Raw genomic sequence first — 204,527 nt, 5'->3', positions numbered from 1 at the left:
AGACTTTGATGCGAAGAAATTTCTCCTAATTTTATACGATGTTTGGAATGAGAAGTATAATAAGTGGGACAAGTTTCATAGAGATTTTAAATGTGGGGCACGAGATATTAAGATCATTATAACAACACGCAGTGAAAGAGTTACATAAAAAATACGCATTGTTCCAACTCATCCTTGTCTAAAGGAACCCTCAAATGACTAGTGTTGGCTTTTATTTGCACAACATGCATTTGTAAATAGAAAGCCCTATGAATTTCCAGAGCTAGAGGCAATTGGTAAACAAATTGTCAAAAAGTGTAGAGGCTTGCCTTTAGCTGCAAAAACAATTAGGGATTCATTATGTTCAAATCAAAACCCAACATATTGGACTAAAATTTTGAAGATTGATATTTGGGATTTACCTGAAACTAAAAGTAATATCTTTCTAGCTTCGAAATTGAGCTATTATTACTTCCTATTATATTTGAAGTGATGCTTTACTTATTGCTCAATTTTTCCAAAGGATTATGAATTTAAGAATGATGTGTTAATCATGTTGTGGTCCTTGTGGATGATAGAAGGTTTATTGTAGAAATGCAGAGAAGATAAGGGTATGCAATTTGAAGAATCTTTAAGGGTCTAATATCAAGGTTAGTTTTCACATTTCATACTGCATGATCTTATAGGTGACTTGGAAAAAATATTTATCCAAAAAAATTTGTTATAGGCCAAAGAATGATGAGTCTAATGAAACAACAAATAAGACACGTCATTTGTCATGTTATAAAGCTAAAATTGATGCCTCTTAGAAATTTCAGATCCCTAGGGTTTGCGAACCTTCTTGGGAGAAGAATGGTTATCATTTACGTGGCCTGAATATAACACAACAAAGTGAAGATCATGGACAATTTTATAGGGACATTTAAGCACTTGCAAGAGTTCTCGTTGTCTAGTTATACATGCATAAAAAAGTTTTGGATTAGGGAATTGCCTGTTTCTATTAGTAACTTAAAACATCTACGTTATTTGAATATTCGTGACACTGAAATCAAAGACTTGCCAAATTTTGTATGTAGATTGTATAATTTGTAAAGCTTACATTGTCATGTTACATTACTGATTTGCCTAAAAACACGGGCAAACTTGTCAACTTGCACCACTTGGACAATTCTAGAACCAATATAAAAGAGATGCCACCACAAATTGGTAAATTAAAAAATCTCAGAAAATTACCTCATTTTGTTGTGGGAAAAAATGGGGGATAGCATTAGAGAGTTGGGAGTGGTTCAACATCTTTTTGGAAAATTATCTATTGAACTTGGAAAATGTTCATTGTGCTAATAAAGATACTAGGGAGTAGGGAGTTTATGTTAAAGGACAAAGAAGATCTTTTTGAGTTGGAGTTGAAGTGGGAAAGTGTTCATGACATCAAGGGAAAGAAATATGCTTAAACAATTGTGCCCTCATACAAACTTGAATTCTCTCACCATCGAACGTTATAAGGTATAAGCTTTCCAAATTGGTTACGAGATTGTTTTCTCATTTCTTTAACGCTTTACAAATGTAAGTGTTGCTTTTCCTTGCCTCCACTTGGACAACTATCTAAACTCAAAATTAAATGTTTTGATGAATTATTAGTCGTGGATCTGAGTTAAAAACAGTTCATCTGCAATTAAGCCATTCAAATCCCTTGACTATTTAAACTTTGAATCTATGCCAAAGTAATAGGAATGAGATATATTTGAAGACGAAATTTTCTCTTGTCTTTGAGAGTTTCACAATTCTTGTTGTAAACTAATTAAGGTTTTATCTAAACACCATCCCTTTTGACCAAACTTGAAATTAGAGGTTTTCTATTACTTATTTGGGTATCTGGAATTTCCCAAATTTTGTATCATTTCTTAGTATAGGAATATGTGGCCAAAAATTGACAGGAATGAAGCTTAGAAATTGCAAAAAGTTAATGCTTGAAGGGACAATCTCATTTCCCATCGCATGGAGTGGGGAATGCAATAGGATTTGTTATTAGTAGTAAATACAAAGAAGTTGAGTCATTTCCGAACAAGGCATTGTTGCCTCCCACTTTTACCAGTTTTCAGATCTCAAGCTAAAATCAGTAAGGGTTTCAACACCTCACTTCACTTAAAGTTTAAAAGCTTGAAAATTTGTCCTAGCAATAAACTCCAACTCTTAGCAAAAGAAGGATTGTCTACCTCTCTTTTCTTAATCATTTTTTGACTTTTATTGGAAGAAAATTGCGAAAAAGGATGATGGAAAAAATTGGATCAATATTGCTCACATCCCCTGCATAAAGATGTATGGTTATGTGATCATATTACATGTATTATCCAAGAAGCCTAGCACCCAGGTATTTATTCTGCACTAATATTAACTTTTTTATTTACTCAACTTCATAGTATTGGAGTTTTGTTTGATACTAGCAAAATTCATGTACGACAAGCGGTGCACTTTATTATTAGTTTCCTCCAATATTTCAATAAATTTATTCATTAAAAAATTGTAATATTTAAAGTATTATAAACAAAATAGAAAGACAATAAAAGTAGTATAATGATTCGATCATACTATATGTATTTATAAATTTTAAAATTGCATGATGTTGTGACTAATATAGATAGGCATGTTTCATGCCTACTTATGAATGCAAATATCGTTTTGATAAATAAAAATGCAAATATCCTTCCATAATTTTTTTTACATTCTTAATTGTGTGTTATTAATTATTTCTCATATAAATCATAGAAAACTAACATAAAAATTTTCATTATAGTAAAATAATTAAAGTACCACTTAAAAATGTCATATTCTAAAATAATTAATCTATATATATAAAAATAGGTGAAACTGAGAGAAACTTAAATTAGAATTCTAAATTAGAGTTCCAATTTTGCGCAATGTGTCCTAAATTATTTATTCTTAAAGAGTTTTATTTCTTAATTTTAGATCAAATGTGGGACCACATCATAAATATTCATCCATGTGAGTTATTAAGTACAAAAACCAAAAAATCTAAAATAAATAAATCTTAAAAAAAAAAGTGCTTCACAATAATTTTTAAAAAAATGGAAAATTTATATTTTATACCTAATAGTATCCTTACAAATTTTTTTAAAGAGTTAACAAAATATAAAAATGACTATCAATAGTATTTAAATTATATATATATAAGAATTATATTATGCATCATATTGTATATCTTTAAGTATATCCTTACATATGCATGGGGTTACAAGCTAATATATATATAACATGAAGAATAATGTCATATTATAAATCAACTATTATTATTATTATTATTAAGGTAAATTACATGTTTGGTCTCTATTGTGTCAAATTGGTCACTGTCCTTTACACTATATTTCAATTTGATCATTAACCTTTTATTGTGTTAATTTGGTCACTAACATTTCAGTGTTATGTCAATTTAGTCCATGTCGTTACTTCTTTGGTGGAAATTACTAACATGACAAACGGTTAAAATAAAATTTTAGTTTATTGTATCTTCAATGGAAAATAATTTTTTATTTTGACTGTTTGTCATGTCAACAATTTCCATCAAACAAATAACGACATAGTCTAAATTGATACGAAACTAAAAGATTGGGGACCAAATTGACGCAATTGAAAGATTAGAAACCAAATTGAAATATGGTATAAAAATAGTTTACTCTTATTTTTTTTTTTTTTTTATTCCAAATAAAAATAGTTTTTTTCTAAAAAAAATAGTTTGTTATATAAAATTTATAAAAGTAATCATATAAGTTCGCCTAATTAAATAATTACTGTAATATATGCATTTACTCCACCAATACTTTGTTATAAATGTAACAAATACATTAGTTGAGCACTTGACTACTTGGGTCCCCGTTGAACACAGAAGAGATAAGCCTATAATTAGAATGCAAAATTTTTATGTTTTAGCCAAAAGAACTCGAGTTTCATTGGTTTCATTATGTTACATTATTAATGAAATTTTGTACTAAGAATTTAAGAACATACCTAGTTTTCAATGAATTGTTTGGGTCTTAAATTCCTTTACATTTACTTCGACTACCCCCTTTCATCACTATACAGAATCAACTTTGTTAGAATATAGTTGCAAAATACAAAGTTAAATGAGAGAAAAAAAATGTACCAACTGCTCATGTGAGGATTCTGTCAATGAATTTTCTAGTTCTTAAAGTTTCTTAAATTCCTTTGCATTTACTTCAAATTCACAATCTCATCACTATATAGAAAATAGAGAATCAATTGTGTTAGAATATAATTGCAAAATACAAAGTAAAATGAGAAGGAAAAAAATACCAACCGTTCATATGATGATTCTGTAAGCAATTGCTATATACGTAAATTTTGAAAAAGAAAAATGGTACTAAGGAAGTTATCTTTAAAGATAAAATTATAAAATCAGAAAAATGATACTGTGGAAGTTGTCTTTAAAAATAAAGTTATAAAATCATGGAGGAAACTGATTTTAAATCATAGACTACCTTTTAGGGGTAAAAACCTAAAACATGTTTTTTTATTTTTTTTATTTTTTTTTCTTTAAAGATAAAATTATAAAATTATAGAGAAATTTGCTTCTAAATGATAGGCAAACTTTTAGGAATAAAAATACCTAAAACATGAGTTTTTAAAAAAAAATGTAAAACCATGTTGGTTAGTAGGCTATTAGTAGAGGATTCTAAAATCCTAAAATTTAGGATTTTTTTTTTTGCCTAAAACGGTAAAATAAAATAAAATTGTGGTCCTATTTTGTAGGCAATGTTTTAGTAAGAATTAGAAGTGTATTTTTACCGGACTATCATTTAGTTTTGCCCCTACTTAAATGTAACAAGCGAAACCCCTTAAATAATAGTATAAATAAATTATTCAGATTATTCATTTTCTTAAAATAGATTGTCATGATAATCAAAAATCATATCAAAATTATACTGAATATGTATAATTTATTATCTAAATTTTATTACAAAGAGATCTAGAGAGACTACTTGTGATGGGAAATTAAAAAATACAACATCAAAACGTATGAACCAAAAATAGATTTTTAAAAATCACAATGATTCATTAATATAAAGTAGAGTTGCAAGAAATAATGAAAAATCAAGAGAAAGAGAATGACCACTTTTTCAAGAGAGAATGTGAGAGAGAATAATGAGAAATTTATAGAAAATAATATAAGAAGAAAACAAGGTAAAAATAAAAAATATAGTAATAAACACCAAATTATCTAAGTCATGTTATGTAATAAAATAACATTATATTCTTATATACTATCTTTATAATGCAATATGATAACATTTATGAAATCAAAGAGAATAAAAAGATAACAACTTAAAAATACAAAACTTAATCACATCAACCCAAATTAGAGTTGCAAATAATACAAAAATTAATCAACATAAAGTAGAGATGCAAGAAAAATATAAAAAATTCCACCAAAAATGGAAAAAATATATATGAGAGAGAGAAATAGCCTTTTGTGTGTGGAAATTGAGAGAGAAAGATAGAGAAATAACATTTTGTGTGTGAAAAAACTATTAATAGAATGGAAAAGAGAATTGTAAATTTATAGTAAGAGGAGGAGAATAAGAAAATCAAAAATAAAGGGAAATAAAGGGATAAGGGAAAAGTAATATTAAGGTAGTTAGTAGTTGGAGATGAAAAGGTAAAAGGGAGAGGAAAAGTTAGAAAAAGTATAACAAAAAGTTGGAAAATTAAAAAGAAAAAAAAGAATTAAAAATTAGAGAGAATGTAGAAAATAAATGGATGATATGGCTTAACAGAAACATAGTAACAAGAAATGATATGCTTCAGGTTTTAGACAAATAGAGATAAATTAATAAAGTTATAGATGAAAAATTGACCAGAACAATTAAGCTATTGTATCTATCTAAAAAATTACTATGAGCAACTACTTGACAATTAACCAGGACGTTCATTTGGCACATCTATTGGTTTTAGGCTAAACTTTCATTATATAGTATATAATTTTTTTTTTTTTTTATGGCCACTACTTACATGTGTTAAGATAGATTATATTTTATTATTTCACTCTTGGTAAGATCATAGTATTTATTAATGTCCTAACTCTTTGATTCTATTTTTAATGGCCACTACTTGCATGATTTCAATTGCTTTTGAGGGTTTGTGTAAAACAATTTGTGTGCAACAAATTTAACTCTTCTCTTATTTGGCTCACAAGTCACAACCAGCCTATTATTGGAATCATCATGTTATGTAAAACTTCACAAATAATGGACAAAAATTAGAAATTTGTTGTCTTTGAGTGAACTGAATTTGTCGAGATAGATTACAACTACAATATCACTATTTCCTTATGGGTAAGGTTAAGTCATGGATTAATGTTACCTCACGTTCAACCTATTATTAGAAACTTATGATATTTAGGAAAAAAAAAAACTATATGTAGAAACTCGTTATTTGCAAACTAAGTTTACAAATCCACACATTTATTTATGGACAAAGGGAATATATAGCATGAGTTTTGAGAGAGAGAGAGAGAGAGAGAGAGAGAGAGAGGTGCTTTCTATTTCAAAGGATATGTAGGAAAATTTTAAGGAGATAAAAATATTTTAAACCTTAAAAGTTCTTATTAAAATAAAATAAAACCTTGAAGTGACTACAAGTTTACAACAACAAAAAAAAAACAATATATAAGCACGTGAAGATAACTTTGTACCTCACAATCTCATTAAACATGCCAAACATGTCACAGGTTATTCGATGCGAATGGAAAATGTTTCACCATACCTCAATATTGTATTCATAGCCGATTTGGCTTCTCTTTGATGGAAACAACTGTCTTTTTCTCCCAAGGAAAAAAAAAAACAAACAAACAAAACAAACATGTAAGCACAACACATTATCTCCTTAATTTCGGAAATAGAAAACACCTACCCTCTCTCTCTCTCTCAAACTCAAAACTCAAGCTATATATTCCTTTTCAATCCTGCAGAGACAGAAAGAAAGACAGCATTTAAAAAACAATGAAGGCCTTCTTAGGATTAAGCGTCCTAATACTGCTGTTGGCAGAAGAAGCTCTATGTTCCTCTAGAGAGCAAAGGCTATCAAAGTTGCTAGAAAAGGTTGAAGCCAGAGTAGCCTCTTCTCCTACTGGTAGACTTTTGGCACCACCACCACGCGAGGCTGTAGACAACCACACATGGGTAAAAGAAAATTACAGTCACATTTTTATTATATTATCCTTGCTAATTACTTTGTTTGTTATTTTGATTTTTCTATTCAATGTTTTGGTTTGAATGTGCTATAGGATGGGAGGGTATTTTATCCGATTGGGTATGGAGCAGACCCAAGTGGGACACGAGACAGTAGTGATGCCATATTGCAGGCTTTGGGTGATGCTTTAAAATTGAGAAGTGGACTGCAATTGTTGCCTGGGATCAGTGACATTGGTGGTGTGATCATTGATTTGCAAGGTGGAAACTACAAAATTAGTAAACCAATAAGGTTCCCTTCTGGTGTTGGCAATATTGTGGTAAGTGTCTCTCCTTTTTCCTACTTAAATCCGTGATTAATGCTTTGTTAGTCTCTGCCTTTAACATCAAATCAAGGACAAATCCAGAATTTCAAGTTAGGGAGATCAGAGTATAAGAAAAGAAAAAGAAGAAAAAAAAAAAAAAAAGACGTGCAACGTCCACAATATTTTTGCAACAAATCCTAATTGATTAGTTGTTATTGTCTCTAATTTGAATTTATTACTAAAATTAGTTTTTATCCACCTATAACAATTAGTAACAACCTGTCATTTAAGATTTATTGTGAACATAATATTTTTGGTTTTTTTTTTTTTAAATAGTAATAAAAACTTCAAACAAGCATCCATATAATTTTAACAAATAATCATTCATATTTTTGGACAAAGGATTTACATGAGTTTTGACTGAACTGGACTAGATTGGACTAGTGATTTTAGAGGGAAGAGGGGCCCAGCTACTTACAGTAGGGACCTAAATAAATTTTCCTTTTTGAGGTTGAAAACATACCTAATATAATTTGTTTTTTCAGAAGTCCAGTGGGGGCCTAGGCCCTTTTGGGCCCCCTCTTGGGTCCGTCTGCATCAAATTCAAACTTTTTAATATTTTTTCTCTTTTTACAATTGCTATTAAGACTGGGCCCATTTTCGCATCAAATTCAAACTTTTTGACATTTTTTCTCTCTTTACAATTGCTATTAAGACTGGGCCCATTTTCGCATCAAATTCAAACTTTTTGACATTTTTTCTCTCTTTACAATCACTATTAGACCTGGACCCTTTTGGGCCCCCTCTTGGGTCCATCCCCGCATCAAATTCAAAATTTTTTACCTTTTTTTCTCCCTTTATAATCACTATTAGTCTCTTTTTTTTTTTTCGATTAATAGAAACTCTTAGAGTATTTTTTAATGATTTTTTTAATTAATACCATTTTTATGAGAAATAGAAAAGGCTATTAAAAAATCAATTGCTTATTTTTTTTTAACATAAAAACTTTCTCAAAATAGTTTACTAATAAGTACCCTTAAGACATTAGTTAATTTTTCCTTTTAGCGTGTCCACTACTTTAGTCAAAAGCCTTGTATTAATGTGTGGGTGGGATGAGAAGCCATATACACTTGAAGAAAAGTCAGGTACTTGAACATCTCTTCCCAGTCATTTTACATAATGGAAAAAGTTAACAGATGCTTTCAAGACATTGGTTTAAAAAATATTTTTATACACTTTTTATGGGAAAAAAAATTAAAAAGCAACTCATTTTTTTAATAACTTTTAAAACAGTCCTTTAATTTCTTAAGGACACTCGTTAATTGGACCCATAAATAATAAGTAGTCCAACAAGTTCATTCTCTTGCACCCACAAACAATTACTCTAATGTAAATAACATTGGCATGGTCAATTAGGTACAAGGAGGAACTTTGCGAGCATCAAATACATTTCCTATTAATCGACACCTCATTGAACTATGGGCACCAAATTCTCGAAACATAGGAGGAAATAAGGCCCAAAATGGTCGTATTCGCTATGAGGACATCACCTTCAGGGACATCCTCTTTGATTCAAGCTACCGAGGAGGAGGGATTTACATTGTTTATTCTGCAAGAACTCGTATAAACAATTGCTTCTTTCTCCATTTCACAACAGAGGGAATTCTAGTGCAACAAGGCCTTGAAACCTTCATTTCAGGCTGCTTTCTTGGACAACAATCATCCATTGGTGGGGATACAAATGAAAGGAATTTCTCAGGCACTGCCATTGATCTAGCAAGTAATGACAATGCAATCACTGATGTTTCAATTTTCTCAGCAGCAATAGGTGTTGTATTAAGAGGTCAGGCAAACATGCTTACAGGGGTACATTGCTACAACAAGGCATCAGCTTTTGGTGGGATTGGAATATTATTGAAACTAGCTGGATATTCACAAACTAGAATTGATAATTGTTACTTGGATTACAATACTTTAGTCATGGAAGACCCTGTTCAAGTCCATGTTAGTAATGGATTCTTCTATGGGGAAGCTGCGATTGTCTTGAAATCAATTAAGGGTATAATCTCAGGATTAAATATTGTGGATAACATGTTTAGTAGTGGACCAAGGCAAGCGAAGGTTCCAATGATAACATTAGATGGAAAATTCACTGACATTGATCAAGTGGTGATTGATCGGAACAATGTGAATGGTTTGAACTTGAAATCAACAGTTGGAAAACTAAGCGTGGCCGGAAATGGGACGAGGTGGGTGGCTGATTTTTCGCCGGTGCTGTTATTTCCCAACAGGATTAGTAATTTGCAGTACTCATTGCACACTCAAGGAGAGCCTAAATTTACAGCACATGCAGTGACCAATGTGTCTAATAATGTGGTGGTTGTAGAGAGTGAGAAGCCAGTTAATGGAGTGGTCTCCTTGGTTGTTTATCAGTAATGTATACATAAAGTTCTGCTATCTGCATCAATTAATTGTTGGTGCATATTTATTTGAAATAAATAGAAGACGAAAGTCTTGCCAAGTCTTTAATATGATTTTTTCTGCTTTTGAGTTTTAATTCTTCTATTTGCTGACTTTGGTTCTTGCATTTGCTCTTAACCGTGGAAAAATTCTTTCTAGATTTCCAACTTTTCTACTTGCAGCTAATGGAAAACTAATAATCAACTATGTGCTTTTTTATTTTTCAAATTTGTTGGAAGTGATGAAAGAACTTGGAAGACACAAACCATATAAAGAATTTAGATTAGACATTGATCTAGAGTCAAGAAAGTTTCTAAAGTAAGGAACCAAAGCTTGGGATTAGTGTTATGTTTCCCACCTCAACAACTTGAAATAGGCTTTGCATGCAGGTTTGGATACTAAAATATTTTCAAAAGAAGATTATCCTACTTTTTTAACTTTTGCATCCCCCTTATGATAATGAGTCTAATCACGCAAAAGCTTTTATAATCATAAAAATAATATGTTGTGATTAATGTATAATAAAATAGTATTATTGGTGATTATGTTAAAATGATATTCTTGCCATTACAAGAACTCAATCGTTAGTTTAACAAGTTATGAAAAATATTATAAATTAGAAGAGTGATGTTAAGGACATGTCCTTAACAATACTTCTCTTCTAATGCCCCAAAAGTATACTAGCAAAAAAAGGTTGGAAAAAGATTCAATCTTTGAATGAATTTAATCTCATCCATTATATGGCAATTAAAAAACTAATCAAACATTTTTTTTTTTTTTGAAAAAAAAATAATTATTCACTTATATTGAATAAATTGATCTATTCAAAGAATTTATATATATATATATATATATATATATATATCACATGTATGTGATTATATATATAAAGGGTAAAGTTGAATACACATAACTAAAAGTAACTTTACTTTGTTAAGAGTCTTGTCATTTATTTGGTAGTATTATTTGATTTATGGAACTTGATGCAAATATAAGTTTGAATTTGTGGGGACATGTATGGTGATTGGTGAGATATCCATCCATCACGCTAATTGATTTATGCAATTTGAGTTTTTTTTTTTTTTCCTTCTTCTTTGAGAAGAATCATTCGAGTAGTGTCATGACCTTTTATGGATGATTTGGTAGGTATGAATAGTATCATTGACAACATGGTCGCTTGTTATTTGTATCAATGTGGGAAGTGAATAAAAATTAAAATTGAAAAGGTTCTTTTGAAAAAAAAAAAAAAAAATCTTGCTATCAGTAGATATCAATGTCGTATGTCTTGGATTTTTTACTGAGAGTGGAATCAATTGATCACTTTCAGTCTTCCAGTTTATGCTTCAAACATCGTAAATGATCAAAAGCATCAATCTTTAAAAAAATTAAATTGAATGCAACTACATAATATTTGAATTTAATTGAAAAACTTAATGTACTAAGAAACTGCACTTAAGTTTTAAGTTTTCTTCACTAAAGCTAAAGTACAAGGGTATGCCCTAGATAAATCTTGCTTAAAATTGAATATGGTGTAGAAGTTTCAATTCCTAATAAGAGAGTCAAAATAACTTGGTACACATTTTGAAAGTCTATTGAAAAATATGAATTAGATCCCAAAGTTTTAATTCATGGACGACGCTGGTGGGTTCCAGCATATTGGTTTATCAAATGGACGACGCTGGTGGGTTCCAGCATATTGGTTTATCAAATAGATGATAATTATTAGAATTTTAAATTTTAGGTGTTCTAATACTTTTCCTAGTTGCATTAGGATTATTTCCTTCTTCTTCTTCTTCAGTTGAATTAGCGTTTTATTTGTTTTTTCTTTTCCTAATTAATTTGTTTTTCTTTTTTCAAGTAGAAGTTAGTTTATTATTTCTTTTTCTAAGAGAAGTAGGAGAAATGGATTAATATTATTATTTGGTTATTAATGGGTAGCAATTTTTTTTCCCAGTTAGATTTAGAGAAAAGAAATTACAGTTTATTTTAGAGAAAGTAAATTCACATATCACACACTCAAATAGCGAGCTCTGAAATCCCCCACTACAGTTCACACTCAAGATTAAAAATCCACCATGAACCATATATGGTCTTGTAAGAGCAGAGAAATAGCCCAAGGCCCACTTAGAATAGTGGTATTAGGTGTTTCTGGCCCAATGCAATTAATTTGTAAGAGAATGGGTTTGCAAGGTCAACTGTAATGCTTTGTTGTGATCCAGATATGAACTCAGTGGAATTAAGGCTTGTAAGATGATAAAGAGAAGCAAAACATAGGGATAAAACACTTACTCAGGCCTGGCCGAGGAGGCAATGTTTATATAAAATTTGCTTAAGTGTTGATATAGGGTCATATTCTCTTCCTTGTAATCCTTCCTTTATGATCCAGCCCCTTTCCTAGAGGGATTCCTTTCCTTTATATAGTTCCTCTTATTGCATCTGAGCCTTCCACCTATACGTCTCTGGGTAGCAATTTAGATGCTTGTCCCATTAGGACTCTATTAGAGGTGGTAAAATGTGTTGTGAGCTGTGGGACTACTATTCAGGTATCATTTCTTCATTAATGTGGTTAGTTGAGTTGGTGCAGTGCATTGAATGCGAATGTGATATCTACTTTCTCCAGATATTTCCTCTCTTCTTTACTTGCATGTCTTTGATGTTTTCCATGGTGTCCTGCTCTTTGGTGCAAGTGGCCAGCTGAAGTATTCTCAAGGTGCACTCATTCCTCAAGCTCCTCAGACAATGGATCTCTACGTCTTCTCTCCTCGGACCTTAGTACACATGTCGAGACCAGATTGGTGCATAAATGGGCCTTTTCCCATCCTCAGAGTGGGTTCATGGGCTCTATGTTGTGTTTGGATCCTTCCCTCCCACAAGTCTATTTTGTTTGTTTATCATCTTGTTGTTCAATTGGCACAGAAAACTCTCAAATAATGTAACTGAACAACTAAAACCTATATTGAATCTTACCTCTCATCTTGGGTCCCCTATATATATATATGAGACCTAAAAAACTGTAATAATTGTGCATTATAGATTTTGTTTTTATACACATCTACGCTGCATCATAAGGTAAAATTTGAATCTCTTGAATTTTTTTGACTGACATGAGTATTCTAAAGTTTGATTTCTAAAATTCAGCTTTTCAAATGGAGTTAATACAATTCAAATTAAATAAAATACAACCTTATAACATATTATTTTAACACGTGAATTTAGCCAACAATTTTAAACTCATCTATTTTGTCATAAGTTTTCATCAATCTCCGAAACATATTATTAGCCTTTCTTTAGGCGGATGGAAAGAAGTAATCCCTTCTTCCGTATTGCTTTTAATTTAGTTTTCACATTTGATTGCTCACAAGTCACTAAGTTATGAGTACTGTTTTTTTTTTTTTTTTAAATTTTATTTTAGGCGAAAATCACATTTTCGTCCCTACATTTTGACCCGATTCCCGTTTTGGTCCCTAAGTTTTTTTTTTACCGCTTTTAGTCCCTCTCCAGAAAAACGGTTCCATTTTAGTCCCTGCCGTTACATCAAAAACGGATATTGCTGACGTGGCAAACGGCAGAATTAAAAAATATTAAAAATATTTTATTTTATTTAAAATAAAATAAAATTTTAGTTATCAATAATTTTAAAATAAAAATATTAAAATTTTAGTTAAAAATAATTGTTATTCATGTTCTTCCCCCAAGAACATGGTTGCCCAGAAATATTTTCTTCTCTTTTATTTCATTTTCTTGGCATCCAAACAAGCAAAAACATATACAAAAGTCATTTCCCTTCACGCTCCGCCACCAATGCCTTGGTCTTCTTCTGCATAGTGATCAACACATTGTGCCAAGTGTTCACCCTCGACCTCTCTTTCCCAACAACTCCCACATTCATTTCCACCAGAAAAAGAAACCCAGATCAGAAGAACACAAAATGCAAACGAAAAAAAAATGAAAAAATAAAATACTAACAGGGAGAATGAATAACTAAGAACGAATGAAAATTCAAGGAATTTCTATTCCAAGATTTGTATATGTTCTTCCACAAAAATCAAACACAAAGACCTTTAAAGATTCTTTCACTCAGATGAAAACCACTACAAACACAAAGGACCTTCAAAGATTCAAAACACAAATAGCAACAAAGCAAACCCAACAAAGTAAACCGAGATGTCGTGGGTTTGGCTTTGGTGTCGTGGTGCCTGTCGTGGATGGTGGTGGTGCTCGTGGGGTTTGGCTTTGGTTGAACTAGAGATTTGAGGGAGATCTAGAGATAGATCGAAGCGAGAGAAGAGAAGCAAAACAGAGAGAGAAGCGAGATCTGGGAATGTTCAGATCAAGGAGAGAGAGGACGGTGGGGTTTGGTAGTGAGAAACGAGGGAAGCACCGCTAGAGGACGGTGGGGTTAGTGAGAACTGAGGGAAGCACCGCCTGGATAGGCGGTGGTGTTGAGTGGCGATGATCGAGGAAGAGAGATCTGGGCGGAGAAAACAGAGAAAGATAGAGGGAGGCCTTGCCAATTTGTGGGTATCGAAGGTTTTGAGAGAGTGAGATTGAGAGATGATGATAAGGACGAAGAGGAGGATGGGAGGTGGAGGATGAAGATGATGATTTAGTTTTAATGTTATTTCCTCTTTTACCAAAAAAAAAAAAAAAAAAGAAGATGATGATAAGCAAAAAATTTCTTTTTCTGGGCAACCATGTTCTTGGGGAAGAAGAACAATTATTTTTAACTAAAATTTTTAATATTTTTATGTTTAGTTTGTTCTTGCTGGGTTTAGTTCTTTCTGGGTTTTGTTGTTCTTGCTGGGTTTAGTTTTAAATTTGTTTTTGATTTTTTTTTTTTTTTTGATGAGAGTTTTTAAATTTTTTTTATTTAGTTAGAATTAATAAATTAATTTTTTTATTTAAGGATTTTTTTTATGAGAGTTTTTAATTTTTTTTTTTAATTTAGATGCTGACGTGGCATTAAAAAATATTTTTTATTATTAATTTAGGCCACGTGGACATTAGTTTATTATTTTTTAATTCTGCCGTTTGCCACGTCAGCAATATCCGTTTTTGATGTAACGGCAGGGACTAAAATGGAACCGTTTTTCTGGAGAGGGACTAAAAGCGGTAAAAAAAAAACTTAGGGACCAAAACGGGAATCGGGTCAAAATGTAGGGACGAAAATGTGATTTTCGCCTTTATTTTATTTTAATTATTATAGGAAGTTATGAATACTGTTGAATAATAAAATTGTTCCAACTTTTTTTTTACCTGAATCCTGATACTTGAGAGCTTGTTCTTGCTTTTAATTTCTTTATTGGTGCTCCAATCTCTGAATTCTATGCTACAATTGTTCTTTCTTTTAAAGTATCAAGGGTAGATTACAAATTAATATATAGTATGTATATCATATATTATTTTTATTTTACACGATATTTATTTGAAAAAAAGAAAAAAGAGAGAAAAGAAGAAAGAAACAAATTTTGATTTATGAATTAATTTAACTTAAACCCATATGTGTTCATGGTGAACTAAGTAGAGCCATACCTTAGCCTCAAGATTGCCTCCTGCATTGTGTCACTGAACCTATTTAAAGCAAGCAGCAATAAGCCTCCCCATGCGCAGAACCTATCTCTGTGGTTGGCTCGATCAAAAATCGATCACATAGATAGTGGCTTTGTCACTATTTATGCCTGTGAGTTGTGATGATAAGTACAAAGTAGTCCACTAGTATTACAAAAGTCGTGTATCAAGATAGAATATAATAAGTGAACTTTTTTTTTTTTTTTATATCATCTATTAAGATCTTGTAATTATCCAAATAATTGATAAAGTTGTAGACAAAAAGTTTATAAGAACAATTAAGCTATTGTTTTTGTCTAAAAAAAATTGCTTTGAGTTTGAACAACTACTCTACAATTAAACAAGATGTTCACTTGGCATATGACAAAACTAGGAGTTTTACGCTCAATTCTTACTATACAATATATAATATGATTTTTTTTTTTATGGCCACTACTTACATTTGTTAAGATAGATTATATTTATATAATCTTATTTCATTCTCGGGTAAGATTAATATAGTATTCATTAAACATTAATGTCCTAACCTAACTTTGGAATTATATATATATATATATATATTTTAAAATAGTGTTTATTACATATAAACTGTTTTATACCGTTTTACACACACCTTCAAAAGCAACTAAAATCATGTGTGTTAAACAGTGTAAAACAATTTGTATGTAACAAATTTAACCCCTTTTTTTAGGTTCACAAACTGCCTATTATTGGAATCATAATGTTATGTAACACTTCTCATTATGGACAAAAATTGGTTGTGTTGTTTTTTGAGATAAAAGGTATTTGTTGTCTTTGAGTGTATTGAATTTGTCCAGATAGATAAAAACTATAATATCACTATTTCCTTAGCTTATGGGTAATGTTAAGTCATTGATTAATGTCCATATTAACGTTGGGATTCCGTTTCTTATTATCTTAGCCTCACGTTCAACCTATAATTAGAATCTATATTTGCAAACTAATTTAACAAATCCAACTTATTCACAGTCACACACTATATTATATATCTAGCTAACTCTTAAATAATAATTAAAAAAAAAAAAAAAACAACAACCACAATTTTTTTTTTAAATTTATGGAACTTTTTTTTTTAAAAGAAACGTAACATTCTCTCCTTAAATTATTATAATCTTATTATTTTCTTTTGGGTAAGTTTAAGTCATGGATTAGTGTCCATATATATTAACTTTGGGATTAATTCTGTTTCTTATCTTAGCCTCACGCACAACCCATTATTAGAATCTATATGTGATATGTACGTCACGCACCTCATATTAGGTTTAGGCAAGAGAAACTCGCTATTTGCAAACTAAAAGTGCTTATAAAAAATTAATTAATTAATTCTCAAAACAAAAGTGCTTATAAAAAATAAATAATTAATTAAAAAAAAAAAAAAAAAAAACCCTTAAAAGAGATTACAAGTTTACAACAATAACAACAACAAACTATAAGCACGTAGCATTCTCTCCTTAAAATTTTCCTAGAAAACCTTAGAAATAGAATACAGACCTACCTACTTCTCTTTCAAACTCATGCTATATATTCCTTTCCAAGCCTGCAGAGACAAAAAAAAAAACAAAAGATAGTAATTCAAAAACAATGAAGGCCTTCTTGGTATTAAGCTTCCTAATATTGCTGTTGGCAGACGAAGCTCTATGTTCCTCTAGAGAGCAAAGGCTATCAAAGTTGCTAGAAAAGCTTGAAGCCAAAGTAGCCTCATCGCCTACTAAGCCAACTTTGATACCACCACGAAAGGCTAAACACAACAAAAAAAGGGTAAAAGAAAATACTCCCACATCTTTATTATTATTATGCTTGCCTTCTTTCTTGTTTGTTTTTTTTTTTTTTTTTTTTCTTGTTAATGTTCTGGTTTGAATGTGTTATATAGAATGGGAGAGTATTCAATCCCATTGCCTATGGAGCAGACCCAACTGGGACAAAAGACAGTAGTGATGCAATATTGCAAGCTTTGGGTGATGCTTTTCAATTGAGAAGTGGACTGGAATTGCTGCCTGGGATCAGTGACTTTGGTGGTGTAGTCATTGATTTGCAAGGTGGAAACTACAAAATTAGTAAACCAATAAGGTTTCCTTCTTCTGGTGGTGGCAATATTGTGGTAAGTCTCTCTCTCTCTCTCAGCCTGCGTGTGAGTTCTTCTGCTATCTCTCTAACTGCGTGTGAATTCTGCTGTGTGCGCCTATCATTTTTAGAATTGTTTTAGCCTTCTAGGACTAGGACAGCAATCTTGCAATAAATTAAAGTTATAGTGACAATATAAATTCATAACTTCACATCATCCTCCAATTAATTTACTTACCACACACTCCCAACAATCTATGATGAAAGATTCTGTTATAAGTAGTATTATATAGAGTTTACAAATTAATGTAGTATTGAATGGGATTGATGTATGTGTTTAACCACCTCATAAATGAATATTTACACTACTTTTTTATGATTGATGATACGTAAATTTGTAAACTCATTATAGTAAAATTTGTAATACCTTATTTATATTTTTATTTTAATTATTCGTATGTAAAAATTAGACAAAACTAGGTAAATAGAATGTTGTGAATTTTTTATCGTGACTCTAGCTCTCACGCCTATCCGTTATTGTTTTAGGATTAAGGCATGGTTTGGCTGCTTAGTAGTAGCATTTTTTTTTTTTTTTAATGACTTTTGTGCAAGATTGTTTAAAGTGTATTATATATATATATATATATATATACTCATTAATTTTTTTTTTATCAATACTCATTAATATTGTATCAATGTCCTAAAGGTATAAATTAAAGAAAATAGTAATTAAGGAATAATTTATATTTAATTATTACTTTTAATATAAACACAAATTCATTGTGATGGTGTGTTTTTTATTTTTATTGACACTATATATAATATAACCATTTTTGAAAAAAAAAATCGAGTACAAGATATTTAAAGCACTTTTGTATCGTTGAATCCGTTTTTGATACACGTGCATTTCATAGACTAACATTCAAAGTGTTGCACGTGCCACGTTGCATTGCATGTTACAGCCTGTGCTCTGCCTTCCATGCAGGGACATGCATTAGGGTCCGTTTGGTACATGTGTTTAAAAACTGAAAATTGTTGTTTAAAAATATTTATGGAAATACGTGTGGGTGAAAAAGTGCGTTAAAATGCGTGAAATGTTGTTTAAAAACTGAAAATGGTTGTTTAAAAATACAAACCAAACACCCCCTTAAACACCGGAACTGCCCCTTTTTGCTATACTTAATATTCATCATTAATGCTTCGTTAGACTCTACCTTCAACATCAAATTCATTCAAAAATTCAAACTTTTTGTCCTTTTTCTCTCTTTATAATCCCTACTAGTTTACAACAATATTAAAGAAAAAAAAAAAAAAAAAGTCATACAATTAACTGTTCTCTTAAGCCCATTGTTAATAGAGAAAAGTTAACAGATAATTTAAAGATATTAATTTATGAAATGTTTTAAAAAAATTTTAATACAAAAAGAAAAATACAGTTGATTTTTTTATCGTCTTTTTATATTTTTCAAGAAATTTATATCAAAACTTTTTTAAAAACTTAAATCAATATTCTTAAAATATCTATTAACTTTTTTCTTTAAAAAATAGTAACTTATACAGTAATATTTTTAGTCAAGAGCGTAGTACTATATAATCGCAATAATATAGAGAAATTATATTCCCGGAAGATGTAGTCAAATACTTTTACAGAATAATAAACTTCTTTTCCCAATTGTTTTAAATAATTAGTAGTTCAACAAGTTTATTCTCTTTCACCCAAAGACATTTATTTTAACTTAAATGATATTGGCATGGTCAATTAGGTACGAGGAGGAACTTTGAGAGCATCAGATACATTTCCTGGAGATCAACACCTCATTGAACTATGGTCACCAAATTCTCCAAACACAGAAAATAAGGTCCAAAATGCTGGATTTTACTATGAGGACATCACCTTCCGGGACATACTCTTTGATTCAAGCTACAGAGGAGGAGGGATTTACATTGTTGATTCAGCTAGAATTCGCATAAACAATTGCTTCTTTCTCCACTTCACAACCGAAGGAATTCTAGTGCAAAGGGGCCATGAAACCTTCATATCAAGCTGCTTTCTTGGACAACACTCAACAATTGGTGGTGATAAAAATGAAAGGAATTACTCAGGCACTGCCATTGACCTAGCAAGTAACGACAATGCAGTCACAGATGTTGCAATTTTCTCAGCAGCAATTGGAATTGTATTACGAGGTCAGGCAAACATAATCACAGGGGTACATTGTTACAACAAGGCATCATTTTTTGGTGGGATTGGAATATTAGTGAAACTAGGTGGATATTCACAAACTAGAATTGATAATTGTTACTTGGATTACAATTCTATAGTCATGGAAGACCCAGTTCAAGTCCATGTTACTAATGGATTCTTCTATGGGGATGCTACTGTGGTATTGAAATCAATTAAGGGTAAAATCTCAGGGTTAAACATTGTGGATAACATGTTTAGTAGTGGACCAGGGCAAAGTATGATTCCTATAATAACATTGGATGGACAATTCACTGACATTGATCAAGTGGTGATTGATAGGAACAATGTGAATGGTCTGAGCTTGAAATCAACAGTTGGAAAACTAAGGGTGGCCAGAAATGGGACGAGGTGGGTGGCTGATTTTTCGTCGGTGCTGCTATTTCCCAACAGGATTAGTCATTTGCAGTACTCATTTCACACTCTAGGAGAGCCTAAATTTACAGCACATGCAGTGACCAATGTGTCTAATAATGTGGTGGTTGTAGAGAGTGAGAAGCTAGTTAATGGGGTGGTCTCCTTGGTTGTTGATCAGTAAAGTATAATTAGGAAAAAAATTGTACTTATTTTAACAGAAAGTTGTACTATCTTCATCAATTGTTGGTACAAAAAGAAAAGAGACGAAAATCTTTGCCAGGTCTTTATAATGATTGGTTCTGCTTTTGTGTTTTAATTCTTTTATTCTCTGACTTTGGTCCTTGCATTTGCTCTACCATGGTCAAATTCTTTACTAAATTTCCAATTTTTCTACGTGTAGCTAATGGAAAAGCTAATAACTATTTGCTTTTTCAATTTTCAAATTTGTCGGAGTTGATGAAATTAAGAACTTGGAAATTGGAAGACACAAACCATGTAAAGAATTGACATATGATAATGACATTGATCTAGCGTCAATTCTAAAGTAAGGAACAAAAGCTTGGGAGAAGTGTATGTTTCCCACCTCATCAACTTGAATAGGCTTTGCTTTGCATGCGGGTTTGGATAATATTTTCAAAAGAAGATTGCCCTACTTTTTACTTTTGCTTCGTTCTCATGATTTTAAGTTTAATCAAAAACCAAAGTTTTTTAAATCATTGAAATGATATGTTTTGATTGATGTATAATAAAATGGTGTTATTAATTGATGATTATATTAAAATGATGTTCTTGTAATTACAAGTTATGAAAAAAATATTGTAAATAAGATTATGTCCTTGACATTTCTCATATAATGCCTCAAAGGATTCTACTAAAAAAAGAGTTAGACAATGCTTTAATATTTGAATGAATTTCATCCCATCCATTATATGGCAATCAAATAACTATTCAATATTTTTTATTTAAAAAAAAAAAAAACCATTCACTTATATTTGAAAAAAATTATGTATTAAGTGAATTAAAAAAAATAACATGACCTTTTTAATAAGTTGATTTATTATGTGATTCTATGTGTGTATATATACATACATACATATGAACACTCAGTGTACATGTTAGAAGAATTTTTCCCCATACCAATTTGAAAGAAATTAAAATCCTATGTAAATGAAAATTTATATATTAATAAACCCAAGCCCAAAGAAAAAACCAAATTGATATAAAAATTATTAATTTACAAAATCAACTTCCTAGTTAGAACTCAAACAAAGCATACAAAAAAAGAAAAATAAAGTAAATGAAAACTTAAGAAAAATTACGCGTTAGTACTTTTTTAAATAGACAATATTTTATAAACATTTTAAAATAAGTTAATAATCAAACAAATGAAAGAAAGAGAATAAATAATAGTCACGACTCTCCTAAGTAAATTTATCTTGTTAAAAGTTTTGTCATTTAGTGGTATTATATGATTTCATGAAACTTAATAGAAATATAAGTTTGAAATTGTGGGGACATGGATGGTGAGATGTCCATCCATCATGCAAATTACTTTATGCAATTTGAGAGAATCATTTGAGTTGTAGTTTTTTGTTTTTATGTTTTCTTTGAGGAGAATCATTTGATTAGAAGTTTCTCATGAGTCATGACCCTATATGGATGATTTGGTCGGTATATGAATATTATCATTGACATTTTATGGTTTGCTTGTGTTCTCAAAAGAGAACATGGTTTTGTGGGCTTGCAAAAAAGTACGATGGTGATGTGAAGAGTGATTGTGTAGATTTATGTTTGTATGACTGTATCAATGTACGGCAGTGGATGAAAATGAAAATTTTAAAGGTTCTTCCGTTGGGACTGTCCTAACCAAGTGTTCAATTATTACTCGTTTTGTTTATGATAAAAAATAAAAACTCTTGCCGTCAGTACAAGATTTTGATCTCCTGGGCTAAAGGCATCAATGATATTTATGTCTTGGATTTTACTGAGAATGGAATCAACGGATCACTTTCAATCTTCCAGTTTATGCTTCACACAACCCATCTACTCTGTCACTTTTCCCCCTACAATTTAAAATGGAGATAAATTATACAGATTATACCTGGTGAAATTATTATTATTATTATTTTTTGGTAGAATACCTAGTGAAAATTTTAAAGTGAAAGAAATTAGGTGAGTATACCTGAAAGTAAATTCAATAATAGAAAACCTCAAAGTCGGTAAGTATAATTTTCCCCCAAAAAAATTTGTTGTGTGAAATTTTAAAAGTAAGGGGGGGGCGGTGAAATATATTATACTCACCTACTTTGAGTTTTTCTATTATTACATTTACTTCCCCTCTATCTTTTAGGTTTTTTTTTTGGCTACGTTACTTTCAACAAAGCATCAATTAACTTATTTTATTTAACTTTTAGCTTTTATCTATAATATATATATATATATATATATTTTTTTTTTTTAAAGTTAGCAAAACTATAAATAAGCTATTTCCAAATGGACATATAACTGTCTTAAAAAAAGGTAAAAGAAAGAAAAAAGAAGACCATATGTTGGAAATCGCGAGTGCAAAAAAGTGCTTGTGTGACACTGTGACTTGTGTCTACTTCGTGTGCAATAGTGCATGCACCTTGCATTATGTTAGATTTTTTAGTTTAATCTTTTTTTTTTGTTTAATTTATCACTCCAATAGTAGTTTTAACCATTTTCATTAATTCATGCCAATTTTTTTATTAGTTGGACCCACAATAACTCGTACTTAAAAAATATTTTATCATACTTTTTTTTTTAAAGAGTTTCAACTTATGTGACTTGTCTATTTTGTGTGCAATAGTGCATGCATCTTGCATCATGTTAGATTTTTTAGTCTTTTTTTTTTTTTTTTTGGTTTCATTTATCACTCCAACAATATTTTTAACCATTTTCATTAATTCATGCCATTTTTTTATTAGTTGGACCCACAATAACTAGTACTTAAAAAACACTTTACCATACTTTTTTTTTTTTTTTTGAAGAGAGTTTTAACTTATGGCGTTCGCTCTTGATGATAGCTCTTTATTATTAGACTAAAATACCAATTAGTTTTTGGTGTAGGTGGGGATTGATCTCTAGATCTTTTATTCAACCATCAAAGATTTTACTAGTTAACATTTCCCATACCATTTAATATTTCCCATATCTTTTTTTTAGAAGAAAACATTTCCCATACTTTATTTATTTATTTATTTTGATAAATAAAAAATGGGTAGTGTGGGGGTGACTATTGTAGCTTTCCTATTTGGGCGTGACCATAGTAGCTTTCGGGCAAGATCTCATACTCTCATTCTCTATGAGAAAATCACTTATTTTTTAAATTGACTATTTGAGATAGAAATGAGATATAAGGCGCAACAAAACATAGCTAGTTGTATGACGCTTGAACCTAAATTATGAAATTTGTTGACCCAGTATTTTACCAACTAGGCCTTCCGAATGTTGAGAGTCCATTTAGTAGAGAAGTTTGAGTAATGTTAATTGTACTTTTTTTGAAATACATGTGGATGAAATAATGTATAAAAATATGTGTAATATTAATTAAAAATTGAAAATATGTGTTTAAAATGCTCAACCAAACGGGCCTGATTTTCCCATATTTTATTACCCTCTGTGGATATATATATATATATATATTTTGAGAAACTTCCTCTGTGGATATGATTTAGTAAAATTTTTTTTTTTTGGGTAACTTTGATTGGTTGTCCATAAATAAACAAGCTACCAAACATAGTCACTATGACTCTGTATGTCGCAGAAACGCACGCGCAAAAATTTCGCGTGGGAAAATCATCAAAACTTTTACTTAAACCGTGACGCAAAGCCGCTACAGCATTTCCGGGCCACTGTTTCCCTCTCTCTCTCTCTCTCTCTCTCTCTCTCTGTCTGTCTCCCAAGATTCAATTCGATTTCTGAGCTCTCTTTATGGTCCCACCACACACCTTTTCAACATTTTCCTTTTTGTATTTTCTCGAGAAAAATTTCTCTCTCCTCCCAAAACCCCTACTACCTCCCTCCGCTCCTCTCTCTCTCTCTCTCTCACAACGGCTTTAATTTGAATTGAAATTCTCTCATAGACGCGCACTTCTCTCTCTCTCCTTTTCTACCTTGTATTAATTACATTGCACAGTACAGTACCTCACCACCACACCACTGCACATTTCTTCAATACACCTCTCTCCCTCTATCTTAGGGTTTTCGTTCTCGCTTCGCGTTTCGCAATGTCCTTTTGAGTTTTTCAGGTACGTTCTTCTCTCTCTCTCTCTCTGTTTTTTGTTTTTGTTTTGATTCGGTTTTGAAAATTTCCTGTGATTTCGGGATAAGTTTCCCCTGTTTCTGTGAATGTGCGGAATATTCTAGATCTGTTTTGCGAGTCAAAGCTTTGACTTTGAATGCGCTTGCGCGTGATTGTAGGGTTTTGTTATAATCGCCATTTGAAAATTCTTTGAATATATATATATATATATATATATATACACACACACTAATTTTGGTTTAGGATTTTGTTGTTCTCTGTTACGGTTCGCTTAGTTTTCGTAAAAAGTTTTTGTTCAGGGATTCGAAGTCGTTGTTGATAGCGTAAGTGTTTCGTTCTTCGAAGTTAGGGTTCTAATGGCATTGAATTTGATAATGATTTGTTGCGTTAATTTGATTTTTGTGATGCTTTTTTTTAAAAAGAACTTTTTGTAATGGTTACTGTTGTAGTTACAGTATCCACCAATTACTGTTCATATTGAGAGAAAATTTGACTTTTTGTAGTTTTGAGATTTGAATTTTAGAATGCTGCTCCCATGAAAGCATAGATTTTATTTATTTATTTATTTTTCCCTTTTTCGATTAGGAAATATTTTTAGAAGTTTTTATGGGAAATTGAAAAAGCATTTTTTTACAGCTTTTTTTTTTATGTCCAATGAAAGTGGTATCTAATTTTTGAGGTATTAGAACTTGGAACTTAGAAATCAGGGGCTTAAGACCTACTCGGCCAAGAGTATTTTAGCTCAACTAGCACCTCGTCATTGCACCTCATGGTGTGTTAAACAGCGCTTTATGAAATGACGATGTGAACATGGGGAATTTTTAATTAAAAAAAAAAAATTCTTATTTGATAGAGAGATTATGAACTTTTATTGTTATTGATATCTTTGTTAGGTTCTGGACTCTGGAGTTCCTGTCCACTTCATACCTTGTCGAAAGAAGGCAGGAAATTAAAGTGCAAAACTAAATTTGTTGGTAAGAATATCTGGTAATGTTTTTATTTTATGCCTGAAGCTAGTTACTACTTTCATTTTAGTTAATGTTATTGATTTCTTATAGATAATGATCCACATTCATGGGCATGTAAATCTTTATTTTAATTTTTTTTTTTAATTTTTATATTGCAATAAATATGTTGAGATGCCTCTTTTTTCTAGGGTGTACTATATGTTAGTAACTATAGTTAAATGTTTTAAAATGTCAACATATATTTTTTGTGTTTTTGCTATATTGTTGATGTATAATAGTATGACAGATTGAATCATTTTTTTCTTATCCTTTTGCAGTTGGGGTTATTATGCCTTATATTGGAAGATTGGTCCTTAAAAATAGTGATCCACATTCATGGGCATGTAAATCTTCATTTTAAAATTTTTTATTTTTATATTGCAATAAATATGTTGAGATTCTTTTTTTTTTTTTTTTTCTAGGGTGTATCATATGTTAGTAACTATAGTTAAATTTTAAAATGTTATCAACATATCTTTTTGTGTTTTGCTATATTGTTGATATATAATAATATGACAGATTGTATCATTTTTTTTATCCTTTTGCAGTTGGGGTTATTATGCCTTATATTGGAAGATTGGTCCTTGTTTTACTATTTTTTCATCTTTATATATAAGCCTTTTTCCTTTCTTTTGATGAATCAATTACTGTTAGTGATGTAACTACTTGCCTCATGCTTGATGGGATTTGATTGGTGGTTTATTAGGCTTCTTTTCATGGAATATGAGAGTTATAATCTGTTCTAGTGTTACTTGAAATTCCATCTTGATCCGATTGCTACATTTATTACAAAAATGTTTTTCTTGTCTATGTTCTGTTTCAGATCTCATTCTTATGAGTCATGGATTGATGTTACGTATGTATTTGTCTTCCTAGATTTTGCTTCTAGAGTTAGCCACCGTAATACCTGGATGGCATCTGGAAATCCATTTTTTGATGAAATGCGGAGCAAACCTGAGGTCATTGATCCTCCTCAAAGTGAAGACATGTTGGATGTTGGTGAAAATGTGAATGACCCAGCTGCTATTTCTCTAAAACCTAATTTAACTGTTTCTAGCAGTGTTCGTGAGCTATTAGAGTGTCCTGTGTGCTTAAATGCTATGTACCCTCCTATCCATCAGGTTTGTGTCAAATTGCCATGTGCCCTTTTATACCACATTCTTAAATGAACAAAAATTATCTTGTTGAAATGCATTTTACCAATTTGATGAAATGCCCTGTGCATCAATTATTATGTCAACATAATAGTTGGAGTTAATTTTTTTTCACCCATCGATTCATCTTACAAAAAGGAATCTGTTAGGGTGTTTAGTTGTTAATGTGTTTAAGTTTCTTTTCTTTATTTTTTTTATAAACAACTGCTTAGTTTCATCTTGATGCATTCAATCATTTATACACCTTTGGCAGGCTTGGTCAGTCGCTTTGCTTCCAAACATGCAGTAGTTTTGATCCATAAGGCCATTGATTGGGTAGATTATGTTGAGATATATATAGTTAGAAATTAACATTACCTATGGGCTATTAGGAGATCTTGAATTAATGTTAATATTCATTAACCTTCTATACATCTTGATTAGTATTTTATTTGCACGAATCAATATTTGAGTTAATAACTGTGCCATTTTCACAAAGAGCTGTCCGAAACAAATGGGCTTCACTTATTATGGTTATGCATAAAACTTTGATATTATATTCCTAATATAGATTTCTTTCTTAGCTTACAGCATTTCATCAATTATTTCCCAGCCATAGGCACCTCTTTACTCATACTATTTTAATAAATTTCTTTTGCACCATGTATTTGGATTTATGATACATGGAATTCCACTAATTATTGTGTAAATTAGATATTTAATAAAAGATCAGTTATACTCAAGTCACTAATTTATTACTAATTGGTTTCTGTTGTAACTTATCATTATTCTTTTTATGCTTAATGTGTGGCTAATGTACTTCGTTTGAACCTTTTGTGATACTTCCTGAAAAACCATTTGTTTGAAATTTTCTTGCAACCATTTTTTTTTTCAAGTCATGAGTCATACTGAAATGTCATTTTTTACACAATAGGGTCTTGCTACATTGTCTATGACAGGTAAAAAAGTAAGAGTCAGAGAGATCAGATTTGAAAGATTTAGAAAGCCTTTGTCCCAATGTGGGGGTTCCACCCTCTATGCTGCACCAACCACTGTCTGCCATATTTCCCTGTCATTTCTCTTATAAAGTAACCAAAATATAAAAGGGAAAAAAAATAGACATGTAGCATACTGTAATTGGAGTATGAAGTGGAACACTCATAGTAGCATACTGTAATTGGAACATTCCCCCCACCCCCCCGGGTGCGTTCTTGCCCAATATTCTTTCCAACCTCCCAAAAGAACAACACAACTTAGCATGGAATTCCTCTATTGAGGTTTCTTTTATAAAAGAAAGTCTTTTTTATTTTTCCCTGTATCAAGATAATTATTATTTCTATCTAATTGAAAAGAAAATGGATGCAAATTAAATGCCAGTTCCAACTCATTGGTGCTCTACTGCTCCTGCTGCAGTGTTCAAATGGTCACACGTTGTGCTCTGGTTGCAAGCCCAGAGTGCACAACCGGTGCCCCACATGCAGACATGAACTTGGCAATATTAGATGTCTTGCATTGGAGAAGGTGGCTGCATCTCTGGAACTTCCTTGTAAATATCAGAGTTTTGGGTGCTTGGGCATATACCCTTATTACAGCAAACTTAAACATGAATCTCAATGTGTCTATAGACCCTATAACTGTCCCTATGCTGGATCAGAATGCACAGTCATTGGTGATATACCCTATCTGGTGGCCCACCTGAAAGATGATCACAAAGTTGACATGCACAATGGCAGCACCTTCAACCATCGCTATGTCAAATCAAATCCACAAGAGGTTGAAAATGCCACATGGATGCTGACGGTATAGTGTTTCTTACTTGTCCTTATCTCATTGTCTTCTTTATAGTTCTTTGCTTGCTTATGCTTTAGCAGAGGTGGTACTGTGTTTATGTTGGTGCAATGTCAATAGAAGAATTATGTCAGATGCATTCATATCCACTAGTTAATGTGGATACAGAATTTTGTTATCCCGTGAGGGGTCTAATCCATTGTTTCAGCTAAAATTGGGTGAAATATTTATCAGTACTTTGTGGAGCTATTTTTAGGAACTGGAATCTTTTAATTGACGGGCTTGATAATTAAGAATGCAATCATATTTGAAACAAAAGTCAATTTAACTATAGAATTGTAGTAAAACCCATCCATATGGGATTTTTCTGTAGTTTTGCCTATATTGGGATGAAATACTTGTGTCTTTGTCCTGTAGACCCATTGTTTATGGAAACAGTGCAGCTTTTAAGTACTGAGCTTGATAATTCATAATGCTAATATGTTAAAGACAACTTTTAATATTGGCTTATTGTCTCTGCCACATTAGGGTGTGTTATCAAATGTTGATGGTGGAGTGGCTACACTTTGTAGTAGTATGTTATATGCCACATTTATCCATATAACTCAGTTAATTCTAGCATTTACCGGACAAATTGGGGTAGTAACTGATCACTGAATTTCTCTGTTATTTCTCTAGGTCTTCAGTTGCTTTGGCCAATACTTTTGTCTGCATTTTGAAGCTTTCCAGCTCGGGATGGCTCCTGTCTACATAGCATTCTTGCGATTTATGGGCGATGATAATGAGGCAAAGAACTACAGTTACAGCCTAGAGGTTGGTGGAAATGGGAGGAAGATGACTTGGCAGGGGGTACCTAGAAGCGTTAGGGATAGCCATAGGAAGGTGCGTGACAGTTTTGACGGTCTCATCATCCAACGCAACATGGCTCTCTTCTTCTCTGGGGGAGACCGGAAGGAATTGAAGCTTAGAGTGACAGGTAGGATTTGGAAAGAGCAGTGATAAAGAATTTCTGCATTTATCTTCTTTCCCGTTCTATTCAACCTTATAGTAAGTAGTTCTATCCTTTTGAGTTTTTGAGTCTTCTGGTCATGTATTTTTTGGAATGTAGGACGCAAACTCTCTTTGCTTGTCCATGCATTGAATGTACATGAGCAGGAAGGCATACCTGTTATCTGTAATTACGATGATTATCTATTTGTAGATGAATTAGTCTGCTGCTGGTAGTTTCTTCTTTGGTGTTCTTGTGTGGGTGAATATATCAGTTTTGGGATGGCTTTTGATGCACGAGCAATTAAAATTGTGTTATCATACAAATTAAATTGGGAATGGTGTATTCTAGCTTTTGGAGATAAACTGTATGAAAAAAATAATAAATAAAATAAAATAATATAGAGGGATATGCAGGTGCAAGAGAAAGAAAGGGTAAACCTAATTTGGTTTCTATACTCGTGGTTCTGCTTATCAAATAAGATTGAAGCATGATATTTAGGCCTTGTTATTATTTAAAATATTTCTCTTTATTATTGATATTTAGAAGGACAAAGTTTGGTTCTATTATTTTTTTCACCTCATTACGTGGCAAATTAATATATCATGAATGGTTTCTTTAGTTGCCACTTATAGGTAAGGTTGAAGCAAGATAATTTTAAACATGTATGGAGCTAAATTGTTTTCCTATTTAGAATAGAAAAAGGTAATCGGCAAGACAAATGCCAAAATTATCATAGATGGGAATAACATAGAATTCTCAATGCAAGATACCAAATTACTGAAAATAAGCTGAATATTTCAAATTAAGGAATATTTCAGAAGACATCCAATCAAACTCACTTGGAAAATGTTCAAGATCTAGATGTGTTGCAGTCATATCTGAAATCATATGGCTTGCATGACAATAATGATTAAAAAAAAAAAAAAAAACATAATGCCAAGCCTTAATTGGCCAAACACTAACGTAGTGTAATTTTTTCTATTTTAATCGAGAAAATTGCACACATGGAGTTGCAGTCTTGAAATGAAGTAAATAGAAAAATGCTGGAAAGAAGAGGCATGATTGCTACTGGTTTGTCAATTAGTTCTTCGGAAGTTCTTTTTGCATAAGGTCAGTTTAGTTAGTAGCAACCCCCTTATATCATAATACCAAGAAAATAATTATTGGATTCTTCAACGGGATGATATGAAGTAGTTTCCAAACACACAATAGTAAAATGTCTCAACTTGTTGCACATCGTGTATCTGAAATCCTGCATGATAATAGATTACAAAGATTAAAATAATTTATGATTAGAGGTCCAAATTGTGTACAAAGCAACACAACCAATTGAAAAAAACTTACAAACTTCGAGCACCTAATATTAGAATATATTTCCATATACAATTATAACTATAATAAATGTTTATTAATTACTACCATAATTAACAAATCTTATATTTAGAGAAAAAACTATAAAAGTGAAAAAAAATATTATCATGTTAAAATTGTTTGTGCATTGCACGCGCTACCGACTAATTTACTTTTGTTTTGAAAACAATGAATAAATTTATTAAATAGGAAAAAGAAGGGTAACGCTTATATATGCTTATATTTACTATGTTAGATATAGGAACTTAGTTTTCCTTCTTCTTTTTCTAAGAATGAGGGACTTTTTTCAAAGAGTTTCAATGTATGGTGTCTACTCCTGACGATAAACTAAGACATCAATCTGTTTTTTGTGTAGACGGGAATTGAACCTAAGATCTCTTATTCAACTATTAAAGATTTTACCAATTGAGCTAATTGGAACCCACTTCAGAATGAGGAACTTAGGTTTTTCAATTACACTAGTTGCGTTTGTTTGTATTATACAATGTACACTTTAAAATAAAAAATAAAAAATAAATGCTACAATGTACTTATGTACACTAGCACATTGTAAGTGCTCCACACTTTAAGATATTGTCCTTAAGTATTACGAAAATAAAAATAATAAAAGATATTGTCCTTAAGTATAGTGCATTAGATTATGCAGCTTTAAATTAAATTCTCCAACAAATAGCTTCATAGTTGTAATACAATACAACCATGTGCTATATATCAAGTTTTTCAATTAAATTTAGATAAATAACTTAAATTTATAATGGAATTCCTTTTTATTAAACTTTCATAAGAATGAGTGGTGGATTCCAATAGCTTAATTGGTAAAATCTCTTGTGGTCAAACAAAAGATTGGGGGTCCAAACCCAACCTACAAAAAAAAATTAATTGATGTCCTAACCTAATGATAAAGTGCAATCATTATAGAGCTGAATCCATAAGTTAAATTTCTATCATATACTTATTGAAAAATAATATATATAATTTTTCTTAATAAAATCCTTTTCAATCTATTATTTTACTTTGTTTAAATAGAGTTTTGAATTGGGTAAAAAAAAGAAAGAATAATGAATGGAATATTCTCAAATACAATTTTTGGTAGAGTGATCACTTTAAGGAATTCCACTATAAATTTAACTTATGTATTTGGTAGAGTGATATCACTTCACCGATGACCCAGTTCATAATTATTAAAAAAAAGGGTTTAAATCAGAAAAAACAAAATTAAAAGTCTTGTGAGAAGTAAACAAAGCTTTGTTTCAGTTTCCCACTCAAATGTCAAACCGCACTCCTTAACTCCCTCAAATGTCAAAGTTTTGTAATGAGCTTTTTATCAAAGAACGGTTTATGAACAACTTTGTTTATTTACAATCCTAACATGGATGGAATATTTTTGCTGAAATTTTTTTCAATCTATGATTTTATTTCTTCAAACGGATTAACAAAAATGAATGGAATATTCTGAAATAGAAGTAATGTTTTGGTAAAGGGATGACCTTGTTATAATTATAAAAAAACTAAATTGCAAACTACAGCTCTAAAATTTGGAGATATTTAAATTTTATATCTTGAAATTTCAAATTTTGGATTTTATCTCTTAAAATTTGGGGCATTTAGCTTTTACACACTAAACTTTTTTTTTTTTTTTGATAAGTTGATTCGGTTACAAATTGATGGAGGAGGAAAAATAGAATTGATTCTTCACGTTTTACTGACAAGTTGATATATCACATGGTCAGAATATCATAATATCAATCTCTAGTGTCATTCTCCGACATATATATAATCGCGTGGGGTTTAGCTTTGTGGCCCAAAGAAAAAGAAAGATAGTTGGCTTGCGTTTCGGCTTAAAGCAAGTGCTAGTGGATGCCACAATCACTATGGCCTTCACTATTTTTTCTTTTTCCTCTTTTGTTTTTTCACTAACTAGCCAAAGGCCCAATAAGGAAAAAGATATTGTTGTTGACTTTATTACGGCGAATAATTAATTGTAGGCATATAAGTAAATTTAATTTGAAAAATCTATAATATATGAAAAACCAAAGGAGTTGACATTTATTGGATGTCATGGTATTGTGTTTCATGAGGTTTTGAGGACTAATTATAGTACCACAACTGTATGGCAGATAGCCTATTACGTGGATAGTTGTCACAAAAATTGTGTGTTATTACCTTATGGTTGAAGAATTGTTAGCATATAAGACCTCATAAAATTTATACATTATTATTTTAATATGAATTTTTAATTGAATTTAAATTATATTCTATATGTAAAATCTTTATTTGAATCTATAATTCCATATACGAATACAATTATAATAAATGGCTTAATATTAGAGATTCTAAAAGAAACGCATAATATTAGATTATATATACTTTCATATACAATAACAATCATAATAAATATTTGTTAATAATTACCATAATTACGCTAACTGCATTTGTTTGTATGTTACAATGTGCACCACATTTTTTAATGAAATGTTACAATGTACTTATGTACACTAGCACATTGTAACTGTTTCATAGTTTTTTTTTTTTTTTTTTTTTTGAGAAAATAAATGTTTCATAATTTAAGATGAATAATTTTTAAAAAAAGATGAATAATTTTTCTTAGGTACCCCTCAAAAAAAAAAAAGAAAAAAAAAGAGATTAGTTTCTTCAACAAATAGTTGCATAGCTACAGTATAATGCAAACCATACAGTACTACCAATATTATTAAGTTTTTTCAACTAAATTCAAATTCATAATTTAAATTCAAAGTGGATTTTTTTTTTCTTATTAAACTTTGAATACGAATGGATAGATTATTTTTAATAAAATCCTTTTCAATTTTTTTTGATAAAAAAATTGAAGAAAATATTCTCAAATACAAGTAAATATTAGTGGCAATTTTTGTTCGCGTGTCGAGCTCGTGTTATGTTAACTTATGAGTTTTTGACCATCTGTGTCAACATTAACCTAATACATTTATTAAACACGTCAAGATTCATCAACCCCAACAAAACTTGTTTATTAAACAAGTCGGTCATATCAACCCATTTATCCAATTTTATCAAGCAAAAAAAAAAAATACAAATTTTAGTATTAACCAAATTGATTTAAACTTTGAAAAACAAAAAAAAATAATTTTTTTAATATAAAATTCAGAACTAACAAATAACTATATCACAATTAATCATTCAAAATTAAAACATATCTCAATATCATAAATAAACAATCACAATATGTCAAAAAAAAAAAAAATAAGCAACAACAAGTTAACAACTAATAAGTTTATATACTTAGGATTTAAAGGGTATATTAGTACATTTTCATTTAATTAAATGGGTCAAAAGGGTTCTATAGGTTGGACCCGAATGCAACACGTTTATTAAACAGGTTAATTGTATCAACCCGAATATGACACGAATGCAACATGTTTAATTAATAGATCAATTGTGTCAACACAAATATGACACGAATTTGTTAAGTTTCAACCCGAATATGACATGAACACAACATATGTATTAAACAAGTTGTGGGGATTTGATACCATGTTTTATATCCATGGTAATGTCAATTGATTAATAATGTAAATAATTGGGCTTAATTAAACAATTAGATTAAAATTCGACAATAACTGTAATCAATTAGGATTGGGCATAGGCCTTAATATCTTTTAACAATTACCATCCTAAATCATCATTTTCGGCCGCAGCAACAGAGCAAACTATCTTTTGTTTGAGTCATGGAGATGAAAGGATCCAAGCTTAAAAACTGAAATGAGTAAAGAACTGTTAATTATATAATTGAATAATCGAAAAAACAAATGTTTCATAAATTCTTGGGCAAGTAGCATTTGTAACGAAGCAAGGAAAATTTAATACTATTTGATCATTGATTCGATTACTAATTTGGGAAAACTAGCAAGCGATTCTTCACATTGTACCGACAAGTTAATTATCATAATATCAATTTCTAGTGTCATTCTCCGACATAAACAATCGCCAAGCAAAGGTGGGAGGTCAACTTTGTGGCCCGAAGAAAAAGGAAGATAGTTGGCTTGTGTTTCGGATGCAATAATCACTATGGCCTTCGCTATTTTCTTTTTCTTTTTCTTCTCTTCAATAAGTAACCAAAGGCCAAAAAGGAAAAAGATATTGTTGTTGACTTTATCACATTGAATATAAGTAAATTTAATTTGAAAATTTATAATATATGCAAAACCAATGGCGTTGACACTTATTGGATGTCATGGTTTTGTGTTTCATGAGATTTTGAGAAGTAATTCTAGTAATACAATTATTTATGTGAGAGATTGTGAGAAGTCGTTTATTACTTTCACATGAATCCATTATTTTTTCTTCACCATTTACAATCTATTAAGTTGATAATTATGATAAAAATTGTAGGTTACTTTGTGGTTGTAGAATTTTTGACTTTTAAGACCTCATAAAATTTACACATTATTATTTTAATATGGATTTTTTAATTGAATTTAAATTATATTCTATATTTAAACTCTTCATTTGAATCTACGATTCCATATATGAATACAATTATAATAAATGGCCTGATATTAGAGATTCTAAAATAATGCATAATATTAGATTTATATATAATAACAACCGTAACAAATATTTGTTAATAATTACCATAATTACACTAATTTGTATGTTAAAATGTGCACCACCTTTTTTAATGAAATGTTACAACGTACTTATGTACACTAGCACATTGTAATTGTTTAATAGTTTTTTTTTTTTTTTTTTTTTTTTAAGAAAATAAATGTTTGGTTTAAGATGAATAATTTTCCTCAGGTACATTAGATTGTGCAAATGTATGATTCTTAAAATAAAAAAATAAAAATTCAACTATACAACTTTAGATTAGTTTCTTCAACAAATAGTTGCATAGATACGGTATAATGCAAACCAGACAGTACTACCATTATCATTAAGTTTTTTCTACTAAATTCAATTAAGTGGAAATTCTTCTTATTAAACTTTGAATACGAATGGATAGAGTATTTTTGATAAAATCCTATTCAATTTTTTTATAATAAAAAAAATTGAAGGGAATATTCTCAAATTCAAGTAAATATGGGTGGCAATTTTAGTGCACATGTCATGCTCGTGTCATGTCGACTCATAAGTATTTGATTATATGTATTAACACTAACTCAATATGTTTATTAAACATGTCAAAATTCATTAACCTTAGCACAACCTATTTATTAAAAAAGTCAATTGTATTTTATCAAGCCAAAAAAAAAAAAAAAAACACAAATTTTAATATTAACCAAATTAATCTAAATTGAGAAAAACTTTTTAAAAAATTAATATAAAATTCAAAGCTAACGAGTAACTGCATCACAAATAATCATTTAAAACTAAAGTATATTTTAATATTACAAATAATCAATCACAATATGTCAAAGAAAATTAGAAACAAGAAGTTGACAATTAATAAGTAAATTGCCCAAAGTGTTCCATAGACTGAACACGAACGCAACATATTTATTAAACAGATCAGTTGTGTCAAATTTTAATAACCTTGTTTATAACTAAAAAATAAAAAGGGTGTTAATTGGAAAATATTAAAATTTAAAGTCCTTCTGAGTAATCAAAGCTTTTGTAACTTGTTTCTATTTCCCACTCAAAACCTCACTCTCTGTCCCACCCTCCCTTAAAAGTTACAATAACTTTTGAGTGGAGTTATGATGTGCTTTTGTGTTAAAACTTCTTTTCTTCTCTCTTGTGTGTTTGTTTCTCAAAAAAATAAAAATAATTACCTCGCTTTACTTAAGAGAGAGTTATATGTAGTATAACTTGCTCCACCTAGAGTTAAGTTATGTCTCTTTGTTAAAATCTTTTTACCCCTCTATTGTGCGTTTATTTGTCCCAAAAAAAAAAGCCGCACTCCCCTTCACAGTACATTTCACTATCACATTCCATACATATTTAAATCCTCACTCTCACTCTCAGTCTCAGAGCCCCAAACCAAAAGACACACACTCTCACTCTCTCACTCTCACAGCTTCGAAAAATGTCATTGTCGCCGTCAATGGAGTCGCTGATCCTCCAACTCCACGAGATCTCCGCCGTGAAGTTTGGCAGCTTCAAGCTCAAATCCGGAATTACATCCCCAATCTACATCGACCTCCGCCTCATCGTCTCCTTCCCTTCTCTCCTCTCCCAAATCTCCCAAACCCTAATCTCCTCCCTCCCTCCGACCACCGCCTACGACGTCGTCTGCGGCGTCCCCTACACCGCCCTCCCGATCGCCACCTGCGTCTCCGTCTCCCGCCAGGTACCAATGCTTATGCGCCGCAAGGAAATCAAGGACTACGGCACCTCCAAGTCCATCGAGGGTGTTTTCGCCAAGGACCAGACCTGCCTCATCATCGAGGACCTCGTTACCAGCGGCACGTCGGTGTTGGAAACGGCGGCGCCGTTACGCGCCGCCGGTTTGGTGGTCCGCGACGCGGTGGTGTTGATCGATCGGGAGCAAGGAGGGAGGGAGAATTTGGAGGAGAACGGGATTAAATTGCATTCGATGTTCAAGTTGACGGAGATGGTTAGGGTTTTGAGGGAGAAAGGGAAGGTGGAGGAGGAGATGGAGAAGACGGTGGCTAGGTTTTTGGAGGAGAATCGGCATGTGGCGGTGAAGGCGGTGGAGAGGCCGGTTAGGGTTAAGGGATTGGAGTTCGGAGAGAGAGCGAAGCTGACGAAGAATGCGACGGGGAAGAGGTTGTTCGAGGTGATGGTGCAGAAGGAGAGTAATCTGTGTTTGGCTGCCGATGTTGGAACTGCCAAGGAGTTGTTGGATTTGGCTGAGAAGGTATGAGAATTCTGGAATTTGAAGTTTCAGTTTTTACTGTTTTCCCATTTTCTTGGGAAAATTTAGTTTATGTAGGAATTGGAAATTCTAAACAAAACTGTTTTATTAAGAAAAAAAATTCTTATTGGGTTGGATTTGGCTGAGGTATGGGAATTCTGGATTTGAAATTCTCAGTTTTGTTCTTTTCCCACTTTCATGGGAATTTTTTTTTTTTTTTTAGCAAAATGAAATTCTAGACAAACGGTTAAAGTCTATTTAAAATTGTTTTCTTTTCCCACTTTCATGACCAGAATGGTTTTTTTTTTTTTTTTTTTTAATCTTAGGCTTTAATTTATGTTCATAGAGGAATAGTGGGTACTATACCTCAAAAGGAAGGTATCGTAAATTTTTCTTATTTATAAATATGTTATTTTTAATAATTATCTAAAGACAGGTTTTATTTTATTTTATTTTATAGGTTTGACCTATAAAAATAAAAGGGTTTTGTTGAGGTGTTTAGTGTAGACCTATATAAAAAAAGGTTTTGTTGGTTGTGGTTGAATATGCGGATGACAAATTCTAAGGAAGCTGATTTAAATGTTTTATTTTGTTAATTTATTGATGAAGACATTATACATTGACCATGCTAAGTACAAATTTAGAATATTATTTATCTATGCCTTACGTCAAAAACCCTCATGTGTTGTCAAATGTCGTGGTAACTGGAGATTTTATTTATTTATTTTTGATAAGTAAACTTTTATTGAAATAAAAAAGTAGACACAGGATGTGTATGTAGTATACAAATCTAAACTGTAAAGGAACAAGCATCATTCATCTCAAGCATAGTATCAGAAGAGCATAGAGTGGAGAATTTATTAAGCAGGCTGCTTCTTGATTTTTGTAGTGGTACTTTTAACTGAGAAAAGTTATTGTTTTGTAAATTACGATTTATTTGTGAAGTTGTCATAAAAGGAAAGACCCACTTTGGGAAAATGCAGTTCAAAAGGCACTTGTGTATTATATGAGCAATTAAATAACTTCAGTATTCATACATCATAACTCGTAACTCCATTTCTACAAGTGTTTCACTAAAAGCTGAGTTCATCAGTGAAGATTTGAAATGCAGATTAATATAAGTTGACCTTATTGGCTGATTCTGTTAAATTTTAATGCAGGTTGGCCCGGAGATATGCATGTTGAAAACCCATGTTGATATATTGCCTGACTTCACCCCAGATTTTGGTTCTAAACTTCGCTCGGTATAACTTGCTTATTTCTTATTTTATCCCACTTTGACAAAGTTGTTATTTGATAATTTATAGGTCATTGTTGTATCCTTAAAGCCAATCTCTGATCATTCCTTTCATTTTGCCATTTCCAAGGGTTAGATTTAAGTAATTTATTTAAGCATAACTTCATGGTAAATTCTGTTGGAGTGCAGATATAATGATTTTACTTTCATGTTGAATTAACAAATGTTTTATTTATGAAAAGATGCTGTTTTGGTAATTTTGTTTTCCCTGTATGTTAATTAAATAACATAGTTACAAATCTCTCTTTTTGAATTGAAAACCTAGCTATTGTTTCGAACTGTGTGACAGATAGTGGCCTTGCTAATATTTTGAAACTTTTTGCTTTTCTGAATACGTTTTACCTATAATCTGTCATGTGGCTCCTATTATTTTTTGTTTAGTAGACTTCACTGCCATTCATTGCTCACTGTGCTTTATTCTTTTGAAGATTGCCGATAAATACAATTTCTTGATCTTTGAAGATCGTAAATTTGCAGACATTGGTAACACAGTGACAATGCAGTATGAAGGGTGAATGAACTTTCCTCTATATTTTCTTAAACTCTTTTCTGTTGTATGCTTGCCCTCCTGACATCTTGTGGTTCTGTGGTTTGCAGAGGTATCTTCCATATATTGGATTGGGCTGATATAGTTAATGCTCACATAATCTCTGGTCCTGGAATCGTAGATGGACTGAAGTTGAAGGTTTAAATAATTGTTTTATGTAGACTTTAATAACTTTTTTATTTTTATTTTTACTTTACTAGGTAGCTGGATCGTAGTAAGGCCTCATAGAATCTCTAATTTTGATCACTTTTTTGTACTGTACTCAGGGTTTGCCTCGTGGAAGGGGCCTGTTGTTGCTTGCTGAAATGAGCTCTGCTGGTAACCTTGCCACAGGAGATTACACTGCTGCAGCAGTAAAAATTGCAGAGGATCACTCTGATTTTGTTATTGGCTTCATCTCAGTTAACCCAGCATCATGGCCAGGGGCACCTGTAAATCCAGCACTCATTCAGGCAACCCCTGGAGTCCAAATGGTAGCTGGTGGTGATGCACTTGGCCAGCAATACAACACTCCATATTCTGTAAGTTCTGATTAGTATTCCCTTTATCTCTGCCTGTTGGTATACTTCTTTTTATTGGTGTCTTGACCTGATTATAGAGCAATCATCATAGAATGGACGTCATAGGTTTCAAATCCCATTGTCTCTTTAAAAAAAAAGTTTGCACATGCACTCAATGGTCATGAAGACATGAACGCATTCCTTGCCTTCCATATAGAACTTAGTGAAGGAGGTACTAGTTCAAGTTTAGCTAGAGCTCATTGCCATACTTTTTCATCTTTATTTTCTTGGCAAAAAAGTGAAAAGACCTCTTAAGTGGGGGTGAAGGAGAACCAAATTCTGGCTAAGTCCAACATCACCAAGGTAGAGGGAGTCATTGTGCCTTATATGGAGGCCTTGGATTCTAATTGGTAAGATAAGAAGCATTTTAAAATTTTGAGGGATGAGGCTCTGTGTCACTCCCAAATAGAGTAATATCTTGCCAAGTGATGAGTTGGGCATGACAGAAATAACTAGTAAACGCCAAAATATGGCAATTTGTTTTCTTATTATGTACTTTGTTAAAAAAATTTATTCGAGTCCTTTAATTTTATACTTTTGTTATTTTACTTCTTAAAAAAAGATATATTATCCTTGTGGCTAGATCTATTAGATTGCAGGACTGTTTCTGCATATGTTTTACTGTCTATGATTCTTAAGTTTCATAAGTGGAACTATAAATACTTATCAAACTATGGTAGATGATAGACTCACATTCCATGACTATTCTTCTCTTGATTTTGAGTTGAATTTCTGTGTCTTGTTATTACAAATTGTCGCTGCTGTCATAACTGAGATAAATCATATTACAGGTCATCTATGACAGAGGTAGTGACATAATAATTGTGGGTCGAGGAATAATAAAGGCAGCAGACCCTGCACAGGCTGCTCGTGAATACCGTCTACAAGGATGGGATGCATACTTGGCTAAATGCATCTAACTTTATTTAAATCTGCTCCCATGGTTTGCTTATGCTAGTATGTTTTGCTCATTGATGGATGAGTAAAATTTTTGTCTAATTTAATGCATGGATTGTGCAATAAGTTATATGAAAGACCTGAAGCTTGCAAGGTATTCTCAAAACATTATACGTTTAAGTGCCATAATTTTGTTCTGCTTGATAGCGTTTTTTGCAAGCATTTCTGCACTCACTGCTAGTAAATGCTTGTTAGTATGTATTTATTACTAAACCTTTTTTTTTTTTGTGGATAATTTATTTTCTCCGTTAGTCTCTCCTGCAATATATGTACATATTTGAGAGTAACCAACGACAGCTACAAAATGCCAGAGTTTTAATTTCAACTTCAACGCATAAAATAAACTATTATATCCATTCTTGTGGTTTTATTTTTACTCTTGAAGGTTTCAGCTGTATTCCAAGGTTTTTTACTATGACCGTTACTCCATTGCATTAGAGGAGAGTCAGTACTGTATAGGAGACTTGGTTGAGGATTTAATTATCTCGTATTTGTATGTCCTTTTAGGAGGGGAGCTAATTTGAGGGGTTCTCTTGGGGTTTTATATACTTATTTTGGTTTAAATATTCCTCTTAAGTATGGAGTATGATATATGATGACCTAAACAGTAGGTCAAAATTTGGGTCTGACTCTTTAGGTGAGAGCATTAAAGTTCTCGAATTAAAAGGGAAGTTGCATTTTACCTCTCTAAATTGTACTATTGATTACACTTTACATTATAAACTTATCAAATGCATGTTTTGCACTTTAAATTATGACTCTTATTACACTTTGCACCTTGACATTTGACATTAAGTATTCTGATAACTTAGATGGAAAAATATGACACCGTGTGAAAAGACTTAATTACTCATCTTTTCAATACTTTAAAAACAAAAAATAAATTATACTTTACTATTATAAATTATATTCCTGATTAAAATTTACACCTTAAATTTTGAATTTTCTTCCAAGTTAACAAAAAACTTATTGTCAGTGCAAAGTGTAGCAAGAGACATAGTTTGTGGTGTAGAATTTGAATTTAAAAAGTTTAGTGTGTAGAGTGTAATATAATGTATAATTTAAAGTGGTAAAGTATAATTTTTCTTAAATTAAGCTCAAACGTCTGGACGTATTAGCCAATGCAATGTTTATAGTTTATACACCAAAGTAACAGTACATAAGTTAAAGGCTTATCAATGTTTATAGTTTTTATACGTTCCTCTCTTTTCAACCTACCTCTAAATAAGAGGAGTAATTTCTTCTTTACTCTTCTCCCATCTTCTCTCTCTTTCTTTTAATTTTCCTTTTTAAAATAAATATAAGAAAAAAAAAGGGACAAAGATTTGGAAACTCTTACCCAAATCTAGATATACTCACAACATGACTTCCCAACCATCACAATGACTGGCCAACTCACCCCAATGCAAGCTGAACTAGCCATAATCCAAACCATTGTACCTCTGACCTAAAATTCTCTCAAACAAAACCACATGCCACCAATTTTGACTTCATAGCAACCTTACATGCTATCATTTGCTTCCCACCACCACCACCACCTCCTGAGGAAAAGATCAATGCCAATTGAAACACCAATAATTGTGTCACACCCCCACTATTGTCGATAAACAACGCCCTAGTCATGCTCTTTGCCCAACTATTAATTTCAGACCCCACAATCAACATCTCCATCAAGTCCACCATTGTTGACTCTTGCACCACTACTATTCTTTTCCAGCCTGAATATGGCATTGTTTGATTGAGATCTTCAACCATTACCTTTTATATTTAGGAGGTGTAACAATTGAGTTGACCAACTTTTATTGGTTTTTATTTAGGCATATTATTGACAATTGACATTACATTTTTATTTAACAATAACTTGCTAGTTTTTTTTTTTTTTTTTTTTTTGGTATGCAAACTAATTGAATCAAAAGTGCATGAAGTTCTAGACCTTTTATAAAGACTATGAAAAAAAAAACACTAAAATATATTGATTGATATTTATAATGAAGTAAATAAAAAATTGTAATTAATTATCACGCCAAATCTAATATAAAAACAAACCATAATTTATTTTTTCATTCTTAGTTTAATTTATTCAATAACCTTTAGTATTTTTTCATATTTTGAACTCATTTTTACGCTCAAGATTCTCCATAATCTCAATTAACTATAACTATATTTTTCACATCATTATAATAAGGAAACAAAGTAACCAATTCATAGATACTAACAATCAAAGAATGTGGGTGCTAGCTCAACTAATAAAACATTTTGTAATCGAATTCGAATAAGAGATATATGGTTCAAACCCTGCATACACAAAAAACCAATTGTAATAGCCTAATGATAGACACAAGATGATAAAAACAATCATCATGGAGTAGATGTCATAAATTTAAATTTTACCCTATCTAAAATAAAATAAAAAGTCATAGCATGATATTGATCTAAATACATGAAGTTTAGATATTTATTTTTATTTCTTAAAATAAATTAATATAAAAGTGTATGGAGTTGCTTTGGTATGGTACAAGGACATTAGATGTTTTTTTTTTTTTTTTTAATTTCAAAAATGTGTGTGTATATATATATTTGTGTGTGAATATATATATATATATATATATATATCTATATATATGTGTGTATGTATGCATGCCTGTATTTTTTTTGTGTGTGTAGAAACTTGGTGTCAGAATATTAGATCCATTGATTGAGTTGCCATGACCCGTGAGAAAGGGGAAAAAAAAAAAAAAGATTAAGGGGGCTAATTGTTTAATGTAGGACGGTAGGAGGATATATTTTTGGCTTTGTCCCCGCCGGTCAAGCAGTTTGGTTATAGTAGAAATGCTTTCTTGGTTTCTTTTTTTTTCCTCATATCAGGAGGGGTCAAGACCTTAACTTGGTAAGTATTTAAAAGACTTTTAAGGGGGCACTTGCCCCCTCTCGTCCTTAGCTCCGCCCTTAATATTTAATGTGGTATGATGCACTGGACCTGATGGGATGCTATCATGTGACAATTCTTGAACACATGGTAGCATTCTATCGAGTTTAATGTACAAGATATTGGATCCATTGGGATGATGCCATATGGTAATTCTTGGATACATTGTAATATCCTATGAGTCTAGTGCACAAAACATTGGACCTAAACTGAACGTTATATGTTATAAAAATTACAAGAGAGTGGGGAGGGAATTTTTAAAAGCCAAGGTTTTATAAATAAAAAAAATTATAATATTTTGAATTTTGCCGACTTCACTTTGGATTTGTTGATACTATACTTGGCTCATAATCATTTTCTTCTAGAAAATCTGTGGAGGATTTTGAAGATTCCTTTCTCTTTTTGACTTCCATTTCATCATCACTACTATCAAATGATTTTGATAATTATTCTTGAAGCTTCCCACCATTTGATGCGAAACGTAAGGAAAGGATGGGGTGAAACATGTTGGAGGAAAGCATCAGGGTATGTTTGGTAAGAGTATTTAAATATAGTTTTTCGTTTTGCAATCTATAAAATGATGGGTCCTACACTTGAATTTATTATTTGACTGATATTTTTTAAATATAGTTTTCAAAAAACTATATCTTATTTTCCTGGTTTAGAATAGGATTTGGAATTTCTCAAAAAAAAGAAAAAAAAAAGAATAGGATTTGGAAAACTGCTAAAAGAATATTTTCAAGATATAGAAAATGTTTTTAATGATATAGTTGTAAATAAATTGAAAACAATGAATTCCACATATTTATCCAAACTCTTTTATATCTTAGATTAAGGAGCTTATTTTTATAACAAAAAGAATTCTCACACTTCAAATTTGAAACTTATTATTATGATTTATGATGAGCTCTACTCTCATATCAATATCCACAAAAAAAGGGTAATCTACAAATTCTACACTTTACTTTTTGTAATTTTTTTTTTAAATCTCAAAAATAGAAATGGTCTCTTAAACAATTATTTCTTATTTTTAGTATTTTGAAAATTGTTCTTAAAAGTGAGAGCCAAATACTTATAATATAAAAATTATTATCTAAAAACTAATTTCAAGTTCAATTTTTTGAAAATTGTTTTTATACTATTTTGAAGAAAAAAAAATCCTCCTACCAATTAGGCCCTTAATCTCACTCACAAATCCAAAGATAAACTAAATTGGACCCCAAAAAATAAAGTAAAAAAAAAAAAAAAAAATTTTGAAATTTCTATATAAGAAATCATCGTTGTTCAAAAGTTTGGAAGGCTTGCTTAACATGTGGGAAGCTAGATTTGATTGCTTAATACGTGGAAGCTAGATTTTAGTGACTCCGAAATAATTCCAAAAAATAAAGAAGACAAGAATAATGTATTTCTACTATATTTTTATAATATTTTTACAACAAATTATATATGATAGATTGTCACATATTATTATTGGTGGGTAAAAAAATAATTTTAATACTAAGATTAAATTATAACCAATTACATCTTATTATTATGGTAAAAATATCACTTTTGGGATAAACCATTATATGATGGATTTTTTTAATTTCTCATTGATGTAAAAAAAAAAAAAATTTTTAAATTAAAAGAAAAAAAAGAAAAACTCCCATTGTTTTCTAGAAAAAGAAGACAAAAGTAAAGAAAGAAGAAATGGTCTCAGCAATCGTCGTCGCTGTCGGCATTCAGACAGAAACGGTCGTTTATGAAATTGTGCAAACCAACTAACGTGCGCAACACAATCTAATCTACTCACGCGCACGTGCCAACTTGTTTGAATTTAAATTTAAATTTAAATTAATTATTAATATTAGTGGAGAATATTATTCCACTGCTTGCATTGATCCCACGCGCCATTAATTTTTTTCTTTTTAGACAATATTCCTAATTTTACTAAGCTAATTAATAATTTCCAATTAGAGTAAGACTTAAATACAGTACTTAAATAATTATATAACTAAACCTTAAGAGGGAAACTTAAGGAATAGTACTTAAAGTACTGTACCTAAATTTTGTCCTTCTAATTATATTCATGAACTATATAGCAATGGTTCGAGTTTTCCTAATTCTTCAGCAACTTATTTTTATTGGTTTATTTGCTTAAAAAAATATGTTGAATAAAGTACAATTTCTACTTCCACCCAAAAAAGAAAAAGATATTTTAATTTTTTTAAATGATATATTTTTTTTAAAATTTATATATTCTCTTTTCGAATGAAAATAAGATGAAGCAAAAATACCGAACATAAATAATCTTATATTAAGGAGAAAAATTATGAAAGTTTTGTTTACTGTGTTTGGAAGTTTATTAAATAATGAAATGGAAGTTTATTAAAGAATGAAATGAAATTGATACTAATTAGTTTTCTCCACTCCACTCTTCTTTGCTTCATGTGAGATTTTCCCATCTCGAAAAGGTGAAGCAATTTGGTTTTACTCATCCAACATATCTTGCACTTTTCCTTGAATGCGTATATATGCTACTCAAAGTATTTGTTTAATATATTTAAATTTTTTTAAAATTTTTTTATACATATGCTATTTATAATTTTATTTGTTATAGATATTATATTACTATCTCGCAAAACACTTATGTTCTCTCTCTTTTATCTGTACCTCATTAATATTGAAGTCAATTGTTTATCAAATATCTATATATAGATATTGAAGTCACCTTATTAGGAATTAAAAGATTACTTCTAAACCACCCTACCTTTGACTTGCCTCGCTCCTATCTTGCACAGGTTTTTCCTGTCCTAAAAAGAGGTCAAAGTAAGGACAAAACACCCTTGATTTGACTCACCCCATCCTATGGCCATCCTTAAGTAGACCATAAAGGAATGAAATAGAATACTACTTAGGTTTTTTTCTCTTCTCTAACATGTTTGGAACTAATTAAAGAAATCACGAAATATAAAAAAGAATTATAATTTTGTTAATGTGCTCTTTAAATTTCATTTTTATTTTCTTACAATAGGGATAAAATGGACTATTGCATGTTAGCTTATTATAATAGTGGACTTTTTATATTATAGATATGTTATATGCTTTTTGAAGAATAGACGAGAAAGCAGGATAATATGTTTCTTGCCTAGAGTTGTTAATGATTAGAACTATGAAGTGAATTGAATAGTCACCAATTCGAAAGACAAAAGACTAAAATAATAGTTTGTGATCTTTTTTGTGCAACTATCATTAATCATATGACTTGACTAAATGTGAGAATCTTCAAGGAGGAAATCAGACATGAAAACGAGAACAAACTATGCATCATGTTACCTGACTACAATGTGAGAAGAGGAAATCAAGAATGAAATTTAGAAGAATCTATAAGAATGATGTAAGATGCAAAATTATTAATTGGATGTTAAAGTTTAAAATGACCATTCAATATAAAATATATGCTATATTTGTTAGAATTTCTGTTTGTGTTTTTAACAGAGTTTGATTGTGACAGTTTATAAGAAAGTTAACTGTTGTGTAGTTTGGTTGTAGCTAGTTTATTTGTTAGTAACTTTCTATACTACTATATAATGTACCTTTATATATTTATTATTTTGACTGAATACAATTTTTATTCATGCAAAATGGGCAACAATTATGAATAAACGAGGATAGTGCCATCTAATCAAGATTAAAAAGATCCTTTGGTTTCATGTAATGGTGATGGTGGGGTTCTTCATTCAATATATAATATTTATATTATATATAAAAGAGACAACAATATAAAAACTACAAATTAAATCATTCTTTTCATTTTTTTAAAGAATGATGCTTTCAGGGTCATACATACACACACATATATATATATATATATATATTCACCATAAAACATTAAGTAAAAATATTAAAATGATTTTTAATTACTAGAATGATAATTAACATTCGCAATAGACAGTTTTTTTGAAAAAATAAAAACTAAATTTGGAATACTCAATGTAGAATCTTCTTTTTAAGTTTTTTGGATGTGTTCTTTGAGTTTTAAGCTGTTGAAAAAGTATTTAGAAGTGACTTTGAAGGCAGCAGTTGTACTTGTTCCATTTTAGTTTTCATTCCAGCAAAAGAAATAGTTGTACTTGTAACTTTTTTAGTTTTGGATTTTGTTAATGTGTGTCCAAAAGGAACACAATAATTAATTATTTTTGAAAAAAAAATTTCGAGAATTAAAAAAGTTGTTCAATACAATATTTTTAAGGGCACACATTAAGTAAATCCTTTAATTTTTATAGTTTATTGATGACAATTTATCAAATATCAAAAATTTAAACTTGGCCCAATATACGTAATAAATTTAATAAAATTTAATTGAGTGATAATTTTATCAATTCAAATGTTTTTTTTTTAACTCATTGCAATTGAAATGTTGAAAAATAGAAGAAAAATTAAAACTTTCAATGAACAAAGTCAGAAAAAATGAAAAAAAATATTAATAAAGAGCTCTTTTTTCTCTTCTGGAAGGTTCACAAATTTTCATAATTTATTTTTAAAATTTTTCAATAATTTATTTCACAATTTATTGAGTTGTGAATTTGCTGGAGCTTTCATTACTCATTTACTATTATCCACCAATCATTGCCAAAAAAAACTTGTGAATTTTGTTTTTTGCCACTAGATTTTTAAATGATAAAAAAGTTTTTCATCAAGGTATACGCGCCACATTAGCGCGTGGGAGTAGTTCACTTTGAACATTTATCCGGTTGTTGGTGTTATCAACCACAAAAGCCGTATTTTTCTGACCTTTTGGGTGGCACTCACATTCTATTATTAAAGAAACAAGAAAAACAAAAAAAGCAATATATATATATATATATATATTTTTTTTTAATGTTTAAAATTTTTGTGAAAACAGTATAATTCCATATGATTTTTGTGAATCTTTTCTTGCGTTGTCTCTCTACAATTCCATCACTAACACACTTTAAATAAATAATCAAAAATATAAACATTCCTTTTTTGGATTATCCATTTGTTTAGTACTTTTTTTCTTGGCTGCATATATGGTTGCAAAGTCTGAGCTTCAATTTCCAACCAACAAAAATTCTTCTTCTTAATCTGTAAGATCCTATGAACCATATTTGTATTTGTTTGATTTTGGCTTTTCTTTTGAATGCCCATTTTCTTTTTTGTATATATGAAGGCTTTATGTTTTTGTCTGTCATGATTTCTTCAAAGAAATGTTCTTGACATTTTGCTTTTCTTGATTTCTGAATTATATATATATATATATGGATAAAGTTTCCCTACAATCTTGTTTGGAGGAACTTTCTCCAAACTATGACGTGTCAACACTAAAAATTGACACCTGTCCAACCCAACTAAAGCTGAGATTCAAGAACTAACTCCCGTTAGTTCAAACGTTAAACCTTTTCATATCTTTTTTTATTAAAAAAAAAAAACTTCTCACCATCATCACCTAAACCTAAACACTCTGTCCTCTCTCTCTCTCTCTCTCTCTCTCTCCTTCAACGCAAATCCCTTCTCCATCTCAATCCTTTGTTGCAGACCACTCTCCACCGTTCCACCCATCAAATCCCTTCCCTCTCTATCGGCGCTACTCCCTCCAAACTTATTTTAACATTTACGAAGAAAAAAAGAAATTTTGAAATTTATGTTTATGTGTACACATCGTGGTTGTCGTTTGGATGGCGATTGGGTCGGATCATGGGCATCTTCGAACATCGGTGAAGCAACAACTATTCGTAATTGTTCCAATTTGGGTATCGGTGAATCTCTTCTCTGGCCCAGTTCTCTTTGTAGTTTTTTGGGTATGGGTATGAGATTGTTTTTCCGGTACAGGTATGCAATTGTTTCCGGTATGATTGTTTTTCCGGTATGGGTATGTGATTGTTTCCAGTATGGGTATGTGTGCTTTTCCTATGGGTTTGTGATGGGTTGTTCAGGCTGGCTGATGGCTTTGGGCTATGGATTTGCAATGGGTCATGGTGGTAATGGACCAGTGGTTGTTGTTTGACCGATCTGGGTTTGGGTTGGGTTGATCCAGAGTGGGGGTTGATCCGGTTTCTAGTGTTTTTAAGGATTTTGTTGATGGTGGTTGGGGGTTACATATTTGGGTGGCAATTGTTCAGAGTTTGGATCGGATTTGGATGCGATTGTTCATAGTTTGGGTCGGAGTTGGGTGGTGTTTGGGTTAGATTTGGTGGGTCTGTGTGTGTTTCGGTGGTTGGCGGTGGCAATTTTTTTTGGAGTAATTTTGGTGGTGACAGAAGAGTGGCTGAGTTTTGGTGGATGGTGTTGTGTGGGAACGGCGGAATGAGAGAGGTTTGGAGGGAGTGAGAGAGAGAGAGAGAGAGAGAGGACAGAGTGTTTAAGTTTAGGTGATGATGGTGAGATTTTTTTTTTTTTTTAATAAAAAAAGACATGGAAAGGAATAACGTTTGAACAAACGGGAGTTAGTTCTTGAATTTTAGCTTTAGTGGAATTGGACAGGTGTCAATTTTTAGTGCTGACACGTCATAGTTTGGAGAGAGTTCCTCCAAACAAGATTGTAGGGAAACTTTATCCTATATATATATGTCCTGTGCAGTTGCTAAATTTGGATTTTTTCTGTAATGCTTGTGTTATTGGATGCAGATTAGGAAATGATATAAAGGGTGTTTTCAAATAGCAGTTTTCATGATTTGGGTTGGAAGCATTGTAGGCATGGAGATCTCAACCCAACAAGAGAATTCTGATCCCAACAATGTTTCAGGTTTTTGGGAGAATATTCTTAATCATATGATTGATCCTTTTTTGTCTTTTATGTTTGTCATTAGAAGCAAAGAATATTTTTGACAGAGAACTTAGTGGTTGCAATAGCAAATCATGGATCTTTCTTCATGATAACATCTGCACAATGCAATCATGGCAGTAATTTATCCCCCTGAAAAAATTTGGTTGCATTTTTTTTTTTGGTTGAAAATGAAATTATGCTTTTATCAAAATGTTTCTGTTGAATCATTTAGTTTGATGAATATTGGTCATGTTATTCTTATAAAATGAAGAAGCTTGTCCTATGTGATAAAAGCCAAATTGTAAGGCAATGCATTAGTCTTGAGGAACAACGATTAAGCCTTATCTATTTGTAAAAAAGTTAGAAAGATTTTTGATTAATATTGTTATGTATATTTGTCAATGAGCTCTAGCTGAAATAGGACTCTCTCTTCCCACAATGGTGGATGGAAGGTGAGGTTGTGGATTTAAAATCTTTACTTTCTTTCAACGTATTTTAGAAGCTTAGTAACATGATAGGACAAAGCAAATGATTGTTTCACTGAGACTGGGTTAAAAATTATTCTATTAGGAAAAATGGCTAAAAACATTAAGAAAAAAGAAAAGCCTGGTGAAGAAGGTATAAACCCAGCAACAAAAGAAGCTGATCTTGTCACCTATTTCTGTTTGTTTACTTGTCATTATTATTTTTTCCTTAATAAAAATCGGGTTCACATGAGCTGATAGATAAAAAGGCATAAAAGTTGTGTGCATTGATATTTTGTTGAGTGTCTAAGGATGCCTCAATTTGAGTATTTTGTTGAGCCATAAGAAAGTGTCTTAAGAACTTGATCTTGTGGTATGTGTGTTCTAATGCTTCTAAAATGTGCAAGTCTATGCACTGGTGCTTCTCTCTTGTACACCTTTTGAGTAATTATATTAAAAAAAAGTGTGTTTAAAAATAAGATTCACATCAATATGATATTATGATCCAACAAAGAAAATCATTGATATTCTATCATTGACCTTGCTGAAAATCATTTTGTAAGGAAAAATGTTGCAATGTATCTGGCAATGCATGGTTGAAAAGTTATAAAGCAATTTACGAAAGAAATATATCACATTGAGTGTTAAAGAAAAAAAAAAACATTAGTCATTTTTATAAAGTAATAGGTGAGCCTTGTATGTCGGATTGGATGTCAATGCGTTGTATCAACTGTAGATGCCCACAACTCAATGCTTAAAATGGATACCATCCTTTTATATCATCCTGTTACCGCTCTATCTTAATACATGGTTATTTTGTTCTCTTTCTACTTTGATTTTAATGGCGATTTGCATATGCATTACACCCAATTGATGACCATAGAATGTGGACCTGCAATCATATGACAAATGTATTCACTTTCACTGCTCATTTGTTCTCTAGTTCTACCCAATAAGATAGCACTTCTTGGTGGTTCTCCTATTTCCAGTTTCAATTGAGAGACCCTGTGAAGCTCGTATATACTCATCTTTTTTTTGAATATAGATCATCTATTTAATTGTTCCAATATTTTGTTTTTGTTGATTTTTTTGAGAAGGTGCGCTTTATCAATGTATTACTAAGCTTCTTAGGTTTATGCACATGCTGTAACATCTTGATGCTTATTGTATCATTCCATTAATGCTTAATGCTAATCAATTTGTAGTAGCATTCTATTTTTTTTTTTTAATATATATCTGAACATAGCTTTCCCACAGTGCATAACTTTATGATGTGATTGTAGCTTGTTCTTGCCTAAATATTTTTTTTTAAAAGATGATCTGATTAGAAATATTTGATTTGTAGTAGCTACGTTGAGCTTATATGATCTCCTACGCTCAGATGCACCAAATTGGGGTAGCCAAAAGGATCAGTCGTCTTCTTCATGTATGTTGAGACTCAACGTTTGAATTTTTTGTTTAAAACTCTTTGCTTCTCTTATCAACCTTTTTCTTGTTTACCCATATGAAGGTAGTTAGTATCATTCTTAAAGTAAATCAAATTATGAATGCCAGTTGGAACAAATTGTCAACAAATTATAAGTTTCTGGTAAAGAATATCCTAAAGATTGATGCAGTTAATTAGTGCAGTATAAGTGAGCTTATTTACCACTACAAAATGAACTATGATCTGACTTACAACACTAGGTGTTCATTTTATATTTTCTCAAAGATATGATATTTACCAAACTAGGTTATTCATGTCATATTTTCTCCAAGATCTGAACTATTTATTTCACTGAATGATCTTGTAATTCTTACAAGACTTTCTGGCTGAAAATATTGACAAATGCTTGCTTTTTATGTTTGTACTTGCCTTAAAGTACTCAAATGTTGTGATATTCTGCAACTCTCCGTATTTAAATGAAATCTCCTTTAAGACTTTCTGAACAAAATCACATGATAAAGTTCAAGTAGCCTCGTGTGACTTTCGTAACCGCCATTTTTCATTAATCAGGTCCACAGCTAAGGCTGGAGAGTCTGTTACGTCAATCCTGCAATAAATACTGTGCAGATTGTGGATCTCCAGATCCAAAATGGGTGTAAGTTATCATACCCCTCTAACTCTACTATGGTTCACTTCTGGTAGCAATTGTAGTTGACTTTATCAGAAAATTACTTAAAATTATTTTGAGTCCAAAGTTCTCTTATTCTTATTTAACAATATCCTTTTGCTTCTTGAGCTGACTAGTTCCGGGTTGCAACTATATGTCATGATATAAGACTCGAATTTAATTTGGAATTAGCATCAGTTTGTTTAGAGGGATAACGTAAACCACATCTTTTATTTGGAGAATTTAGCATGTTGGGAAACTTCACATATTAGAAAACAATGATAGTTAATGACAAGCAATTGTATAGTATTTATAGTGTGAGAAAGGGAAAAAAAAAAAAAGACTGCTCTAGCACTGTGAGGTGGGATAACATAGCAAATTTGTTGTCTTTCATACCTGCAGTATCCCTTGTGACCATGCTTGCATACTATGGATACTACCATCTCTATATTGATCTGAAGAGTACATTTTTCTACCTGACGGTCCTGACCTACATATTACAAAATTGTTAACATTTTCATCTACTCATGCTTTTGATGCACATGATGTTATTCAAGTTTATTATGGACAAATCAATAGCTCACATTCACTTGTGTCCTAATTATTTCATCTGGTTAATGTCAGATCCTTAAGTCTTGGAGTATTTATTTGTATCAAGTGTTCGGGTGTACATAGAAGCCTTGGCGTGCATATTTCAAAGGTATGGTTTCTAGTACTTCTTGACAGTCTTGCAAAGTACAGCAACAACAACAGCTACAGCAAGAAAACCTTAAGGCTTGTCTGGCCCTACATCAAGTTGCTCCTAAAAAAGTTTTAGGCTCTTTTGGCAAGTTTTTGTCCTCGTTTGGAAAAATTTAAAAGAAATTTTAGGTAGCTACTAAAGAGCTTTAAGGCTGGTTTTGAAAAGTTGGGTTTTTGAAACTAATACCCTTAAGTGCTTTTAAGATCTACTAGTTGCAAATCCACGCAATGCATGGGAATAGATAGTATTTTATAATTGTGGTATAATGTACAATTTGTTCTCATAAAATTTGTGGAAGATAATTTGTTCTCCCTACAAATTAAACCATTTCTAAAAATAATTTCCATCTTGAATAGACATCTGATGTGAAAAAAAAGAGCAATATAAGGTTGTTAGCAGTTTAAAAGTGAGTCATATTACAGTGGCAAAAACTCTGTAGCTCAGCCAGTAGTATGTCAATTTTAATAAGTGATTTATGGGAATCTTTTAGGATTTCAATTGCAGATTCATTCACAATTTGAAAGGCTGATATTCTCTCTCTCTCTCTCTCTCTCTCTCTCTGTGTGATAGAGTCGGGAACTAGATGTTCTAATTAGATCTGAAAATGTGCCAGGTTCTATCAGTGAAGTTAGATGAATGGACCAATGAAGAAGTTGATACTTTGGAAAGTTTGGGTGGAAATATTGTGGTAAACAAGAAGTATGAAGCTCATGTCCCAAACAGCCTTAAAAAACCAAAACCAAACTCCTCTATAGAGGACCGCTTTGATTTTATTAGGTATGGAACTATAATACTTGTCAAAATTTTGTATGAGAAACCTATCCTATTCTAAATCTGAAACATTCTTGAATACTCAGGAGAAAATATGAGCTGCACCAATTTTTGAACTCTGATGAAAATATGTTCTGCCTCTACCCACCATCTCATAAAAGGAGTGGTTCATCCCCAAGCAGTTCTTCAAGCAATATCTCTATGCAAGATAAGAAACAATACGAGAAACAAGTAACCAGAAATCGTATTGGGCATGCATTTCGTAACAGCTGGGGAAGAAAAGACTCTAAGAAGAGAAGCTCACAGGTAAATGACCATTCCATTTCTTTTCTTATCAGGTATCCGCAGAAGTTTGGATGCACTTTTGTCTTTGCCGCTGGCTATGGAAATTCAATATGCTACTTGAAATTGCATTTTCATTTTTAAATATTTGTTTGAAGATTTGATGCTTTTCAAGCACCAAAACACTCATTTGATAAACATGCTGGCTGTTTTAAAATATTTGTAAATTGCAAGTTTTGATTTTCAAAGGTAACTACACACACAGAGAAAAGGGGAAGTAGGGACCAATGAAAAACTATCAAAGAAAAGGTTAAATGATAGTCACATACAATACAATTATTTGTGCAACTGGCCATGACTGTCTATAGATATATAAGCAAGCCCAGTTGAGTTAGTTCAAGTCACTCATCTCCATAATCCTTTTCTCTTCAGAGAATTCAGTTCCAGACATTTGACACAAATAAGTACTACTATTTTGTGGAGTTGAATTGTAAATTTCAAATAATGTCTTGTAGACTCAAAAATCCATATTTGTAGTATTGAGATACTTGTCCCACCTCCAAGTGATAATTGATTGATTACAGAAGTCTATTATACATACATTGTGTATAAGGGCTATGATTATTCACTTGCTTATTGAAGTGCATTAACAAATATGAAGTAAATAAAAATTTTTAAAAAAAGTCTGAAGTAGGAAGAAGTAATGAATTCTCCATAATAAGTCTACTAATGGCAAGTATAGTATACCTTCATTTTTAGGATTTGCTATGTCAGAATGTGAATGTGCTGTATCCATGTTTGTGCAGTTTAGTCTTATGCTAAGTTTGAATCATCCATAGAAAAAAATAAAAGAAGATTTTTTTTTTTTCTTGGTATCTTCTTCTACTCTTGTGTTTGGTTTCCCATGGTGAGAGAGAAGAAAAGAAATGTCAGGACTTGGCTCATTGGCCCACCAAAAATTTATCTCCTGAGGTCAGATTTGGAGAGAAAAGTTGCCTGTGAGGAATAAAAGATACTAAAGCTTTATTTTCTCTTGATAATTAAACAATAGAATATGATAATAAGTTTTCAGTTTCCTCTATCTTTCTTAACTCAATACTCTCTCGAAGAAAACAAATCTGCTATCTAAATAATTCAAGTTTTGGTTTGATATGGATGATAAAATTGTACTTTTTATAGGCAGGTATGGTTGAATTCATTGGATTGATTAAGGTCAATGTGGTCAAAGGCACCAATCTAGCTATTCGGGACATGATGACTAGTGACCCTTATGTCATTCTTTCTTTGGGTCATCAAGTGAGCCTCTTCTCCTTGTAATCTTCTTATTTCACTAAGAAATGGATTCAACTATGTTCATAATATAAGTTCTCTATGTATATTTTTTGTAGTCAGTAAAGACTCGTGTCATCAAGAGCAACCTGAATCCAGTATGGAATGAAAGCCTAATGTTGTCAATTCCAGAACATATACCTCCTCTAAAAGTGGTAAGTTGGACGCTTTGCCATGAAAAAAGAAAAACCACCATATTGGACCATCACCTGCACTTTAGCTAAATAGATTTGAACATTGTTTGAGTATGTTTGCAATTTTTGGTATCCCATTGGGACCACTCTTATGCAAATATATTGATCGGAGTTTATTGGCTGTTATTTAATGCCAAAGTTTCTCCCCATTCTATTTGTAAATTAATTGATCCTTTTCTTATGTCACCCAACATAATGAAGCTTTTGGAGAGGATAATAAGTGTATTTCATTGCCAAATAGGAATGAAGCTTTGAGGCAGGATAATCTTTTCTTTGGGTCTAAAATTGAAGGAAAAAAATAAATCCTTGAGGCTGTCAAATGCAAGTGTCTTGGTATCATTTGGAAGGTTAAAACTGTATCATGATCTCGCATTTGAGGACCCCATCCTAGGACTCTACATTGGTCAGGACCACCCAACGCTTAACAAGGACCTTTTTATTTTATCCTTTATTTTAGGATGATAATTCTCAGTTGCTAAGGACCTAAGTAGATGAAGATTATTTTTGAATTGATAGGCTACACAGCACCTCCTCAGAAATCCATTATTTCATTTAGCTCTAGTTCAAAGGCTAAAATTCTGGAGGATTGGTAAAAGTCTTAAAAACAATCAAAGCTGAAATTTTGTAGTATACAGTCTACCACCCCACTTCCGCTCCTCCCCCAGCAATCTTTTCTTATATGTATATGCAATCATCATGCATCTATAAACGTCATTTTGCAGAAGCATGAAATGATTTCTAGTTGACACTATGATAATAATTTGCACAAGCTCCACTTTTGGTTTTTCTGAATGGTTTTATGCAGGTTGTGTATGACAAGGATACGTTCACAACTGATGACTTTATGGGTGAGGCGGAGATTGACATTCAACCCCTGGTTGCTGCTGCCATAGCCTACGAGAAGTCCGCAATCAACGAGTCAATGCAGCTTGGAAAGTGGGCAGCAAGCAAGGATAACACTCTAGTTAAAGATGGTGTCATTAACCTAGTAGATGGGAAGGTCAAACAGGAGATCAATCTCAGACTGCAGAATGTTGAGAGGGGAGTGCTGGATATTGAGCTCGAGTGTGTTCCTCTAACTCAATAACAGGGACAATTAGAATTCAACGAATACAAATTCTTGTGCTTTCGTTCTACCCATCAGCCTGGTTAAGGGTATCCCCTCCGATGTTTGCTTGTATATTGCCATTATTCTTGTTTCATAATTCTTATGGAGATGAAGAGGAATTTCTGATGTGTATTAATTTGTATTTCTGATGAGGAATTTCTGATGTCCATGGTTCAGTAGATATTAGTCAAGCTGCGATCACCTCAATTATTTAAACTGCACAGTATGGTAGGCAGTGGATGACTGATAAACGCAATGTTGCTTGAAATGTTATCATCAAACTTATTCTTGGTAGGTAAGTCAGTAGACTAAGTACTAGCTTTTTGCGAAGCTGTTGTCCCTTTTGTTATTTTTATGGATGAAGCAATCTGTTGTATATAAATAGTGGTGATGGGTATAAACGATCGCACTGCATAAATTTTTAAAGGATTAGACTTGTTGCGCACAAATTGTTTTACATACACACTCAAAAGCAATTGAAATCATGATGATTTCTAATCACAGTTTCAGTGTAGTTATGAGAACTATATTTTATTGAGAAGCCATTGGGAATCTAAAATTTTATACTTTATTGTTCAAATTCAGCAGAGGATGAAACTGATCGAGCTGAATTTGAGTATTATGACATGTAAACAATTAGAATCATCCAAAAGGAAAATCAAGAGCCAGACAAACTAAAGATTTTATGTCAACTGTAAAATTCATGAAAATCTTCTTTTATAGAGTTTTTCAGCCTAATCGTTTAGCTAGGGGTAATCCTTCAGAATTCATGGGAATCCAAAAGAATTCTTGAGAATCCCCATGTTTAGTTGCAAATTGCTCAAGGAAATCTAGATGCCTTTAGAGTTTAGACATGTCGACTCCCAACCAATTCACTTTTGTAAGGCTGTGGATTTCTTAAAAATCTGAGTATCTACATTCTCATTACTTAGGAATGTTCTATTATTCTAAAGTGGCAATTATACTTTCAATCTAATACATTAACAGTAAATAGAACTCTTTTTTAAACAAAAAATGACGTAAAGTGTGAAGAAAAAGAGTTGCCAACTCCAGCATAAGGGATTGCGAAATCGCTCCTTTGGTTGCATAAACCAAAAGAGAAAAAGAAAGGGGAAAAACAATTTCTAAGAACCTACCAAAAGATTTGTGGTCCGTTTGAATGGAGGGGAAGTAAAGTAGAGTAGACTAGAGTAGAATAAATTTGACCCAAAATTAGCTTAATTTTAGTCAATTCTACTCTACTTCCCTCCACTCCCCCTCCTTCTCCCCTCCATCCAAACAGGCCCTTCGCTTGTCAGTAGTAGCTTATAATAGTAAAACGATGATGAACAAACCCTGGCCATCATGAAATGTGGTGAAAGCATCCAAATGATTATATGGGTCAAAAGTATTATACTTTTCATGGTTAAGAAATGATGATGAGCTGCCCTAATAATTACAAACTTTGGTGATGAACTAAATGAAAAAAAGGAAAAAAAAAAAATCAAAACAATAGCAAAGTTAATTAGAATATGGGGAAAAAAATCAGGAAAGGAATTTTATCAAAATTCAGTTGTGAACTTGTGATTTTATCCAATCCAAAAACCATGTGCTAAACAATATGCAATGTTTACCAAAATCAGTCAAAATTCATTTTGATACCATAGACTCATGTTGCAATACTTCTAAAGGGGGCAACTAAAATCAATCCCCTGAAGTTGAACATTTCACTAGAGACCCTGGTTTTAAAATTCAAAAAATCAAATCAAATCAAATCAAATCCAACCCCAAACTGACGCCCACATCATATATACATGCATAGTTCTGTTATTCAACATCAACAAAAGCACATCCAAGTGCATAAACTGGTGTGAATGGGGCATTAAACAGACCCATTCTCATTCAAAGTATGTTTTGGCTATGACTATATCCTATAGTGGGGGGAACATGTTTGTACAGTCATAATGGCAAAGGATATTCTGCCTAATCCCCCCCCCCCCCCACCCCCTCCCCTCTTTTCTTTTTTCTTTTTTTTTTTTTTTTTTTAATTTTCTGCTTGTATTTCTTACATCAAAAACACTCATGTACGTTTACCATATGAAGTTCTCTGACTGCAATTATTTTCTGCTTTGCAGAGACTCTGACAGCAACAAGTTCATCAGTTGCCAATCCATGGAGATTTCTTCTTGGATGGACTACAAAGCAAGGGGGAAAGAAAAAGAACGTTGGGGAATTTTAAAGGTAATAAAATTAACTCTAGAAAATGCATATGTTTGCAAGAATTAGAGTGCAGAATAACCATACCTTTTTATATGATTAGGATCAAAAGGTGGAAACTCCTTCACATTAGGAAGATCCACACGCACAGCCTGACAAATGTCATGCCATGGGAGCATATCGATTTTCTCTACTTTCAAATCACACAACACACATCTCTGATCGGAAGCTCCAGCCACCTGTATGGCCTGTAGTCTACAATCACTGCACCACAGCAAGTGTTGGCATGGAAAGTTTGCCCAAAGCATCTTACGCTGGTTGCACGCAAAGCACATTTCCCGGTTGAGGCTTTTTATATAATCCTACACACATACACCAGCCTCAGGTCAACAAAATTAAAACAATTAGATGCAATATTAACAAAATAGCATTGAATGTCAGCACTAAAACTGAATCTAGTTCACTGCTTACTGTGTAGAAGCCAGGGTCACGAAGAAAAAAAACTGATTTGTTGTTCCTTTTTCTAAGAAGGGCATCCAAAACCAAATGTCTTTGTTGATGCCTAAAATTGTTCTGTTTAATTCCCTCTACACACCCTCCTCTTTCACCATAAATGTCTCCAATCATGTTGCTTCCATTTCGTAGCCATGGTCGACCATGGAAGAGATGGTCTGGCTTCAAGAAGGAAATAAGCCTCATTGGCACACCAGGCATTTTATTATTCCGATCTGAATTCACTTCAGGGTACTCATGGGCTAGGTTCTCCATAATGTTGCTATCAGCAAAGATAGCCTTTTCACAAGAGCCAGAAAGAAGGTCCTGACAACATTTAAATTTTTCAGAATCAACACTCTCATTAATTGATGTAGGATCAGAGGGTGTGTATGGCATTGTGAGTGTGTGCTTCATTTTGTCATGAGGCTTAGGAAGGTTAGGTTTGAGGACCAAGTGAGTGGCAGTTCCACATTTTCCTATGGGGCCCACTTTCATGTGACAAATATCAGGGAAAGATCTCATGAAGTCACTAAGTTTAGGGTAGCCAAGAGAGGCATGATCCAATTCCAGGCCGAATTTTGCTCTGAAATCCCCTTTGAGAGATGAGAGAGCATATTCTCCTTCCCTCAATTTTGATTGTTCTTTCAAGTGGAAAGGTAGCCACTTCTTGAAATTCTTGAACCACGCAGGCATGCTTTGATCTACACGGCTGGGGCTAATGTGGCCTTGAACTTGAAGCTCATTGGAACATGTCTTTGGTTGACCATGGAGTAATCTATCAGCCCAAGACATTTGTTCAGGTTTAGCCTCTTCTATAATCTTCTCATTGGGTGTCTCTGGTTGAGGTTGATTATCGCGATTCTGTTCTTTGTCATGTTGTCCTGGTGACAGTTTCTGGTTCTCAATGAGTAAAAGACATTTTGGAAGTACAGATTTCATCTCAACTTGCTTGCCCATAATGCTGACAAAGTGTGTTTCAACAACTGCTGAAACAGTTTTTTCTTCTTTAAACGTGACAAATCCAAATCCTCGAGATTTCAATTCATTTCCTACTTGCATACCAAGAACTATAGCATCTTCTACTGCACCAAATTGCTCTTCAAAAAATTTACGCAACAAGTCTGCTTCACAACAGGGAAAGAAGAGAGTATTGTTATCCTAAACAGACACAATAATGTTCATTTTTGAATTAAACTCCCATGCCTGATTACTCAAAGTCTATAAAGCTTAAAAATGTACTTCATAAAGCTTTTGATAGGTTACTAACCAGAGTCCAACGTAGGAGGGAGACCTCCAACAAAGATTTTCCTTCTGAGGTCCTTGGTGGTAGTAGGAGAATGTGTTCCCTGCTTCTTTTGCCGAAGTTCCTTCTCACTATGTGCATAAAAACACTTATCTCCTCTGACACATCCACGAGGAGATGCAAAGTATTTACAGATCTCAGCCTTTGTGCTAGAGCAGCTACTGAAATTTCACAAGCAGCAGAAAACTATGAGAGCATGTAGACAAAGGGAGGGGGAAAGGGACAAAAAGTTCATACTAATATTGATGCTTTACTAAGGGAGGCCACCTTTCAGTAGTGTTTTCTTCTGTCAAGATTAGAAGTGCATCACAGGTGCCTGAAATTATCTCATCGCCTTGAAAATAAGTGGTATAATTCGGTTGATCTGGCGAGGTACGATTCACTGCACATTACATCTCAGGACATAAGATCGTAGGAAAGCAGTGACATTGACAAGCAACAGTTGCTTTATTTTGCTGTGTTATAGCATTCGCAGATTCTACTTACAGTGGCTAATATTGGTTGGACTCAGCTTGTAACGCATATCTTGAGACTTTGCCAAATCTATAGGTCTCTGTCTACTGGTAATGATAATAGTTGATAAACACACGCAGATAAAATATGTTAACATTGGAAATGGAATTCACAACTAATTTAACAGAAAATGACAATGATGAATTGCATGGAAAGGCATCAACTATTTCCTACCGCAAGTTGAGGACTTCATTACTTGCTCCCCATCGTAAAAGAGCCTCAGCACATTTCATATGGTCATTCTTCACTGCAAAAAACAGTGGGGTTTCTTTCATTTCTGTTCTATAGTTGATAGCATCTGGGTCTTCCAATAGAAAGACCTGTTGGGTCAATGTCAAAAATACAAAAATCTTTCAGATATAAAATAATAAAATTCCAAACTTTGGTTGCCAATAATGCAGTTGATGAATTACAAAGATTAACCGAAGAGCTAGCAGTCATATTTACACCTGGAGTGCATCTACATTGCCATTGGCGGCAGCAATATGAAGAGCAGTCAACCCCAACTTATTCCTTTGGCTGACTTTGGCGCCGTTGTCCAGCAGTAGCCATACAATTCTGGGTACAAGTGCACAATCATAATTAGTATGTATATTTACATGCTTTTATGCGTGCGTGTGTATGTATTTGAGAGAGAGAGAGACATTGTCTGGTGAGTGAAATTCTTGAGGTTGAGGGACCAATGAAGTGCGGAGTTTCCTTCAGCGTCGGTCTCGTTCACATCAATGTTTGTCTTAAGAAGCAACTCAATGACCGCGACATCACCAGCCTACAACAAGCAGCCAAATCTATAATTATCTAACTAAAATCAACAATGTTACAAACGCAACAACTTCACAACTTTTTCTCATAACAATAAATTAATTATTAAGATAATATTTTTCTTTTTCTTTTTTTACAAAGAAACTATAAAATCGGCTTAAATTACAGGATAAAAATGAGGTGGAACATCTTCCACCCACAAAAACTATATTCCTTGTCTAGTAAAGTTGGACTAAAAAGTATTATAGTTAACTGTATCTACTCTAAAATCAAGCCATATTCGTGCAAATTTATACAGAATAACCTTATCTATAAATTAGATACCTACCCAATCAAATTAAAACTAGGAAGTCCAATCGGTCACATACATGAATTTACGAAATTACCCATATAAAACCAACGGAATAGACATAATTGTTTGGGCAAATATGTCTATGTGCTGTGTACTTCATATTTTAATTTTTAATGCCATCTCTTGCATGTTTTGCTTCATTTATTCCCATCCAAAAAAAATAAAAAATCGAGGTTTTAAGCTTTTTAACACAAAAGACAATAATATCACTCTGTTCTTTTTCTCACCTGCGCTGCACGGATCAGTAGTGACGTCACCTTCTTATCCGTACAACTCCCACTACTACTGCAAGCAACGGCTCCGAACAGCTGCAACAACTCAATCTCTCGGAGCAAGAGCTTCCTTCTCTCCGCCGCCACGTCACCATCCCCCTCTACCACCTCAGCTCCTCCTAATGACGCCGTTTCGGGTCCCAACGACAACGCCTTCCTTACCACGCCCTCGTACACGGTGGCTTTCTCCTTACTATTATTACAACTCACCTCCACAACCGCATCGTTAATCTTACTCGCCGCAACAACGAGAAGCGCGGCTAACGGAACTATGCGGCCGTTAACGGCGTTAGCGTACGCCACCTCAGCTGCTTCCTTCGTTTTCTCGCTCAACAGTTTCACCGCCGTCAAATCCTAACGAAAAATGTCACAATAAAAAACAAAACAAAAACTTTTATTACAACGACGTGCATTTCACGAAATTGGTAACGAAAATTTGTCAGAATGTAAATGAGTTATTGGACCCTATAGAACCGAAATAGAAATACATAGCGACACCGTTTTTGTTTTTTTATATAAAATAAATAAACCTTTTCGCTGAGAAGAACCAACAATTCTTCAACGGAGAAATCATCAGGATTCCAAATCAGTTCCAATCTGAAATCACAGAGAGAGAAAGTAATCAAAAAATTCAAAAGTATTTGTAAAATAATGAAAAAGCGAAGCGTTTTCTATTCTAAGCCAGTTTCTGCGTAGTGTTACGTTGGGAAGGTGAAGCTTTTTCCATTTTTGTTCAAAAAAGCGAAAACGACGTGTTTTTTTTTTGTTTTTTTTTTACCTTCTGCTAAAAAAGGACAGCTCCAGAGGGATCAGAGAGCGACCGTCCTTGGTTTTCAGGTCCGTACGACCGCGTTTCTTGAGGAGCAACTCAACGCAGCGTTTCGAGTGAGACTCGGCCGCCGTGTGGAGCGGCGAGCGGCCTGTCTCGTCGTCGAACTCGTTGACAAGCGGCAGAGTTCCGAGCTCTCCGTTGAGCAATGCGGCGGCGGAGTCGGCGGAGTCCGAGGCGCAGCAGAGGTGGAGGAGCTTAGACACTACTCGTCGGTCTAGTGGATCCGAGCCGGTTTTGAAGAGCCGGTTCGCGTACGTGACGAGCTCGGCCTTGTTGTCCTCAAATATGGCTCGGATTATGCTCTGTTTCGCCTCGTTCTTTGTGTTTGTGAGCTCAGTCACAGTCGAGCATCGTTTCTCCGGCGAAAAACTAGGGTTTCCGCAAATAACTTCCATAGAAAGTGAAAGTCACTACACGGCTAGAAAAGCAAGTGTACTAACCATAAGCAAGAAAACAAAGTACATCTGCCGAGAAACTGACAGATTTTCCGAGAAAACGCTGAGAAAGTTTGAAAACTTTGGTGCAAAAACTTCACTTTTAACACTTTCAGTCGCTGATTCAGCAAAAAGCTAACGCATTTTTTATTTTCCGTGGAAAATCAAAGATCAACCAAAGCTCCAGCCACGCCTCGCAAAAAATCATCCATATCTGAAACTGAAACCCTAATTTTTCAGCTCCAAAATCAAACCTAGCTGAGTGTAAAACTAAAAATGCACGCTTTTTTAACGCCAAATCGAGCTTGATCTTGAAGAGCGAGCAGTGAATTTGACCCTAACTTTCTAAAGCTTACAGTGAAAGAATCTCTATGAACTCAGAGAGAGAGAGAGAGAGTTTCTTTGTGAAAAAGTTTGGTTTTTCTCTGATCAAACAAGAGGAGGGAAATATGAACTTGAAGCTTTGTAATGCTAGAGAACAAGATGAGGATGATGGTATTTATAGGCGCGGATTTGAAAGGGATTTATTGAACTGGATTTGTCGATGGGGGCTTTCGCGTCCGCAAATGCGACCTGTTGGACTAAAATGCCCCCTTATATGGGGTGTAGTCTTTATGTGAAATGAAGTAGATGCCAAAAGAGTATGGGGTTAAATTGGGAACCAAAATTTGTGTACGAAATTATGACTGGATTGGTAATAGTATTGATCCTAGAAAATCTAAAAAATGTAGTATCACAACTTTTTTTAGGCCACAGTCAATAGGTGACAAACTAGGAATGGCGGAAGAAAAGTTGTAAGTATATATAAAGAGTAATTATAAAATTACAACTTATTTTTTTATACATTTTGTCCCAATTATTCTATGTGACAATATGATTAGTTGTCGGTCATTTTCATATGAACCACCACTTTTTCTCCACCACTCATAACCAGTTATGTAAAAGAGTTATAGCAAAGTGTGTGAAATATGTTGTGATCTTAGAATTTTTTGCTACGTGAAAGGAAAAATGCTAAAAGTATTACAAATTTTACTACATAAAACTTACAAAATTGATGTGATAATAAATATGATTATTGGGTTTTAAATACCTTATAAATGAATATTCAAATCAAATTGTCTCTTTGTGATTGATGACATCAACTTGTAAGCTATAGTCAAAGTTGTAGTATTAGCACTACTCATGTGAAAGTGATAAACAACCACTCACAGTCTGCCACATCAGAATAGTAACAAAGTTATGACATAAAAAGTTGTGGTCCTATAATTTCTTTATGCATCAACACAAAATAAGGAAAGTAGTAAAGAGATGCACTTGTTAAAGTGTTTTTTTTTTTATGCAATTAATTTGAAGGAAAAAAAAAAGTAAAAATGTTTATTATTTACAATCTTAAACTTATTGAAATGAATTACTTCTATTTAGATTTTTTTTTTTTTTTTTTTGAGAAAGAAACACGCACAAGAGAAAGAGATTCTATTTAGATAGTTTATTAATAATCATATACGACGGGAAAAAAAGTTTAAACTAACAATCATCCTTCCTATTTTAAACTAATTATCCTTATATTGGTTGTAAATTTGTAATATGTGTGGATAAAAGGGAAGAAAAAAAAAACATTAACACCACCGGTATATTATAATTAGACTTAATATAGCCGATTTTCAAGAATTGATACTTCACCCTTAAAATAATTCTTTTGAAAAAAAATGACGTAGTGTCAATTAGTTTGATCATTTAGTGGCAAAAAGTTATTTCTTGAAAATTAGGTATGGTAACTTGGTAAGTCTAACCTTGGTATACCTTGTGGGAGTCCATTTTATCTACCATAGAAAATATTATGCAGGCTTGTTGGCATAAAAAATGTGTAGATTAATATACCGGTGAATAAATGACAAAATAAATTTTTTTATGTAATGTTGGAAGGAAGCAAATTAGTGAATATGAATAAATGACAAAATAAATTTTTTTATGCATGAATTCAAAATGACCAAAGTAATAATATCAATATGGAGTTCCATGTGTTTTAAGGCATGCAAGCGTTACCGTCCATTATGTTGTTAGTTGGGCTTCTGAGTCTGACTGTAACGTTCGTGAAAACTGAAAAGCTCCCTATTTTCTCTGTCCCTTTCTCTGCCTTAAGAGTTTTCGATAAGCATGAATTGTGATCCCTTTTTTGGGATAAAATTTTTTACTTAAAAAAATGGATCCAGACTCGGAAATGTTGCAATAATTTTGTTTCTAGTAATTTAAAGAATGAGAAAACACAAACAAAGGTTATTAATTATAGTGTAAACTTATATAAATTGGAAATTATAATTCAATACTTTGATAGCAATACTTCCCTCTCTTACATAATTTAATGGATCCCACAAAGGAAGAGGTCATATTGTTTCCAAAATATTGAACAATTACTCTTTTAAAAGAAATAATTTTGCCGAAAGCTATGTAGCTCAATTGGCACTCTTTGGTGTTTCCACTGGAGTTTTTTTTTTTTTTTGAGGAAGATCCACCAAAGTTATTTAAAGTTCAAATCTACCTACCTTTATTGTAACTATCAAGTTATAAAATAAAATTTTAAAAAGGTACTTTTATTTAGATAATTAATAAAATATCATCTTTACTTTCTCATTAACGAAATGCTCCTATATACGTATATGAAAGTTAAAAAAAAAAAACAAAGAGCGATTAAGTGGCTAATAGAGACAATATTGTGTAGCTCAATGCACTCACCTATTTGGTTTAAAGTTATTTATTTTGTTCCTGAGACCATTCTGGTTTGTTCATTCAAACAATAAATTTCGATACTACTTTATTTTGTCATACCATTTTGGAGTTATCACTAATTTTCATATAAAACATATATAATAAAATTCAATCACAATGATAAATTAAATTCATATTAAAAGCATGATTTGAACTAAACATGAAATACTTAATAAATATAACAATCATGAATCGATAGCTCAACTCATTAATCAATAACTCTAGTGTTAAATAAACAAATACCATAATATAAAATCAAACTCAAATATCATATTCTAAGGGGAAAAAATGACCAATAAAAAAATTGCTCAAATTTCTTATTTGGAAACCCAAACTAAATCAAGTCAATAACCATTAATCAATAGCTTAATTAAGAAGCATTTGATTGTAAAAAAGATGTGATAATAAAAATACCTGCAATAAATTAAGAATAAATCAAGTGGGTCCAGACTAGTGATCTCGATCTTTACAAGAGGAATGGGTGGGTTCTCACAAAGCCTTTTGGATTCCCACCTTTCACGCCCCTTTCAAAATCAACATCAATGTCAAAGAAGATCTCGCTCCCTTACTCAATGGTGGACGTGGAAGCTTTGGCCTATAGAAGGGCTGTAATTTTTGCTCGAGAACTTGGTATTACTGAAGTTGAAGGGGATTCGGCCATGGTCATTGATTTCATCAATTCTAAAGGCTACTATATGGCATGTTGTGGTCACATAATTGAAGATTCACGATTAGCTGCAATTGATTTTGGCTTTATTAATTTCTTTCTCTCATGTAAACGATCTAGTATTTATGTAGCTCATCATTTAGCGAAAAAAGCAAAAGGTTTGTAATTAGAATGACCGGTACTAGATCGGCAGTCACCAAAGTGAGAAGTGTAAACTAGTTAAATAAAAGAACCCTTAAATTTTAGAAGGATATATAGGGAAAACTGGTTGATAAGTGACTAAAAGAAAGAAGGCAATTGGCCGAAATTTGAGGTTGTTGTAAGTTTTACGTGGGTATTGGATTTGCATACTTGCCATATATTGAAATGAACCAAAAAATGGGTTGAAGTTTTGGTCAAGATTGCACATGAGGACCATGAGGTTATGTATACAGATTTATTGGCAAGTACAAAAGTTTTATCTGTTCTTTGACTGGAACATAATGAAATTGACATTTTTTATTTGCTTAGCTAGTGGAAAAAATAGAATGTATGAATACATAAAGGAACATATTGAAAGTTTAATAGGTATAAAATCAAAATTTCCAAACTAATCAAGATGGTGCCCTCAAAATTGAATTTTTCAATTTATTTATTTATTTATTTATTTATTTATTTATTTTATTATTAATTGTTGCTACAATGAGGGTTGGGGAATTTGAGACGTGACTGTTTCCGTGGGAAACACCAAAAAGTGCTAATTGAGTTATAAAGACTCTTGGCCATTTTTCAATTAATTTAAAGAATCATAAAATAGATAAGTATGCTTGTATATAAATGATGAATAAATTGTCATCCTTAGAAATTTGAGTTATGCATAAACTCAAAAAATACCAAAGAAATAATGCTAATAGATCAACATTTCCATTCTGCTATGCTGTTTTGGCTCTCTTCTATAGCTTGTCTATCTTTGTTCCTACTTATTGGGTCAACAGAATACAAATCTTTTATACCATTTTTTATTCTACTAATTATAACTTATTATGTATTTTCTTTTTCTTATAAAATAACCAATTTTTAAAATGAAATATAAAGTGGAAACAAAAAATAATATAGAGGATTTGTATTCGGATTAATCCCTTCTTGAAACAGTTACCCCTACTTTTGCCGAATCACAACCCATCTACTTGAGTACCAATCTACTTTTGGCCAAACTACTAAATCAAAGCATCTTCTGGTTTTTATGGGCACCCACCCGAACATATACACGCTACTCCAAACCGAACCCAGCTACATAACCCAGCCCAACCACACACTGAGTTTCTCAACTTGGGCCCAATCCACATTTAAATCCCTCTCACATACCTTACTGGGCACAACTAAAGTAAATTTATCGCCTAGCTAAATTTCAATTTAAAATGGCTAGTTTAAATTTTGGAGGGAATATAAAAAATAATAATAATAATTTAATCCAAATATTCATATACACACACTAATAGAATATTAGAATTTCTTTGTGAAAATTTCATGTTTCTGTCCTCGGAATCATGTTGACAAATTTACAACCATAGTAACCAAATTCAACCCATACTATTAAGAGATTAAAAAATGTGTTATTTATTTGTTTAATTTGATATAATTTGAATTTTATAATTTAGTTTAAATTTGCTAATTGATTTATTTTGGTATTTGAAAGACAAAATTTTAAAGAAATTGGAATATTATGCCAAATTACATAAGTTATATTTACTTATTGAACAATAGGCTTGAATAGTTGAATGAAAAGCTGAAAACCCATTTTTTACTAAACAAGAGAAAATGGTTGACACAACTCAACCCAATCCCTACATTACATATTGGATTGGGATTGGGTTGGAGTTTCAATTTGAGAAAGTTGGGTTAGGTTAAAAATACCTCAAACCCAATTTGTCCTAACCAATGCACACCACAAAATTACCTAATAATTTATGCATCTCACGAAAAGATTTAGTCAAACTACATTATTGGTCCTTGAAATTTGTCCTGTGAGCACAATTGATTTCTTAAGTTTCAAGTGAATATTTTAATTTCTCAAGTTTAAAAAATGAGCATTATTAATCTTTCTGTTAACTACCGTTAGAGTCAATACTTATATGGCTAAGTAGTGACATGGCATCCTTTAAAGTTACATGGCATTTTTTTATATTAAGAAAAAAATACAAAACTCAAATGACACCTCAGAGAACCCAAATTCCCCATACCTGATCTAGTTCTTAACGGGTTACCCAAATGAAATCTCTCCTGACCCTGTCGTCCTCCTCTATCCGTATTACAATCCCTTAAATATTGCTCTTTTTTCTCTCTCCGTAGTCACAGTCCTTCGAATTAGATTTTTTAATTTTTTTTTTTTGAAATTTTAGATCTTCTTGTTATCATTATGCTCACTATCTATTTGTGTTTATGCTTGAACGGTTGAACCATCGTTTGGCTAATTCTCCGAAACTATATGTATGTTATATTGTAGGCATTTTTTTCATAATTGTGTTTTAGCATTTTATTGTTTTGGTGGTGCGTTCATTTTGGATTGTGATCGTCCTTATTTTTGTTCAAATAAAAGATAGAATTGTATTAAAGAATTGAAAAGAAGTATACACTTATAGTCTTGAAGATAGAAATGGCCAAGCAAGGAAAGAAGAAAAAAACAAGGATCTACAAATCACATGAAAAGCAATACAAAGATTTTTTTTTTTTTTTTAAATGCATAACAACAATTAATAGAGTGATTTTAAAGCGTTGAAGAGTCATGGTGACGGTGACATTCTTTGATTGTAGATCTCATAGGTGATTTGGGTAACCCGTTTGGGACTTGTTCAGGTGTTGGATTATGGATTTATGATGTGTCGTTTGAGTTTTGTAAATTTCTAATAAAAAAATGAGTAATGTTACAGACACAAACTATTTACAACATTTTTACAAAATGTTGATGTAACCAACCTCTTATTGGTTTTCATCTAAGCCTACCATTAATATCACTTTTTTATTTATCAATAATCACTCACCGCATCATGTAAATTTTTTTGTAAAATAATTTATATCTCTAGCATTATTCTAAAAAAAAAGACGTCACATCACTATTCCATTAGCCACGTGGATGTTTAAAGCAACTGTAGTTAACAAAATGACTAATAATACTTATTTGTTTAAACTTGAGGGACTAAAAGTGTTCATTTAAAACTTGAGGGACTAATTACACTCACATGATAAACTTTAGGGACCAATAATGTAGTTTCACCAAAGATTTAAGCCCTATTGCCCATTTTTGTCACAAAATTAACATGATGATTATGTAGAGATGTATTAAACAATATTCACCCAGTTGGCAAATGTGTTCATGTACCAAAAATGAATAGTTAGAAAGAGATTTCCAATTCTTCTCCCAAAAAAAAAAAAAAAAATCTCCAATTCAATTAGACTGGAAATGCCTAGTCCTAACCCTAGTTGGTTTTGGAAGTGAAGCTCCTCAACTTACTACCAAAAATGGCGGTGTAAATGTGTAATACATTGATGGAGGTATATAACATGATAAAAATGAGAGTAAGAGATAAGTGCATGGGACGTTAATAGCGTTGGCAGGACATTATTTCTAAACTGGCCCAATGTTTTCAAGTCCACTTTTTGACACAACCATGATGTTTCGTACATTTAGCTAGGTTTTATCATTTATTATTTGAGGCTGAAATTCACATTCAATCCCATGGCTGCTGCCGCCAAAGCCTATGAGAATTCCAGGAACATCAATGAGTCATTGCAGCTTGATTAATGGGTTGCAAGTGAGACGTGTCATTAACCGATAAACTATCACTTGTTCTAAAAGTTTAAACTGATTGAAAATGATTCAATTAGCCATTTATTCTAGCATGAACCTAGTCATGAGAAGGTTAGAAACTAAGGAAATTAGTCTTGGACTATATTTTCGAGGGTGATGCCAAGGTGATTATTCAAGTGATCTGGACAGAGAACTCAACAGTCAACACACCCGGAGTATGGCCATGTGATCAACGATGTTCTTATTTTAGTTGGTGATTTTCATTTTTGCAATTTCTCATGTAAAACATATAGGCAATTCAATTGTCCATTTTTTAGCTAGAAGATCTAAGTCTAGTAGTGAGCTACAGGTCTGATATAATGCCACTCCTGATGATATAGCTCTCCTAGTCAAACATGACTCTTTGTAATTTGTTTATCTTTTCAATAATATAGAGCCTTCGGGTCTGGTTTCTCAAAAAAAAATGAAAATAGTCTTGGATTGCAAGCGTAATTATAAAAAGAATACAATTCTCGTGCTTTCCTTTGACCCAACAGTCTGGTTAAGTGTATAAACCATCACTTCAGATGCTTTGCTTGTTCATTGTATGTACTGCTGTTACTCTTGTTTCATCTGACATACAAAGAGGAATTTATTGATTTGTGGATACATTTGTATTTATGTCAACGTGCATGGTTCAAAAAATGGTAGCCAAGCTGTGATTGCCTCTAAATTCATAGTGCACTGTTCATAAGTCAACACACAAAGTACAAGCCTCTGAGAAGCCTTTGTTTCTCTGTTCTATTTATGGACAGTCAATTCATATGAAGTAATGAGTCCTTTGTACATCAACAGTAGAGCTGGTTATAAATGATTCAGCATGATGAATTGTTCAAGGATTGAATCTGGGCCATATTATAAGTATTCGTGTTACAAAGGTTAAAGAATCTAATGTAGAGAACTTTATTTTGTTGACAAGCCATTGGGAATCTATGTTTATACTTTACTGATCAAATGAATTAAATTTGGTACCTGACCAAATTATTTATTCTATTTCTCTTGACTACTGAGCTGAATTTGAATCATGGAATAATATGACATATAAACTATTAGTGCTGAGTGATTCTTACCTTCCAACTAGTGCTATAAAGATTTCCAAATGAAGATGTGTAGAACGCTCATAAATCTCTATCAACATTTAAAGCCACCTAGACATGATTGACCCAACTGTACTAACTATTTAATTCAGTTAACATAATTGGGCAAGTTTTTCACCAATATCAGGTAGTTTCTTCTGCAGCAAAATGACATCAAGTCTAGAGAAAAAACAAGTAGCATAAGGAAGCACAATAATTCTCCTTTGGTTACCTGTAGGCTATAAAAACAATGAAGTTCCTTTAGGTGCTGTCCTTGAAAAAATAACTTTAGTTTTTACCCTATTGATCGATACAACCAAGCAGTACCAAGTGGTTGAATTCAAATGGGGAACCTTAAATACAACACTATAAGTTTTTCCCTAAAACACTTAAGTCCAAGGATACAAATTTTTTCTTAATATTTTCCACAACTGTTGAGAAGCATGTTATGATTGGTTTTAATAAAAATGATGTCAATGGCGGCATCATATAAACATGACGTTACTATAATTAAGTAATTCTTAGATATTTTCAGAGCACGGAGAATGAGCACAATTTTTCCATATTTCGAAAGTACCTAAGTATTTTCTACTATAATTATAACTTACCTTCTCCACATCTCGAAAATTATTAAAAAGAATGTGTCCCTAACATTACTCAAAAGAAGGGGAAAAGGTTGAAAAGAGATAAGGGTAGAGAGAGTTAAAGAAATAGGGAGATATAAGAGTTAGTTTACAAAATTATGGACATCGGAGGAGATAAAGAAAATGGACAAAGAATGTTGTAAGAAAACTGCCAAAAGATTTGGTAGTAGAAGATAATGGTAGTAAAACAATGATGACGAGGCCCTAACCATCATGAAATGGTGGTGAAAGCATCCAAATCATAAATGGGTTCAAAGTTCAGTACTTTAATAACTAAGAAAAGATGAATAACTGCCTTTAATAATGTTTACCAAAAAAAAAAAAAAAACTGCCTTTAATAATTAAAAACAAAGATAATGAACCATTTGAGAATTGAAAGGAGTAGAATATTAATTGAAAACAGAACCAGAGTAAACTAGAATGTGAAGCAAAGACAAATTTGATCAAAATTCAGCTGTGATTCTGTATACCATGTAAAAACCATGGTCAGAAACCATATACTAAACAATGTACAATATTTACCAAAAAGGAAATAGAAGGATAGGAAAGGAATTTATTAATGCATTATCAGTTCACCTTCATCAATTGTCAATTTTCATCTGAGGCACACAATATATCAATCACAAAGGCAGTACAACAAATTTGCAATGCAATTAAGATGGACAAACAATAGTGAAGTCCTTGACAAATACTCACACAAGTAGTCTTTGATAACATATAATGTTTTCTATCATAGCTTTCTAGGAGATGAACATATCATTCCCGCAATGCACAATATATTAAAATTTATCAATCCAAGAAGAATTTGAATTGAAGACCTAGTCCGATCCACACAGTTACTGGGATGGTCCTGCAGTATTCAGTAACTATCTACAGAAGCAAAACAATCTCACTAAAAAGCAGAAAATGATTTAAGAGGAAAAAAAGAGAATCAGAAGCATCAGCTCTGTCCATTCTCAAAACAATCCATCAGTTGTGACTTGTGACCCTTACCGGCTTGCAGTAAATATTTACTTTCACTTGATGCCATGCGTCCTTCACATGATGCCATATTTACATTCACATGATGCCATATTTATAAAACTTTCTTCTTCTTCTTATTTTTTTGTCATTCTGATAACATGTACTGCTAAGGGACAATGAAAATCAATGCCCTGCAGGTGAACATTTCTCAAGAGACTCGTTAAAAAAAAAAAATCCAACCCCAAATTGATACCCAAATCATTTAAAAAGACATAGTGCAGTTATTCCGAACCAACAAAAGCACATCTAAATGCATGCACTAGTGTTAATATAGCATTAAACAGACACATTCCCAATCAAAAAATCTGTTGACAACATCCACTTCATTTCATAATGCTACTAATCACGGAATTGAAACACTAAAACAAGCTTCTATGCTTCATCTCATAAGCTGATAGAGGGATATCATAAAGCATTCACAAGACATCATGAATTCTGACCCCAAAAAAAAAGTGCTAAAATTCCAACCAAAAAGTCATCTTTACATCATATATATGAATATCATTCCGATATTCAACCTCAATATAAGCACATCTAAATATACACTTACTGAACTGCCAGTCCGAAGTAACTAGAAATAAAACTAACTCATTCTCATTTCAAATACAACCCTGTGAACCATTCACTAGCCTCCATCAATTCGTACAAAAAAAAAAAAAGCAATAAAAATCCAACCAAAACTAAATATATACATAATTTATGCGAATTTATCCACACATTCAACATCAACAAAAGCAAATTAAAATTATACATATAACTAAATTACTGCCACAAATTATATAGAATTCAAGAACACAAGTCTCTGGGCATAAAAATAAACCCAGTCTCGTTACAAATTACAACATTCAACAACATTTGCAAACCCTGTTGGTAAACAATAATAATAACAACATCTAAAGTATATTTACATCCCATATAGGCGAACACCCTAACTCCCCTATATGAATTGCACTCACTCAAGATAAAAAACAAAAACACCCAAAACCCCTATTTTTCTTTTTGCATTTTGACATGAACATTACCTTGTTCAGAGAGTCATTGAACACCAGCCCCCAAAAAACTGATGATGTGACCAAACTTTTGAATCCAAAATAGATTTTTGAACTCAAAAACTCTACAAACTATCACCCATTTTCCAAACACCAAACTATCAAATCACAGTTCCAATTTTTTTTTTTTTTTGTTCTTTCTTTCTTCTTCTTCACATTTATTTATAAACAACAATGCAATTCCAAATCCAAATTTTTCAAATTTTTTTTTTCAAGAACTACAATCCGGGCACCGAATCAAACCATTTTCATTGCATTCCAAGCATCTCTGGACTCTGTCTTCTTCTTCATCGAACACCTTCCTACTCCCATTGCAGTTCGTGCACGGCGCGAACCGGACATCGCCACAGCTGTCGCAGCCGAAGCTGAACCCGAGTTTCTGAACCGGAAACCCTTCGAGCAGTTTCGCCAGCTCGCCGGTTTCGAACAAGTGCTTGACCGTCTCGGCTCCTCCGATATGCTTCCCTCTGATGAAAACCTGCGGCAGAGTCACCAGATTGCTGTGGTTCTTGCTGTTCTTGTTGCCGTTGTTCTCGCCCGATAACACGCTTTGCAGTTCCTTCTTGTACGCCGAGTCGAGCGACACGTCTCGCTCGTCGACCCAAACCCGAAACCCCCGAAATATCATCCTCACCGAGTAGCAATCCTCGTAGGTCCGCCGAATCCCGCGCAAGCTAGTGAAGTACACGACGATTCTGTCCCCGGTGCCGGGCAAACGAATAGGACCCGAAATATCGGGCGAGAGCAAAGAAACCCGAAACTCCGAGTCGGGTTGTTTTTGGCCCGGTTTGAGCTTACTCGGCAAATGGGTTTGCGACTCTTCGATGCTTTTCGGGGCTTCGAAGAAGCTGCAGAGCTTCTTGACCTTTCCCTTGAAGGAATTGCTGGCGGACCGGACCGATTCGAAGGAGGAGTAGAACTTGTTGAACGAGCCCGAACCGGACCGGTCTAGGCCGGTTTGGTGATGGGATTTCGGAGACGAATCGGCGGCGGCGGTGATGGATGGGTTTAAAGTGAGAGAACGGTTGAAAAAGAAAGAACCAGTTGCGGATGGCTTCGATTTGCCCGAGAATTCCACGCTATTTTCAAACTCTGCCATCGGAGAAAATTAACGATCTTGACCGTTTAAAAGATTGGAAATGATAATCGGAAACGATCCAAACCGTTGGTGGCGGAGGTGAGAAAAGGTGAGGAGATATCAACTGTTTTTTTTTTTTTTTTTTTTGGGTTGTTTGTTTGTTTGTTTGTTTGTTTAATGTGTTTTTGATGTTTTTGATGCTTTGGGGTGGTGATGATGATGATGTTGTTGTTGTGGGTGTTTTTGTTTTTTCAAAAAAAGAGTTTTTGGGATTGTGAGAGAGAGAGAAGGTGGAGCTGGTTGCCTCAAAGATTGCCTTTTGGGAATAGGAAACGTAGAAATAAGGTAAGAAATTTTTATTATTTTAATTTAATTTTTTAGTTTTGGGTGAGTTTTTATTGTTGGTGCTGATGACGTTATTGTTGGGTTTTACTTATATATAGTATAGGACCCACAGAGAGAGAGAGAGAGAATCAAAGAAAACAATGTCTTGTTTTCAAAAAACAAAAACAAAAAAATAACTCTGTTTATTAGGTAAACTTAGAGCTTTTAATAATAGACAATTTTAGGGAAAAAAATTGATACCATTTTTATTATATATATAAAAAGTAATTCAAAATGTCAAAAAAAAATTTCTTTATAAAAAATTTCTAAAAATATCATCTAAACAAACCAGTTTGCTAAATAATGTGCCAGTGTGCTGACTAATGTGCTTAGAGTATCTGTTAACTATTTTGGGTCAAATTTAATTTAATTGATATGGCAACTGACTAGTGGGTTTGACAACTGAAAAAAAAATGAATGAATAAGATAGTGTTAGGTTATTGCTAATGTTGATGTCGGACTGGTTTAACATTTATTGTATTTAACATTTTTCTATGCTTTTGAATTACAGACGCGGTTAGACTTTTTGGTTTGTTTAATTGGGGGTGGCTTGTACTGTAGCTACCTAGGTGTGGTATGTGATGACAGGAATGAAATCTAGTACATTTTAATATTTTTATCTAGTGGGCTTGGGCCTACTTTTTGGGTTTTTTTATTATATTCTTTTTCGGCATGTGATTTGTTTTTGGTATAAAAAAAAAAAAAAAAAAAGTCCATGTTTTATTTTCTTTGCATAATTTCTTTTCATTTTATGATACTTAATTCTACCAATTCATTGCATTATAAATTATTTAATAAAATTATCACAATTTTTTTAGAACCAATAATAAGATAATTATTGTTTTTTCTCACCTATACTAAACTTGCCAATCTTTTTCTATTATCTTGTTTTTGTACAAAATTCATGTATTATCACTTTTCTGTGGTATATATTTCCATGGATTTTTTATAGATGAATTTCCATAGGTTAAAATATCTAGAATTATTAAGATAATTATGCCATAAAATTATTAAAATCATGATCATTTATTGATAAATGAATAGTAGTTTAATATTTAACATACTGGAGTATATATCATCAATGTTTAAATAAATATTATTTAACATCATTTCTCAATTCTCACAATATTCAACATAATCCTTGCTTATTTATATAGTATTCTATTTAACTGTACAATGTTTTTAAAACCATGTTCAACTTAATCCTTGCTTCTTTTCCACACACACAAAAAAAAAAAAAAAAAAAAAAAAAAAAAAAAAAGCCCTTGCTTATATGTTATTCTATTTAACTGTACAATGTTTTTTTAAACCATGTTCAACTTAATCCTTGCTTATTTATATGGTATTCTATTTAACTGTACAATGTTTTTTAAAACCATGCATGTTCAATTTAATCCTTGCTTATATGGTATTCTATTTAACAGTACAATTGTTTTTAAAACCATGTTCAACTTAATCCTTGCTTATCTTCTATTCAACTATACAATGTTTTTTTAAAACCATGTATTGCAATTATAGTAATTAATTTTTGGTGTCAGTATTCCAATTATGGTACATTTTCATATATTAAATAAATTTCTTTATATTTGGCATGTTTGAATGTAGGAAGTGAATGATATCAAATTATCAATCCTTATGTCTGAATTCTTTTATTTTTGGAGGAAAATCTCTTAATTATATATGTGGGGCCGGGAAATTTGAGGTCCCAGCCCACTTTACATTCAGGGCCCAAAATCCAGGCCGAGGAGCCCTATTGCCGAGGACGATCTCACGCTCAACACCTCACAAAACGCCTGAAGAAAAGGACAAACTCAATACAGGGGTAGTACAAGGGAAAAAGCTGCCAACACCGTAGTATGGAACCCTGCATCTGACAGGCCCATACTCCAGACCATGCTATTTAACTTTTCCCAACCACCCCTAACCACTCTGAGGTATGGATTGATAGGACTAGTCTATACCCCAAAAAAGCAAAACTTACACGTGGACACTAAACGGGAAGCAAACACTAGTATAAAAGGGAAAGAAAGCCAAGGGGGAGAGGATCCCAGGGGAAGGAAGGATAAAATCCTACAAAAAAGGGAGAATATGAAGGATATGATGCTCCTCGGACGCAATCCGAGGACCTAAACCCTCCAAGCTGCATCGATGTAAGGCTTAGCTATTCAAGCCAAGCCTACCTTAGTATGAGCTTCCATAAAAATCGTGACCAAACCGCTGTCCGGTGACCAAGGTCCAGCCTTTCAAGCCCACACTCTACAAATTATATTGTTCGGGCCCTTTACATACGAGCCCAATGTCATTCTTGGGTCGTTAAAAATCGTGTCCATACAATATATATTAGAGTCCTTAAAAAAAAAAACAATACTTAGAGATTATCCTCTTCAATGGTTCAAATCTAATTATAAATACTAATACATTTCATTTAGCTTAATATATATTTTTATTTTTGCCGGATGGCTTACTTGTTTTCTTATTTTAAAAAGGATAATGCTTGAGTTATAATTATTTTCATAACTTTTCTCACAATTTATAAAAGTGGCAAGTTGTGATTTGTGCAACATTGCTTTCGCATTAACCTACGACTAGCACTATTTGTATGATGCATTAATCACAATATGCAATAAAAATTTTTTAAAAAAAAAAGTGCCCCTTAAAACCTCAATCTTATTATTTTAATATTTTTTGTTATTGTTCTTAATTTCTCTCTCCTATGTGGTAGATTTTTGTTCCAAGTGATTCTAACAAGTAAAATTTATGGTAAGATTTACAATTTATATAATAGATGATAGAATTTTTTTTTTTTTTTTTTTTTTTTTAAGAAACAAACACACATATAGGCTAGGAGAATGAAATTCTAACACAAAATCACATCACAAACTTTAATTAAAAGTCATTGTAACTTTTAAAAAAAGATAAAACAAAGAGAGATGCTACATCTATAACATTTCTACAACATTTTTACAACAAATCACAGGTGGTTTATGGTTATTGGTTCAAATTTCAAATTAACGCTAAGATTACTTTTTTGCCCCAATAATAACAACTAGTAACAACTTGCCACTTAAGATTTGTTGTAAAAATATTGTAGAAATATTGTAGACATATCATTTCTCTAAAAGAAATTATACTGAACACAAAACAAAACTCATGCATTGAATTATTTTCTTAAATAAGCACATACTAATTAAGTCTAAAACTCTACCAGTCAAGTTCAACCAAGTAATTATGTCATGCCTCACATATTTGTTCGTTTCATTACTCAATTACTTGCTTGACAGTTGACACTTAATGAGCTTATAAATACAGACAAATTAAACCTTAACAGGTCAGGTCTTACCATCATAATGGGCATTTTGATTTCATGTACGTATTGGTTCCATCATACCAACTAAAAAGTCGGCTCTAAATCATCTAAATGGATACAAGATATCCATTATAAAATTATTAAATTCCTATCAATTCATTTTGAAATAAGTGTATTAAAATTTTCTACAGCGTTACTATTTTAAAAGATATTTATTATTACCATTTTAATATTTGTTTAAATTATTAATAATGATGTAGTAAATTCAATCTACTAATTTTAAAATAAATGAATAAGATTTCAAGAACTTTGTCGTGAAATTAGAGAATTATGTTTGATAATGTTATTTGAACAATAATTTTCGTTATTTAAATAACACTACACATATTTTCATAATAATTTTTTATTCACATATATTTTCACAATACTTAAATAATGTTACTCGACCAACGTTACCAAGCCACCCTAATCCCATAAAAAGTAACATTGTCTCGTAAAGTCATGTTTGACAAATTGAATAAATGGGAGTAGATGATAATATCTTATCTTGTGTTTGGCAGTTTACCTAACAACAATGGGGACTTGTAAAAAATTAAAAATTCAAAGAAAATGGCTTTGGAAGAAGACAACATTATTGTTGCCACCTGTGTTTGTACCGAACTATGTACTCTGATTTGTGGTCCAAATATGTATGAGAGGGAACTAGAAATATACATTATTGTCTATATGTGTTATACATTCCATTTTTCATAAACCAATTTTCATTTGTATAAGCAAATGAACCCAAAATGCTTAGTATGTTTGAGAAGTGAAATAGCATGTTAATCGATAGGAAATCATTATTTGAATGTAGCTTTTTACTTATTGATTATTTATTGAAAATTAATTAAAATAGAATTGTAAATTGAAAAGAAGAAGCTTTAAAAAGCTACACAAAGTCAACAACAACAACAACAACTAATGACAAACAAACACGAGATTCTATATGCTTTTACCATTGCAGGAACATGTAAAGGAAATAGTTTGTCTCATAGTATTTTAGTAAGTTACTATGTCTATGACCTAAGATGACAGTGCATTAATTTATCATGCACTAATTAATTTTTAAGTATTAAATTCTCAAAATAACCATCAATTGTTTTCCATTGTACCTTTCTAATTTTTTAAGTAAAGTGATGCTGTGTAATGATCAGATTCTAAGAGAAATTATATTTTATTAATATAGGGGCCTGCCTTTTGTATTCCATCTTCACATTTGATAACTCATATATAAAATGAACATGACAAACTTCTTTCATGCAGGTGCATATAATTAGAGAATATGATGGAGAAAAATCTTGCACCACCGGGCCTAGTAGCCTAATGGTACCCGGTTCATCCAGTAACCGTCAGCACGGGGGTTCTATTCCCCACAATAAACAATTACCCAGCAAAAAAAAATTAAAGAAAGAAAGATGGAAAAAAATCTTATGGGGAATGTATACATAAAAAATAAAATAAAAAATTGACAGAATACTTTGAATGAAAGAAAAGTGACTGATCAAGTTCATTTCTTTATACTTAACAAATTAATTAAGTTATCTAATTAAATTTCCTTGGTGAAGGTTATTTGTGTTTGTCTTCTTCTAAAGTAACTTTTTTGGACCTTAATTGTTGCTACTTTTTATGTGTTGTAAAAGAGTAAAGGGTCCAATCAGATTTGATAAGGTAACGAAGTCCTAATCTCCCAATTTTGACCAACATAAGATTTGTCTTAAGCTTTAAGAAATGAATAATTAACTACAGCTCCCACAAAAGCCATAAGGCCAACTAAATTTTTAGCACCTAACATATTTCTATACCATTTTAGCACATATCGGCAAATAAGTCAATGTAGCTAGCCTATTTCAAACACATACATATGAAGAAAATTTTAAAGTATCATTTTCGAAATATGACTGTGTTCGAACAAGATTACAAACTTTGGTAAGTGCAAGTTAGGCACAGCTTGACAATTGAATTTGACTCCTCTAATGTCCTCTTGCAAGACCTTAACCCTTAAGTCAATAGAATATAGTATTATTCCCAAATATTCATGCCCCACCAAATTAGTAAGCCTGATTGAACCAACTGGTGAAACTTTCAAAGCTATATTTCCAAGCAGGACGATGTTATTCAACAACTCGATCGATCCACACACCAATTTACACAAAAGATGTTCAAAGTTCATACAAAAGTATTGGGCAGTGTGGCATGAAGAACATTGTGGGTTACTTATCAAAGCCTGTCTCCAATTTAGCATCCTCATTTGCATACAAAATGCCACAGCCTAATGCTTTGATAACCCGGCATTTTGAAGAGAGACATGGGTCAAACACCTTTCTATGTAATTACAAACATTTCTCTTAGAATAATGGTTAAATATATGATTAAATTCATAATTTCATAATAACTTAAACTTTTGAAATAAAATTATAACATCATAGTAAATGGTCTTAACTTTTAAGGATTACTTGTTAGTTGATTAAAAAACACGTGATAAAATTTCTAGTTCTGGAGCTTCCTAATACACACACCTACATGTTTTGCATCAATCTTCACTCTCTTTCAGTCTTTTAGGATTGAATTCTTGGTCAGTTTGTGTTAAGAATTTAAATTTGTAGGATCAAAGGCACTCATTAATAGGATCTTAAAAATTAAAAACCAACTAATTCATTATTTCTCGCTACCTACCTACTTTAGTTTGAATGGAATTGGCTTGCTACATACAAAGTTGTATAACAAATCAAGGTGCTTGTAATTTGTTAAGTGCCCGAGGAAATAGTGAAGTGTGAACAACTTAATACTATGTTTAGTTGGGGATAAAAGGAAAATGATGGAAAATAGGGAAAGAAAAGTGAGAAAAAAAAAATGCGATTTTTCATTGTTTGGTTGGATTGAAAAACGAGAGAAAAGAAAATGGGGTGGATGAAATTTTCCACCCAAGCCCACCAATTTATTCATTCCAAATTAGAAATAAAAGAGAAATGAAAATGATATTAAAAGAAAAATACAAAATTACCACCATTTTTTCATTTTTTTTTTCTATTTTTAATAGTAGGGACATAATAGTTATTAGCTTTTCATCCCCTCTACCAAATATATATAGTGAAAAACACAAATATTTTTTTTATCATCCCGACTAAACAGAGCTTAAGTAGCCACAATCAGGTTTGTTCCTAACTGAGCCAAGTTTTGAAGCTCTATATTAGTCAATGAACCAAGTTTGAATAAAGCCAAACTCAGCTCAATAGGTTCATAAACATTAAAAAAAAAAGGTAATATTTTACTATTTTTATAAAGGATACAGTTTTAATATTTGTTTTACTAAAATTAGTAGATTGGATAGTAGATAAATAAATAAATTCGTAAATTTTCAATATAGAATTTGAATGGCTATCAGGCAGCAAGAAAGAAAGTTTTTTTTTTTTTTTTTTTTTTTTTTTTTAAGTTTCTAATGGTAAAATTTTATTAAATCAATATTCTTAACCAACCTTGTAGAGTTTGTGAATAAACTAGAGTTCCTTCCAAAAATTTACAAATTAAGTTTTTTTTTTTTTTTGGAGAAGCAAATTAAGTTTGGATATAACAGTTGAGCATAATCTTAAGATTAAGTTGACTCAAGCACTTTTCTAAACAAAAAAGGAGTTGACTCGAGCTCCAAACCAAAATAAACGAACCAATCTCTCTCTCTCTCTCTCTCTCTCTCTCACCAAGCTTAAACACCTTAATTTATACTAAAACTCAATTTGGCTCATGAATTTACAATTATAATCACTAGTTTCATATGATACGTGTTGTGTCCAATGGTGCACATTGTGTAACTACCTTGCGTCTTTATCATACAGAAAAAAGGACATAACCTTTGTCCTTGATATAAAAATGAAATACTGAAGAAAAAAAATGGAAGTAGTTATTTTCTTAATAAAAGTTGACATTCTAATTACAATTTTTTATTGGAAATGGTAGAGTATATTATTATGAAAGGGTGTATTACATTTACATCTTTGGTCACTGCCTCCAACAGGAAAGCACGAGATTCCTCAAGCCAAACTCTTGCATCAGCCACATTCCTAGCATATTTTGCTAAGTCACAAGCTATACAACACTTCAACGCCTATGAATACAACTGATCTGCCATTGTTGAAATGTTCTGAGTAGATGTCTGGTTTCCTGAATAACATGTTCACATTTGAGAAGCATGGCTGATTTTGATACGGAGTTGGATAATGTCGCCTTCCAACACACTATGTTGAATTCTGACATCTCTAAGAAACATCAAAGCTAACAATAATGCTACAGCTACAACATTTTTTACTACTGTTAAAATGATTTGTTGTTATTGAAGTAATAATACTTTCACTTGGGTCCACTATCGACATCATTTTTATTATGCACCAATTACAAGAGATTATGTTAGTCTTGAAAAATGTTGGGTCCCTAGGCTTGTTGAATAGCTATAAACCTAAAACTACTGCACAGGTCTTGGTCTCTCGGGAATTAGATATGACTTTCTGGCCGAGCGCTGCAGTAACTCATCCAAGGTGATCATGTATGAAGATCCCAATTACAGCATTCAGCATTATTATGGACAAACTTCCTAATTCGCCTTGAGGAAATACATTGGTGAGGGCCTCAATCAGTACTACATTATTAGGCTCATGATCAGAGTACTGATGTGGCAAGGAGTACTCTAGTGCTGCTGATACTCCTGCAACAGTTTTTGTGCATGATCTGAAAGGAATTTTGGATTATCAATCCAACCTCCATGAATGTAATAATTCCCTTGGTACCATATGAAGTATGCAACAGCCACTACTTATTCCATTTTATGAAGTATGACACTCTAATTACAATTTTGAGAACAACATCCTTGCATAAAAAAAGTTAAATGTGCTCAGAGAAACCATATGATAATACTGAAATTATTTTGAAGTTCCCATTTGCAAGACACCAAGCTGGACCAACCATAATAAAACATATATAAAGAAAAAGAAGGAAGAAGAGTAGCAGCCCAAGTAAGACATATTAATAATTAATCCTACTTACCTATGACCCAATGTCAAATCTTCAATAATAATTGATTACATAAGAGATGATATTCAATATCAATCAGCCAACAACATATTTGATCAATATTGTCACAAAGGTTATAATGGGATCAAAGGCACAGATCCATGAGAACAGAGGAAATGAAATACGGTGAAATTTGGAACCAATAAACAAAAAGAAGAATATGCTGAATTGAGGTAGTTGCAGTTGGATGCTATATAGATGTGAACACCCACTTGACAAGATCCAGTCTTCAATGAATCCAGAAGTATTCTCAAGTAAAGGGCAGTAGGGAACCAAAACAGGTGCCAACCTGAATCGTGAGAAGCACCAAATAATCATTCTGAATTTGTATGTGAATCTTGAAACATCCCAGTTTTATGAGTGACGCTTCCTCATAACGCTGCATAAGAAACATTTTTGGCTCTTGAGCCCCTTTATCAACATTGGTTGATCATGGATAAAGACATTAAAAACAAAGAGCTTCCTCAACTAATTGCTGGGGGATAAAAAGGCAACTTATTCTGCACGCCATTATATCACCCCGACCATGCTTGATTTAGATCAGTGCAAAGTCCTGGAAATCAATGCAAATTTTCTAGATTCAGGGAGCTCTGCAATATATCTCCAGCATTGATTTTAATGCTTTGTCAGGATTTTCGAGTGGAAGAGAACATGGTTTATATCCCTACAGATGAGATCATTGGAATCTGTTAAATTCCACTTTCAGAAGAATATCAATAAACTTCTGCCAATTGTAGTGTTGGAACAACCAATTTTACGTTCCGAGAAGGAATCACAAATTTGGTACCTAGTTTTGACAAATATTATAGGAATTCATAACCTTTTCATATCAAGACTAGTTCGAGGAATCAGCCAGTAAAACCAAACATACTTCCAAATGAAAAGGCAAAATCCTCCACAAGTAACAATCGATAAAGAACTCCTTCAAAGTAAGCCAGAAACTGGTACTACTTCCTAATAAAAACAACTAAAACACACATACCTACTGAGACACACATCCATTCACACCCCCAAACCCACCCCACACACCACACAAGAGCAAGTCTGTCATCCTCACCAATATAAAGTACCTACATCTGGCTTTTCGGTCTAACATTGTCTAACATCCATAAGAGGTTAGGAATAATATCAAATGTATAATATTGGCAGAATGGGATATATATATATATATATATATAATAATAATAATAACAAAATTAAAAAAAAAAAAAAAAAAAAAAAAAAAAAAAAGTGCACTTTCCATGTGAAGAAAGAAGAGATCGATGATGTTACATATATTGGTAATCAAAAGTTCTAATATCAGGTGATTTCTGATATGCGGACTTGACATTGGCTTGTTTAGGTCCTTAATCCAAGCAACTAAAAACAAAAAAACTCATTCTGCATGCATTTGGATTATAATAATAGTTCTCAAGAATCATTTCCAACAAAAGTTGGAAAGAAAAAATATGCTCAGACATCATCCAATTACTGAAACCATTTTTAATCAATGTACTGTAGCTCTGTCTCAAGAACAGGGCTGAAAAAATGCCAACTTGAAGTATGGAAAGCACCAAAATAATCATCTGAAACTGTCTGGATTCTGAACTCCTTTGTATACTGTCGAATAGCCAAGATATGCCTTGTTGAATCAACCATAGCTGAGTTCTTAGAGTATGAGACATTCTTCTCATATACGTCAAAGCTATTCCCAAACAAGACTACATGATTCAACAGTTCCACTCCCCAATTTGCCCGTAATAGATTGTCATATAACATTGACTCACAGTGTGGCATAAAGAACATTGTTGGCTTTTGCGCACACCGCTGCCCTTGCTCATTTATTGATAGAACAGAGCAACCTAGGGCTTCCAGTACCTGACATTCAGTTGTAGAAAGAACAGGATCAAAAACCTCGATATCTCCAATCCAACTGAGCTTCCTTTTCAGCAAGATTGCAAGGCTAAGCTGCAATCGAGGGGGTTCATATGATTCAATGCTACCTATACCATAAATCACCATTTGCATTTTCATCTCGGAGCCTAAGACCCTATGAAAGCAACAAAAGATTTCTGGGGTTTGGATTTGATCCAGTAAAGTATGATAGAACGGAGAGTTCTCCATTTTCTTCATGCAGATCTGTATCTTCTGCATTAATTTTAATTTCCTGACAGCGTCAGTTTCAAGATCGATTGGGGCCCATGGTTGTTGTTGTTGTTGTAGTTGTTCTGGAGATCTAATTCTGAATGAATGTCTTCTCTGTTTGCCACGACGGGGTAAAACAACCGTCCAGTCACCATCGAAAGTATGATTGTCAATGGTGAGGGTTTTTGCAGAAGCTGCCATCTTTTGTCAAGGAACCTCTTGTCTCTTTCTCTTATAATTTAACACCACCTTAAGGGATATGCTGAGACAAAGTTACAAGGAAAGAACGTGAGTGGTGGGGCAGATTCCATCTTTATTTACATAAAAGGAAAGGGAGGAGGTGCATTACTCATTCAAGGGGAATGGAAGACACTAGAAATATCATATATCAAGTAAGATATTCTAACTATCCAGAAATATTTCACATAATCACAAACAATTTCTTTTTCTAACAATTTTGTTAACTTTGCCAATAACCTTTCTCTTAAATAGCACTCTCTCCTCCCACAAGAATCAGCAGAGGGTGATCTCATGGGTTCAAGTTCACTGAATGTGTTTGTAATTTTCTTTCTTTTTCCATACAACAGCTAGGGAGGGAGACTTGAATTTAGGTTCTTCTCATGAACAGTTGATCACAATGCTTACCAACCAATTAAAAAAAATGCAATGACGAAGTAAAATTAATTCCCTCCTTTACAACAGTAAGAGCACTAGCATTGGTCTAGGGAAAGTTTTAGGCAAATATTAATATAAGAAACTACTTTTTGTATCATAGTTAGCCACTTTTCAAAACACTTCACATCCAACTCTCTATTATAAACTCTATTCTATTTTCATATTATTTCTTCATTGCCTTTTTTTTTTAGTTAAAACCATTAAAAGCACAAATACATGAAAAGCCAGGTAGTACAAAGCATCAGTAAAACCATCAAACTGCACTGGATGAATATAAAAGACTACAATGCAATTTGCTCAAGCTTTGAAAAAATACTTAAAAGGTTCTAGATTTTGGGAAAAAAAAAATGAAAGAAAACAAGAAAAATGTTTGATATGACGATACTAATCAAGCAGTCACTAAGAAGAGCAAGGAAAATAATCCACCATCTCCAAAGATTATAGCAGAAACCATTGAGAAATAACTGCATATAGTACATATACAAGAATCATTCTTACCACAAATAAAGAAATATTGCATCAATTTGATAACTGAATCATTAAATTGAATTGAATTAGAAACCTACATTTTTTTTTTTTTTTTTTGATAAGTAATAAAGATGTATATTCAAGAACATTACCTCATGCAGAAAGTCATAAGGCAGAGACAAAAGTTACAGAAAAGAAGATAAAAAACAAAAACAAAAGATACTAATTACAAAGGAGAGAGCTAAGGAATATAGGGAGAGAATCATTAGAGCTGAGTCCACAAGCTCTAAACTAGTAAAAAAGGGAACCACAGAAGCCAATAACTGGTCGTTAGAACTTTCCATGTCCACAAACATCCTCCAATTTTGCTCCTTCCAAATACTCCACATTAAGCACAGCGGAGCTAAATTCCAAATGCTAGATGAATGCTTTCCAGGCCAATTCCACCAACCAAAGAGAGTATCCGCAACCCATCTTGGCAAGACCCATGAAATCCCAAAAGATCTAAACATCAAACTCCACAACTGGTAAGCCTTACCATAATGTAGTAGCAAATGATCCACCGTCTCCCCATTACACCGACACATAATGCACCAGTCAACAAAGTCCATCCCTCTACCCCTCAAATTGTCACCTGTAAGGATCTTATCCCATACAGCAGTCCACACAAAGAAAGAAACACGCTGAGGGGCCTTAACCTTCCAAACACCTTTCCAAGGAAAGATAATGGGCAAGGGACCTCTTAACTTATTATAAAACAACCGGATATCAAAATCCCCATTCTTCGTCAACTTCCATTGCATATGATCTTCATTCTTAGTTGGAGGTAAATTCGAACCCAAAGTATGGAGAAATTCATCCACAACACCCATTTCCCAATCATTTGGTCTCTGAATGAAACGAACATCCCAACTTCTCCGTTCCTTTATCCCCAACCATTCAAGAGAGGAGGCCGCTGATGCCCCTTTATTAGAGGCAATCTCATGCACAACCGAAAAGATCAATTGAAGTGGAGAATTCCCACACCATTGATTTGTCCAAAGCTTCACTCTATCCCCCACCCCTACCTCAAACTGAATATTTTTACTAAAAACCTCCCAACCCATTCGGATGCTTCTCCACAAACAACACCCATGTACCCCTCTATCTAGCTTGGAGGTCCATCCCCCCATTCTTCCCCAAACTTTAGAGCTACAACCCTTCTCCAAAGCCTTTTCTCTTCAACCTCAAACCACCATAACCATTTCCCTAGTAAGGCTTTATTAAAAGTAGTTAATTTCCTTACTCCTAACCCACCATTTTCCAAAGGTGCACACACCTTATCCCATCCCACCAAACGTGTCTTGGAATCCCCCCACAAGAAATCCCTTTGCAACCTCTCAATTTTATTGGCCACATGCGTAGGGATAGTAAAAAGAGATAAAAAGTAAGTCAGAAGACTAGATAATGTACTCTAAAGCAACGTCAATCTTCCACCTTTTGACAAATACATCGTCTTCCACCCAGCCAACTTACGCTCAATTTTCTCTAAGATAGGATTCCAAATAGTAGGGGACTTGTGGGGCGCCCCCAATGGCATACCAGGATAGGTCATAGGCAAAGACCCAATCTGGCAACCCAAATCTCTACCAAGACATGGATAGTAGAAACCTCCCCAACGGGAAACATCTCACTCTTCAAAGCATTACTAGCACCTTCAACTCTTTTCATCATCTTACAGAAAACCTCCATCACAACCAGAAACAACATGGGAGATAGCAGGTCCCCTTGTCTCAATCCCCTCGAACTCCCAAAAAAGTCAACTAGAGACCCATTAACCAAGACAAAGAACTAGACTATAGATATACATGTACGGATCCCCCTACACCACCTCACCCCAAATCTCATCCTCTTCAACAAATCTAGAAGAGCCTCCCAATTCACATGAGCATAGGCTTTCTCAATGGCCAGCTTACAAATAACCTCTGGAATCTTACTCTTCACCCTACTATCAACACACTCATTAGCAATAAGAACTAAATTAAGTATCTGTCTACCACCCACAAAACTGTTCTGAGACTCAGATATCAGTTGATCCAAAACCTCTTTCAAACGGTTTGCCAAAATCTTAGCCAAGATCTTGTATACACTCCCTACCAAGCTAATAGGTCTGAAATCTCAGATATTAGAGGCACCATTTTTTTTAGGGATTAGGGCTATGAAATTTGCATTAAGAGATTTTTCAAACTTACTATGGTTATAAAACTCTTCAAACACAGCTAAAACATCTCTTTCCACAACTCCCCAACAATGATGATAGAAAGTCATAGAAAAATCACCAGGACCTGGAACTTTATCTCCTTCCAACTCTTTGACAACTCAAAGAATCTCCTCATTTTCAAACCTCCGTTCAAGCCATTCCCTCTCCAGCCCCTCAACTTGATCAAACTCCAAACCTTCCACAAAAGGCCTCCACTCCTCTGTCTCCTTGTACAAGTTTTTATAAAACTATACTACTTGGTCCACCATCTCTGATTCATCCTCATAAATAACCCCATCCACCTCCAACATACTAATATGGTTATAACTTTTCTGGGAATTAGCCAAATTATGGAAAAATTTGTTATTGTTGTCTACATTTGAAAGCGTAATAACTACAGAACCTAAATATATCTCAATGGGCTACATATATAATCCTCTTTTGTCTGAATCCATCTCAATGAGTTCAATCTAGAATGAATAAAACATATGGGGCATTATTCAAATATGTCCACTACCTACAAAACCAGAAAAAGCTACCAAGAGAAGATGAAAGAAATCTTATTGAATTCCAATCAGCTAATAGAATAGAACAACAATATAAAATCTAAACAAAGAGATGTATATCAGGCACAGATATGGAAACACCTTGAAGATCACCGATAACCAAAAGGAAATGAAAAAAAAAAAAAAAAACCCACTTGGGACGAACTAAAATGCAATAAACAAAAAACCCAATTTTGCTAATACAGTACTATGGATTAGCAATTTAGCTGGTGGGTGTTTCCAATGCTACCACTTTTTCTAGGAAGCATGTACAGTGACACGGGTACGGGTACGATACAGTGACATGGGTAATTTCTGAAAAATTATAGATTGAAGTGGCTGACACAACACGGGTATGACATAGGTACTATACAATTATGGCATCCTAAATGAAGTGTCTGTGCTTCCTAGAATTTTTGTGGGTTGGTTGTCAAATTTGAGCTAAATTAACCAAATGCCTTTCAAGGGTCTTTAACAACCATTACAGACATAGATACAGATATAAAATTTAGTGCTTATCTAGCAAACTCTAACCCTCCAGGAATTTGAAAAAGATGGCTGAGATCAATGGTGGGATTTTTTTATTAAAAAAAATATATTTTTTGATAAAATTTTAGGAAAACCCAGACAGGGCCGGCCCTTCCTTTAGGCGAGTTAGGCAACTGCCTAAGGCCCCCAAGTCCCAAAATTTTAGAAAAGAACCAACCGGGTAGTAGAGGATTTAGTTTCAAATGAATTACAAAAATAATCTGGCACATCCTTTTAACCAAAAAAACAAAAAATTTGGTAAATCCTATTAAACATTGGTTCTAAACAAAATCATTGACCAAAAATCAACCAGATAAACTACAAATCCGGTCTAAGAGATTAACCACAAATCAAAACAAATAAATCCACTCAAAACCCTAAAAATTTTACCTTTCTCTCTAGTCTCCAGTCTCCACTGTTCAGTCTGTCCTCAGCCTCTCTCTGATTCTCTGCTCTCCGCCTCTCTCAAGTCTCAACTGCTCACCTCACCGTATCAGGTTCTGAGGTTCAGGAATCAGGTATAAAATTATAAATATTTGGGCCATTTTTTTTTTGTTAAGAACTTAAGATAACTTTGTTTATTTGGGCCCTCCCAGGATGGTTTTGTAACTTTGTTTATCACTTATCAGTTTTATCATTATGGCTGCCTGGACCCTCCCTGGACTGGGCGTTAAGTTTGGGCCTTCAAGTTTTTTTTTTTTTTTTTTTTTGTTATAGATAGGATTTGTTTTGTGTTTTTTTTTTGTGGGTGGGTCTTATTAATAAATCTCGTGTCAGTGTTATGGTTGTGCTTAAATTTTTGTTATGCTTGTACTTAATTTTTTTTTAATTTATGCAGGTTGAGATTGCTAAAAACTTGTTATTATTTAGTAAAACTACAACAATACTTTTTATATAAATCAGATTCTATTTCTCATTTGCTCTACACTTGAAAGTTATTTTTTATTTTAGTCTTTATAAATATATTGTTTGATTAGAAATGTATACTATAAAATATGCATCTGGATATGAAAAACTTTAAAAAAAATTAATTAATTAATTGAGTTTCAAAAAGGATCAATGCATAAATTTGTTATTAGTAATAAACAAAATATAACACAAAATTTAGATGAAAATATCACAAATGAGCAAGAAATTCACCAAAATAATTTAGAAGAAAATGATGTTCAATTTTGCAATACAACAAATCTTGATAATGAACTTCAAAATAATTTAGAAGAAAATGAAAATAATGATGAAAAATATAATATAAAAATATTAAATAAACATTAAGTTAATTAATATATAAGTATAAAAAAGACCTCATTTTTAGTTCTCGCCTTAGGCCCCAAAATGTCTAGGGTCGCCCCTGTTTCCCTCTCATCCTCTCTCTGCCTCAACCCATGTCACACCGTGCTCTATGGCTGACCACCAAACTCTCCTTCTAAACCTCTATGGTCAGAGCTTTTCAAGCTCATCACCTCCAACAACACACCACTGCCGAAACCCAACCAAAATCAAATCACGACCACTACCACGGCCAAAACCCAGCCAAAATCAAATCGCAACAAAAACCCAAAAGCCCACCAAATCACAAATCAAATCACATCCACCGAAATCAGAGTACAAAACCCACAAAACAACCAAAATTACAAAATGAAAACACTGAAAGTGAACCCATCGTTAAAAAACATATATTGATTTTGTTATTATATTTTAGAAGAAAAATCATCTTGTTAAACTAATTTTATATCCAAATTAATCAAACACATACCACAAGCAAGAATGATAGACTGAAAGCAAAGCAAAAAAAAATGGTATTTCCCAGATAAGTGTTTTCAGAAAATAGAAAGGGTAAGCAAAATATAAAAATTATTTGCTTCATAATCTCAAATATATAAATAAATAACCAAAAATCACACGCCATAATCCGGTGAAGACTCGTGAGCAACAATTTCACCTAAGAGGATCGTCTGAGTTGAGAGGAAGAAATTTTCATAGTCTTTGGCTTGGCAGCACAATCTTCGATTTCCTTTCTTGACGTGGTTTTCGCTCGCTCCTCTCCTGTTAGCCTAGGTGACGTATAAAGAGAAATAAAAGGAAGAAGAATAAAGCACCGCGTAAAAAAGAAGAAAAGAAAAATGGTGAGAGAAGAAAGACGAACTGAGATCAAGTGCACTGTCGTAGGTATTTTTTTACATTTCTTACTCTCTTTTTTTTAACTTTTTAACTCTCCTTTAATATATTTTATTTAACGGTTGAGATTGAAAGTTGTTTTTTCAACTTTTAATTTCAGCCATTAATTACAATTGCATCAGGGTATTGCACCTGAATTTGAAAAGGACTTATGTTACACAGACATGAACACGGGAATACATAAAATTTTGAAAAATAAGGACACAATACAGCGGCGACACGACAGTTAAATAATTAATTAAATTTTATATTTAGGCACATTTTTTAATATTTTTAGACATAAAATATGTCTAGAATTCAAATTATGTAAGAACTACAAATAAGTAAACTAACACCCAAAGTAGTACAATAATACACATAAAATGTTTAGAGTACAAACCATAAAAGGATAACAAGTTCAACATCAAACTAAAAACATAAAATGATAACAAGTTTTAAACTTTCAAGATTATCACAGAACAACAACATCATCGTCATCAACATAGTCATTATTCTCAACAATACTTGTCTTCATCTCTGGCTCATCTAGTGTGAGATAAGCAATCTCAAACAACTCAAGTCCTCCAAATGGTTCATCCCAATTATCTCCACCAATGTCCCACTTCTTAGATTCTCCTATAGTGTACTCGAGCCTTCTCCTTGAAAGAAGTTGAAGATTAAAATGAATAAACACTAAATCTTCAGCACGTTTAGGAGTAATTCTATTCCTCCTCATACAATGGATGAAGCCATATGTACTCCAATTTCTCTCAGCACATGATGATGAGTAAGACTGTTCAAGAAGCTTTAGAGCTAAAGTTTGAAGCAGTGGTAAACTAGACCCATAAGTTGACCACCAAAGCATTGGATCAAATTTCCACCTATCCTCCATGTTATCCTCATCATAAGTCTTAAATGCTGAAAACAAAGCAAACTCCATTATAGCATTCTGCCAATCATCAAGATCCAGAAAGATCCTTTTAAGGCACTTGTTTCTCTCCATTGAAATTTCAGCATCCTTATATGGCGCAACACGACCTCTGACTTCCTCAATCCATTGACTAGTATAATACCTAGTTAAAAGCAAATAAATAAGTACAACTAATGAGTTTAGTTTATTTATTTGGAAATGCCTAAAGAATATAAACGAAAAGATTAAAGAGATAGAAAAATTACTTCGGATTCAAGGAGTGGGCTAGGCAATGAAGTGGTGTGCAATTTTTAGTCCACCGTTCAATGAGTATATTGTATACCACATCATAGAATGGAGACTCCTCATAGTCTTCCTTGCTTTCATGCCGGTATGTTTCTTTCTTCACATTTTCTATCATGGAATCCCATGTTTCATACACCTTATGGAGAATAGGTGCATCCGTGTCAGCCACTCGAAGCATCTCATAAATAGGTTCTGTGAATCTCAAAATATATGTAACCTTGTCCCACCACAAATCATTCAAAACATAATCCCTCACAGTTTGAGCTTTTCCTACATCATCTTCTCTATATGACATCCATTCCTCACTAACAACCATATTTCAAAGATTTTGTTTTACTTGAAACAATCTTTTAAGCATGATGATTATTGAAGCAAATCGTGTTTCAGCAACAGCAAGTAACTTCAAAAGGGAATATGAATTAAAAATTGCTAATCTCATAGAATGATTTGTGATAAAAATACGAATGAAAGTTGCCTCATTTGAAATTTGTGCAATCCAGTTACATTCATTATATGCAACCTCATTCTACAAAGAGTGCTTAGGTGCACATATATTCTTCAAAGCCAAATTGAGGGTATGCACAACACAAGGTAACCAAATATATGAGAATATTCAGCTTCAACAATAGATCATGCAGCCTTCATAACAGACACATTATCAGTAATAATTTGGACAACATGTTGATGCCCAACCTCACCAATGACCTTTAGAAGCAAATCAGCAATGAAGTGCTTGTCTTTGTACTCTTTGGTACCATCAATGGATTTGATAAAAAGTGGTCATTTCTGTGATGTAGCCATAAAATTGATAAGTGGCCTTTTTTGTACATCTCTCCACCCATCACTTACAATGCTTAAACTCTTTTCTTTCCAAGTGTCTTTAATTGACCTCAACAACTTCTCAATATATGCCCTATCTTTTTGCAACAAAGTTGTTCTTAATTTATTGTAACCCGGAGGAATATAGCCCACTAAATTATTATTAGCTGCAAACTTGATCATCTCAATCCAATACGGGTTCTTAGCAAAGTGAAAGGGTAAACCAGCAGAATAAAATGTCCTAATAATAAAAGAATCCAATTGCTCTTGACATTGATTGTTAAAAGCCCTCTCCAAAGGAGAATTCACAACCCTTTTTTTTTTTGAAAAATGGAATGACTTGTAGCTGTACTACTCTCCCTACTGCCCAAATTAAGACTAATAGGAGAATCAGTTGGTAAAGACACTAGCTTAGGCTTCTTCAATCTACGCGAAGATTCCTTAAACGCATCTTCTAATTTTTGCATTTCATCATGATACTCATCTCCAACCTTGGCACATACTTGTATTCCAAACTTAGGCAGTTTTAACAAGTGTGCCTTCACCCTTGAATAAGACCCCTTGAAAGTTTTTTCACAATAATTACATTTGAAAGAAACATTCCCACCACTAACACTTGCTTTTTCTAACCTAGTAACATATTTCCATAGAAGAGCAGCAGCTATCTCAGTTGATGATTTCTCACTTTTATTTTCAGTATTCATTTTAGTAAAATCATCTACAATATTTAACTTTAGTAAATAAATAAAACTATAGTAGGACACACAAAAACAAATTTATAAATTATAAGTTATAACTAATTAAAAAAAAAAAAAGGACAGAGGGCACCCACAGGCTACAATAGCAGTTAAAAAACAAACAAACAAACAAAATGCGTTATAAATAAGTAAGTAACAGTACACCCACCCATTCACCAAAATTAACATCTGAAAGAAAGAAAGAAAAAGAAAAAAGAAACAGAGAGAGAACAAAGAAGAGAATCAGACCTGTTGTCCGCGCCGAGAGAGATAGAGATCAGAAGGAACAGAGGGCACGACGTCGACGTCGGAGCTTGCCGATCAGCCCGATCTAACTCCGGCGAGGGATAGAAGGCAACGGCAGCGACAGAGGGAAGGTGGGTTGACTGTTGAGAAGAACTTGAGAGTTGAGATGTGTGGTTTCAACTTTCAATTTTTAGACTCTAAACATGCTTTATTGTTTTAGGGTTATCACAGAATTAACGGTATTGGTAAGTCCACCTGTCAAAATCTGTGATTTTTTTTTTTTTTTTTAACTGCTGGTGTGTTGGTCGCGTCAGAACACGCTCAGCGCCGTGTCGGAGAAACGAAAAAAAAAAAAAAAAAAAAAAAAAAAAAAAAAAAAAAAAAAAAAAAAAAAAAAAGGGACACCACCGGACACCAGAATCTGGCGCGTCATCCCCGTTCCGGTGTCCGACACATGTTGGACGTCGACATGACGCCAAAAATGGCATGTCGGTGCAACCTAGAAAAAAACAAAGAGACCTACACATACGCATACATAAGCACGCATAAATACATACACATACATACATAAACATACACATACAAATACACATAAACATACATACACATACACATAAACATACATACACATACACATAAATATACATATACATAAACATAAACACGTATAAACTCACATAAACGTAAATATACACACACATAAACTTAAATATAAACATAAACACACATAAAGACTCGGTTTAGCATACCAAAGTAACTAACGAAATTATTTGAGAATTTGTGTTAGTTTGCAATTTTTTCCAGTTTATATGAGGGTTTAATTTTTCTCAATCTGTATGTGTGTTTATGTCTATGTATATTTATGTTTATGTATATGTGTGTTTATATTTGTTTGTTTTTGTTTATGTTTGTTTATGTGTGTTTATGTGTATGTTTGTTTGTGTTTGTTTGTTTTTGTGTGTGCTTGTTTGTATTTGTGTTCATGTATGTTTATGTGTATGTGCGTTTATGTTTATGTTTATATTTATGTTTATAAATATAAACATACATAAACATACACACATACATAAACATGCATAAACATAAATGAACATAAATATAAACACATATGCACATACACATATTGTAGGGACACGACTCTTAAACGGCCCAACAACGACGTTGAGCTCGCGCGTGAAAGATCCCCCACAATAATATTTGTAGAGAGTGGGCTTGAAAGGCTAGCGTTGGGTCACGGGGCGTTAGTACGGGCCGGACCTTAGATAAACCTAGACTAGAAAAGGCTTTAGTCCGGATATCCAAACCCAATAACTTTATAAATTGAGGGATTGGACTCCTCGGATCAAGTCCGATGAGCACTAGTGTTTTTCTCCGGTTACCCGTCGATGGGTTTTCCATGGTGGAGCGCATATATTATCCGGACATTCTCATTCCTGGAGTTTTTTCCAGGAAGTGAGATGGGGGGGGGGCCTCTTCCTAATTAGTTTACCTTTCCTTTTATACTAGCCTACGTTTGTTGTCCCTCGTCCACGTGTAGGGTCAGTTTTTCCAGGACTGACATTTGTCCCGTCAATCCCATCCCAGCATTGTTGGGCATGGTTAATAAAGCCTAAGAATCCGGTTCTGTTAGGTGCAATGTCATATCAATGAGGGGTATTAAGGACAATTTCCCCGAGATATTTTCTGATCTTTTAAGTTTGCTTGGATGCCACTTTCATCAATGAGACTTTGGGTCTGCCGAGGACTAAGCTGTCCTCGGCCGTATCTTCGGGCCACTTTAGGCTTACTATTTTTGGGCTTGGGCCTTGGCCTCCTTCAGTTTGGGGTCTGTGGACTCCCCATAAGCGAGCGGGCCGAACCCACAAACTATTGGGCCCTACACATATAAATACACATAAACATACATACACATAAACATAAACACACATATACATAAACACGTATAAACTCACATAAACGTAAACATACACACACATAAACTTAAATATAAGCATAAACACACATAAATGCTCGATTTAGCACACCAAAATAACTAACGAAATTGTTTAAAGATTGGTGTTAGTTTGCAATTTTTTCCAGTCTATATGAGGGTTTAATTTTTCTCAGTCTGTATCTGTGTTTATGTCTATGTATGTTTATGTTTATGCGTATGTGTTTATGTTTGTTTATTTTTATTTATTTTTGTTTATGCATGTTTATGTGTATGTGTGTTTGTTTTTGTGTATATTTATGTATGTTTATGTGTATGTGTGTTTATGTTTATATTTATGTTTATAAATATAAACATACACACATACATAAAACATGCATAAACATAAATGAACATAAATATAAACACACATGCACATACACATAAATATAAACATACACCTACACACACACATAAACATACACATACACATACACATATACATACACACTCATACACATACACATACATAAACATACACACATACATAAACATAATGAACATAAACACACATGCACATGCACATACACATAAACATAAACATACACATACACACACATAAACATACACACACTCATACACACACATACATAGACACACATACACATACACATACATTTTTAGTTCTCGCCTTAGGCTCCAAAATGTCTAGGGCCGTCCTTGAACCCAGATGCATTATCCTATAAATTGATACACAAAATTCAGATTTTCATGGGTTTTTCTTTCTATTTGATTTTGTTTTGCCCAGCACCAAGAGAAGCACCAAGAAAAGTCTTTACAAAAAAACATTGCAGTAACAAAAAGACAAAGTAATTATGAATTGGAAAATGAAAACAATTTAGGGAGTGAGTTGATGATACCTCGGCGATGGCGAAAAGTTGGTTAGGCAGGAAGAGTGTGAGGCTGTGAGACAAGTTTGACCAAAAATGGAGAACCAATCACCTACGCCGTGTTTGTAATCATGTTGAAGTTTTTTTTTTTAAATAATTTATTTGGTAAATTAGAGTAAAATGAGGTTTGGACAAATACCTGTTAACTTATTAACTTTTCAAAAGTGACCATCTTGTCTTGGCCTCTAAATGCTGAAAAATTATTACGCTCTGTTTGTTTCACCGGAAAACTATTTATATAGATAGTTTTCCACATTTTCTAGTGTTTGGTAGCATAAAAGAAAATTAGTCAACGGAAAACTATCTTTAGTCAATGGAAAACCCTAATAAAAATAAGGCTTACTTTCTATGGGATGTTTTCCAAATTTTTTTTTTGGAAAACAATCTCTCTCTCACGCATCACATCTCCTATAAATATTATTTTTTTCTTTACCCTCTGTAGTCGCGGGAAACAACTATTTTGGCGCCTCTGTCTCACAGTCTCATGGTAAGCTCTCAGTTTTCTCCCTTCTCTTTGCTTTTTCTCTCCTCTCATATTCTCACTGTCTCTCCCCCTCTGGTCTCTCCTCTTTTCAGTTTTCACAGATCTCTCTCTATTTGTCTCTCACGGTCAACAACTCTTCCTTGCAGTATTCCCACGGTAAGGTTCTTGATTTCAATTATGCTCACACGATTTACTATCCAGATCTTCAATGGTAGCCATTATTCAATTATACGTCACTGTAATTATTGTCAAACGTTTTGTATACAAAAACATCAGAAATCACGTTGGAAATAAACCTGTGATTTAATGACTATTTGGCTATTGGCACGTATCTTTTCTATATATTCAGGCCTATGTGTCCGGCCATGATAGAGATATAGAAGAGGAGGTTTTATCCATATATATTTTCATGTTAGTCATATTAGAATCCTCTCTCAATGTCTAGGGAATTAAAATTATTAAAGAGTTTTTTTTTTTTTTTTTTTTTTTTTTTTTTTTTTTTGTTGTCGTTGTCGTTGTTGTTGTTGTTGTTTTCATTAGGAGCAATGCTCTGTTTCTCGGTCCAGAAACAGAGTGTTTGTAAGCCAGTCAAAACGTGGTCCAGAAATAGAGTGTTTTTAAGGGCAAACGTCCCTCCTTCACCATCTATTACCTTGTCAATTTTTAGCCTCTAATAACAAACTCAATAGTTATTGTTTCTACTAGCAGGGGCGGCTGCACATACATTTCAGGGGGTTTAAATGAACCCCCTGACCTAAAAAAAAAAAAATGTATATATATATATATATAATATATTGCTTTACTAATTTAATACTTTTAAAAATATTTTTGCACACTCTGTTTTAAATCTTACACACTCTGATCACATATCAGTTTATCTCACAATCAAACAACAACTTATTGTATTATTTATGGAAGGATGAGTGTGGTTGTGTGAGTTAATAGTTATACAGTGCAAGTGGAATTGAGTTTTTTTTTTTAAAATATTTTTATAAAAAAATGACAAATATATAACCACAATTGCATAAAAACAAAAATATTATACAAATTTAACAAAATAAAATGGTCATACTTATATTGACAATAGATAATGAGAATTGATAATAAACTATCATGAGACGATTTCAAAATATGAAAACTCGTAGAAAAAAATTGTAAAAGTTATCTGCTGAGAAAACTATCTGCTACAAAGGTGTGGGATGGTAAAAGTTAAGCACTTCTTGCCACTATGCGTATTTCTATTCACTTGGTATTGACGCTTAAAGTTCCAGAGCCACACAAATTACAGTGGTATAGCTACAATGAGATAGTTTTCTAAAAAAATAAGGTAGTTTTCCAAAAAAATAAGATAGTTTTCCAAAAAATGTTTGTACATACCAAACACTAGAAAACATTCCCAAGCCCATTTTGAAGGTCGTTACCAAACACTGGAAAATGAGATAGTTTTCCAAAAAATGTTCTCTGAAAAATGACCTATTTTCTAGAAAACATTAATGCTGAAACAAACAGAGCGTTAGGTAACTCCGGATTATCATAAATATATAGTTCTTTCTCATATGAATGGTGGTCCTACTATAAATTTATTTAGTGAGACCTACCATTCATGTGAGAGGAGAGAGTATGTATTTATAATACTCAGTGAGTATACAATAATTTCTCCTAAACGCTATTAGAGAACATTATTTTTTAACATTTTTTTTGTATTTTCAACAAAAAATTTCCAGTTTTAGCTAAGAGTCTGTTTGGAATCCGTTTATTTTACTAAAATTAAAAACTTTTTACTAAAAGTACTATAGATAAATTAGATGGAGAACCAATCACCTACGCCGCGTTTGTAATAAGTGAAATGTTTTTTTTTTTAAATAATTTATTTGGTAAATTAGAGTAAAGTGAGATTTGGACTAATACCAATTAAGTTATTAACTTTTCAAAGGTGACCATCTTGGCCTCTACTATTAGAGAACATTATTTTTTAGCATTTTTTTTCTATATTTTCAGTTTTAATTAGGAGTCTATTTGGAATCCATTTATTTCACTGAAACTAAATTTTTTTTGCTAAAAGTACTGTAGATGAAGGTAAAAGTTAGTTGAAATAGAATAGTAAAATCCATAAATAGTAGCAAAAAGTGCAGTGAGACCCATGAAAAATATAAAAAATAAGCTGAATAGTAAAATAAGTTAACAAATATAATATTTGTCAAACGGACATTAAAAATCCGTTTGGATAGAATTTATTTTACTAAAACAGAAAACTGAAAATACTGTAGTAAAATAATTTTTAAATGTGTGAATAGTACCGTGGGACCCATTTTTAATGAAAAAGTTACTGAAATGTGAGATTTGTGGATTTTATTAACAGTGCACGGGATCCACTGATGTGCTGAAAAGTAAAATATTACAACTACTGTTCATGAACAATTGCCATATCAATGTTATTTGCTCCTGGAATGCGTGCCAAAAAAAAAAAAGAGAGTAAAACGCGCAAATGCGCAAACGTGGATGCAGAAATGTGCATCCATACGAATACTAAATAAGCGGTTCTAAACGGACACTTAGCCATATAAAACCTAAAACCCCTAAAAATCTCTGATCATAAAGCATACAAACATATCCACAATATCATTCATACTCCAACAAAAACACCATATTAGACCAATTTTCAGACAAAATTCAAAAAAAAAAAAATTTATCCATAGATCCACAGATGACCATACCCAAACCTCACCTTTCAAACCCAAATCAAAAATCACCCACTAAACCAACAAAGGAGGATGAGAATGATCGGTGGCCAGTGGTGGCATTTCTGGTGTGATTTGTTACCTGTGGCGATTGCAGAGATTGTGGGTCTCTCTTTGCCAAACGTTCCCTTGACGTTTGACATACAAGCCTAAACTCAAACCCAAATCCAAATAGAAGCACAAATGCAAACTCTCTCTTCCATGGCTGAAAGGAACACCAAAGCTAATGTCGGTTGCACCTGATCGGAGCCTTCAATGAGGAACAACAGCAGCAATGGTGAGGGAAAAGCTCGGAAATTCCTAGCCAACTATTTTTCATGGCATTGATTTGAAGAAAGAGTGCAAGATGGTTGTTTTGCCGTTGTGGGTAAGAGAGAATAGAAAGCGTATGAGAGAGAGAGAAGATGGGATAAGCTGAGAATGAGTGACGGGCCTAAACGCCATTTAGAGACCAATTGTATTTAGGACCAACTTGGTCACTTTTGAAAAGTCCGTTTGGTAATGTTATTCTAGTAAGTATTGTGAAAATATGTGTAGGCGAAGAAGTGTTGTAAAAATACGTGTTGTGTTGTTTAAACAATGAAAATTGTTGTTTAAAAAACACAACTAAACAGGCTCTTAAAGTTTTGGACCTCATTGGTATTAGCTTAAACCCTAAGATAGTTTCCTGTTAAATGGTTGCCAAACATGGACGTTTTTTAACCTTTGGAGTCAATCATTTAAATTTTTAATTTTTTTTTTAGAGAGTGATAAACATGCTTAATACACCTAAAGTTTTTGTGTTTCAAGATTTTATATACCTTAGATTTTTTATAATTTGGATTTTACGCTTGAAATTATATTCTATTTTCATCAATAGGTTTAGCATTTTTCCTTGAGTGTCATGTAAGTTTATAATGCGTGTTTAGTTTGTCTAATAATTAAAGTTTTTTTAGACTACAAACATTACATGACATAATTTTATTGATCGAATTAAACATGTGTGACACTTAATGGAAAGTATAGACAGAAGGATTATTGATGCAAACAAAATATAACTTAGATCATTCTCATAAGTTCGTGCAAATTGTCTTTATCTATTTTAGCATACAAATCTACTTTTTCTATTTTACATACTCACTTTTCAAAATATCTCACATTATATTATTTATTTTACATTACATTTCATTAAAATATCCAAATTTCTTGATTTTAAAAATATTTTCTCTTTCTTCACATACAAGTTGCAAAAACCATTACATACTTTCTTCCTTTATTCCCTAGATATGTAGAGAATGAATAAAAAATTAAATAAAAAAATTGATAGTACTAGTATAAATTTACATAATTATTGTAGAAAATTTGTAAATTTACACCATTGTGGGTCATTTTTAAGCAAACATATGTAAATTGTATACATTTTTCTATGAGTATGTTTACAACCACAACAAATTCCACAATTTTGGCCAAAACTTGTCTACATGACGAGTCGTAAGTAGTGAAAAAAAGGGGGCCTATAATTCCACTATTCCCAAATTATCACGTGGACAAGTTGTAACAAAGTTGTGAAAGTAGTTGCGGTACTAGTTTTACTCTTTTTCTATTGTACATAAAAGTAATTCAATACGATGAATGATATTTTTTCTTCTCACATTCATGTTAGAGTCTTATTAAAAAAAAAACAATTTCATTATACTTTTGGAGCGCAAAAAATGGTGAGCCCTCCTGTCGTAGGTCAGTCAAAATGTAACTAAAATCTAAAGACAATAAAAGCCGTTTAAAGAAAAAGTTTAGGGTCACGCGCAAGTTCTTAAAAGCCACGTGCACATTCACACAGGCACACACAGTCTTCTCTTCCCACTCTCTCTTTCCCGCTTCTTCACTCTCTCTCTCTCAATTTGGGGGTTTAGGGTTTTTCTATCCCATCCTAGTTCTACATTTTCCTCTCTCTCTCTCTCAATTTGGTCCTTCGCATTTCAATTCAATTCCAGTAATACCTACCTCATCGCAAAGATGATGTACGGTGATCCTCAACAGCACCAGCACCAGCACCAACAGTACAATCCGCAACAACAACAGCAACAGCAGCAAGGCGGAGACTTTCACAGAGGCCCACCGCCACCGCCGCCGCAGATGATGAGGCAGCCTTCCGCTTCTTCCAGTACACTCAATCCAGAGTACCACCACCCCTCCGGCCCTCCTCCGCCGTACGACGGTAATGGGTTTCTCTTTCTTTCTTTGCTCTCCTTTTGCTTTCATTACTAAAGAAATTAGCAATAACCCAAATTTATGGTTTTTTTTTTTGACGTATGGTTCTAAATTGAGGGAAATGTACTAAATTTCAAGTTATGGGTAACCTTTAATTTTGGCGTTTCAATTTAAGAAATTGGATATGGTTTATTTTTAGGGATTTTTTTTTTTTTGGTTATAGGGGAGATTGAATGTTAAAAGATGGTTGTTTTGATGGGTTGAGGTTTGAAAATAGGTTATGATTTATGAAAGTATGATGCAATGATGTCTTTTTATGTATCGAGGATATGAGGCGAGTTGCATTTGCTTTCTGAGGAGCTTGTTGTCGATTAAAGTTTGAATATTAAATTTAAGTCAATGAGAAAGAAATTGAAAAGAAGAGGTAAGTTTTATAAGGAAAAAAAAAAAAAAAATCAACGGGGAAAGATTACGGGTTGACTTGTTGAATTCTTTTATATATTGGGGATAGCTTATGAGTTTGATTTTTTCATGACCTATGGTGTGAAAGTCTTTATAATAAACACCGCTTCCTTGACCTTTACACCTTGTGTGTGGATAAGAATGCTTTAGTTGTGGGGAGTCTTATTCGTGTTGTATGTGCAAAAGCTGTGGGGGAGTCGATCGATTGAGCATCTCTTACTTCATTGTTTTAGTTTAGTGGCAAGGGTATTTGGTCATGTGTTTTCATTCTTTGGTGCATCTTGGTTACGTTGAGGACTTTGATTCAGATGTTCAAGAATCTGGAAGGCTGTTCCTATGTGTGTACTGTGTATTATGGAGGTTAGGGAAAGTGAGGAATAGTAGGATTTTTGAAGGTTTTGAATGCTCCCGGTGTTATTAAACGGTCTTTTATTGAGGTATTTGTAGTTTGTATGATTAGATGACTGAGTATCCTTCCATTACTTATCAAAAAAGAAAAAAAAAAAAGAAAAAAAAAAGAAAAAAGACTGAGTATCCTTCCTTATACTTTTTAGATCTTTAAGATTTGTTGAACTTCAGATATTAATCTTTAATACCAGTTCTGGCACATTTCATTGTATTGAAACTATCCCCTCTGTCAAATAAACGTATATTTATAAAAAGTATTTTATGAGTCTCAAGGTATGAGGAAATGCTTAGCAAGATCCTACCATGTTGGAAAGCCTCAAGTTTATTAGCATTACAGTTTTGGACCTTTAAATTGAGGCTAAGGTGTAAAATTATGATTGTTTTGTCTCATATCGAGAATATTGATAGAATTTTGTTACAAAAGGTTGATGGTCTGGACCATAATGATTGTTCCTTTTCTTTATTTTGTTTTTAATGAGTAACACATGGTTGTTGCAGCACATGGCGATAGTTTTGCTGCAAAACGAATGAGGAAGCTTACCCAGAGGAGGGCAGTTGATTATACTAGCACCGTTGTGCGATATATGCAGGTAATGTTTGTCATGGAAAATCATCCACATATTTTTGGGTTATATCTGAAGTTCTTGTCACACCTCAGCTATACGTGGCATATTTTTGTTGTTGAAATTTTTATGTTTTGTATGAATTCTTCTGTTGACACTTGTGTCGTCTTTATCATTAATGGGATGTCTTAGTTGGTATGGGCATCAATTGTTATCTGAAATGAAATTTTCCCAAAATCTGTCATATGGATTTTGTTGAAATCCCATGATGCAAGTGTTCTGTTGGATTCTTTCTCTTCTTTCCTCTGGGTTTTCTTAATATACCCTTTCTAAACCAAGTGTGGCCCTTCTCTTCCTCCATATTATATGATTTTGTTATGTCCTGCAACAGATGGATGAAGAAACTAATGTTGAAATTTTGAGGGATTAGTTGAATTTAAGAAACTACCTTTTCCTCACTGTCACTGCCTTCTCACTGCCTTTTTGTTTTTTTCTTTTATTGAGCAAATCTATTGTGTGTTGTTTAGATCATATTTGAATGGTGTCAAAGCATAATTTTTATTTTTTTCCTTAATTTTTTTTTTCTTGTAGCATCTTGTGGATTTGGCTGGATTTTTCTTAAGGATCTGATTCTGAGCTAAGGAGTCATCTATTATAGTATGAGTAAAATCATGGAATAAGTAACTGCCAACTGATATAACTAAGCCAATCAGCAGTCCACACTACCTATTTGACTTCACATATCAACACACCTTTTGGTTATCTTTTAGATGGTTTATTTTGATAATCAATGTGAAGTATTTCCTTGTTCAATAGATTTCCACTTCCTAGTGTATTCTGTTTTTGCAGTACTTGCTTTGCTATTGCATGGGAGTTAATAGTTTGCTTTTTGATGGATCATACTGAATGTTGGGCTATTAGAAAGTAACATGTTGGTAAAATGAGTGTACCTGAAATGAGAGTGTTAAGATGGATAAGTGAAAATACAAGATGAAGTCAATTGAAGATGGGGTGACTTCTATCAATGAAAAGATGAGGAGAGTCAATTGAAATGCCTAGTCATGTGCAAAAGAGAGCAATTAATATACCAGTGAGAACGAGTCATTTGATTCAAGTTGAGAGAATGAAATGATGGAGAGAAAGACCTAAAATAACATTGTTAGTAGTAGTAAAAGATGATATATTAATTAAAGATGTGATAGAATGACGGAGAAGGAACATGTGGTTGACCTTGATTAGTTTGTTGATGATTCATAACTGATATCAAAAGTTTTGGGACTGAGGCTTTGTTTTTATTGTTGTATGACTAGTACCTATTTTCATTTTCAGACTCTGATTCCCTTTGGGGGATGTTGGTATAAATTGTCTTATTTTTTTTATGATTCCCTACAGGGGGTTGAGTAACTTATTTTATATCAACATCACTGCAGATTCGTATGTGGCAGCGAGATTCAAGGGACAGGACAGCATTGCAACCTACCCCAGCTGCAGCGATTGATGTCAGTAACATGCCATTTGATCCACACTATATATATTTTGTTGTAATTTGAAAAAAACCTGGTTGACTTAAGCATGATGGTGGAATTATCATTATTCTGAACTTGGTGTATGTTCACTGACAATAGTTAAAATATTAAAATTTTATCTTGTGTTAATCCTTGGTGCAGATGTTGCCAACAGTTGCATATTCAGATAATCCATCTACAAGCTTTGCTGCAAAATTTGTACATACATCTTTGAACAAAAACCGTTGTTCGATTAATCGGGTTTTGGTAAGTTAGGACGAAACTCAATTTCACCAAATTATATACTTTAGTAAATAATTTTTCTTAACTGTTTGTTTTCATCTCTATGTGTTTCTTTTCTCTTTTTGAATTCTATCTTTGCTCATTAATGAGTGTTGATGTATTTCTATTTGGAGTTTGGAGTGATTTGTCTTTATAAAATAAGCATATTAGCTGTTGGATGCTTTTAATCTGTGTAACAACTAACAACACATTTGTGAGCCTATGCTTGTAACATGGATACACCAACTTGTTGAAAGGTTTTATAAACATGCAAACATTGTAATTACAAATGACATGGAGGTAAAGTACTGTTAATATGGCTTGCACTTGGTAGCTTGGGCATGGCTTTGACTGTGTTCTAGGGTAAGCTAGAAGGGATTATAGACTTAGTATAGTATAAGGTCACTCTTAGTTTGAAAATACACAATGTATTCAATACAATAAAAAAGTAAAGAAAGAAAGATCAACATAATGTGTTTTCAAGCAATTTTGATGCAAGAAAAATGGTCCCAAATTGCCAATTGGATGTGCACTGTATGATTATAATGCCTCCCCTTACTTTGGTTCACTGGGGAATCCTGGAAGTAAATTTATTGACAATAAGATGATCATCCCAGGATTTGAAGCGGGCCCCCAAGGGATGATTGGTAGATTCTCCTTATGTCTGTTGGCAGACTTATGAAGTCATGAGTTCCTTATATTAACATGCTTATGTAAAAAAAAGGTTTTATACTAAAATGTCCTACGATCTACTGCCCCAAACTAGTGTTATTTTTGGCTAATGGTAAAATTAATGTGACCTATAGATGTTAAAATACGGAAATATAAGCAAATGGGAAGTCTTGACATCATCCATAAATCTTATGCGACTATTATGGAGTTATTTTGAATGAGGCCAGTTAGATGATATGTCCTAATTCATAGTTTGATGCTGACATATTAGCTACTTTAATTTTACTTTTTGGTTGCTGAGTGCTGACCAAACATTGTATGGATAATTTTTGTCTTCTTGTATCACTAGATTGCTGTCATTCTGATGTGTGTTCTTTTTCTTCTTTCGAAGTGGACTCCTACAGGTAGGCGACTAATCACAGGCTCTCAAAGTGGGGAATTCACTCTCTGGAATGGACAGTCATTTAATTTTGAAATGATTCTTCAGGTACATAATTATATAAAGTTACATTTTCTCCTTTTTTTTGCCATCAAATAGAAGCCATGTTGATGGCTTTTGGAATTTCTACTCTGTAGGCCCATGATCAAGCAATCAGGTCAATGGTGTGGAGTCATAATGACAACTGGATGGTTTCTGGTGATGATGGGGGCGCAATAAAGTAAATATATTTCTTAAGAGAATTTGCAGTGCTGTTCAGCCACAATTTAAAAAAAAAAAAAATTTATTTGAATTTTGTTGGATGAAAACTTGAATTCATTCAAATTTACAAATGTATTGGATTTTTGGTGGACGTTCCTAGGTATTGGCAGAACAACATGAATAACGTTAAGGCTAATAAATCTGCTCATAAAGAATCTGTCCGGGACTTAAGGTAGCTAACCTTATGTATTATATTTTCTAGATGAGTATTCTCCATGAGGTATATCATATATGACTATTTGAACAGCTTTTGTAGGACAGACCTGAAGTTTTGCTCCTGCTCAGATGACACAACTGTTAAAGTTTGGGATTTTGCGCGGTGCCAAGAAGAGCGTTCATTGTCCGGTAATGTGCTTTGAAGACTCAAATGAATGAAAAATATTTATATTTTCATTAAAGTTACACATGCACCCACTGGGTTTTGAACCAAATACCGCACTCTCCATCCCATTTTACTGATTTCCAGATTTGCAGTTATGTCTGATTTCATCTCCTACTGAAGATATGCAATGGCACAGAGCAAGCCTTTGTTTGCTTGAGATGAACATATATGATGTGTAAAAAGGCGTCTAATGCTTCTTTTTTTTTAAGTTTCTTTGTATATTGTTTTGTGTAAAACATTCTATACATCAATGAAATAAATAAAGCCTTTTTTTTTTGATAAATGAAACTTGGTTCTTATGTAGGAGTATAATTTTATACTTAAAAATATATATTTTTTTTCTAATTGATTTTTTTTTTTTTTTTTTTTGGGGAATATATGTCTGTTAGTACCTTGCTTCACACATATGTAGTTTCCCATTTGGTGGGATTGGTTGTTTGCATATTCTTCCAACAGATTGTTCCTCTTATTCTTTAGCTGAACAATGTGATAAATTTATTCTTGCTTGCATGTAAAATATCTTCCTTTACTATGTTCCTTATTCTTATATATCTGTTTGATGTGCATGAAGTAACCTAAGAATATTCTATGTGGGATTTGAACTCAGGCAGGCCATGGTTGGGATGTGAAGAGCGTTGACTGGCACCCTACAAAATCTCTGCTAGTTTCAGGTGTTTACTACAGCTCTGTTGTGAACTTTGTTAAAATCTTCATGTAGGTTGTAATAGCAAATTTATCACTGCTTGACTGGTTGTTATGTAGGTGGTAAAGACAACCTTGTGAAACTCTGGGACGCCAAATCGGGGAGAGAGCTTTGTTCATTGTCAGTACAATATTTTCATTGTTAAGCCCTTAGTATAGTTAATTAGTTGAATTCTTATGAGGACTCACACATTTTGTTTGCAGCCATGGCCACAAAAACATGGTTCTTTGTGTCAAATGGAACGAAAATGGAAACTGGGTGCTAACTGCTTCAAAGGATCAAATCATCAAGGTAGATAACATGTTTCTCACTTTAAAACTGTCAGTCAAGTTGATAGGGCCTATATTGTTTATTACTTTTTTATTTTTATTTTTTATAACTATCCTTTTTAACCACTTTTCCTCTCTCTCTCTCTCTCATAATGATGTTATTGCACCTACATTTGTAGCTCTATGACATTAGGGCTATGAAGGAGCTTGAATCTTTCCGTGGGCATAGGAAAGATGTGACTGGTAAGTGACAGCCTTCTGTTAATACAAATCCTTGCGTGAAAAGAATTGTGGAAAAATGCTATATTTATTATTTAATTTTACTAAAGCATTTGACAATGTTGCAAATTGATGTGAGCATGTGTAAATATATGGAATAAAGCCATATACTTGTGATCGAAAATTATGAGGTTTTTGCATTGCCTGCATTGTTTATTCTGCTGTTATTGCATTCTAGCGTCTCTTTTTGTGCCTTAATTATATGGGACTTTCCCGTTCTAACTTAGGCATCATATCATGATTTGCATATAGTGATGTGGGTTTCTAAATATCATATGCCTCAAATGCATTAAAAAACTCTGTAGTCTGTGTTGGTGTTGTTGATAATAATTTAAGGAATCTAGGTATTTAATGCTGAAAACATAGTTAACCTATTCCAAATGTGGCTCTTCAAAGGGCTTTTTAATGAATTACCGGTAATGTGATTATGAAAGCAGTAAACCCATTCCAAGTGAGAACCATTTGTCAATGCTGAAAGCTACTATTGCTCAGTAATACTTGATGCTCATCAATGGTGGTGGTTAAAGGTAGGCTGGTAGGATTCCTGATATTGTCATGTTACCTACTTTAAATTAACAGGGTCTCTCATAGAGCCTTGAAATTTGTTAATTTTAGTCCTTGATTGGATTTAATTACTACAATTAGAAAATTTAGGGAAGAAAATTTTCTTAAACCCTAACTATAAGGACATGCTTAAAACCTGCCCTCAATCATTGTATAATAAGATGTGTCTAATCCGTACTTATAAAAAAAAAGATGTATCTAATCCTTATTATCATTATTGCTGTTTGTTTTCTATCTGGTTTCTTAAATCTTTGGATGTGCATCTTGTACATATCTTAAAGTCTGTCAGGACACTAATGTGGAGTCTACAAAGGATAGTCTTTATTTCGTCGTCTTGTGACTACATGATAACATAACATAAAAAAGAATTAACTTAAAAATTCTTCCCTAAACAGGGAACAAACACGCATTTTAATTTTTAAAGGGTGGTATGGAGAGCATAATAATAGGTTTTGAAAACTTTAACTATTTAAACTAAATACTATACCCTAAAAGGAACTTATGCTATATATTAATCCAAAAAAAATTCATAAGATTGAGGTTATTGCTGAAATGATCTTGGTGGGGGCTGGGTATTTTTATTGTCAAGCTTGGAATCTGAATCTTGGTTGAGTGAAGTACTAGACATAATCATGGCAAATATAAGTGATTGGATCAGATTCTACATCTATAAGAATTAACGTATTATCCAGGTTGCATTATATTTATATCCCATAGCCATATCAGTGCTTCATAGGGTATAATATAACCTCAAAAGTGGTTTGTTTCACATGAGAAATTAGCATCACTTATAAAAAATGTTGCAGTTTCTAGTTGCATGCCATTTATTTTTAGCAACTCATTCTTTGTGGCTAAGTTAGTGTGGGTGGACTATTTACTTGAAAATTGCATATAAATTTGCTGAAAAGATGCATTTAACTTGCTTTGGCTGCTAAAAATTGAAGATAGGAGTGGTTTTGTTCAGTAATTTGCAAGTTACTTAATTTGCACTGGGCCCATGTGTTTTGATAGTCTGATACTGGACCATGAGTGGGTTGGGGGGGGGGGGGGGAGGGGTTACATGCATGCTAATCTGTTGCTATTACCTTTATATGCATACGTTGAGAAATATTTCATGATTTTTTTTGTCAAATTAACAGCTGTGTGTGTAAGTCTTATTCACAAAGAAAAAACAGCTCTTCACAATTTTGGCACTGCACATTAACCATTCTGCTGAAGTTTGAGGTCTTATTTAGTTGTAGACTAAAGTTAGGGTTGTCATGCTTCTGTATTAGTGGCAAAGCTATTGACGAGCAAGTTTTGACCAACATCACTAACAACTCACTTGTTTAATATGCTAATGCATTTCTTGTGTAATTTGCATGACATTAATTTCCGCACACCCTTCCCCCACCCCCCCCCCCCCCCCCCCCCCAAAAAAATAAATGTAATTTTTGAGACATTGATACTTATGTTGCATTTTTGTTTTCAATTGTCAGCTTTGGCTTGGCACCCATTCCACGAGGAATACTTTGTTAGTGGGAGTTTTGACGGGTCCATTTTCCATTGGCTTGTTGGGTAAAGTATTTTTTAATTCAGGACAGTTTCCTTTACTGGTTGCATAGAATTTATTGTTCCTTAGGGTTTTTAAAAATGTGTGTAATGACTTCATGTTTTACCTCTTGTATTCTTCCATTTTTCCTTCCTGTACAGTGCATTGAACATATTTTACAAGAAAGAATCCATATTAAGGGAGGAAACCTATTGCTATTCACCTATTTTGGATTTGTTTAGTAATGTTATAAAATTGAATGAGGATTTAGATGAATTTAGTGAGAAGTTTGCAATGAAATTACTCTCTATATGCTAACAGAAGTTCATTCTGATGAATCAGATTGTTTTTTTTTTATAAGTAATAAGATATATTGATAAAAAAGGAACATCCTAGTGCACAGGGAGTGAAGAATATTGTTGTTATGCAGGGTAAGGGAAGAGGAGTTCTTTTTTTTTTGGTGGGGGGGGGGGGGGTTGTTGGGGGAAGTGGGCTAGGAGAGGATTCTTAAATTGTGTTACATGGTCTCATTGTCTTTTCAATCTTAGAATGTAAGATTTAGGAGGCGTCTGAGCACACACCCCTCTATCGCTGGTTTATTTTCCTTTATTATTGGCAAATATTTTACATGTTCATAAAGTAAGATCCTTTGCATAGAGGTCTTATAGAATTCAAATAGGTGTATTTCTCTACTAATGAGGGAAAAGAGGAGAGAGAATTAGGGTACATTTGATAGTTGAGAATAATAGAAATTGGATTAAAAAAATATTATAAAATAAGGGATCTGCATAAGGGAGACTTGATCAACTATTGTGTATTGATTATGACAGAATGTGGTGAATATAAAATAGGTGTTAAGATCTTGAGGTGAGAAGGATCACTCTCATTAAAAGTATGCTATCTTCCCTTCCTACAAATTTCATGTCACTTCTTGCAATGCCAATTTATATAGCAAACATACTGGAAAAACTTGTGATATTCATTGTGGGAGGGAAGGCAGCCAAACTTAATGCATTTGCTCCCCTTTTTGTATGACCAAAATAGATGAGTGATGACACCTACCAGTCCTCTTAATACTCTTAGTTTTCTATTTGGGTTTCTTTGGGTTCTATTTACATGCTTAATGCTCTGTGTATATTCCTGCTGGAAATTTGTGTCTTATTACTGCTTTGATCCTCATGACGCAGAGGTCACTAGTTTGAATCACTCCCCCACACCCCCCCACCCACCCCACCCACCACCCCCCCCCCCCCACGCGCGCGCGCGCGTGCGTCCCTCTTCCCTTTCTTTCCTCTCCCCTTTGGGTCAAAAACTTACATATAAAAAACCAAAAAAGAAATAGAAAAAAGTGAAGGTAATGACTGTTTCTGTTGCACAGGCATGAAACTCCCCAGGTAGAAATTCCCAATGCACATGATAATGCTGTGTGGGACCTTGCATGGCATCCTATTGGATATCTTCTCTGCAGGTGAACTCAATCTTCTTGTTTATGATCATTTTGGCAGTCCTTATTTATATGTTTAGAGTTATGAATAATCTTTTACAGTGGCCTTGTTTTGCTGTCTTTCCTGATAGTCGACCATATTATTAGAATGTGTGATGTTAAATTCATTTAGAGTGAATTCTATGATACTTATAAATAGACATAATTACTTTTTTATCCTTTATTGGGGGGGTGGGGGGGTAGGGAAGAAACTTAGAGAACACACAAATATTGAAAAAAATTTAACCATGGTTATCCAAGGAAAATAACTTGTAGTAAATTAGTGCTTCAAAAAAGAATATAATATGGCCAAAGATTTTAGAGGCCTGATCAAATTGATATATTGCTTTCTTCTTAAGGTTATTGAGTTGTTTGAATCTTGGCAAGGTAAATTTGGGCGGCATCGCAATATAGATTTGTGGAGACTTGTGCCACACTGCTTGATGTGGTGTATTTGGAGGGAAAGAAATGCTCACTGTTTTGAGGGATGTGAACGATCCTTGCTAGAGATTAAGTCTTTTTTCTTACACACTCTCCTTGGTTGGAGTGTGGCTCTGTTGCATTTTTCTTGTTTTTCTCTTCCTCTTTTACTTGATTATTGTAACTTGGGTTTTTGATTTTCGCCTCCCAAAGTACATTCCCAATGTACTTGGGTTGGTTTTTTTTTTTTTTTTGTTTATTAATAAAATTTTTAGTTATCTATCAAAAAAAAAGTTGAGTAGAAAATTATATGACAATGCCTTATTGGCTGGGGCCTGTCCTAAATTATTTTTCTGGCCATGAGTTTGCTGGCTATGGTGAAGGATATAAATTAACAGAACAAATGTCGAGCTAGATGGTTTTTTGGGTTTTTTGCAATACCTTATTAATAATAGCTGACAGCCTTTGGGTTAAATGGCAACTCCACCCTCGTAAGTATTGGGTTGTTGGCAAAGGTGGGACTTCAAATCTCCTTTGGTGTGTGAGTCTTTACCTAGAGGAAAAAAATAGTTTGTGATTTTTGTTTTTGCAATAAGTATATAAAGAAGTTTGTGGTTTTTTTAAAAAAAAAAAAAAAAATTTATCATATTTATCAAAAATGGTCTTAACTGTAATTGTGGTGTTATCCCTTAAGGTCTTGTGTTTGAGTCCTGGACTTGCCTGATACCTGTGTTTGTATCTAGGTTTACACTGGCCCCAATAAGTGGGGTCCAGGGTTTCCTGGTCATCAAAAAAAGTAATGCCAATAAAGGCAGCCTTTGGTAGAGTATAAATCGAGAGGAGCTCTATTGAAGGCCTCATGTTTTTTCTATTTTAATTAACTATCTGTAGGTTTTTTCATATTTGTGTTTTAGTTTTATATTGGTGCATACATCGTCAAGTTGCAGCTGTTTATCAAACTTGTGTGGTTTCTTCTGCAGTGGTAGCAATGATCATACAACAAAGTTCTGGTGCAGAAATAGGCCAGGAGACACTGCTCGTGATAAATTTAGCATGGGTCAGGCCCAAGGTTGTAACTCCCTTCCCCACCCACCTAGAGAGCTGACCCTTTGATCTTCTGTTATTGGGTGTTTATCAGTCTCAATATTCCAAATTTGACTTGTTGGACTGTACGGTCCAATGGAAAGTAAAAACTTTCCTCAAGTATTGTCATGACTTAAAATGGAAAATTTATTTCTTCTTTTTTCCACTTCCAATTCAATTTGGTGTATAGTTAAGGTGTTTGTGAATTTATGGGAAAGTATGCTATATACATTCCTGAGTAGAACTGTAAAAATTTTATGAAAATTCAGAATTGAGGTAGAAATGGATAACATGTCTCATTATCTTAGTATTTTCATCTGTATCAGGTTATGGTGAGCAAAACCCTGTTATTGGTGGTCGCATGACTGGTAATTTCCCAGTACCTGAAGGGCCAGCGACTCCAGGACCATTTCCTCCTGGGTTGACTCGAAATGAAGGAACCATTCCTGGTGTTGGAGTTGCGATGCCATTACAAATTCCTCTTGATGCATCAGCTCAGGGAGAGCAAAAGCAGCCTCTTCCACTTTCAATGCCATTAGGGGCTCCTCCTCTCCCTCCTGGTCCACATCCCTCTCTTCTTGCTTCCAATCAACAGCAAGCATATCAACAAAATCCACAGATCCAGCAACAACACCACCACCAACAACACCAGCCACTCCCACAACAAATGGCTCCTTTGCCTATGCCCCCTCCAAATATGGGACAACTACAGCCTCCATCTCATTTACCGTTGCTTCCGCATCCCCATTTACCTCGCCCTCCACCCCAAATGTCCCCACTTGGTATGCCTTCATCAATCCCATCTTCAATGCCAGGATCGATGTCCATGCCTTCATCAGGACCTGCCTCGCATCCATTGTCAATGCCTCCAGTGGTATGATTAGTGTGCAGTTTTACTTTTTGTTTAACCTTTTGAAACTCAGGTTTCCAATGTGGCAGTCAGTGTGATCTGCTTGCGAGCATGGCTTCACACACAAATGTGTGCGCTCGCTTAAAAAAAGAAGATTGTTTGTTGGTCTGCATGTGCTGCTTAGTAATTACTAGGACATTTTATTCTCCAGGCTTAGTGCAAGCCTTGAAGTACCTTAAGCGGGGCCACCTTTAGAAACTCCATTTTTTGCATTTGTTTTATTCGTAGCTGAATGTGAATTTCTGTGCGTGTATTTCCAGTGTGGCAGTCAGTTTGATCTGCTTGTGAGCAACGCTTCACATGCAAATGCGTGCTCTCACTTAAAAAAAGAAGATTATTGGTTGGTCTGCATTTGCTGCTTCGTAATTACTAGGTGCTGCTGGGTGTCCTTTAGAAACTTCATTTTTTTTTGCATTTGTTTTATTCACAGCTGAATGTGAATAAGATGTGTGTATTTCGGTGTGTATTGGCAAAATTATCGTATTCAAACCATTTCAGTTCTCCCCCACTCCCACCCCTCACCACACAAAGGTGTACCCCTCAAATTAAACAATTTGTGAAATGGAGGATTCAAAGTGGACCATTTCTTTTTAACAGTAATGGTTATAAGGCTTAATCTGCAACAGTTCACCCTCCCCAACTCTCTTACGATGTCTCTTCTTTCTGTGGATGGGTGATACTATGTGCTATGGCATTGGTTTTTTACTGGCATGCTTGTGTGTGACAACATCAAAATCATTTTATAATTTGATGTGGCATGTAAGCTTTTTGAAGAAGGTTATACTTTCAAAAAGTTTTCTCTATGGATTTGTACTGTCATCAATCATCAACATGATTCTCTGTAATTTATACTTGCAAGCTACCCTTGTGACTTTTTATTTCACATAATATTCAGAAAATCATTCATCATTGCTAGTTTCAGGGGTGTTGCTTATTGAGCATTCCTCTTTCTCACGTTTGAAAAATTCTTTTATTGGTACTGAAAAAAATAATCTCACTTCAGGGAATGCAAGGTACAATGAATCAGATAGTTCCTCCATTGCCACAGGGCCATTTCATGGGCATGAACCCTATGCACTCCGGACCCTTGTCTACAAGTGGAGTACCTCCAGTTGGAGGTTTTCCGAATGGCTTGCCAAATATGCAGGCACCATCAAATGCAAGTGGGCCCCAAATGTATCCTCAGGGTGGGACATTTAACCGGCCACAAGCTGGACAAATGTCAATGATGCAAGGGTATAATCCCTATCAGGTAAGATAGAGAGGTTTGTTTTTGTGAACTGCTATTTGTAGGAGTTAATCACTTATTGTAGGAGTTATGGACAAAGTTTTTAGCATTATAAAATTTTCTTGCTTTTGGTGGCTGTTCTTGTTCAAGAATCCCTAGCTAAAACTCTTTTTTTTTTTTTTTTTTCAAAAAGTGATATGCTTCAACATTCTTGTTATTTGGCCCAGCAAAGTTATCATTGTTTCTATATGGCCTTGATTTTTATGGGACTTGGATCGGAAATTGGAACCAAGAGTACTTATTATCAGTTATAAAAAGAAAAAAAGAAGAGAGAATACTGTGTATAATGGAAGGTTAATAGTGGTGAGCACATGGCTATAAAATTTTCAATTGGATAAGTGTAAAGGGGGTAGATTTAATCATACATGAAAAAACTATCTCAGGGTCCTTGCCTGTTTACAACTTTTTGCCTTAGGAAGGATCTTTCAATAGCATTTTGACATGAAATAACCCCTGGCTTTGACTTCAGTGTTATGACTATCACATTCTGCCCTTCCCTACTTTTATGGCTTGGCCTGTTAGGTGAAGGCCCCTAGATTATCCAGCAACTAGTTTTGGCGGGTAGAATCAATTGCCTATAAGTTTTATTGGTTAGAGGCGAGTCCAAAAAGCTCTTCTTTAGAAAGGTTTCCTACGTTAAGAGTGTGTGTGTAAAAATATCTCCAATGCCTCCGAAGAAAAAGGAAAACCTTGGCTCTAAGTGGAAAAGGGTGGGGTTGACTTTGTTTAGGTTTGTAGTTCAGATCTTACCAATATACTAATCACTACCGTCAGCTATAGTGATTTGTTATGACGTTTATAGCATTTTAGATTGCCTGATCTGAATCATGTTTACTTCTTCTTTTAATTATTATTATTATTTTACTTGCAATAAGTGGGAGTGGGGGGATTTGTTTTTTAACATTGGTTTGTTGGTCATCATTGACGATGGGGGGTGGCATTCTTTGCCAAAATTTATAGGTAGTAAATGTATAACTCAATGTTGTGAAGTCGGGGGTCCTATTTCAAGACCTCACCGAGATTGGGCTTGTGTGCAATTTGTAAAATAGTCTGGCTGAAACTAATGTGTTCTACTCTTGCTTATTACAGTCTGGGAATCAAGCTGGTCTGCATCCACCTCCACCACCAGGTCCGCCACCTCATGGCCAAACTCCTCAGTAGACCATTTTTTGCATCAGATTTTTTTTTTTTTCATTGCAACTGCTGCCATCTATCCCAGAAGAACGCGATCCTCTCTTAGAGAATTTGTGTCAGTGTTATTCCTCTCATTTTGTCTCTGTTCTTTTTTCTTTTCTTTTTGTAGTCCTTGGTCAATAACTCATTATTATTTTTAGTCTATGAAATCATTCAAATATTTGAAGAATTTCCTTTAGTTGAGCTATAGATTCATCGTATTTTGTTAATTTGATAGGATTTCCTTGTGGTTGAGCTCTTCATCTTGTTTGCTCTATGGCTGGTTTATATCAATGTGTGGCCCAGAATGGTTCAAAAGTACCCTTTTTTTCCCTCCCTCTTCCCAAAGCAACTTGGATCAATTGCATAAGTGTTAACACAATTAACACAATTTATTATAGAGCGCAGCCCAACTACTAACATGGCAAACTTCCTCAGAGACTGTTTTCCTTGATACGATTTATTACCCAATTATTAATAGGAGCTCTTGAACTTTTTAGTATTTCTTAATAGAAAATAAAAATGAAATAGAGGTTATGTAATTATGCAATAAATAAATTATTTTAGGGTGTTAAGTAGCTCTTAATAACCAGGCCCACATTTGTTTTTTTTTTTTTTTTTTTTTTTGAGGGTGAGGCCCACATTTGTTGTTTCGTGTCTATGTACTAACTTAAAAATAATTGCCAAGAGCTTGTAGTTAGTATTTTTTGAAGTTTCTAATTAATAAATTTAGGGGTCAAATATCTTCTCTCTCATTGTAATTATTAAATTTTAAAAAATAAAAAAAATTATTCACTCTACAAACTATGGGTTTTTCGTTTGGAACTTATACTGAAAGTTAGTTTTTTTGTCCTTAAACATTGTGAAGAGTTTTTTATTTTTTCTTCAAAAATTTAGGGATAAAATTAGTGATGTAAAGAAAAACTTGTGTCAATATTTTAGGGGGGAAAATGATATATTTTAAAGTTTAAGAATGGAAAATGAAACATTTTCAATAGTTTAAAAATAAAGATTTTTTTTTTTTTGAATTTAGAGACAAAAAATAAAATTCATGCAAATATTAAAGATAAAAATAATATTTTAGTCCAGTCAATATCAATCACAAAATAGATTTTACTGAAATTTTGATAATCCAATTCGGTTTCACCCGTTTTCTTTTTCGATGAAAAGGATCCTTGCTCATGTTCGCATTTGCTTTTTTTTTTTTTACTAGGTCTAAGCTTGTTGACGGTTTGTTTTGCCTTTCCGAGTATAGTAGGAATGAGATCAGATGGGGTCAAACTTTGGTTTAGATTTGGAAGAAAATTATCAAATCTGCAGTATTTTGTTGGATCCCAATTTGTTAGTTCAGAGAAATCATTGCCTATACTTGCGTATGTTGTTCAGAATCTTCAGATGCTAGTGTATGTTTGATACGGGTTGCTCTTTGCTTCTACTCATCGAGTATGCAATGATAAGTTACTAGAAAATGGACTAGGATTTACTCATCTGTTTTGAAATGTAGAGTATTTAGTTCTTGAAGATTTTTGTTTATAAAATTTTAGTGAAAAATAGAGAGAATAGGAAGATAAAATCAATATAGATTGATAGAGTACTTACACTCATGGAAGCAAGTGAGTAATAATTTTAATCTCCAAAAATATGATTTACAACATTATTAGACTGCCCCTATGAAAAACCATAATCTATTGATGCTTCATTTCACCTACTATGATCTGTCCTTGAGATCCTTAAATTAAAAACTCGTATTACTTTCTTATTCAAAATATGAGACATTATCTCTAACACTATTCTATGGTGAATATTTAGTTTCATGAATTTTGAAGGCATAGTGTATAATTTTACGAGACTTTGAGAAATTTATTTTTAGATTTGTGAAACACTAAATATTCACCAAGAGCCTTATAGTTCAACTAATTGAGCCACTTAATGTGTATATGATATTTAGGGTTTAAATCTCTCCTTCTCGTTGTAACTATCGAATTATTGAATAAAAAAAAAATTAAAACAATTGAGAGCAATTATATAATCATTTAATCTTCGTTGTCAATCAAGAACAAAGAAATGAAAGGAAGAGAGTAAAGAAAAGGGTGGAAAAAGCAAGAAAAGAAAATTCCTTATTCTAATTTTAGTATACAAATTCGTAGAATGAGAGCCACGATTTTAAAACTATCATACGCAATTCAAGCTGTCCAAGAAACAATAACTACTTATCGTGATCAATCGTATACAAAACCAGTCTTATATTATTTATTTATTTATTTATTTTCTTAAAAAAAAAACAGTGAAATAACATTGAAATAAGTACTGTAAGGATCAATCAAACACTCCATCTCCATCTTCATACTGGATAGAACGAGCAATACCATCAGCAACCAAGAAACACGTAGAGAGCCATTCACATAGTCCCATCCAAACCTTTGTGGCCACCCAAAGTATTGCACTTGCTCTCATGGGCATTATAAATCCTTCTTCTTGTGCCTTTTCTCTCTTCTTCCAAATACTTGAACATAAACAAAAATGAAAATGAAAATAAAAATAATAAAAGAGGACTCAATAGAATGGCATGATACAACCTCTAATTTCAATAAGTCTCCCTTGAAAAAAGAAAAAAGAAAAAGAGACAAATACAAAAGAATTTAGAGAACAAATTCAGAACTTCTTGCCAGCATCTTGGAGCCCCCCAAGGGATTCATCCCTGTAATAATTTGATGTGTGTAGTACTGGGGGACTGCATATACCAGAAGGAATAATTACATACTCGAAGAGGTTTTGATATCCTTGTTTGTCCAAAAAAAAAAAAAGAAAAAGAAAAAGAAAAAGAAAACTAAACTAACAATATATGTGGGTTGTTCTTATCCTCATTTTAGAGAACAAAACCTTGACTCATACGAAGTTATAGGTTTATCCTGCTTAATAGTTGACATTTTTACAGGTATTTATTTCCTCCTAACTTAGGACAGTGACAGCCGTACTAATGAATGTGTCAATGTGGTTAAGCTACTTACCAATTATGAAAAACATATATAGTGAAATGAATAATGAGATTAACATATACTTTGTGCACAAACTATGTCAAAAGGATTTGTACAAATATTTATATTAAATGTTTTAGAGTACCTGGATTCTTCCTCTAAAAATCGAGTCTATCAAGTATCAATCCCTAACGGTTACATCTGCGTAGGTGATGATGGTGGCATGTGCTATTGGCGTTGGGATTTTAGAGTTACTATAGTATGATGGTACTAGTTGATTGTAAATAATTAATGTGTATACCATTTCTCTCTTCTTTCTTTTTTTTTTTTTTTTTTTTTTTTTTTTTTTTTTTTTTACCTTCACCTTTATCTCTCAATGACACAATTTTTATTATGCACTAATTATATTAGATCTTGATCATGTCAATAATTTATAAAAAAAATATTATAAACAATGTTGTGTTATTAAAATTATATCTTAAATTTTATTGGCTGATTATTTTCACTGGGGGAGTTTTTTATTTTATTTTTATTTTTCAGGGATGGGCCGATGGGGTGTTCATAAAATTCTCAATAGTAATATAGGTTAAAACCCATAGAACATTTATACCGCTACGCCACTACAATAAGATTTGCATAACGTTTTTTCATACCAATTTTGTACATAAATCTTAATATCATAACAAATAGATCCTTTTTGTCTATTCTCTTACTATTTAAAAATTTTTTTGCCCATAAATTGTTAAAAAGAAAAAATGAAAAAAATGACTCAATCAAGTTAATAACGACTATTATTCTTCTCAGTAAAAAAAAAAAAAAAAAAAAAAAAAAAATTAACGATTATTATAATGGTTTTCAATATTGGCATAAGTAAGAAGAATACATATACATATACCTTTTAATTTGATTGAAGATGGTACATACTTATTTAAAAAAACGAAGATGGTACATAAGTGATTTGTCATAGAAATTCTATCATAAGCGTATCGCATTGTCTATATAAATATATATCTTTGGGATTTAGTCACTTGAAATCTCAAATTGTTTCATCTCAAATTGTTTTAATAATAAAGTGTACTGAAAATGTTAAAATGCGTTTGTGTCTAAAAAGAAAGAGGTAATAGAAGATAAAACAAATCTCAAAGTGTCGTTACAAGCATGTGAAAAGATTCTCAAAATTGAAAATAATTTTCATAGAAATTGGCAAGGACTTTCTTCCAACGAATACGATTACTTCTCATTATATTATTCACTCTGTGCCAATCATATTGGACATGTCTCCACCTCCCATCATAGTTTATTGATCATTCACGTGTGTTAGGTCAAGTCAAGCAGGCGGCTAGGTTGTCCATGTGCAACCCATGAACTCAGAAAAAGGATCCCTATCTAACTAAATCTGCCAAGAAGTTTAGACTTTCACATCACAAACTGTTTTCTGCCTTATTGCACTTACTTCTCTTTACTTCTTTTCAACCTTGTTCAACCAAGAACAGAGACTATGGCTGGGGCCTTGGTGGGTGGAGCTGTTCTCTCAGCATTTCTTCAGGTGGCGTTTGACCGAGCGGCTTCTCGCGAGGTCCTAGACTATCTCAACGGAAGGAAACTGATTGATCGTTTGGTGCAAAAGCTGAAGTTAGAGCTGATGTCTGCTGGTGCTGTGCTCAATGATGCCGAGGAGAAGCAAATTACAGACCCTGCTGTGAAAAAGTGGCTGGATGAGCTCAAAGATGCTGTTTATGTTGCGGATGACCTCCTCGATGAGATTGCCTACGAAGCTATGCGATGCAAGTTAGAAGCTGAATCCACTAGTACTAGTAAGGTAATGGGTTTTCTCTCTACTACTTTTGTTAATTCATTTGACAAAAGGATACAGTCTGAACTAGAAAACATTCTAGAACAATTAGAATCTATTACAAAACAAAAGGATGTCCTCCGTTTAGAAAAGGTTGCTGCTGCTGCTGAAGTACCATCACGACCATTGACAACTTCTTGCCCTGAAGAATATGGTGTGTTTGGTAGAGACAAGGATATGGAGGCGATATTTGATATGTTCCAATCACATGATGCGAGTGTTAATGGTATATGTGTTGTTCCCATAGTAGGTATGGGTGGGGTTGGTAAAACAACTCTTGCTCGACTTATATACAATGACAAAAGAGTCGAGGAGAGTTTTGACATCAAAGCTTGGGTTTGTGTATCAGAAAATTATGATTATTTTAGGATAGCAAAAACTATTTTTGAAGAGGTCACTTCATCTGCTTGTGACATTCAAACCATGAATTTGCTGCAAAATAAAATCAGAGAGAAATTCAAGGAGAAGAAAGTTTTCCTAGTTTTAGACGATGTTTGGAATGAGAACTATGATGATTGGGTTGAGTTACTTAAAGTTTTCAAATGTGGGGCACAGGAGATTAAGATTATTGTTACGACACGCAGTACAATAGTTGCATCAAAAGTAGGCACATTATCTTATATTCTAAATAAATTGTCAATCGAAGAATGTTGGTCGATATTTGAAAAACATGCATTTAAAAATGGAAGCTCCGGTGAATTTCCTGTCCTTGAGGAAATTGGTAGAAAAATTGTCCAAAAGTGTAGAGGTTTGCCTTTAGCTGCAAAAGCACTTGGGGGTTTGCTACGGTTTGAAGAAAATCCAAGAGAGTGGGCAAAGATTTTGAAGAGTGATATATGGAATTTACCGAAAGGAAACATTAATATCCTTCCAGCTCTAAGATTGAGCTACCACTATCTCCCACCACATTTGAAACGTTGCTTTGCTTATTGCTCAATCCTTCCAAAGGATTATGAATTTAAAAAGGAAGAATTGGTCCTATTGTGGATGGCAGAAGATTTATTACAGCAATATGAAGGAAATGGAATGATGGAAGAAACCGGTGAACAATACTTTGATGATTTGGTATCTAGATCATTTTTTCAACGATCAGGTAGCAACCAATCATGTTTCATAATGCATGACCTAGTCAATGACTTGGCAATATTTATAAGCGGAGAGTTTTGTTTCAAGCTGGAGGACAATGAGTCTCGTGTAATCACAAGAAAGACTCGCCATTTGTCATATGTTAGAACTAACTATGATGCCTCCAAGAAATTTAAGGTGTCTTACAAGGCCAAGGATTTGCGAACCTTTCTTGGATTAGATTTGTCATTGGATCGATGGTATCACAATAGGATGTCAACAATGATGCTTAATGATTTGTTGTTGACATTTAAGTGCTTACGAGTGCTATCATTTTCTACCTATAGAAACATGAGGGAGTTGCCTAATTCTGTTGGCAATTTGAAACATCTACGCAATTTAAATCTTAGTTACACTTCAATTGAAAGGTTACCAAATTCTCTATGTACTTTGTATAATTTGCAAACCTTGTTATTGTTCAAATGTGAGTCCCTTATCAAGCTGCCTAGCAAGATGTGGAGATTAGTCAACTTGCGCCACTTGGATTTAGTTGGTACAAAATTGAAAGAGATGCCACTGCATATGGGTAAATTGGGAAATCTTGTGAAATTAACTACTTTTGTTGTGGGCAAACATTCTGGGTCTAGTATTAAGGAGTTAGGGGAGCTCCATCATCTTTCTGGAGCATTGTCCATTTTAAACTTGCAAAATGTTCATCATGCTAGAGATGCAAGGGAGGTTAATTTAAAGGATAAGCAGTACTTATCTGAGTTGGTGTTTCAATGTGGCTTTGACAATGAAAATTCAGAAAAGGAAAGACATGTTCTGGAGCAATTGTGTCCTCATTCGAAATTGGAGTCTCTCACTATTGAAGATTACGGGGGTACAAAATTTCCAAATTGGTTAGAAGATTGTTCTTTCTCCAATATGGTGTCTATACGCCTTGCCAATTGTAAGTATTGCTCATCCTTGCCTTCACTTGGGCACCTACCTGTCCTCAAGAAACTCTATATTCAAGGTTTTCATTTTGTATTGCGTGTGGATCGTGAGTTCTATGGGGATGGTTCTTCTACAATTAAGCCTTTTAAATCCCTTGAAGTATTAAGCTTTGAAGACATGCCAGAGTGGCAGGAATGGTTTTTATTTGAAGATGAACATGAAGATGGGGTTGAAGTTTTCTCTACTCTCAAAGAGCTTTGCATAATTGAATGTCCCAAGCTAAGCGGTGGTCTACCCAGTCAGCTTCCCTCTTTAATCAAACTTCGAATTGCAGGATGTCAGCAACTTGTTGCTTCAGTTCCTAGAGCTCCAACTCTCAATAGATTGCAATTAAGTGATTGTGATAAGGTAGTGTTGAAGGAATTACCACCCAAGTTGGATTACCTCTTTATTAGCGGAGGTCGCATCTTCTTGCAGTCGTTTGTGGAGCTTATGACGTGTCTCGCTGTCCCAGGAAGTGGAGTACCCACTACATTAAAATCACTTGAAATCATAGGAACATTTCAGATCACAACGGGCCATTACTATCCTTCTCTTGAAAGTTTGAGTATATGGGATGACTCTGACTCACTCTGGTCTTTTCCCTTAGAGTCGTACCCAAAACTCAAATCTCTCAGTGTATGGGAAAGTAAAAACCTTGAATCTCTTTTCGTATCAGAGGAATCTTACCGTGATCTTAGTTCTCTCACTCATTTGAATATTTCCTCGTGCCCTAATTTTGTATCAATTTTTAGTGGAGGTATCTGCGCCCCTAATTTGACATGGATTTCGATCGACAATTGCAACAAGTTAAAGTCATTGCCTGAAAATATGCGCACCCTATTCCCATCCCTTGAGCATTTGGGAGTCCGTCAGTGTCCAAAACTGGAATCATTTCCTGAGGGAGGTTTGCCCTTAAATTTAGTATCACTTGGCGTCTCTTACTGCGACAAACTATTTTCCCGGGGATTGCAAGATCTACACTCCCTCAGAGAGATCAGTATCATCGGCGATAATGGCAAAGACGTGGAGTCCTTTCTGGAGGAAGCGTTGCTGCCTCCCACTCTCACAGATATCGATATTTCATCTTTTCCAAAGCTGAAATCACTCAAGGGTTTTCAACATCTCACCTCTCTTAAAAACTTGAATATTTCTTGGTGCAATAACCTCCAGTACTTACCAGCAGAGGGCTTTCCCACCTCTCTTGAAAGCTTGGATATTCTTGGCTGCCCTAAGCTCCAGTACTTGCCAGAAGAGGGCTTTCCCACCACTCTTTCTTCTCTAATTATTTACAGCTGCCCTCTTTTAGAACAACGGTGTGAGAGAGAGAAAGGGGAAGAATGGCCAAAAATTGCGCACATCCCCAACATGGTGATTCACGGTGAATTGATCGAATGAGCTATGAGTCAACATGCGCTTCAGCCCCAGATCAGGTAATTTGTTCTGTAATTAATATAATATTAACTTCCGTCTTCTACTTATTTCTCAATTTTTTTATTTTATTTTTATGCACCCTTGATTTGGACAGCGTGAACATTAATTGATAATCTCTTACAATAAATTTCTTAAATTACTTTAGTATTTGGACTCTTAACTATACTTTAAGAGTCCTATCCTATGTTGGAGTTCTTTTTTTCATAATTTTTAAATTGCAACAAAAAACTCTAGGTCTCTGGAAATTTTAGGAGAGCAAAAATGGAAGTTTCAAATGGCTACATGATTTTTATAAATTATTTGATTTTCAGTGCGGGGATGTCTATGTATATACTTAGTTCTTTGCCTATTCTTTTTGCAGTGTCACTAACAGACCCTCCATGCTCCAAGCATCACTTTTGTGCTATCTGGCTGCCGATCCTTTTGCGTTGTACAAACTACTAAATTCTTAATCTGTTTTCAAGTCACCTGTAGAAAGCTCATCCTTCTGTCTTCATCAACATCCAAACATATCCTTACTCTTATTCTTTCTGGAGCTGCACTTGCTTCATTTTCCGTTCACTACATTTCACCTTTGGACATTTGAAGTGTGAGACACAGACTTTGAAAGAGTAATTATATTAGATGGTAAGTTTTTCCAGCATATATATGTCTTTGATGATTAATAAATTTGTTTTACAAGTACAGAGTACCTTTTGTGATATTGGCAATTGACTTGGGCACAAAATTGCAGGTTTTTTAATCTCAGGTAGACACTGGGATAGTTTGAAGCTAGTGCTGCTTTAATAGCTATAAACAGTTGCTGAATTCCTTATGCATGAGAATCTTTTGATTGAATGATGCTGGTCAGTAATTCTTATTGCTTTCTCTTATTTCTTTAATTTTTGGAGAAGAAAGGATGTGATGTGACTTAAAAGGGAGGAAAAAAAATGTTTTAAGAAATAACATCCTCAAAAATCAGTGTAAAGTTTTTATTTTTTCTTTTATGTGGAAATGCTTCATGCTTGCGCGACTAGAATAAGAAAAAGAACTCTGTGGCATAAAACTTTTCTCTAAATCTGAAAGTTTTCAAATATCTTATTTTAATAATGCTTTTAATGTTCTGTCAGCCCAAAATCTTAACTCATTTATTACAGCATTGCTTTACAATTCATTTGGTCACTGATTTTAAGTTTTTGCTTTTGACTTCCCCACAAATTGAAATGATGTAATTGATTTGTTTTTGCAGAATAAACCGTAACTGAGCAACTTAGGAAGAGGCATTAATATTGTTCGGGCACTTGAGAAGGGCTTTATTTTCTCATACATGAGTCACAGAAAATAAATTATCAGGGTATAAGGCCAAGCTCAGTTCAAGCCTCCTTATCTATATGAAAAAGAAGAAATGATGCCAAAATAAGGGAAAAATCTTGCAAGACTCGCATCCCCTACATAAGAATCAATTATAAAGTTTTGGTGGATGCTAAAACTCTTAAAGAGACCCAATCCCCTGTTTTGCTCCACACAAGAGATAGCTAGCAACATGACTCAATTTTATTACCAGGTACTTCCTTACAACCAGCTTAGTATCTTTTTTTTTTTTTTTTTGAAAAGCAACCAGCTTAGTATCAACTTAGCAACATGACTCAGTTTTAATGATTTTTAAAACTTATAAAACAGATAGAGATGTTTCATGCTACATCCAGAATTTGTGAAGAGAAGGAATTCTTGTGCAGATTAACTTTAATTTGCCAACAAGTTCCACATAAATCCAGCATCTATTTGGCGCGATATCAGAGCCTATTGGTCACTAAAAAAAATCTTCTTATCTTGAGGATTTATGTTTACTTGAATCCAACTGGAGGGACCTACGGCATTATTCAGCTTCTTCATTTTAAGTCCAAACTCATGGTGGTACAAGAAGAAAGTGGAAGATTGAGGGAATGAAATCTCTGGTAGTTCAATTTTTATTATTATTTTTCCTTAAGCTTCTGCATTTGACGACTAACAGATTGATTCTTTTAACAATTTACACTATAAGAAGTTCAAAATGTGATTGTAACATTTGTCTTGAGAAATATGGCAGGCTATTTGATCATATTTGACAAGCGGCAGGTGGAACCTAGTGCAGACTTGTAGCTTCCATTATCTCAATTTTTAGATTAAAAATAACTTCTTTGTCTTAGTGAGAGAAGTTCTTTTGATTGAGCAATTCAGGTCAGCTTCATACTGTGCTTCCATTCTTACCATTTACCTTTGCTCTTCTCAAAAGAGGAAAGCAGAAATTACTTAGAATATGAATAAGAAATGGAATAAAAACTGTAAAAAATGGTATTGAAATTATTAGAAGTAATCAGCTTTGAATGCTCATCCATATAATCATCTAAATGCCGCAGAGTACTTTTCCAGCATATATATGTCTTTGATGATTAATAAATTTGTTTTCCAAGTACAGAGTACGTTTTGTGATATTGGCAATTGACTTGGGCACAACATGGCAGGTTTTTAATCTCAGGTGGACATTGGAGTAGTTTGAAGCTAGTGTTGCTTTAATACCTTCAACTGTTGCTGAATTTTTTAAGCATGAGAATCTTTTGATTGAATGATGCTGGTGAGTATTCCCTATTTCTTCCTCTTATTTCTTTCAATTTTTGGGGAGGAAAAAATGTGATTTACAACAGAGGAAACTAAAAAGGATTAAGAAATGACATGTTCAAAAATCAGTGCAAGTTTTTTTTTCTTTGATGTGGAAATGCTCAATTCTTGTGTGACTAAAATAAGAAATAGAACTCTGTGTAGTATGAATTTTTTCTCTAAGGCTGAAAAGTTTTAAATAGTATTTGAATATTTCTTTTCATGTTCCTTCAGCCCAAAATCTTAAATCTTTTATTACTGCATTGCTTTTCAATTCATATAGTCACAACTAGGATATCCCTGATCTTAAAACTTTTGCTTTTGTCTTCCTCACTAATTGAAAATGATGATGTTCGATTTCTGCACACTCAAATCAATAACTGCATGCAAGTGTTGATATCCTTGTCTCTTTAAATTTTATTAGAGAACAACAAAACCCTGGTAATTGTTTAATTTATTGATTTGTTTTTGCAGAATAAACTTTAACTGAGCAACCCAAGAAAAGGCATTCATAACATTCGGTTACTTCAATAGGGCTTTAGAATACATGAGTCATAGTGAATGAATTATCAGGGTACAAGGCCAAGCTCAATTCAAGCCTCCTGATCTGTATGACAAAGAAGAAATGATGCCAAAATAAGGGGAAAATCTTGCCAGAAGACTTGCATCACCTGCATAAGAATCAATTATAAAGTTTTGGTTGGTGCTAAAACTCTTGAAGAGGCCCGATACCTTGTTTCATTCCACATGAGATAGCTAGCAACATGACTCAATTTTATTGTCAGGTACTTCTTTACAACCAGCTTAGTATCAAGTTAATTTACTGCTTCTTTTTTAAATGTTTTTTAAAACTGATAAAATAGATATGAGAGGTTTCAAGCAACATCCAAAAATTGCTGAAGGGAAGGAATTCTTTTGCAGATTCACTTTAATTTGTCAACAAGTGCAACACGAGCTCAGCATCTATTTGGCATGATATCGGTGGCTACTTGTCCTCTTACATCAGCCACACTCCTAAATTTCTAATATGCTTCCAGGTCTCTAGTAAAAATATTCTTATCTTGAGGATTTATGGTTACTTGACTCCTTTGCTCGCATTTCAACTACCTGCAGCATTATTCAGCTCCTTCATTTTGAGTCCAAACTCCTGGTGGTACAACAAGAAAGTGGGAGATTGAGGGATTGACAAGTCTCTGGTAGTTCAATTTTTTTTTTTATAATTATTTTTCCTTAATCTTATGTATTCGATGACTAACAAATTGATTCTTTTAACTATTTAAACTATTAGAAGTTCAAAATGTGATTGTAACATTTGTCTTGAGAAATATGGCAGGATATTTGACCATATTTGAGAAGCAGCACGTGGAACCTAGTGCAGACTTGTAGCTTCCATTGTCACATTTTTTAGGTTAAAAATCACTTCTCAGTCTTAGTGAGAGAAGTTCTTTTGATTGAACAATACAGGTCAGCTTCACACTGTGCTTCCATTCTTACCATTTACCTTTACTCTTCTCAAAAGAGGAAAGCAGAAATTACTTATACTACAAATAAGAAATGGAATAAAAATAGTATAAAATTGTATTGAACTTATTAGAAGTAATCAGCTTTGTAATGCTCATCCATATAATTATCTAAATGCCACATTCCAGATGTAACAGACATGTCACATGTGGGTGGAATGGCCTTTGTAATGACATTCCCTGTTGGAGTTTTTAATCATGAAGAAATCAACTAATTGAGTCTTTTCCGCTGGAGGTCCCTGCTTGGAATTCTTGTTTTGTTGTCTTTAATGAAAACTATGTGGGCCTGGAAGTCTTGGAAGACAAAAAAACCATGCTGGATGGATCATGCAATTGTAGGTGGTAAGCTCATCTTGTTATCAACTTCCATCTACTTATTGCTAACTTTTGTATTTATTGACATGCATCATCAAGGCTAGTGTTAGAGTTTTGTTTGTTATATCAAAAATTCCTTTTCTAAGAAATAGGTTTTATGGTACGTTTGATCTGGGTAGTAGTGTGAATATAACTATGATTATAGAACGTTTGTTAAGTCTAAAATTCCTGTTCAGGAGAATATTTTTTATTCATAACATTTTGTAACTCTGTTAAAATTAGCTCCATCAAATCTTTTTTCCCAACCTATTTTGTTTCATCTCAAATGCGTATGTGAAGCTTGAAAAATATGATAATACAACCACTAAAAATGTTTGGACTGCATCTAGGAAAAATTCACTTTCTTGATAAAGGGAAAAGAAAGGCCAACAAAGAGATACCTAACTCTGCATCTAGCAATCAATCTGTTTGATGCGCTGATAAAATGTTGAAAATGGGGGAAAAGTCTTCAAATTATTTACAATGTTTAAAAAATATATAAAATCAGAGTGGATATTTTTCTTGAAATTGTGTATTTGTAAAAAAGATTTAAAAGAATGATATGATGACATAATTCTAAAGAACTAGTTGATTTTCAATTAGGGGATCTCAATGTATAAACTCAGTAACTTCTTTGCTTATTGTTTTGCAGAGTCACTAACATGTGCTCCACACGCCCAGCTCATCTTTCTTTCTTTATCAAAATTCAAGCATTCCCTTACTCTTATTCTTTCTGGGGCTTCTCTTGCGTCATTATCCATTCTCCCATTTTCAAATTTGGACTTTCAAAGTGTGACAGACAGACTTTGACAGAATTAAACCTTGGTAACAGATTTTTTGTGCATGTCTTTGATGACTAACAAATTTGTTTTACAAGTACAGAATTTTTTATTGATGCTGGTCAGCATTCCCGATTGCTTCCTGTTATTTCTTTTAGTTTTTGGAGAGGAAAGTATGTAACTTACAAGGGTGGAAATTGAAAGCATAACATGTTCAAAAATCAGAAAAAAAAAATTGTTTTTTTCTTCTTTTTTCTTAGATGTGGAAGTGTGATTTCTTGTTTGACTAAAACCTCTCTCTCTCTCTCTCTCCCCCATCCCCTGGGTAATGTGTTTTGTTTTAAAATGACAAATAGAAATCTGTGTTGCTGAATGTTTGCTGAAACATTTCAAATCTTATTTAAATATCACTCTTCATGTTCCTTCAGCTTAACATCGTAACTAGTTTAGTACTGCATTGCTTTTTAATTCATTTGGTCATCTGATGTATCCCTTATTTTGATTTTTTTTTTCTTTTGTCTTCCCTGGCTCTAATTGTAAAAAATGCAGAATGGTATAATTGATGTTCGATTTCTGTACATGTAATAGATAATTATGTGCAAATGTTGATTTTCTTATCTCCTAAATCTTTTTTTAGTGAACAATAAAATTTTGGTGACTGTTTATTTATTTATCTTTATTGCAGAATAACCAACTGTGCAACCATGAAAATTTGAGATAGTTCAGTGACAGGAGAAGGCCAAGATCAATTCAACATGAGTAATAGAAAAGAGATTATCAGGATATAAAGGCCAAGTTTGATTCAAGCCAATTGATAGGCCAAGTGCCTCCCTTTCTTATCTATGATCTATGGAAGGCTTAAAAAAAAAAAGGAAAATGATGCCAAAAGAAGGGAAAATTGATGCAAGATAGCTCACAATGCCTGCAAAAGAATCGATAATGAAGTTTTGGAGTGTGCTAAAAACTTAGAGACATGACCCAACCCCCTGTCTCAGTCCACACAGGAGAGAGCTAGATGCACTACTCAATTTCATAGTCAGGTACTTTTTTACTACCAGCTTGGTATAACTTTGTTTACTGCTTCTTTTCTAAGTGATTTCAAAACTGATAAAACAGATATGAGACGTTTCATTCTACATTGAGAAATTGTTAAGGGAAGGAATTCTTGTGCAGATTTACTTTGATTTGTCAAGTAGTGCAACACAAGCCCGACATCTATTTGGTGTAATATCAGTGCCTATTGGTCCTCTTGCATCAGTTAAACTCCACAATTTCTGCTACGTTTCCTGGTCACTGAATGTATCTTTTCATCTTGAGGATTTTTCGTTATGTGACTCCGTTGCCAACATTCCTACTGGAGGGACCTGCAGCATTATTCAACTCCTTCATTTCAAGTCCAAACTCTCGGTGGAACAAAAAGACACGAATGATTGGTGGATTGGCAAGTCTCTGGTAGTTCAATTTTTTTTTTCCCTTACACTTTTCTCTGGTACTGAATTATTCTGTATTGTTATTAGATTATCTTAAAGGATAATCTGTGCACTTAAATCAATAATTTCATGTAATTGTTGATATCCTTGTCTCTTTAAATTTTATTAGAAAACAATAAAATTCTGGTGATTGTTTTTGCAGAATAAACTTTAACTGAGCAACCCAGGAAGAGACATTAATGTTGTTTGGTTACTTGAGAAGGGCTTTAGTTTCTCAGACAAGAATCATAGAAAATAAATTATCTGGGTATAAGTCCAAGCTCAATTCAAGCCTCATGAGCTTCATGAAAAAGAAGAAACGATGCCAAAATAAGGGGAAAATCTTGCAAGAAGACTCACATCCCCTGCAAAAGAATCAATTATAAAGTTTTGGTGAGTGCTAAAACTCTTGATGGGACCCAATCCCCTGTTTTGCTCCACACAAGAGATAGCTTACTGTTCTTTTCTAAATGATTTTTAAAACTGATAAAACAGATGTGAGAGGTTTCAAGCTACATCCGGAAATTGTAAAGGGATGGATTCTTGTGCAGATTAACTTCAATTTTTCATCAAGTGCCTATTTGTCCTCTTACATCAGACTCTCCTTTGCCACATTCCAACCAAAGGGACCTGCAGCATTATTCAGTTCCTTCATTTTGAGTCCAAACTCCTGGTGCTACAACAAGAAGGAGGAAGATTGAGGGAATAAAAAATCTCTGGTAGTTCAATTATTATTATTATTTTTCCTTAAGCTTATGTATTTGATGCCTAACAGATTGATTGTTTTAACAGTTTACACTACAGGAAGTTCAAAATGTGATTGTACATTTATCTTGAGAAATATGGCAGGCTAATTAATCATATTTGACAAGCGGCAATAGGAACCTAGTGCAGACTTTTAGCTTCCATCATCACATTTTTTAGATTAAAAACCAGTCTTAGTGATAGAGTTCTTCTGATTGAAAAATGCAAGTCAGCTACACACTGTTCTTCCATTCTTATTGCTTACCTTTGCTCTTTCCAAACGAGGAAAGCAGAAATTACTATACTACAAATAAGAAATGGAATAAAAAAAAAAATGTTCACATGGACGGTAACAAATGGTATTGAAACCATTAGAAGTGATCAGTGTTGAATGCTCATCCATCTAATTATCTAAATGCCACATTCCAAATGTAACAGACACATCACATGTGGGTGGAATGTCCTTTTTTTTGACATCTGTTGGAGTATTTAATCGTGAAGAAATCAACTAATGGAGTCTTTTCTGCTGGAGGTCCCTGCTAGAAATCAACTAATGAAAACCATGTTTGCCTGCAAGTCTTGGAACACAAAAAATCCATGCCGGATGGGTCATGCAATTAAAGGGGGTAAGCTCATCTTGTTCCAACGAGTTGTCATTATTTTCAGATTAGAGTTGCATTTATGGACACATCCTTTGTTGCTAAAAATTTCTTCATCACTTTTACCAACTATTTCTGGAATCTTTTGGTGCTTCATACTGACAAGTTGTATGCCTTTGTTTGCCTTATTTATTTATTTAAGTCCATTTATGTTATTTGCATCCATGACCTTGCTTGATATGACCAACAGCCATCATGCATTCTGCTATTGAAACATATGGTGCTATTCTACCTTAATGGCAAGGACATTTTGTATATTCCATATGCACCTGTTTAAATGAAGTATACATTATCAGGTCAACAACTACCTCTCTCTGAGCTTTGTGAATTGATGGTGGACAGAAAAAAGTCAGTCCTCTCCAGAATTTTGGTTTTTTCTTCTTTTCCACACTCTAGTTAGTTCAAAAGGCTCAGCACATCACTGTACTTGTCGTCATTGCTGTCCTCACTGTTGTTCCTATCAATAATTCTAAATTTTCCTATGCTGAGATTGTGATGCGAGAGGCATAGAGGGGGGAACTTTCCCAAGATGGCTCAGGTGCTTGTTCCATGATAGATCAAGGCCATTCTTGAGGCTCTGTTGTGTCACTACCAGCAATTACCAGTATGTGTTTTCAAACCAAAAGGTGCTCAGTGGTTGTCAGCTTTTTTCAATTGAGTTGTGTTTCCTACATAAAATTTGGACCTCCAATCTTGAATGATGTTTAAATCTTAACTATTCTGCAGGTTTTCAAACACAATATGTGCAACATGTTGAGGCTTCCCACAATAACATACCTGACAATTGCTTGACATCATCCTATTGATGAATACAATATTTCTAGGCTTGGTTTTAAGATCTAAGGTGGCAGCTACCAACCAAATTTGTCCCTCTACAATCAAAGCTTCCAAAGAGCTAAATTTGCATCCAACAAGCAGCAATGATATCTTTCCTGCCAGCCTGTTCTTTCTAATTTCATATGAAGTTTGGACTTCCATGTGTATTTCGGTACAATGAAGAGCAATGGTGAGAATTGTGTAGCTCCAGTTTTTAGATTCTAGATTTGATTGGAAATATATCGCATAGGAAATTTCTATAATATCAATTGTGATTGTTACATATGAAGAACTTGATCATTTTCTAAATGAGTTTGCTCAGATGTAATCTGAAATATTCTTGAATTTGTATTTTGTTGGTACTTTTCCAATGCTATTGAGATTTCATTAGGAATCTAGGAAACAGAGATGTACACTTGACTCAACTGAGCCTAATTAACATTTTGGCAATGGAATTTTATAAATTGAAAACAAGAATGCAAGACAACGGATTTTCTTGGCAACACTGTTACTACTTTTATTAGATACTAAAAGCTTCTACCGCACCCCAAAAAGAGTGTAATTCCACTAGTCTTTGTAATCTGGACTAAACTTTCCAGGTACAAAAATTATAAGCGCACTCAACAAAATAAATAGTGGACACTTTCCCCCCGTTCAGAAGAAAAACAATTATTGCCTCTTCCAATCTACTGAAGACTTACAATTGAACATGCCACAAGTCAATTAGAACATTCATATAGATGCTTCCCATTTAAAAAAGGGTAAAATGCAAAACAAATTCTCCAAATTTTTTCAGATTTCATTTCAATCCTCTAACTTTTTTTTTGTTCATTTCGGTCTTCTAACTTTCAAGTTTATTCAATTATGACTTTTCCATCAACTTTTGTTACATGTTGTGGTTAATTTATCAATTTTATAAATTTTTCTTCAAATTTTTTTAATTAAAAAAATTCAATTAATGATTGAAATTTTTTTAACAAAAGTTAACAAAAAGGTCTTAGAGGACTGAAATGAATGAAAGCAAAGTTAGAGGACTGAAATGAAATTTGAAGAAAGTTAGAGGGTCAGTTTTACATTTTAACCTAAAAGCCTAAATTGATAAGACCCCATACAGGTGAACATCCCCTTCTAAAAACAAACCAAAAATCTAATTAATCATAAGTTTTTTTAATCATCGTATCCGTATAAACCCATTGGTGTCAGCGCTAACCATCTTCCATACCACCTTAATGCCCCCATTTTAGTTTTAGCATTCGGTCACAAGCCTGCACGACCAAGCTCGGCAATCTCAATACCTCTAATTCTACAATATAACTAGTAAACTAGTTTGATATTTAGCCAAGGTGGGAGTGGCATGTTTGGTTTTTTAAATACACCTAGCTAGTGGTTTTAATTTTTTTTTTTTTAAAGTATAAGAACCTATTTTTTCTATTTTCTACACAATCACTTGATAAAAACACTTACGTCAAATTATCTATTATACACCCTACTTTCTTTAAATAATCATTTTTTTTAATTATATCTCCAACCCACATCAAAACTCTCTCTCTCTCTCTCTCTCTCTCTCAAAAAGTAAAAGCATCTTCCTCTAAACTCTTCACTGTTTCTTCCTTTTTACTGGTTTTCGGTGCCTTTTCTTCCTCTTCTCTAGTTGCAATACTAGATAGAAAAAAGTAGTTATAAATTTGAAATTTTATCGTATTTTTTTTTTTTTTTTTAAAAGTGCACCCAAATAGGATTGGTGACTTGATAGGTCTTAATAGCAGCAATATTTATTCCCTTTTTTTTTTTTTTTTTTTTTTGGTATTCTAAAGCTGCTTTTCCTTGCTAAAATTTTTGTTTTCACTATCATTTTGAAGTTTCAAAAGTAATAGGCAACATATAGCCCGTGAAAAATGTGCCTGAATAGACCGGTTTTTTTTGTAGTGCAAGGCTGAAGTCATGCTATTGCCATAGACTTGCTGCTATGAATGAAAGTCTAAAGAGGTTTTAGGAATTGATTGGAGGTTCCAGTCATGAAAATGGGTGCAGCATTCACAGACCATTCAAAGGTTCTAAAGCTGTAGAAGCTTTCTACCATTAGTTTATCTATTGATTAGATAAGCTAAGTAGGAAAGCAATAAATATTGATAATTTTCATATGGCTAATAAAAATCAACGTTTTAAAAGCGTTGTATCTTTAACCTATATATATATGCAGAGAGAGAGAGAGAGAGAGAGAGAGAGAGAGAGAGAGAGAGAGAGAGAGAGAGAGAGAGAGAGAGAGAGAGAGAGAGAGAGAGAGAGAGAGAGAGAGAGAGAGAGAGAGAGAGAGAGAGAGATTCTAGTGTAACTTTAAGGGCGTGTTTGGATTTATAGGGGAAGTGGGGGGGGGGGGAGGGGGGAGGGGAGAGTAGAGTAGAGTTGGCTGAAAATAGACTAACTTTGAGCCAATTCTACTTTGTTCTCCTCTACTTCCCCTCCCTCCCCCTCAATCCAAATAGACTATAAGCAATGTTACACTACCTAATAACTTTTATATGATCAATATTTTAAAAATCTCACTGTAACACCCCAAAATCATAAGCAATAAAAGTCTATTTAATCTGAATAATCTATAAAAAAAAATATTAAATAAAAGAAACCAGCAACCTAAAATCTCTTCACAAATGTCAAAGCTCTAATCCACCAAAGACAAAACATCCTGAAAATAATTCTCCAGTATAATGTTTAATGCCATAAAAATTATGATAAAATCCTTAGTTCCACAAAATAATTCGTAACCATTGTCTTCCAAGAGTCTCTACTCTAATAATTCCTCTAATCCACCAAAGACAAAACATCCTCAAAATAATTCTTCAGTACAATATTTAATGCCATAAAAATTATGATAAAATCCTTAGTTCTACAAAACAATTCGTAACTATTGTCTTCCAAGAGTCTTTACTCCAATAATTTCTCTAATATATCTATAAGAGGGAAACAAAGGGGGATGAAATAACTCAATAAATGGAATTCACTAACATTGGGGTGTGGGAACAAACCTTTTAAATAAATAATTCTTACAATAAATTCATAACTTATAACTCATCAATATTTTATCATCAAATATTTTACATAAAAAAATATCTTTACATTGTGAGCCATCATATTATATATATATATATATATATATATATCGATACCATCATATAAACAAATTCCTAGGCTTTTCTCGTGGTCAACGTTTATACCCCGTTAATAGAGTTGTGTTGTCCCCTTTTTGGGACTGGAACCTACTTTACATCCCTTTTCTTAAGGATGACTCATTTGGAATCTAAAGGTGCACTCCCTTGCTAAGGAGCTTCATTTTTAGATTCTCAACAGTATACTCCCTTGCTAAGGAGTTATCAAATGTGGACTTTCCCATTTTCTAGGACCGTTCCTTGCTAAGGACTAGTTGCAGTATGATTGTCCCTTGCTTATGACTTAATACAATAGTGAGCTTTTAATCACGACTTCCCATAGGTTTTCAAAACATATTCAATATGCTCATAAAAATAATCCATTCATAATTCTCAAAAATATAAAGGTATATTCACACATAAAAGTTTAACTAAATTTAGGTTGTCCCACAAGTTTTTCATAAAACAAATAGTAAATGTGCACATCAACCATTTATAAAATATCAATTTATATATAGAATATTAACATATTTCTTTGATATAAAATAATTTAATAATCGACATTATTTTGGAAAAACCTCCAAAATTAGTAAACACCACTTACCTCTTAGTTGCAAAAATAAAAGAAATCAACCACCCTTGAGTTACAATAAATCAGTAGAATTAGGACCTAGCAACATCAAAAAATAGGTCCATCAATACACAAATTTCCCACTTAACAATATGTTTTCACACTTAAATAATTTTATCCTAGACAGTATTGATATATCCTAATTTCTCCATTTATTCACCTAACTATCTAATTTACTTTCAGCTTTGATTAGGATTTTTTTTTTTTTGAACTTAAAAGTATTGCTGCCTAATCTGATTTTCCCACTGATATAATCATGGATATTTATGAACTTCAAAATGGATGAATAAGGGAAATCTCATCCATCTAAATTTTACATCCTTTCTTGTCATGTAGCTATATCCATAATTCCTAATCTAATATAATAATAACCATAGGACATCTTTTCCCATAATATAAGGATAAATGGAGATTGTTGAGATCAGAACATATGCCTAGAAGTCCTTTTTCCTTTAATATAGTGATAGGTTAGGTTTTATGAAGTCATGCCTATTGTCCTATTAGCTACTAAGTAATTTCAAGCACAACTCCTTCCTGAAAACGTGGGACAATTTCTATCCATATTCAGTTTTTTTTTTTAATTAACATGATGGCAACTTTGATTTCCCAAGTCCACACCTAACCGCTATGTTTTGTGCGGCACAAAGACTGATATACATAGAAATTCTCTGTCCTAGGTGTGTGATATATCAATGGCCCTTAAGCTAGATGGACAATTGCTAGGTATCACATAAATACAAGAGCCAAAGTAAAGAGGAGAGCTGACCTGATTCTCCTACACAACCGTAGAGAAGAGCAAAACAAAAGAAGATTGCTTGTTGCTGCTTAAAGAGAGGAGGTCTCCTATTTTTATATATATACCTATATACACGTATAACTCGGATAAAAGGCTAGGGTTTTCCTTTTCTTTTTTTTTTCTTTTTTTTTAAAATTTTTTATAAGCTTATCAAGGCTCATATATTTACTTATGCCACCTCACTTGGGTTTCATATTCCATAATATTTATCTTATTTTTAAAATCTTAGGCCCAAATCAATTAAATTCATTTAATTGTGGGCCTCCTTTTTAATTTATGTATAAGAATTAAATAAGTAATAAAATTATGGGGTGTTACACTCACCATTAGATTACATTTTTTTAATGTTTTAATATACATGCCATATTTCATGCTAACTAGATGTTGTTTGCACTTTGATTTATATACCATCATTTATGACACAAAACTTGAAATTAAAAAATTCGATAAATGAAAATTTTAACAACATTTAATTCACACTAAATTTGATTTGCGTGTTAAAAATATAAATAATATATAATTCAATTGTGAGAATTTCGAGGTAATAGTCCAATAAAAAATTATTAAATGGTATAATATTACTTTAAAAAAAAATGAAAGTGATTTAAATATTTTTATATTTTTTTCATTTAAAAAAAAGAAAAAAAAGGAGAGAAAGAGATAAAGGTTAAGAAAGAAATTAAGGCCCTGTTTGGTACACCATTTTAAACACATGTTTTTAGTTTTTAAACAACATTACACGTATTTCTATACATTTTTTCACTCACATGTATTTTTAAAAAATTTGAAAATTGTTATTTAAACACCCATGCCAAACGGGCCCAAAAATATCCATATTAATTGCTTTGAGGAAAAACAACACTGTTTCCGGGAAGGAATCAGAAAATAAATCAGAAAAACTTAGTAACTTCACGTGGAGAGGAGGTACAGAACTAGGAGTGCAATCCGGAGGACTATGTCAAGGTTAGCAGAAACTGGGAAGGCTATGTCAAAGTTACCATCCAATATCATCACAGATATACTTTCAAGACTTCCTCTTAAGTCTACCGGTCGTTTTATGTGTGTTTCTAAAACCTGGAAAAACATGCTCACATCTCCACATTTTGTCAACCTCTATCTTGCTAGAACACCCGCTACTAGCCTATTGCTTTTGAATCCCTTTAATGGGATCCTTGAGAGAGATTGTCACAAACCGAACGTGCACCTTCTTGATATGATTAGTGCCTTGGGACGATACAGTTTTGTCTAGCTTCTACTCCCTAAGATGATTTTCTCTTCCACCCAAATAGTTTTGTAATGGATTGATTTGTGTCTTTTAAGTCTTTTCCTTGGGGTAACTCACTTTACGTTTGCAATTCAATCACAGGAAAAAAACGTTGCTGTTTTAGAACCAACAGTTAAAGAAGTCTTTGCGTTTGGGTTTAGCTCCAACACTAATCAGTACAAGATCTTACAAATTGTTAGGACAATGGTTGGTCAAAACTTGGTTAATCAATCCATTGGCCATGGTATGGTTCACACACTAGGAACTAGGGTGTGGCGAAGCATAGGACATGCCCCTTTCCCCCTTCATGACCACTTATTTGGTGTTCCACTCAAAGGAGCGCTTCATTGGATTGTTGGCGATGATAATAGTTCTGAATATATATGTTTCTTAGAAAAATTTGAAAGCTTCTCTCCACCTCCTCAGTTAGAAAAGATGAACACATCCATGTACTTGGGAGTGTTGGCAGATTTTCTCTATTTAAGTAATAAGACTGGCTCTAATCATCAAGAAATATGGGTGATGAAGGATTACAAGCTTAAGGAATCTTGGAATAAGGACTATGTCTTTGAAGTACAATCACATTCACATCTTAACCCACTCAAATTTCTAGAGGATGGACGCATATCAATGATCTACTAACTCTTTGGTATTGTTATTGTTTCTAACATTGTTAATTACAAGCATGGGTGGAATGACTTTAGATCTCTTAATATTATTAACACTTACGGGCTTATGGGTAAGAACTTGCAAAAATGTGCATCAACGTAACCAAAATATGGCTGGCTTGGAAAATTTGGAACCGTATAAAAGTGACTAACAAGACTTAGGCCGTTTTGTTAGTTTACAGTCTGTGATCTTAAACCTGTTAGTACACTAGAATTTCAATTCTAACTTAACTAACTAATTCCTCTCAAAAAAAATCAAAACGTCGTGGTTTTGGTTTTCTAATTTTTATTTTTATTTTTATGTAGTGTCAGAATTATCTTAAAAAAATAAAAATAAAAAATTGTAAGTTTGTGATTGGTCTGACTTTTATGGGGATATCATCAGGAAAAGGATAAGAAAAATGGTTGATATGGAGTGGGCCCTATCAGGGAACGAAGGAAGAGTCTGATGACAAACCGTGAGAGGCCCACTTTCACGTCGAGATAAACAGGCGACGAAGTAATCGGAAGTCGAGATAATCGGAAAGCGAGAAGAAAGAAATTAACAGTGAATACTGAATTATAGTTATAGAATAGTTGAAAACGACATGACATGATACGACCCATAATTAAACAAAAACAAAAATGGTTCACTTCTTCCTCTCACTCCTCCACAAAGACAAAGACAGAGTTGGATTTATGATCACTTCTTCCGTACTGCTGTGTTTGGTTCCCTCACTCACAAAACTTTTATCCCATCTCAGAATAACAATGCTTCTTCTTATTCCATAATAATGATAATAATATTACTTGTTCTTCGTATCTGTGATCGGAGAAACAATCATCAGATCAGATCAGATCAGAGTGTGAAAAGATGATGCTCCAGTTTCCCGACCTGGTCAAGATGAAAACTAAGAAGGTAAAAATTAAAAGTTGAATAAAACTAGGGTTTGTAATTAATATATATACAAGTGTAGTATTGTTTAATTCAAGGGATAAAACCCTTTTCATCCTTACATTTTCACACGATTCTCACTTTGGACCCTAATTTTTTTCACCGATTTTAGTCTCTATCCTGAAAAACACGTTTCATTTTTGTCCCTGCCGTTACATCAGAGACGGAATTCGTACAGCTGGCAAACGGCATAAGTAAAGAACATTAAAATATTGTCCATTTAAGCCACGTGGCTTTCCTGCCCTGAGTTAGTCACGTGGCACTCAAACCCCAAAGCAACTAAAACTAAAACTAACAAAAAACATTGTAGGACCTAACAAACTAACTAAAAAACATAAAACTAACAACTTTACCCTAACCTTGCTCAAATCACCATAGACCACAAAAAAAAAAAAAAAAAACCCTAATCAGCAAGCATAAAAAAACCCAAATTAGCAAGCATGATCCCTAACCTCTTACCCAGATAGCTTCAGAGTGATTGTAGCAGCTTCGTGTTTGTGAAAGTTCTATCTTTATTTCACTCTGTCTCTCTCTCGTTATGTCTCACTCTCTCTCTCTCTCTCATATGAATGCTCTTTTTAAGTGTTGGGTAATCGGTCTAGGTCTCAATCTCAGCTTTTGGGTTTTGAGGATTTGGGAATTTTGAGATGTTGTGTTTAGTTTTTGTTCTTGCTCTGGGTAATCGGTCTGGGTCTCTATATCTCTTTCTCACTCTCTCTCTCTCTTCCTGTCTCCCTTTATAGCTTTTGTAGTGGACATAATATTGACTGTGATAGTGGAATATTTTTGGGATTTGCATTGTTTGGCTGTTTGTTGTGTGTTACTTTTGTTTATAGCTTTTGGTATTTACAGCTGTGTTTGTTTTACTTTTGTTTATCAAGGACCACAATATTGACTGTGATAAACAACGAAATATTTTTGTTGGTATTTGTATTGTTTGTCTGGGTCCATGTGTTCCCTTTGTCATATTGTATGTTTTTTAATTTGTTTATTAGTTTATTAGCCTAACAAAGTATTTTTAATTTCAGAAAGTGAATATCTGTTTTCATTTTGTTTTCTTTCCATGTCTTGCATGCAGGATGGACGAGTGTTTTACTTTGCATGTCCACTGTAGGGACACGATTATTAACGACTCAAGAATGACATTGGGCTCGTATGTAAAGGGCTCGAACAATATAATTTGTAGAGTGTGGGCTTGAAAGGCCGGACCTTGGTCACCGGACAGCGGTCTGGTCATGATTTTTATGGAAGCTCATACGAAGGTAGACTTGGCTTGAATAGCTAAGCCTTACATCGATGCAGCTTAGAGGGTTTAAGTCCTCGGACTGCGTCCGAGGAGCATCATATCCTTCCCATTCTCCCTTTTGTAGGATTTTTCCCTCCTTTTTCCGGGATCCCCTTCCCCCTTGGCTCTCCTTCCCTTTTATACTAGTGTTTACTTCCCGTTTAGTGTCCATGTGTAAGTTTTGCTTTTTGGGGTACAGATCCGTCCTATCAATCCATACCTCGGAGCGGTTGGGGGTGGTTAGGAAAAGTTAAATAGCATGGTTTGGAGTATGGGCCTGTTAGATGCGGGGTTTCATACTATAGTGCTGACAACTTTCTCCCTTGTACTGCCCCTGTACTGAATTTGTCCTTTTCTTCAGACGTTTTGTGAGGTGCCCAGCATAATATCGTTCTCGGCCATATTCTTAGGTCTTTTTTGGACTCTTACTATACGTCCTCGTAAATTATTCTCCTCGGCTCGGGTCTTGGGCCCCATCGTGAAGTGGGCCGGGACCACAAATTCTCTGGCCCCACAATAGCCCCTCAAAATCCTGTTGCCCAACCTCCTGGTTGGGGAGGAGGGTTTTGGTGATGTCGGGCTCAAATCAAGGCTTGCCCAGCTCTGCACTTCATTAATGTCGGTGTTTCTCCATTTGCATGGGAGGTGCGCCGGATTAGGTGGCATCCTTCTAGATTTACTCACGCGGCGTTCTCGACGTTTCAGTGCTCGAGGCGCGTTTTTAATATGTCCCCTTCACGAGGCTATTCAAACCTTACGGTTGCAGATGGTGTTGGAAATTGAACCAAGACCGTCTTGTCTGTAGCACTTCTTGGAAACCTGCATGGATTAAATGCCACCAATTGGCCCTCTATACAAGTAGGATAGGAGGTTACTCCCTTTACATATAAACCCTTCGGCCCCTTCAAATTCATAATCCTTCAGCCATACTCACAGTCTCCATCTCCAATGCAATCCACCCTTAGAGCAATATGTTTGAGGCACGGGTGGGGGTGAAGGATCTACACCCGCTCCAGAGGCACCAGAAACTTCCGAGACTTAAGGTGGTGCGGTCTGGACAGGGGAGACACAGACTCAAGATAATCCTCCGTTTTGACAAGGTGGGGATGATATCTCTACCTCTTTCAGTCAAAATCCGAAGGAGGGACTGGTTGCATCAGATTCTTGGTGTGACAGCAGTAAGGTTTTCCGTCATCAGCGCCATTTGCTCTATCGCGAGCGTGGCTAACATGAAGGCTCATCAACTTCCTACTCCCTGCACCTTTTCTTCAAAGGTGCTAGCCCCATGTTAGGTTCTTTTGCTGTCCGAGTTATGGGCATGTAAAAGTATTGAGGAATGGTTTCCGTAGACAACGTTTTGGAACTGCTGCGTCTCTCTTCTCTGTGCCTCTTCTTCTGTTTTTTCTTCATTTTCTTGTATCTTTTCTCTTTTGCTTATGTAGTTAGTTTCTAGCATAAGCTTATTCAAGTTCTTTCATTGTACGTTGTACTCTTTCTTTGTCTTAATAAAAGATGAATCTGTTTCCTTCTAAATACTTTTCTTTTTCTGCAGCAATTACTTTGTGAATGGGTGTACTACATGTGTATTTTCCTTTAATGATACTTAGGGCAGGAAACCTTAAAACAAAAAGCTATTAATTTGAACTTATCGACATTATCAAATATAATAATGCTAACCCACAGTGGGTTAAACTTATGAGACTAACCGAGATAACAGCTGAGCGCTCCGTAATGCATGTAAGGCAACCGTCCGAGAATGAGAAATTCAAAATAAACCGTCCGAGAGGGTTGCCGAGTAGTGAGGGACTTTGGCCGTGTTTTTAATAACACCTGGCCCTATCACAATCGCATTAGTTCCCTAGGTATTGAGGATCCGAGGACAAACTGGGGATTCCATTCGGTCTAGGGATTAACCCAACTATTAATGGGTAACTCCTCTCCGGGGTAGAGTCTAAGGGTCATACAACGTCCAGGTTGTGTCCAAAACTTGTACTTTAGTAGTTGGTTTCCCCAGAGGCTTGAGTCCGAGGACCATACAAGGCCTTGGTTCTGTCCAAAACTTGTATTTTCTCTTTTAAGTAGTTGGTTTCCCCAGAGGCTTGAGTCCGAGGACCATACTAGGCCTTGGTTCTGTCCAAAACTTGTATTTTCTCTTTTAAGTAGTTGGCTTCCCCAGAGGCTTGAGTCCGAGGACCATACAAGGCCTTGGTTCTGTCCAAAACTTGTATTTTCTCTTTTAAGTAGTTGGTTTCCCCAGAGGTTTGAGTCCGAGGACCATACTAGGCTTTGGTTCTGTCCAAAACTTGTATTTTCTCTTTTATGTAGTTGGTTTCCCCAGAGGCTTGAGTCCGAGGACCATACAAGGCCTTGGTTCTGTCCAAAACTTGTATTTTCTCTTTTAAGTAGTTGGTTTCCCTAGAGGCTTGAGTCCGAGGACCATACAAGGCCTTGGTTCTGTCCAAAACTTGTATTTTCTCTTTTAAGTAGTTGGTTTCCCCAGAGGCTTGAGTCCGAGGACCATACTAGGCTTTGGTTCTGTCCAAAACTTGTATTTTCTCTTTTAAGTAGTTGGTTTCCCCAGAGGCTTGAGTCCAAGGACCATACAAGGCCTTGGTTCTGTCCAAAACTTGTATTTTCTCTTTTAAGTAGTTGGTTTCCCTAGAGGCTTGAGTCCGAGGACCATACGAGGCTTGAGTCCGAGGACCATACAAGGCCTTGGTTCTGTCCAAAACTTGTATTTTCTCTTTTAAGTAGTTGGTTTCCCCAGAGGCTTGAGTCCGAGGACCATACAAGGCCTTGGTTCTGTCCAAAACTTGTATTTTCTCTTTTAAGTAGTTGGTTTCCCCAGAGGCTTGAGTCCGAGGACCATACTAGGCCTTGGTTCTGTCCAAAACTTGTATTTTCTCTTTTAAGTAGTTGGTTTCCCCAGAGGCTTGAGTCCGAGGACCATACAAGGCCTTGGTTCTGTCCAAAACTTGTATTTTCTCTTTTAAGTAGTTGGTTTCCCTAGAGGCTTGAGTCCGAGGACCATACAAGGCCTTGGTTCTGTCCAAAACTTGTATTTTCTCTTTTAAGTAGTTGGTTTCCCCAGAGGCTTGAGTCTGAGGACCATACAAAGCCTTGGTTCTGTCCAAAACTTGTATTTTCTCTTTTAAGTAGTTGGTTTCCCCAGAAACTTGAGTCCGAGAACCATACAAGGCCTTGGTTCTGTCCAAAACTTGTATTTTCTCTTTTATTTTTTGAAGATTAGCCCCTCGACCAAGGTGGGGAGAGTTAGCTTGGTGTTGGAAGCCCCTAGAGCTGCCCATGCCATTGGCACTGCGAGGCGTAGCCCATAGCAGAAATTTATGTCGGAACAACAACAGCGTGTTGCTAGAAATGAACGAACCTTCATAGAGCCTTGCTTGACAGAGGCTTGACTCCACCGCCACCTGTGCCAACGTGCAAGCCTCCCCACAGACGGCGCCAATTGTAGTGACACGATTATTAACGACCCAAGAATGACATTGGGCTCGTATGTAAATGGCTCGAACAATATAATTTGTAGAGTGTGGGCTTGAAAGGCTGGACCTTGGTCACCGGACAGAGGTCTGGTCATGATTTTTATGGAAGCTCATACGAAGGTAGACTTGGCTTGAATAGCTAAGCCTTACATCGATGCAGCTTAGAGGGTTTAAGTCCTCGGACTGCATCCGAGGAGCATCATATCCTTCCCATTCTCCCTTTTGTAGGATTTTTCCCTCCTTTTTCCGGGATCCCCTTCCCCCTTGGCTCTCCTTCCCTTTTATACTAGTGTTTACTTCCCGTTTAGTGTCCACGTGTAAGTTTTGCTTTTTGGGGTACAGATCCATCCTATTAATCCATATCTCGGAGCGGTTGAGGGTGGTTAGGAAAAGTTAAATAGCATGGTCTGGAGTATGGGCCTGTTAGATGCGGGGTTCCATACTACAGTGTTGGCAGCTTTCTCCCTTGTACTGCCCCTGTACTGAATTTGTCCTTTTCTTCAGACGTTTTGTGAGGTGCCCAGCATAATATCGTCCTCGGCCATATTCTTAGGTCTTTTTTGGACTCTTACTATACGTCCTCGTAAATTATTCTCCTCGGCTCGGGTCTTGGGCCCCATCGTGAAGTGGGCCGGGACCACAAATTCTCTGGCCCCATATCCACCATGGTGGGCATTTTACATGGGACCCTCAAGCTTATGTGGGAGGGACAGTTGATATAGTGGAAAACTGTGATCTAGATAAGTGGTCAAAAGTAGAGATTGAGAGTATCTGTAGGGATTTTGGGTACATTGCAGTGGATAAGCTATGGTTTAAAATGCCTGGTGTGAACCTAGAGTAGGCACATTTCCATGAGGTGGTTGATGATGATGATGCTGTGTTCATGATCGACTTGGTGAAGGGATATGGGGACATTCATGTTTTTGTGGAGCATCCAGGGAATGAACCAGTTGAGTTACCAGTGGAGGATTTAAAGCCCTTAACTGTTAGACCACCTGGTAGTGAACCAAGCGGAGTAAATGAAGATATGGTTTATTGTGTTAGCAGTGACAGTGAGCTTCAAAGTGATCACTTTTATGAGTATGTTGAGTATGAAAAGGATAATGATAATGAGAATGATGATGGAGAGTATAGAACTGATTTTTCACAATTTGGAGGCCATGATAATGCTGAAACAAATAATGTTGATGAAGAGTACAGACCCGATTTTTTACAGTTTGGAGGCCATGATAATGCTGAAACTACTAATGTTGACCATAGAGAGCAAGTTTGGCCTGGCAAAGCACCAGTTGTTGATGACCAAGTTGAGGAGAGAAGTGAGGCCGAGGGGAGTGACTTAGAAGAAGAGCCACAAATGCAACCAATAGACATTGTTGAAGATAGTACTGATAGTTGGGACAATCAAGCTGAAGATGATGAGGTTGAACTAGGACAAATGTGTGGTGGTGTCATGAATTCTGACTATGAGAGTGAGGAGCTGCATAGCCTTGATGAGAGTTCATCAAGTAGTGAGCATTGTGAAGTTTCAAGTGTTGGTGAAACCCCTACTGTTGAGGTTGACAATTCTATTAGGAGGAGCAGATACCCAATCTTTAGGCCAGTAGCTAAAGCTAAGAACCTTAGGTTTGAGAAGGATATGTTGTTCCTTTCACCTAAACAATTTAAAGATGCTATAACTAATTATGCAATCCATGATGGGTGGGGTATAAAATTTGTGAAAAATGACTTAGTGAGAGTGAGAGCCCAATGCCAGTCAGGGTGCAAGTTTGTTGCCTACCTTGCAAAGGTGCTAAGGGAGAAGAGCTATAGATTGAAAGCACTGAACATGACTCACACATGTACCAGAAGTTACAGAAAATCCAAGGTGCACAACATCATACATTGGGAAGAAGTTAATGAAGAGGGTTAGGAGACAGCCTGACATAAGGCTCAAGGATATTTAGGAAGCTGTGCATGAGAAGTATGTGGTTAACATAAGTGCAGGCAAGGCAAGTAGGGCTAGAGAGAAAGCTTAAGAAGCTGTTGATGGGGCCCACATTGCACAGTTCAACCAACTGTGGGAGTATTGTGATGAGTTGAGAAGGTGCAGTCCTGGGAGCATCGTTTTGATGAAGGTGCATACTTATAATGATGGTGATTTGGCAGCTGAGCATGACTTGGCAATTGGGCTGCCATATTTTGAAAGAATCTACATTTGCCTGGAGGGTTGCAAGAAGGGCTTCTTGACAGGGTGCAGGCCAATCATTGGTCTAGATGCATGCCATCTGAAGACCAAGATAGGTGGTCAACTGATGTGTGCTATTGGTAGAGATCCCAATGATGAGTACTTCCCCTTCACATATGCAGTAGTCGAAGCTGAAACAAAGGACTCTTGGACCTGGTTTCTTAATTTATTACTTGCTGACATAGGAGATAGAAAAACATGGGTGTTCATATTTGATCAACAAAAGGTTTGGTTTCTTAATATTTATTGCTTGCTGAATTGTGTTTTTATTGCTTGTTGAATTAATATTTATTGCTTACTGAATTAATATTTATTGCTTTACAGTGTGTATGTATTACTGTGATTACAGCTATAAATTACAGCTATAATTACTATGATTACAGCTATAAGATATTGGTCTAGCAATGTCTTTAATTACAACTATAAATAAGCTGGACTACATAATATGTTGCAATTTCCACTTTAGGCTGTGCAGCTTTCTTTCAAAATTGCTTGCCCCATACCTAAATTGACAGATTAGTGTTTCAATGGCTTTTTTGACAATTTTACAGGATTTGAATTCCTCATAAATGCATTGAAAGGTATGCAAATGCTATCAGGTTCAATATCTATCACACATGCTTCAAATGAGCCATATTAGCTTGTATTGAATTGGTTACTGAATTATTTCAATTATGGTTTTGAGATATATCTCTCACTTTCTTCAGTGGTGAAGTGTTGTTTGACTTGTGTCATTTGGAAATTGTAGTTTTGGAGATTTCCCCTCTAAGGCCAAGCTGACCTTATCTTCAGACAAACTTATCAAAGAGGGGTTCAGTTTTAAGTATGGGATTGAAGACATTTATGACCAAACTGTTTTAAATAGTTTAGTACAGTGCAAGTGCTGAGGTGGTAAAGTGCAGGTGTGTGTGTAGTGCAGGTGCTGAAGTGGTGCAGTGCAGGTGCAGGTGCGTGTGCAGTGCAGGTGCGTGTGCAGTGCAGTGCAGTGCAGTGCTAAAGTGGTGTAGTGCAGTGCAAGTGGATTGTATGGGATATATGGGACATATGGGATTGTGTGTGATCAGTGTTAAGAAGTTAGATAGTTAATGATTGGTGTATGGGATATATCGGATTGTGTGTGATCAATGTTAAGAAGTTAGTTAATGAGGGAATCAGATTGTATAAAAGGATTGGGAAATGGATTGTATGAGATATTTGAGAAATGAATAAACTACCAAAGTGTTCTTCATTCCAATTGTATTTGCAATTCTTTGATAAATATTACTTAGCACTGCACTGTTTATTTGGTCTATCAATTAGCAGGTTCTTATCATCTTGAAAGATTGATCAGTATTTGCAATTCTTTGATAAATATTAGGCATTCAAGATCATGTTCTTTATGAGTTGACCCTTTCCTTTTTCTTTATATGACAAATCATATATAAAAGTTCTTAAAGATTGAAATCATGAAGCTTGCACTGTTTATTTGGTCTATCAGATATGGCTCTGTTTTTTTGGTTTTCAGCTTCTTATACAGAGTAATATTGATTACACACAAGGCACAAGCAGTTCACAACAATGCAATAAAAAGTGATGTTCCATTGCCAAAGTCTCGGATTACAGAGAGAATTACACCAAAACACAAATATTTTCCTACTAATACATACCAACACAAATTCAGGCCAACACATACCAACACAAAAATTCTGCCAACACCTACCAAAATACGCCAAAATTATGGCCTTTTTACACTAATACCTACCCACCTAATGACCCATTTCCCCCCCACCTATTTGGCCAACCAAAAGAAGCATCAAGCGTAGCATCCCACTTATCAGCAGAGATAGCCCCAGGCAGATGACTAGCCTCTTCTCTCTCTTCCTGTAGCCTGCAATGTCAGCTTCAAGGGTTAAAATACGTTGCCTCTGCTCTAGAATCAGCACCTTGCCACGCTCGCAGATTTCATCATCATGCCATTGAAAAAATTTACACTTGCGTCTAACCTGACACCCAGGAGCCAGATAAAACCCATTATATATTCAACCAAAATCATGAAAAACAACAACAAATAGTATTACCAAAATTTGGTCACAGCCAATCCAACACTTGTATTAGCAAAATACTAAAATCCTTGAAACTAAAAAAAACCCACTAAAGAAAATAGCTATAAAATAAGAACCCAATAACAGAATCCAACCCAGCCAATCCCTTTTTATTTTCCATTTTTGATCAGTCAACTCCTAATCATATTTATGATACATATGTAAATTTTTACTTGAATCCCTTATTAAAGTACTGGATCTCACAAATCATGCAGAACCAAAGTTTCCTACGACATTTCATTTAAAAAACAAAAAAAGCTTCCTAAAACATTCAAAGAGTATTAGACTCAATTGCTTTAAATTTTTTCGAGTTTAATTAGCTGAGATAAAAATTGAACAGATTTTTTAGTATTTTGCTTACCACTTATAATAAGTTAAAGAAAACCCCTTTTTATGCTAAATGAAAACCCCTTATAACTGAACAGAATCTCACTCTGTTTTTTTCCCCACCCAGAAAAATCAATAGAAATTTAACAACCAAAACCGGTTTCTTTACCCAATAATTTGGACACCCGTAGAACCTTCTTCCAGGGTTGTCAGGTGTCCACGAAACAACCAAAACTGGTTTCAGAGAGCAAAAGTATTGCATTGGGCCCCTTTTCCTCAAGCTTCCACTTGATGACATCAAGCTTGATTCCTTGAGAGCAGTTGTGAGCGAGGAGCTGAGCTGAGTTCGTGGTGAGGCGAGGAGATGAGTTTGGCGAGGAGCTGAGTTGGGATTTCTAATAAATTTGAGGGTTTTAATTTCTGAATTTAAGGGGCTGAGCTGATTATATTGTTTATAAAGTCACGTGAGGGGCACGTGATCTCTTACAGGCGGGAATGGGACTAACTGCAGGGCGGGAAAGCCACGTGGCTTAAGTGGACAATATTTTAATGTTCTTTACTTATGCCGTTTTCCAATTGTGCGAATTCCGTCTCTGATGTAATGGCAGGGACAAAAATGAGACGCATTTTTTAGGATAGGGACTAAATCGGTAAAAAAAAAAAAGTTAGGGACCAAAGTGAGAATCGTGTGAAAATGTAGGGACGAAAAATGATTTTATCCCTTAATTTAAATCAGATGGTATTTGAGGATGTATATTCTACGCGTGACTTTGCAACCCTAAGCATTTCTAATTTATTTATATTGAATTATTACATGATATTTACAACATTTTCATAACAAATAATAAGTTATTTGTTATTATTTCTTATTTTAACTTATAATTTAAATTACTTTTTTACCCTTCATTAACAATAAATAAAAATATGTTATTTAAAATTTGTTATAAAAGTATTATGAAAATATTGGATAAATAACATTTCTCTTTTATTTATATAATAGATATTCATTTAAGGAAAAAAGCCATTTGGTAATCCGTTATGCAATCGGACCCACTTGTTCAAAGAAAACTCTGACGAAGCTTAAATGAGGGTGAGGTTGGTGAATTAATAATGGGCTAAAAGACTGGGCGAAGTAACAAGACTTGAAACATGCGGAACTCTGTGGAATGGGCCCTATAAATATGCAGGAGGTCATTAAAAGCCATTACCATCCAATTTAGAGAATGGGCATGCTCTGTCCCCCATTTGCTTACAAAGATCCACCATTTCTTCAAATTCAAATCCGGGCTGTTACTACTGTCAGGCTCTCAGAAGAAACAGCTCATGCTTTTCTTACCTTACATTACATGATAATTCAATTGAGCAAGGATTTGGACTGGAAAACACCTACCTCTGCAAGTGGTATCACTCAATATGAACAGATTATTCATTGAATATATATAGGAATAGATTGATTGTGAGTCATGAAGTGGACCACCTAGCTAGAGAAATCAAACGAATAAAGATGCACTTGCAAGTATACAATTTCTACCACGTTATTTCCTAGAAACCCTCTCAATAAACTAGCAAAAAATTGTTTTTAGTAACGTCAGTTTGTAGAAAGATGCTGAACATAATAATATTCATAGAAATTGCTAAAATTTTTCTTCCATCGAATTAGATTACTTCTCTGATTATGTTACTCACTCTGTGCCAATCACTTCTTTATTACATTCAAGCATGTTAGGTTAAGTCAAGGAGGCGGCTAGATTGTCCCTTGTGCAACCATGAACTCAGAAAAGGGCCTGCATCTACTTAGTTGACAGACTTTTACACCATAGGTAATTGTCTTATCTTATTTAAAGGAGTGTATTGTGTGTAATATAATTTATTCTATCTTCTAAAAAAAAAACTAATTTAACACCTCAAAATGCTACTTTTTATAATTTGACATACCATTTCATAACTCACCTTACACCACATCTCTTATTTTTCACATTATAATTAACACTATTCATTTATTTATTCATTTCTATCAATTTAGATTAAACATGATGTTTATTGATGCTAATTAATCTCAAGCTTTTTTTTTGTGTTTTTTTTCTCAACAAATAAGTGGGTGAGGACTATAAACAGTTACAAGAAATTCATAAATTAACTCGTATCGTGTGTAATATGAAGGTATTATTTACAAAGATTTGATGGAGAAACTGGTTAGCTAAAAGTTTAGTCGTAATTATTAAAGGAAAATAGTTGAAACACACAACTTGAGGTAGCATTTCCACTCAAAAATCTCATTTCCATGAAATCAATCCAAGGCCACCTTTTAGAAAAGTGGTAGAGATACTGATAGAATGAATTATAAAATTATCTAATATATTAATCTTAAAAATATGCCACGTTATTTCCTAGAAACCTTCTCAATAAACTAGCAAAAAAATTGTTTTCAATAACGTAAGCATGTAGAAAGATGCTGAACATAATATTCACAGAAATTGCCAAAAACTTTCTTCCATCGAATTAGATAACTTCTCTGATTATGTTACTCACTCTGTGCCAAGCATGTTAGGTTGTCGCAACAAGTTGACAGACTTTTCTGCCTCGTTAAAATCTGGGCCAGCCGTAGGCCAATAACTAATGAGTATTATCATTATTACTTTCGTGCTGAATTTTATTTTGGAAGACACGAATTAATTTTTAAGGATAATATTTTTTGCGTGATTTTATAGTATCGTGAGATTGTTATTAATTCTTTTCTTTATTTTCAATTCTGGCTAATTTTTTAAGATATTATTTATTGAATCAAACTTGTTTATCATTTTTATATTTCTAACAAGAAATACTACAAATTTTATAATATAAGTGAATTAATCATATTAAAAAAAAAAGAATAGTAGATTTTAAATTTAAAAAAAAAAATTATATAAAATATTAACTAAATTGATGGTTAATAAACTATAAATATTATTTAAGTTATATTTTAATATAAAAATGCCCATTTAAAGATTTTGCCTTAGGGCTCAAATTGTATTGAACTATATTACAATCTTTGTACTCAGTCCTTTTAATCATCAAAATTTGATGAGATCATAGAGACCTATATTACAATCTTTGTACTCGTCCTTTTAATCATCAAAATTTGATGAGATTATAGAGACCATCCAATACTAAGAGCATATAACCTGAAACTTACTTCTATATGATGTTAAGAATTCCTCCCTCCTATTTCTTTTAACTGTGGCAGTATTAATTAAAACCTAAATATTAGTGAATAAATAAAAAATAATTTTTTAATCAAAGAAAAAACAAAAATAAAAGGAATAATGCTAAGAATACTACAAATACTATATGTCATTTACCAATTTTTGTGTCACCAATCACAAAAAAGTAAGTTAACATTCATTTATTATATTTTTCAAATCCATTGATCATAATCATATTAATTACCTTGTGAGCTTGTAAAGGTAATGTTAGTATCTCTAGCATTTTTTAATATAAACATATTTTTCTTGGATGTGCTATGAATGGTTCGTATTCTCTATAGGCAAAGAATTCTAACTAAATAATCTCCTACACACACTGAAATTGAAAATTCACACTCTCTATCCCTCTCTCAACAACACAAAATTGAAAAAAAAAAAAGGACCAAAACAAAAAATTCAATCTCAAACCTCAATATTTTTTTTGTACTAATTGATGGGAAATTTTGCCAGTCTCTCTATTTAAAGCAAGAAATTCGTTTTTTTTTTTTCAAATATTCTTTGGAGTTGTCTTTGGATCCGTCCCCTTCAGGCTTGGCACTTTATCTAAAATGTGACAGATCCACATATTCAGCTAAGGTGTAATTTTTTTTTTTCATTTACATAGCCGTAGCATAGTTTTTATTAAGGGGAAAAAAGGGTAATTTACACGTCCATATTTATCTATTATGTTAAAGTGCGTTTGCGCCTAAAGGAATGAGTTAATAAAAAAAAATAAAACAATTTGTAAAGTGCCATGACAAGCATGAATTTATATATCTGTTCCGATTTGTGCATGGTAATCCTTTGTTTCATTGAAAATATAGGAATAGATTGTTTCATTGAAAGTGCATGCTCTTTCAATTATACCATTTCTGCCACATTATTTCTTAGAGACCCTCGATATATATATATATATATATATATTTTTCCCTAGAGACCCTCGTTAATTAATTAATTTGGGAAAAAATCTATCATCAATAATGTAAGCATGTAGAAAGATGCTGAAAATAATTTTAATAGAAATTGCCAAGGACATTCTTCCAACGTATAGGATTACTTCTGATTGTATTATTCACTCTTTTTTGCCAATCGAACGTGTTAGGTGAAGTCAAGCAGCCGGATAGATTGTCCCTTGTGCAATCCTGAACACAGAAAAAGAACCTCTGTTTAGACTTTTACACCACAAACTGTTTTCTGCCTTATCGCACTTCTCTCTACTCTTTTTTTCTAGCTTGTTCAACGAAGAGCAGAGACTATGGCTGGGGCCTTGGTGGGTGGAGCATTTCTCTCAGCATTTCTTCAGGTGGCGTTTGACAGAGTGGCTTCTCGCGAGGTCCTAGATTATCTCAACGGAAGGAAACTGATTGATCGTTTGGTGAAAAAGCTGAAGATAGAGCTGGTGTCTGCTGGTGCTGTGCTCAATGATGCGGAGAATAAGCAAATTACTGACCCTGCTGTGAAGAAGTGGCTGGATGAGCTCAAAGATGCTGTTTATGTTGCGGATGACATCCTGGATGAGATTTCCTACGAAGCTTTGCGATGCAAGTTAGAAGCTGAACCCACTAGTAAGGTAATGGGCTTTATCTCTACTTTTGTTAATTCATTTGACAAAAGGATACAATCCGAACTAGAAAACATTCTAGAACAACTAGAATCTATTACAAGACAAAAGGATGTTCTCCGTCTAGAAAAGGTTGCTGCTGCTGAACTACCATCACGACCATTGACGACTTCTTGCCCTGAAGAATATGGTGTGTTTGGTAGAGACAAGGATTTGGAGGCGATATTTGGGAAGTTCCAATCAGATGATGTGAGTGTTAATGGTATATGTGTTGTTCCCATAGTAGGTATGGGTGGGCTTGGTAAAACAACTCTTGCTCGACTTATATATAATGACAAAAGAGTTAAGGAGAGTTTTGATCTCAAAGCTTGGGTTTGCGTTTCAGAAAAATATGATTATTTTAGGATAGCAAAAACTATTTTTGAAGAGGTCACTTCATCTGCTTGTGACATTCAAACCATGAATTTGCTTCAAAATAAGATTAGAGAGAAATTCATGGAGAAGAAAGTTTTCCTAGTTTTAGACGATATTTGGAATGAGAACTATGATGATTGGGTTGAGTTACTTAAAGTTTTTATATGTGGGGCACAAGAGATTAAGATTATTGTTACGACACGTAGTGAAAAAGTAGCATTAAAAGTAGGCACAATTTCAGCTTATATTTTAAATGAATTGTCAATCCAAGAATGTTGGTCCTTATTTGAAAAACATGCATTTAAAAATGGAAGCTCTAGTGAATTTCCCATTCTTGAGGAAATTGGTAGACAGATTGTCCAAAAGTGTAAAGGCTTGCCTTTAGCTGCAAAAGCACTTGGGGGTTTGCTGCGATTTGAAGAAGATCCAAGAAAGTGGACAGAGGTTTTGAAGAGTCGTATATGGGATTTACCTATATAAAACAATGGTATTCTTCCAGCTCTAAGATTGAGCTACGTACTACTACCTCCCACCACATTTGAAGCGTTGTTTTGCATATTGCTCAATCCTTCCGAAGGATTATGAATTTAAAAAGGAGGAATTGGTCCTATTGTGGATGGCTGAAGATTTACTACAACAATCTGAAGGAAATGGAAGGATGGAAAAAATAGGTGAACAATACTTTTATGATCTAGCATCTAGATCGTTTTTTCAACAATCAAGTAACAAAAATCCAAGTTTTGTAATGCATGACCTAGTCAATGACTTGGCAATGTTTATAGCTGGAGAATTTTATTTCAAGCTGGAGATTGGCGAGTCTTGTGTAATCACAAGAAAGACTCGCCATTTGTCATATGTTAGAACTAAATATGATTCCTCTAAGAAATTTAAGGTGTCTTACAAGGCCAAGGATTTGCGAACCTTCCTTGGATTAGATTTGTCATCGCATCGATGGTTTCATAATAGGATATCAATGATGATGATAGATGATTTGTTGTTGACATCTAAGTGCTTAAGAGTTCTTTCATTTTCTAGCTATAGAAACATGAGAGAGTTACCTAATTCTATTGGCAATTTGAAACATCTACGCTATTTAAATCTCAGTTACACTCCAATCCAATGGTTACCAGATTCTCTATGTAATTTGTACAAATTGCAAACCTTGTTATTGTTGAAATGTGAGTCCCTTATCGAGCTGCCTAGTAAGATGTGGAGATTAGTCAACTTGCGCCACTTGGATTTAGTTGGTACAAAATTGAAAGAGATGCCATTGCACGTGGGCAAATTGAGAAATCTTGTGAAATTAACTACTTTTGTTGTGGGCAACTATTCTGGGTCCAGTATTAAGGAGTTAGGGGGAGCTCCATCATCTTTTTGGAGCATTGTCTATTTTAAACTTGCAAAACGTTCATCATACCAGAGATGCTATGGAGGTTAATTTGAAGGATAAGAAGCATTTATCTGATTTGGTGTTTCAATGTGGCTTTGACAATGAAGGTTCAGAAAAGGTAAGACATGTTCTTGAGCAATTGTGTCCTCATACAAAATTGGAGTCTCTCGCCATTGAAGATTATGGGGGCACAAAATTTCCAAATTGGTTAGAAGATTGTTCTTTCTCCAATATGGTGTCTATACGCCTTGCCGATTGTAAGTATTGCTCATCCTTGCCTCCACTTGGGCATCTACCTGTCCTCAAGAGACTCTATGTTCAAGGATTTCATTTCGTATCATATGTGGATCGTGAGTTCTATGGAGATGGTTCTTCTACAATTAATCCTTTCAGATCTCTTGAAGTATTAAGCTTTAAAGACATGCCAGAGTGGCAAGAATGGTTTTTATTTGAAGGTGAACATGAAGATGGGGGTGGAGTTTTCTTTACTCTCAAAGAGCTTTGCATAATTGAATGTCCCAAGCTAAGCTGTAGTCTACCCAGTCAGCTTCCCTCTTTAATCAGATTGCAATTAAGTGATAGTGATAAGGTTGTGTTGAAGGAATTACCACCCAAGTTGGATTACCTCTTTATTAGAGGAGGTCGCATCTTCTTGCAGTCGTTTGCGGAGCTTATGACGTGTCTCACTGTCCCAGGAAGTGGTGTACCCACTACATTAAAATCACTTGAAATCGAAGGAACATTTCAGATCACAACGGGCCATTACTATCCTTCTCTTGAAAGTTTGGAAATAAGGGATGACTCTGACTCACTCTGGTCTTTTCCCTTAGAGTCGTACCCAAAACTCAAATCTCTTCTAGTGGGAGAAAGTAAAACTCTTGAATCTCTTTTCGCATCAGAGGAATCTTACCGTGATGTTAGTTCTCTCACTTATTTGATGATTTGGTCTTCCCCTAATTTTGTATCATTTTTTAGTGGAGGTATCTGCGCCCCTAATTTGACAACGATTACGATCAAGAATATGCGCACTCTGCTCCCATCCCTTGACTTTTTGGCAGTCGGTGAGTGTCCAGAACTGGAATCGTTTCCTAAGGGAGGTTTGCCCTTAAATTTAGCAACACTTAGTGTTTGGGACTGCGACAAACTATTTTCCCGTCGCATGGGATGGGGATTGCAAGATCTTCACTCTCTTAAAGATATCAATATCTCCAGTAAGTGCAAAGAAGTGGAGTCCTTTCCGCAGGAACTGTGGCTGCCTCCCACTCTTACCGATATCAATATTGGATTTTTACAGTTTCACCAAAAAAAAAAAAAAATTGGAAATTTTCCAAATCTGAAATCACTCAAGGGTTTTCAACATCTCACCTCCCTTAAAACCTTGATTATTTTTGACTGCAATAACCTCCAGTACTTACCAGAAGAGGGCTTTCCCACCTCCCTTTCTTCTCTAATTCTCGAAGGCTGCCCTCTTCTAAAACAACGGTGTGACAGAGAGAAAGGGGAAGAATGGCCCAAAATTGCTCAGATCCCCAACATAGTGATTGACGAAGAATTGATCACGTGAGCTATGAGTCAACAAGCGCTTCTGCCCAGATCAGGTAATTTCATATTTCTAAATGCACCATCAAGTTGGGAGTATTTGTTTGTTATCACCTACATTTCCTTTTCGAAAAATTGGGGTTTTTTCTTACGGCACGTTTGATTTACGTAGCGTGAACATTTTTTGATAACCTCTTACAATAAATTTCTTAAATTCTTTGAGAAGCTTGACACTGATTATTCAACCAATAAAAATAGAGAAAAGATTTTTCAAATTATTTGATTGGAGGTTTACAGGATTATATAACTAATAGTGATCAACGATTAAATTATTTACTTGCATATTTTTCATCATAGTGTATAATTGTAAAAACAATTAAAATTGACTGTATAGTGATTTATTTAGAATAGGTCCTTTATGTATATAAAGATGTCACATTCCTTAATCATAAGCTACATATCTCCTGAACATCCACAACAAGAGTAAAGCTTTCTAGTCAATATATACATATCTATATCTATATATAATATCTAATAGCCGAAATATTTGACTTTTTGTTGATCTTTCCTCGTTGCGCCATGTGGCTATATAAATCAATGCCATATTTACATTTAAAAATACCGAAACATTATATCTTTTCGTTTGAAGGAATAAGATAAACGTTTCAGTGATAGTTTCACTTTTCAGAACCGTTGTGTTCAGTCACCTGTAATAAATATCAATCGAACATTTGCTTCTGGCAGTCTACAAATTTTGCCAAAGTTGAGTTGCATCCTTTCGTGTTTACATGGGCAGTTACAAAAAGTGCCTTTTCTTCACATTCTTTTACCTCTTTCTGTAACCTTTTTTTGATAAAAGGGAATCCTCTTTCCGTAACTTACTTTCTGCAAAACTCCAAAAAAAATGGTAGAAACAAGTTTTGGCTTATTTGGAATAAGAATTATTCAAGAAACAAATATTACGATTACTACAAGAGAAGTCACCGAAGAAATTCAAAGGTCAGTTACCCCGAATGTTTCCCTTCTCTCATGTTTTATTTTTTAATCAAATGTCTCCTTCATTTGCTATTGCTTGATTAATGCATATGATTAACACATAAACAAAACTAATCCTAAAGTATCTGAACTTTTTTACCAAAACAAGCACTACGTTTGAATTGAAGTTGATAATTAATAATTTTTAGTTTACTAACAGATTAAAAAGTTATTTAAATTTTTTCCTGGACTCTTTCACATCCCGCAAATTGCTAATGCCACCCCAATTTCCTTTTCAAACCACAAAAGGCACCAAAGTGGAGAAGAAGTGAAGAACACATTCAAAATAACCACTCCAAATTTATCTCAATAATTTCAAAAAAAAAAAAAAAAAAATTCATCACTCACCATTACTTTGTAAGTCCAGCAATCTGAAAGTGGTTGATGGAGTGGATTTGGCCGAACTTTTAAGCCCCAATCTCTCTCTCTTTCTTCTAAGCCCAGAACTACTCATCTTTTAAAAATCTTTGTAAGATATTATCATATCACTACTTATTACTTGCTTTCTCCCAACGGCCCCATGTGAGTCTATTTGTCAAAGTCTATTCCCTACTTAACTCACCTTTAGGCAACACGTTAGCCTATTTAACTACACATGCTTTTGTCATTTTATTAGTTATTTTTTCACAACGACATTTCACATTTCATTAGTTGGTCATTGATTCTTCAGCAGTTGGTTATGAAGTTGAACATTTAATATAATTTAGTATATAGAGTAGTATTATGACTTACAAATTTTACTGCATTGCTTATGTATTATTTGTCACCAAACAAATAAATTAATCTTCAATTAAACAAGTAAATATATTCATTGTCACATTTTTTTTTTTAAATAATTATATTCATTGTCACATTAGATGGTAAAAGTTACTTAAAATTTTTTCTAGCATTACAATCATATAGTAAATAGCTTTTTTAACAAAATCATTAGAAAGTGAATACCAAGTCATGAATCCATAATGTAGAAACTACAACTAGAAATTTGTAAAAATATACTGTACATGACAAATAGATCATTATTAATTGAAAATTTTTATAAGTATTAGATGTTTATTGCATTTTATTTTTGTTTTGATACATAGAGAAACTGCAATTTAGTGGGAAAATTATAGTACAATAAATGTACAAAAATGTTTTGACACAAAGAAGATACAAAAATGTATTGGCGATTTTACAAATTCTACATTTAGAGGGAATCTTTCAAATGTTTTATTAAATGGAAAGATGATTTTGTTAGTTTATCATTTGTTAACTCCTATATTTACAAGCATTTATGCATGCATGCTAACCATTTAAGCTCAAATATAATATTATTTTCTTCACAATACTTTTAATAGCTTTTTCCACGAGTTAGCGACTAACCGAAACCTCTGAAACTCTTACAATTTTCCACATCAGTATTAAATAATTAAATATTTTAATTAATTAATATTATAATTTCAAAATACAGTAATTATTCCGCATTATTTAAATATCATTCTTCCCCCCCCCCCCCCCCCCCCCCCCCACCAAATACACTCGATACTTCTTAAAAAAACAAAAAATCTCTCTCTCATTTGTCACGCTAAACTCTCCTTCCCCCTAACTTAAAACTAACCCTTTCCTTTCCCCAAAATCAAAACCCAAAAGTCAGTTCCTCCCACCGCCATCGCCACCACGGATCACCACCACCGCAATGATTTCTCTTTGCATCTCCATCATCTGTTTTCTAATATTTGCGTTCATAGTTTTGTTTTGGTTTTTTTTTTTTTTTTTTTTTTTTCCTGGGGTTTTGATTTGGAAAACCGGTTTTACTGTTGATTCACCACCAATCTCCTCTTTCACATGTAACTTCTTTTCTCTTTTTTCTCTCTTTGGAGCACTGGGCATTCAGGTTTTTCTCTCTCACTCTATGGGTTTTCAGTTTTGGTAGATATTTTGATTCCAATTGGTTCTTAATTTTTCCACTCCTACATAGAATTTTGACTTTTAGGTTTTTGAATGTTTTTGTAGATATTTAGATTCCAATTGGTTCTTAATTTTTCCATTCCTACTTAGAATTTTGATTTTAGGTTTTTGAATTTCTTGATTTTAGCTAATCAAAGAATGTTTTTTGATAACATAGCTAATAAGAATGCTTTTAAATTTTCTCAATCTTTGCAAGTACCTCAGTGCTGGTGATTTTAAGGGAAAACTTCATATCTATTACCTACAAACTTCTGATTATTCATGCTTTCAGGTAATGCATTCACCTACATGCAGTTTTGAAATATTCCTTTCAGGTTATGCTTTCTGACAAGTGTTTAGGTCCTATGCATCTTAGAATATTAAAATTTTGGAAATTTTGGCAGGGTGCTCATGACTCAAGTAAAAAGGAGGCTAATTCTGAAGAAGCCGCAGATAGCCAGTCCTTCCTTGCATCAGGGGGCCGCGATTGAATGATCCATCTTTATGATGTTAGTAGGTTTGCTACTTTCCTCTGTTTTTTATTTTTATTTTGTTAATCTCTGCCCACTCACTGGGGTTTCTATACTACTGTTTATCTCTGTGAGTTGTGGACTTCTTTCATTGTAATTTTGGATGGTTCTTGCTTCATTTTGAACAAAATTTCCTGAATTTGCTGCAATCCTTGATGGGTATTGCTTAATGAAAAGTTACCTGTCTCATATATGTGACTTCAACTTCTTTTTTTTTTTTTTAATCTAAGTTTTATATCAAGGTTAGCAATCTGACATTGACCCAAAAAACAAATGAAATAAATATGACTCTAGGCTTACTTCGTCTTGAAGAATTTTTTTTTTTTTTTTTTTTTTTATGTTTTTTTTTTTCATATAGCGGGTAATTTGTTTGTGTATTTTAAAGACATTTTAATGGGTAATATAATATTTTTGCCTTGGTTTGTGTCAAATTGTAATTTATAGGTCTTAATTTTATGTTTTCAGTTAGGCTTTTAGGACATGAACTTTCTACTAAGAAGACATATGCTAGGTACATGGAACTTTTCTTCCTTCTAATTTCAATTGGGTATTTGTTCTTGTGCTCCTTATTTGAATTATGGCAGGGCAATCGATGTTTGTCTGGATTTTTGCTGCCTAGAATGTTACTTTTATGTGGATGAAATATCTTAAAGTGCATATTGGGTTTTCTTTATTGGATATTTTGTTGCTCTTATTACTGCAAGGCTGAATAGAGTCTTCCTTGATTGCATATACAAACATAGATGATTTTGAAAGAATTGGAAACGGCATTTATTTTTTGGCTTTGGAATATATTTTTGACTGCAGGGAAAATGTCATATCTCAATTGGGAGAGGTTGAGGAAGAATGGGGTCAAAGCTGAACTCCGACATGGAGATATTATCTCATTTGGTAAGAATATCATTCCATATTTTTATATATGATAAATGTTATTGATGTGGTAGATATTTACTATCTAAATTTTTTTTTTTAAAAAAGCTTTGGGAGAGGTAGGTTAGTGCTAATTTCAAGACTCAAACTTGGAACACATTGCTTGAGGCAGACATAACTTGCCGTCACAATGTCTTTTATTTTAATTTTCTCTATAATCTGTAGGATTGGTCTTTGATTCTATAGGTTCCTTGAACAAATTGAATTTGAGGAATTGTTACCCTTAAAACTTATATTCTAATGCTTTCAAGTAATCATGTTTGACAACCTACATGGTTATTAACCTTTTTGTCTCCTTCAACTTATAACTTGCATTTGCGTTTGCATTTGTTTACAAAGAAGTTCTTGTGTCTACACCGATGCCAAATGGTGCAATTTTAATAAGAAAAGAAGGTATATTCTTGATTATATGTTATTCAGTTTAATGGTATTTTGTTGTATATTTGCTTCTCATAGTGCTTATTAAAAGTGGCTGTATTGGATATTGCATGATAGTGGTAATGTTTTTTAGAGACTTTTAATTATTGATTTTGTCCTTTTCAATGTTGGGCTTTTCTGGGTTTTGCATGTAATGCTATTCTTAAAATTTTAGTTGATAATTTGTTTGAGTGATGAGGGGAAAAATTCAAACGTCTTGATTTGAATTATATGGAGTAGCAAGTATGGTTAAGCTATATATAGGTAAATCATTCCAAATTTTTGCTACATTCCCTGTTATAATGTTTTGAAGAAAAAATGTTAAGGATAGTCTTTTCTTAAAAAAAAATATTATGTAGAGGGTTGTAATTTAGTGCTTGAGTTTTTTAATCACATTTATGATGAGTATTTTTGCTATATGTTATGTATATCAAGCAAGTTCAGGGGTGATGTGGTCAAATTTACATCTTGAGAACTTTGAAATTTTTGTGAACATGTAATTTTTTTGTTCTGCTTCCTATCCATGGCTATGGCATGTTCTTTTTGATTTTAGGGTAAGGGTTCTACAGATTTCATAGAGTAATGTAGGATGGAGGTTGTCTAATCTTAACTTTTGAGTAAAATTTGATGGCCAAAATTGCACCATATTTGTCACAAATAAAAAGATATATGTTGCAACTAACAATGGCAAAATTGTTGATTGATGTGCAATCATTAAAATGTTAAATTTTGGTTCAAAGGTTGATATCAACCTAATTTTTAGCATCTGTCACAATTTTAAGTGAATACATGTAAATTTGTTTAAAATGTTAATTTTAACGCCTTATAGGGCTTTGAAGAGTATTTAAATTTGATTCTGGATGATGCTAGAAAAGTCAATATCAAGAGGAAGAGAAAAAACTTTACATGGGTTCATTTTCTCATTTTCCTTTACTTTTAATCTCCCAAATGTGCATACTCTAAATGTGGTACATCTATTTTGTTATGGGTCAATTACATAAAAAAAAAAAAAAATGTAAATGATAGATTCTTCTTAAGAGATGCAACACAACAACCACCTCTCTCTCTCTCTCTCTCAATAGTGGAAAGTGATGATTTCAGCAATTGTGCAAATTGGCATTATGTTTCCTTTTCAATCCCATTGAGGTCTAGCATCTTTGTTTAATAGCAATGATACATCTTGGATATCAAGAATGATTAATGTAATTATGAAAGATATTTGATTGAATGAGTATGGAATTAACTATATTTGAGTAATTAATTGTATTGGAGTGTACTTATATCAGTTATATATTTTCTAAATATGATCTCAAGCTCTTGGTTATCATGATATCTCATTGTATGTGATAGATTTTATTACTTTGTAAGTGATAGATTTTATTGGTTTGGTATATAATTTATACCATGATCTTGATTTTTTTTTTTTTTTTTTTTTTCATATTGGGGAAGTTATCAATAGCTTTCCCGTGCATCGCACGGGTTAACGACTAGTATTAAATATACTTGAAGACTTCAATGTTTGAGTTCTTTTAAAAAAATATATATATATATATATATATATAAATTGCAAAAAAAAAAAAAAAAAAAAAAAAAAAACTGGGGGTCTTAGGAAATTTAGGCAAAAAAAAAAAGAAAAGAATGGAAGCTTCAAATAATGGTATTGCTACATGATTTTTATAAAATATTTGATTTTCGATGTGGGGATGTCAATGTATATACTTAGTTCTTTGCCTATTCTTTTGCAGTGTTACTAACAAATCCTCCCTGCTCCAAGCATCACTTTTGTGCTATTTGGCTGCCAGTCCTTTTGCGTCGTACAAACTACTAAATTCTTAATCACTTTTCAAGTCTCCTGTAGAAAGCTCACCCATCTCTCTTCATCCACATCCAAACATTTCCTTACACTTATTCTTTCTAGAGCTGCATTTGCATCATTTTCCGTCCACTACATTTCACCTTTGGACATTTGAAGTGTGAGACACAGACTTTGAAGGAATAATTATCCTAGATGGTAAGTTTTTCCAGCATATATATTGTCTTTGGTGATTAATAAATTTGTTTTACAGGTACAAAGTACTTTTTGTGATATTGGCAATTGACTTGGGCACAATTTTGCAGGTTATTAATCTCAGGTAGACACTAGGATAGTTTGAAGCTAGTGCTGCTTTAATACCTTCAAACAGTTGCTGAATTTCTAATGCATGAGAATCTTTTGATTGAATGATGCTGGTCAGTACTCCTTATTGCTTTCTCTTATTTCTTTAATTTTTGGAGAGGAAAGGATGCGATTTACAAGGGAAGAAAAAAAATGGATTAAGAAATAACATGCTTGAAAATCAGTGTAAAGTTTTTTATTTTTTCTTTTATGTGGAAATGATCAATGCTTGTGTGACTAAAATAAACTCTTTGTAACATAAATTTTTTTTCTAATGCTGAAAATTTTCAAATCTTATTTGAATAATGCTTTTAATGTTCTATCAGCCCAAAATCTTAACTCATTTATTACAGCATTGCTATACAATTCATTTGGTGGCTACTAGGATATCCCTGATTTTAAATTTTTTGCTTTTGTCTTCCCCACTAATTGAAATGATGTAATTGATGTTTGATTTCTGTACACTTAAATTAATAATTGCATGCAATTGTTGATATCCTCGTCTCTTTAAATTTTATTAGAAAACAATAAAATCCTGGTGGTTGTTTAATTTATTGATTTATTTTTGCAGAAGAAACCTTAACTGAGCAACCCAGAAAGAGGCATTAATATTTTTTGGCCACTTGAGAAGGGCTTTAGTTTCTCATACATGAGTCATAGAAAATAAATTATCAAAGTATATGGCCAAACTCAATTCAGGCCTCCTGATTTATATGAAAAAGAAGAAATGATGCCGAAATAAGGGAAAAATCTTGCAAGACTCGCATCCCCTACATAAGAATCAATTATAGAGTTTTGGTGGGTGCTAAAACTCTTGAAGAGACCCAATCCCCTATTTTGCTACACACAAGCTAGTAACACGATTCAGTTTTATTGTCAGGTACTTCTTTACAACCAGCTTACTATCAATTAGTTAATTGCTTCTATTCTAAATGATTTTTAAAACTGATAAAACAGAAATTAGATGTTTCATGCTACATCCAGAAATTGTACAGGGAAGGGATTCTTGTGCAGAGTCACTTTTGTCAACGAGTGCAACACAAGCCCAGCATCTATTTGCTGTGATAACAGAGCCTATTGGTCACTAAAAATAATCTTCTTATCTTGAGGATTTATGTTTACTTGAATCCTTTGCCCACATTCCGACTGGAGGGACCTGCAGCATTATTCAGCTCCTTCATTTTGAGTCCAAACTCCTGGTGGTACAAGAAGAAAGTGGAAGATTGAGGGAATGAAATCTCTGGTAGTTCAATTTTTATTAATATTTTTCCTTAAGCTTATGCATTTGACGAAGAACAGATTGATTCTTTTAACAATTTACACTATAAGTTCAAAATGTGATTGTAACATCTGTCTTGAGAAATATGGCAGGCTATTTGATCATATTTGACAAGCGGCAGGTGGAACCTAGTGCAGACTTGTGGCTTCCATTATCACATTTTTTAGATTAAAAATCACTTCTCTGTCTTAGTGAGAGAAGTTCTTTTGATTGAGCAATGTAGGTCAGCTTCACACTGTGCTTCCATTCTTACCATTTACTGTTGCTCTTCTCAAAAGAGGAAAGAAGAAATTACTTATAATACGAATAAGAAATGGAATAGAAACTGTAAAAAATGGTATTGAAATTATTAGAAGTAATCAGCTTTGAATGCTCATCCATATAATCATCTAAATGCCACAGAGTACTTTTCTAGCATATATATGTCATTGATGATTAATACATTGGTTTAACAAGTACAGAGTACTTTTTGTGATATTGGCTATTGACTTGGGCACAATACGGTAGGTTTTTAATCTCAGGTGGACACTGGGGTAGTGTGAAGCTACTGTTGCTTTAATACCTTCAACAGTTGCTGAACTTTTTTAGCATGAGAATCTTTTGATTGAATGATGCTAGTGAGCATTCCCTATTTCTTCCTCTTATTTCTTTCAATTTTTGGAGAGGAAAAAACTTGATTTACAACGGAGGAAAATAAAAAGGATTAAGAAATGACATGTTCGAGAATCAGTGTCAAGTTTTTTTTCTTTGATGTGGAAATGCTCAATTCTTGTGTGACTAAAATAAGAGATAGAACTCTGTGTAGCATAAATTTTTTCTCAAAGGCTGAAAAGTTTTAAATCTTATTTAAATATTGCTTTTCATGTTCCTTCAGCCCGAAATCTTAAATATTTTTTTACTGCATTGCTTTTCAATTCATATAGTCACTACTTAGATGCCCTTGATCTAAAAAATTTTGCTTTTATCTTCCTCACTAATTGAAAATGATGTAATTGATGTTCGATTTCTTCACACTTAAATCAATAACTGCATGCAATTGTTGATATCCTTGTCTCTTTAAATTTTATTAGGGAACAATAAAACCCTGGTGATTGTTTAATTTATTGATTTGTTTTTAAAGAAGAAATGATGCCAAAATAAGAAGAAATGACATGTTCGAGAATCAGTGTCAAGTTTTTTTTCTTTGATGTGGAAATGCTCAATTCTTGTGTGACTAAAATAAGAAATAGAACTCTGTGTAGCATAAATTTTTTCTCAAAGGCTGAAAAGTTTTAAATCTTATTTAAATATTGCTTTTCATGTTCCTTCAGCCCGAAATCTTAAATATTTTTTTACTGCATTGCTTTTCAATTCATATAGTCACTACTTAGATACCCTTGATCTAAAAAATTTTGCTTTTATCTTCCTCACTAATTGAAAATGATGTAATTGATGTTCGATTTCTTCACACTTAAATCAATAACTGCATGCAATTGTTGATATCCTTGTCTCTTTAAATTTTATTAGGGAACAATAAAACCCTGGTGATTGTTTAATTTATTGATTTGTTTTTAAAGAAGAAATGATGCCAAAATAAGGGGAAAATCTTGCGAGAAAACTTGCATCCCCTGCATAAGAATCAATTATAAAGTTTTGGTTGGCGCCAAAACTCTTGAAGAGGCCCGATACCTTGTTTCGCTCCACACAAGAGATAGCTAGCAACATGACTCAGTTTTATTGTCAGGTAATTCTTTACAACCAGCTTAGTATCAAGTTGGCTTATTGCTTGTTTTTTAAATGATTTTTAAAACTGATAAAACAGATATGAGAGGTTTCAAGCAACATCAAAAAATTGCTGAAGGGAAGGAATTCTTGTGCAGATTCACTTTAATTTGTCAACAAGTGCAACACAAGCTCAACATCTATTTGGCGTGATATCAGTGGCTACTTGTCCTCTTATATCAGTCACACTCCTAAATTTCTAATATGCTTCCAGGTCACTAGAAAAAATATATCTATCTTGAGGATTTATGGTTACTTGACTCCTTTGCCTGCATTTCAACTAGAGGTGCCTGTAGCATTATTCAGCTCCTTCATTTTGAGTCCAAACTCCTGGTGATACAACAAGAAAGTGGGAGATTGAGGGAATGACAAGTCTCTGGTAGTTCAATTTTTATTATTATTATTTTTCCTTAATCTTATGTATTCGATGACTAACAGATTGATTCTTTTAACAATTTAAACTATAAGGAGTTCAAAATGTGATTGTGACATTTGTCTTGAGAAATATGGCAGGATATTTGACCATATTTGACAAGCACATGGAACCTAGTTCAAACTTGTGGCTTCCATTATCACATTTTTTAGATTAAAAATCACTTCTCAGTCTTAGTGAGAGAAGTTCTTTTGATTGAACAATGCAGGTCAGCTTCACACTGTGCTTCTGTTCTTACCATTTACCTTTGCTCTTCTCAAAAGAGGAAAGCAGAAATTACTTATACTGCAAATAAGAAATGGAATAAAAATTGTAAAAAATGGTATTTAAATCATTAGAAGTAATCAGCTTTGAATGTTCATCCATATAATTATCTAAATGCCACATTCTAGATGTAACAGACACATCACGTGAGGGTGGAATGGACATTGTAAGGTCATGGATGCAAATAACATAAAAAGAATAAAATAAATAAAAAAATAAGGCAAACATAGGTAATAACTCGGTGGTATGAAGCACCAAAAGATTCCAGAAAAAGTTGGTAAAAGTGATGAAGAAATTTTTTAGCAACAAAGGATGCATCCATAAATGCAACTCTAATATGACAATAATGACAACTTGTTGGAATAAAATGAGCTTACCACCTCTAATTGCATGGTCCATCCAGCTTGGATTTTTTCTGTTCCAAGACTTGCAGGCAAACATAGTTTTCATTATAGACAACAAAACAAGAATTCCAAGCAGGGCCCTCCAGCAGAAAAGACTCCATTAGTTGAAGAATTTTTGTGTTATTTGCATCCATGACCTTGCTTGATATGACCAAACAGCCATCATGCATTCTGTTATCAACACATATGGTGCTATACTACCTCAATGGCAAAGACATTTTGTATATTCCATATGCACCTGTTTAAATGAAGTATACATTATTAGGTCAACAAACTACCTCTTTCTGAGCTTTGGGAATTGATGGTGAATGGGAAAAAGTCATTCCTCTCCAGAATTTTGGTTCTTTCTTCTCTTCCACACTCCAGAGAGTTCAAAAGGCTCAACACATCACTGTTCTTGCTGTCCTTGCCGTTGTTACTATCAATAATTCTAAATTTTCCTATGCTGAGATTGTGATGCGAGAGGCATAGGGGGGGAAACTTTCCCCAAATTGCTCAGGTGCTTGTTCCATGATAGATCAAGGCCATTCTTGAGGTCCTGTTGCATCAGTACCAGCAATTACTAGTATGTGTTTTCAAACAAAAGGGTGCTCAGTGGTTGTTAGTTTTGTTCAATTGAGTTGTGTTTCCTACATAAAATTTGGACCTCCAATCCTTAATGATGTTTAAATCTTAACTATTCTGCAGGTTTTCAAACACATTTTGTGCAAGTGCAACATGTTGAGGCTTCCAACAATAATATACCTCACAACCGCTTGACATCATCCTATTGATGAATACAATATTTATATGCTTGGTTTTAAGATCTAAGGTGGCTGATACCAACCAAATTTGACCTTCTACATCCAAAGCTTACACAGAGCTAAACTTACATCCAACAAGCAGCAATGATATCTGTCCTGCCAGCCTGTTCTTTCTAATTTCATATGAAGTTTGGACCTGTGTGTGAATTGGTAAAATGAAGAGCAATGGAGAGAATTGTGTAGCCCCAGTTTTCAGATTCCAGATTTGATTGGAAACATTTCGCTTAGGAAATTTATATAATATCAATTGTGATTGTTACATATAAAGAATTTGATCATTTTTTAAATGAGTTTCTTAGATTTCATTAGGGAGCATCAATATTTTAAAACCTTTTGTCCAAAATCATTTTAGTTAATTTCAAATTTTTATGAGAAGCTTGAAAATATGATAATGCAAACGAATAAAAAATATTTGGACTGCACCTAGCAATCAATTTGTTTGATACGTACGCATAGAAAAAGTAAAGATGAAAAAAAAAATTCAAATTCAAATTATTTGTCAGGAGGTTTTGATGATAAGATAACCACCAATGATTAAAAATAAAATTATTTAAGTTGATAATATTGGATATTTTCATGAAGTTGTGTAGTTGTAAACAATTAGGTTTTTGTGGAGGGACGAACCTCTCCCTTAGAAGGTATTGTCTGCTTTGGGAATGGGCCGAGGAGGCCGATGCCACCTGCATGGATTTGCTCAATCCCACATTGAGAAGAGAAGCCTCCCGCCCGTAGCTTATAAGCATGAGTTTACAAGTGGGGTTTACCCATCAAGTGTCGTCCCTCCACAATTTCAAATCCCTGTCCCAACTATTGAATTGTCAAAATTATTAATATTATTATTTTGGAATCTAAAATGGTAATTTTGTTTATATAAAAAGAATATTCTATAAAAATATATATATAAAAGGAAGATTACATATTTTGCATATCCAAATTTACAAGTGGGCCTAAAAAACCAAGGACATCCTCCATCCATAGATTCCATACTTAAGGATTGTCCTGGGTTTAGGCATAATGGGCCTAGGATATAACGGACCACTAAGAATATCCCAGCTATGAAACTGAAAACCATTCAATCCTCGCACAATATCCTCTCAATAACAACACACCAATCAGAGGGAGACACCTCCTAATTTCATGTAACCATGGTGCCATGCCCTCAAACACCATTTTGAACACTATTAAGTCTAGGACACACCCCCAATACGATTTAAATAATAGTATTATTTATCATATTAACTTGCAAGCGTGGCTATCTTAAAAAAAAAAAAAAAAAATTATAGATACTACAACTTTTATTACATAATTCTTACAAGCTGTTGTGCAATAAATCACCAAAAAAAAAAAAAATTAATTCAAAAAAAAAGAATTCAAAATTTTATTTTTTTATATTGTTTAAAGTGTGGTACAATTATATTGTTGCCATTTCAATTAATAATAAGCTTTTTGTAATAAGTTTTATCTTTTTCCGAAAACAAAGGTGGGTCAGTCACAAGTATTTCCGCTCAGCCTCTTTTTCTGTGTATTGAGCCTTGAACCTAACTTTAGAAATTGGTACCAACTACAATCACCATACTCATATTAGTCCTAATCTGGTGCAACTCACTGGCTCGCCCCATTCCATGTGAGGCTGCCAAGGTACTTTGTTTTGCTCTATTACCAATTCCCATCTACTTATTGCTGCTAACTTTTGTAATTATTCACATACAATGCTTTTCAATTCATTTGGTCACAACTAGGATATCCATGATTTTATATTTTTTCTTTTGTCTTCCCTACTAATTGAAACTGATGTAATTGATGGTCGATTTCTGTACAATAAATTAATAATTGCATGCAATTGTTGGTATCCTTGTCTGTTTTGGTGGGTGCTAAAACTCTTGATGAGACCCAATCCCTTGTTTCACTCCACACAAGAGATAGCTAGCAACACGACTCAATTTTATTGTCAGGTACTTCTTTACAACCAGCTTAGTATCAAGTTACTTTACTGTTTCTTTTCTAAATGATTTTTAAAACTAATAAAACAGATATAAGATGTTTCATGCTACATCCAGAAAATGTTAAGGGAAGGAATTCTTGTGCAGATTCACTTTAATTTGTCAACGAGTGCAACACAAGCCCAGCATTTATTTGGTGTAATATCAGAGCCTATTGTTCCTCTTGCATCAGTCACACTCCTGAATTTCAAATATGCTTCCAGGTCACATTCCAACTGGAGGGACCTGCAGCACTATTCTGCTCCTTCATTTTGAGTCCACACCCCTGGTGGTACAACAAGAAGGTGGAAGATTGAGGGAATGACAAATCTCTGGTAATTCAATTTTTATTGTTATTTTTCCTTAGGTTTATCTATTCAATGACTAACAGATCGATTCTTTTAACAGTTTACACTATAAGAAGTTCAAAATGTGATTGTATTGTTTGTCTTGAGAAATATGGCAGGCTATTTAATCATATATGAGAAGAGGCAGATGGAACCTAGTGCAGACTTGTAGCTTCCATTATCACATTTTTTAGATTAAAATTCACTTCTCAGTCTTAGTGAGAGAAGTTCTTTTGATTGAACAATGCAGGTCAGCTTCACACTGTGCTTCATTCTTATCATTTACTGTTGCTCTTCTCAAAAGAGGAAATTAATGATCTATAATCATTATTGAATGCTTATCCATATAATGATCTAAATGTCACATATCTGATGTAATGGACACATCACATGTGGGTAAAATGGTCTATGTAATGACATCCCCTGTTTCTCTGCTCGAGGAATGAAGAAATCAGCTATTGGAGTATTTTCTGTTGGAAGTCCCTGCTTGGAATTCTTGTTTTGTTGTCTATAATGAAAACTATGCGGGCCTGCAAGTCTGGCAACACAAAAAAAAAAAATCCATGCTGGATGGATCATGCAATTAAAGGTGGTAAGCCCATCTTGTTCCAACGTTCTGTCATTATTTTCAGATTAGAGTAGCATTTATTGACACATCCTTTGTTACTAAAAATATTTTTCCCCACTAGGGATTTGCCTGGAATCTTTTGGTGCTTGATACTGCCAAGTTATATGCCTTTGTTTGCCTTATTTATTTATTTTTTTCCGTTTATATTATTTGCATCAATTACCTTTCTTTATATGACCAAATAGCCAACATGCATTCTGTTAGCCAAACATATATGCTATACTACACAATGGCAATAACATTTTGTATATTCCATATGCACCAGTTTAAATGAAGTATACATTATCAGGTCAACAAACTACCTCTCTCTAAGCTTTGGGAATTGATGGTGAACGGAAAAATGTCAGCCCTCTCCAGACTTTTGGCTCTTTCATCTTTTCCACACTCCAGAGAGTTCAAAAGGCTCAGCACATCTCCTGTTCTTGTTGTCCTTGCAGTCCTCACCAGTAGGGGGTGTTAAACTCTGTTGTTACTATCAATAATTCTAAATTGTTGTATGCTGAGATAGTGATGGGAGAGGCATAGAGGGGGAAAATATCCCAAGATGTCTCAGGTGTTTGTTCCATGAAAAATCAAGGCCATTCTTGAGGCTCTATGATGTCAATACCAGCAATTACCAGTACGTGTTTTCAAACCAAATGTAGCTCTGTGGTTGTCAATTTTATTCATTTGAGTTGTGCTTCCAACATAAAATTAGGGCCTCCAATCCTGATTGACGTTTAGATCTTAACTATTCTGCAGGTTTTCAAACACAATATGTGCATTATGTTGAGGCTTCCAACAATAACGTAACTGACAACTGCTTGACATCATCCTATCGATGAATACAATAATTATAAGCTTGGTTTTAAGATCTGAGGTGGCTGCTACCAAACAAATTTGACCTTCTACAACCAAAGCTTCCAAAGAGCTAAACTTACTTCCAAGAAGCATTCATGACATCGGTCCTGCCAACCTATTCTTTTTAACTTCATATAAAGTTTGGAGCTCCACGTGTGAATTGGTACAATGAAGAGCAATGGACGGAATTCCGTAGCTCCAGTTTTTAGATTCTAGATTTGATTGGAAATATATCGCTTAGGCAATTTATATAATATCAATTGTGATTGTTACATATGAAGAACTTGATCATTTTCTAAATGAGTTTGCTCAAATGTATTCTGAAATATTCTTGAATTTTTATTTTGTTGGTACTCTTCCAATGCTATTGAGATTTCATTAGGAATCTCGGAAGCAGAGATGTACACTCGACTCAGCTGAGCCTGATTAACATTTTGGCAACGGAAATTTATATTTTGAAAACATGAATACAAGGCAACAGATTTTCTTGGCAACACTACTGTGTTGCACTGCTATGGAAAGCTCCAGTTAGTTGTATTGCTCTAATTTTGTATCCTTTCCTTGTGGAGGATTGTTTGCCCCAAATTTGACAAAAAAATTTATCCACAAACGTGGAAAGTTAAAGTCACTGCCTGATGGGATGGACACCCTCCTGCCATCTCTTGAGTCTTTGCAATTGTATGCTTGTCCAGAACTAGAATCATTTCCTACGGGCGGTTTTCCGTCCAATATGATAATATGACTAATAAAATAGATGAATAATAGTGCAGTATAGTGCAGTTTGAAAATAAAATGTTGTTCATTAATTATTTATTTATTTTTGCAGAACAACCTTTAACTGAGCAACCCAGGAAGAGACATGAAGATTGTTCAGTTATAAGATGAGGGCATTGGTTTCATACATGAGTTATAGAGAAGAGATTATCGCGGTATAAAGGCTAAGTTCAATTCAAGCAAAAAGATAGGCTACGTGCTGGATGGATCATACAATTGTAGGTGGTAAGCTCATCTTGTTACCAACTTCCATCAACTTATTGCTAACTTTTGTATTTATTGACATGCATCATCAAGGCTAGTGTTAGAGTTTTGTTTGTTATATCAAAAATTCCTTTTCTAAGAAATAGGTTTTATGGTACGTTTGATCTGGGTAGTAGTGTGAATATAACTAAGATTATAGAACATTTGTTAAGTCTAAAATTCCTGTTCAGGAGAATATTTTTTATTCATAACATTTTGTAACTCTATTAAAATTAGCTCCATCAAATCTTTTTTCCCAACCTATTTTTTTTCATCTCAAATGCTTATGTGAAGCTTGAAAAATATGATAATACAACCACTAAAAATTTTTGGACTGCATCTAGGAAAAATTCACTTTCTTGATAAAGGGAAAAGAAAGGCCAACAAAGAGATACCTAACTCTGCATCTAGCAATCAATCTGTTTGATGCGCTGATAAAATTTTGAAAATGGGGGAAAAATCTTCAAATTATTTACAATGTTTTAAAAAATATTAAATCAATGTTTTAAAAAATATAAAATCAGAGTGGATATTTTTCTTGAAATTGTGTATTTGTAAAAAAGATTTAAAAGAATGATATGATGACATAATTATAAAGAACTAGTTGATTTTCAATTGGGGGATCTCAATGTATAAATTCAGTAACTTCTTTGCTTATTGTTTTGCAGAGTCACTAACATGTGCTCCACACGCCCAGCTCATCTTTCTTTCTTTATCAAAATTCAAGCATTCCCTTACTCTTATTCTTTCTGGGGCTTCTCTTGCGTCATTATCCATTCTCCCATTTTCAAATTTGGACTTTCAATGTGCGACAGACAGACTTTGACAGAATTAAACCTTGGTAACAGATTTTTTGTGCATATGTCTTTGATGACTAACAAATTTGTTTTACAAGTACAGAATTTTTTATTGGTGCTGGTCAGCATTCCCAGTTGCTTCCTGTTATTTCTTTTAGTTTTTTGAGAGGAAAGTATGTAACTTACAAGGGTGGAAATTGAAAGCATAACATGTTCAAAAATCAGAAAAAAAAAATTGTTTTTTTCTTCTTTTTTCTTAGATGTGGAAGTGTGATTTCTCGTTTGACTAAAATCTCTCTCTCTCCCCCATCCCCTGGGTAATGTGTTTTGTTTTAAAATGACAAATAGAAATCTGTGTTGCTGAATGTTTGCTGAAACATTTCAAATCTTATTTAAATATCACTCTTCATGTTCCTTCAGCTTAACATCTTAACTAGTTTATTACTGCATTGCTTTTTAATTCATTTGGTCATCTGAGGTATCCCTTATTTTGATTTTTTTTTTTCTTTTGTCTTCCCTGACTCTAATTGTAAAAAATGCAGAATGGTATAATTGATGTTCGATTTCTGTACATGTTATAGATAATTACATTCAAATGTTAATTTTCTTGTCTCCTAAATCTTTTTTTAGTGAACAATAAAATTTTGGTGACTGTTTTTATTTATTTATCTTTATTGCAGAATAACTAACTGTGCAACCATGAAAGTTTGAGATAGTTCAGTGACAGGAGAAGGCCAAGATCAATTCAACATGAGTTATAGAAAAGAGATTATCAAGATATAAAGGCCAAGTTTGATTCAAGCCAAATGATAGGCCAAGTGCCTCCCTTTCTTATCTATGATCTATGGAAGGCTTAAAAAAGAGGAAAATGACGCCAAAAGAAGGGAAAATTGATGCAAGATAGCTCACAGTGCCTGCAAAAGAATCGATAATGAAGTTTTGGAGTGTGCTAAAAACTTAAAGACATGACCCAACCCCCTGTCTCAGTCCACACAGGAGAGAGCTAGAAGCACTACTCAATTTCATAGTCAGGTACTTCTTTACTACCAGCTTGGTATAACTTTGTTTACTGCTTCTTTTCTAAGTGATTTCAAAACTGATAAAACAGATATGAGACGTTTCATTCTACATTGAGAAATCGTTAAGGGGAGGAATTCTTGTGCAGATTTACTTCTTTTTGTCAAGTAGTGTAACACAAACCCGACATCTAGTTGGTGTAATATCAGTGCCTATTGGTCCTCTTGCATCATTTAAACTCCACAATTTCTGCTACGTTTCCTGGTCACTGAATGTATCTTTTCATCTTGAGGATTTTTCGTTATGTGAATCCGTTGCCAACATTCCTACTGGAGGGACCTGCAGCATTATTCAAGTCCTTCATTTCAAGTCCAAATTCTCGGTGGAACAAAAAGACATGAATGATTGGTGGATTGGCAAGTCTCTGGTAGTTCAATTTTTTTTTTCCCTTACACTTTTATCTGGTACTGAATTATTCTGTATCGTTATTAGATTATCTTAAAGGATAATCTGTACACTTAAATCAATAATTTCATGCAATGGTTGTTATCCTTGTCTCTTTAAATTTTATTAGAAAACAATAAAATTCTGGTGATTGTTTTATTTATTGATTTGTTTTTGCAGAATAAACTTTAACTGAGCAACCCAGGAAGAGACATTAATTTTGTTTGGTTACTTGAGAAGGGCTTTAGTTTCTCAGACAAGAATCATAGAAAATAAATTATTTGGGTATAAGTCCAAGCTCGATTCAAGCCTCCTGAGCTTCATGAAAAAGAAGAAACGATGCCAAAATAAGGGAAAATCTTGCAAGAAGACTCACATCCCCTGCAAAAGAATCAATTATAAAGTTTTGGTGAGTGCTAAAACTCTTGATGGGACCCAATCCCCTGTTTTGCTCCACACAAGAGATAGCTTACTGTTCTTTTCTAAATGATTTTTAAAACTGATAAAACAGATGTGAGAGGTTTCAAGCTACATCCGGAAATTGTAAAGGGATGGATTCTTGTGCAGATTCACTTCAATTTTTCATCAAGTGCAACACAAGCCCAGCATCTATTTGGATTGATATCAGTGCCTATTTGTCCTCTTACATCAGACTCTCCTTTGCCACATTCCAACTGAAGGGACCTGCAGCATTATTCAGTTCCTTCATTTTTGAGTCCAAACTCCTGGTGCTACAACAAGAAGGAGGAAGATTGAGGGAATTACAAATCTCTGGTAGTTCAATTATTATTATTATTTTTCCTTAAGCTTATGTATTTGATGCCTAACAGATTGATTGTTTTAACAGTTTACACTATAAGAAGTTCAAAATGTGATTGTAACATTTATCTAGAGAAATATGGCAGGCTAATTAATCATATTTGACAAGCGGCAGGTGGAACCTAGTACAGACTTTTAGCTTCCATTATCACAATTTTCAGATTAAAAACCACTTGTCAGTCTTAGTGAGAGAAGTTCTTCTGATTGAAAAATGCAAGTCAGCTTCACACTGTGCTTCCATTCTTATCGCTTACCTTTGCTCTTATCAAAAGAGGAAAGCAGAAATTACTATACTACAAATAAGAAATGGAATAAAAAAAAAATGTTCACATGGACGGTAACAAATGGTATTGAAACCATTAGAAATGATCAGTGTTGAATGCTCATTTATCTAATTATCTAAATGCCACATTCCAAATGTAATAGACACATCACATGTGGGTGGAATGTCCTTTGTTTTGGCATCTGTTGGAGTATTTAATCATGAAGAAATCAACTAATGGAGCCTTTTCTGCTGGAGGTCCCTGCTAGAAATCAACTAATGAAAACCAAGTTTGCCTGCAAGTCTTGGAACACAAAAAATCCATGCTGGATGGGTCATGCAATTAAAGGTGGTAAGCTCATCTTGTTCCAACGAGTTGTCATTATTTTCAGTTTAGAGTTGCATTTATGGACACATCCTTTGTTGCTAAAAATTTCTTCATCACTTTTACCAACTATTTCTGGAATCTTTTGGTGCTTCATACTGACAAGTTGTATGCCTTTGTTGGCCTTATTTATTTATTTAATTCCATTTATGTTATTTGCATCCATGATTTTGCTTGATATGACCAAACAGCCATCATGCATTCTGCTATTGAAACATATGGTGCTATACTACCTCAATGGCAAGGACATTTTGTATATTCCATATGCACCTGTTTAAATGAAGTATACATTATCAGGTCAACAACTACCTCTCTCTGAGCTTTGTGAATTGACGATGGGCGGAAAAAAGTCAGTCCTCTCCAGAATTTTGGTTCTTTCTTCTCTTCTACACTCTAGATAGTTCAAAAGGCTCAGCACATCACTGTACTTGTCGTCATTGCTGTCCTCACTGTTGTTACTATCAATAATTCTAAATTTTCCTATGCTGAGATTGTGATGCGAGAGGCATAGAGGGGGCAACTTTCCCAAGATGGCTCAGGTGCTTGTTCCATAATAGATCAAGGCCATTCTTGAGGCTCTGTTGTGTCACTACCAGCAATTACCAGTATGTGTTTTCAAACCAAAAGGTGCTTAGTGGATGTCAGTTTTGTTCAATTGAGTTGTGTTTCCTACATAAAATTTGGACCTCCAATCCTGAAGGATGTTTAAATATTAACTATTCTGCAGGTTTTCAAACACAATATGTGCAACATGTTGAGGCTTCCCACAATAACATACCTGACAATTGCTTGACATCATCCTATTGATGAATACAATATTTCTAGGCTTGGTTTTAAGATCTAAGGTGGCAGCTACCAACCAAATTTGTCCTACAATCAAAGCTTCCAAAGAGCTAAATTTGCATCCAACAAGCAGCAATGATATCTTTCCTGCCAGCCTGTTCTTTCTAATTTCATATGAAGTTTTGACTTCCATGTGTATATCGGTACAATGAAGAGCAATGGTGAGAATCATGTAGCTCCAGTTTTTAGATTCTAGATTTGATTGGAAATATATCGCTTAGGCAATTTATATAATATCAATTGTGATTGTTACATATGAAGAACTTGATCATTTTCTAAATGAGTTTGCTCAGATGTATTCTGAAATATTCTTGAATTTGTATTTTGTTGGTACTCTTCCAATGCTATTGAGATTTCATTAGGAATCTCGGAAACAGAGATGTACACTCAACTCAACTGAGCCTGATTAACATTTTGGCAACGGAAATTTATATTTTGAAAACATGAATACAAGGCAACAGATTTTCTTGGCAACACTACTGTGTTGCACTGCTATGGAAAGCTCCAGTTAGTTGAATTGCTCTAATTTTTTATCTTTTCCTTGTGGAGGATTGTTTGCCCCAAATTTGACAAAATTTTTTATCCACAAACGTGGAAAGTTAAAGTCACTGCCTGATGGGATGGACACCCTCCTGCCATCTCTTGAGTCTTTGCAATTGTATGCTTGTCCAGAACTAGAATCATTTCCTACGGGTGGTTTTCCCTCCAATATGATAATATGACTAATAAAATAGACGAATAATAGTGCAGTATAGTGCAGTTTGAAAATAAAATGTTGTTCATTAATTATTTATTTATTTTTGCATAACAACCTTTAACTGAGCAACCCAGGAAGAGATATGAAGATTGTTCAGTTATAAGATGAGGACATTGGTTTCATACATGAGTTATAGAAAAGAGATTATCGGGGTATAAAGGCCGAGTTCAATTCAAGCAAAAAGATAGGCTACGTGCCTCCCTTTCTTATCTATGACCTATGGAAGTCTTTTTTGAAGAAACAATGCCAAAGGAAGAAGGGAAAGAATTTCACAAGATTGCTCACATCTCCTCTCACCTGCATAAATATAAAAAATGAAGTCATGATAGGTGCTAAAACTCTAGACGAGGCCCGACCCCTTGTTTTGTCATTCACACAAGGTTGCTAGCATTAAGATAAAATTTTACAGTTAGGTAATTATTCTATGCAGTCAGCTCAGTATCATTTTAATTTGTTGTTTCTTTTCTGAAAAAATTTCAAAAATGCTCAAAATTGATAAAGCAGCTAAGAGACAGTGCATGTCACAACAAGAAATTGTTATCAGTTTGGTGCAACTCTTTAATTTGTCAATAACAAGTGCAAACAAGCTTGACATCAATTTGGTCTTTGATCAGTGCCAACTGTTCTTCTTACATCATTCACACAACCAAAATTTCTCATACTTTTCCATGTCAGTGGAAAAAAATCTTTTTTCTTGATGGATTTTTGCTTATTTGACTCCTCCGTTCACATTCTAGCTGGAGGGGCTTGCAGCATTATTCCGCTTCTTCATTTTTAGTTCGTACAGCAAGACAGTGGAAAATTGAGGGAATAACAAGTCTCAGGAACCAAGTGCAGTTTGTTGCATTCCATTATCACAAGAACATTAAAAGTCTAATAGTCATCCAATTAACAAACCTTCGTCCATTACTTTATCTAAATGCCACATTCCAGATGTAACAAACACACTACGTCTCTACCTGACGGTGGAATGGCCTTTGTAATGACATCCCTCTCTTAAAAGTATGTGATCATGAAGAAAGCAGACTTGTTGAATCTTTCTATAGGTGGAGCTGCTTGCTTATTGCCTCTTTTTTCTTATCTATTGAACTATCTGGGGCTTGCAAGTCTTGAAACACAAATCCTTGCTGAATGGATCATGTAATTAATGGGGTAAGCTCATCTTGTTCCAACCACTGTTTGGACTTGGATTCGTTATTATTGTTACATCAAAAGCATTTTAGAACACATCCTATGTTGCTAAAGATTTCTTCCTCACATCTTCCAACTATTTATGAAAACTTTTGGCGCTTGATGCTGCCAAGTTATATGCCTTTTTTTGTTTGGTTTATGTTGTTTGCATCCACGAACTTGCTTAATATGACCAGAAAACCGTCATGCAATTTGCTATCTAAACATAAGTTCTATATCACTGCAATAGCAGGGAATAAATTGTATATCCCATATATGCCATTTCAAATCAAGTTTACATTATCAGATGCAACAACCGATCTCTATTTAAGCTTTGGGAATTGGTGTTGAACAGGAAGAAGTAAAGTCCTCACCTGACTTCCCGTTCTTTCTTGTCTTTCTCACTCTGGAGAGCTCAAAAGGCTCAGCAAATGACTGCTCTTAACTGTATTGTAGTCCTCACCAGTAGAGGCTGCCCAACTCCCTTTTTAACTATAAAGAATTTTAAATTGTCCTTGCTTTTCATGTTCCTTCAGCCGAAAATCTTAACTAGTTTATTACTACATTGCTTTTCAAATCATTCGGCACTACTAGAATATCCCTGATTAAATTTTTTTTTCTTTCTTTTGTTTTCCCTTCTAATTGTTTGATGTTTGGTTTCTGTACACATAATAATAATTGCATGCAACTCTTTATTTTCTTCTCTTTAAATTTTATTAGTTAACAATAAAATATTTATTTGTTTGTTTATGCAGAATAACCTTTACTCAGCAACCCAGGAAGAGACATTGAGACTGTTCAGTTACATGAGAAGGACAAGCTCGATTCAAACATGAGTTATAGAAAATAGATTATTGGGATATAAAGGCCAAGCTTGATTCAAGCTAAATGATAGGCCGCCTGCCTCCCTTTCTTATGTATGATCTATTAAGAGGTTCTTAAGCAGATTCACTTCAATTTATAATCAGGTACTATAATTTGCCAAGCTATCTCCCCATCTTAAAACCTTAAATCTTGGTCGATTATAGCTTCTTTTCAGCAAAACTTTCCTGGTACAAGATGTTTAAGCACATTCAACAAATAAATGGTGTATACTTTACCCAAGTTCACTGTCAAAAACACTTCCTCGCCTCTTCCAATCTCTACCAAAGATTTACAATTGAACATGCCACAAGTCAATTAGAACATTCAATCTCATATAGGTGCTTCTCATCTAAAAGAAAGAAAGAAAAAAAAAAGTAAATTGGTAAGAATCCCAACATAAGGGGAAATACCCTTTTAATAACAAACCAAAAAAATCTAATTAATCGTAAGTCTTTTGATCATCATATCTAATAAAAGTTTCAAACCTGTAATTGGGTATATCAATTTCCTATATGCATTTTACATAATAAATAAAAAATAAAAAATTATCCTGACTAGTATTCTGAAAATCTGTAAGGAGGGTGTGATAGGTTGATGGTCCATGTAATTTTTTTTCCAGGAATCAGAGTATAATACATGTGAAAAATCTTGATTAGTATTCTGAAAATCCACAGCCAACATTTTATGCAATTATAACGTTAAATATAGTATAGGTAATTATGAAAAAACAATTTTCATCCTTGAGAGTAAAGCCTGTGCAATTGTTTTCAAAGTAGTGTTGAAGTTTTGAGAATTTTGAGGAAGGCAATTACTGCTGTCCGAATCTTGCTTTCTGAACATGTCAAACAAGCAGTTTTAAAACTAATGAAACAGTGCTTATAGGCCAGCAGAGTAGTTTTGTACACTAATAGCAAATCAGCTCTATGCAAATTTCTGCAAATGTAAAGCATGTAATTCTACTATATTAGTTTCTTAATGGACCCAGAACATCAATAAGGAACTTGCATAATATAGAGATATCTAACGAAATTATAATTGCATAAAGAACCCAAACTTCAGAAGATTTGGAAAACTTGGTCTATATATCTCAAGTAATGCTATTGTGCAACTTGCTCAAGGCCCTGCCTGCCAATTTCAGTTGCAACCTATTTTAGATGACATTTGCTACATCCAAATCACATTTTGGTTGTATGGTTCCTAACAGCTGCTACAGGAGTGTAGAGGCTTGGCTACAGAGGATGTTAATTCTTTTATCAGCCTCATAAGGATCTAGACTAATATGTTTTCTTATCCTCGTTCATTATGATACTTGCATTGTACTATCCTTGTTACTGTTTCCTCTTAATAGATAATGCATCAGGAAAAAAAGTGCAACTAGTGTTAACAAGGTGCAAGCTATTTCACAAAACTGAAAAGTATTTCAGGAGACATACAGAACTGACATATTCTATATTGTTCGTAGATTATTGTCAAGGAATAATCTAAATGACCATCTGCCAACATTGCCTTTTAAACCAAGATTCAAGAACATCTTTATTCAAACTTCTCATTAACTTTTTTCAATTTTCATGCTATCCCTGTACAAGATGGAGTGCTGCAAGGAGTGGAAATAGGGTACCTGATTTGGGCCAGCCTTAGATTCAGTTTCCAGCTTACATCTCAAGGTTTCGGTAGCAAGCTCATCCAATATGTCATCAGCATCATAAAGAGCATCTTTAGCAATGTGCAAACACTTCTCCACTGCAGGGCTATGGAATTTCTTCTCCTCAGCATCATTAAGCAATGCTGTAACATTTTAATTGTAAGAAACAAATCCCCCTCCCCCCCCCCACCCCCCCCCCCAAAAAAAAAAAAAAAAAAAAATCATTATGATCTTTCCTTGTCCAATGATAATTTATCAGCTGGTTTCAAAAGGCCTGAATGGTTTTTCTTTATTTTTTTTAAAAACCCCTCCTCCAAGCAGATAAAGAAGGGAGAACAACAAATTAAGCAGATAATGGGAATATATCACTTGGATTAATAAGATATTGTTGCACAAGTGAATTAGGAACTGGAGCAGGTTCCTTTTTACAATACAAAATGAATTAGTCAAACACAAGTCTCACGCTTCCATTTCTAGAGTTCATGACTGGTATAAAAAAGAGTTAAAAAAAAAAAGGAAAAAAGAGAGACCAGTGGTGGTTTAAAAAGTACTACTAGTTACCTAACAGCCACTAGTCCATCATTGACGATTCAAAACTTCCGTATCAAACAGATGCTTTTTTTTTTTTTGGATAAATAACAAAATATCAATAATCAAAAAGACCCAGGTACACCGGGAGTGTACATGGATTAGAGTACATGAAGATTGTAAATTACAATGATCAAGCATAACAAAAATATTAGAACAAGAAAAAGAAGTAAAAACAGAACACCAAACAAACAAAGAGTGGAGGAGGAGAGATTTAATCTCAAGAATCGACCGTTCCGTTCCCTCAAAGCATCTAGCGTAAATCGCGTTAAATTACACAGATGCATTATTAAACCCATCTGCTTGCCTCTTCCAATCTACTGAAGACATATAATTGAACATGCCACAAGTCAATTAGAACATTCAATTTCAATAGGTGCTTCCCATTTAAAAAAAATAAATTGGTAAAACCCCAATATAAGGAAACATCCCCATTAATAACAAACCAAAAATCTAATTAATCATAAGTCTTTTTGATCATCGTATCCAATAAAAAGTTCAGACCTGTAATTGGGTATAATCTACTATATGTATCTTCAATTTTACATAAAAATATTTAAATCATCAAAAGCCCAAATCATATTAATTCTCAGAGAGTGTTCAAATAAGTAAAAACAATAAAAAAAACAAAAGGTAGAAGTCAATGGGGAATGTAAGCTGATGTGAATGTGCTGCGCTGCTCTGATAAGACAACGGAGACCACGGAGACCCCCTACACTTTTCCTGGCCATGGCAGGTACTCGAGGACACACGAACACATCTGTAGTAGCCACATTGGTGTCAGCGCTAACCATCTTCCATACCACCTTAATGCCCCCCCATCTTTACTATTTAGCACTGGGTCACAAGCCTGCGCAACCAAGCTCGGCAATCTCATTGCCTCTAATCCTACAATATAACGAGTAAACTAGTTTCATTATTAGGCAATGTGGGACTGGCATGTTTGGTTTTTTAAATAGACCTAGACAGTGGTTTTATAATTTTCTCTTCTTTTTTTTTTTTAATACAAGAACTTTTTTTTTTTTTTTTTTAAGGGAATCACTTTGCAAAAATATTCGCATCAGATTATCTAAAGTATATTTGGTAGACTTTAATGTAATAGTTATTCGTATAATTTAACTTTTCAGTAGTTTCGTTATATTTTTATTACAAAATATAGTCATTTATTATGAATAACTATTTTTTTAAATGAAGAATAATTATTCATCTCTAAAAATGATGTAATAGCTATTCCTTAATAGGCGTATTAATTTCTACAATTAATATATTTCTAAATAAACAAACTTTCCATATGCACATAACAATTATGAAAATGAAAAATCATGAAAAAAAAAAAAACTCTCTTTCAAATTAAAAAAAAATGGAAATATAATTATATGAGTAAGATATTTCTTAAAATATATCTTAAGTTTGATTTAAAATGCTTTCATTCCATTGCTTTCATAGTTCTATTATTGTGTTATTATCAAACAAATGAATAATAATAAGCATTACATTACAGCATTTTGTATTCTTTGTAATATCTATTCATATTCCTATGTAATTACTGTTATAGTTTACCAAACGTGCCCTTATTGTACATTCTACTTTCTTTAAATTTACATTTTTTATATATCTCAAAAAATAAAAGCTTCTTCCTCTTAGCTCTCCACTGCTTCTTCTTTTTTGTTGGGTTGCGGTACTTCCTCTTCTTTGCTGGTTCCAATACTAGGTCTAAAAAAAAAAGTAGTCATAGATTTGAAATTCTATCATATCTTTAAAATAATAATAATAATAATAAGTGATCGGTAACTTGATGGGGTTTTAATAGCAGCAATATCTACTCCTCTTTTTTTTCTTTTTTCTTTTTTTTTTGTATGTTAAAGGTGCTTTTCCTTGCTAAAAGTTTTGTTTTCACCATCATTCTGAAGTTTCAAAAGTAATAGGCAACATATAGCGGTGTTTCCAAAAAAACGCTAGAATAGACTGGTTTTTTTGTAGTGCAAGGCTGAAGTCATGCTATTATCCCAGACTTGTTGCTATGAATGAAAGTTTTAAAGGGTTTTTTGGAGTCGGTTGGAGGTTCCAGTCATGAACATGAGCGCGTCATTTGTTATCTTTTTAGTTTTATTAATGCTTAGAAGATTCTTTCAAAAAGAAAAAAAAAAATGTACAAGATGTGTGCTAGTTATTTTAACAGTAGAGTTTTTTTTTTTTTTTTTGAAATACACATTTATAAATTTATAGTAAAAAAATCATTATTGTTACAAATTCTATTCCATCTAAAAAAAAATCATTCGAATGCTCAACATATTATTAAAGTCACTCTACTACCATAGATGTGCTACTATGAAAGAAAGGTTTTAGAGGTTTCTGGAGTTGATTGGAGGTTCAAGTCCTGAGCATGAATGCATCATTTGTGGAGCGTTCAAAGGTTTTGAAGCTCTAAAAGTTTTCTGAAGTAAGTTCATCTATTGGGTTTGTAGAGATTAGGAAAAAAAAAAATGTAGTAGATCTTAAACTTCACTTTACTATAGTGAATTATTTTTTGGGAAGGTTTTCCCTAATAACTTTTACTTTTGGGACAAATTTTTCCATTGGTTTCCTGAGTTATCATATTGTGTATTCTATAGTTTCCACAACACTTTATTTTGATTACACAATTAGTGTTGTTTGCATAACCAAGGACATTGCATAATTTCACTAGTAACTACTTGACCTTAAAATTGGTTAATATGTACTTTTGAGGGTCTAAAAACCCTATTACACATGCACTAATACACACATTCTTGCACACACAAAAAATGAACTGAAATCGTGACAATGTGTATTAGACACTGCTTGTATGTGATATTGGCAAATGACTTTGGCATAATACTGCATGCTTTTTAATTTTAGGTAGATACTCAGGAAATTTAACGACGACGACAACAAAAAAAAAAAAAAAAAAAAAAAAAAAAAAAACCTAAAACAACAACAACAACAACAACAACAAAAAAAAAAAAAAAAAAAAAAAAAAAAAAAAAAAAAAAAAAAAAAAAACCTAAAGTTGATGTAATGGGTCAATCTTGGCTGGGCTCTTAGGCCTTTACTAGGGTGTTAAATGCTCCCAAAGGCCCAAATGCATAGGCTTGGCCATTAAGACTTGCATTGTCGTGGTTCCTCTAATAAAGAAAACCAAACTATACTATTGAAATTGTGATCACAACTTTACAAGCTTGGGAGCTTGTGCTCATGTATCAATGTACCAACCACCAAGTGCCCATCAGTGCATACATTGTATTAAAATAAAGCAATGAAAATAGAGAGAGAGAGAGAGAGAGAGAGAGAGAGAGAGAGAGTTAATTTTCCTGCATGCATGGCTCTATTTGATTTGATCGCTTAGAAAAAAGGAAGGCAAATCAATTGTTTCTGCCTATATAAGCGTCGGCTTCTAAGTATGGTGACTTTACAATCCGATTCAAGATCTCTTGAAATCTTAAATTGTTTAATAATTAAGTGTTCGTAAAAAAAGTTGAAATGCATAAAACATAGAAATTAAAAAAAAAAAAAAAAATGAATCTCAAAGTGCCATGACAAGCATGCATTTTTGCATAAAATGTGTGCATAATAATCCAGGAGGCAATATATTATTTGTGCCATGATCAATCCCCTGGACTGGAAAAACCACCTCCCTCTGCCGGTGGGCTCACTCAATGTGAACATATATAGGAATAGATTGATGTGGGTCATGAAGTGGATCGTGCACCTAGAGAAATCAAACGAAAAGACATGCACTTGCAATTAATTTATACCATTTCTGCTGCATTATTTCCTTGAGTCCCCTCCTCAATAAACAAGCATAAAAAGTTGTTTTCAGTAACGTATGCATGTAGAAAGATGCTGAGCATGATATTAATAAAAATTTCCAAGAACTTATTAATCAAACAATTTATTAAATGAGTAATTTGTATTGACATTTACATGACTTGCTAATTAAACTAATTAAACATGTCGTGTTAAGGTTGAAGATTCTTGACATATTTACTATATAGGTCGGGTTTGGGTTAACCCATATAGTTGAATACTCATGGCTTAACACGACATTAACCCGACCTGTGAACACAAATTACAACCCATACTTATCCTTACCAAATTTGGACTCTTTTTTAAAATTCTTTTGCACTAACAAGTTAACAAAAACTGTTTTTCCTTTGGATGAAAATTAACTTCTCCACTTTTCCAAAAACTCATTGATCTACTATCACTAGCCGACAAAGATGACTCATAATCAAGGTGGTTGATACTGTATCGTATTGATCGGTACCGGCAGTATGTACCGTATCAATATGTGCACTAGTACCAAAACGTCAACGTTTCATACCGGTTTAAATATCGGCCATGTACTAGCTATACTAGCCAATTTCGAGTGTTTCGGTCAGTACCGGGTGTATCGACCGGTAGAGAAATAATTTTTTTTTCCCAATTTTGTAATTTTTGAATTTTTTCAAAGGTAGAATGGTAACTTATTTGCATTAACTTATTAGTATTATTTGTTTTCTTAGTATGCTAAAGTCTAAAGTTTAAAACCATGAATAATATGTTCTGAATTGAGGTAATATTTTATGGTAAACTTTTATTTTTATTATAATATATATTTATAAGTATAAAAAATAATGGTAAATCCAAAACGGTACATTGGTATTGACTGGTACCAAAATATATTGTTCCATTGGTCAAATCGGTACAGTTTCTAGTACGAGATTAACTTCCTTACTCATAATCAACTCCACTTTGCCAAAATTAAAAATTGAATTAAAAGAACGCCACTATGGTTAGGGAATCCAATGTTTAAGACAATAGGTTTGCTAAAAGATGCTTCTACTATATAGTGGACCACTCGTTGAATAGTAGAGTACCCAATATGCGTCACCATTCCGCTCGTTTTAAAGACTTTTTCTCTCTAAGATAGACAAGGGGGTTCATATTTTTGAGATTTTTACTACTCAAACCCTTGAATGTTAGATTTCTTTGGGACAAAGTATTCTTTGAAGGTCTTTTCAATAAAGAATCAAATTTTGTTTCAAGTCTATGCAATTGGTTGAAAGCTACTTCCACTCACCGACAAAGATGATTCAGGATAAATTTCACTTTGCCAAAAGTAAAGGCTCAAAGGCAAAATGCCTTACACCTAGCCTAGCCAAAAGTGAAGTCTTTCTATTTTCTTATCCCACTTTTTCTTAATATTTTTTATTTTTTTCATATAATAATCTAAGCTTTTACCTGTTTGTTTGGATATCAACATTTTCTTAAAAATGAATAATTTTCTAGAAAGATTTTTTATAAAAAAAAATTCCTATTTTCTTCGGTTTAGGAGTGACCTTAAAATGAGTTTGAAAACTAATTCGTAAGTTCTCTTATTTAGTTTTGCATGAAATAAAATTATTTTTCTTATTTAGTTTACAAGAATTGATTTTCAAAAAAAAAAATGAAAAATAGTCTATCTTATACTAAGCTAAATAAAATAAATTAAGAAAGAGTTTTTCACTTTTTTTTTGACCAGTTTCTTTTTATACTACTAATGTAAGAAAATTCAAAAAACAATTTTCACATAAAATTTTTTATTGAAACAAATTTTTCATTGAAACAAATAGATAATAACTTGAAGGTTTTAAAAAAAGATGCTGATTGCTATCACAAAGAAATAATGGTTTGAGTAATAAATTAATAACGTAAATATAATACATTTGATTACAATCTTTGTATTCGTCCTTTTTATCGCAAAACTTTGATGAGATTATATAGAGACCATCTGATAATGAGTTATAACCTGAAACTTACTATTTTATAAGAATTCCTCTTCCTAATAATCATATGGTGTTTCTTTCACCTTTAACAGTAGGTGGGAACTACAATAGCCCTCACTAATGAGGCATCGTTGTGAATTATTGACATTCCTGGAAGGTGCTTTGGTCGTGTGGGGGTTTACCACAACGTGCAGTTCACGAACACCAATGAATCAAAAATTCATCTGTAGTGTTTTAGTGATGTAAATAAAATGATAAGAAATTTTGCAAGGAATACATTGGATTAGTTAATAATGGGACAATGGATGCACAAACCTCTAGTAGGAGAACCATAACACATTTGATTGAGACTCTCCCTATAGGGCGGTTGTTAAGTTGTATCTTTTCTCCTATGAAAAACTAAGCAAGACTTGTGAATATCTTTTTATAGATTTTTTGTTTGTTTTTGTTTTTGTTTTATTTTTCTTATTCTTCCTTGATTTCATTTTTTAGTTATAAATGTCTAAATTAAAGTAGATGAACATGTAAAAGCAAAATTATACGTAAAGTTAAAATTGCTCAAGATTAATATATATCGACAATATTTTTTTCATCGATTTATTATTTAATTGTAATATCAAAATTAAAGAAGATTAATATGTAAAATTAAAACCACATAAAATAAGTTTGTAAAACTAATATATTTATATATTTAATATTGTAAAAAACAATTAAAAGTAAAATAAAAATAAGAAAAAGAATAATCATATGATCAATGAGAGATCTACCATAATGTGCAATTTAGTAAGGAGGGAGCTTTGCACACCTATACAATTAAATTAGACTAAAGTGAAATTTATATTTTGTAAAAAAAAAAAAAAAAAAAAAGTTCATCTATATAGTGTGGTAAATGGCCCTTTTTCCTTGAGACCCTCCTTAATTAATTTGGGGGGAAAATTTGTTATCAATAAAGTAAGAATGTAGAAAGATGCTGAAAATAATTTTCAAAGAAATAGCCAAGCACTTGCTTCCAACGAATAGGATTTCTTTTTGATTATATTATTCACTCTGTGCCAATCACTACTTTATTGATCATTCACGCGTGTTGAGTGAAGTCCAGCTGCCGAATAGATTGAACCTCTATCTATCTAAATCTGCTAAGAAGTTAGTCTTCTACACCACAAACTGTTTTCTGCCTTATTGCACTTACTTCTCTTTACTCTTTTTTTCAAGCTTGTTCAACCAAGAACAGAGACTATGGCTGGGGCCTTGGTGGGTGGAGCTGTTCTCTCAGCATTTCTTCAGGTGGCGTTTGACCGAGCGGCTTCTCGCGAGGTCCTAGACTATCTCAACGGAAGGAAACTGATTGATCGTTTGGTGCAAAAGCTGAAGCTAGAGCTGATGTCTGCTGGTGCTGTGCTCAATGATGCGGAGGAGAAGCAAATTACAGACCCTGCTGTGAAAAAGTGGCTGGATGAGCTCAAAGATGCTGTTTATGTTGCGGATGACCTCCTCGATGAGATTGCCTACGAAGCTATGCGATGCAAGTTAGAAGCTGAATCCACTAGTACTAGTAAGGTAATGGGTTTTCTCTCTACTACTTTTGTTAATTCATTTGACAAAAGGATACAGTCCGAACTAGAAAACATTCTAGAACAATTAGAATCTATTACAAAACAAAAGGATGTTCTCCGTTTAGAAAAGGTTGCTGCTGCTGCTGAAGTACCATCACGACCATTGACAACTTCTTGCCCTGAAGAATATGGTGTGTTTGGTAGAGACAAGGATATGGAGGCGATATTTGATATGTTCCAATCACATGATGCGAGTGTTAATGGTATATGTGTTGTTCCCATAGTAGGTATGGGTGGGGTTGGTAAAACAACTCTTGCTCGACTTATATACAATGACAAAAGAGTCGAGGAGAGTTTTGACATAAAAGCTTGGATTTGTGTATCAGAAAACTATGATTATTTTAGGATAGCAAAAACTATTTTTGAAGAGGTCACTTCATCTGCTTGTGACATTCAAACCATGAATTTGCTGCAAAATAAAATCAGAGAGAAATTCAAGGAGAAGAAAGTTTTCCTAGTTTTAGACGATGTTTGGAATGAGAACTATGATGATTGGGTTGAGTTACTTAAAGTTTTCAAATGTGGGGCACAGGAGATTAAGATTTTTGTTACGACACGCAGTACAATAGTTGCATCAAAAGTAGGCACATTATCTTATATTCTAAATGAATTGTCAATCGAAGAATGTTGGTCGATATTTGAAAAACATGCATTTAAAAATGGAAGCTCCGGTGAATTTCCTGTCCTTGAGGAAATTGGTAGAAAAATTGTCCAAAAGTGTAGAGGTTTGCCTTTAGCTGCAAAAGCACTTGGGGGTTTGCTACGGTTTGAAGAAAATCCAAGAGAGTGGACAAAGATTTTGAAGAGTGATATATGGAATTTACCAAAAGGAAACATTAATATCCTTCCAGCTCTAAGATTGAGCTACCACTATCTCCCACCACATTTGAAACGTTGCTTTGCTTATTGCTCAATCCTTCCAAAGGATTATGAATTTAAAAAGGAAGAATTGGTCCTATTGTGGATGGCAGAAGATTTATTACAGCAATATGAAGGAAATGGAATGATGGAAGAAATAGGTGAACAATACTTTGATGATTTGGTATCTAGATCATTTTTTCAACGATCAGGTAGCAACCAATCATGTTACATAATGCATGACTTAGTCAATGACTTGGCAATATTTATAAGCGGAGAGTTTTGTTTCAAGCTGGAGGACAATGAGTCTTGTGTAATCACAAGAAAGACTCGCCATTTGTCATATGTTAGAACTAAATATGATGCCTCCAAGAAATTTAAGGTGTCTTACAAGGCCAAGGATTTGCGAACCTTTCTTGGATTAGATTTGTCATCATATCAATGGCAAATGAATAAGATATCAATGATGATGCTTAACGATTTGTTGTTGACATTTAAGTGCTTACGAGTTCTTTCATTTTCTAGCTATAGAAACATGAGGGAGTTGCTTAATTCTATTGGCAATTTGAAACATCTACGCTATTTAAATCTCAGTTACACTTCAATTAAATGGTTACCCAATTCTCTATGTACTTTGTATAATTTGCAAACCTTGTTATTGTTGAGCTGTAACTCCCTTATCATGTTGCCTACTGAGATGTGGAGATTAGTCAACTTGCGCCACTTGGATTTAGTTGGTACAAAATTGAAAGAGATGCCGCTGCATATGGGTAAATTGGGAAATCTTGTGAAATTAACTACTTTTGTTGTAGGCAAACATTCTGGGTCTAGTATTAAGGAGTTAAGGGAGCTCCATCATCTTTCTGGAGCATTGTCCATTTTAAACTTGCAAAACGTTCATCATGCTAGAGATGCTAGGGAGGTTAATTTGAAGTATAAGCAGCATTTATCTGAGTTGGTGTTTCAATGTGGCTTTGACATTGGAAATTCAGAAAAGGAAAGAGATGTTCTTGAGCAATTGTGTCCTCATTTGAAACTGGAGTCTCTCACCATTGAAGATTACGGGGGTACAAAATTTCCGAATTGGTTAGAAGATTGTTCTTTCTCCAATATGGTGTCTATTCGCCTTGCCAATTGTAAGTACTGCTCATCCTTGCCTTCACTTGGGCACCTACCCGTCCTCAAGAAACTCTATATTCAAGGTTTTCATTTTGTATTGCGTGTGGATAATGAGTTCTATGGGGATGGTTCTTCTACAATTAAGCCTTTTAAATCCCTTGAAGTATTAAGCTTTAAAGACATGCCAGAGTGGCAGGAATGGTTTTTATTTGGAGGTGAACATGAAGATGGGGTTGAAGTTTTCTCTACTCTCAAAGAGCTTTGCATATTTGAATGTCCCAAGCTAAGCGGTGGTCTACCCAGTCAGCTTCCCTCTTTACTCAAACTTCAAATTGAAAAATGTCAGCAACTTGTTGCTTCAGTTCCTAGAGCTCCAACTCTCAATAGTTTGATATTAAGTGATAGTGATAAGGTTGTGTTGAAGGAATTACCACCCAAGTTGGATTACCTCGGTATTAGAGGAGGTCGCCTCTTCTTGCAGTCGTTTGCGGAGCTTATGACGTGTCTCGCTGTCCCAGGAAGTGGAGTACCCACTACATTAAAATCACTTAAAATCGAAGGAACATTTCAGATCACAACGGGCCATTACTATCCTTCTCTTGAAAGTTTGACTATAACAGATGACTCTAACTCACTCTGGTCTTTTCCCTTAGAGTCGTACCCAAAACTCAAATCTCTCACAGTGTGGGAAAGTAAAAATCTTGAATCTCTTTTCGTATCAGAGGAATCTTACCGTGATCTTAGTTCTCTCACTCATTTGCTCATTTCCTCGTCCCCTAATTTTGTATCATTTTTTAGTGGAGGTATCTGCGCCCCTAATTTGACATCGATTTCGATCTGGTTTTGCAACAAGTTAAAGTCATTGCCTGAAAATATGCGCACCCTATTCCCATCCCTTGAGTATTTGGGAGTTCGTCACTGTCCAAAAGTGGAATCATTTCCGGAGGGAGGTTTGCCCTTAAATTTAGTAACACTTTCTGTCTCTTACTGCAACAAACTATTTTCCCGGGGATTGCAAGATCTACACTCCCTCAGAGAGATCAGGATCTACGGCCATAATTGCAAAGAAGTGGAGTCCTTTCTGGAGGAAGCGTTGCTGCCTCCCACTCTCACAGATATTGATATTTCATCTTTTCCAAAGCTGAAATCACTCAAGGGTTTTCAACATCTCACCTCTCTTAAAAACTTGTGTATTTCTGACTGCAATAACCTCCACTACTTACCAGAAGAGGGCTTTCCCACCTCTCTTGAAAGCTTGAATATTGGTTACTGCCCTAAGCTCCAGTACTTACCAGAAGACCGCTTTCCCACCACTCTTTCTTCTCTAATTATTGACAGCTGCCCTCTTCTCAAACAACGGTGTGAGAGAGAGGAAGGGGAAGAATGGCCAAAAATTGCGCACATCCCCAACATAATGATTGACGGTGAATTGATCGAATGAGCTATGAGTCAACGTGCGCTTCAGCCCAGATCAGGTAATTTGTTCGGTAATTAATATAATATTAACTTCCCTCTTCTACTTATTGCTCAATTTTTTTTATTTTATTTTTATGCACCTTTGATTTGGACAGCGTGAACATTAATTGATAATCTCTTACAATAAATTTCTTAAATTACTTAAGTATTTGGACTCTTAACTATACTTTAAGAGTCCTATGTTGGAGTTCTTTTTTTTATAATTTTTAAATTGCAACAAAAAACTCTAGGTCCCTGGAAATTTTAGGAGAGCAAAAATGGAAGTTTCAAATGGCTACATGATTTTTATAAATTATTTGATTTTCATTGTGGGGATGTCAATGTATATACTTAGTTCTTTGCCTATTCTTTTTGCAGTGTCACTAACAAATCCTCCATGCTCCAAGCATCACTTTTGTGCTACCTGGCTGCCGATCCTTTTGCAGTACAAACTACTAAGTTCTTAATCTGTTTTCAAGTCACCTGTAGAAAGCTCATCCTTCTGTCTTCATCAACATCCAAACATTTCCTTACTCTTATTCTTTCTGGAGCTTCACTTGCTTCATTTTCCGTTCACTCCATTTCACCTGTGGACATTTGAAGTGTGAGACAGACTATGAAGGAATAATTATCCTAGATGGTAAGTTTTTCCAGCATATATATGTCTTTGATGATTAATAAATTTGTTTTACGAGTACAGAGTACCTTTTGTGATATTGGCAATTGACTTGGGCGCAAGACAGCAGGTTTTTAATCTCAAGTGGACACTGGGGTAGTTTGAAGCTAGTGTTGCTTTAATACCTTCAACAGTTGCTGAATTTTTTAAGCATGAGAATCTTTTGATTGAATGATGCTGGTGAGTATTCCCTATTTCTTCCTCTTATTTCTTTCAATTTTTGGAGAGGAAAAAACGTGATTTACAATGGAGGAAAATAAAAAGGATTAAGAAATGACATGTTCGAAAATCAGTGTCAAGTGTTTTTTTCTTTGATGTGGAAATGCTCAATTCTTGTGTGACTAAAATAAGAAATAGAACTCTGTGTAGCATAAATTTTTTCTCTAAGGCTGAAAAGTTTTAAATCTTATTTAAATATTGCTTTTCATGTTCCTTCAGCCCAAAATCTTAAATCTTTTATTTCTGCATTGATTTTCAATTCATATAGTCACTACTGGGATATCCCTGATTTTAAAACTTTTGCTTTTGTCTTCCTCACTAATTGAAAATGATGTAATTGATGTTCGATTTTTGCACACTTAAATCAATAACTGCATGCAATTGTTGATATCCCTGTCTCTTTAAATTTTATTAGGGAACAATAAAACCCTGGTGATTGATTAATTTATTGATTTGTTTTTGCAGAATAAACTTTAACTGAGCAACCCAAGAAAAGGAATTAATAATGTTCAGTTACTTGAGAAGGGCTTTAGTTTCTCATACATGAATCATAGAAAATAAATTATTAGGGTACAAGGCCAAGTTCAGTTAAGCCTCCTGATCTGTATGACAAGGAAGAAATGATGCCAAAATAAGGGGAAAATCTTCCCAGAAGACTTGCATCCCCTGCATAAGAATCAATTATAAAGTTTTGGTTTGTGCTAAAACTCTTGAAGAGGCCCAATACCTTGTTTTGCTCCACACGAGATAGCTAGCAGCATGACTCAATTTTATTGTCAGGTACTTCTTTACAGCCAGCTTAGTATTAATTTAGTTTTTAATGTGGGTGGAATGGCCTTTTTAATGACATCCCCTGTTGGAGTTTTTGATCATGAAGAAATCAACTAATGGAGTCTTTTCCGCTGGAGGTCCCTGCTTGGAATTCTTGTTTTGTTGTCTATAATGAAAACTATGTGGGCCTGCAAGTCTTGGAACACAAAAAAATCCATGCTGGACAGATCATGCTATTAAAGGTGGTAAGCTCATCTTGTTCCAACAATTTGTAATTACTAAAAAAAATTCATCATCACTCTTTCTTACTATTTCTGGAATATTTTGGTGCTTGATACTGACAAGTTATATGCCTTTGTTTGTCTTATTTATTTATATTATTCCGTTTATGTTATTTGCACCCATGACCTTGCTTGATATAACCAAACAGCCATCGTTCATTCTGTTATCCAAACGTATGTGCTATACTACCACAATGGCATGGACATTTTGTATATTCCATATGCACCTGTTTAAATGAAGTGTACATTATCAGGTCAACAAACTACCTCTCTCTGAGCATTGGGAATTGATGGTCGACGGAAAAAAGTCAGTCCTCTCCAGAATTTTGGTTTTTTCTTCTCTTCCACACTCCAGAGAGTTCAAAAGGCTCAGCATATCACTGTTCTCGTTGTCCTTGCAGTCCTCAGCAGTAGGGGATGTAGAACTCCGTTGTTGCTATCAATAATCTAAATTTTCCTATGCTGAGATTGTGATGCGAGAGGTATAGAGGGGGAAACTTTCCCAAGATGGCTTAGGTGCTTGTTCCATGAAAGATCAGGGCCATTCTTGAGGCTCTGTCGCGACACTACCAGCAATTACCAGTACGTGTATTCAAACCAAAGAGTGCTCGGTGGTTTAGTTTTGTTCAATTGAGTTGTGTTTCCTACATAAAATTTGGACCTTCAATCCCGAATGATGTTTTAATTCAAACTATTTTGCAGGTTTTCAAACACAATATGTGCAACATGTAGGCTTCCAACAATAACATACCTGACAATTGCTTGACATCATCCTATTGATGAAGACAATATTTATAGGCTTGGTTTTAAGATCTAAGGTGGCTGCTACCAACCAAATTTGACCTTCTACAACCAAAGCTTCCAAAGAGCTAAACTTACATCCAACAAGCAGCAATGATATCTGTCCTGCTAGCGTGTTCTATTTAACTTCATATCAAGTTTGAACCTCCATGTGTGAATTGGTACAGTGAAGAGCAATGCAGAGAAATGTGTAGCTCCAGTTTTCAGATTCAAAATTTGATTGGAAACATATCGCTTAGGCAATTTATGTAATATCAATTGTGATTGTTACATATCAAGAATTTGACCATTTTCTAAATGAGTTTGATTGGATGTACTCCGAAATATTCTTGAATTTATATTTTGTCAGTACTTTTCCAATGCTATTAAGACTTCATTAGGAATCTTGGAAACAAAGACATACACTCAACTCAACTGAACCTAATTAACATTTTGGTAATGGAAAACTATATTTTGAAAATAAGAATATAAGACTAAAGATTTTCTTGGCAATACTACTGTGAAAAAAATTACAGCTAAACCCCAAAAGTTGAGGGTTAGTGATCAAAAACAATTACAGACATAAAACTACTCCAAAAACAATATCACTGAGGAATTAGATGCTGTAAAGAAGTGTAAATTGTGTAACTAATCTACTTCACAAAATTCTAGTGCTAAAATTCCACCTTTTGTTACATACTGAACTCTTCTACTCCCACCACTAGTCTCCCACTCTACTGCTTCTATTATACACTAAACACTTGGAACTCCAACCCCTAAAACTACTCCAACCCCTAACATGTTCCTCACGTACTCTGCTGTCCAAGCTATTTCCACATCTTTACATCTCACAAATTTGTCATATAAAAAATCTTTTCAACAGAATTTTCCAGTTACTAGCTGTATAAGCACATTCAACAAATAAATAGTGAAGAATTTCCCAAGTTCAGTTCCAAACACACTCCTTGCCATTTTTAGATGAAACATGCCTACAAGTAGTAACAGTGCCTGAAAATTGACGTCATTACTGGTTTCTTCTATCTAAAAGAAATTCCAAGAATCTGCAGATATATATAGCTTCCAATGGCATCAGGTAACCAATTATACCATCCTCTTCCTCGTAAGTCACCATTGGTAGATGTTCTTCTTAAAGTATGCAAGCTGTTTGGATCCCATATTTAATGGGTATCTGTGACCTGCATAAGCATCAAATTTAGAGTATGTTCAAGCAGAAAATGCTGACATTATATTCTGCAGTTCAACAGAGTATAACTTGATGATGTAAAAGGACCCAGGAGATAAAGAAACTAAAACTTCAAAACATTGTGTCCAGTACCACAATTGAAGTAAAGAGAAAGGAATACACCATATGTGAAAGTTTTATCATTTTTCCTCCTTTGTCGACAGCACAACAAGAACCTACCATTGTAAGCAAGAATCTAACATGTAGCATATATGTTGTGTATGTGTATAAATCAAACTGGAATTTGAAAAAGAAAACAAAACTCACCAGTAATAGTCTTACTCTTATATGATGACTATGCAAGCTATTGGATTATCTTGGGTCAAAAATCTTCTGCTTTCTCCTCTTTAAGCAGCTGCTTAGCATATAACAGCGGTAGATCCATAGCACAGCACAGCTAGCAGGCAGGCATTTCTTCTTAAGAGGATGGGAATCTTTGGCAGGATCATCAGATACTTTACGAAGATGATAATCTGCAAAACAATGGCTACACAAATGCATGCAGATGGAACTTTTTCAATCCAGGAAAGTGGTGAGGCAATTTTGTTAGCTTAGGATAGTTGTGAATCTCAATATCCCTCCCTTCAACTCCAGAAGAAGACCACTCCTCCCATTGTAACATGCTATCAAACTTTAAAGTCTCCAAGGATGGAAAAGGCATAGCAGAAGAACACCCATCCCCGCAGAACTCAACCCCTATTATTTTTATTCTATCCATTCCTTCAACTGTGAGATTTTTGAGAGAGGGTAGTTGCCCGAGTGGTGGCAGAG

General features: G+C 33.7%; 10 protein-coding genes, 4 long non-coding RNA genes and 1 pseudogene across 29 annotated transcripts; 9 read left to right on the top strand and 6 right to left on the bottom strand.

Moving 5' to 3' along the window:
• Positions 1–6,946: 6,946 nt before the first annotated feature.
• On the top strand, positions 6,947–20,529 carry LOC126723642 (polygalacturonase QRT3). Of its 2 annotated transcripts, none has more exons than XM_050427239.1 (3): positions 6,947–7,190; positions 7,295–7,519; positions 8,921–10,033. In XM_050427239.1, the coding sequence occupies exons 1-3, from the start codon at positions 7,011–7,013 to the stop codon at positions 9,938–9,940; spliced, it is 1,425 nt and encodes a 474-aa protein (XP_050283196.1). In that variant the 5' UTR covers positions 6,947–7,010; the 3' UTR covers positions 9,941–10,033. The 2 variants fall into 2 exon arrangements, with proteins under 2 accessions (XP_050283196.1, XP_050283197.1); XM_050427240.1 differs by lacking the exons at positions 6,947–7,190; positions 7,295–7,519; positions 8,921–10,033 and adding exons at positions 17,076–17,311; positions 17,424–17,651; positions 19,378–20,529.
• Positions 20,530–24,114: 3,585 nt separating this feature from the next.
• On the top strand, positions 24,115–29,649 carry LOC126723640 (E3 ubiquitin-protein ligase DIS1). 5 transcript variants are annotated; one of them, XM_050427233.1, is made up of 6 exons: positions 24,115–24,484; positions 25,392–25,472; positions 25,784–25,849; positions 26,382–26,626; positions 28,052–28,438; positions 29,105–29,649. In XM_050427233.1, exons 3-6 carry the CDS (start codon positions 25,795–25,797, stop codon positions 29,423–29,425), a joined length of 1,008 nt encoding a protein of 335 aa, XP_050283190.1. In that variant the 5' UTR covers positions 24,115–24,484; positions 25,392–25,472; positions 25,784–25,794; the 3' UTR covers positions 29,426–29,649. The 5 variants fall into 5 exon arrangements, with proteins under 5 accessions (XP_050283190.1, XP_050283195.1, XP_050283193.1 ...); XM_050427234.1 differs by lacking the exon at positions 24,115–24,484 and adding an exon at positions 24,709–24,821; XM_050427238.1 differs by lacking the exon at positions 25,784–25,849 and having other exon boundaries at positions 24,117–24,484; positions 25,392–25,485.
• A 7,070-nt stretch (positions 29,650–36,719) lies between these two features.
• Positions 36,720–41,109, top strand: LOC126723639 (uridine 5'-monophosphate synthase). Its single transcript, XM_050427232.1, has 6 exons — positions 36,720–37,605; positions 38,763–38,846; positions 39,328–39,410; positions 39,497–39,584; positions 39,713–39,967; positions 40,798–41,109. The coding sequence occupies exons 1-6, from the start codon at positions 36,811–36,813 to the stop codon at positions 40,924–40,926; spliced, it is 1,434 nt and encodes a 477-aa protein (XP_050283189.1). The 5' UTR covers positions 36,720–36,810; the 3' UTR covers positions 40,927–41,109.
• Positions 41,110–48,764: 7,655 nt separating this feature from the next.
• On the top strand, positions 48,765–57,968 carry LOC126723638 (probable ADP-ribosylation factor GTPase-activating protein AGD11). Of its 2 annotated transcripts, none has more exons than XM_050427231.1 (10): positions 48,765–48,979; positions 50,517–50,634; positions 52,468–52,545; positions 53,116–53,200; positions 53,837–53,912; positions 54,568–54,731; positions 54,812–55,031; positions 56,187–56,303; positions 56,396–56,491; positions 57,336–57,968. In XM_050427231.1, the coding sequence occupies exons 2-10, from the start codon at positions 50,559–50,561 to the stop codon at positions 57,615–57,617; spliced, it is 1,194 nt and encodes a 397-aa protein (XP_050283188.1). In that variant the 5' UTR covers positions 48,765–48,979; positions 50,517–50,558; the 3' UTR covers positions 57,618–57,968. The 2 variants fall into 2 exon arrangements, with proteins under 2 accessions (XP_050283188.1, XP_050283187.1); XM_050427230.1 differs by having other exon boundaries at positions 48,766–48,979; positions 52,465–52,545.
• Positions 57,969–59,657: 1,689 nt separating this feature from the next.
• On the bottom strand, positions 59,658–64,758 carry LOC126722549 (uncharacterized). The gene is made up of 10 exons (XM_050425701.1): positions 64,310–64,758; positions 64,062–64,128; positions 63,487–63,885; positions 62,790–62,914; positions 62,595–62,703; positions 62,320–62,465; positions 61,597–61,793; positions 60,306–61,450; positions 59,922–60,196; positions 59,658–59,812 (listed from the first exon to the last, which is right to left on the bottom strand). The coding sequence occupies exons 1-10, from the start codon at positions 64,756–64,758 to the stop codon at positions 59,776–59,778; spliced, it is 2,949 nt and encodes a 982-aa protein (XP_050281658.1). The 3' UTR covers positions 59,658–59,775.
• Positions 64,759–75,547: 10,789 nt separating this feature from the next.
• On the bottom strand, positions 75,548–77,256 carry LOC126723637 (uncharacterized protein At5g39865-like). Its single transcript, XM_050427229.1, has one exon. It carries the CDS (start codon positions 76,939–76,941, stop codon positions 76,054–76,056), a length of 888 nt encoding a protein of 295 aa, XP_050283186.1. The 5' UTR covers positions 76,942–77,256; the 3' UTR covers positions 75,548–76,053.
• A 9,693-nt stretch (positions 77,257–86,949) lies between these two features.
• LOC126723636 (protein SENSITIVITY TO RED LIGHT REDUCED 1) lies at positions 86,950–92,853 on the bottom strand. Its single transcript, XM_050427228.1, has 2 exons — positions 92,675–92,853; positions 86,950–88,091 (listed from the first exon to the last, which is right to left on the bottom strand). The coding sequence occupies exon 2, from the start codon at positions 88,028–88,030 to the stop codon at positions 87,188–87,190; it is 843 nt and encodes a 280-aa protein (XP_050283185.1). The 5' UTR covers positions 88,031–88,091; positions 92,675–92,853; the 3' UTR covers positions 86,950–87,187.
• Positions 92,854–94,910: 2,057 nt separating this feature from the next.
• LOC126722548 (uncharacterized) lies at positions 94,911–95,970 on the bottom strand. Its single transcript, XM_050425700.1, has 2 exons — positions 95,615–95,970; positions 94,911–95,511 (listed from the first exon to the last, which is right to left on the bottom strand). The coding sequence occupies exons 1-2, from the start codon at positions 95,968–95,970 to the stop codon at positions 94,911–94,913; spliced, it is 957 nt and encodes a 318-aa protein (XP_050281657.1).
• Positions 95,971–105,351: 9,381 nt separating this feature from the next.
• Positions 105,352–120,631, top strand: LOC126723635 (flowering time control protein FY). Its single transcript, XM_050427226.1, has 18 exons — positions 105,352–105,731; positions 107,093–107,184; positions 108,588–108,656; positions 108,825–108,929; positions 110,008–110,103; positions 110,193–110,275; positions 110,417–110,488; positions 110,564–110,661; positions 111,310–111,369; positions 111,461–111,521; positions 111,605–111,692; positions 111,850–111,913; positions 113,992–114,070; positions 115,423–115,512; positions 116,928–117,016; positions 117,357–117,904; positions 118,944–119,192; positions 120,318–120,631. Exons 1-18 carry the CDS (start codon positions 105,530–105,532, stop codon positions 120,387–120,389), a joined length of 2,217 nt encoding a protein of 738 aa, XP_050283183.1. The 5' UTR covers positions 105,352–105,529; the 3' UTR covers positions 120,390–120,631.
• A 3,883-nt stretch (positions 120,632–124,514) lies between these two features.
• On the top strand, positions 124,515–202,903 carry LOC126723628 (putative disease resistance RPP13-like protein 1). 8 transcript variants are annotated; one of them, XM_050427224.1, is made up of 35 exons: positions 124,515–128,470; positions 128,540–128,704; positions 129,067–129,332; positions 129,439–129,550; positions 129,934–130,248; positions 130,365–130,901; positions 131,186–131,295; positions 131,793–132,103; positions 132,182–132,355; positions 132,432–132,514; positions 132,652–132,782; positions 132,968–133,180; positions 133,845–134,017; positions 134,657–135,011; positions 135,145–135,423; positions 135,604–135,833; positions 135,936–136,810; positions 137,034–137,381; positions 178,085–178,150; positions 178,273–178,534; positions 179,198–179,370; positions 180,057–180,229; positions 180,866–181,217; positions 181,294–181,629; positions 181,827–182,055; positions 182,158–182,420; positions 182,892–183,076; positions 183,410–183,739; positions 183,840–184,116; positions 200,165–200,426; positions 200,533–200,642; positions 201,147–201,461; positions 201,559–201,694; positions 201,988–202,315; positions 202,436–202,903. In XM_050427224.1, the coding sequence occupies exons 1-2, from the start codon at positions 124,875–124,877 to the stop codon at positions 128,667–128,669; spliced, it is 3,726 nt and encodes a 1,241-aa protein (XP_050283181.1). In that variant the 5' UTR covers positions 124,515–124,874; the 3' UTR covers positions 128,670–128,704; positions 129,067–129,332; positions 129,439–129,550; positions 129,934–130,248; positions 130,365–130,901; positions 131,186–131,295; positions 131,793–132,103; positions 132,182–132,355; positions 132,432–132,514; positions 132,652–132,782; positions 132,968–133,180; positions 133,845–134,017; positions 134,657–135,011; positions 135,145–135,423; positions 135,604–135,833; positions 135,936–136,810; positions 137,034–137,381; positions 178,085–178,150; positions 178,273–178,534; positions 179,198–179,370; positions 180,057–180,229; positions 180,866–181,217; positions 181,294–181,629; positions 181,827–182,055; positions 182,158–182,420; positions 182,892–183,076; positions 183,410–183,739; positions 183,840–184,116; positions 200,165–200,426; positions 200,533–200,642; positions 201,147–201,461; positions 201,559–201,694; positions 201,988–202,315; positions 202,436–202,903. The 8 variants fall into 8 exon arrangements, with proteins under 8 accessions (XP_050283181.1, XP_050283182.1, XP_050283179.1 ...); XM_050427225.1 differs by lacking the exons at positions 132,968–133,180; positions 133,845–134,017; positions 134,657–135,011; ... (14 more) ...; positions 183,840–184,116; positions 200,165–200,426 and adding an exon at positions 173,259–173,314 and having other exon boundaries at positions 132,182–132,514; positions 132,652–132,726; XM_050427222.1 differs by lacking the exons at positions 124,515–128,470; positions 128,540–128,704; positions 129,067–129,332; ... (24 more) ...; positions 183,410–183,739; positions 183,840–184,116 and adding an exon at positions 195,817–199,806 and having other exon boundaries at positions 201,988–202,040; positions 202,135–202,315.
• On the bottom strand, positions 127,445–198,934 carry LOC126723634 (uncharacterized). The gene is made up of 2 exons (XR_007654393.1): positions 198,780–198,934; positions 127,445–127,676 (listed from the first exon to the last, which is right to left on the bottom strand). It is a non-coding gene; the product is annotated as an uncharacterized LOC126723634 (long non-coding RNA).
• LOC126723629 (putative disease resistance RPP13-like protein 1) lies at positions 158,884–171,052 on the top strand (annotated as a pseudogene).
• Positions 172,075–173,151, top strand: LOC126723630 (uncharacterized). Its single transcript, XR_007654388.1, has 2 exons — positions 172,075–172,635; positions 172,714–173,151. It is a non-coding gene; the product is annotated as an uncharacterized LOC126723630 (long non-coding RNA).
• LOC126723633 (uncharacterized) lies at positions 176,229–186,792 on the top strand. 3 transcript variants are annotated; one of them, XR_007654391.1, is made up of 5 exons: positions 176,229–176,529; positions 176,665–176,891; positions 176,965–177,153; positions 177,344–177,495; positions 177,821–178,078. It is a non-coding gene; the product is annotated as an uncharacterized LOC126723633 (long non-coding RNA). The 3 variants fall into 3 exon arrangements; XR_007654390.1 differs by having other exon boundaries at positions 176,230–176,529; positions 177,344–177,492; XR_007654392.1 differs by lacking the exon at positions 177,821–178,078 and adding an exon at positions 186,638–186,792 and having other exon boundaries at positions 176,302–176,529; positions 177,344–177,492.
• LOC126723632 (uncharacterized) lies at positions 186,860–188,558 on the bottom strand. Its single transcript, XR_007654389.1, has 2 exons — positions 188,365–188,558; positions 186,860–186,931 (listed from the first exon to the last, which is right to left on the bottom strand). It is a non-coding gene; the product is annotated as an uncharacterized LOC126723632 (long non-coding RNA).
• Positions 202,904–204,527: the final 1,624 nt, after the last annotated feature.

This window comes from Quercus robur, chromosome 4, assembly GCF_932294415.1.
Source record: "Quercus robur chromosome 4, dhQueRobu3.1, whole genome shotgun sequence".
Taxonomy (NCBI): Eukaryota; Viridiplantae; Streptophyta; class Magnoliopsida; order Fagales; family Fagaceae; genus Quercus; species Quercus robur.
The sequence above is the reverse complement of the archived record's forward strand: the minus strand, read 5'-3'. Positions and strand labels throughout refer to the sequence as shown.

Excerpts from the sequence above, each read along its gene's own strand:
- LOC126723642 (XM_050427239.1), top strand. The coding sequence starts at position 7,011 with ATGAAGGCCTTCTTAGGATTAAGCGTCCTAATACTGCTGTTGGCAGAA. Across the intron at positions 7,191-7,294 it reads CTGTAGACAACCACACATGG|GATGGGAGGGTATTTTATCC; the intron begins GTAAAAGAAAAT and ends AATGTGCTATAG. Across the intron at positions 7,520-8,920 it reads CTGGTGTTGGCAATATTGTG|GTACAAGGAGGAACTTTGCG; the intron begins GTAAGTGTCTCT and ends ATGGTCAATTAG.
- LOC126723640 (XM_050427233.1), top strand. The coding sequence starts at position 25,795 with ATGCCTTATATTGGAAGATTGGTCCTTAAAAATAGTGATCCACATTCA. Across the intron at positions 25,850-26,381 it reads TGATCCACATTCATGGGCAT|ATTTTGCTTCTAGAGTTAGC; the intron begins GTAAATCTTCAT and ends TTGTCTTCCTAG. Across the intron at positions 26,627-28,051 it reads TGTACCCTCCTATCCATCAG|TGTTCAAATGGTCACACGTT; the intron begins GTTTGTGTCAAA and ends CTCCTGCTGCAG.
- LOC126723639 (XM_050427232.1), top strand. The coding sequence starts at position 36,811 with ATGTCATTGTCGCCGTCAATGGAGTCGCTGATCCTCCAACTCCACGAG. Across the intron at positions 37,606-38,762 it reads TGTTGGATTTGGCTGAGAAG|GTTGGCCCGGAGATATGCAT; the intron begins GTATGAGAATTC and ends ATTTTAATGCAG. Across the intron at positions 39,585-39,712 it reads TAGATGGACTGAAGTTGAAG|GGTTTGCCTCGTGGAAGGGG; the intron begins GTTTAAATAATT and ends TACTGTACTCAG.
- LOC126723638 (XM_050427230.1), top strand. The coding sequence starts at position 50,559 with ATGATTTGGGTTGGAAGCATTGTAGGCATGGAGATCTCAACCCAACAA. Across the intron at positions 54,732-54,811 it reads GACCGCTTTGATTTTATTAG|GAGAAAATATGAGCTGCACC; the intron begins GTATGGAACTAT and ends TTGAATACTCAG. Across the intron at positions 56,492-57,335 it reads ATATACCTCCTCTAAAAGTG|GTTGTGTATGACAAGGATAC; the intron begins GTAAGTTGGACG and ends GGTTTTATGCAG.
- LOC126722549 (XM_050425701.1), bottom strand. The coding sequence starts at position 64,758 with ATGGAAGTTATTTGCGGAAACCCTAGTTTTTCGCCGGAGAAACGATGC. Across the intron at positions 64,129-64,309 it reads CTGTCCTTTTTTAGCAGAAG|ATTGGAACTGATTTGGAATC; the intron begins GTAAAAAAAAAA and ends CTGTGATTTCAG. Across the intron at positions 62,915-63,486 it reads TACTGATCCGTGCAGCGCAG|GCTGGTGATGTCGCGGTCAT; the intron begins GTGAGAAAAAGA and ends TGCTTGTTGTAG.
- LOC126723637 (XM_050427229.1), bottom strand. The coding sequence starts at position 76,941 with ATGGCAGAGTTTGAAAATAGCGTGGAATTCTCGGGCAAATCGAAGCCA.
- LOC126723636 (XM_050427228.1), bottom strand. The coding sequence starts at position 88,030 with ATGGCAGCTTCTGCAAAAACCCTCACCATTGACAATCATACTTTCGAT.
- LOC126722548 (XM_050425700.1), bottom strand. The coding sequence starts at position 95,970 with ATGGTTGTTAGTGAGGAATGGATGTCATATAGAGAAGATGATGTAGGA. Across the intron at positions 95,512-95,614 it reads GCCCACTCCTTGAATCCGAA|GTATTATACTAGTCAATGGA; the intron begins GTAATTTTTCTA and ends GCTTTTAACTAG.
- LOC126723635 (XM_050427226.1), top strand. The coding sequence starts at position 105,530 with ATGATGTACGGTGATCCTCAACAGCACCAGCACCAGCACCAACAGTAC. Across the intron at positions 114,071-115,422 it reads ATTTTCCATTGGCTTGTTGG|GCATGAAACTCCCCAGGTAG; the intron begins GTAAAGTATTTT and ends TCTGTTGCACAG. Across the intron at positions 119,193-120,317 it reads AAGGGTATAATCCCTATCAG|TCTGGGAATCAAGCTGGTCT; the intron begins GTAAGATAGAGA and ends TGCTTATTACAG.
- LOC126723628 (XM_050427220.1), top strand. The coding sequence starts at position 195,978 with ATGGCTGGGGCCTTGGTGGGTGGAGCTGTTCTCTCAGCATTTCTTCAG.